This window comes from Bufo bufo, chromosome 3, assembly GCF_905171765.1.
Source record: "Bufo bufo chromosome 3, aBufBuf1.1, whole genome shotgun sequence".
Taxonomy (NCBI): domain Eukaryota; kingdom Metazoa; phylum Chordata; class Amphibia; order Anura; family Bufonidae; genus Bufo; species Bufo bufo.
In genome coordinates this window covers 449231161-449492458 of record NC_053391.1, presented here as the reverse complement: position 1 = coordinate 449492458, position 261298 = coordinate 449231161, and the positions used below count along the sequence as shown (strand labels likewise).

The 261298-nt window shown below is 43.2% G+C and overlaps 3 protein-coding genes across 3 annotated transcripts; 1 reads left to right on the top strand and 2 right to left on the bottom strand.

The window, feature by feature from the left end:
• Window positions 1–44795: 44795 nt before the first annotated feature.
• Window positions 44796–165143, bottom strand: CRACDL (CRACD like). Its single transcript, XM_040425104.1, has 11 exons — window positions 164959–165143; window positions 110185–110247; window positions 106492–106660; window positions 105267–105402; window positions 99107–99256; window positions 97992–98063; window positions 94958–95182; window positions 91815–93216; window positions 59661–59836; window positions 56477–56615; window positions 44796–46891 (listed from the first exon to the last, which is right to left on the bottom strand). Exons 2-11 carry the CDS (start codon window positions 110231–110233, stop codon window positions 46746–46748), a joined length of 2664 nt encoding a protein of 887 aa, XP_040281038.1. The 5' UTR covers window positions 110234–110247; window positions 164959–165143; the 3' UTR covers window positions 44796–46745.
• Window positions 165144–173494: 8351 nt separating this feature from the next.
• On the bottom strand, window positions 173495–238071 carry TSGA10 (testis specific 10). The gene is made up of 20 exons (XM_040422319.1): window positions 237960–238071; window positions 230978–231193; window positions 223701–223766; window positions 222693–222843; window positions 213806–213975; window positions 211062–211208; window positions 209578–209751; window positions 208557–208634; window positions 207533–207684; window positions 197525–197640; window positions 196583–196737; window positions 195087–195133; window positions 191045–191213; window positions 187039–187149; window positions 185466–185651; window positions 184619–184828; window positions 182123–182325; window positions 178668–178772; window positions 175736–175882; window positions 173495–173759 (listed from the first exon to the last, which is right to left on the bottom strand). Exons 1-20 carry the CDS (start codon window positions 238011–238013, stop codon window positions 173495–173497), a joined length of 2922 nt encoding a protein of 973 aa, XP_040278253.1. The 5' UTR covers window positions 238014–238071.
• A 9685-nt stretch (window positions 238072–247756) lies between these two features.
• On the top strand, window positions 247757–260340 carry LIPT1 (lipoyltransferase 1). Its single transcript, XM_040421974.1, has 2 exons — window positions 247757–247863; window positions 259079–260340. Exon 2 carries the CDS (start codon window positions 259085–259087, stop codon window positions 260204–260206), a length of 1122 nt encoding a protein of 373 aa, XP_040277908.1. The 5' UTR covers window positions 247757–247863; window positions 259079–259084; the 3' UTR covers window positions 260207–260340.
• Window positions 260341–261298: the final 958 nt, after the last annotated feature.

Sequence of the window (261298 nt, the reverse complement as noted above, 5' to 3'; positions counted from 1 at the left end):
ATGATCCCGACTCCAGAAACCCTAGGGGTGTGTCCCCGTTGCAGGCTGCAAGTAACTTTAGAAAGGAATGGTCTCGGATGCAATGGAGATCCTCTTAAAAACTTCTTTATTAGTCATATATAGACAGCAGACACAGCCACTTGGTACACGGAATACAAACGTTGACGCGTTTCGGGTACTAGACCCTTAGTCGTAACAATGCTACACAGTGTGACTGTCATGGTCTTACCTTCTTGCTGTTCTCCTTCGTTTGACATGTGCATGGTCAGAAGGATAACAGGGTAGGCGGGGGGGGGGGGGGGGTATGTTGCCTCTTATTGGTACCTGTGAAGAAGGATAATGAAAGCATATATATTGATACGTCTAACTTAATAAAAATGGCATAGTCTAAGCTGTTACAGAGACTTGTAAGAACAGTAATGCGTAAGGGCTCTTTCACACTTGCATTGTCCGGATCCGGCATGTACTCCACTTGCCGGAATTACACTCCGGATCCGGAAAAACGCAAGTGTACTGAAAGCATTTGAAGACGGAACCGTCTTCAAAATGCGTTCAGTGTTACTATGGCACCCAGGACGCTATTAAAGTCCTGGTTGCCATAGTAGGAGCGGGGAGCGGTATACTTACAGTCCGTGCGGCTCCCGGGGCGCTCCAGAGTGACGTCAGAGCGCCCCATGCGCATGGATGACGTGTCCATGCGATCACGTGATCAATGCGCTTGGGGCGCCCTGACGTCACTCTGGAGCGCCCCAGGAGCCGCACGGACGGTAAGTATGCTGCTCCCCCGCTCCCCGCTACACTTTACCATGGCTGCCAGGACTTTAGCGTCCCGGCAGCCATGGTAACCATTCAGAAAAAGCTAAATGTCGGCTCCGGCAATGCGCCGAAACGACGTTTAGCTTAAGGCCGGATCCGGATCAATGCCTTTCAATGGGCATTAATTCCGGATCCGGCATTGCGGCAAGTGTTCCGGATTTTTGGCCGGAGCAAAAAGCGCAGCATGCTGCGGTATTTTCTCCGGCCAAAAAACGTTCCGTTCCGGAACTGAAGACATCCTGATGCATCCTGAACGGATTTCACTCCATTCAGAATGCATGGGGATAATCCTGATCAGGATTCTTCCGGCATAGAGCCCCGACGACGGAACTCTATGCCGGAAGACAAGAACGCAGGTGTGAAAGAGCCCTAACATGTAGCATTTTTTATCTTAAAATTCCCTAAAAGTTTTCCAGGGTTTCCAAATATCTTCAAAGCGATGGGGCGTTCGGGAGTCCCAGTGCGCAATTTGTTGTAGACGATACAATTGATCGCACTTTTGGATCCAATGTTGAATCCGTGATGGGTCTGTTTTTTTCCAGCACACTGCTATAAGTAATCTGGATGAAGCTAGTAAAATTTTACATAGGGTTTGTGTGTCTCTAGGGCATTTGAGACTCCCGAACACCTCAAAAAGACACAATTTCGGTGAGAATGGTATGTTCTTCCCGCAAACTTCTGACATGACTTTGCCACCATATATGACTTTGCCACCATATATGACTTTGCGTTCCTATTTCGGAGCCGCATCTCCAACAGACAGGGCTACATTAAGAAAACATGTGATTAAGGCGCTGTGGCGTATAGTACCATTGGGTTAATACTTTATAACTGTTTTCTTGCAGTTTGACCCACCTGGACACCTTGTGGGGGGCTATTAGAGCGCTATGTAGTTATTTTATTGAGAATTTGATATTCAGTTCAGATTCCCATTGTGAGATGAAGGAGTACTTGTCCGGGCGTGATAGGGACATTATAAGGCTGTATAGTTTGGAAATCTTTCCTTTTGGTTCCTTGGTTTGGAGGGCTTGTTTTTCAAAGGCAGATTGTCTGTCTGAGCTCTTTAAAGACACCTGTCCACCCCACAGTCAGTCAGACGCCATGGGCAAGACCAAAGAGCTGTCAAAAGACACCAGAGACAAAATTGTGGACCTCCACTAGGCTGGAAAGGGCCACGGGGCAATTGCCAAGCAGCTTGGTGAAAATAGATCAACTGTTGGAGCAATTGTTAGAAAATGGAAGAGGCTAAAGACGACTGTCAGTCTCCCTCGGACTGGAGCTCCATGCAAGATCTCACCTCGTGGGGTATCATTGATGATAAGAAAGGTGAGTAATCAGCCGAGAACTACAAGGGAGGAGCTGGTCAATGACATGAAGAGAGCTGGGACCACAGTTTCAAAGGTCACTGTCGGTAGAACACTACACCGTCATGGTTTCAAATCATGCATTGCACGGAAGGTTCCCCTGCTCAAGTCATCACATGTCCAGACCCGTCTGAAGTTTGGCAATGACCATCTGGATGATACAGTGAAGACATGGGAGAAAGTCATGTGGTCAGATGAGACCAAAGTAGAACTTTTTGGTCTAAACTTCACTCGTCGTGTTTGGAGGAAAAAGAAGGATGAGTTGCATCCCAAGAACACCATCCTTACTGTGAAGCATGGGGGTGGTAACATCATGCTTTGGGGGTGCTTTTCTGCGAAGGGGACAGGACGACTGCACTGTATTAAGGAGAGGATGAATGGGGCCATTTATTGTGAGATTCTGAGCAACAACCTCCTTCTCTCAGTGAGAGCATTGAAGATGGGTCGTGGCTGGGTCTTCCAACATGACAACGACCTGAAGCACACAGCCAGGATAACCAAGGAGTGGCATATCAAGGTTCTGGACTGGCCTAGCCTGTCTCCAGACCTAAATCCAATAGAACATCTTTGGAGGGAGATAAAACTCTGTGTTGCTCAGCGACAGCCCTAAAACCTGATAGATCTAGAGGAGATCTGTGTGGAGTAGTGGGCCAAAATCCCTGTTGCAGTGTGTGCAAACCTGGTCAAGAACTACAGGAAACGTTTGATCTCTGTAATTGCAAACAAAGGCTTCTGTACCAAATATTAACACTGATTTTCTCAGGTGTTCAAATACTTATGTTCAGCAGTGCAAGACAAATACATTTTTTTAAAATCATACAATGTGATATTCTGTCTCTCAGAGTGAGAATGCACCTACAATGTGAATTTCAGACCCCTCCATGATTTCTAAGTGGGAGAACTTGCAAAATCGCTGGGTGTTCAAATACTTCTGTTCCTCACTGTATACGGTCTACATACAACATGTACATCAAAAGACTCGGAGGAAAAAAAGAAAAAAAAGTAGGTCCTTCCTTGTTCCTTGTAGGACTAAGTAGTTTTACCCTTTCCCAAGAATTTACTCTATATACCGGTAGATGTGATATCGTTCACACAGCATATTGTAGAGGCTGAACATTTTCGACATGTATTCCATTCTCCATGTCTACACTACTTTGATGTGTCTTTTGACTTCTATTTTGATGTGACTTCAAGGAGTGATGCATGTTGAATACACATCAAAAAGTGGAATGTCAATTTTGTTTTACACTACGTGAGCTTGAAATCAGTTGTGTTACAAATGTACGTCCTATGAACTACAGAATGTATTTCTTATTGCATGCAAAAACACTTTATCCAGCTCACCTTCCTGGTCAATGAATGATCCCGACTCCAGAAACCCTAGGGGTGTGTCCCCGTTGCAGGCTGCAAGTAACTTTAGAAAGGAATGGTCTCGGATGCAATGGAGATCCTCTTAAAAACTTCTTTATTAGTCATATATAGACAGCAGACACAGCCACTTGGTACACGGAATACAAACGTTGACGCGTTTCGGGTACTAGACCCTTAGTCGTAACAATGCTACACAGTGTGACTGTCATGGTCTTACCTTCTTGCTGTTCTCCTTCGTTTGACATGTGCATGGTCAGAAGGATAACAGGGTAGGCGGGGGGGGGGGGGGTATGTTGCCTCTTATTGGTACCTGTGAAGAAGGATAATGAAAGCATATATATTGATACATCTAACTTAATAAAAAAATGGCATAGTCTAAGCTGTTACAGAGACTTGTAAGAACAGTAATGCGTAAGGGCTCTTTCACACTTGCATTGTCCGGATCCGGCATGTACTCCACTTGCCGGAATTACACTCCGGATCCGGAAAAACGCAAGTGTACTGAAAGCATTTGAAGACGGAACCGTCTTCAAAATGCGTTCAGTGTTACTATGGCACCCAGGACGCTATTAAAGTCCTGGTTGCCATAGTAGGAGCGGGGAGCGGTATACTTACAGTCCGTGCGGCTCCCGGGGCGCTCCAGAGTGACGTCAGAGCGCCCCATGCGCATGGATGACGTGTCCATGTGATCACGTGATCAATGCGCTTGGGGCGCCCTGACGTCACTCTGGAGCGCCCCAGGAGCCGCACGGACGGTAAGTATGCTGCTCCCCCGCTCCCCGCTACACTTTACCATGGCTGCCAGGACTTTAGCGTCCCGGCAGCCATGGTAACCATTCAGAAAAAGCTAAATGTCGGCTCCGGCAATGCGCCGAAACGACGTTTAGCTTAAGGCCGGATCCGGATCAATGCCTTTCAATGGGCATTAATTCCGGATCCGGCATTGCGGCAAGTGTTCCGGATTTTTGGCCGGAGCAAAAAGCGCAGCATGCTGCGGTATTTTCTCCGGCCAAAAAACGTTCCGTTCCGGAACTGAAGACATCCTGATGCATCCTGAACGGATTTCACTCCACTCAGAATGCATGGGGATAATCCTGATCAGGATTCTTCCGGCATAGAGCCTCGACGACGGAACTCTATGCCGGAAGACAAGAACGCAGGTGTGAAAGAGCCCTAACATGTAGCATTTTTTATCTTAAAATTCCCTAAAAGTTTTCCAGTGTTTCCAAATATCTTCAAAGGGGCGTTCGGGAGTCCCAGTGCGCAATTTGTTGTAGACGATACAATTGATCGCACTTTTGGATCCAATGTTGAATCCGTGATGGGTCTGTTTTTTTCCAGCACACTGCTATAAGTAATCTGGATGAAGCTAGTAAAATTTTACATAGGGTTTGTGTGTCTCTAGGGCATTTGAGACTCCCGAACACCTCAAAAAGACACAATTTCGGTGAGAATGGTATGTTCTTCCCGCAAACTTCTGACATGACTTTGCCACCATATATGACTTTGCCACCATATATGACTTTGCGTTCCTATTTCGGAGCCGCATCTCCAACAGACAGGGCTACATTAAGAAAACATGTGATTAAGGCGCTGTGGCGTATAGTACCATTGGGTTAATACTTTATAACTGTTTTCTTGCAGTTTGACCCACCTGGACAGCTTGTGGGGGGCTATTAGAGCGCTATGTAGTTATTTTATTGAGAATTGGATATTCAGTTCAGATTCCCATTGTGAGATGAAGGAGTACTTGTCCGGGCGTGATAGGGACATTATAAGGCTGTATAGTTTGGAAATCTTTCCTTTTGGTTCCTTGGTTTGGAGGGCTTGTTTTTCAAAGGCAGATTGTCTGTCTGAGCTCTTTAAAGACACCTGTCCACCCCACAGTCAGTCAGACGCCATGGGCAAGACCAAAGAGCTGTCAAAAGACACCAGAGACAAAATTGTGGACCTCCACTAGGCTGGAAAGGGCCACGGGGCAATTGCCAAGCAGCTTGGTGAAAATAGATCAACTGTTAGAGCAATTGTTAGAAAATGGAAGAGGCTAAAGACGACTGTCAGTCTCCCTCGGACTGGAGCTCCATGCAAGATCTCACCTCGTGGGGTATCATTGATGATAAGAAAGGTGAGTAATCAGCCGAGAACTACAAGGGAGGAGCTGGTCAATGACATGAAGAGAGCTGGGACCACAGTTTCAAAGGTCACTGTCGGTAGAACACTACACCGTCATGGTTTCAAATCATGCATTGCACGGAAGGTTCCCCTGCTCAAGTCATCACATGTCCAGACCCGTCTGAAGTTTGGCAATGACCATCTGGATGATACAGTGAAGACATGGGAGAAAGTCATGTGGTCAGATGAGACCAAAGTAGAACTTTTTGGTCTAAACTTCACTCGTCGTGTTTGGAGGAAAAAGAAGGATGAGTTGCATCCCAAGAACACCATCCTTACTGTGAAGCATGGGGGTGGTAACATCATGCTTTGGGGGTGCTTTTCTGCGAAGGGGACAGGACGACTGCACTGTATTAAGGAGAGGATGAATGGGGCCATTTATTGTGAGATTCTGAGCAACAACCTCCTTCTCTCAGTGAGAGCATTGAAGATGGGTCGTGGCTGGGTCTTCCAACATGACAACGACCTGAAGCACACAGCCAGGATAACCAAGGAGTGGCATATCAAGGTTCTGGACTGGCCTAGCCTGTCTCCAGACCTAAATCCAATAGAACATCTTTGGAGGGAGATAAAACTCTGTGTTGCTCAGCGACAGCCCTAAAACCTGATAGATCTAGAGGAGATCTGTGTGGAGTAGTGGGCCAAAATCCCTGTTGCAGTGTGTGCAAACCTGGTCAAGAACTACAGGAAACGTTTGATCTCTGTAATTGCAAACAAAGGCTTCTGTACCAAATATTAACACTGATTTTCTCAGGTGTTCAAATACTTATGTTCAGCAGTGCAAGACAAATACATTTTTTTTAAATCATACAATGTGATATTCTGTCTCTCAGAGTGAGAATGCACCTACAATGTGAATTTCAGACCCCTCCATGATTTCTAAGTGGGAGAACTTGCAAAATCGCTGGGTGTTCAAATACTTCTGTTCCTCACTGTATACGGTCTACATACAACATGTACATCAAAAGACTCGGAGGAAAAAAAGAAAAAAAAGTAGGTCCTTCCTTGTTCCTTGTAGGACTAAGTAGTTTTACCCTTTCCCAAGAATTTACTCTATATACCGGTAGATGTGATATCGTTCACACAGCATATTGTAGAGGCTGAACATTTTCGACATGTATTCCATTTTCCATGTCTACACTACTTTGATGTGTCTTTTGACTTCTATTTTGATGTGACTTCAAGGAGTGATGCATGTTGAATACACATCAAAAAGTGGAATGTCAATTTTGTTTTACACTACGTGAGCTTGAAATCAGTTGTGTTACAAATGTACGTCCTATGAACTACAGAATGTATTTCTTATTGCATGCAAAAACACTTTATCCAGCTCACCTTCCTGGTCAATGAATGATCCCGACTCCAGAAACCCTAGGGGTGTGTCCCCGTTGCAGGCTGCAAGTAACTTTAGAAAGGAATGGTCTCGGATGCAATGGAGATCCTCTTAAAAACTTCTTTATTAGTCATATATAGACAGCAGACACGGCCACTTGGTACACGGAATACAAACGTTGACGCGTTTCGGGTACTAGACCCTTAGTCGTAACAATGCTACACAGTGTGACTGTCATGGTCTTACCTTCTTGCTGTTCTCCTTCGTTTGACATGTGCTGGCGGCCATCTTGGTTTCTGGGTTTCTTGTAGCCTCCCACCCTGCGGCTCCTCCTTCCCACTGGGAGGAGCTGGATGCCTAGCTCATATATATAGGAGGTCTGTGGCTTCAGTTCCTCGCTTGGTCCTCCTGTGTTCACATGCTTCTAGACTGCTGCTGCTTCTGGTTCCTGATCCTGGTTTCGTCCGACTACCCTGCTGGTTCCTGATCCTGGTTTCGTCCGACTACCCTGCTGGTTCCTGATCCTGGCTTCGTCTGACTACCCTGCTGGTTCCTGATCCTGGCTTCGTCTGACTACCCTTCTGGTTCCTGACCTCTGGCTTCGCAAAGACTCTGCTTCGGTTTCGCCATCCGTTTGGACTTTTGCTTTACAGCTTTATTTTCAATAAAGCCTTCTTATTTTCACTTATCCCTTGTTGTACGTCTGGTTCATGGTTCCGTGACATTAGGACCAAGCCATGAATTCTGACGGTACAGGGCCATCCTCGCTACCCACGCTGGTTGCCAGACTTGATCAGCAGGATCACCTGTTGGGTCGGTTCGCTGTGGCGTTGCAAACCCTGCTTGAACGCACGGCTCATTTCGCTCCGGTTGCCGATGGGTCGGTTGTCGCTCCTGGGCCCGCTCCTACTGCCGCTCCGGTTGTTGCGCCAGAGTCTACCCCGACACCTGTTGTTGCACCTGCGGTGTTTCGGGGTATGACCGGTTCTGCCCCTCTTCCACAGCGCTTTGGGGGAGAGCCAACTCAGTGCCGAGGTTTCCTTAACCAGGTGGGCATTTATTTCGAGTTGCTGCCACATGCCTTTCCTACTGAGAGATCAAAGGTGGGCTTCTTGATCTCGCTGCTCTCGGACAAGGCCTTGGCCTGGGCCAGCCCTTTATGGGAGAACAACAATCCGGTGGTTGCCGAGTTTTCCGGTTTTGTTGCTTCTCTTCGGAAGGTATTCGATGTGCCGGCTCGTGCTGCCTCTGCTGCGAAGCTCCTTATGTCCATCAGACAGGGTTCACGATCCGTAGCTGAATACGCCATTGAGTTTCGTACCCTGGCAGCAGAGGTGGGCTGGAATAATGAGGCTCTGGTCGCTGCTTTCTCTCATGGTCTCTCGGATGCCTTGAAGGATGAGGTTGCAGCTAAGGACCTACCAGTGGAGCTCGAGTCTCTTATTTCTTTCCTGATTTTGATTGACACCAGACTCAGGGAGAGACCTTCCTTTAAGGAGAGCCTGCGGAGGTTTTCTAACAGATTGGCGCCTACGTTTGCTGTCCCACCCGTGCCTCCCTCTCCTCCCACGCCTCCTGGGGATGACTTGTCTGGGGGTGAACCCATGCAGCTGGGGTTTGCTCGCCTGTCCGAGGGGGAGAGGGTACTCCGGAGACGCGAGGGCCGATGCATGTACTGTGGTCTCGGTGGGCATTTTCGGTTGGCATGTCCGAACCGTCCGGGAAACGCTCGCACCTGAGATCCTGTCGGGGGCAGATCTTGGGTGGAGTCTCCTCGTCCCCGGTTTCCCGTGTTGACAAACCACTGATCACTGTTGTCCTCTCCTGGGTCGGGGGCTCGGTGACGACCCAGGCGTTGGTGGAATCTGGTGCTGGTGGTTTGTTCATTGATAATGTGTTCGCTGCCGCCAATTCCATTCCTCTGCAGGCTCGAGGTTCCCCACTGGCTCTTGAGGCGATAGACGGCAGACCCCTTCTGCCGCCACACGTGACTCATGAGACCCTTCCAGTGGGGATAGCCATTGGTGCCGTTCACAGAGAGTCGGTCTGCCTCCAGGTTATTTCGTCTCCACACTACTCGGTGGTCTTGGGGTACCCCTGGCTCCGGAAGCATAATCCGACTTTCGATTGGAGATCGGCCGAGATCCTCTCGTGGTCACCGCAGTGTGGGGCTAGTTGCATCCATGGGTCTGTCAAGTTGCTGTGTACTTCCTCGGACTCTCTGTTGCCTCCTGAATACGAGGAGTACCGGGATGTATTCGATAAGGTGCGCGCGGTTGCCCTACCTCCGCACCGCCCATACGATTGTGCCATAGAGTTACAATCTGGTGCCGTTCCTCCTCGTGGCAAAGTCTATCCACTGTCGGTAGCGGAGAATGAGGCCATGGAGGAGTACGTGAGGGAGGCGCTTTCACGCGGACACATTCGCAAATCCTCGTCCCCGGCAGGGGCTGGATTTTATTTTGTGAAAAAGAAGGGCGGTGAGTTGAGGCCTTGCATCGATTACAGGGGTCTCAATCGCATCACGATCAAGAACGCTTACCCGATACCCTTGATTTCCGAGCTGTTCGATCGCCTTAAAGGGGCCACGGTCTTTACAAAACTCGACCTGATGGCGGCATATAACCTGGTAAGGATCAAGGCGGGCGATGAGTGGAAGACCGCGTTTAACACCAGGACCGGTCATTATGAATCCTTGGTTATGCCCTTTGGGTTGTGCAATGCGCCCGCAGTCTTTCAGGAATTCATCAACGATGTTTTCCGTGACCTGTTGCAGCAGTGTGTGGTGGTCTATTTGGATGACATCTTGGTATATTCTGAATCCATGGAGGCCCACATTCTGGATGTCAGACGAGTGTTGCAACGGTTACGAGAGAACAAGCTGTTCGGTAAGCTTGAGAAATGCGAATTTCACCGATCCCAGGTAACCTTCTTAGGTTACATCATTTCCGCTGAGGGGTTCTCCATGGATCCTGAGAAGGTTTCGGCTGTCTTACAGTGGCCCCAGCCCAGTGGTCTTCGTTCCCTGCAGCGCTTTTTGGGCTTCGCCAATTATTATCGGAAGTTCATCAGGGACTTTTCCATGCTAGCCAAGCCTCTCACGGATCTGACCAGGAAGGGCAGTAATTCCCAGGTCTGGCCGCTCGAGGCCATCCGAGCTTTTGAGGCTCTAAAGTCCGCCTTTGTGTCGGCTCCGATTCTGTCGCATCCCAACCCTGGGTTGCCCTTTGTCCTCGAGGTGGACGCGTCTGAGACGGGAGTAGGCGCCCTTCTGTCTCAGCGTAGAACACCAGAGGGTCCTCTGCTTCCTTGTGGGTTTTACTCCCGGAAACTGTCTTCCGCGGAGTGCAACTATCAGATTGGTGACAGGGAGTTATTGGCCATCGTGCAGGCCCTTAAAGAATGGAGGCACTTGCTCGAGGGTTCGGTGGTTCCGGTCCTCATCCTGACGGACCACAAGAATCTGACCTACCTTTCTGAGGCCAAGAGATTGACACCACGTCAGGCCAGATGGGCTCTGTTCTTGTCACGTTTTAATTACGTGGTCTCCTACCTACCCGGTTCCAAGAACATCAGGGCGGATGCCTTATCACGGCAGTACTCCGAGCTGTCCAGGGAGGAGTCGATTCCGACTTCGGTCATACCTCCGAATCAGATCTTGGCCGCCATTCGCACCAGCCTGACCTCTCCCCTGGGTGAGCAGATTTTGGCGGCTCAATCTGGTGCTCCCTCTGGGAGACCCAACGGCAGATGTTTTGTGCCTGAGGAGTTGCGCACTCGGTTGTTGCGAACCTACCATAACTCCAAGACCGCGGGGCATCCTGGAAAGAATCAGCTGTCCTGGGCTGTTTCACGTCTGTTCTGGTGGCCTTCCCTACGTTCCGACATCGCCGCATATGTAGCGGCATGCTCCGTTTGTGCCCAGAGTAAGTCCCCTCGGCACCTTCCGTTGGGCCTTCTGCAACCCATAGCCACCGGGGAGCGCCCATGGTCACACCTGGGGATGGATTTCATTGTGGACCTCCCTGCATCCCGAGGCCATACGGTCATTCTCATGATTGTGGATCGGTTTTCCAAAATATGCCACTGTGTTCCTCTCAAGAAGTTACCCTCTGCACAAGAGTTGGCCACGATTTTTGCCAGGGAGGTCTTCCGGTTGCACGGTTTGCCCAAGGAGATTGTGTCGGATCGGGGGAGTCAGTTTGTGTCCAGGTTCTGGCGCGCCTTTTGCTCCCAGTTGGGGATTCATCTCTCCTTCTCCTCGGCCTACCACCCTCAGTCCAATGGGGCCGCAGAACGATCCAATCAGGCCTTGGAGCAATTCCTTCGTTGCTATGTCTCCGATCACCAAGACAATTGGGTTGACCTCCTGCCTTGGGCTGAGTTTGCCAGGAACACGGCGGTGAACTCTTCCTCTGGGACGTCTCCCTTCATGGCCAATTATGGGTTCCAACCTGCCGTGTTACCGGAGGTATTCTCTCCCCAGGATATTCCGGCTGTGGAGGATCACCTTTCCGTCCTACGTGCTTCTTGGGTACTGATCCAGAAGTCCCTTGAGGTCTCTGCGCAGCGCCAGAGACTCCCAAGCTGGCGCCTCGCTTTGTTGGTCCCTTCCGAGTGCTTCGCAGGGTAAACCCGGTAGCCTATGCCCTTGCGCTTCCTCCTGGCATGCGGATCTCCAACGTGTTTCATGTCTCCCTGTTGAAGCCACTGGTGTGTAATCGTTTCACTTCCTCGGTTCCTCGGCCTCGTCCGGTCCAAGTGGGTAATCGTGAGGAGTATGAGGGGAGCAATATCCTGGACTCACGCCTGGTCCGCGGTCGGGTGCAGTTTTTGGTCCATTGGCGTGGTTATGGTCCAGAGGAGCGTTCCTGGGTTCCCTCCGCAGATGTCCATGCTCCTGCCTTGCTCCGAGCCTTCCACGCACGCTTCCCTCAGAAACCGTTCTTTACTCCGCGGAGGAGGGGCCCTTGAGGGGGAGGTACTGTCATGGTCTTACCTTCTTGCTGTTCTCCTTCGTTTGACATGTGCTGGCGGCCATCTTGGTTTCTGGGTTTCTTGTAGCCTCCCACCCTGCGGCTCCTCCTTCCCACTGGGAGGAGCTGGATGCCTAGCTCATATATATAGGAGGTCTGTGGCTTCAGTTCCTCGCTTGGTCCTCCTGTGTTCACATGCTTCTAGACTGCTGCTGCTTCTGGTTCCTGATCCTGGTTTCGTCCGACTACCCTGCTGGTTCCTGATCCTGGTTTCGTCCGACTACCCTGCTGGTTCCTGATCCTGGCTTCGTCTGACTACCCTGCTGGTTCCTGATCCTGGCTTCGTCTGACTACCCTTCTGGTTCCTGACCTCTGGCTTCGCAAAGACTCTGCTTCGGTTTCGCCATCCGTTTGGACTTTTGCTTTACAGCTTTATTTTCAATAAAGCCTTCTTATTTTCACTTATCCCTTGTTGTACGTCTGGTTCATGGTTCCGTGACAGTGACCTCACAATTTAAAGGAGTTTAGTGTCCATCCCTCCAAAAATTCTAGGGGGGGAGCCATTAACTCTATTGGTTGTCTCACTATGCATCACACCCTTCTTTCAACCCACTAATCACATGTTTGATGAGTTGCACACTGTGCGGGAACTCTCGATCCAATTTAACCCCTAGGGAAGTATAATCCCATCCTCCAAAACAGATACAGGGAAAGGAAAGAAACCGCACAGTGTGAACAACATACTCCATACAACAGATAAAAACATACATTTCAGAACCAATATGACCCAATACCCTCAAGTGGATTGCAGATTAAAAGGATTGCATGTATATTTAATTTCAGATTGATACTGGAGCAAAAGTGACAACAGTTATTATTTTTGTATTAATTTACGTTACTAATAAATGTTCATCAGTTGATTACATGTATGATATGTTACACTCCGTGCGGGAGCTCACAGTCCAATTTCACCCCCAGGAACTATAATACCGTCCTCCTGGGCAGATACAAGGAAAGGAAAGAAACCGCACAGTGTGAACAAAACACTTCATACAACAAGAGAAGACATGGATATAGAACCAATATAACCCAAAACCCTCCGATGGATTGCAGATTAGAAGGATTGCATGCATATAAATTTCAGATTATTACTGCAGCAAAAAGTAATAACAGTGATTATTCTTGTTTTAATATTTATTTTTGTTACTGATAGATGTACATCAGTTCTTTTTTCAGATTCAAGCCAGTTGGAACTCTGGTATTGAGTCTGAATATCCAGAAAGCCTCCCGTAGGAGGAGTTTTTTACGATGATCACCCCCCCTCCTGGGTGCAAAGACCCTCTCTATTGCAAAGGCTTTAAAAGTCTTGACCTGACGAGCATGCATTTGTATGAAATGTATTTCTTATTGAAATCAACAGCATGCAGTGGGCGTCTCGTAAGTTTTTTGATGCAAATAAGCACATATTACACACAAAATACATAGACCAATGTGCTTAATAATAGATATAGGGGCTGATTTACTAATCGTGTAAAATATAGTCATTGTAAATCCAGATGATAGCTGTGGTACATGGACAAAGACTTTTGTCTAACTTTATACCAGCTATTGGTTGGCTTGTTTCAATTTTGTGCCGAAAATGTATGCCAAATTTTGGCACAAAATAGGCACATATGAATCCATGCCCCTTACCAGCTAAGCCACAACTCATTGGTGGATAAGACGCAAATGATTTTCTTTTTGACTTACTTGCTTTCTGAATGTGTCTAAAATGAGATGTTGAAAATCTTGCCAAAAATACACCAAAATCGTAGTTGTATAGGTAAAAATTACATTTAAAATAACTGAACAAGGCCTCATGCACACGACCGTATTTTGTTTCCGTGTCCGATCTGTTTTTTTTGCGGATAGGATGCGGACCCATTCATTTCAATGGGTCCGCAAAAAACGCGGACAGCACACCGTGTGCTGTCCGCATCAGTATGTCCGTTCCGTTGCTCCGCAAAAAAAATAGTGCATGTCCTATTTTTTTCTAGTTTGCGGACAAGGATAAGCATTATTACAATGGATCCCCAAAAAAAAACTGATGCCATACGGAACGTCATCTGTTTTTTTTTGCGGATCCGCAATTTGCGGGCCGCAAAACACATACGGTCGTGTGCATTTGTATGATATCAAGTTTTTTTCTGGATGGTCACCCAAACCTGGGTTTCACCATGGTTTCTTTAACAATCTGGTTCTCGAGGTCTCCAGACAGTGCTGTACAAGAGTTTATTCTTTTCCTCCTTCAGGAGTTCGTCTTTTAATATTAGGCTTCAGCATGGCCTCTTAAGTTACTTTTAGACTGCCTACTGTATGTCTCATGCTGAAACAAATTCCTTTGCCATAACTTCTCCTATGAAAGCAATGCTCCTAATATATATATACTGTATAAAGATCAAGGATATCTAGGATAGCAGTTTTGGATCTGGGGCATAAGATTTCTCTGTACATTCCCTTGAAGAGGGGGCTTGGAAACCATCACCTCTGTATAGTCTTTCATAATGGTTTATAGCTTGAGTTTCTATAGGGTTTATTTGTTCTGTAGATTAAGACCTCATACACACGACCATATCTGTCTTGTGGTCCGCTAATTGCAGATCTGCAAAATACGGATGTGGTCTGTGTGTTGTCAGAATTTTTTTTTGCGGACCCATAGACTTCAATGGTTCCGCGGTCCACATTTTGCAAACAGATAGAACATGTTCTATACTTGGCTGAAAAATGCAGACCACAGACCCACTGAAGTCAGTGGGTCCGCAAAAAATGTGGATGCAACATGGACAGTATCCTTATTTTGAGGATCCGTAATTCTCAAACAGCAAAATACATATGGCCGTGTGCATGAGGCCTAAACATCATTTCCAATAGACCACATGCTGGACTTTAAATAGGCTCTATTCAGACACGTATTTGCCTGTCTACAAATGGCATGCCATTAACACTGCTGCTGGTATTTGATATTTCCCAGCAATTACAGTATAACATCAGTCACCACTATGTATAACACTAGCTAGAATAATGGATAGTATTTTATGTTGCCATAAAGTGTAAAGGCTTAGATATTCAGAGGATGATGTGAATAATATTGAATACTATGTGGGATGGGGTTTGCTAATTAAAGTGTGTACACACTAATGGCCAAGCTTTGAGGATTGATGACCAGCTTTTCATTTTTTCCTTTTCTGTCCCTTAACCCCTTTGCTACCAGTGCTGTACATGTACGGTCTGGAGCGATGGGCAAACATGGCACCCGCTCGCAAACAGCAGAGACCCGCGGCTAATTACCGCGACCGGCAATAATGCCGATCGCAGTAATTAAAGCCTTTAGATGCTGTGATCAAGTAAGATCACGGCATCTAAAGGGTAAAAACCTGGAAGCTCGCGCTTTTGGGCTTCTTACCGGCATCCTCTGGGGCCAGAGAGGATGCCGGTAGTTGATTTTAATATGCTGAGTCTCGCTGAAGAGACCCAGGGTATTAAAGCTGCAATTAATATTTTGGCCACCAGGTGGCAGGCCAACATAAGAAATGAGCAATTCTGAGTAATAAATGGATTTTAAAAATCCGTGATTGATTTTTTTTTTTTATTGGATTTTGTACACTAAAATACGAGCTTCAAAAAAAATATATAAAAGTTTAAATCACCCCATTTTCCATATAATAAAAAAATAAATACATAAATAACAAAAAATATAAACTTCATGGGTATCACCGTGACCGAAAATGCTGGTACTATTAAAATAGGGTCAAAATGGCCAATTTGGCATGTTTTCATTGCTTCTCCTACCCCAAAAAATTTATTATAATGTGATCAAAAAGTCACACACACTCCAAAATGGTATCAATAGAAACTAAAGGTTGTACCGCAAAAATGAGTCCCACATAGCTCAGTAGATATAACTATAAAAAAAAGTTATGGGGGTCAAAATATGGTCATGTAAAAAAAAAATACACATATTCTTAACGTTTAAGTTTATTTTTACACTATTTAGACATAAAAACCTATATATATGTGGTATCGTAATCGTAGTGCAAGTTTACCCAGACAAGATACTGTGCATGGCTGTGCTGGGAGGGTTGCCATGCCACTCACTCAAACCCTGGCTGGCTGACCTATCAGAGTGGCTGGAAGTCAGGCCAATAGGATTCCTGGTTCCGCTTCTAATCCCAGAGCTAGGAGGGGGATTTAAGACTGCAACTCAGCGATTTCTGTTGCCTGTGATTTTGTTGTTTTCTGCCTCCTGCGCTTTTGATGATTCTCCTGATACTCTAACTGTGGCTTGTTTCAGGATTAACCCCTCATCTGCTGTTTTGGCACTATCAGTCTCTCCTGGTTTTGACCCTGCTTCTCAACTACCCTTTGCACCCTGCTAAGTCTGTTTCTAGCAAGCTCGCACCAGTTTTCTGCTACCTTGCACCATGGACGTAACCTGGGGCCCTAGGAGCCAAGTTCATCTGTCCTTGTGGTAGGCTTTGGTGAAGAACCTAGGGGTAGCCTTAGCTTCCTGCCAATTGAAGTGGTTATGGAAGATTTGTAGCAGTTTTTTAGTTTGCTGGTTGTTATTCCGGACAGTGACCATAGTATTTTCTGACAGGTCACATCTGCGTTAGGGGTTTCCATTGCAGATTACGTAAATATATGAGAAAAATAGTTCTACATGCAGGACTATGTTGTCCGGTAAAACGCTGGTCTAATTAATAGTCATATGGTAGAGCAAAACAATGCCTTTCACACATACTTTTTGGAGGAGTTTTACCGTACTTTGGCGTTCTTTGTCGTGTTTTTAATTATTTTTTTGCATTAGCATTTTTTGCAGTGCTTTTTTGCTCTAAAAAGTGGGAGCTGGAGGTCTCTGAAAAATATAAAATACAGGACACACAAATGTTCTTTTAATCCTTACATTTTTGTTCATTAGGCAATGTTTTTGTCTTTCTAGCTGTTTTTTGTTGTTTTTGTGTTTTTTTCTTGGTGTTTTGCCAATACTTTTTCTATAGGAAAAAATGCCACAAAGAAAACGCTATGTGGTAACCCGCATCTTGTGCAAAAAAAAACACTAGAAAAAAAATGTCAGAAAAAGCACAACAAAAAACCTTTAGAGGTAAGAAAAACTCCAGAGCCAAAACTCATGTGTTTGGGGAGGGGTTTTCCACCTTCAAACCCAATTTTAATGAGGCCCTGGAAAGAATTTTAACATAAAATAAGAAATCAACTCACCTATTCCCCGCTGCTCTAATCCAGCGCTGAGGATCTGGTCCCCATTCTTTCCAGCGTCCTCTGTGTGAGTTCTGGACAGGGACACATGCACCACTGCAGCCATTCACTGGCCTCAGCAGTGATGTGTCCCCAAATTGATTACAAGCTGAAAGATTTACTAATCCTGTCTAGTGCAAACACAAAGTGTACCACATGGCTCAGGCTGGATTACAAATTCAGTACTTGGTTAGAAGCATTTGTCTAGCTTTATACCACTGTGGTAATATGTACGGTATAAGCGGTGAGGGTGTGTATATCCCACCCAGATACCTCAGCTGGGTGAGGTACATGAAGTCCAGAAATGGTGTTGCTTCAGCAAACATAGTTGTTGGAGCTGTTTGGTTTAGTTGGGCTGAATTTTATTTGGACTGAGAGGTAGGTTTGACAGTGTGACCTTTCAGTCCACACACCCTTCCATTGCACATATTCACATTAACCTGAGGTGATGTAATGACCGGCGTCACGCAAAGGGAAATGGGAAGGCCCTCTCCAAGGGAGAGGGAAAGGTGGTGACCCCTGACTCACCTTGAGGCTGGCACCTGACTGCCCTGACGTCTCTAGACGGGTTCCTCACCCGTACGCCGATCACTTGCCTAAACCCTGGCTTTCCCTAAGATGAGCCCTACGTAGTGAACAGGGCGGTGGGAACACTAGTCCGCACCACTGACACTAAAAGGAAAACACCAAGGAGAGGACAGACAACACAGACAAAACATATAATCCCAGGTGGGCGACAACAGCAGACAACAAAAGCCCAACAGGGATCCGGAGGGTAACGTTCTGGAACAACAACCAGGGAACACAGCTACACAGCTCCAGTGGGTCAGTATAGAAGTCCAGGCAGGAAGCTCTATATCTGGCAACCAGAGAAGTGAGAGAGGGGAATATAAGGAGGTTGGGAGTGCTGGACAAGAAACAGCTGAGGAGAAGAAGCTACGGATCCCTGAGTGAGCCAAAAAGGGTTGCAAGGCAAACCCAGAAAGCTACCATTAAGAAACAGCACTATCTTTATACATAGAGCGCGCAGCCACCCGCTGCGACTTCCTGACCCCGGGTATAACGGAGTCAGACGTGGCTCTTGACACCCTTGTGACAGGTGATCGCAGGTGATGCGGTCTGTGATAATTAATGAGGGAAAATACAACCCTCGGTGTATGAGAGGAGGGGACCCAAGAGGAATTGGAAAGGGAAGCCTGCAGAGGCTCTGTGTGGTCCCAGCCAGAAGGGGTGTGGGGCTACAAGGCTGAGGAAGCCTACATTTTTTTGGGGGAGGGGCCAGCGATGCCTAAGGAAAGAGGTGTTGCCTCACACCCCCTTCCTGCTAAGTCATATCCCCCTTGGCGAGCTAGGTGCAGTGGATTTTTTATAAATACATCTAAATCTAGATGTGCTGAAAATATGCCAAATATTGGCACATTTGACGACAACATCTAGGCGCAATCACATTAGTGAATTTGGGCTATTGTCTTTAGGTTATCTAATGTTTTTAAAGGGTTGTCTCACCTCCTTATTTACAGGCTCCTTCGCGGCTCTTGGGGCCTCGGTTCCCTGCTTGCTGGGAGCGGAGCTGAAGGGGCAGGGAGGATGCAACCCTGCTCCTTGCTTGTGCGTGCGAGCACCCTGTAAATCCTATGAACTTGTAGTAAAGCTCAGAGGAGGTGGCCGGGCCGGGAGTGACTGCACATGCACAATAATTTATGCGCGCCCGGTCCTGTGAAACCCGGCCACCAGATCAGCCGGCCGATAGGGTTTCTGTGCGTCTGCGCAGCCACCGCTGATAACATTACAGTGGTGGTCGTAACCTCTAGAAACGAGCATGGAATTTGGGGCACTATAAAGAGGAATAAGAGGTGACAGAGGCAAATTGGAAAATGGATCTATATTACAGAAACCATCCTAGAACTACAAGGGAACCTGTCAACTGGATTTTGTGTATAGAGCTGAGGACATGGGTTGCTAGATGGCCACTAGCACATCCGCAATACCCAGTCCCCATAGCTCTGTGTGCTTTTATTGTGTAAAAAAAACTATTTTATACATACGCAAATTAACATAAAAGAGTCATATCTTACTTGTGTGACCAGAGAAGAGTCATATTTTCAAGCTCTGACTCATCTCAGGTTAATTTGCATATGTATCAAATCGTTTTTTATACACAATAAGAGCACACAGAGCTATGGGGACTGGGTATTGCGGATGTGCTAGTGGCCATCTAGCAACCCATGTCCTCAGCTCTATACCCCAAATCCCGGTGACAGGTTCCCTTTAAGAAAGAACATGAAAAATAAATGGAAGACTTTATCATGTGTCTATGACTAGCTTCAAGCAGGGCTGTGGAGTCGGAGTCAGAGTTGGTAATCGCCAGAAATGTATGGACTCCGACTGCAGCTTAATAAAATATCTGTTATTAATATTGTCTAATTAATTTATTAAATTTCATAGGAATTTAGAAAAGTTTAGAAATGTTAATTGTAAATATATTTTATGTTCTATCAATAAAAAGCCCCAATTTATCAAAAACAGTGATAGGCCTCATGCACACCGCCGTTGCTGGCCTATGTCCTCCGTATTCTGTCTGTAATGCTCGGGCACTGACTATGTGGACTATGTGGACCCATTCACTTAAGTGGGGTCCGCAATCTGCATCCGACGGTCCACACCGCAAAAAATAGTGCATGCACTCTTTTTTGGCGGTATGGAGGCACTGACAGAGAACCCATAGAAGCACTCAGTAGTGCTTCTATGGGGTTCCGTGCCTCCGTTCTGCACTGCACCTTCCAGATTGCGGACCCATTTAAGTGAATGAGTCCGCATCCGTGATGTGATGCACAAACAGCCGGTGCCCGTATATTGCGGACCCACTGTTTGCGGCCCACAATACTGTGGCGGCATTGGCTGCAGCGGAGTAGATGATCATGCCCATGGCGGGGAAGAAGTAAATGATAGACGCTCAGGAGGCAGTGCACAGGACTAGAGCTGCAGATAGCAGGTAAGTATGAGTCTTTCCATAGCGGAGGGAGGTTGCGGCACCTGGTAAAAGTTATTTATTCCCAGACAACATTTTTATGGCAAGTAGGTTTGAGTGAATCGACCTTTGGGTCACAGATCCAAAGTCGATTCGTTCAAATACTTACATGTAAATGCTGTATCCGTACAGCATTGAAATGTATTGGCTCCATGGAGCCAAAGTTCTTCTCATCCGAAGTCGCGCAAGACTTCGGTTAATTCCTACTGTATGCATATCTGCGTATTGAAAAACAATTTAAAATAGCAATCCGAACTGGGCTTTGGTACCGAGGTACCAGCCATTACCAAAGGCTACGGAACGGACATACTAATGCGGACAGCACACGGTTCATTGAAATGAATCGGTCCGCATCCTATCCACAAAAAAATCCGAATGGACACGGAAACAAAATACATTCGTGTGCATGTAGCCTTACTGACATGATGGTGAGAAAAAGCCAGATGTTACCATTTTACTATAGTACATGTCTTATTACTAATTATTGGAGTCAGAGTCTGAACTTTTGCTTACCGACTTCACAGCCATGGCTTAAAGGGAACCTGTCACCATGAAAAATGCAGCGCAATCTGCGGACATCATATAATAGAGCGGGAGGAGCTGAGCAGATTGCTATATAGTTTATGGGTAAAGGCTGAATAAAACTTGCATTTTATTCATTTAAACCTCTGCTTATTCAGGACTTAGAAGTCAAGTGGGTGGTCCTATATAAGCTATATTGATAGCTATATCTGTGTGACTGTGCATACATTGTCAATCACTGATAACACCTCCCACATGACTCCTAATGCCTTTTTCCTACGTCAGCGTTCGATCAGTGATTGTGAGCCAAAAAAGGTGCGGGTCTAAACACAGAACAGATACAGATCCTTCCATTATCCCTTATCTCTGTGTAGCCTCAACTCCTGGTTTTGGCTCCCAATCACCGATGGGAATCACTGACCAAACACTGACGTATGAATAAGGCTTAAGTTTAGAATAAGCAGAGGTTTCTGTTAAAAAAATGCAAGATTCACACATATATTTTATTTTAGTGGATCCAAATATATTGGACAAAGCTAATGAACAAAGTATCAACGTCTTTTCTGCTTCTGTACCCGGCATGCCGTCACAGTCAGCAGAAATCTTCCTCTTTCTATTAGATCTATGAAAATTAGATTGTCAAATATTGTATTCATAATGTGTCAAACGCATTGCACCGATCTGGTGGCAGATCCAAAAATCAGATTCAAATTATGACAAAAATTCTCATTTTGGCATCTGTCACACACCCAGAAAGTGCATCTGATTCATCAGTAGATCTGTCATTTGCGTTTTCTGATATAATCCGTGTAAACGAAAGGTCAAGCAATAAAAAGCCACTGTGAATGAAGCACAAGGACAGGACCTGGGATCGATCCGCTCTCTGTAACACAGTCTGATGATTAGTCATGCCTGTCTGACTCCCTTCAAAATGGCATTAAAACGTAATTGTGAGGCCTTTAAAATAGAGCTGGCGCATTTACCTTCTGCAGCCTGGGTCTTTACTCAATCATTGTTGCCATGGCTTGAAGTAATGCAATGTATCTGACAGCAATAAAAATGGGTATTTTCTAGGCACAGAAGTCACAGATGATGCCTGTGTGTTTGTACACAAATGGTGGGTGGCATGAAAGGGCATGAGTTGCAATACCAGACTCTAGTTATGGACTAGTTCTGACAAAGTCCTGGACACCCACCACAGTTCCCACCAAAGCTGCATGAACAGCACTGAGACCTCCAATTAAAATCCATAGGAGGAGGCTACTATGCGGATGGGCTGCATTTTTGTCACAGAACCCGTGCCAAGTTCTGTATGGCAAAAGATTCTGTGTGAACTCGCCCCTTGGGCAGTGTAGTTTATGGGGATTTTCATGCATTTTTCAATGCATTTCCACGGTAAATCGACACCAAAATTGGCATATCTAACTCTTTGCATTGCAAAGGGTCAAATCTGCATTGAAAATCCACACAAACAATTAACATGCTGTGGATTTTAAAATCCGTACCACAGGTCAGATTCTGCGCAGAAAATGCCCACACCCTATACATGAAATCTTGAAAATCTCATCTACTTCGCTGGTACTGTATGAAAATCTACGGGGGAAATTCTGCACATACTATGCACAGTGTGCACATACACTAAGGCTACATTCACACAACAGTGATAAACGTTTTTGTAACAATCATCATACGGCCGATTTCAGAGTCAATGAAAGTCTATGGGCTGATTCACGTTTTTCTGATGGTCATGTGAACAGCAGCCAATCACTGCAGCGGCATCAAAACAGAAGTTTACATCTTGCTGGGGAATGTGGGGTGCCAGCGCCAGAAAGCAGGCTTACCTTTTCAGTTCTGCCAAAGAGGGGGGTTAGCCAACCACACCGCTCCCCCCAAAGTGCACAACACCTTTAATAGTACTCTTTTTGAAAGAAAGCAGATATGTTTTTCTATTGTTATACAGTGGCGTTCCTTCAATGGAGGCAGTCCATGCAACTGCGAATGGGCCTGGCTGTGGGGTAGGCCATCAATACTGATCATGGGGTCCGAACTCTCCCACCAATCAGCACAGTGATGCCAAGGATGCTCTGCGTTTCTGCAAGTCATGCACCCTGATTTTTGGTCACTCAGACACAATGGAGGACATTTAGGCACCATGGCATCTAGGGGGTTAACAGGGCAGCAGAGTTAATGATATAATCATAATCCTAGTATATTTCACTCCTCAAAAAGAGGGCACCATGTATTAGACTCATAGTCTTATCCTATGCATTCGGCACAGTACTAAGATTTCACTGTCACAGCGCCATCTATTGGAATGATAACCTTGATCCTGTGTTAGCTGTTGGAAATGAGGAGAAGCACAGCGCCCTCTAGTGGACATACAGAGTCACTGTCTGTTCAGTCAGGAAGTAAACAACATTTTGCATGCTGCATCACGCCCACCGCTGCTCATTTAAATGAATCTGAATGTTAGTACAACGTTAAAATAAAATGAAAATTCAAATGGGCTTTCTTTTTCATTTAACTTTTGGCAGGGAAAACGTCTGCAAGACATGAAATTGAAATCTCAATCTACCAATTTCAGCTTCTACTTGGTGTTTTCATTTGATTTATGATTTTGACATGAAAAACTCACTATAGAAAGAGGAGAATTAATTGACAAAGTGGAAATTTAAAATGAAAAAGAATTTACTTTTACATTTATTTTTGACACTTATTACCCACACTGGACTTGGAAAAGAAAATTTAAATGGAGGAATTGAATTTTCTTTTTTCTTTTAGCATGCATTTTGAAGACACTGGATGAAATAAAAATGTTAGAATGTTATTATAATTTTAGGTTTTTCAATTTCATTTAAATTTTGGCAGGTTTTACCTCCCATAGTGAAGATGCTGGTGGAGGACATTGATACCTATTTGCTACTTGTGCTTCTGATGCCTGGCGGGTGACAGGTAGGGTGTCCTCACATGATGTGGATTTTGTCAAAGAATTTTCTGTGACTAAAAATCGGTTCCATTCACTTGAATGGGGCTGTCAGAAATCCATGTGCTTTTTGCCTCCTTCAAGTGAACGGAATTGATTTTCAATCACGGAAAATTCTGCAACAATTCCGCAGTGTGTGAAGGCGCCCTTACACATGAACAAGATGTCTTCTCATCTATTTCCCAACCAGAAGTGACATGACAGGCACCCATTCAGGCCTCAGTGGTCATTAGTCTTTCGGAGCCCCTGTCCAGCGCAGGGCCTGGATGGACGCAGGGATGTTCTTTTTAACAGTTTATGCACAGAAAGCAGCACCGTGCTGTCTGAGCGTGAGCTGCAGGGATAAAGTCATCCACCCGCAGTTGACCTAAAGTTGGTTCTGCATTCAATTTTTAAATCTCCGTCGGCTGTGTGCGGGGAGGGCGAGTGGCCTAACGGGATCAGGTGTTGCTTAGCAGATTCGGGGGGTGGGGTTCTAAAGTCCAGAGTTTGAGGATATTCTGAGTAGCCAGCCTAGTGGTCACGCGTGCAGGAATGGCACCTCAATGCTGAGGCTCAGTAACTAAATACCATTCTTCCCCACACGACCAAGTCCAATGAGTCGCTGCAGCAATCTCGTGACCAAGAACAGGTCCCCATCACTTCTAGTCTGAAGGGGCTGGAATGAAGGATGTTTTAAAATCACATTCCCCCATCATTGGTGGCAGTGGAGAGTTCCGATCGGAGTCCCAGTTTAATCGCTGGGGCTCCGATCGGTAACCATGGCAACCAGGACGCTACTGCAGTCCTGGTTGCCATGGTTACTTAGCAATTTTTAGAAGCATTATACTTACCTGCGAGCTGCGATGTCTGTGACCGGCCGGTGCTCCTCCTACTGGTAAGTGACAGGTCTGTGCTATAAGCAATGCGCCGCACAAGCCTTTCACTTACCAGTAGGAGGAGCGCCCGGCCGGTCACAGACATCGCAGCTCGCAGGTAAGTATAATGCTTCTAAAAATTTCTAAGTAACCATGGCAACCAGGACTGCAGTAGCGTCCTGGTTGCCATGGTTACCGATCGGAGCCCCAGCGAATAAACTGGGACTCCGATCGGTACTCTCCGCTGCCACCAATGATGGGGGAACGTGATTTTAACTGGGGGGGGGGGGGGAGAGGTGAGGCCGCACTGGCCACCAATGATGGGGGATTTGGAACGTGATTTTAACTAGGGGGGGGGGGAGAGGTGAGGCCGCACTGGCCACCAATGATGGGACCAATGATTCGGAACCTGATTTTAACTAGGGGAGGGGAGGTGAGGCCGCACTGGCCACCAATGATGGGGGATTCGGAACGTGATTTTAATTAGGGGGGGGAGAGGGGAGGCCGCACTGGCCACTAATGAATGTAATACAGGGGAGGGAGGGGGGTCTGCCCCCTCCTGCCTGGCAGCACCTGATCTCTTACAGGGGGCTATGATACGCACAATTAACCCCTCAGGTGCCGCACACACAGCCCCATGTAAGAGATCAGGTGCTGCCAGGCAGCAGGGGGCAGTCATGTACACAGTTCGTAGGATATTCTAACTTGAAGCGTCCCCATCACTATGGGAACGCCTCTATGTTAGAATATACTGTCGGATCTGAGTTTCACGATCTAACTCAAATCCGATGGTATATTCTAACATAGAGGCGTTCCCATGGTGATGGGGACGCTTCAAGTTAAAATATACCATCGGATTGGAGAAAACTCCGATCCTATGGTATATTAACTCCTGACTTTACATTGAAAGTCAATGGGGGACGGATCCGTTTGCAATTGCACCATATTGTGTCAACGTCAAACGGATCCGTCCCCATTGACTTGCATTGTAATTCAGGACGGATCCGTTTGGCTCCGCACGGCCAGGCGGACAACAAAACGACTTTTTTTTCATGTCCGAAAAAACGGTCACGGATCACGGACCAACGGAACCCCGTTTTGCGGACCGTGAAAAAATACTGTCGTGTGCATGAGGCCTAAGGGAGAGTCAGAGACGACCCTGTAGAGCATTATCATTGGAAACTCCATTTGTATGCAGACTATTCTTTCCCTAGAGAGAAATCAATAGTAAAAATAGCTGACTAAAGTCCCAAAGAGCTGCTTAGCAATGTGGTATCAGTCAGCGAACAGGTTCCTAATCTGTTAGATTAGGTGAAGTATTGGTTGGATAGACAGCAATGTCTGATAAAATTCCTCTAGTATGTGTTTGGCAGAAGATACAGCTTAGAATGCACCTTCCACTTTTCTACTTCAGACATTTCAAGGTTTAATACTTTTATAATAGGATTCTAGAACACACTCATCATACATACTGTGAAGGTGGGACTCTAGAGGGCGCTGGAGAGCATCCCAAAACAGGGCTGGAAAGAGCCTTGACCCGCCAACTCCAGAGGTAGAGCTCAGGGCAGGGAAGTGCTTTTGGTGTCCTGCAGGAAAATAGGTGAACTGTGGACTGGCTGGAGGCAGACATGACTAAGGGTCCATTCACACGTCCGTAGCATGTTTTGCGGATCTGCAAAACACGGATATCGGCAATGTGCGTTCCGCATTTTGTGGACCGCACATCGCCGGCACTAATAGAGTATGCCTATTCTTGTCCAAAATTGCGGACAAGAATAGGACATGTTCTATTTTTTTCGGGAACGGAATTGCGGACCTGGAAGTGCGGATCCGCAATTCCGTATCCGGCCAGCACATTGTGGGGCACCATAGAAATGAATGGGTCTGCAATTCCGTTCCGCAAAATGCGGAACGAAATTGCGGACGTGTGAATGGGGCCTTAGAGGACGTGTAAAGGCTACACACACTTTTTCAGGCGTTTTTATTTTTACATTTTGTGCTAAAATCATTTTTTCAGCTGGTCTTTATTAAAAAGTTTCAGTTTTTTCTCTACAGTTTTCACTTTCAGTGCATCTGCAGACTGGTGCGTCATAGTGAATCCATCAGAGAGCTCCTGGGTCTGTTGGTGTTATCTGTACTTTCCTAACAGCTCATAAACTCTCATTATACACTGTAGCTAAATTCTGATCAGTTTGATAAGAATTTAGCTTAAAGGGGTTTTCCAGGATTTTAATACTGATGATATAATCTCAGGATAAGTACTCAATATCAGATTGGCGGGGGTCCGACACCCGGCACCCCCACCGATCAGCTGTATGAGGAGAAGATGCGCGCAGTGTGCGCGTGCCATCTCACTTCTCTTTTCCTGCTCACCGCTGCTATGTTTATGGCAAAGCAGCAGCGAACAGGAAGAGACGGGATGGCACGTGTACACTGCGCCATCTCCTCATGCAGCTGATCGGCCCGGTGTCGGACCCCCGCCAATCTGAAAGGATTCAAAGGATAGGTCATCCATATTAAAACCTGGAGAACCCCTTTAAAGGGGTTTTCTGCTTTTTTAATATTGATGACCTATTCTCAACATACCTCATCAATATCAGATTGGCGAAGATCCCCCCCCCCCAACGATCAGCTGTTTGAAGAGAAAGCAGCACTCACCTTCTCTTCATTATTTACCTGCTCGTCGTCACAACCACAGCGGTGAGCAGATGTAATTACAACTACGTCATCCCGTTCACTTCTATTGGCCGACTACTTCCTGTTAAAGTGTATAGAAACGAGCTGTCCCCATGGAAGTGAAAGGGATGGCTTAGTTATAATTACACCTGCTCACCACTGCCGCTGCAGCGGCCAGCAGGTAAATAACGAAGGGAAGGCAGCACTCGTACAAGCGCTGCCAATGGCGTACACAGAGAAGTAAGGACCCCATAGCAAGGATCAAACCAGGCCCCTCACACAGGACAGAAGGGTTTCCGACTAAACCCCTTTCAATGACTCATTTTTCCACTGCCTCATTTGCTAAAAGTTGTTCCTTTAGAGGGTCCTGATCAAGTTTTCACCTCCGGTAGAAGAGGAGATAATCCCAACTACAACTGGGCCCCCTCTTGCCCTGGGCCCCATAGCAGTCGTCTGGTCTGCCGCTATGGTAGTTGCGGCCCTTAGCGCTGCTTTCTCTACAAACAGCTGATCCGCGGGGGTGCTGGGAGTTGGCCCTTGAGAATAGGTCATCAATATAAAAAAAAAAAGGACAACCCCTTTAAATGAGTGTTTATGAGCTGTCAGGAGTTCAGAGATAATGGCTACAGATCGTGCCAACAGAGCAGCCATTTTTCTTTTGGATTGACATTAACTTCTGTGCTATTTATTTGGCACTTATTGCCACAATCAGAATCCAGGAAGCTGCTAACATTAATGCTAAATTACCCCCCAAGTGTCACAATACCCCTGTACTATATTCAGACTATATGAAAATGACTACATATCAGTATTATCATGGGCTCTGGACTCTTGTCAATATCGATTTAGCTTATAAAAAGGAGAAAATGGATCTGTTTAAGGGTGCCTTCATTCTTCAGAGATTTCCTTGCAGACAATTTCTGCAACTGAAAATCACATGGATTTCTACAAGCCTCATTCAGAGGAATGGGAACTGATTTTCTGCTGCTAAAGAATATTCTAGGACTCCTTGAGTAACAATTCCTTGTATGTTATCTGTTTCATGGCTGCCTTGGAAGGAGTATCCGCCAACTAAGGGCTCGTGCACACGACCGTAACCTGTTTTGCAGTCCGCAAATTGTGGATCCACAAAACACGGATACTCGCCGTATGCATTCTGCACTTTGCATAAGGGAACGTCATGGCCTCTATAGAACAGTCCTATCCTTGTTCGTAAAACAAGTTCTCTCTTTTGGAACGGACGTGGAACGGACATACGGATGCAGACAGCACACGGTGTGCTGACCGCATCTTTTGAGGTCCTATTGAAGTGAATTGGTCCACATTCCACCCGCATAAAATGTGGATCCGATGCGGAAAAAAATATGTTTGTGTGCATGAGCCCTAAGTGCAAGTTTCTTTTTAGCACAGTCTATTATTGGATTATTGGAAAATAGTCTACAGTCTGTACTACGCCCCATAGCGTGGGTGCTACGTAGTGTCTTCTGTTGCTTGCATTCATCAACTTCATGAATCCGTGAACACATGGAACACACCTTTGGGATTTCATTGGTGACACTGCCATATAGTCCAGTACAAGCGCTTATTTATTACTGTGGTTCCTGCAGGAGATTAGGTTTAACTGCATGGGTTTATGTTTTCTTTTCACTTGTACTATGTAAATATGTGATAACTTGTCTTAAACGACATGTGATATTTTGCACATCGGTGTCATGTTATTACATGTACATGCTATTTATTACAATTTGCATGGAAACATTGGGCACATTTACTAATCCTATAGATCAGGGGAACTCAACTAGCAGACTGCAGACTAAGGGCTCATGCACACGACTGTGTGCTGGCCGGGCCTGTGCTGCGGACAGCAAATTGCGGTCAGCAATGCACGGGCACCGACCGTGGGGCAGCCGCATGCAGATCGCAGCGATCCGCATCCGACAGTCCGCACTGCAAAAAAAAGTTGTACATGCACTACTTTTTTGCGGTGCGGAGGCACGGCCAGAAACACCACGGAAGCACCCCGTAGTGCTTCTGTGGGGTTCCGATCCTTGCTTCCGCACCGCATCTCCAGGTTTGTGGACCCATTCAAGTGAATGGGTTTACATCCGTGATGCGGGGTGCACACGGCCAGTTGCCCGGGTATTGCAGACCCGCCGTATGATGGCCGCAATACAGCCACAGCGGGGCAACGGCCGTGTGCATGAGCCCTAAATCTGGGCCGTGGTTGCCAGCTATTTGGACCCCTGTATCTCTGTCCTCTGCAGTTGAATACAATGTTGAAGCAGGGAGCTGTCATTGTGACATCATCGCGCCTGCTGCTCTAAACCATAGATAACAAAGCACAGAGCGGTGAGATCTTTTCCATGCTATGCTCACTGGGGCTCATTGTTGCAGGCACAATGACATCACTGCACGTATTTGCCCTAAGCCACCAATAGAGAATGGTGAAACAAGGATTTGCCAGTGGTCATGTGGCTTATATGAGTGTTTAAATTAAAAGCGATGGGGGGCATCACTCTGTGGGGGGTACTTAAGGAGGCACTGCAATCAGGGGGCCACTTAAGTAAGTATCACTTTGCACTCTAGCACTTTTAGGCCTCATGAACACGACCGTGCCGTTTTTTGCGGTCAATTTTGGACTGTGTATGACAATTTGAGACTTTTTATTCATTTTTTTGGGAGGTGATGCAACAAGAAAATGGTGAATTGTCAATTTACTTTTTTTTTTTCCATTATGGCGTTCACGCTACTGCATTAATACGTTTATATCTTAATAGTTTGGGCATTTTTGGACATGGAGATGCCATAGGGGGGTGATTTGATTTTTTTTATATTTTTAAAAACTTTATTTTGACTCTTTTTCCACTTAAGTCCCCCTAGGGGACTTTAACAGGTAATCATCTGATCTCTTCTCCCATACACTGAAATGATTATGATTGCAGCCTATGGGAGTTTATGGTGTTTCTATGGAGCCTTGCCACAGATAGGGTTCCATAGGAATATCACTGTAGCAGTCCTTGGAGCTTTCTGGAAGCTGTGTTCACGGGGCCCGAATGGCTCCTTCGCCCCCCGTCCCTCTCTGAGCTCTCTCCTGATGAAAGACTGCTCAGATTCAGTGGTCACAATTGACCACGACACCTGAGGTGTTAAATGTCCGCGATCGGCGTTATCGCTGATCACGGACAATGCCTCTGGTTGTCTGCTGTGTAAAACAGCAAACATCCGGTGGTTATGGCAGGAGCCATGTTTAAAGACCTGAATTCCGCCACACATATACAGTGGAGGTCGCAAAGGGGTGATTTCAGTTGAATTGTTATGCTAATCCTTTTGCTCTTTGTGATTTTTTTTGCCGCTAGTCTATCCTACATTTAAAAGCAAAACTCCTCTATAAACCTCTCCTAAATGATTTTCCTTTCTAAATATCTTATCTTAAAGGGGATGTCCAAAATAATAAAAAATCTCAGACAAGTCCTGAAAATTTTTAATCTCATACTCATCCCTTTCTCCAGCACTGTTCTCTCTGGCATTGGTCCAGTCCCACATGCCTATATATACGTCACATGATCACTACAACCAATCCCTGTCCTCAGCAGTCTAATACAGTGGTGATGTTCCATATACCTGCATATCACTGTGAACGTCTCTATAGCAGGATTAATTTTTGCTATTTTTTGTTTCTACCACTTCTAAACTTCTTAGATAAATCTTTAAGGCCACATTGCAGATATATTTGCTACGCTTGCACACAACACACTACCCATCCTGTTCTTCAACATACTGGAATATTCTTTTGTGCTCATCCCACTGAGGGATACAGAGATACACACCCTGTTTATCACAGAGGGTAACCGCTAAACAAGACGTCTTTGAGATTTGAGAATACTACCCTGGTCCTTTGTTATCCTCTATATTGGGTGTTGTCACAGTGCAATGAGAGCTTGTCAAGAATTGTGACCTTAGCTAATTGATTGTTCCTTTACTACATGCAGTACATTCTGAAGGTCTTCAGACCCTTTTACTTTTTTATACATTTTGGCAGCCCTGTGCTGAAATTAAAAAAAATGTACTTACATTTAATAAAATTTAAAAAAGTCCCCATCATTCTGCACTAACTACATAATGACAAAGTAAATGACAAAATCTTTGCTAATTTATTGAAAAGAAAAACTAAAATACAGCATTGACATACAGTTGTGTTCAAAATAATAGCAGTGTGTTCAAAAAAGGGAATAAAGCTCAAAATCCTTCTAATAGCTTTCATTTCCATACACACAAATGCATTGGGAACACTACACATTCTATTCCAAATCCAAACATGAAGAAAAATATATCTAATTTGTATTTTTCCTCTAAAAGATTTTTAAGAAAAGTGAATATTAGACTGTTTAAAAAAATAGCAGTGTTTGTATTCTTCTTTACAAACTCAAACATTTACTATAAAAACTGAAACATGTTTGAAGATTTTGCTTTCCTTTGAATCACTTAACTAATATTTAGTTGTGTAACCACTGTTTCTGAGAACTGCTGTACATCTGTGTTGCATGAAGTCAACCAACTTCTGGCACCTGTGAACAGGTATTCCAGCCCAGGATGATTGGACTACATTCCACAGTTCTTCTCTATTTCTTGGTTTTGCCTCAGAAACTGCATTTTTAATGTCACCCCACAAGTTTTCTATTGGATTAAGATCCGGGGATTGAGCTGGCCACTCCATAACGTCAATCTTGTTGGTCTGGAACCAAGATGTTGCACGTTTACTGGTGTGTTTGGGGTCGTTGTCTTGTTGGAACACCCATTTCAAGGGCATTTCCTCTTCAGCATAAGGCAGCATGACCTCTTCAAGTATTCTGATGTATTCAAACTGATCCATGATCCCTGGTATGCAATAAATAGGCCCAACACCGTAGTATGAGAAACATCCCCATATCATGATGCTTGCGCCACCATGCTTCACTGTCTTCACAGTGTACTGTGGCTTGAATTCAGTGTTTGGGGTCATCTGACAAACTGTCTCCGGCCACTAGACCCAAAAAGAACAATCTTACTTTCATCATCCACAAAATGTCTCTTTAGGCCAGTCAATGTGCTCTTTGGCAAATTATAACCTCTTCAGCACATGACTTTGCGGGGGCTTCTTGCAGATAGCTTGGCTTCACATAGGTGTCTTCTAATTGTAACAGTACTCACAGGTAACTTTAGACCTTCTTTGATTTTCCTGGAGCTGATTGGCTGAGTCCTTGCCATTTTGGCTATTCTTCTATCCATTCGAATGGTAGTTTTTCGCTTTCTTCCACGTCTTTCAGGTTTTGGTTGCCATTTTAAAGCATTTGTGATCATTTTAGCTGAGCAGCCTATCATTTTCTGTACTTCTTTATATGTTTCCCCCTCTCCAATTAAAGTTTTAATCAAGGTACGCTGTTCTTCTGAACAATGTCTGGAACGACCCATTTTCCTCAGAATTTCAGAGATAAATGCACTGTAACCAACATGTACAACATTTGCTGCTTTCCTTCCTTAAATAAGGGCAATAATTGCCACCTGTTTTTCAAAGAATGAATGACCTCACTAATTGAACTGCACACTGCTATTATTTTGAACATGCCCCTTTCAATAAGTGATTGGATTACAGAGAATCAGCAGCATGCATGTCATGACTGTTGGATTTCTATTATTCTACTACACCTGCTAGTAAATTATTTGCCATGTAGTAATATAATTTCTACCAAAAACTGTGATTGATCAGGTTAGTGATGTCTGACTGCTATTACTTTGAACACAACTGTAAGCATTCAGACCTTTTACTCATTAATTAGATTAAGCACCTTTACCAATGATTACAGCGTCCAGTCTTCTTGGTTATGATGCTGCATTGTTTCTACACCTGGATTGGGGGATTTTCTGCCATTCTTCTTTGCAGATCCTCTTAAGTTCAGTCAGGTTGGATGGGGACCGTCATGGACAGACATTTTAAGGTCTTTCCAGAGAAGTTTGATTGGGTTCAAGTCATGGCGCTGGCTGAGCCACTCAAGGACAGAGATACCCCTGTGTTGTCTTGGCTGAGTGCTTAGGGTCATTGTCTTTTAAAGGGAGTCTGTCACCAACTTTTCACATTCTACACTGCTTATATAGCCTTATTGCACACATATACACACACACACAATCATAACTGTACCTTTGTTATTTTATTCAGATTTTCTAAAGCTGACGGCATCGGCTTTGTGCGCATGCGCACTGCTGCAAACGAAGCCAATGTCCTTAGTGGTTATCACAGTGCAAATACCGCGGCGCGGCGGTAAACTGTGCACGCGTGGGATCTCAGAAGCTTAAGAGCAGGCATCCTCAAACTGCGGCCCTCCAGCTGTTGCAAAACTACAACTCCCAGCATGACCGAACAGCCTACAGGTATCAGCCTACAGCAGGGCATTGTGGGAGTTGGAGTTTTACAACACCTGGAGGGCCGCAGTTTGAGGATGCCTGTTTAAGAGGATGATGTAAGATGATTACAGAGTTGGTCAGATGAGGCTGGGGAGGAGTTAAGAGTGCAAAACGCTCAGCGAACTGGGCACTGATGGCCAGAACGCTGCCCCTGGGCACCTGTGAGCCCTCATTTGCATACCATTAAAACCTTGTTTTTGCAGCTTTAGAAAATCGGACTAAAACAACAAAGGTACCATTATAATCGTGTGTGTTCAAGGTAGCAATATAAGCAGTGTAGAATGTTAAAAGTTGGTGACAGATTCCCTTTAAAACGGTAAACCTTCAGCCCAGTCTGAGGTCCAGAGCACACCGGATCAGGTTTTTATTAAGAAGATCTCTGTAATTTGCTTCATTCAGCTTCCTTAAACTCTGACCAGATCTCTCTGTCCCAGCCACTGAAAACACCCCACAGCATGATTCCACCATGATTTACTGTAGGGATGATATTGAGCAGTGCCTGGTTTCTTACAAACATGATGCTTAAAACTGAATCCAAGTTCAATCTTGTTTTCATCCAACCAAAGAATCTTGTTTTTCACAGTCTGAGAGTCCATTACGTGCTTTTGTTACAAACTTTCATCTGTGTTTTACTGAATAGATGCCTCTTTCTGGTTGATTTTCTGTATGCTTCTCCCATCTACACACAGGAACTTTGGAGCACAGCTAGAGTGACCATTGGGTTCTTTGTCACCTGTGAGACCTTATATAGAAAGGTGTCCTGCCCAGCAGGGTTAGAAAATGATTCTAGTTCATTCTGCCACAGTCTTGGTATTTCTCAAGTGGTTAGTGTAGCTATAGCACCATCTAGCAGTGTTAAGTTGTATTACACTTTGTTTTTCCGGTTACAAAGACTACTGCATTGTGCGTGGTGCACTGCATTGTGGGGTGCCAAGCTTCCTGGGACAGTGAAGCCTCCAGTCTCCAGGACACAGAAGAGCTGTATTTTTGCATATCTCCTTCTCAAACTCCACCATCCTTGTAAAAGCATATCTGGTGAGAGATCTACCTTTGTTTCAGGGACATATGTTATACAGAGCTGTTCAGCTAGTTGTAATTGTTACTCAGGGAGTTGTTACTACTGTTAGCTAGACATGTAATCTTATGTACAGGCAGCCATTTTACCATGTGCTTCAGTGTTAATGGAAATGTTATAGTACATACTATCTACACTTTATACTTATACGTGCTATTTGTATTCTAGTAGTTTTATCAAACAATCCTGTTTTACCAATCAATCGCACACTTGTACAATCTCTCACTCACGCGCATCGCGCAGAGAGTGCAACCTGTTGACCAATAAACAAGAACAGTCCTCTTATTTGGAAGACAGGAATGGTTTATGCTGAATGTCAGACTGCACACTGTGTGAATGTGTATGAAGACAGAACAAAAGGGGTGTGTCTTTTCAAACTGAATTTACCACAGATAGACTCCAATCAAAGGTGTAGAAACATCTCAAAGATGATCAAAAGAAATGGAAGGCCCCAGAGATACATTTCAAGTGTCATAGCAAAAACGTCTGAAAACGTCTATGTAAAATTTTCATTTTTCCTTGTTAATAAATTCTCTTTTCACTTTCTCATTATCCGGTATTGAGGGAAAATCTGTTTTGTAGAACCCACCTATAAAAAGATATAGATAAAATGGAACAGGTGCAAAAGTGGGCTACAAAAATGGTGGAAGGTCTGAAGCATAAAACATCAGGAGAGATTTAAAGGGAGTTTTTTACCTAAACTGACCATTATAGAACACTAACACCATGATCTGCATTATAGCTGTCCGTCGATTATTTTCGCAAAAAAACACTTTTATTCAATATGTTAATTAGGTTCCGAAGGTGCCCAGGGGCGGAGTTCAAGCAGCCAGTGCCCAGGCCCCTCGTCGCTTTTCATATGAAACCCCTCCCCTTTCACTCCTCTGGCCCGATCTAGGTTATTTAGAAATCCATTGCGCCGTTCACAAGATTTGCTGCGCCTGCGCACTTCATTCCCCATTCCGACACATGCGCATTAAACACTCTTGTGCCTCTGCCCATAATGCGGAATGAAGTGCACAGGTGTGACAAATCTCGTGAATGGCGCTGGCGCTGGATTTCTGAAGAACCTTGGGCAGGCCAGAGGGGTGAAATGGGAGGGGTTTCATATGAAAAGCGATGAGGGGCCTGGGCACCAGCTGCTTGAACGCCGCCCCTGGGCACCTTCAGAACCTAATTAACATATTGAATAAATGTGTTTTTTAGCGAAAATAAGCGACGGACAGCTATACGGAAAGTAGCATTCCAATATGGGGACTATAATGCAGATCATGGTGTTAGTGTTCTATAATGGTCAGTTTAGGTGAAAGACTCCCTTTAAAGAACTTATCAAACTGGTGTAAAGTAGAACTGGCTTAGTTTTCCTTTCATTTTCCAAAGAAGCTGTCCAAATTGAAAGGTGGAATCTGATTGGTTGCTATGGGCAACTAAGCCAGTTCTACTTTACACCAGTTTGATAAATGACCCCCTTAATCTGTATAGCCTTGAGAAAAGAAGGGAAAGGGGGAAAATGATCTAAACCTTTAAATATGTTAAAGGCATGAATAAGGTTCAGAAGGGAAGTGTTTATAAGAAAAAACCCAACACAAGAACAAAGGGGCGGAATCTAAAATTAGTCAAGGTAAGATCAGAACTAGAGATGAGAAAATCAAAGTTGAAGAAGTGGAATTCGATCCGAATTTCAGGAAAAATTTGATTCGTACCGAAGCCGAATTTCCTCACGCTTCGTGATAACAAATAGAATTTTTTCCTAAAATGCCTGCTGCACATGTTAGGACATAGAGCAAAGAACTCTGGGAACTGCCACAATGCCATGCATGCAGCCAATCAGCAGCCAGCCCCTGTGATGTAAATAAATAGGCTCAGCCATCTTGGATTCAGTCATTTTCCAGTGTACTTAGTGCAGGGAGAGACGTCAGCAGGTGTAAGGGACAGTACTAGGAAAGACTTCATTGTGCTAAAAAATTGATTTAGAAGTTCAGGGAAAGATTATTCAAGGTGTAGGGAAAGGATAGGGAGGCATTATCTGTGCTATAAAAGGAGAACAGGGTGCAATAGGAGAGTGTACAGCCTGAGTAATAGGAATGATTCTATTATACCTTGCTGCACTAATTGGGGATCCAAATTGCAGTTACACTAATGCTTTTAGGTTGTTTGCACTATATGATACATCACTAATTCCAGCAAACCTTGCTTGTGATTCGGGTGCCACATTGGGGTGTTTAACTTTTTTTTGGGGAGCGTATTAATAGGAAAAAAAATGGAAAAAAAAGGGAAAAAATATATGTCATAATTGCCATTTAGCGGTGAAGTTACATTGTACTACAGCAATTTATGGGGTGTATTAATAGGAAAAATACGTACATTCTATTAGCCGTTCTGCGGTGAATTTAGATTTATTTTACCCTTCTTTTTACCCGTTCTGCAGTGAATTTAGATTTATTTATTTGACCCGGAGAGGGGGAGAAGTCTGCCTTTATGTAAAGTTCTGTCTAAAACCCATAGTCCGAGAAGATATAAGTGAGGGACATGAACATGTGGAGTCACTGTGGGTAAAAATACATGGAAGCAAAAACAATAATAAAATACTAATAGGAGTTTATTATAAACCACCTAATATACCAGAGTCCACAGAAAATCTACTACTAAGCGAGATAGACGAAGCAGTAGATCATAATGAGGTCGTTATTATGGGGGACTTCAACTACCCAGATATAGACTGGGAACCTGAAACCTGTACATCTCATAAAGGAAACAGGTTCTTGGCAATAACAAAAGACAATTTCCCAACTGGTTCCCGACTAGAGGGACGGCCATACTGGACTTAGTATTAACCAATAGACCTGACAAAACAACAGATGTGCAGGTTGGGGAACACCTGGGAAATAGTGACCATAAAGTAATAACCTTGCAATTGTCATTCAAAAGAGTGTATCTTCAGGGAGGAACAAATATACCAAACTTTAAAAAAGCTAAATTTAGCCAACTAAGAGAGGCCATAGGCCTAACTAACTGGGACAAAGTCCTCAAAAATAAAAATACATCCACAAAATGGGATATTTTTAAAAGCATCCTAAAATCTAATTGTGAGAGGTACATACCTTATGGGAATAAAAGATTAAGGAACAAGAAAAAAACAATGTGGATAAATAGAACTGTAAAGAAAGCAATACATGACAAAAAGAAAGCATTTAAATCACTAAAACAGGAGGGTAGCAAAGAAGCACTGAAGACAAATAAAAGCCGCCAAACTAGAGACCAAGAGATTAATTGCCAAAGAGAGCAAAACTAACCCTAAAATGTTCTTCAATTATATAAATGGTAAGAAGTATAAATCTGAAGGTGTCGGCCCTTTACAAACTAATGAGGGGGGAGATGCAGAGAGCGATGAGAAGAAAGCAAAGCTATTAAAGGGAACCTGTCACCTGGATTTTGGGTATAGAACTGAGGACATGGGCTGCTAGATGGCCGCTAGCACATCCGCAATATCCAGTCCCCATAGCAATGTGTGCTTTTATTGTGTAAAAAAAACAATTTGATACATATGCAAATTAACATAAGAGAGTCATATCTTACTTGTGTGACCAGAGAAGAGTCATATTTTCAAGCTCTGACTAATCTCAGGTTAATTTGCATATGTATCAAATCGGTTTTTATACACAATAAAAGCACACAGAGCTATGCGGACATGGTATTGCGGATGTGCTAGTGGCTATCTAGCAACCCATGTCCTCAGAATGTTAAAGTAAATTCCCCATTAAAGTGCCCTGTCTGACCCAGGAAGAAGTACAGCGGCGTCTTAAAAAGATTAAAATCGACAAATCGCCAGGACTGGATGGCATACACCCCCGTATCCTAAGAGAATTAAGTAATGTCATAGCCAGACCCTTATTTCTGATATTTAAGGACTCTATACTGACAGGGAGTGTGCCACAGGATTGGCGCATAGCAAATATAGTGCCAATATTCAAAAAGGGTCCAAAAACAGAGCCCGGAAACTATAGGCCGGTAAGTTTAACATCTGTCGTGGGTAAACTGTTTGAAGGTTTTCTAAGAAATGCTATCTTGGAGTACATAAATGAAAAAAGGCAAATAACGCCATATCAGCATGGCTTCATGAGGGATCGGTTATGTCAAACTAATTTAATCAGTTTCTATGAGGAGGTAAGTTCTAGACTTGACAGCGGCAAATCAATGGATGTCGTATATCTGGACTTCTCCAAAGCATTTGATACTGTACCACATAAAAGGTTAGTATATAAAATGAGAATGCTCGGACTGGGAGAAAATGTCTGTATGTGGGTAAGTAACTGGCTCAGTGATAGAAAACAGAGGGTGGTTATTAATGGTACACACTCAGATTGGGTCACTGTCACTAGTAGAGTACCTCAGGGGTCAGTATTGGGCCCTATTCTCTTCAATATATTTATTAATGATTTTGTAGAAGGTTTGCACAGTAAAATATCAATTTTTGAAGATGACACTAAACTGTTTAAAGTAATTGACACGGAAAAGGACAGGATACTGCTATAGAAGGATCTGGATAGATTGGAGGCTTGGGCAGAGAAGTGGCAGATGAGGTTTAACACTGACAAATGTAAGGTTATGCACATGGGAAGGGATAATGCAAGTCACCCGTACATACTAAATTGTAAAACACTCGGTAATTTTGGTGAACAGCAAACTAAGCTGTAGAAACCAGTGTCAGGCATCTGCTTCCAAGGTCAATAAGATAATCGGTTGCATCAAAAGCGGCATAGATGCCTGTAACATAGTCCTGCCACTTTACAAATCATTAATCAAACCACACATGGAGTACTGTGTACAGTTCTGGGCTCCTGTGAACAAGGCAGATATAGCAGAGCTGGAGAGAGTTCAGAGGAGGGCAATTAAAGTAATAATTGGAATGGGGCAACTACGGTACCCTGAAAGATTATCAAAATTAGGGTTATTCACTTTAGAAAACAGACGACTGAGGGGAGATCTAATAACTATGTATAAATATATCAGGGGGCAGTACAGAGATCTCTCCCATCATCTATTTATTACCTGGACTGTGACGAGGGGACATCCTCTGCGTCTGGAGGAAAGAAGGTTTGTACACAAACATAGAAAAGGATTCTTTACGGTAAGAGCAGTGAGACTATGGAACTCTCTGCCTGAGGAGGTGGTGATGGTGAGTACAATAAAGGAATTCAGGAGGGGCCTGGATGTATTTCTGGAGTGTAATAATATTACAGACTATAGCTACTAGAGATGGGTCATTGATACAGGGAGTTATTCTGATTGTCTGATTGGAGTCGGAAATACATTTTTTCCCCCTAAAATGAGGAAAATTGGCTTCTACCTCACAGTTTATTTTTTCCTTCTTCTGGATCAACTTGCAGGATAACAGGCCAAACTGGATGGATAGATGTATTTTTTCGGCCTTATAAACTATGTTACTATGACCCTTCTTCTGATCTGTCAGAAGGAAGGAAAAACGAGATGCACAACGGATCCTGTCTATGTAGCAGCTGCAAGGCCTGTATGATATGGTCCCTATTTTGCATAAGAATTGGCTTATGATTTGGTAGCCAAAAGCAGGAGTGGGTACAAAACACAGAAGACATGTAAATATTCCATTCACGTGTCATCTCTGTTTTGGATCCACTCCTGTTTTTTTGGGCTTTAGCAATACTGATGGATTACTGACCAAATGAAAGCGGATGCTCAACAGACAGGATCCATTTTTTGGGGGTTATTGTTCTGACGGATCAGAGGAAGGGCAAAATAATCAGTGACGTCAACATAAACTTACTGCTGACACTTTCTCCACTCTGTCAGGGGGGCTCTACTTGTATAAGCATTTCATAAAACAGGTTCTGTAGACATCTAGGTTGAATCAGCTGACTACGGTGTAAAAAGAGTGCGCTCTTTCACACTATAGTAGGAACTTGGGCTTCTGCATGGTTCTTTATACCTGGTGCTAACATTGACCTGTAAGGCTGAGTTACTGGGTTGAGTTGTTTAGTCAGTTTTGGCCCCATAACTGCCCAAATAAGTGAAGTGTGCAGTGATTCTAAGAGCAACGCCTGTCATCTGCGTGTCATACTGACTCACAGTATTGTTTCACTAGCACAGCAGACTCCCTATGCATGTTTCTGCAAGGCACAGTGTTCTACACCACTATACAGGCTCTCTGCAGCCAGGAAATAGCTGTTTTTTAACGCGATTTTCCACGAATAAATTCAGATCGAATCAAATCTTTTTGGAAAATTCGGAGAACCGACCGAATCGAATTTCTTAGAAATTAGCTCATCTCGAATCAGAGTCAATGTCAGGAAATATTTTTACACCGAAATAATAAATTAGACCTGGAACAAGCTACCAGCAGATGTGGTTGGGAAATCATCAAGAAGTGAATTTAAACATGCCTGGGATAAACACGTCTGTCCTAAGGTAAGTTATAATACAAGGGCAGACTAGATGGACCATGTTGTCTTTTTCCGCTGTCAATCTTCTATGTTTCCATGACTGATAGGGAAAACGTATTTTAATTTTTTTTAGCACAAGGCTGCAACATAAGAAAATGTAAAAAGGTGAAAGGGTCTGAAGACTTTCTGAACACACTGTATGTCTGTTATTATTAAGAAAATAATTTATTCACTTAGCCATTGTCTAAGCCTATTTATCTCCGTATCTTAGAATCTATCGTAAAATAATGTCATAGTGTCTGTAATGTGCACAGTGACAGGTAGGAATTTTGGCATATCCCCATTGAAGTTTGCAAACAAGCAGCTGCAGGTGGACCGGACCAGCGTAGCAGAGAACAGCAAGGGAGAAAGGGGTAAGTATATGATGATTTGCGACAATTGCAGGGCTTGTCCAAAATTATCTCGGACAACCCCTTTAATCATGCTATATTGCTATCCATGCCCTTTAATAATCTAATATGTTATAATTATCCTGATCAATACCTCTCTTTTCTGTCTCCAAAGGTATGTAATGCTGTATCCATATTGTTACAATACAAAGTCCACTTTTAAAGAACAATACTCTATGTGTACAGGAGTACAGTGGGTATAAAGTGTTAGCTCCAATGGTATTATGCAGATGATTTTGTGTTAATATCTTGATAGACAATTTTGAATGTATTTGAATATGTTGGGAGACACAAAACAAATCCAGTTTATGACTTGCAGGGAAAGATTATTTAATTCAGATATGATAGTTGAAAAATGTGAATTAATCTGTTTCCTCTTCCTGCGTTCCCACCTTTCTTCAGGCTGAATAAACTGCTGTGTGCAGGATGTGTAGGGCCCTGATCGGTGTGTTATGCAGGGCTGCTTGAATGTGAGTGGGTGCTGTGCAGCTCCATCATGGATGGTCATGAGCAGGAGCGCAGGAGCTGGTCCAGTCTGGAGGACAAAAAGATTCAAGGACCTTTGAGTCCTAAAAATACTACATATAGATGATTCCAAATATTGGGAAGGATGCTGGAAACAAAACTGCAGGTCTAAGGCACAATAAAGCGTACAGACTGCCCAGTGCAGCAGCCTCCTACAGATTTAGGCTGGATTGATTCCCCATATGGTATACCATATAGTTTACAAATAATACAGTCATGCATTTCCCAAATAACACTACATTTCTAAATAACACTGCCCAACCAATAAACTAGGAAATAAAGCTACACCCCGTGTAGAAAACTTAGGGTCCAAGTTTGGGATTGAAATGCAAGTTTCAGATGCCCAGCACCAGTTGCATCCACTTTAGTAAAGACAGGTGATGCAAGGTACAGGTAGCAGTCTATAGCAGATTCAGTGACATCATCAGAATACACAGGACTTGGCAGATCTGCAATTGCACCTGATGCGTTTTTCTATTCTTGCTATGAAACAGCCTAGGCACATTCTGATGCTCCATTACTTAGAGACCTATAATTGACAGCGGTGAGTGACATTTCTATACAAAAATAATCATATGTAACTTAATCAGCAATGTATGTATCTTCTGATATTGCACAGTACACTTGGGAATTGGTTTATTCTTTTCTTGTGGATAAAGCAAGCTGATAAGCGGACAAATTACGATTATAATAGACATATATACAGGCTCAATAAAAGCTGGCATACAATACAAGTCATAAATTATGTACATCCAAATTTTACAGCATCTACATCAAAATATGCATATTTTTGATAAAGTAAAATATAAACTATATATTTTGTATCCTCACTCACTTCTGGTCCAAAAGTATGTAATTTATTTATTTTACTCACTTATATAGCGCTAACATATCCCCCAGCGCTTTACAGACATTATCATCACTTGTTGTCTCCAATGGAGCTCACAATCTAAGTTCCCTAGCAGTATGTCTTTGGAGTGTGGGTGGAAACCAGAGTACCTGGAGGAAACCCATGTTATGACGTGGAGAACATACAAACTCCATGCACATGTTGCCCTTGGTCAGATATGAACCTAGGACCCCAGCGCTGCAAGGCACCAGTGCAAACCACTGAGCCAACGTGCTGCCCATAATAAGGCTAATGTAGCAAAACACTAAGCAGCTTGCCTGATGTGTTTGAGTTAGACACTCTCTCAGCACTAGTTAGATAGTGGCAAACTATGCAGGGGCATGTCCCACTGACAAGAGGAAGGGTACCGCCCCAAAAAAAGAGGAGCAGCACCATGTACAGTTCTAACAAGAGATCCTGCAGCACTGGTATTTGGGTGATACAAATATGCAAGGCTAGCTGACTGCTCCCCTGTAAATGAGCTTGATTCTCATATTCTCAGTGGAACTGCCTTTAAAAAGCGTATTAATATTATAATGAGATAAAGCATCATTTATGCACACATGCTGAACCTACCAAGGTGTTCACTAAATGTGCTGTCCCAGCATTTATTTCTTCCATTTAAAGGGGTTGTCCGGGTTCAGAGCTGAACCCGGACATACCTCCATTTTCACCAAGGCAGCCCCCCTGACTTGAGCATCGGAGCAGTTCATGCTCTGATACTCTCCTTTGCCCTGCGCGATTTAGCATTTCCATTGTATCCTCCTCACTGGAACTTCACGTGCAACTGGTACCACAACCTAGGGATATTAGTGAGTTAAGCTGTCTACCATTGCTTGTACAGAGATTACCACTCACAACCAGTCAGAGATTTCTCTAACGTACATCTGTGACAGAATACTAAACTTTACACTTCAACAGTTCACAGAACAGTATAAAAGTGTGACACAATTGATAAGGTTATTAATGCATATCTATATGGCTCTAACTGCAGTGAACTCATAGTACCAATGTACATGATCTAGAACAAGAGAAAAGTCAAAGGAACCCATGTAAGAATGGTAATACGTATTCCTAAAAACATCCCCCCAAAAATAACTGTTGATAAAAAAATACTTCTGACCCATTTCTAAGGTATATATTTTCTGAGAAAGCTTGCTGACAACTAATATGGCTGTAATTAAAGGGGTTTCCCTGATCTTTTATATTGATGGACTGTCCTCAGGATAGGATATCAATATCTGATCGACAGGGTTCCGACTCCCTGCACCCCCGCCAATCAACTGTTCTAGAGTAGCTCTGGTTCCTGAATTACCTAACTTCTTCCATTGTGTAGTGGACGGAGATGGTTACCGCAGTGCTGCTCCCATCGAAGTGAATAGAAGCAAGGCTGCAATAATCAGCTCCGCCCACTACAGAATGGATGAAGCTGCGTAGTTCCAATGAACAGCTGATCGTCGGGGGTGCAAAGTGTCAAACCTCTGCTGGAACAGTCCATCAATATAAAAGGACTGGGAAACTCCTTTAAAGCCCTCACAAGGGGTTTTCATCTGGATTTGCAGACTGCTGAATGGTGGCCATATTAATTGTCTCACAGAAACAAATGTTAACAGCAAATAAAGGTAATTTATTATGTTATGAAAAGTTATACAATTTTTCAATCTACTTTCTGTGGTCTTCAAGATGTGTAAAAATCTGTCCTAGTCATATAGCGGACACACAGGCACCTGGCTGGTCATTTATTAATAGGTAGAGCTCTAATAAATGTATTACAATTCTGTAGACTTTCGTGTCCATCACACGGCCAGGCCAGATTTTATATCCACTGAAAGTAAATAATAAACATTAATGATGATTGACTGTAAACAATCAGATCTTGTAAATTATGAGGTACTGATACTGGACAATGGTATAACTTTCCATTATACTATTTTATTTGCTAAAACTATATTATCTCTCTAATGAAGAGACGAAAAGGACAAATGTTCATTGTTTTTTTTTTTTACTTTTAGACCAAACTATTCTTTAACACTCCCCATAGACAATATGATGTGCTGCATAGCGTTCATCGCACAAAATGTCTTTATTTAAAGGATATGCCATCAATGTCAACTATGGGACCCGCTCTTATCTCCAAAAAAAGGTGCCCCCCAAAATGAAGAAGAGCGCACTGCACATGCATGGCTTGCATTCAATTTACTGCTATGAGAGTTCCAAAAATAGTCAAGCAAGTGCGTTTGGCTGGGTTCAGAAGTCCCCTAGTAGTGAATGGAGAGCAAGTTAGTGGCCACCTGTCCATTCACTGCCATGGGACTGTTGACAATAGTCAAGCCAGCAATCAGCTATTTTTGGAACTCTCATACCGCTGAATGGAAGGTGGCTGTTCTCCCTTTACTTTGAGCACCCATTATGGAGATATGAGGGGGTCCCAGAGGTGCAAGGCCATCCACATCCCAGATGTGAATACCCTTTTAATACCTGCAAAATTTTCACAATGAAAGTAACTTATCTGAGAGACATTACCTAAGGGCTCATGTACACAGTCATATATATATGAATTTTCAGCAATAAGGCTGAAGTAAAGGTACTTAGGACCTTTAATGTGCCTCTGTATGCCAATTTTATACAGAGTATGTAAGAATATGTAAAAATCTGACAGAAAAAAATAATATTATGTATGTACATAGCAGGGGCATAGCTATAGTGGAAGCGGCTGCCACAGGGCCCAACCCCAGAAGGGGCCCACCCAGGAGGAGGACTGAAAGATTTTATTGTCAAGGCCCCCTCAACTGTATTATACAATGACATTATATACAGTGACATCACATACAGTATATACTGTACATGTCAGGATCCGACAGAGTGGCTGCCTGGCCTGGTCTGAGAAGGTGATCTTGATTTGCCACAGGAGTTGGGGTTGCATGGGAGGAGGCGGTTATGAGGAAGGTGTTGGAGGGGGCCCGTTCAAAAATGTTGCTCTGGGGCCCAGTCATTTCTAGTTATGCCACTGGTACATAGGTATTCTCCACTAGAAGCTTGTATGAGAGAATATCTTCATACAAATAGAGCCTGAAGAAGCCTGTACGGCAGTACATGAGGGCTGCTCACCTCTAAACTAAGGAGCAATATAGCCTCTGTGGACTGTACTGCTGTAGATGTTATGTGTCTATGTGTATGAACCCTGAATGGTTGCTGTCCTTCAAGTTTCATCCAGTTTTTAGCATAAGGTCTGTGCATATATAAACTGGGGAAAAAATACCGTATGTTAGAAAAAGCTCAAACAGAAATACGAAAAGCAGACGAAAATCACAATTTATGTCAATGCGTCAGAAACTAAGATCACCAGTTGAAAGCAAGCACAGCTTTACTTGCTAACATGATCCATCATATATATCATCAAACAAAATGGACCTCTACAAGGAGGACAGTAGATATCACTCGTATAGTAACAGATTATATAAAACTGCTGGAAGTTCCTCTATTTCTACCCGTTCAGTTATATTTTGTGCTTGTAATAAGGCACTGGGACTAGTCAAGTATGAAAGAAACAGATGAGGCATTTTCTCTTATTTAATGATGTGAGGCTTGTCACTCCAGGCCTGGGATTTTTTCTTGGCCAGTTCCATCCAAGAAGGTTCCTTTGAGACTGAAAATGCTTGTTGTTTGTGTAAAGTCTTTTCCTCTTTTTCTGTCAGGAAAGACAGCTGTGTAGCTGCAAAGCAAAGGAAACCATTAAAAGAAAAATATATATATATTTTAAATAGTATTGATTTATTCGTTTTAAATTCACAGTACATCAACATCCCAACCTGGATGAGAAAAAAACAAGTAGGAACACTAGACATTATTAGAGACATCAAGCCCTGGTATTCAGTCATAGGAAAAATCCAATAATAAAGAAGGGATCCAAACAAAAGCACTTGCGTGTGTCTTTTTATGGCAGTAACCCCCCAGACATATTGAGCGATCACCAGACATCATTCACACCACACACACCTGACCACCCTGTTGCCCCACCCAAGTCAACACTTAGACGTCTGCTGCGCACGCAACCAAACGCCCAAATCTTTTCAAAGTGGTCTGGAGTTCCTCTAGCAGTGTATGTTAGCTTATATATGGTGAGATCAGCATTTAGGCAATTACGTCTACCACAAGTCCCAATAAGCATACCACAGGGGAACAGAAGCCTGGGAGCCCCAAATCTGTATTGATGAAAGTGCATATCCGACCCCAGTACAGCTGCAATGTGGGATACGCTCATATCATATGATACAAGGATCCTCTTAACTCCCCGTATCTCGTACATGAGGGATCCGGTAGTTTACACATGTGGAACAGGTGCATCGGGGTTAGATACACCCTGTCTATCCACTTGATCTGGATTAGCTCTGCCTCCAGGCAAGAAATATCCATGAACCAGCGATCAAAGGATCGCCGGAGTGGAGAATCTTGCATTTTCATTATCTCCTCGTAGGAAGAGGAAACTGGTTTATAGGGCTGTGCTCGTCTAGATATAGATTTCAGGGGCCCACATTTATACTGTAGAGGCAAAGCGCCAAACTGCGTCCCGCAGGCATGTCTCAACTGCAGGTATCGATAAAAACCCATACGGGGTAAGTCGTATTCTCTTTTGAGACTGTCAAAAGTGCAGAAAGCACCGTTTTAATATAATTGAGTAAGGTCTCTTAATCCTTTCTGGGGCCAGAATTCAAAGTCAGTGAGATGGAAAAGCTCTTTAAGATGCTGTCACGGGTGAAGTTTGCAGATAGCTGGAACTTATGAATAAACGATCGACTGGCTTGATTCCAAACTAAGGAGCTTATAAGTGAGCCCTATAAAACCCTAGGAGCTCTCCCTGACTGCTATGCACATGCAAGGGTCTCGATGGTAGACGATTGCATGCCCACGTACCTAAGACTGTGTGACACCTGAAAACCCTATAATAGTGAGGGGACACGACCACCGGCTCCCTGCACTTAATACGGATGGAGTTAGGGTCACCTAGAATCAAGCCAGCAAGGAAACACAATAAAGTAAAGGACTTATCTGAGCAAACAGCAGAAGCAGCCTCCAGCAGTGAACACTTCATCCAGGAAGTAGTATAAACCGCAAAGTGAGGCAGTATGGGAGGGAATATAAAGGAAGATGATTAGTCTAAATAAGTTAAACCTGTCAGAAGGAAAGGAGATGAGAAAGTGAAACCAAAACAAAGAACATCATACAAGAGGTAGAGAAGAACGTCTGCCAGACCTTCTCACAGAACTGGCGGTGACAGTACCCCTCCCTCTACGGGTGAACTCCAGACACTCAGAGCCCACCTTCTCAGGATGAGACCTATGGAAAGTCCTGATGAGACGAGTGGCCTTAATGTCCGCCACTGGGACCCACAACCTCTCCTCAGGACCATAACCCTCCCAATGAACGAGGTACTGAAGAGAACCGCGGATAATGCGAGAATCCACAATCCTAGAGACCAGAATCTCAGAGCAATGAGATCCACTGTGGCTCTACTCCCCGGGTGCCCAGCAAGGACAGTATCGTGGTGCTCCTTAAAAACCTTGTGTCGTAAAGCGAGAGGCACAAAAAACCTCCCAGGAGAACAAAGATCAGGCGCCTCTGCCTAGGCTGCCTGAACCTCTGCCTCCAAATCAGGATAAAGAGCAGAGACGACCACCCCTTCAGCCAAAATGGGACTCGGGTCTTCAAAGTTCCCCCCTCCCGGAAAACAACGTAACAGGGCATCCGCCTTCACATTTTTAACCCCAGGGCGGAACGTAACAACAAAATTAAACCTAGAAAAGAACAAAGACCATCTGGCCTGTCTCGTGTTCAGACGCTTGGCCGATTCCAAGTAGGCCAGATTCTTATGGTCGGTAAACACAGTAATAGGGTGTCTGGCTCCCTCTAACCAATGGCACCATTCCTCAAAAGCTAATTTGATGGCCAACAACTCCCTATCTCCCACATCGTAATTTCTCTCTGCAGAGGATAGTTTCCTTGAGAAAAAGGCACACGGTCACCATTTGGCAGGAGAGGGACCCTGAGATAAGACCGCACCCACACCCACCTCAGAAGCATCCACCTCAAAAATAAAAGGTAGAGAGACATCAGGTTGTACCAAAATGGGAGCGGAAGCAAAACTCTGAGGAATAATTAAAAATGAACTTTCTGTAATAATTGGCAAAACCCAAAAACCGCATCAGCGACTTCTGAATCTCAGGAAGCTCACAATAAAGCACAGCGCGGACCTTCTCAGGGTCCATCCAAAAACCAGAAGCGGAGAGAAGAAAACCAAGAAATTGAATCTCCGGAACCACAAACACACATTTTTCCAGTTTAGCGTACAATTTATTCTCGCGCAGAATCAGCAAGACCTGACACAGGTGGTCCCGATGAGTCTTGAAATCAGGAGAAAAAATCTAAATGTTATCTAGATACACCAGTACAAATTTCCCTATTAAATGATAAAAAATGCTGTTCACAAAATGTTGGAAGACGGCCGGAGCATTCATCAAAATGACCCTCTTGGTTGTATGCCCCTCTTGGTTGTATGACTAGGTTGTATGCCCCTCTTAAATCCAACTTAGAAAAAACTTTAGCCCCAACAATCTGGTTAAACAGGTCCGGGATCAGAGCAAGCGGATATGGGTCACAAATCGTGATACGGTTCAGCTCCCTGAAATCCAGACAAGGTCTTAAAGAAGCATCTTTTTTCTTAAAAAAAAAAAAAAAAACAGCGGCAACAGCTGACTTCAAGGGTCGGATGTGTCCCTTTCTCAGGCTCTCAGAGATATAAGTATGCATAGCGACCCTTTCAGGTTGGGAGAGATTGTATAGTTGTGATTTTGGCAGCTTTGCGCCTGGGATGAGATTAATAGGGCAGTCGTACTCCCGGTGAGGGGGCAACTCCTGGACACAGTCTCGGAAAACACATCCGAAAACTCAGAGAGAAAAGATGGCACAGAAACCTCTGAAAGAGATGCCGTGAAGCAATTCTCTCTGCAAAACTCACTCCAACCATTTATTTGCCGTGCTTGCCAATCAATGGTGGGGTTATGTTTAGTGAGCCAGGGTAGCCCCAACACTAGAGGAGTAGGTAATCCGCTTAAGACGAAACATGACATATCCTCAACATGAGCGTCACCCACAGTCAAACAGATATTGTGAACTATGCCCGGATTTGAGAAAGTGGAGCGGAATCGATAGCAAAAACAGGTATATCCTTTTCCAAAGTGCATACCTGGAGACCATGCGTTGTTGCAAATTGATTATCAATGAGATTGACAGCTGCTCCACTATCTACAAAAATCTCACAAACAATTTTCTTGCTGTCTAGCGCCACCCTGGCAGGTAGGAGAAAACGGGAACTACAAGCAAACGGCAAACCTTCAATTTCCACATCAACCTTGCCAATAGTAGCAAATGGAAAGGTTTTAGAGTTGTTTTTTTTTTTTTTTTTTTTTTATTACCCTCAGAAAACTTCATGAATCTCCTAGAGTGGCAAACATTAGCTAAATTATTTATACCCCCACAACAGAAACAAACCCTCCTCTGAGGCTGAATATGACAGGAAAGAGTAGTCTCCTCTCTCTCTCTAAGACGCCTGTCAATGCGAACAGCTAGATACATAGCTGACTCTAACGACGCTGGTCTCTCATGAAAAGCGAATGCATCTTTCAATCTTTCCGAAAGACCATGGCAAAATTGACTTCGGAGTGCAGCATCATTCCAACCAGTATCAGCTGCCCATCTCCGAAATTCAGAACAATATATCTCTGCGGAGTGTTTACCCTGGCATAAAAAACGCAGTTTAGATTCAGCCAGAGCAATACGATCCGGGTCATCATATATCTGCCACAGGGCTACAAAAAATTCATCCACCGATCGGAGGGGGCGTGCCCCCACCGGCAGCAAAAAGGCCCAAGACTGAGCGTTATCCCTGAGCAGCGAGATGATAATCCCCACCCTCTGCTCCTCATCACCAGAGGAATGGGGAAGTAGGCGAAAATGGAATTTGCAAGCCTCTCTAAAGCAAACAAAATTCTCACTACCCCCGGAGAACGTATCCGGAAGCGAGATCTTAGGCTCGGAACAAACTCCATGAACGCCAGCAGAACAGGTCACCTGAAACTGAGACACCGTTTTACGGAGATCTGCTACCTCCAGCGAAAGATCTTGAATGCGGTCAATCAAGGCTGAAACCGGATCCATGCTTAAGACGGTTATGGCGGTTTATAATGTCACGGGTGAAGTTTGCAGATAGCTGGAACTTATGAATAAACGAGCGACTGGCTTGATTCCAAACTAAGGAGCTTATAAGTGAGCCCTATAAAACCCTAAGAGCTCTCCCTGACTGCTATGCACATGCAAGGGTCTTGATGGTAGACGATTGCATGCCCACGTACCTAAGTCTGTGTGACACCTGAAAACCCTATAATAGTGAGGAGACACGACCACCGGCTCTCTGCACTTAATACGGATGGAGTTAGGGTCACCTAGAATCAAGTCAAGGAAAACACAATAAAGCAAGGAAACACAATAAAGTAAAGGACTTATCTGAACAAACAGCAGAAGCAGCCTCCAGCAGTGAACACTTCATCCAGGAAGTAGTATAAACCGCAAAGTGAGGCAGTATGGGAGGGAACATAAAGGAAGACGATTAGTCTAAATAAGTGACACCTGGCAGAAGGAAAGGAGATGAGAAAGTGAAACCAAAACAAAGAACATCATACAAGAGGTAGAGAAGAACGTCTGCTAGACCTTCTCACAGAACTGGCGGTGACAGATGCTTATTTCTCCACAGGGGGATATATGGGGACTGGGTCTCTCCATCTGCTCTCTCCACATGCACCTCTACAAATGCCATCCATGCCGCTACAACATTCACCATAGCCTTCGTGTAGTGTTTTACCATGTGCGCCCCTCCCCGATACACCAAGTTTTCCAGCGCCTAGTACGAGCACGCTAGCGCAGCTTCAAGGACCACTGCTGGGTTGTTCGCATCTGCCCTGATCCACCATGATGCATTAACCAGTTGCGAGGCAATATAGTAGATATACATATCTGGCAATCTCAGTGACCCATGTAAAAATAAAGCCTTTAGGGAATTTCTAGCCACCCTGGGAGCCTTGTGCCTCCACAAGAAAGCGACAACACTCTATCTAAGGACTCAAAGTGAGATTTGGGAATTTTTTAAGGAGTTGCTCTGTAAACATATAGCAACTTAGGCAGTAATACCATTTTAACAATGTTTATTCGGTCCACCAGAGATAAGGGTAGGTTTTCCCAGGCCTTAATCTTACGGGTAATATACTCCATCGTAGGTGTGACAGATACCACGTACCCGCTTGACGTCAACTACGTCGAGCTCACGAGAGACGGTATCGTCACTGGTTACCAAGGCGCGACGTTACACCCTCCTGAAGGAGCAGGTAAGTTAAGTCTTGGTACAGTTTTCACAGATTCCTCCTGTCCACACAGGCACAGAGAGGCAACAAGCTGAGAGAGACTTTTCACTGCCCCAGTGGAACAGCACGTTCTCAGCCCAGAAAGACTGCCACCAGTTCCTTGTTTGATATAAGCCCGGTCCGCTAACGGGATTATATAGGGTAAGAAACCAACCAGCGGTAGCATATTACTAGGCCGAAACACAGACGTGGGAATTTGTGATCGAGATACAAGACAGCACAATATTAAATTATATATTTAATCGCCGTAAGGGCTCACTAGACAATACACTATACACACAAGGATGTATACAGTGGTCTGAGGTTACAAATACAGGTGGAATGGTACAAACAGGATTAAACAGAGAAAAAGTCAGTTTACCAGATGGAGTCATTTTGGGTTGTGATGAGTCCTTTTCTGTAGTCACATGGAGGGCAGTGATGTTTGCTGGTTGCAGGTCCCTCTAAACACATGGCACGATGTGACCCTCCTTCAGAAAAAAGACACGCCCACTTGCTGGCACAAGCCTTTTAACCTGTAGCCGGTCCCTCCCCTCTCAGCCTCTGGGAGGGGGCCACTCCCCCTCTTCTGGGAAGGAAGCAAATGACCCACAAAACCCTTTAGGGTTTATAGCTCCAGACCAGAAGGTCACAGGGAGATGGTTCTGGGACTAACAGAGCCGCCGGGTTCCGTCTACAAGCAGAGTCCAAGCATGGTACCATTATTTGGTTTCTGTGGGGAGATATGTGTATCTACCCTCCCTGGCATCCCACCGCCAAGCTATGACCACAGGCCTGTTCATCGTGGCCACAGGGAAACAAATAAGTATATGGTCTATGTCTGTGATGGACGTGCGATTCATAATTCCTTATGAACCGTCGGTTTCATGCTGTCTGCTAAATTTGATTGAACTGGGGAATGACCTAGACCCCTGCAGAGAGTTTTTTCCTGTTCCATTAGCTGGGTTCCTGGCTGGCTGAATGGGGGTGAGAAATTGTAAACAATGGTGGACTGCTAGAGATTCTCTGCCATATGGCTGGGCTTTGAAGCAGGACCCTCCTGAGGAGTTCACTACCTCTGCTATCTTACAGCTGATGGATGGTGTGGGAACATGGCTGTAAATATTAATCCATATTACTCACAGTAGGTACCACATTCAGTTGATAAAAAGCAGTCAACTACCTCTAAGCGAGACAGTGTAGACACGTCTGATCTGTCCACCTCGTCAACAAGGCACAGGCTAGACCTCGCCCAGTTCACCTGAAGTCCTGAATAGGATTCAAAACTATCTACCGTAACCAGAGGGGCCTCCAGAGAGGGACCAGGATCTGCCAGATATACTAACATATCGTCTGCATATAACGATAACTTTTCTCATATTCCTGCTATTGTCCACCCCTCATTGCACGTCCACATCTCATATGTACCACTCCAAAGGAAAGCCGCCCGGACAAGGGGATTATAGAAAAATATATTTAGTGGGTAGCTGATCATCGCCTCCATTTTCTGCTAAATCAATAATTAGAGGTGTCCAAGTTTATTTGCTTTATTCATGTTTTGGGGAAACCTCGTTAAAGAGGCTGTCCGGTAAATGAAGTTTATTTCATACAAGCAGGCAATGCTTTAAAATAATAGCACTCCCATGCCACTGTTCCACTCCCTGTAGGTCTCCATTTCCAGGACTTCCAAGCAGGCAATTACATACCATCTAAACATGTGGCTGTACTGGTTATGGGATTAGATGGAAAGTAAATGGAGCATGTTGATCAGATAGTAGTGAGAGATGCCTAGATTAAAAGGAGTGTGAAGACCCCAATGTAAAGTAATAAGGAGTAAAAGGGTAGGAAAATAATGGATAATAAGAAAAGGAGCAAGATACTGGAGAAGTTAGCAGGCATATAGAAACATATAAAGTAACATATGTAAAGTAGCATCCGGGAATGGACTGTGTCCTGAAATATTACCTTGCTCTAGTGGCTGGGGTATGTGGCGCGCTGTATCACAGGACGCTAGCCTGTGAGCGCGGTAGTTTAAATTGTATGGGCAGGTCGGTGTTCTGGTCATGTGATCGGAGCAACAGGTGATGTCGGGGGGGAGGCGTGCCACCGGAAAAAAGAAAATTAATAAAAATAAAAGTTAAGGTAAACTAGCGTCCTGTGATCCAGCGCGCCACATACCCCAGCCACTAGAGCAAGGTAATATTTCGGGACAGTCCATTCCCAGATGCTACTTTACATATGTTACTTTATATGTTTCTATATGCCTGCTAACTTCTCCAGTATCTTGCTCCTTTTCTTATTATCCATTATTTTCCTACCCTTTTACTCCTTATTACTTTACATTGGGGTCTTCACACTCCTTTTAATCTAGGCATCTCTCACTACTATCTGATCAACATGCTCTACTTTCTGATGTATATGCCTTTGAGTGTTTATCTCAAAGTTTTTTCCACACCATATTTTGATCATGGTCTCTAATGGGATCTGCATCATCATTATACCATAGATAACCAAGACCGCTGAACAAGGTCCATTTAGGACCGAAACGTCCGGTCAGCACAATTATCAAAAGTGGCTATGATATTGCACAATGTAACTGGATCATGATTTATATATGATGATGTCAAACTAATAAATGGTATAAAATTGCATAAGAAGATCCTGTGTGCCGCAATCTTCTCTTCTCTAATTACGACTAAGTCCTTGCTGGCACCAGCTAACTTAGTGTGCGGAGCTCCATCACTATAATACTGTGGAGATAAAGGGGACCCCAAGTCATGTATGCATGTCTAGGTGGTTAATATGGGAGGGGATATCTGACAGGAATGAGAAGTTATACTCTGCAAACAGACAGATTTTTATAAACTTTTTATCTAAAAAACGGCCAAACATTTTAATGAAGACCAATTGAAAAAAATGATTTTTAACCTAATATAAGTAAAGTGCAGTCATTAAAAAAATTGCCCCGAAGGCGTGTCTAGCCTTTAAGGGAACGGTGAGGGGCATGCCCAAGTAAAGCAAAATTTGCCGCAGTGTGTATTGCACGTCAATACTTTTTAGGGTATATTGTATGTGGGCTGGTAAGATTTGTGTGCCAGGGCTGATTTTTAATCCCAGTCTGACCTTGGTCCAAACTAGGCTGTATTAAGTGAATGGGTGGTTGACTGCAAGACAGAGTTCGGGAAAGGCTGCTTTCACACTGGCGTTTCTGGGTCTGCTTGCAAGATCCGTTTAGGGCTCTCACAAGCAGCCCAAAACAGATCAGTTCAGCCCCAATGCATTCTGAATGAATAAGGATCCGTTCAGAATGCATCAATTTGGCTGCGTTTGGTCTCCGTTGCGCTTTTGAGGCGCACACTAAAGCTTGCAGCGTTTTGGTGTCCGCCTGACGATGCAGAGCCAAACGGATCCGTCCTGACTTACAATTTAAGTAAATGGGGATGGATCCGTTTTCACTGACACAATATGGTCCAATTGAAAACGGATCCGTCCCCCATTGACTTTCAATGTAAGTCAAGACAGATCCGTTTTGACTTAGACTTTATTTTTTTATGAGTAATGTAAACGGATCCGTTATGAACGGATACAAGCATTTGCATTATCGGTGCGGATCCGTCTGTGCAGATACAAGACGGATCCGCACCAAACGCAAGTGTGAAAGTAGCCTTAGTGAACTTGGAGTAAGATGGAAGGGATGACCATGCAGGGATTCTCTGTAAGGGTCCATTCACACATCCGTGTGTGTTTTGCGGATCCACGGATCCTCGAAACACGGACAGCGGCAATGTGCTCTTAAAAATGTGCTCTTAAAAAGCTGAAGCATCTCTTCAAGAGAAAAGCTCTTTTCTCACCATGGACAGGATGTGGCAATGTGTTTGCTCTTTGCCTCTTTTCAACTTTGATGTCTGGCCCATACATTTCAGGAAGAGCTGGAGTTGATGTGCTTGTCATTTTGTCCTGCATGAGGTCAACTTGCTGCTTTAAATGGACCTAATAGAGAAACCAAAGTTTGTATTAGCCTGTGTGCAGACCCTGTGGTGTTTTTAAAAACAAAGTGGTTTTCATGTGATTTAACCACTTCCAGAACAGGCCATTTACCCCCTTCCTGACCAGGCCTAATTTAGCAAATCTGACATGTGTCGTTTTATGTGGTAATAACTTTGGAACACTTTTACTTATCCAAGCCATTCAGAGATTGTTTTCTCGTGACACATTGTACTTCATGTTAATGGTCAATTTAAAAATCTCTGCTTTTAAGCCAGATAGTGATGCCTCATAAAATATTCATTAATTAACATTCCCCATATATCTACTTTATGTGGGCATCATTTTGGTAATGTATTTATTTTTATTTTTTTAGGACGTTAAAAGGTTTTGAATTTTTAAAGCAATTTTTTACATTTTTAAGAAAATTCAACTTTTTTAAGGACCAGTCCAGTTCTGAAGTCACTTTGTGGGGCTTACATAGTGGAAACCCCCCGTAAATGACCCCATTGTGGAAACTACACCCCTAAAGTTACTCAAAACAGATTTTACAAACTTTGTTAACCCTTTAGGTGTTCCACAAGAAATAAAGGAAAATGCAGATGGGATTTCTAAATTTCCCTTTTTTGGTAGATTTTCCATTTGAATCCATTTTTTTCACATTGAGGGTTAACAGCCAAACAAAACTTAATATTTATTACCCTGATTCTGTGGTTTACAGAAACACCCCACATGTGGTCGTAAATTGATGTAATGGTGCACTGCAGGGCGTAGAAGAAAAGGAACGCCATATGGTTTTTGGAAGGCAGATTTTGCTGGACTGGTTTTTAGATGCCATGTCCTATTTTAAGCCCCCCTGATGCACCCTTACAGTAGAAACTGCCAAAAAGTGACCCCATTTTGGAAACTAGGGGATAAGGTGCCAGTTTTTTTGGTACTATTTTTGGGTACATATGATTTTTAATTGCTCTATATTACATTTTTTGTGAGGCAAGGTAACCAAAAAATTGCTGTTTTGGCGCTGTTTTTATTTTTTACAACATTCATCTGACAGGGTAGATCATGGGCTAATGATATTAAATATGTCTACTTTCTTTGTTTGTTTGTTTGTTTCAGTTTTACATAATTAAGCCTTTTTGTGTTTGTGTCTCTGTGTTTGTGTTTTCTGTCGATCGTCTTGTGCAGGTTTTTTATTCAGAAAGAGTTGACGTTTTGTGGTACCATTTTTGGGTACATATGATTTTTTGATCATTCATTATTACACTTTATGGAGCAAGGTGACAAAAAAATTGGTTGTTTTAGCACAGTTTTTATTTATTTATTTTTTACAGCGTTCACATTAGGGGTTAGGTCACGTGACATTTTCATAGAGCAGATCGTTACGGACGTGGCAATACCTAATATGTATACTTTTTCTTATTTATTTAAGTTTTACACCACAATAGCATTTTTGAAACAAAAAAAATGTTGTTTTAGTTTCTCGATAGTCTGAGAGGCATAGCTTTTTTATTTTTTGACTGATTGTCTTAGGTAGGGTCTCATTTTTTGCGGGATGAGGTGACGGTTTGATTAATACTATTTTGGAGGGCATAAACCTTTTTGATCGCTTGGTGTTGCAATTTTTGTTATGTAAGGTGACAAAAAATTGCTTTTTTTGGCACTGTTCTTTAATTTTTTTTTAACGGTGTTCACCTAAGGGGTTAGATCATGTGATATTTTTATAGAGCTGGTTGTTACAGATGTGGAGATACCTAATATGTATACTTTGTTTATTTATTTCATTTTAACACAATAATAGCATTTTTGAAACAAAAAACAATGTTTTAATGTCTCCATATTCTGAGAGCTATATTTTTTTTTATTTTTGAGCAATTCTCTTATATTTTTTGCAGGATGAGGTGACGGCTTTATTGGTACCATTTTGTGGCACACATGCCTATTTGATCACTTGGTGTTGCACTTTTTGTGATGTAAGGTGACAAAAATGTCTTTTTTCTTTTTTTTTCTTTTTATGGTGTTTATCGGACGGGGTGGATCATGAGATAAATTTTTAGAGCTGGCCGTTACAGATACGGCAATACCAAGTATGCCTATTTTATTTATTTTGTTCTATTTTTTACATTTTTTTTAATTACTTAATTTGGGATTTTTTTTTTTGACATGTGAAACCTTTTTTTTTTTTTTTTTTTTCACTTTGCGTCCCCCATAAGGTCATACAAAACCTCTGGGGGACATTTAACTTCCAATTTTTTTTTTTCACTATTGATTTCTCCTGTAACTGGGGCTGACATAGTAGCCCTAGTTACAGGGAAAATACACTCCCCAGAGAGGCTGTACAGCAGTATACAGCAGTGCAGGGCTGATTGAGGTCTGTTGAAGGCCCGACAGCTCCTGCACTTTACCGGCCCCGGAGGTCATATGACCACTGGGCCGGGACAGGAAGCGCATAGCATTCCGTTTCCGTATGTCCGTATTTTCGTTCCGCAAAAAAATAGAACATGTCCAAATATCGTCTGCATTACGGACAAGGATAGTACTGTTTTATTAGGAGCCAGCTGTTGCATTCTGCAAACTACGGAATGCACACGGACGATATCCGTATTGTTTGAGGATCCGTTTATTGCAGACCGGAAAATACATATGGTCGTGTGCATGAGGCCATAGCAAGTGAGCATGTAACCACTGAAGCCAGTCAGCTGCTGGGTCCCATTGTACTGAATGTGGATCCGGCAGCTTATGGCCCTGTCCGGCTATGCCAGATATATTAACTCCGGTAGTCTGTTCCTCTTCCAGAACAGACTACGGGACTCCTTTAGCAGAGATGCGAACCTACCATTAGTTATACACTATATAAACTATGAGTTGGGCAATAATACTGTTATTTTGGGGGTTATTTTTTATATGTATATTATAGTTTGATCACTAATTATTTTTCTTAATTGTTCTCATTTAAGTTCTCAATTATTGTAATTTGTGTCCTTATATAAAACAGCTATCCTACAAGTATTATCGCATTGAACTGTGATCTTTTTCCTTAATTTTGGAACTCACCTCTGCTCTGTCTTTGATTTGCTTTTCTGAACCCTGGTTTACAAGGCTATGCTCTGAGACAGGATGGTCGTCTTTAAGGCTTCTCTGTTTCTGTCGAGCAATGGACAACCATGAAAGCTCTGGTTTGCTTTCAGCTGCTTTAACAAGGTCTGCTGTCCCCACAGGAGTGTTTTTATCTGGTAGCATAAAAAATATAGGGGGTCATTTATTAACAGAAATTAGGAGTATTTCTGGAGCAGATTGCAGCACAATGATCTGATCAGTGAGGATATAAACAGGGAGTGAGCAAACATCAGGGAAGCCGGATGGTGTGTGTGGCAGCCTCGGTCCTCCTGCTGCACATTTGTTCCCATTGAGCTAATATAAAATTTAAAATCACCCCCTTTCCCCAAAATTAAACTAAAAATACATAAACAATTAAAAAAATAAACATAATGGACATGACCGCATGCGAAAATGTCCATAATATTTACCCCATACGGCAAAACGGGAAAAAAAAGGTCGCTTCACCTCCCACAAAAAAATTAAGAAAAATAAAAAAAAAGATTAAAAAGTAATACACACTCCAAAATGTTATCAATGAAAGTACAGATCGCCCCGCAAAAAATGAGCCCTAACACGGCTCCATACTTATACTCATAAAAATGTTATGGGGGACAGAATATTGTGATGCAAAGAAAAAAAAAAGGGGTTTTCCAAAGTTTTTTTTTTCAGTATTAAAACGCAAGAAAAAAACTATACATACAGTTGCAATAAAAAGTATGTGAAGCCTTTGGAATGATATGGATTTCTGCACAAATTATTCAAAAAATGTGATCTGATCTTCATCTAAGTCACAACAATAGACAATCACAGTCTGCTTAAACTAATAACACACAAAGAATTAAATGTTACCATGTTTTTATTGAACACACCATGTAAACCTTCACAGTGCAGGTGGAAAAAGTATGGGAACCCTTGGATTTAATAACTGGTTGAACCTCCTTTGGCAGCAATAACTTCAACCAAACATTTCCTGTAGTTGCAGATCAGATGTGCACAACGGTCAGGAGTAATTCTTGACCATTCCTCTGTTTCAGTTGAACAATATTCTTGGGATGTCTGGTGTGAATCGCTTTCTTGAGGTCATGCCACAGCATCTCAATCGGGTTGAGGTCAGGACTCTGACTGGGCCACTCCAGAAGGCGTATTTTCTTCTGTTTAAGCCATTCTGTTGTTGATTTACTTGTATGCTTTTGGTCGTTGTCCTGTTGCAACACCCATCTTCTGTTGTGCTTCAGCTGTTGGACAGATGGCCTTAAGTTCTCCTGCAAAACGTCTTGATAAACTTGGGAATTCATTTTTCCTTCGATGATAGCAATCCGTCAGGCCCTGACGCAGCAAAGCAGCCCCAAACCATGATGGCCCCACCACCATACTTCACAGTTGGGATGAGGTTTTGATGTTGGTGTGCTGTGCCTCTTTTTCTCCACACATAGTGTTGTGTGTTTCTTCCAAACAACTCAACTTTGGTTTCATCTGTCCACAGAATATTTTGCCAGCACTGCTGTGGAACATCCAGGTGCTCTTGTGCAAACTGAAACGTGCAGCAATGTTTTTTTGGACAGCAGTGGCTTCCTCTGTGGTATCCTCCCATGAAATCCCTTCTTGTCTAGTGTTTTACGTATCGTAGATTCACTAACAAGGATGTTAGCATATGCCAGAGACTTTTGTCAGTCTTTAGCTGACACTCTAGGATTCTTCTTCACTTCAGTGAGCAGTCTGTGCTGTGCTCTTGCAGTCATCTTTACAGGACGGGCACTCCTAGGGAGAGTAGCAGCAGTGCTGAACTTTCTCCATTTATAGACAATTTGTCTTACCCTGGACTGATGAACAGCAAGGCTTTTGGAGATAATTTTATGACCCTTTCCAGCCTTATACAAGTCAACAATTTTTAATCGTAGGTCTTCCGAGAGCTCTTTTGTGCAAGGCATCATTCACATGGCAGGCAATGCTTCTTGTAAAAAGCAAACCCAGAACTGGTGTGTGTTTTTTTATAGGGCAGGGCACCTGTAACCAACACTTCCAATCTCATCTCATTGATTGGACTCCAGTTGGCTGACACCTCACTCCAATTAGCTCTTGGAGATGTCATTAGTCTAGGGGTTCACATACTTTTTCCACCTGCATTGTGAATGTTTACATGGTGTGTTCAATAAAAACATGGTAACATTTAATTCTTTGTGTGTTATTAGTTTAAGCAGACTGTGATTGTCTATTGTTGTGACTTAGATGAAGATCAGATCACATTTTATGACCAATTTGTGCAGAAATCCATATAATTCCAAAGGGTTCATATACTTTTTCTTGCAACTGTATGTGGTATCACTATAATGGAACTGACCCAGAGAATGAAAATAATAGCTCAGTTCTACCAAAACCCATAAATCTGGATTTTTTTTTTTGCTGCTTTCGACTACATTGCATGCAACTGTAAATGGTGCCATTCGAAAGTACAACTTGTCCCACCAAAGACAAGCCCTCATACGGCTATGTGAATAGAAAAATAAAAAAAGTTATGGCTTTGGGAAGGCTGGGAGTAAAAAACTAAATTGAAAAAATGGAAAATCGCCTGGTCATTAAGACTTTAGACTGTTAGGCCCCTTTCACACGGGAGATAATTGCGCGCGGGTGCAATGAGTGAGGTGAACGCATTGCACCCGCACTGAATCCGGACCTATTCACTTCAATGGGGCTGTGCAGATGAGCAGTGATTTTCATGCATCACTTGTGCGTTGCGTGAAAATAGCAGCAAGCTCTATATTGTGCGTTTTTCATGCAACGCAGGCCCCATAGAAGTGAATGGAGCTGCGTGAAAATTGCAAGCATCCGCAAGCAAGTGCGGATGTGGTGCGATTTACACACATGGTTGCTAGGAGATGATAGGGATGAGCAACTCCGGACCCCATTAAAGTCTATTCACTGTATTATTTTCCCTTATAACGTTGTTATAAGGGAAAATAATAGCATTCTTTAATACAGAATGCTAAGTATAATGTCAATTGAGAGTTAAAAAATGCAAAAAATTAACTCCCCTCATCCACTTGATCGTGCAGCCGACATCGTCTTCTTTCTTCTTCTTTCAGGACCTGCAAAAGGACCTTTGACATAATCGCACTCGATGTCAGCGCAGGTCCTTATTCCTTCATTCAGCAGGACCTGCGCTGACGTCACCTCGCTCACCACGTGGTGTGCGATTACGTCATCAAAGGTCCGTTTGCAGGTCCTGAAAGAAGAAGAAAGAAGACGATGCCGGCTGTGCGATCAAGTGGATGAGGTGACTTAATTTTTTAAATTTTTTAACACTCAATTGACATTATACTTCGCATTTAACACTCAATTGACATTATACTTTAATACAGAATACTTCGCATTCTGTATTAAAGAACACCTAACCCAAACCCGAACTTCAGTGAAGAAGTCCAGGTTCGGGTCTGGGTACTACATTCAGTTTTTTCTCACGCACGTGCAAAACGCATTGAACTCGCGCGGAAAAAACTAAACATCGGAACGCAATCGCAGACAAAACTGACTGCAATTGCATGCCTACTCTCACGGGTTTCCCGCAATGTACCCTGAATGCACCCGCGACGCCCGTATGAAGGGGGCCTTAGACTTTATTGTATTTATGGTATGGTGAAGTTCTGCTAATGCCATGTTCGTGTTGTGACAAAATCATGGCAATAGGTGGAAACTATCGTGACAATGAAAACCTTCATTCTGCATGCATGGGGGATATTTATCAAGACCACCGATTTAGATGCTGGTCTTAGTCTCTCTGCGCTGCCGGTGAATGCGCCAAAGCTATGTGGATGTGCAAGCCTCTAGGTAACTTTGGTGCTTCCTCCAGCAGACCTTGCGACATACGAAGATACTAAAAGCAAGGGAACATCTTTATTCAACCTCAGTTGTATACATTGTACTGAACTTTAGTTTCACATTTTTGGTAGAAAAAAGGAGGCACTGATAAATTTTTATTTTTGCATGCAATACTGCAATTGTCATTTCCATAGAATGAAAAATGTCCTGAGAATACTTCTTTCGTATTTTCTACTGCCCAGCAGTCTGGACTGTGTGTTTCAGTGCAGCTTTGAGAGCTGACAGCAGTGGAACACCAGGAAAATAAAAAAAATAGCGACTATTCATGTATTTCTGCGCAAAATTGTGCAGAATCGTGGTGACAGAGTCCCTTTAAAAAAGAATGTATAAGATGCCAATTAACTACACCAATTTAAGATTTACAAAACCTTTCCTTGGCAAGTAATGCTGAAAAGGGTATGAGATGGCCAGCGGACTGCTTATTGTTCTTGAATTCTAAAAATACATTCACATTCTGGAAAACCTTTAAGGAAATGTGCACCTTCTGTTAAGTGTGAGTAATAGCACCATTTGCATACCTGAGAGTGGCAGATTTGTATCTATAATCACCAAATGCCAAGTATTAAGAATACCGGAGAACTTTAAAATTGGCACTAAAATGTGTATTACTAATTCCTGGCGCTAAAAAAAAAAGAATGAGCGAGAGAATCACAGCCTGAATGTGAAGCAGACAAATGGGGTTTTACATAATAAAAAGTCCACTGAATGTATGTAGAAAGTGAAAGAGATAGTCATGATAACTAATGAAGTATCACCTAGAAAGCTCTGGCATGGTGATTTGGGTGAAATTTTTGCAATTTGCTCTAAAACATTCAACTTATTGACACTGTTCTGTCATTAAGGTGGACATTTTAAAACCAACTTCCTAGGAAGAATCAAGTAAATTGCAAAAACAATCCTATAGTACGGACTTCATAATGGGTAAATATAGCTTGGTGTAAACCAGCGGTCTCAAACACACGGCTTGCGGGCTGCATGTGGCCCCTGAGGCAACTATCTGTATCCCGTGACCAGGGTTGGACTGGGGTTCCTTAGTCTCATCAGGGGAATTTATTCTCGGGCCCCAATCTAATATCATCATTAAAGTCTAACAGATTTTGATTCAAAGAAACAGACCCTAGTGGCAAGTTAGGCAGACAGTGCCACAATTTTCAACTGTATCTGCCCCTTAAGGATCCATATACAGTTGTGGACAGATAGGGAACCGCCGCCGGTCCCTTTAACCAAACCATCATCCTGGCCCGATGCAGCACATAATGTCACAACGTTACTGACGGTGTGTCATGTGTATAGCGCAGCAGGCAGACAAAGTCCAAAGTGGCCTTGGTGATGGTAATGTACAGCTGGTATAAGTTAAAAATCTTGTATATAATATTATGGATTAGTGATGGACGAACATCGGCCGGGACATTTCGAGAACGCACGTTCGCAATCAAATGTTTGCGAACCGCTTGTTCGCGGCGGGCCCCATTCACTTTAATGGCACAGATCTTCAGGTCATATTTGCAGCCACCAAATACTTACTAGAAGTGCACAAATAGTCCCACAACATGGACAGTGACATACCAGAGGGGGATCAATGGCAAAAATTCTCACAAAAAATATGTATTTTAATCAGGGGCCATTTTTATGGGTCTTAAAGGGAAACTCTCAAAAATGTGCCCTGCTGGAGACTAGAAACATTTTATTTTAGGCCACGGGAGTACGGGCCCCAAAAATTAGGCATTCACCTGACAGAAAAGAACAAGTGACTATGTGGCTGGAGGTATATTAGACTGTCAGTGGATAACAATTTTACTGCAGGCCAGTGGAGTACAGGCCCCAAACATTAGGCATTCACCGGACAGAAAAAAACAAGTGATTATGTGGCTGGAGGTACATTAGGAGGTCAGTGGATAACAATTTTACTGCAGGCCATTGGAGTACAGGCCCCAAAAATTAGGCATTCACCAGACAGAAAAAAACAAGTGATTATGTGGCTGGAGGTATATTAGACAGTCAGTGGATAACAATTTTACTCAATCTGTATTTTGTGGAAGCAGGTATATTAAACCCTTTAATCAGTATTTTGTTGAAGCAGGTATATCGCACCACTCAATCAGTATTTTGTGGAAGCAGGTATATCGCACCCCTCAATCAGTATTTTGTGGAAGCAGGTATACAGAACCCCTTAATCAGTATTTTGTAGAAGCAGGTATATCGCACCCGTCAATCAGTATTTTGTGGAAACAGATATATCAAACCCCTTAATTAGTATTTTGTGGAAGCAGGTATATAGCACCCCTCAATTTGTATTTTGTGGAAGCAGGTATATCGCACCCCTAAATCAGTATTTTGTGGAAGCAGCTATATCGCACCCCTCAATCAGTATTTTGTGGATGCAGGCAGTGCTTTAAGTGGGCCAAAAGAGGTGCCGGTACTCTATTAGGCGCCGGTGCTCCCCCACCCTGCACATCAGACCCCCCCATCACACACATATATATTAGTTCCTCTATGTACCAGTACAGTACCCCCCCCACCACCGCACATTCGTTCCTCTCTGTACCAGTACCCCCCTGCACATCAGACCCCCCCCCCCACTCATCACACACACACACATTAATTCCTCTCTGTACCAGTACCCCCCAGCGCATGCGCAGTGTCGGCCGGTGTCCTGCTGAGAACATCCATCCGATCACCGCACCTGTGCACTGGCCCATAATTTTTCCCTACCCTAACCGCCGGCGAGGCTCCCAGCGCATGCGCACTCTGCTGTGAAATTTCCCTAACCCGTCATTGTGCGCAGTGCGCCCCCCCAATATAATAAACATTGGTGGCGCAGTGCGCCCCTCCCAACACTCCAGTATAATAAACATTGGTGGCGCAGTGCGCCCCCCCATCACCCCAGTATAATAAACATTGGTGGCGCAGTGCGCCCCCCCTCAATATAATAAACATTGGTGGCGCAGTGGGCCCCCCCTCAATATAATAAACATTGGTGGCGCAGTGGGCCCCCCCTCAATATAATAAACATTGGTGGCGCAGTGCGCCCCCCCTCAATATAATAATCATTGGTGGCGCAGTGGGCCCCCCCTCAATATAATAATCATTGGTGGCGCAGTGGGCAGTGCCAATGAGGGTTAAAAAATAAAAATAATAATTAACTCACCTCCTCCAATTGATCGTCTTCTGTTCTTTCTTCATGACCTGTCAAAGGACCTGTGGTGACATCACTGTTAGCATCACATGATCCATCACCATGGTAATGGGTCATGTGATGAGCTCAGTGACGTCACCACAGGTCTTGAAGAAAACAGGAGAACGGCAGCTACGCGATCATCTGGAGGAGGTGAGTTAAAAAATTTTTATTATTTTTTAACCCTCACTGGCACTTCCCACTGAGCCACCAATGTTTCTTATACTGGGGTGTTTGGGGGGGAAAGCGCACTGCCTACCAACGTTTCTTATACTGGGGTGTTGGGGGGGGGGGGCGCACTGTGCCACAAACGTTTCTTATACTGAGGGGGGGGTGGGGGCGCACTGCCTACCAACGTTTCTTATACTGGGGTGTTGGGGGGGGGGGGGGCGCACTGTGCCACAAACGTTTCTTATACAAAAACAGGAGGCGGGTGCTGGAATCAAATAGCCGGCACCCGACCTCTGTGACAGGGAGCTGCGATCAGCTACAATTAACCCCTCCAGTACCGCACCTGAAGGGTTAACTCAACTGCAGCTGATCGCAGCTCCCTGTCACAGAGGTTGGCTGTCGGCTATTTGATTCCAGCACCCGCCTCCTGTTTTTGTATTCAGGTCAGTTATCTTCATTGGTGGCGCAGTGGCCACAGCCCCTCCCCTCCTCCTCCCGTCTCTCTTCTTATTGGCAGCGGCGGGGGCAGCAGGCAGGTCAGACAGGGGAGGAGGAACGAATCAGGTCAGACAGGGGAGGGCTAGATGGAGGGGGCGCCCCGAGGGAGAACACAAGTTCAGCCTCGCCTGCCGCATATTACATTGCGAGCTGTCGGCCGCCCAGCGCCCCTGTTACTATGGCGCCCTGTGCGGCCGCACAGCCCGCACACCCCAAAGGCCGGCCCTGCGCTCCGGTACCGGAAACCCACGTACTGGGCGCACGGAGAGGTGCAGGTACTCTCCAGGGCAATTTTTGGAAGTGGCGGTACTGAGTACCGCCGCGTTCCGGCCCACTTCAAGCACTGGATGCAGGTATATATAACCCCTTAAACAATTTTTTTCTAGAAGCAGATATATCGCACCCCTCAATCAGTATTTTGTGGAAACATGTATATAGAACACCTTAATCAGTATTTTGTAGAAGCAGGTATATCGCACCCCTCAATCAGTATTTTGGGGAGACAGGTATATAGAACCCCTGAATCAATATTTGGTGGAAGCAGTTATATCGCACCACTTAATCAGTATTTTGTGGGTGGAAGCCGGTGTATCGCAGGCCTCAATCAATATTTGGTGGAAGCAGGTATATCAAACCCCTTAATCAGTATTTTGTGGAAGCAGGTATATCGCACCCCACAATCAGTATTTTGTGGAAGCAGGTATATCGCACCCCTCAATCAGTATTTTGTGGAAGCAGGTATATAGAACCCCTTAATCAGTATTTTGTAGAAGCAGATATATCGCACCCCTCAATCAGTATTTTGTGCAAACAGGTATATAAAACCCCTGAATCAATATTTGGTGGAAGCAGGTATATCGCACCCCTCAATCTGTATTTTGTGGAAGCAGGTATATCAAACCCCTTTATCAGTATTTTGTGGAAGCAGGTATATCAAACCCCTTAATCAGTATTTTGTGGAAGCAGGTATATCGCACCCCACAATCAGTATTTTGTGGAAGCAGGTATATCGCATCCCTCAATCAGTATTTTGTGGAAGCAGGTATATAGAACACCTGAATCAATATGTGGTGGAAGCAGGTATATCGCACCCCACAATCAGTATTTTGTAGAAGTAGGTATATCGCACCCCACAATCAGTATTTTGTAGAAGTAGGTATATCGCACCCCTCAATCAGTATTTTGTGGAAGCAGGTATATAGAACACCTTAATTAGTATTTTGTAGAAGCAGGTATATTGCACCCCTCAATCAGTATTTTGTGGAGGCAGGTATATAGAACCCCTGAATCAATATTTGGTGGAAGCAGGTACATCGCACCACTCAATCAGTATTTTTTGGAAGCCGGTGTATCGCAGGCCTCAATCAATATTTGGTGGAAGCAGGTATATCGCACCCCTCAATCAGTATTTTGTGGAAGCAGGTATATAGAACCCCTTAATCAGTATCTTGTAGAAGCAGGAATATCCCACCCCTCAATCAGTATTTTGCGGAAGCAGGAATATAGAACCCCTTAATCAGTATTTTGTAGAAGCAGGAATATCGTACCCCTCAATCAGTATTTTGTGGAAACAGGTATATAGAACCCCTGAATCAATATTTGGTGGAAGCAGGTATATCGCACCCCTCAATCAGTATTTTGAGGAAACAGGTATATCACACCCGTTGCAAATAGTTGTACCAATAACGCTTGTCCCTCTATATACCTGCGGTATCGCAGCAGAACTGCACACAACTGCAGTGCAATGCAAATGCACTATAATATACTTTTTATGTTAGAAAGTATATTATAGGTATATCACACCCCTCAATCAGTTTTTTTTTAGGCAACAGGTATATCACACCAGTTGCAATTCGTTATTCCAATAGCGTTTGTCCCTCTATATAGCTGAGGTATTGCAGCAGAACCGCACACAACTGCTGCATAATACAAATGCACTATAATATACTTTCTATGTTAGAAAGTATATTATAAGTATATCACACCCCTCGGTATATCACACCTATCGATAGCACACCTATACCAGTCCTTAAAAGGACTTTTGTGGCCCGATTAGCTAGCGTTTGGTGTCTCTAACAGCCTGTCCCTGCTCCACAAAGCAACCTCCCCCCACACTGGCAAAACAGAGAATGTAAAATGGCTGCCAGATCGGGTTCTGTTATAGGGTGGAGGTGTGTCCATGTGCTGAAACGTCTCAAGTGGCTATCCTGTCCCACCTGATGGATGTGTCATGGTTCAAAGTTCGGCGCAATGCAATGGAATATGGCGCATGTGAACGAGCAAAGTTTGCCACGAAACGACCGCCGGGAGAACCGCAAGGCCATCTCTAATATGGATCATGCTGGTATGACGTGGACAGCTCCTGTATATAATTATATATGTACAGCTGGTATAAGTTATAATTCATTTGGAAATCCTTCAGACCGTTTCCCTCTATTCACATTTTTCCCCATAAATCTTCACTTATTACCCAATAGTGACAAAGTGAAAATATTATTTTGCTAATTTATTTAAAATATCTGGCTGCCAATCATTACAACCATACCCTCAAAACCACCCTAGATAAAGTAGCTCCAGTATCAATCCGACCCTCCCGACACAGAACACAGCAACCCTGGCACACATCTGAAACATGTTTTCTACAGCGCTGCTCCAGATGTGCAGAACGCTTATGGAGAAAATAGTAAATATCAGCAGACTTTCTCCATTATAAATGTATGCTCAAAACATACAATTCGTTCCTCAACATTGCCAAACAAAAGTACTTCACCTCTCTTATCTCCTCACTCTCAAATAACCCAAAACGACTTCTTGACATTTTCATTCCCTTCTAATCCCTTAAGTTCCACCAGAACCTGTCACTGACCTCTGCGCTGATGGCATGGCCACTTACTTCAGAGACAAGATTGGCAGTATACGGCAGGAAATAATCTCTCAGTCCCCAAATAATTTCAATTCTCCTCACTTTCATTCTTCCACATGCTCTCTCCTCTTTTGACCCTATAACAGATGAAGAAGTCTCCAGGCTTCTCTCTTCTTCTTGACCCACGACCTGTAGCAGTGATCCAATTCCATCACACTTCCTCCAGTCCCACTCCCCGGCTGTCATTACTCACCTAACTACAATTATTAACCTCTCTCCTCTTTCAAACACTCTGTTATAACCCCACTACTAAAAAAAACATCTCTTGACCCGACCTGTGCTGCTAACTACCGACCTGTTTCTAACCTCCCCTTCATCTCTAAACTCCTTGAACGTCTTGTCTACTCTCGCTTAATAAGCTATCTCTCGAGGGGCGTGGCCGGAAACCAATGGCGCAAGACGCTTGATCCCTGAGCTCCATAACCAGCAAGCTCCATTAAGCTTAAAATTAGCTTACCCCTCACTATCATGGGGAAAAAAATGACGGTAAAGATGTCCAAGAGCAGCGCCGACCTCCAAGACACCTCAGTGTCACTGACCATGGACGCATTTGTGCGCAGAGAGAGAGACAAACCTGATCACAAGATGCTGTCCTCTCACCACGCCACACAGTCTCACAACGACTCGGGATCCACCCTGAAACTGATCTTCCTCCCGTCGCCTGAACCACTCTCCATGCTCCACGGACCGCCGACTACACACCAGCCTTGGCTCCATTCTACAACAGATGACATCCCTCTGCCGGACTTGGAGGTGGAGAGACAGTTGAATTCGCCAGAGCCCGCGGCAGTGCAGGGGGGGCCGGATCTTTCTGGGCTGCGTCACAGGCTCCCTCACCCTCCTTACGGGGAGCCCTCTAGGGACAGCTCCTGAACCCCCATATCCTCACCCAATCTAGGACGGCATCGCCGCAGCCGCTAATAGCTTCATTGACCCCCACACACACACACACACTCCAGGCTCACCACAAAACACCCTTAATAGGAAACTGACATCTCAGAGAAGGACACCTACAGTTGCAAGAAAAAGTATGTGAACCCTTTGGAATGATATGGATTTCTGCACAAATTGGTCATAAAATGTGATCTGATCTTCATCTAAGTCACAACAATAGACAATCACAGTCTGCTTAAACTAATAACACACAAAGAATTAAATGTTACCATGTTTTTATTGAACATACCATGTAAACATTCACAGTGCAGGTGGAAAAAGTATGTAAACCCCTAGACTAATGACATCTCTAAGAGATAATTGGAGTGAGGTGTCAGCCAACTGGAGTCCAATCAATGAGATGAGATTGGAGGTGTTGGTTACAGCTGCCCTGCCCTATAAAACACACACACCAGTTCTGGGTTTGCTTTTCACAGGAAGCATTGCCTGATGTGAATGATGCCTCGCACAAAATAGCTCTCAGAAGACCTATGATTAAGAATTGTTGACTTGCATAAAGCTGGAAAGGATTATAAAAGTATCTCCAAAAGCCTTGCTGTTCATCAGCCCACGGTAAGACAAATTGTCTATAAATGGAGAAGTTCAGCACTGCTGCTACTCTCCCTAGGAGTGCCCGTCCTGTAAAGATGACTGCAAGAGCACAGCGCAGACTGCTCAATGAGGTGAAGAAGAATCCTAGAGTGTCAGCTAAAGACTTACAAAAGTCTCTGGCATATGCTAACATCCCTGTTAGCGAATCTACAATACGTAAAACACTAAACAAGAATGGATTTCATGCGAGGATACCACAGAGGAAGCCACTGCTGTCCAAAAAGCGGCACAGCACACCAACATCAAAACCTCATCCCAACTGTGAAGTATGGTGGTGGGGGCCTCATGGTTTGGGGCTGCTTTTCTGCGTCAGGGCCTGGACGGATTGCTATCATCCAAGGAAAAATGAATTCCCAAGTTTATCAAGACATTTTGCAGGAGAACTTAAGGCCATCTGTCCACCATGACCTCAAGAAAGCGATTCACACCAGATATCCCAAGAATATTGCTGAACTGAAACAGTTCTGTAAAGAGGAATGGTCAAGAATTACTCCTGACCGTTGTGCACGTCTGATCTGCAACTACAGGAATCTTTTGGTTGAAGTTATTGCTGCCAAAGGAGGTTTAACCAGTTATTAAATCCAAGGGTTTACATACTTTTTCCACCTGCAGTGTAAATGTTTACATGGTGTGTTCAATAAAAACATGGTAACATTTAATTCTTTGTGTGTTATTAGTTTAAGCAGACTGTGATTGTCTATTGTGACTTAGATGAAGATCAGATCACATTTTATGACCAATTTGTGCAGAAATCCATATCATTCCAAAGGGTTCACATACTTTTTCTTGCAACTGTATATCAGCCCCTATAGGGGATATACCATCCCAGGATCTCTCTAACACTGAGCCATCCCAACAGAAATCGGCTCCGCTGTCACAAAGAGCCTTCAAGTCTGGGAGAAACACAGATCAGGTTCCTAAGAAGATGCCCATGCTCCACCCAGCAGATTGCTTAGATATTCCACAGATTTTGCGATCTCGCTCCCCTTCCAGACACAGGTCCTCCTGGTCCTCAAGTTCTGCAGACCTGGACCCCTTCAAGTCACCCCCTCCTAACTGGTGGTCCCACATCTAACAGCTCCCAACGAAACAGGACTTTCGAGCCCTTATATCAGAAGTTAAAGATGCATTTAAAGCAGAAGATCACAGTGCTGCCCGGTCAGTGATACGACATGTCCAAGTCCGCACATCTAAACAGTCTCTTTTCCTACGTGAGGACCTAGACTGCACAGACGGATCCGCTCCTATAATGCAAACGCTTGCATCCGTTCAGAACGGATCCGTTTGCATAACCATGAACAAAAAAAAAAAAATTTTTTTTTTTTTTTGTTCATGATAATGCAAACGGATCCGTTTTGACTTTACATTGAAAGTCAATGGGGGACGGATCCGTTTGAAAACTGGGCCATACTGTGTCATCTTCAAACGGATCGGTCCCCATTGACTTACATTGTAAGTCTGGACGGATCCGCTCGCCTCCGCACGGCCAGGCGGACACCCGAACGCTGCAAGCAGCGTTCAGGTGTCCGCTCACTGAGCGGAGCGGAGGCTGAGCGCTGGCAGGCGGATGCATTCTCAGTGGATCCGCCTCCATTGAGAATGCATCAGGGCTGGACGGCTGCGTTCAGGACCGCTCGTGAGCCCCTTCAAATGGAGCTCACGAGCGGACACCTGAACGCAGGTGTGAAAGTAGCCTCAGATGGATCGGGCCCATAGGGCTCTTCGCCCCAAAATTATGGGAGGAATACCACGAAATATAATATGCTATGTCAATGACTTTTATGCAATTTTGTACTCTATATTCCAGTGAGTTGTCGCATTGCATGTTTTTGTCTTTTTTTTTTTTTAAATTTAGGTTTTATTGAAATTTTTCGGTACAACCAAAATAGAGACATGTGCAAATTCAAACAATGTTAACAGTTCAAACATGATGTTTTTGTCTTTTAATGTTTGTTCCCTGCCAATAGCAATGTGCTCCTGCGGTTTGCTATTTGCTGACTGACCCCCCTTTTTTGTCTTTCTTTGCAGTTTGTACTGGAGGTGTGGCTGCCTCCTCAGTCATGCATTCCTGACCACCTTGTCTGCCTTATAGGCTGATTTTAATTAGGTAGGAACCTACACTCCCTGAAGTGTATGGTAGCCGTCATGGCACCTAACAGGCAGAATTTAGTGTAGGAACTCGTCTAACAGAGATCGCCTTGATGTGCGGCAGACGGGCTCTAATAACTTTGTACAAAACGATTTGCCAAGTATCTCTCACTTATAGTGTAGCCCTTGTAATTATTATGCAATTTTGTACTCTATATTCCAGTAAGTTGTCGCATTGCATGTTTTTGTCTTTTAATGACTTTTACCCTGAAAGAGGAGATAATGTCTAAAGCTCGCTCCCTACGCAACTTAGACTTCAAAGGCTCACAAGTCTATTTTCCAAGATCTATCATGGATAACTCTCCAGAAGCGCAAAGCGTTGAAGCCACTACTTGAATTACTTCGCCAGAATGCTATTCCACATTGATGGTGGTTTCCCTTTAGCCTTAGTGAGGAAAAACGGATCTACAACAGTTCTGCGTGCACCTGAAGATCTACGTGAATTCTGCACACACCTAGGCATCCAACCTCCATCTCTGCCTGACTGGGAGACGCTAACGGATCTTCCTCCGCTTCCATCGACCTGGACCACATTTGGTCCCCGTAAGTGACGTCTGCAATCTTCAACAGTGGCCCATTGAAAGTTACATCCGGAAATATCGGCTGCCCAGAGGCTTGACATGATCAATGGACTGTCGCTTGAGTATTATTTTTCCTCTTTCCTCATGATTACTTCATTAGCCTCACCCTACTTCCTTATTGTTGAGGGCTTACATTTTGCCTTAGTTATACGTAGTCTACCTAAGCACGGCTCTAGTTGATATTAGTTGTACTCTTCCTGGCTACCGCCATGTCCCCAATGAGAGTCTTATTAGTAGTCTTTGGCCTACTACTATTTCAGGGCCTTAGTTTTAGACTCCAAGAGAAACCCTATGCTTAGAAGATTAGTTCTGATATCTCTAAGAATATTTTTTTTTGCTGTGCCTTATTACTGGTTTTATTCAGGATGGTTTTCTTTTATGTTATGTATTCTTCTTTCCTACGATTTATCCTACCTTATGTCTTATTATCTCCTTCACCCTCCAGACGTCCCTTTTTATCTTAATCTATATGAGTGAGAGGTTAACTTTGGGAGAGGAGAGCAGCCTAGGGTCGGCCCCGTTGAGACCTGGTATATAAAATGCTGAACATAGGTCCCCTCATCACAAGCGGTTAAGGTCGTCTCTTGGTCAATATGGTTAAGTTCTTATCCTTAAAGGGGTTCTGCACTTTCATTTAACTGATGATCTATCCTCTGGATAGATCATCAGCTTCTGATCGGTGGGGGTCCGACACCCAGGACCCCCGCCGATCAGCTGTTTGAGAAGGCAGCGGCGCTCCAGTAGCGCCGCGGCCTTCTCACTGTTTACCGCCGAGCCGCCGGCCCACTGATGTCACGACTAGTATCAACTAGCGTAGGCGGGGCTAAGCTCTGTTCACTTGAATGGAGCTTAGCCGCACCCACGCTAGTTGATACTAGTCGTGATGTCGGCGGGCCGGCGGTAAGCAGTGAGAAGGCCGCGGCGCTGCTGGAGCGCCGCTGCCTTCTCAAACAGCTGATCGGCGGGGGTCCTGGGTGTCGGACCCCGGCCGATCAGAAGCTGATGATCTATCCAGAGGATAGATCATCAGTTAAATGAAAGTGCAGAACCCCTTTAAATGCTAAAGGGCTAAATTCACCTTCTAAATGGAGACTTGCTCTCCAAGAGATGCATAGGTCAAGGGTGGAGATAATATTTCTCCAAGAGACACATCTTTCAGGGACAGGGTCACTGCAGTTTGCAAAACATTGGTGCCCTACAACTTACATGGCAAATGCCCCAACCAAAACTGCAGGAGTTGCTATATTGATAGCTAGAGCATGCCCTTTACAAATTGAAAAGACAGAGGTAGACCCACATGGTCGCTATCTTATTCTCAATGGCACCTTATCTGGCATGAAATTAACTTTATGCAACATATACTCTCCTAACTCAGGTCAGATCTCTTTTCTCTCTGTTTTATCAACATTAAGTACATATCATAATCAATGTCCATTTCTCTGACACAGCTGATATATTAACCATACGCTCCACCCCTCCTTCCCAAGCTTCTTCCCGCTTGTCTAGGAGCTTTCGTAAACGTATACATTCCCACTCCCTTTACGATCTATGGAGAATCGATAATCCTACTGCGCGTCAGTATTCATTCTTTTCCCATCCGCACACTAGAATTGATTTTTTTTTGGGCAACATACTGACCCTCTGATTACTGTCTTCAGCAATACTGGGCCCTATCACCTGGTCAGATCATGTCCCTCTAAACATAGACTTAGATCTAACGGCTTCCCCTCCAAAACGCACCCATTGGCGTCTAAATGAAACCCTTTTGACTAATGTAGATACAAGGGAAAAAAGTAGAACTCATTTAGTCAATTACTTTCAGATCAACGAGTTGTCAATATCCTCACTCGGGATATTGTGGGAGCCCCATAAGGCAGTCTTCCGGGGACGTTGCATTTCAACAGCCTATCGGATTAAAAAAGATAGAGATTTTCACCACAGACGGTGTCTGGCGGATCTACACCAGACCGAACGAGTTCTGGCTGTCAAACCATCCAAACACGTTCTACGGAGAGATTCTCGACCTTAGAAACCAATTAAAAAAACCTCTCACTTAATAAAACAGAGAATCTCCTGAGATACTCTAGGCAGCGATTCTTCAAATTTGGTAATAAATCCCACACACTATTAGCAAAACAGTTACGCGACCGTGAAACCGCATCAACCCCCCAGGTTATAAAAGATTCAATGGCTACTCAGTATTTTGATCCGGAAAAGATTGCTGACATTTTCTATTAATATTACGCCTCCCTCTAATCCCTTCTTTTGGAACTTCTGAATGATCCTGAGACTAGATTCCAGGTGTTAGATAACTATTTATCTGATTGTGCATTGCCTACTCTACCTCCAGAGGCCCTATCACACCTCAATCAGCAGATTACATTGGAGGAACTGAAGTAGGTAATACAGGATTTACCAGGAAATAAAGCGCCAGGGCCTGATGGCCTCACCTACCATTACTATAAAACGTATAATGAGATTTTGCTTCCACATATGGTTTCTCTATTCAACTTCTTCTTGTCAGGAGAACCTATACCACAGACCATGATTCAATCTTTTATAACAGTAATACCTAAACCAGGAAAGGATCCTTCAGAGTGTGCCAGCTATCGTCTGATTAGCCTGTTAAATTCAGATCTTAAGATCTTTACTTAATTACTGGAAAATCAATAGAACTACTGGCTCCCCAGCTGATCCATAATGATCAGGTGGGGTTTTTCCGATTCAGACAGGCGGGGGATAATACAAGACGGGTGATTGACTTGATTGTTGCGGTCAATAAGGAGTCAACTGAAGCTTTGCTTCTTAGCCTTGATGCAGAAAAGGCTTTTGACCGTCTAAACTGGTCTTTTGTGTTTCATACGATACAGAGATTTGGGTTTACGGGACCATTTCTACAGGCGCTCAAAGGTCTTTATTCGACTCCTACAGCACGTGTCAATTTACCCCATGCATGCTCCTCTGTGTTCCATATTAATAATGGAACCTGGCAAGGTTGCCCCCTATCCCCGCTTCTGTATGTACTGAGTATTGAACCCCTGGCCGCTCAGACCTGGACAAACCCAGACATCAAGGGCATCCAAATAAAGGACCGATCCTTAATCATATCTTTATTTGTGGATGATATTCTTTTAACACTAACAAATCCAATCATTTCGCTTCCTAATCTACATGCCACTATTGCTAAATATAGTAGACTCTCAGGTTACAAAATAAACAATACAAAAACGGAGGCATTACCCTTAAATATCCCACCACAAATCTTAAGCGCTTTACAACAGTCTTTTAAATACTCCTGGCAGAATCGTTCTATAAAATACTTAGGGGTTCATATCACTTCTACTTACCCTTCTCTATATGGAGCAAACTTCCCCTCTGTAATCGTTAACATCAACGTGCTTTTCAGTAAGTGGAGATCCCTGCACATATCCTTATTAGGCCGCATAGCAACAATTAAGATGTCAGTCTTGCCTAAATTCTTATATCTATTTGAGGCACTCCCAGTCAGCGTGCCGATGGGGATTTAAAGCCAAATACAATCGGCCTTTCTTATATTTGTGTGGAATAATAAACGACACCGTATTGCAAAGTCCGTCCTGACCTCTAAGAAAACTCAAGGTGGTCTTTCGCTGCCAGACATAGCCCTCTACTATTATGCCACACATAGACACCTAGCTTCTTGGACTACACTATATTCTTTTAATAAATGGACAGAAGAAGAACGGCTCTGGCTAGCCCCGACTCACATGAGTGCTATGATATGGGGTAGTCCGGCTAATATCGCGTCTCAAAACTCACTAGGTCCCATGATATTCACTAGAAGCTTGTGGTTAACCTGCAAGATTAAATTTAACCTCTCCACTTTACATTCCTCCTTACGCCGTTTCTATTCACCCCACATTTAAGCAATAGTAGTGAATCAATCATGGCTGGCCCCTGGATCGAAAAGGGACTTTATCGTTTTCATGACCTACGTAACGCTCTAACAAACCGTCTCTTATCCTTTGCAGAACTGCAAAGTAAATATGGCTTGCCCTCCACCTCTGCATTTCACTACCAACAAATAACCCATTATTGTCATTTGGCCATTGTCTCTAGATTAATACCCCCCCTTGCCCCATTTGAGAAAATATGTCTATGTGGCCCATCAGCTAAAGGTCTCATCTCTGATATATATGATTTGTTCTCCTCCCAGATCTAATAAAAGGAAGACACTTATATACATATATGTATGAGAAAGTAGGAAAAGTGGCTAGATAGAGAAATCCCACTAAATCTTTGGAGTGTGGTCAAGGGCTTTTACAAAAAATTGTTGATGCACTGGTATCACACACCGGAGGTGCTACATACCTTAAACAGGAGTATCCCTAATGTCTGCTGGAGATGCTCAGCTGATGGCGCATCAATCTGTCAGATTTTGTGGGAATGTCCTTTAGTGTTGCCCTTCTGGGATATGGTAGCCTCTGCTAGGGTATTTGGTGATGTTGGATCCACTGGCATGCCTATTAAATGTACCACCTAGGGGTATGAGAGGTCCCGTCTCCAGGCTGCTCTTTCATCTACTCACTGAGGCAAAATGTTTGATAGCACTCTTCTGGAAAATAACTATTCTTCCATCTAAGGTGGATTATTACTCTTGTATCCAGGAGATACGCTCCTTGGAATACTATACAGTTTTGTCGCAGGGGACTGTGGACAGGTTTCTGCAGATCTGGTCCCTCTGGGATATTCATCATGCTGACCTGCACTTATAGAATGAAGGAGAGAGTTACTTATTACTTATGCCTTTTCCCCTCCCCCTCCCCTTCCCTTTTTTCTTGAATTTTCTTCACATGTACTGTACGGTAGTTTTGTTTGGTACTACATAAGCTGGTGCAATAATAATCTATGCCTTGTTTTTTCATGTAATTTATTGATATCTTTGCAATATCTCAAAGCGGACGCCGTATAGAGGCAACAACAAGTACTTTGGATCAAACAGTTCAGTGTTTTATTCACACTTTAGGCAAGTGACAAAACAAGCAGTCATATTCAAACAAAAAGTCACCTTGCGGTGTTGGTGGTAATTCACACCATGCAGCAATTCTGCCTCAAAGAGTCCTTGCTGATAGCAGCACCAACCTGTTTTCACGCTAAACAGGTAGCAAGCCTTCACACAAGGCTCCCATATCCCAACACATAGACATGGCTTCTGAGCCCTGCTGCCTATTTAAGGACAGCCAGGTGCTGCCAAAACCCGGACCGGCATTTAAAATCCAGTCCGGTATTTGACCTCACCTGGCTGTAAATCATGCAGGGAGGAAAATACCTGTTTTCCCAGTCCAAACCTCTTACTGTGTCACAATGTATATTAAAAAATGTTTAATAAACATAGAGTTGAACAAATCTCTGTTCTTGACCCCTTTCGCCCTCTTCACTCTACAGAAACTACCCTTACTAAAGTGTCTAATGATCTTCTGACAGCAAAATAAAAATGGTGATTATTCTCTACTGATTCTTCTGGATCTCTCTGCAGCATTTGATACCATAGACCAGGCCTCAGGGCTCAGTACTAGGTCCTCTACTCTTCTCCCTCTACACAGCCCCCATCGGACAGACTATAAGTAGATTTGGCTTTAGGTACCATCTCTATGCTGATGACACCCAACTATACACTTCAACCCCTGACATCACCCCTGCTTTTCTCCAAAACACCAGTAATTGTCTGGCAGCTGTCTCTAACATCATGTCTAGGGATGAGCAAATCGACTTCCGATTAAACATCCGAAGTCGATTCGCATAATACTTCGCTTGAATACTGTACGGAGCGAGCGATCCGTACAGTATTAGAATGTATTGGCTCCTATGAGCCGAAGTTATTACTTTGCGAAGTCTCGCGAGACTTCGCATAATAACTTCATAAATCAATTTCTACTGTAAAAAACATTTCCCGAACTCGGTTTCCCGATTCGCTCATCCCTAATCATGTCCTCTCTGTATTTAAAACTGATATATTCTTAATGAAAACTTGATTCAGAGCACTCTGGACCTCAGACTGGGCCTAAGGTTCACCTTCCAACAAGACAACGACCCTAAGCACACAGCCAAGACAACACAGGAGTGGCTTAGGGACAACTCTATGACTGTCCTTTAGTGGACAAGCCAGAGCCCTGACTTGAACCCAATTAAACATCTCTGAAGAAACCTGAAAATGGCTGTCCACTGATTTATCCTGACAGACCTTGAGAGGATCTGCAGAGAAGAATGGCAAACAATCCCCAAATCCAGGTGTGCAAACCTTGTGGCATAATACCCAAGAAGAATGGAGGCATTAATGGTTGCCAAAAGCTTCAATTAAGTACTGACCAAAGGGTCTGAATACTTATGTCAATGCAGTATTTTAGTATTTTCTTTTCAATAAATTAACAAAGATTTCGAACACTCTGTTTTCACTGTGTCATTATGAGGTATTGAGTGCAGAATGACAGGGAAAAAATGTAATTCTTCTTTATTTTAGCACAAGGCCGCAACATAACAAAATGTGAAAAAAGAGAAAAGCTCAGAAGAATTTCTGAACTCATTGTACAGTATATATCTACTTGTACAGTGCTTAGCATACACTCCCTTTGAAAAGTAAGGTTTTAATTAGGGGTGCACCGAAATTCCGGCAGCCGAAAATATCGGCCGAAAATGCACCTAATCCACTTCGGCCGATATTGTTACATATCGGCCGAAAATATGGGGTGTGGGATTTGTCACCCACCATCTGCGGGCGGGCGCCGGGCGGGCGGTTTACTTTGTCACTGCATCTTTATTTTACCTTACAATCGTGAGGCTCCAGTAACTAACAACTCTGCAGGCAGAGCGGAGGCCGGCGTAACGTCACTTACTCACGTGACGCGCCTGCTCCGCCTCCTTCATTCATAAAGTGGGCGGAGCAGGTGCGTCACGTGAGTAAGTGACGTTACGCCGCCCTCCGCTCTGCCTGCAGAGTTCTTACTGGAGCGTCACGATTGTAAGGTAAAATAAAGATGCAGTGAGTAGCAGGGCCGGGGCTGTTATGGGTAGGGGGATCGGTCTATGGCACTGCTATGGGGAGGGGGGATCTGTGCACTGTTATGGGGAAAGGGATCTGTGCACTGTTATGGGGAAAGGGATCTGTGCACTGTTATGCCCATAACAGTGCACATATCCCCTTTCCATAACAGTGCACAGATCCCCCTCTCCATAACAGCGCCACCCACAGATCCCCCTCTCCATAACAGCGCCACCCACAGATCCCCCTCTCCATAACAGCGCCACCCACAGATCCCCCTCTCCATAACAGCGCCACCCACAGATCCCCCTCTCCATAACAGCGCCACCCACAGATCCCCCTCTCCATAACAGCGCCACCCACAGATCCCCCTCTCCATAACAGCGCCACCCACAGATCCCCCTCTCCATAACAGCGCCACCCACAGATGAATTTCATTCATGAAAAAGAATTATTAATAAAATCATTTAAAAAAAAGTATTTTAAAAGTATTTGGGCAAAAAGGCAGTTTCGGTTTCGGTTTTCGGTCAAGGGCATCCTGAATTTTCGGTTTCGGTTTCGGACCAGAATTTTCATTTCGGTGCACCCCTAGTTTTAATCAATATCTCAATGAAAACAAGAACAATTTTCCAAATTTTCACAAGACTGAGTTTCATAGAACATTTGTATAAGTCATAAAATAAAAGTAAGGTTAGTAATATAACTTTTTGATTCAGTTTTACTCAAATTAGTTGATGCAAAAATGAATACACCTGGCATCAAAAACTACTACATCAAGTATTTTGTATGATTTTAAGGACAGCACCAATTTTTTTTTTTCGAAAACAAGCTCTTTTAGAGCCTGAATGCTGGATGGAGAGTAATGCTCAACTTGTCTCTTCTGAATTTCCTATAAGTGTTCGACTGAGTTCAGATTAGGATACATATTTGGCCATTAAATCACTTTCATCCTGTTCTTCAAAAATGTAACAGTGGCCTTAGATGTGTGTTTTGGATCACTGGCATGTTGGAAAAGTGCACGACAACCAAGGGCACCGAGTGATGTTTGCACCTTCTCTTTCAAAATAGTGCAGTACATCTGTGAATTCATGATACCATCAATGAAATGCAGCTCGCCGACACCTTGTGGAAGTATTTTGTAGTACGGTATCCCATAGAAAATGTTGATTCTGAAAGGAAACTAAAGGTTTTCTGACAAATCTGTTGGGGTGAACTCATTTATGCTGAGCACTGTATATAGTGATATGGACCATGCTGGTATAACCTGGGAATCTCATGTATATAGTTATATATGGACAGCTGGTACAGGCTATACAGCTTGTAGTATATGGTGATATGGAGCATGCTGGTATAACCTGTACATCTCATGTATATAATTCTATATGTACATCTGCTATAAGTTATATATCTTCTTATATATAGTAACATGGAGCATGCTGGTATAACCTGGGCATCTCATGTATATAATTATATATGTACAGCTGGTATAAGTTATATATCTTCTCATATATAGTGATATGAAGCATGCTGGTAAAATCTGGGCATCTCCTGTATATAATTATATATGTACAGCTGTATAAGTTATATATCTTCTTATATATAGTAACATGGAGCATACTGGTATAACCTGGGCATCTCCTGTATATAATTATATATGTACAGCTGTATAAGTTATATATCTTCTTATATATAGTAACATGGAGCATACTGGTATAACCTGGGCATCTCCTGTATATAATTATATATGTACAGCTGTATAAGTTATATATCTTCTTATATATAGTAACATGGAGCATACTGGTATAACCTGGGCATCTCCTGTATATAATTATATATGTAAAGCTGTATAAGTTATATATCTTCTTATATATAGTAACATGGAGCATACTGGTATAACCTGGGCATCTCCTGTATATAATTATATATGTACAGCTGTATAAGTTATATATCTTCTTGTATATAGTGATATGGACCATGCTGGTATAACCTGGGCATCTCCTGTATATAATTATATATGTACAGCTGTATAAGTTATATATCTTCTTATATATAGTAATATGAAGAATGCTGGTAAAATCTGGGCATCTCCTGTATATAATTATATATGTACAGCTGTATAAGTTATATATCTTCTTATATATAGTAACATGGAGCATACTGGTATAACCTGGGCATCTCCTGTATATAATTATACATGTTCAACTGGTATAAGTTATATATCTTCTTGTATATACAGGGAGTGCAGAATTATTAGGCAAGTTGTATTTTTGAGGATTAATTTTATTATTGAACAACAACCATGTTCTCAATGAACCCAAAAAACTCATTAATATCAAAGCTGAATATTTTTGGAAGTAGTTTTTAGTTTGTTTTTAGTTTTAGCTATTTTAGGGGGATATCTGTGTGTGCAGGTGACTATTACTGTGCATAATTATTAGGCAACTTAACAAAAAACTAATATATACCCATTTCAATTATTTATTTTTACCAGTGAAACCAATATAACATCTCAACATTCACAAATATACATTTCTGACATTCAAAAACAAAACAAAAACTAATCAGTGACCAATATAGCCACCTTTCTTTGCAAGGACACTCAAAAGCCTGCCATCCATGGATTCTGTCAGTGTTTTGATCTGTTCACCATTAACATTGTGTGCAGCAGCAACCACAGCCTCCCAGACACTGTTCAGAGAGGTGTACTGTTTTCCCTCCTTGTAAATCTCACATTTGATGATGGACCACAGGTTCTCAATGGGGTTCAGATCAGGTGAACAAGGAGGCCATATCATTAGATTTTCTTCTTTTATACCCTTTCTTGCCAGCCACGCTGTGGAGTACTTGGACGCGTGTGATGGAGCATTGTCCTGCATGAAAATCATGTTTTTCTTGAAGGATGCAGACTTCTTCCTGTACCACTGCTTGAAGAAGGTGTCTTCCAGAAACTGGCAGTAGGACTGGGAGTTGAGCTTGACTCCATCCTCAACCCGAAAAGGCCCCACAAGCTCATCTTTGATGATACCAGCCCAAACCAGTACTCCACCTCCACCTTGCTGGCGTCTGAGTCGGACTGGAGCTCTCTGCCCTTTACCAATCCAGCCACGGGCCCATCCATCTGGCCCATCAAGACTCACTCTCATTTCATCAGTCCATAAAACCTTAGAAAAATCAGTCTTGAGATATTTCTTGGCCCAGTCTTGACGTTTCAGCTTGTGTGTCTTGTTCAGTGGTGGTCGTCTTTCAGCCTTTCTTACCTTGGCCATGTCTCTGAGTATTGCACACCTTGTGCTTTTGGGCACTCCAGTGATGTTGCAGCTCTGAAATATGGCCAAACTGGTGGCAAGTGGCATCTTGGCAGCTGCACGCTTGACTTTTCTCAGTTCATGGGCAGTTATTTTGCGCCTTGGTTTTTCCACACGCTTCTTGCGACCCTGTTGACTATTTTGAATGAAACACTTGATTGTTCGATGATCACGCTTCAGAAGCTTTGCAATTTTAAGAGTGCTGCATCCCTCTGCAAGATATCTCACTATTTTTGACTTTTCTGAGCCTGTCAAGTCCTTCTTTTGACCCATTTTGCCAAAGGAAAGTTGCCTAATAATTATGCACACCTGATATAGGGTGTTGATGTCATTAGACCACACCCCTTCTCATTACAGAGATGCACATCACCTAATATGCTTAATTGGTAGTAGGCTTTCGAGCCTATACAGCTTGGAGTAAGACAACATGCATAAAGAGGATGATGTGGTCAAAATACTCATTTGCCTAATAATTCTGCACTCCCTGTAGTGATATGGACCGTGCTGGTATAACCTGGGTATCTTCTGTATATAATTATATATGTACAGCTGTATAAGTTATATATCTTCTTGTATATAGTGATATGGACCATGCTGGTATAACCTGGGCATCTCCTGTATATAATTATGTATGTACAGCTGTATAAGTTATATATCTTCTAGTATATAATCATACATAATTTCTGACTGCAGTAAAAAGATAAAGAATATCAAGGTGGGTAAATATTATTTTTGCTGTACAAAATGTCTTTGATTAGGCCCCCAGAAATGCCAGTCCACCCCTGCACATGACTTGTGCCTGTTCTGGGGCCACCAGTGGTCCAACACATGAATGCACACAATTTTCTCAGTGAGCATTACCAGGATTGAATATTAAAATACGTCAAGTAAACTCATAGAATTTCCTGTAAACCCAGCGGTACTGTATCAAATAACTGTATCATATTTGAAATGAACACGGCCCGTCAACTGGAATATTTTGTATGTGCGGCCCATATATCTGGTAGACCCCTGGTGTAAACCTATGCTTTGCCATAAAACTGTAATGCATTTGTACCCACTCAAATGTGCACCCTTTTCCAATGCTGCCACCTAAGGTCATAAACCAAGTGTAAATGCAAACTGACATTAAAAGGAAACGTTCTGCAGCTTTGTTGACAGGTTCTTGCTATTTTGGCAAAATTCACCTACAATATAAAGTCTAATAGTGTCTGACAGTTGCTCTTTAGCCCCATTCTTTTAGAATAACAGGCACATTGACATGTGAATATCAGTAGGAGAATTGTGACTTTCTGAGTGTTATTCTATGTCGTTCACATTCCAGCCATTACTGATTTTCCATGACAGCAGGTGATCATAAAAACTAAATACCGTAGAAGGAAACAGCTAATCAAGGGACAATGGAGACGTATAAAGGCAGATCTGCACAGAGCCGATACAATTTGACTGTCAATTTATATCTAGACATGGAGTCTTGTTACAACCAGCTCTGAAGAGAGGCTTGTAAAGCTTGTATCTGTGGAATGGCCAGCAATATTTCCACCACTTCTCCCCTGCTGGATACATCATTTCTTTCATTAGTCTAAGGGTACATTCACACGTCCGCAAAATGTTTCCGGACGTTCTGCAACGTTGCAGAACGGATCCGGACCCATTCATTTTTAATGGGGCCGGAAAAGATGTGGACAGCACACAGTGTGCTGTCCACATCCACACTTCCGTTCCGCATCCAAACTTCCGTTCCGCAAAAAATAGAACATGTCCTATTCTTGTCCGCAGACACGGACAAGAAAAGGCATTTCTATTAAAGTGCCGGCCATGTGCGGTCCGCAAAATGCGGAACGCACCTGGCCGGTTTCCGTGTTTGCAGACGGTTGAATAGACCCTAAGGCAGGGTTTCTCAACTCCGGTCCTCGGGAACCACCTACCGGTCAGGATTTGAGAATATCCCACAAAATGAATACCTGTGGTAAGTCCTGATGCATGGACACTAATTATATCACCTGCTCAATACTAAGGAAATCCTGAAAACATGACTGGCAGGTGGGTTCCGAGGACCGGAGTTGAGAAACCCTGGTCTAAGGGCTCATTCACATGACCGTAAGGGCTCTGTGCCCGTATTGTGGACTACAAACGCTGGGTCTGCAATATATGGGTCAAAGATACACTGCTCAAAAAAATAAAGGGAACACAAAAATAACACATCCTAGATCTGAGTTAATTAAATATTCTTCTGAAATACTTTGTTCTTTACATAGTTGAATGTGCTGACAACAAAATCACACAAAAATAAAAAAATGGAAATCAAATTTTTCAACCCATGGAGGTCTGGATTTGGAGTCACCCTCAAAATTAAAGTGGAAAAACACACTACAGGCTGATCCAACTTTGATGTAATGTCCTTAAAACAAGTCAAAATGAGGCTCAGTAGTGTGTGTGGCCTCCACTTGCCTGTATGACCTCCCTACAACGCCTGTGCATGCTCCTGATGAGGTGGCGGACGGTCTCCTGAGGGATCTCCTCCCAGACCTGGACTAAAGCATCTGCCAACTCCTGGACAGTCTCTGGTGCAACGTGACGTTGGTGGACAGAGCGAGACATGATGTCCCAGATGTGCTGAATTGGATTCAGGTCTGGGGAACGGGCGGGCCAGTCCATAGCATCAATGCCTTCGTCTTGCAGGAACTGCTGACACACTCCAGCCACATGAGGTCTAGCATTGTCTTGCATTAGGAGGAACCCAGGGCCAACCGCACCAGCATATGGTCTCACAAGGGGTCTGAGGATCTCATCTCGGTACCTAATGGCAGTCAGGCTACCTCTGGCGAGCACATGGAGGGCTGTGCGGCTCTCCAAAGAAATGCCACCTCACACCATTACTGACCCAATGCCAAACCGGTCATGCTGGAGGATATTGCAGGCAGCAGAACGTTCTCCACGGCGTCTCCAGACTCTGTCACGTCTGTCACATGTGCTCAGTGTGAACCTGCTTTCATCTGTGAAGAGCACAGGGCGCCAGTGGCGAATTTGCCAATCTTGTTTTTCTCTGGCAAATGCCAAACGTCCTGCACGGTGTTGGGCTGTAAGCACAACCCCCACCTGTGGACGTCGGGCCCTCATATCACCCTCATGGAGTCTGTTTCTGACCGTTTGAGCAGACACATGCACATTTGTGGCCTGTTGGAGGTCATTTTGCAGGGCTCTGGCAGTGCTCCTTCTGTTCCTCCTTGCACAAAGGCGGAGGTAGCGGTCCTGCTGCTGGGTTGTTGCCCTCCTACGGCCTCCTTCCCGTCTCCTGATGTACTGGCCTTCCTCCTGGTAGCGCCTCCATGCTCTGGACACTACGCTGACAGACACAGCAAACCTTCTTGCCACAGCTCGCATTGATGTGCCATCCTGGATAAGCTGCACTACCTGAGCCACTTGTGTGGGTTGTAGACTCCGTCTCATGCTACCACTAGAGTGAAAGCACCGCCAGCATTCAAAAGTGACCAAAACATCAGCCAGGAAGCATAGGAACTGAGAAGTGGTCTGTGGTTACCAACTGCAGAACCACTCCTTTATTGGGGTGTCTTGCTAATTGCCTATAATTTCCACCTGTTGTCTATCCCATTTGCACAACAGCATGTGAAATTGATTGTCACTCAGTGTTGCTTCCTAAGTGGACCGTTTGATTTCACAGAAGTGTGATTGACTTGGAGCTACATTGTGTTGTTTAAGTGTTCCCTTTATTTTTTTGAGCAGTGTAGTTCAGGCCCTATCTTTTGTGGAGAGGAGGCACTTCCATGGGCTTTCTGGTCCGTGCCTCTGCATCCCGAAAGATAGGACATGTCCTGTCTTTGGCCGTATCTTGCAGATTGCGAACCAATTCAAGTTAATGGGTCCGCATCTGCAGCACGGAGTGCACACAGCCAGTGGCCGTGCATTGCAGAACGCTATTTGTGGTCCACAGCATGGGCACAGAGCCCTTTCAGTTGTGAGAATGAGCCCTAATGGGGCAAATTCATCTTTAACCTCTTCCACCACCCAAAAAAAAAGTTTAAAAAAAATCATCTGTCAAAAGCTTGAGTTATATTTTTGCAAGTAGTTAAAGGGGTTGTCCGAGTTATTTTTTTGTTCTTTCTATGTTCCTAACTGGGCAAATGTAGCAGCTTTCCAATTAACTCACTTTATCTCCAGTGGCTGGTTTCTCAGATTTGACTGAGGGTCACATGACCTGTGATGTCAGCTTCTCTCCCTGCTCTGATAAAGGTCGTTTACAAGCCTGTAAACGAGACGTCACTGTGCTGGCCACGCCCCCCTTCACTGCCGTCTACTCTCTGCTGGGATTCTTAACCCCTTCAGCTGCACAGCTCTGCAGGCAGTAAGGAGACAATGCTTGGCACTGGAGCTGACATACTAGAGAGAGCATTGCACAAGAAGGTAGGGGGAAGATCCTATGTGTATTAGCAGTGTCATTATACAGCTGGGACTTGTAGTTCTACACTTACAAGTTGCTGTTGATTCTCCCAGCACTCAGGGCAGCTCTTGTATCCACTCCCGTAGCAGTGTCATTATACAGCTGGGACTTGTAGTCCTACACATACAACATGCTGCAGAGTCTCCCAGCAGGCAGACATGTCACTCAGGGCAGCTCTTGTATTCACTCCCTTAGCAGTGTCATTATACAGCTGGGACTTGTAGTTCTACACATACAACATGCTGCAGAGTCTCCCAGCAGGCAGACATGTCACTCAGGGCAGCTCTTGTATCCACTCCCTTAGCAGTGTCATTATACAGCTGGGACTTGTAGTCCTACACATACAACATGCTGCAGAGTCTCCCAGCAGGCAGACATGTCACTCAGAGCAGGACTTGTATTCACTCCCTTAGCAGAGCAGGCGGAGGGGCAGAGATTGTTTTTATTGCATGTAAACAAAGGGCCAGAAAAGAACCAGGGAAATGAGGAAATATATTTTTTTTTTTGCATAAAACTTGCTTAGCTCAGTTATATATTGCTGCCCATCAGATTTTCAGTGCTATATAATTTTTTTTCATAACTCGGACAACCCCTTTAAGAATTCTATACAGCCATTTTGAAATTACACATGGTTTTGAGAAAATGTGGCTCGGTTGTTTTCACAAGTTTCATAAAACAGAATGGAGAAAATCACTCACATCTGTAGCCACCTATCCTCTTTCTCCACTTGGATGCGATGGCTGCTGGTTGCTTCCCCAGGTGAGTCAGGGGACATCTGTTTCTCCGTGTGCTGTCCACATCCGTACCTCCGTTCCGCGGTCCCGCAAGAAAAATAGAACCTGTCCTATTCTTGTCCATATCATGGGCAAGGATAGGACTGGTCTATTGAGGGCCAGACATTCCGTTCCGCAAAATGCGGAGCGCACACTGCCGGTTTGCGGACCACAAAACACAGTACGGCCGTGTGCATGAGGCCTAAGTCAGAGAGGACCGAACTGAATTTTAAACAGCTTTTTTATTATAGGAAGAAAGGTTCTTGACTTATGAATCCTCATACACAGATATTCAAAACTTTTACAACTATCCAAGGAGAAGACACAAAAAGCAGTTGTCTGGGGTGCACCTGCCTCTTCTTGCTAGCGAGGCACATTTCTTTCAATTGTATCTTTCCATTAAAAGGGTTGTTCCATGAAAAATATTCTACACTTTTCAAACGAGCACCTGGATCTGAATACTTTTGTACCTACATTTAATTAAAAATGTAGTATATCCACGGAGTTATTTAATAAAATAGATCTATATTGCATCACCTGTTGTTTGGTCTTTTCTTTATTTCTTTGTCTGGCTGAGGTGGATGCACATGCTCTGTTCCATCCTTCAACTGTCACCAGTTGTACCTACTGTTATTAGCTGTGACAGTTACAGGGAGAGAACTGCAGCAGAAAGGACAAGCCCCATGAGAAAGGACCTGTCCCCTATGAGCTGACAGCCTGAAATAAATTACAGCAATTGTAGCAATGAATGGTGGGAGATCTGTGGATGAGTGTGGGGTACAGGACTGCTTCTAGATTTGTTAGAAACAGGTTGTCATATACTATATAATGTCCAATTTTAATTTTTTTAAATTCATCATGGGATAACCTCTTTAACTGCCTATTGTGTGTTACAGCAGTAGCCCATTTCCGCCACTTCTTTGTTCAGCTGATACTGGGTAGATCTGTCTCTCCACTCAGTCTGTGGCCTGCTTGCTGGCTAAGCCTCTCTTGCTGTGCCCATAGGGCACCCGTATGCTCCCTCCGATTCTTAAAGAGCCAGCGTGCACATCCCAATGGTTGGCCATCTTGGGGTACTTAATGCATCTTCCCCTATGGGATGGTGACTGAGCAACAGGTTCTAGTCCTGCAAACAGGTACTGACTTCTGCCTGTTTCCTGGATTTGACCCTTCACTGCCTGATCTCTGCCTGTTTCCTGGATTTGACCCTTTGCTGCCTAGCCTGACCTTGGCCTTTCCCTGACTACAGTTCTGCTTGATACCTTGGTGCTCCACACTAGTGTCTCTTGACCCCTGTGGGTCAGCTGTCATCCAAACAGAAACTACTCCAAGAGGTAGCAGCCATGTGATTCCCCTACAGCAAAGCTCAGATCCCTGTATAGGGGTTAAAGTGTGAAGACCAGGGCACTGCCAGGATAATGCCCTCAGAAGTAGCCCCAAGTAAAATCTGTTTGGTCGACACAGTAGTCCCACACACACTGCATAACACTGTGCCACAGTAAGCCAATGGGTTGGACCCACTTATCAGCATACTATATTGAACATACTATGAGGGTTACAACCTTGTCTGTGGGGTTTGTTATTTTAAACATTGCAGAAACAAGAATAATAATCACACATATAAAATGTAGGGAAAATCTTACCAAATGATTTGTTGACAATGGGCCTACTGTCGGGCAATTTCTTTTCAATCTTTATCTCTAAAGATTTTCTTTTCTTTTCCTGATTGGAGCCATTTTCCGAGGCTTCTTTATTCGTGTCATTATCAGCAACTATATTTTGCAAAACAGGCTTCTTGGGCAGCGGTGGTTTAGCCTGTGTTCCTTCCATGGACTCAGATTTAAAGTTTGCATTTTCACTTTTTGAGCTGAGAACATTGTGATCCTTGTTTTCTACTTCTGTGTTTAATTCCTCCTTGGAGAATGACAAATCAGCACTTTTTGCCTGTTTAAGCTCAGCGCTGTGTCTCTTTACCATGCTTGACGCTGGGTTTATGCCATCCCTGTATCTTAAGGATAGGGAAGTGGATCTTAACTTCACAAAAAATAGGTTCTTGCCTTCAGAATGTGCTTGTGATTCTGTAACCACAGGTAAATCACTGGCAGCTGGCACTGCATTCTGGCTTGAGGTAATATTACTAAAGACAGCCTTGTCTGCAGGCATAATACCCTCAGGGTCAGTTAAGGACTCAGTCTTCCTACTAATGGGCTTATTTTCAGTGTTGGCTGCAGCAACTTTGGGCTCTTCTTTCAAGAACTCTGTTTTAGACACACCTGGTTTTAGAAGAGATAACTTTGTGGTTTTATGAGCCTCATTCTCAACATTTGCTTTCAGTGAAAAGCTGCCAGTCCTAGGCCTCTCCCAAGCTGATGATACAGAAAACTTTCTTTGTGTAACAGTTTCTGTGGGTGACTTTTCTACTTTTTTATCTCCAAACTGTTTATGGTTTTCCTTATCAGACAGACCTTGATCTAGGTAATTCAAGCGTTTTTCAGACAATGAATTCTGGAAAAGGCTTCTTCTACTGTGCAAAGATTCCTGGGAATGTCCAAGAGAAGTAGTCCTTGAAGAATGGACAACTTTCTCCTCTACATGTGATTGTAAACTAACATCAATTGGTGCTTTGTTTTCTTTGATTGTATTTTTTTTATTATTAGCTGACAAAAGAGTGAAAGCCTCTACAGTAGGCAAGCTAGAAACATTTTCACTGGTCCTTCCACTAACCAATTCACTCTGATCTTTTATCTTTGTGTCCAATTCTATATTTACAGCACCTGAAGCTCTTATGGCTTTTTCAGATTGTGAAATTTTAACAAGATCCAACTCAAGAGAACTACTTTGCATTGCCTCTGGGAGATTCAGTGATTCATTAACCTCTGCTAATTCTGACGATGATTCCTTATCTTCTAAGCTTACATTTATAGCACTGTCGGTATCATGAGTATCAAGTTCTATAGAACCATAGCCAGCCTGGTCTGGTGTGGGTGGCATAACATCTTCCTCTTCCATATAGGTCAATTTAGTGAACGGCTCCTCCTGTAGTGTCTGTGAAATCAGTAAAATGTAATGTCAGTTGAAAACAACAGCCAAAAAACAAAGTAAACCAAATTAATGTACCCTGAGAGTGACTTCATATGCTTTGCCATTAATGGTGTCACCAAACTTGGTGGTTCCAACCCTTTTTTGGGATTCTAGTGGCCATGTTCCATTGATCAGACTGTTATATCAAGTTGGCATATGGTATAAACCTAAGAATTCCCTTCAATATTCTATAGATTTCTATGTTTAGAGTTGATGGATGTTTCCATCAGGATGAGCCTCACAGGGGCTAAAAAAGAGAAGCATCTACAGTACATCTACTGATCATGGTGTCAAAAATTACCGCTTCATCGATGAAGATGAACAGTAAATCTATAGTTTTGTTGCTACCTGCATTAAAGGGGTTGTCCGGGTTCAGAGCTAAACCCGGACATATTTCCATTTTCACCCAGGCAGCCCCCTTGACTTGAGCATCGGAGCAGTTCATGCTCCGATGCTCTCCTTTGCCCTGAGCTAAATCGCGCAGGGCAAAGGAATTTTCTGGAGTTTCGGTGATGAACTGGGCTCTCTATGGGGCTGTCAGGAAGCCCGGTGACGTCACCGGCACCGATGGGTGGGCTTTAGCGCTGCCCTAGTCAGTAAAACTGCTAGGGCAGCGCTAAAGCACGCCCATCAGAGCCGGTGAAGTCACCGAACACACTGCCAGGTGGAAGCTTCTGCCCGGCAGTGTCTGATTGTAAACAAAAGAGCCCTTGCCCTGAGCGATCTAGCACATGGTAATGGAGCACATTGGAGCATGAGATGCTCCGATGCTAACATCAGAGGTGCTGCCTGGGTGAAAATATGGGTATGTCCGGGTTCAGCTCTGAACCCGGACAACCCCTTTAGGTGTGGATAATTATCACTGCAATAACTTAGGATTTTTTTTATTGCACTAAAGATAGGCCATTACAAACGTAACTTTCCCATGTTGTAGACAGGGCTACCTAGTTGTCAAAGGAGATGATAGCTGCAATCACCTCGCTTGTATGGGGAGAAGGGATAGCTAGGAGTCCCTCATTCCCATACATATTCAATGTCTCTGGGCAGTAGACCCCTGTATCCACAGCATGATCTGCTGTCTAGAAATGATAATGTTGATGTCCGCATAAACGATAGATGGCACCTTTACATGCTACATTTGCATAGGCCAGGTTTTAGGCACAAGCAATTATATGAACATATGTTCCTGATAATATGCCCAATAATACTCCTGTGTAAAAGGACCATAACTGTATTAAGGAACTGCATCATTACCATGGGTCATGGTATCTTTCTTCTACCAGTTATTTTGATTCACATCTTGTTTCTAATATACAGTTGATGCATGTTTCTACCGCTTTCTGCAAAAAAAAATGTTGACTGCTACAACAGGAAGCGACTGTATGTATATACAGTTAGAACGTGCTGCCAATGATTATAATGTAAAAAACAAAGTATACCGTATATCTGGATACTGTTTTTAGCCAGGACAGAAAAACTTAGCAGGTTACACTTTTCTGTCCTACCAAAACAGTCAATGGCAACATAATCCAAATGTATAAACATACCGTTGCAGCCTGTTATAGCAGTATATTTTTTTTCCACGGTAAGCAGTAGGAAACCGTATGCCTTAGCTCTATGGTAATACTTGGTTTGAACCAAGTCCCTACATTAATAACAAACCAAAAATGAGTAACATATAACATTAAAAAAAATGGAACATTACAGCAGATGGTCTTCTGTTCTTGCTTAGCCTTTGATTTCTAGGCTTGACCGAAAGCCTATGCCTAGCAGCAGAATTGTCCAGGAATGTAGAAAACTGAGCAGGAGAGCTGAAATCGGCTGAAGGTGACAGGCTGGTGCTGTCTCTTTTCTCCAGATATCTTTTGTGAGATTCTTGAAGCTCATTTTCATTTGGAGATAGAAGTCTTGAAGATGTTTCTGATGAGATCTGAAATGCGGTACCATGAATGTATTTAGAATTTGAAATACATAGTTTGGGCAGTGGAAGGGACAGCAGTGGAATGGATAATTTCTTACAAAGCTTTAGATAATTTTTAACTACTGTGAAAATCAGACAAAGTATATTTTGAGTGGATTTTAAAACTTATTTGCTGAGCCTTTGCACACTCAAAAATGGTCAAAGACAAAAACCTCATCATGTTGTGGTAGCATCTTCTGAGAGCCTCTGCAGAAAAATCGCCTACGTATGAATGTGTCTTTGAAAAACATATTCACATATATTGCACTGTTCTTTCTCATCCGTCACAGGAACAGAACAATGAAAATGACGGATGTGCAAGTTAGAAAAGAGACTGGAAAAGCATCTGAAGGAACTCACTGACTAGTGGGGTCTGTTAGGTTTCTGTTACAGTGCCTGTCACTTTACCACACAAAATAGCGCAGAATGCTCCACTATTTGGTCTGGCTTTTTTTTTTTTGCAGAATCTCTGACAGAGGTTTCCAACAAAGTCTCCAATGAAGATGTGAAAACATACTAAATATGTTCAAAATGCTATCTTCTGATGTCCCAGAAATATGTAGGGTACTCAAGGGGTTGGACTCCTACCAATTGCTAGAAACAAGGTGCTACAGTGTTTTTCATCTTTACTCAGAATTTGTTGGGATCAACCTTGTTGAGAACATTTTCTGAAGTGAAGCGAAGTAGAACTGAAAGGGCTTGCATTCATAGGATCACCACAGTCCCTCAGTTCTAGGACATATATCAAAGAACTGCCAACTCTATTAAAGAAACTGCTCCTTTAACCTGTTAAGAACCTGCCTAATTTGAGCCTTAAAGACCTGGCTATTTTTTCTATTTTTGCATCCTCACATTGCAACAGCTGTAACTTTTTAATTTTTCTGTTGGTGTACCTGTATGAGGACTTATTTTTTGCGGGATGAGTTGTATTTTTTAGTGGTGCCATTTTGGGCATTAAGGGGTATATGGAGCGGGATCATGTCCAGAGATTGTTCCATACACAGCAGATGCTGGCTGTATAATACAGCAGGCACCCTCCAGCAGGGATTGGGAATTGAAAATAGCAACCATGGCATTTGTGGGGTTAGACAGAAGAAGGAGGTTTTCTCTGCCCTCAGATCAAAGCCTCCAGGTCAAAATCGAGTGGCTCTGTCAGCTGCTATGACAACTGGGGCCTTGTGAAGGCTCCCAGCGCTGTCATAGCGAGCTGCTTGCCTAAGCTGAGCCTTGAAGCATGGCCTGACAGGCTGCCTGTGTCAGAACCCCATAGGCTGCAATAGTATTCTATACAAACGATCAGAAGATCACATGTTCAAGTCTCTCCAAAAGGGTACCAATGAAAACTACAGCTCACACCTAAAAAATGAGCCCCTACACAGCTCTGTAGATGGAAAAATAAAAAAAGTTACGCCTGTCATAATATGGCAATACAAAGAAAACATTATTAAGATTTTTATTTTAAAGTCATAAAACATAATGGAAACTAAATATATTTGGTATCAACGTAATTGTACCAACCCACAGAATAAGGATGTCATGCCATTTTTAGCGCACAGTGAATGCCCTAAACACAAAACAAAACCCCCCAAAAATGCATTTTTTTTTCATTCACACCCAACAAAGAATTTTCTTACCATTTTCCAATACAAGCTATGGTAAACTAAATGGTGCCTTTAAAAAAATTGAACATATCCAGCAAATAAATTAGCCCTCATATGACAATTTGAATGGAAAATGTAAAAAAGTTATGGCTCTTGGAAGGTGAGGAGGAAAAAAAACACAAATGCAATAATGAAAATTGGCCCTGTCTTTAAGGGGTTAACTTTTGACCAAGTGGGTTAAATAACAAGATAATTTCATAGTTTGGGTTGTTACGGAGAAGTGATACTAAAGATTATACGTAATCTTTATTTTATGACATAAGTAACCTTATTTTTACTGGGGGAAATCTTTTTTGAACTTTTTACATTTCAAAACATTTATTTATGGGTTTTTTTCAGTCCCACTAGCAGATTAGAACACTAAGGAACTTAATCGCTTCTATAATACACTGCAATACTTCTGTACTGCAGTGTATTATTTCTGTCAATAGTATACCAGCAGGCAGCCTATTAGACCCTACCTCTGGGAGCATCTAAGTGGTAAAACTGCCAGAATCTGAGTTATCTCCAATTCCAGTATTTGAAGAAGGGATGTATAATACAGCCCCACTCCTGCTGCTGATCTCAGGGGCGCACTAACAGCACCCATGGGACCAGCAAGACAAAAATGTATGTTCTGGTGTGGAAACCAGAACCGGACATACATTTTCATCTTGGCTAGAGAAGGAATGAAGAAGGAGCACTCTAGATGGTAAAGGAGAGATAAAAAGATAAATATTTCCATTTGACTGCTCATCTATGTGATTTTATTCACAGAGAGGAGAAGGCTGTTGTCACTACAATTTGTCCCTTTTTTCTGTGACATTACCGGATATAGGAAAAATAAATGGACCTACATTTTGCCAATGGTGCTAGAGCAACACTGGGGAATTAATTTTTTTTGTTTCTATTCTTAGAAAAAAAGAGCAAAACTTCATGCAACGATAAATCAAAATAGTAAAACATGATGCTTCTTTCTAAGCAAGCAGCTCTAAATACATAATATCCAATCGACGATTTGCTTTTGGGCAAATTGTTTCTGTCAAGTGGAGGGTAAAGAATAGAAGCAAATGGCTGATTCGTTCATATGGTGTCAAATTGATTTGCTCCTTGTGAAAAAGCATGTAATAATCACCTACCTGTTCATCTTCCTCACTGCCTGTTCCAGCTAAGCTCAGTGTGCTGTGATGATGTCTATGGATGTCAGAAAACTGAAACAAAATTAAAACAGAAAAAATGAACAAGAATAATAATGTTCGCCTTCAACGACACTGCTCTGACAATAACATGACAATTTCACATTTCCAAGGGATTGGACCACGGGCGTTCTATCAATGAGCCCTATCCCTTTCTGTGACCACTGTCCAAAAGAAATGAGGATGAGAGCGAATTATATTAAATGTTGTATTTTTGGACTATAAGACACACATGACTATAAGACGCACTCCAGAAAATTAGAAAAGCATTTTCTATTTATTAAACCTTCCCAGATGTTTTAATTAGGCATAGAAGGTGTTAATAGCTTTGGTCAGCTCGTGTTAAGCTTAATGTATGACTATTAAACACTGAAATTTTCAATAGCATAGTATTGCTGAAATTAAAATAAAAACAGTCAAAAATGTGTCCCTTTATACATAAGGACAGATACACAATAATATTGTTATGGATAAACAAAGCTATTGGGTTCAAGGGACTATATTTTCATCAAATGAAAATCAGAGCACATTCATCCTCTTTTGTACAGTTTTATACAGATTATTATCTTTTGAGCGCTGGCGGATAACAAAGGTCCTTATGTAGCAAGGCTGGGGAATAAATGCATGTATGATGCAGAGTATACTACATTACTCTTACAGTAGGCATTTTACTAGAGCCGCAAAGCTCTCTTTTTCCATTAAGATCGTAAATAGTGGATACATTTTTTCTAGTGTTTATAAATAGCAAAAACAAAAATCAGAGTACACCAGATTACTCTTGATGAATACTCGCGAGCCTACAATTCTCCAGAATCAGTTTTCATTGTGAGGACTTTAGGACTTTAACCATGCAGTGCCTCATGCCGTAGAGTTAGTAATGTTCACACAATATCCAGCTTTGTTCCTGCTGCTTGCAGCATTGCCAGTATGACGCATTCCAGATCATGCAGAAAGGCACTGAATCACAATCGTTCTCAGTTATACACTTGAGCAACAGTTTCAAATGACCTAATGCACATATGAGGAACTTTTTATAGAATATCTGATTATACACTTGCCTTGGTTTTAACAGCGTCATGTGTAAGTGACATTTCTGGAGGGCTGCGTGGCAGTCCATCATCTTCAGAACTGGTTCCAGCATCATCAGATCGCTTACTAAGGAGTCCAAATGGAGGTGGCCCAACTTTGATATTGGACTGGAGTTTCAACTGCAATTGAAACATGTAGGTGTTTTAGTAACTTTAGTAACATTAAAACATGCTGTTTGTTAACCCCTTCCTGACGCAGTGATTTAAGTTTTTTTCCTTTTTGTTTGTTTTTTACTCCTGACCTTCCCTGAGCCATAACTTTTTGATTTTCCCATTCCCATATGTGGGTTTGTTCTTTATGAGCCAAGTTGTACTTTCTAATGTCCCTATTTAATATTGTAGTAGGAAGCTGGAAAAATTGGGGTGGAACTGGAAAAAAAAAAAACAACGCAATTCCGCCATCCCTATGTGGTATAACTGATTTGTGCCTTTCATTCTCTGGGTCAGTGTCAGCACGACTAACACTGACCCAGCAAGAGCAATTTTTAAGTTTTTCTTGTGTTGTCTTTCTATTCAATTGTTTGGCGACTTGAAGAGGACCTGTCATCAGGCTAGCTGTAGTCTAATTATCATCCTACCTTATAGGGCGGCCCCCACTGATGCCATGGCACTTTTTTTTTCTAAAGAACCCCCCGTTCGTCAGCTGTTGGCGCTCTGATTGGATGCGCTCACAGATAGGGAGAAGATAACCACTCCCAGGGTAAATACAAGTCTCCGCCTAGTATAACAGAGTAGCCTCATTATAATATAAGGCGCCAAAATATACACGGCCAACAGCGAATTAACGAGGGGTTCTTTAGAAAAAATAAAAAGTGCCATGGCATCAGTGGGGGCCGCCCTATAAGGTAGGATAATAATTAGACTAGAGCTAGCCTGATGAAAGGTCCTCTTTAAAGTGATTTTTTTTTCGTTACACTGTTCACTGTATGGGATAAAAACTTTTACATTTTTATAATATGGGCATTTGGGGATGTAGCGACAATAATGATCTTTATTTATTTTTTTATTTTTTAAATGGGGAAAGGGGATGATTTCAATTTTTATATCTAATGTTTTTTTTTAACATGGAATCGTCTGATCGCTTCTCCCATAGACTGCAATGATTTAGCTTTGCAGTGTGTGCGAAAATCACAGTGTTCCTCTCAAGCCCTACCACAGACAGGGCTTGATAGGAACTTTGCTATGAGAGGCCTTGGAGCTTTCAGAAGGCCTGAGGCCGCCATAGCAACTGAACGAATTCCTCGCCATGGGGGAATCGTTCGGTCCCAGGAACACAGCGCTCCCAGAAATTGACTACGACACCGCCCCAACTGGTAACAGCCATCTAAACTGTCATTGCAGACTGCTAGCAATTGATTCAGAACTTTTAGAAGAAATGCTAAAGAAATGGCCAATTATAAAGTTCTAAGAAAAAATGTTCAATGTACACGGGAATGCAAGTACAGGGTGGTCCACGAAAAAGTAGCCCGCCTCCAGCAAAAGTATAATAAGATAAACGAGCAAGTGGATTGTTTTTTTAAATTACCCACAATTTACAAAATATTCTGACAGTGGTCCCCGTTCATGTCTATGCATCTTTGGGCACGTCGGATTATGTTGGCTGATATTGCTTGTGATGCTGCGGACAGTGTCTGTGATGTTTTCCTTGAGTTCATCCAGGGGATGTGGATTGTTAGCGGACACTTTATGTTTTAAATTTCCCCACAGATAAAAAATCGCATGTGGACAAGTCTGGTGAATGTGGTGGCCACAACCCCTTGCTCACGCTCCTCCGTAAACAGTTCATAGACCCGTGCCAGTGAGTTCCGTGAGGTGCGGCATGTTGTTTCATCTTGTTGGAAAAAGCAGGACATTTTTTTATTCTGGTTTTAGTTGGTTTTAAAACTGTTCAAAGATGTCCAGGTAAATTGCGGTACTCACATTTGACTCGAAGAAAATTGGACCCACCATTTGTGTTACTGACACTGAGCACCAAATGCTAATTTTCTGGTTGTGAAGTGGTGTTTTGTGAGTTAAATGGGGATCTTCAGGTATCCTGATTGATGGAGGCCTCGGTTTCTTCATGTTTGCAGCAGAGTCAGTTTGATGCCATTTCCGAACCAGACTCTGAATACAATGTTTAGCTGGTGGTTTTGTTCCTGGGTCCTTGTCTTCCATATAGCCTTCCACAATCATTAATCGCTGTTCCAGGGGGAACACCATCTTTCTGACACAGTAGGCCATTTTTATCAAACTGAATAATAAATCAGTCTTAGTTGGCCATAGCAACCAATCAGAGCTCAGATTTCAGTTCCTACAGGGCTCTGAAAAAATGTAAGCTTGGCTCTGATTGGTTGCTATGGACAACTAAGACTGATTTACTATTAGACAGTTTGATTTGGATATTATAGAAAGGATAACTGTCATATTTTTATTTTATTTGCTAGTTTATTAGAGCTAGGCATGTATACCTGAGTTAGTCAAGGATTGCCAAAAGATCTGTAATTACCTTATAATAACAGCTTTCATTAATGTCCCCTGTCCCTTTCCACTGCTCCCTTAAAAGACCGTTGCTATGGCTCATCTTTCTCTGGCTAAGAAGACAGAGGGGCGGTCCCTCAAACTGTATGCCTGCATTAGGCTTGAGAGTGAGGAGACGTGTCTCTCAGTAATCCAATCTGATTGGCTGGCAGGAAGCTGCTGGCTACAGCAAGTGTGTATGTGACCTGAGGGAATGCAGTTTTGGCCTCAGAGAACTGGCAGAGGAGCCATCTTGAGAAGATCCTCATAATGTAGGATTCAAAACAGCCGTAACTAAGGGGAAAACTCATGGAAAACAGTGGTAAGTGAAGAAACTAAAGATTGCTTTATGCATAATGCTGCTGCAGCAGTAACATATGCTAAAATCGATTTTTTTTTTATGAAAATATGAGTTATCCTTAAAGGCAGGCTAATTTTTCGTGGGCCACACTGTAGTAACTAAAGCAGACATGTCAGTTTAAAGGCTTACTGTCGTATTTTTATTTTTTTGGAGTATTGGATTGTGGTGATTAATATCACCTTGGTGGCCCTATTTAAACTTTTCACTGTGTATTCAATTACCCCTTAATTCCACATTTTTGTTCCCTGTACTGCCTACTTTTACCTTTTGCTTAAAATAGGGTTGCTAGGCATGGTCCGTCTATCTGTTGATAGACGGAGCACGCAGCAGCGTGCAGGCTCACATTACAGACAGCCAGGGACTGTAAGTAAATGATTAAAGCCAGGTCCTCCCCAGCAGCTGATAACAGTGCCTGGGCTGTGTGCACTTCTCCCTGTCCCTGCGCTTGGCAGACGCTCCCTCACTCAGCAGACTTGGAGAAGGCAGAGTTGAAGCAGCGCAGACCAGGGAAGGGAGATCTGCCATCTGCTCAGTGTATAAATGAAAGCAACATGTGGTAAGAGGACCCCTTTGTGCTGCAGGAGATTAACCCTTTTAGGGGGGAGGGCTCTGGTTACTGGCACTTTTGGGGGGCTATTGTTACTGGCTAGTGAGGGCAGGCGGGATTAGCCTCAGGGTGAGGGCAGTGGCGGCCATCTTAACTGAATAGTGAGATTGCAGTTTTATGCAGACTGGTTGCTAAGGGCTGAATCTTATTAAATATGGGGTAAGTCAGTCTAATAGTAACTGATTCTGGAATATCATGTTATTAGTAACTACATATATGAAAATTGAAATTAGGGTCTAGATGTGACAGTTATCCTTTAAGAAACATGCTATGTCACCATATTTACTTATATATTTACTTATTACAGAAATTATTTCAATGTGTTTTGATACAGTACAGAAGAATGTAGTTTATTTTATGGGAGTCTGTATTCTGTCTATGAAGCAGCTGACATTGGTTGTCGGAAACTAGCATGTGCTTGTTTATAGGCTACCCGGTAAGCCATCTGGAATCTAAATTAAAGGGGTTGTCCCCCAATACATAGTTTTCTCCTGTGATAACAAATTAGTGCTCGTGGATAAGAGAACCAGACCTGAACTGATAAGAGGAGCAACTGCATCACTTTAAATAAGGTTTGTCTTTGTGAGACAATTGCTCTTGCACCATTGTACTGGTATAGATTAAAAAGGTAGCAAACAAATATAATAGTAGTATCTATAATTCTCCAAAGGTGTAATATTAAGAAAATTATCATACAGAAATGAAAAGGTGATGAAAATGAATAGTAAGAAAAGAATACACAACTTAAAAAAAAATAGCTGTGTGCTGTGATCTACAATCCTAATTCCAAAAAAGCCAGGACACGGTGTAAAATAAGAGCACTTGAAGGAAATTTGTAGTTGAGAATTGGTGGGACCATCCTTTTCCAGCGGCCCACAAATTCTCAACTACAAATTTCCTTCAAGTGCTTGCAAGTTTTCTACTGTTATTTTATTTTTGTTATTGATATGGTGAAAACCATTTTTTAGCCCTATTTTAGCCTCAATAAATTTCCACTGTTTCCTCATATCAGAGTGCCAGTCTATATTTTTACTTGCATTTTATTCCTTCTGACTGAGTCAGCCTAGACCTAGAGCACCTTACATATTGCAATACCAGGTGAGCCACCACATTTTTCTGCTTTTACTGTGTAAAATGTAAATAAAAACACAATGCAATGATTTGCAAATGTCACAGACCCATATTTTAATCACAGTAGACCATAGAACACATATCAGATGTTAAAAGTAAGACATTTTACCATTTCATGGGAAAAAAAAAAACTAATAGAACTTGAAGGCAGCAACACTTTTTTAAAAAGTTGACACATGGGTAACAAAAGGCTGTAATAGTAAGTGGCACTAATAAAAAACTGTCGGAGGTGCAATTTTCTACTAAGTCACATGACTGGGTAAAAAAGAGCATGTTAGAGAGGCAGAGTATCTCAGAAGCACACATGGTCAGAGGTTTACCAATCTGCAAAAAACTGCATCCAAAAAATGTGCAACAATTATTATTTTTTAAATCATCTTCAATGCAAATTTTTGAAGACTTGGAATATCCCACCATCTACAGTACATGATATCATCAGAAGATTCTGAGAATCTGAAGAAATCCATGTGCGCAAAGGGACAAGGCAGATGGTCAATATTGGATGCTCATGATCTATGGGCCCTAAGGTGGCACTGCATTAAAAACAGGCATCATTCTGTACTGGAAATCACTGCGTGGGCTCAGGAATACTTCGAGAAATCAGTTCACCACGCAATCCACAATTGTACGTTAACACAGTATCATGTCAACACAATCCAGAAATGCCGCCATCTTCTCTGAGGCAAAATGATACACTGTTCTGTGGTTAGATTGATCAAAATGCAAACTCTTTTTTGGGAACCACAGACGCTTATCACCAATAGAAAACATTTGTTGCATCATGAAATGAAACATCCAGCAAAGAAGACCCAGCACTGTTGAGCAGCTACAATCCTATATCAGACAAGAATGGGACAATCTCCCACAACTCCAGCAACTGGTCTCCTCATTTCCCAGAAATTAACAGACTGTTAAAAGAAGAGGGGATTCTACACAATGGTAGACCTGGCCCTGTCCCAACTTTTTTGAGATGCGTTTCTGCCATCAAGTCCTAAATAAGTAAAAAAAAATTATGAAATGATAAAATATCTCTTTTTCAACATTTAATATGTGTTCCCAACTTTTTGGGCATTGGGGTTGTAAATCAAAGCCTCCATAAGTACGGTTTCAAAGTAAAACATAGGAAAGAAAACAGAAGCAAGGAATGAATCACATTCCATGAGGAATGAGTTGTATGTCTAATTTTGGACCCATGTACTTAGATAAGTACTCTATGACAGACCAGAGGTGCCACTGCAAAGCACTACAGATTAAAACGGTTAATGAGATTGTGTTGTTACTTTATATACATTAGAAGCAGAAGTTCCAAGTTCATCCCCCATCTCCTTAATTCAGTTTGTGCTGTAAATGTTTCTAGTCTAAGGATATAGAATGTGGAACTAGTATAGTTCATGATATTACAATTTATTTTTATTTTATCCAGCCTTCCGCTTATGGGATATTGGAAAGCTTCTGATAAATTTCAGTAAAAGGGTTGTACAGTATGATGTTATGTGCCCTGAGGCACATATAGCTATATCTTCAGACAATACCTGCAAGGCTTTAATGCGGTCGGACACGTTCTCTTGTGAGAAGACACGTATTGGTCGAGCTGTCTCTTGTGCAACTTCAGGAATAAAGATGCTGTCATGTGACACAGCTCTGCTTCCCAACACGCCAGCTGTGGCCCTATAATGACAAGCCCCATACACAGAGTTTATAAGAGAAATCTTCATCATAAGATCAAATCTAGAAAGATCTGTAGTGTACTTAATGAAGCACTCCCACAAAACATGTTATTCTTTGCCCTGTTAGAAAGATACATGATGTAAACTGTAGTAAAGGAAATCTTACCAGAGACTGTATTTCTGAGTTATCTCCTCCCTTCTGATCCTTAGCTGTGTCATGCGACCAACACTCTGTCTCTACAACTGACAAAGCATCTTATGTGTGGACAGGAAGCCAGTTTTTCTATGTATTCCTATGGGAACCTCAATGTCAATGAATTGATAAGTAACTGATTTCCTGTCCTGTGTTAGTTGGAGATCAGAGTGCTGGTCACATGACACAGCTGAAGATCAGAAGGGAGGTTATAACTCACAAATACAGTCATTGGTAAGAAGATTATCTTTACTACAGTTTGCATCATGTACCTTTCTAACAGGTCAAAAAATAAACTTTTTTGTGGGAGTGCTACTTTAATGTGAAATGATCAACTTTATAAATCTCCCACCTACAAAACCTTGAAAACTTAGGATCTTGGATGTCACGCTTCCTCAGTTTCATGACAACATCAGTGGTATCATGATCAACCTAAACAAATTCTCTGCTACACATGACAAGATCCAGAAGATTTCTTTACAGATAAATGGGTCATTTTGACAATGCTCCGCAAGAAGTTGCTGATGCTCCTGAACACGAGAAAGGAACCAGGAATAATCGGAGAGATGTCCAGATCAAAAAGCCTTATCTAAGGCTCTGTTCAGACCGGCAGCATGGCTTCCATTCACCTGATCCATCAAGGTTTGGCTTGATCCATTAGGATCAATTTCTTTTTACCCCCACTAACTTATAAGTGGTCTGTCAGGTTTCCGTCAGGTATTAGTGATTATTTTTTTCCCACTATACTGAATCTGCATTTCTCTGAAATTGCACCTTGTAAATGACATTAGGCAAAGTGTAAAATATGAAAGTTGTCTTTTGGAGTTTTTTTTATGTCGATGCAAAACCTAATAAAAAAGATTTACAAGAAAAAGAATATATTATAACCTGACTTACTCAAGTTCATCCTCGGAGTCATAATCAGCACGCAAAGAATCAGGGACGGTGACATCGCTGGCAGACTGACTCTGCTTTAGACCACTTGCACCCAGTGATGGTAAAGTCTCTTTCCTTTTCTTTATCCCAAATAACTTTTTGAAAGATTTAAATTTAAACTTCTTTTTAGCTAAAAGAAAAATACAAATTCTTAAATTGTGCTTCTCTTAGTTACAGTCATTGAGTTTAAAAAAAAAAAAAAAAAATTATATATATATATATATATATATATACATATATACATATATCACAGTCCTGGGTATAAATAGATAATGGGAGAGATCTCTTTACTGACCCCTGATATTATCAGGATTGGATTTGGTCCACCAGAGAAAATTATTCTCCAGGCCCCTATATAATAAATAGAGTCCAATAGATTCAAAGAAAAAGACCCTTGTGGCAATTTATTATCTCCAAAGGTAGCTCCCTAAGGTAATAGAGCCTGGGCCCCCCAGAGGATCTTCTGGTACTCTGGTGGACTAGTCCATCGCTAGTTATTAGATCTCTCCTCAACTATCTTTTTTAGTAAACTAAATAAATCTACAGAAATTTTGATAATCAGAATTATGTGTTTTTATGTTAGAATTAAGGATAAATCTTCAAATGTATTAAATATTTTTACGTGGTTAATAAACACTGAGCAGGCTAATGTATGACAATGACTGACAGGTCCAGTAAATCTGATAATCTGCTATAAAGCTTCTAGGCTATGTGCGCAAACTAGATTCATGGAACTGTACCAAATAGGACTGATGTTGAAAGAAAAACACACGGAAAGGCAAATAGTGACCTTAATACACACATACATATTACATAAATGTTGGCCAAAACAATTTAGACTTCAAATATAAAAAATGTATATTTGATACACCAATGAATTGTCTTAGCTCTCTTTGAAAACTAATCCTTTCCACAGTATTAAAATAATAAAATATGTTAATGGCTGATTAGTGCACCGTAAAAATAAAATCCTTAGAAATACTCAATAGACTAATGTTCCACATGAAAGGAGGAAAACACAGATTACAAGGTCTTATGTGTTCTGCTTTCACGTTAGTAGCAGGAACAAAAGAGTGTTTACTGCAGAGAGATTAGTAAACTTGACCTGACCCAAGAGTCGTTCTCCCGACAGTCCTGCTCCGTGTCACATGAAGGGGTAAAACATTTAAACAACTTTACAAAACGATGGTTTTACAAAATAAAATGGCAAAAACATAAAATGTTAAAGGGAATCTGTCATTAAAATTTGGCTTAAATAGGTAATGCTATGGTGCTGTTATGCACTTAAACCTTTGGTATTCTTTTGTACATTTTGCTATTGCCATAAAATGAGCAGGATGTTTCTAAAGAGAGAGCCCACTACCTCCTCTGTGACGTCACTGATGCTCTCCCCCTCTTCCTGTGAGGTTGTGTTTCCGCTCTCTTCCAGGGCGCACTACAGTGTATAGTAAGGACATAAGTCTCACTGTGTATACTGCATATGTCACTGTGAGACCACGGCGCTCCCACAGTGACGGAAACAGCAGCGCTTTACATGTGGACTACATACAGTGAGGGCGCTGCCTTTACTATGTACTGTGGTGCACAGACAAAGAGTGGCATGGCAACCTCACATTACTATGTGATATGAACTTGGGGCTAATAAGCATTTTTGTAGAAATTTTTTTTTGGGCTAGTTCAGCTCCTATATTTCACACTATATAGCAGTTGCAGAAAGCTGCTGTGTGATAAATCTGTCGGATTGCCCATCTGAGGGCTGGTTCTCTGACACCCTTCTGACCTCTGCTGAACCGTCTTCTAAGCTGATGTATGCCCAAATGAAAGTCCAACCTTGTTTTGGGCACAAATCAGCTTAGAAGCAAGTGATCCATCAGATAGGCAGTCTGACAGATTTACCACAGAACAGCTTTCTGCAGCTGTTATATAGTGGGCAACATAGGAGCTGTAGACGGCAAACGGTGCAAAAGTGTTCATAACAACCATTTACAGAAGAGTTTATTAACCCCAAATACATATAAAACAATAATATAAAAAAATAGCTCCAAAGGCATCCAAACCCTTTAAGAACTCTTGATACTAGCAGTTCCCTTTGATCTGCTTGTTAAAAAAAAAAAAGAGATGACCTCATAATATATCCATTTGCAGAAATTTACGTTAGGGATGGTGATTGTGATTAACCCCTTCCAGGCCTCCACCGTACATGTCTGACGGAAATCCAGCATTTAAACATGGCACCCGGTCAGAAGCTGAGTAAGCACCATAGCTTTTAAACAGCAGACACTTGAAGAGCTAATGTATGTGATCAGCAATAATGCCGATCACGGACATTTAACCTCTCAAATGCCGTGGTCAATTTTGACCACAACATCTGACAGGCTGTTCCCAAGAAGTGCTATGCTCCTGGGCCCAAACGGCTACCCTGTGCAGAGATTCAGACGTCCGGCACCCCCATAGAACTGCCTATTCTTGTCCACAATTGCGGACAAGAATAGGACATGTTCTATTTTTTTCTGGAGCCGCAGACTGGAAGATCGGGGGCGCACTCCGTAAATGCGGATGTGGAGAGCACATAGTGTGCTCTCTGCATCCATTCCGTCCCCATAGAGAATGAATGGGTCCGCACCCGTTCCGCCATTTGCACGACCGGATGCGGACCCATTATACGGACGTGTGAATGGAGCCTAAAAAAAAGTTATCGGTGTCAGAATAGGGCGATGCAAAGAAAATTAATTTTTTTAATGTATTAAAAATACAAGAAAAGCCATGTAAATGTGGTATAGCTGTAATCATACTGAGCCACAGAATAAAGATAACAGGTAAGTTTAACTGCATAGGAAATTGTGGCTGAATTGCGTTTATTTAAAATCCACCCCATCTGGAATTTTTTTCTCAGCTTCCCATTATATCCTATGCAATATTAAATGGTGCCATTAGAAAGTACAACTTATCCTGAAAAAAAAGTCCTCATATGGAACGGAAGAATAAAAAAAAGTTATGGCTTTGGGAAGGGAGAGAGTAAAAAACGAAAATGTAAAAAACTGAAAATCACAAAGTCCTGAAAGGGTTAAATATGACCTGTCACAGCTCCTGACATGTCTTAGTAAATATTTCTGGGGCATCTATACTCTATTATTTATACTGCCACCTAGGTGATACCAGTTAGGGGGGTGTCCCTGCATAGTGTCCCCCTTTGACAGGGGGAATGGTAACACCCAGTTGTCATCATTTTAGTAGGAATAATAGAGGAACAGTACAACATAGAGCCATAAGAAAAGATGCTCCAGAACTGTTATTACATGGGGAATGCAGGCAGTTACTAAAACAGACATGTCAGGAGTGGTTATTAACTATGACATGCCGCGCCTGTCCAAAGAAAGACATCAGGTGGACTGCAGCTGTCACTCAAAAGTCAAAAACAATCAGTAGCGCTACCAAAAATGACAGCGTAGTCTACACCTAATATGAGTTTCTGAGATCCAAGCAAAGGCTTTAGTTCTCTGTGACCCAGCACATAGCTGCACGCTGCCACCTTGTGTTCATTCAGGGGTAAAGTTTTAATAAGCAAATTATAAACTCCTTTAAAGAAATGAGAAAGAAATCGTAAAGAATGCAGAACATACTTTCAGCGCAGACCTTACCACAAGTTCAACATACCTGAATTATCATCTACAAGGGTCTCAACTTCTCTGACTTTTAGATCCATCCCAAATAACTCACCTAAAAAATAAACATAAAATGTGAAAACACCGCATCCTCTGACACAATACTTCTTTTTCGGAGCATTTTGAACAGATACATGTAATAGACAAGATGAAACATAACTATACCAATCCATACAACACTGACAGACAGCACGAGGCTGAACACTCTTAAAGGGGGTTTCCAGTTCATGTAAATAAAGCTGATTTACAGTATAATAAAACGCTCTGCTACTTTCTAATGTACTCTTCTTCACTTCCCCACCAATTCTAAGATCTATGCTTACTGCTAGGCTAGCTTCACACTCTGCATTCCGGCATTGCCGTTCGGCCCTATTCACTGTAATGGAGACCGGTGGAGATCTGGCTGCAACCCAGCAAATATGCCAAGAATCAGTCGGCCGAAAACAGCTGCGTGCATCATTTTTCGTCTGGGCGATTGTCGCATTTTTTGTGGTTTTTGGCCGGATCTCCGCAGGTCCGCATTATGTCAGGTAGCATCTGGCAGCTCCAGAAGGCTGTTTTGGCAGGTGTCTAACGCTTGTGTGAAACTAGCCTTAGTGAATGTAAATGTTGTGAACATCCAGAGCCTGGAAGCCATACAGATCTAATACTTCTCCACCTTAGGACCTGGTGACCTGTTCACATAGGCACCGTGCCAAAATTCCACCAGCAGCCGTGTGGTGTCTGCCTCCCATGTCCATTCTTGGCGCGGTATGTGGACAGCCACTGCTTGGAGGCATGGCAGATGTCCACTCGCTATATGGTTCCATTCAATGAAGCTAAGCCACAAGCAGGCCCACGGCATCCAAACTGAACAACTGCGGTGGTTTCTGCCATGGTATATATTTGGGCAGATTTTGACAGCATCAAAATCCACTGTGTGAACAGGCCCTAAATTGGGGTATATTCATACGTGTCAGATTTGTTGGCATACTTTCTGTACTGAAATTCAGTTCCATTTATTTGAATGTGGTTGTTTTGATGGCAACCACATGGATTTCTGCAAGCCTCATTCACATGAATGGGACAGTCGCAGAAATAATTGCAACGTATCTCCCACATGTGAATTCAAGTTAGAAAGCCTTCTGTGAACTGAAATCCCTGGATTTATCTGGATTCTTTCCTGACTATTCAACAACAAGAGAACACATTATACTGGTGGGCAATTAGCATTTTAGCTATTTTTCATTCATCTTCCACAATAATCAAATAACTATTGAAAGGAATTTGATGGCACATCGCTAGGATATGCCATCAATATCAGACAGGTGCAGAGCCCACCTCTGAGACCCCGCTTCTATCTCCAGAATGGGGCTCCCAATGTGAACATGAGCACACTGCGCATCCGCCATTCATCTCAAAGACAGTTCTGTGAATGGAGAGTGGCTGTACACACATGGCGGGCTCTTCTTCACTTTGGGGGCCACATTCTGGAGACAGGAACAGGTCAAGGCATGAGACCTGCACCTACCTGATATTGATGGCATACAGAGGCGGATTGGCCATAGACCTTACAGGGAAATTTCCCGGTGGGCCGATGCCCAGGGGGCCACCTGAGCCCTCCTCACGGCCAGCCAGTGGAAATTTTTGGGGATGTATTTTGTGCTGCTGGCAGTATTTTGTCATGGACTGTGGTATTTGGCTCTGTTGAAGTGGTATAATGTTACACAATATGGTATTGATGGCCCTGCCTTCCATCAACTTGGACCCGACTACAAAACAGTCGGCCCCTGATGGCATATCCTAGCAATTTACCATTTCAAGACCAGCTGTGCATGCAGACTCAGTGGCAATGCTCCAGGGGAAAATAATATGTAAAGAATAAATAGGCATCTCCCAGGGAAAGAGAATAGTCTCGCTAAAGTGCCACTTTTTGGAAATCCAACTGGCTATTTTTCCTTGTAATGTTCCAAGACTCATAGGAGCACTAGAGAGATGTTCTCTTTTTCTGGAAGATTTGCACAAAAAACAATTTAACAAATATATTTTTCAAATTAGTTTTTTTTGGGGCTCCTAGACATCAAAATGTTTAGAATTATTTTCCTTCACACATTTGATGTTTTTCCAGTCCTTTTTTCCCTATACAGAAGGGTAAAGAAAAACGCCATTGCTAGAACATGCTGCAATTGAAAAGGGCCATGGACACCAAAAATGCATCACAAATAAACACTATAAATAAAAATGCATGTGTATACTCCACTTCATAACTGCCATAGACTTTCAGCTAACATCTGGAATTAGTACCAAACAACTGCAAGTCAGCAAAGCCACCAGAAAAATGTGTGATCCCAGAAAGAAGAGGTGATAAAAAAATGTATTATCATTTGAGGCCCCATTGCTGGAACCCCTTCCTCCAACATCAACAGAAAGAGGGTCCTCCTTAGGGAGTAGATACACAACTGAATGTATTTTGCAGTCCGCAAAACATGAATCTGCAAGAAATACAGATGACCTCAGTGTGTGTTGCATAAAAATGTTTTTGCAGACCCATTGAAACAATGCCTATCCTTGTCCGCAGAACAGACAAGAATAGGCCATGTTCTATCTTTTTTGCAGGACTGTGGACAGCATATGGTGTCCTGCTTGCATTTTTGTGGCCCATTGAAATGAATAAGTCTGCATCCAAGCCACAAAAAATGCAGATTGGAAGCGGACTAAAAATATGTTTCTGTGAATCGGGCCTTACCCACATGACACGAGGAGGAGGAGTTGAATGAAGCTACGATTGAGCATACGCAGTGGCATGAAAAACCTACAGATAGGATAGGTGAAAAATCTAGAGAGAACATTTAGGCCTCATGCACACGCCCGTTGTTTTGGCTCGGATGCGGACCCATTCACTTCAATGGGGCCACAAAAGATGCGGACAGCACTTCCGTGTGCTGTCCGCATCTGTTGCTCCATTCCGTGGCCCCGCTAAAAAAATATAACATGTCCTATTCTTGCCCGCGCTTTGCGTACAAGAATAGGCATTTATATTGAAGGCTGTCCGTGCCGTTCCGTAAATTGCGGAACGAGCACGGACATCATCCGTGTTTTGCGGATCCACGGACCGCAAAACACACCACGGTCGTGTGCATGAGGCCTTAGAGTGAAAACCCCTAATAGACTGGTGTCACGCACAATTTTTTTTTTAGCTTTTTAAAAAAGTTTTTACTTTTTTTGTTGTTTAAAACACCAGCTCCATTGGGAAGCCTATGGGAAATATTAAATGCAGGACAAACAGGTGCTTTTGTGTGTCTGTGCTTTGCTTTTTTGCATAGTGTTTTTTGTACCAATATGTTTTTCCCATACTGCTTTAATGAGGAAGTGACATCAGAGTGGGATACATACCTTCCTAAAGAAAAATGCAAATCATAAAAAAACACCTTAAAAACACACTATTTGGTCATTCACCACAAAAATACCTAAATAAATGCATAAAAATACATAAAAAACGCTGTACAAGCCAGGTGTTTTTGGATGCCTTTTTGGGTTATATCAGAATATACCAGGTTATGTTCACACAACAGTGGTGAAAAAAGGGCTGCTAAAAACCGTAAAATGGTCAATTTTTTCATGGATGTCTTTTCTGACAAATGCCCATTAAAAACTGCCCCCTTGACTAGTATAGGGGCTGTCCATTAAAAAACTGACATTTGAACAGAACCATGACGGCTGCATGACGTCCATTTTTCACTGCGTGAATAAGGCCTTATGATTATCAAACAGAGATTTGGCATTCCTTTTTCCTTTGCTTTCTCCTGTGCTTTTTCTCTCTGCAGGATGGATACATGTTGTATCCGAAAATGGGTTGTCAGTGTTTACCTGTGTATGCTCTGCTTCTATTGTTTTAGGACTTTACTTTCAGTGCACACATAAAATCTCCTAACGTATAGGTGAAACACCACTGTATTCTATACCAAGGAATACATCATCTGTATAAACCCAAAGCTTAACTGTGCAGTATATAATTTTTTGTGGTGGCAGACTGTATGGGAACTGGAATAGGCTGTGCTTTCCTATACAGTAAAAAAGCAGAATATCAATGCACGTTTGCCTGGCAGATGCTGAAAGAACACTCTTTTGGTATGTCAGGTCTGTAAATATTTATTCGATTTCGATACCATAAAAAAGTATTGCGATACTCGATACCACGAGAAAAAACTAAAACACCAAAAAAGCTATGTGCATTCAGCATTTTATGGAACGTCCGGTCCATAATCAAAAAGTCTGATCCTATTTTTAAGGGGAATAAGGTGACAAAAAAATAGCGAATTGCGCGATTTTTATTTTATTTTTTTCTGTTACGGCGTTCACCGCATAGGAGATTTTTTTTTATATTTTAATATTTTGGACTTTTTGGGATGTGGTGATATGTAATATGTTTATTTTTTTATTGTGAATATATTTTATATTCAATATTCACTGGCCCAGTGATGTCATGACTAGTATCAACTTGCCTGGGCGGGGCTAAGCTCCATTCAAGTGAACGGAGCTTAGCTGCGCCCAGTCAAGTTGATAACAACTCATCGGCGGGGGTCCCAGGTATCGGACCCCCGCCGATCAGATGCTGATGATCTATCCAGAGGATAGATCATCAGTTTAAACAAACTGTAGAACCTCTTTAATATTTTGGTGTTATTTTTTTTTTTTTTTACTTTTTATTTAATAACCATTAGCCCCCTTAGGGGCTAGAACCTGGGATCTCTTTTCATCCCTTGTCCCATTCACCCTAATAGAGATCTATGTGATCTATGTGATTCTGCCGCCGGCGCCTGCCGCCTATATTTGTATTAATGGGTTAGTTATCTTCATTGGTGCACAGTGGCCACAGCCCCTCTGCTCCTCTTCCCTTCTCGCTTGTCATTGGTGGCAGAGACGCCTTCCTTCTCCACTGTGCTGCTGAGGAGAACATGGAGCACGCTGAGAGCAGTGAGCGCCATATTCTCTGATACTAGGCTGTGCAGTAACGCATCCTAGTATCGGTAAAAGGCAAATCCCGGTATCGAATCGATACCAGTACAAATATATCAATTGGGTATTGATAATTCGATACTCAGTGCAACACTACTGTAAGGGTCTATCATCCTATCATCTATTCATCGTAATCACTGAGAGTGGTGTAAACATAGCCTGAGTAGAATATCTTTACTATACCTTCATGCCTATACCTTTACCCTTGATCTAGGGCAGCATGAAACTGCTGACAGGTACCTTTAAATGTAATATAATGTTGCTTTGTGGTCATATGATATCATCATATTGTTTGGGAGATGTTCTGCATTACTTCAGGCAAGGTAGGAGGTTTTACTTTTACTTGCAACCAGTGATTTGTGAGTTTTATCAAGTGCTTCTGAAGACACAAATTGTTAACATTAGCTGTTTCTTCACCTTCCCATAACCAGGCACATTTGGATTAACTGGTGGTCATTTATTAAAATCGTCATTTGTTAGCAGTCTTTTTTGTACCTTATGCTGTACACTGGCTGCTGGAATATGCGCAAAATTTTAAAGGCTCATCTTGGTAGTCCTTGCGCCTGCTGAAAAATCTATCCTAAACCCTGGCTGGCGTAGCAAATTTGCCCAAGCCCGGCCTCTGCCACTCCCTCGACACTTCTTTGTGTAAAGGAGGTTGTGCAACAATTTTAGGCCAAAAGAGGCGTACAACTGATGCTATTTGTGTTTCGTTTCCCGCACTTATGGGGGGTATATATATGTATGCTGGCATATTTTACCTGCTACCCTGTACTTGCTCCTAAAAAAGAAGGGGAATCTTGGTCCCCGAAACGCATTGAGCCTGTTTACCTGAATAAAGTGATTTAGGCCCCATTTACACATCCGCAATTTCGTTCCGCATTTTGAGGAACAGAATTGCGGACACATTCATTTCTATGGGGCAGCACGATGTGCTGCCTGGATCTGGAAATGCAGATCCGCACTTCCGGGTCCGCAATTCCGATCCCGAAAAAAATGCAATTGCGGACAAGAATAGGCATTTTCTATTAAGTTCCGGTGATGTGCGGTCCGCAAAATGCGGAACGCACATCGCTGATGTCGGTGTTTTGCAAATCCACGGATCCGTGGATCCGCAAAACACAAACGGACGTGTGAATGGACCCTTATCTGAAGCCTGTCTGAAGTGTGCTGCCATTAATCACTGACATTCTACATGCGATCCTGGCCAGGAGGTGTTATGTGCTTATCCTGACGACTACCCCCCAGCGAAGTGAGTACATATATGTCTTGTACTTATTCGATAATCCAATTTTATGGTCACTAGAATGACCTTTATTGCTTTTAATAGCATTGATCTTTGATGCGCCTTTATCTTCTATTCATTCCGGGTGGTTTTATATTAATTTACTGTCACTACCATCCTTATATGACAATATATTTTCGCTACTGTCACTTTATATATACATATGTAGTGGCCACCGTAGTAGCTCCGTGAGTAGTATTTATGTTCTATCATCGTTAATATTATCAATATTACTTAACACCTCTATTTCACGGGAGACTTGGCGCTTGACTATCCACCCGTCCCTCTATTTTTGTGGCTAGAAGGGACTTGTGTGCACTGGAGGTGCCCCGTACACAGGCACCTTCCCTTCTTCACATCCCTCCAATCTATTTCTCTTAAGTGTTTTTGATAGCATCAAACACTCAGTTGAGCCGCCTTCCCCGCCGTTCACTTGGTCTCTTCACTCATTTTTCCCACCACTGTCGGCGTCCATTATATTTCACCCCCTTTGGGGATTTCACCATCCCTAAAGGATTGGCATAACCTTCCCCTTTTTTTTCTTTTATTACATTGTCCCCTGTACAGTGTCACCCAGCCCCAGCTTGTATATAGCATCCGAATAGTTTCCCTTCTTTACTCCTAGGAAATCACTTAATAGCCAATTATCGCTTTGTTCCAGCCACGCACCTGTGGCACATAGCATGCCACTCTGCCGTTATTTATAGACAAGTAGGTAGCTGCTGCCAAGTAACACCTGGATCAGATCCACAGAGATTACAGTAACCTTGTGACTGCAAGCAGGATGAAGCCAAGTGCTGGGTAACAGAGGTGCTACATGCCCAGTGCATTTCATACATGTAGCGGTGACAGCATTGATTTCACAATGTAATCATCCTTCATCATAGCTCTGCTTATATTTTTGGCATGTCATTAGACTGATAGAGGCAGACATCATATGTTTTTGATTCACTTTTTCTGTGCATATGAATAAGAGACATCATAGACAGATAAATTAGGCTTAGCTGCAATACCAGGCGCCACCTATGGACAACTGTGGTGCTATGTCTCAGAGAAATGTGTTTCTCTAATCTCACACCACCCCTTTAACGTTAGAAGTCATTATAATTGTAACTGAAACATTAGCTACTGTTGGTATATTCTTACTCAACCATGGGCCCCTAATACAACAGGATGAAGCTAAAGGTTCAGCAAAAGACAACCTCATTTGAAGAGGCGTTTGTAGCCTCTCACTTGGTCTATTTATTTGTATGTAGGACCCAAGGGCATAGCTGTAGGGGGTGCAGAGGAAGCAGTCGCTACCGGGCTGAAGTTTTGAACTAAGTGACCTCGGATGTAGCATCTGAAACTCGCTTCGCTCAACACTACTCATGGTTAATATAGTACATGACACTCTATTTCCAATAAAGCAATAACCAGCCCTGTATCTCACATGGATCCAGAGATCTCCCCATCCAGTGTTCCATTTGCTCTGTTAGATTTATATCAAGCTGGCAGCTCAGGAGACATGTCTCGCTTAGGGGGCATGCATGTCCTTTCTACTGCAGCTCTTTTCGTATCAGAGCTCAGGAGGTAGTTGAAGGATGGAACTGAGCATGTGCGTCCACCTCAGCAAGATGGACAGAGAAGTAAGAAAAAAAAAAAGCAGGTGGCACTATACAGATACATTTTATTGAATAAATTCAGTGGCTAAACAAAACTTTTAAATACATGCAATTATAAAAGTATTCAGATCCAGATGATTTTTTTTTTTAAATACATGCAATTATAAAAGTATTCAGATCCAGATGAAAAATACTGAATATTTTAGTGGGACAATCTCTTTAAGCCATATTTGCCAATAACCACAATTCCTTTAGGAGTGTATATGCCTTCACTTCAGCATTTAGAATATGAAACACCGCCCAATGACTTGTCATCTATGGACAGTGACATTATTTCAAAGGAAAGCACTACAAGTAGAACAAAAGCATTCTGACGCACACAGGCAAACATGAAGAATGCTGCCAAGGAACATAAGCCATGGAAAGGTAATAGATATGCCCTGCCAGCCTGACATTAGAGGAGAAAAAAAGAAAGATAAAGAGTAAACACTGTGAAACAAAGAGCTATTCTCATTTCCCAGAACACAATTTCCAGCTTAGAGTTTATGTTGCTCTGTTTTATTAGTATCAGTTGCCATATGGTTCCACATAATGACACATATATATCATATAAACTAGGGTGTAGTCACACACTGTAGGTCAGTTATTTAACCCTTAGGATACCCTAGGTTTTTCGTTTTTGGGTTTTCATTCTTCTTCCCTATCTTCCTTGGGCCATAACTTTCATAAGGGCTTATTTTTTGCGGGACAAGTTGTATTATGGCATAAAATGTACTGGGAAGTGGTAAAAAAAAATCCAAATTGGGTGTTTTAATGGGTTTTGTTCCCATGGCGTTTCGTTTGTGGCAAAACTGACTCATGCACTTCATTGTCTGGGTCAGTACGATTACAATGATACCCCATATGTATAGGTTTTCGGTCACAGTGATATCCATGATGTTTATATTTATTGTTATTTAGGTATTTATTTTTTAATTATACAGAAATTTAAACTTTTATATTTTTTCAGATTTTCTATATTTTTTTAACATTTTTTCTAATTTTTTTGTGAGGATTTTGAGGCTTATTATGTGCCTATACATTATGTTTTTTAATTTTTAATTTTGTACTATCAGGGATTTTTAAAATGGGTTTTGGACAGAAAATTGCTCATTTCTTATCCTGGCCTGCCATCTGGTGGCAAAAATAAGAATTGCAGCATGAACACTATAAGCCTTGTCAAAAAGGCTTATAGTGTTCAGCACAACTACCGATGCCATTGGCTGCAGGGAGTGTCGGTAGGAAGCACATTTAGATGCCATGATTTCACTTGATCACGGCATCTAGAGCCTTTAATTACTGTGATCGGCATTATTGCGGGTCACGGTAATTAGCAGCAGGTCTCTGCTGTTTGAAACAACAAAAACTTGTCGGCCATGACACCCGCTGCACATGCAAGCGGGCGCCATGTTCGCACATCGCTCCGGCGGGGGAAGCAAAAGGGTTAAGGGACTTGCAACTATTTTAGCCAAAAAAATAGTTGCAAGTCCCTTTTTTAACCAGCCAGTTTAACACTGTATTCCAAGCCAGGGTCATGTCGGGGGCTGTGCTGGAGCCGGGATACCAGCCCAGGCAAATTTACTGACATTTCCAGAAGCTAATACTGGCATAGTTTTATAGCCAGGCGAAGGATTGCCATAGATGCACCTAATTTATGATGAGGCACACGCCTCGTCAAATATTAGACAAATCTAATGGCAGCGCAAGGGGGGAAACTAAGACCGGAGTAAAAAGAAAGTTTTGGTAAATCTACCCACTGTGTTCATATTGCCTTCTTTTTGCTGTGATGTTTGCAAAATCGCATCAAGATGCTGCATTTTTGCTGTGATTTCATGAAAATTGCTGCAAAAAAATACACATGACTGACATGTGAAAACAACCTTACTATTTCAAATTAGAACAAAACAGAAATAAGATGTTTAAAAAAGTTTCCCTGTAAACCAGTGGACTTCATGCTTTTTCTATGGATTATTTTATATTATTTATTTATATAGCGCTTACATATTCCGCAGCGCTGTACAGAGATAGTCATTTACCTCATCCCTCTCCCCATCAGGGCTTAATCTAAATTCTGAATTAACCTATCTGTACCTTTTTGAAGTGCTGGAAGGAAACCAGAGTACATGGAGGAAACCTACATAAACACACACATATTGGTCAGACCCAAATTTAGGACCCAAGAGCTGCAATGCAATAGTGCTAACAGCGATATCCTATTATGCCATTATTTTGATCTGGTCATATGAACCACACGTTTGCATACACTGGCCCAAATTTACTAATGTAACTGCACCCATAATGTGTCTAAAAAGTGTTGCAAACCGGCGCATCTAGGGTTTCTACACTTTCTCCGAAATGCTTGACATGGGGACTGGGCCTAGTGAAAAGAGGCAGAACTTTGCAGGGACAGGGCCTAAGATGCGCCATTATGCACCACACATCTAGCATATAATTCAGTCTCAAACTAAGCCAACCAATAGCGGGTATAGAGTAGAGAAAAGTGTCTGTCCCTGCACCACATTTATCAACCAGCCTGAGCCCCTGTGATAAATCTGGCCTTGACAGCCTGTCTAAGCTTATGCTGTCTTTAGGATTACTTAATCTGGGTCACTGACTTTCTATACTTGCATTTTTATATGTAAATAGTTGATGTGTTATGCACTGGGATCCAAGGTGAATTGACATTCCTTAGGGCTCATAAATATGGCAGAGCTATGTGCACACAGCGTGTATCACGTGTGCATAAAGGCTCTATGGATACCTAGGTAAAGAGTCGTATGGGTTCTGTGCACTGCCATACAGGTGCTGGTGAGTGCCACATGTACAAAGATATTCCTGATCACAAGCAATGCTGTCAGGGGAGTGTGTCTCCTTATATACATCATCCAATGCCAAACTTTCCACAATTTTACCTCTGTTGTACTCATTGCACCCGTATAGAAGCCCTATTATGGCTCTCTGCCAAATGGTGCAATGATATGGCCATGTGCATGAGGTCTAAGGCTAAAGGAATATAGAGCTGGACTTCTCTTCGTGCCAGTCTGCTCCTGGGCCATGTACATTGATGTCTTCCTCCCTTTTAATAGTGCCTGGGAGCAATGCCTTTCCATCAGTGCATTGTTAAATAATGCATCCCCTGGTGGCCCCTTCTGTATGGTTGTGCTGTCATTGTCCTACTCACACTACAATTTCCTTGTGTTCTTTTAGCCATATGTTTTCTGTATTGGATTTCCTTGAACATATTGCACAGAACACTTGAACTGTGCTTTGTAGTTTTGTACTTAGTTTTGTTTAAATTCTCTTTATTGGTTTCAGAAACATGTAACATACATATAGGGTACTGTAAGAGATGCCAATAAAAAACATGTTCGAGAGAATATAGATGTTGTACATAAATGAGAATGAATCACGAGTTACATGAGGAGTGATTACACACAGTCTGTACAATATTGGATTGACAACTGCTAAAAGTTGCTACTTGACCAAAGTCTCCCTGGGATCGACTGATTCATACATACCACAAACTTATAACATGCGTGTATTTTACCAAATCTTGGCCTACTAAACACGCTAGTATAAAGTCAGGAAACAGACAGACATAGACTCACAAGGTAAACAGAAACATGAGGATAGCAGGGGGGGGAATTCAATAACCCATTACTATTATGAGAGGTACTCATGTACCCACCAATCCGCGCCAATAAACTCCCTCGTCTAAAGAGGTGTGGAGTTAGCAATTAACAGGGAAATTTAGTAAGCGACAGGTTCCAGATACCTGAGTTTAATCCTCAAAGCATACCTCTCCACACTCTCCACGGGCTCCATATTTTCAGGAACCTGCTATGGGATCTCTCTGTCTTGTTAATAAGTTCCTCGAAGTTGCACATCTGGTCTACTTTAATTTATCAAATGTTGGATAAATGCTTTCGCTGCAGATAGAAAATGTGTAATTATGTTTGTCTTGGATGGGCGGTAGGTAGTGCTTGATTTAGCTAAAAAGATCATTTCTGGCAATATGCGGAAGGATGTTTTGGAGATGACCTGGATAGCTGACTCAATTTGTTTCCAAAATGTATGTATGGCTTCACAGTTCCACCAGATGTGCAAGTAAGATCCACTTGACCCCTGACACCTCCAACATCTGTCCGAATCAGAGACATTGCGTTGAAAAATAAATTTATACCACATACACAATAATTTATAATGGCTTTCCTGAAGGCGCACACATCGTGAGAAGCCTTGCGAGTGCTGCAAAACAAATCTTGTCTCTGAGTCAGAGAGATTGATTCCCAGCTCCTTTTCCCAGGAACTCAGAAAAAAGGGTTTGGATAGGGTATTCTGCAAAATAAAATGTTCGTATAAATAAGAAATTTTCCTGGATTTGGGAAGATCTGACAACATCAATTGTTCAAAAGCTGTAAGGGCCCTCTCCAGATCCGCCTCTGCCAGGAATTTTGAACATATACATTTTAAGTGGGCATAATAGAAGGACCTTGTTACCCCAGGGATTTCTGTTGGAAGAAATGTTCCGAAAAGTGTCAATTTTTGGGAACTGCCTTGTCTTTGAGTACATCCCTAAGTTTCCATTGTGTCAAAAAACGCCATACGTCCTCCTTTGTTGCCGCCGGGGAGGCAATCAAGACAAGCGAGAGGGACATTGGTATAAGAGGGGTTGGCTGAGGGGCAAGGGAGTGTGCCAAGTTCCTCCACACTTCCATTGGATCCATTATCATGGGATTACTCTTGCCATCTAGGCCTAGAGCAAGGGATCCACAAATTTCCCAGATCAGTATATTTGTTCCACGAGGAGGATATTGCAAAAGGGTCTTCCTCCCCTATTGGGAACAATATCTGCAACCATCTATTTAACTGAACTGCTTTGTAATATGAGTGTACATCAGGTAGACCTAAGCCTCCCACCTCTCTCCTCCTGACCATCAAGGAGTGAGCTAGTCGTGATCTCTTATGTTTCCAAAGGAACTTAGAGAAGAGGCTTCTGATGGATGTAAAGAAGGCGGGAGGAAGATGGATAGGCACCATCTGTAATATATACAACACTTTTGGCATTATATATGTTTTCAGCAGGTTTTTTCTACCAAGCCAAGAGATCCACAATTTCTCATAGGATTTCAGTAAGTTTGTAACCTCCACTAGTAATGTCGAATAGTTCAGATGATAAAAGTCTGAGAGGTCTCTATATAGACGTACTCCAAGTAAAGTTTGTGCTTGATTTCAAACCCTGCACCACTGCTTGCAAGGCCGTTATATTGAGTACCTCCGACTTGGTAGACTTGACTTTATAGTTAGAAATAATTCCATATTCCCTCAATAATTGTGCAATCTCTGGAAGACTATCAGATGGATTTGTTGTTAAAAACAATAGATCATCAGCAAAATCTAAGAATTTCAATTGCCTTCCCCCCAGAGGAACCCCTTTAATGCCATCCTGCTCTCTGACACTCTGAAGCAAGGTTTCCATTACAAGGACGAATAGAGAGGGGGATAGTGGGCACCCCTATCTAGTTCCGCTTGTGATTTCAAATACAGGTGAGAATGTGCCATTTATGTTGAGGCGTGCATGAGGGGCTTAGTATAGCGTAAAGATTGCATGTATCAATGGCTGAGGAAAAGCAAATTTACGGAGTGCAGCTTCCATAAATGCCTATTTGACTCTATCAAAAGCCTTCTCAGCATCAATGCCGAGAAGGACCAGTGGTGATTTACAGTCGTGGCCAAAGGTTTTGAGAATTACATAAATATTGGAAATTGGAAAAGTTGCTGCTTAAGTTTTTATAATAGCAATTTGCATATACTCCAGAATGTTATGAAGAGTGATCAGATGAATTGCATAGTCCTTCTTTGCCATGAAAATTAACTTAATCCCAAAAAAAACCTTTCCACTGCATTTCATTGCTGTCATTAAAGGACCTGCTGAGATTATTTCAGTAATCGTCTTGTTAACTCAGGTGAGAATGTTGACGAGCACAAGGCTGGAGATCATTATGTCAGGCTGATTAGGTTAAAATGGCAGACTTGACATGTTAAAAGGAGGGTGATGCTTGAAATCATTGTTCTTCCATTGTTAACCATGGTGACCTGCAAAGAAACACGTGCAGCCATCATTGCGTTGCATAAAAATGGCTTCACAGGCAAGGATATTGTGGCTACTAAGATTGCACCTCAATCAACAATTTATAAGATCATCAAGAACTTCAAGGAAAGAGGTTCAATTCTTGTTAAGAAGGCTTCAAGGGGTCCAAGAAAGTCCAGCAAGCACCAGGATCATCTCCTAAAGAGGATTCAGCTACGGGATCGGAGTGCCACCAGTGCAGAGCTTGCTCAGGAATGGCAGCAGGCAGGTGTGAGCGCATCTGCACGCACAGTGAGGCAAAGACTTTTGGAAGATGGCCTGGTGTCAAAAAGAGGCAGAAAAGAAGCCTCTTCTCTCCAAAAAAAAAATCAGGGACAGATTGATCTTCTGCAGAAAGTTTGGTGAATGGACTGCTGAGGACTGGGGTAAAGTCATATTCTCAGATGAAGCCTCTTTCCGATTGTTTGGGGCATCTGGAAAAAGGCTTGTCCGGAGAAGAAAAGGTGAGCGCTACCATCAGTCCTGTGTCATGCCAACAGTAAAGCATCCTGAGACCATTCATGTGTGGGGTTGCTTCTCATCCAACGGAGTGGGCTCACTCACAATTTTGCCCAAAAACACAACCATGAATAAAGAATGGTACCAAAACACCCTCCAACAGCAACTTCTTCCAACAATCCAACAACAGTTTGGTGAAGAACAATGCATTTTCCAGCACGATGGAGCACCGTGCCATAAGGCAAAAGTGATAACTAAGTGGCTCGGGGACCAAAACGTTGAAATTTTGGGTCCATGGCCTGGAAACTCCCCAGATCTTAATCCCATTGAGAACTTGTGGCTCAAGAGGGGGGTGGACAAACAAAAACCCACTAATTCTGACAAACTCCAAGAAGTGATTATGAAAGAATGGGTTGCTATCAGTCAGGAATTGGCCCAGAAGTTGATTGAGAGCATGCCCAGTCGAATTGCAGAGGTCCTGAAAAAGAAGGGCCAACATTGCAAATACTGACTCGTTGCATAAATGTCATGTAATTGTCGATAAAAGCCTTTGAAACGTATGAAGTGCGTGTAATTATATTTCACTACATCACAGAAACAACTAAAACAAAGATCTAAAAGCAGTTTAGCAGCAAACTTTGTGAAAACTAATATTTGTGTCATTCTCAAAACTTTTGGCCATGATTGTAGAGGTATGGGCAGAATGGATGGCGTGGTCTAGCTGTGTTAGTCTTCCCCTCTCTCCCTTGGACAAAACCCACTTGTTCGGGACCTACTAAATATGGGATGATGGATTTTGGAAATGGGATGATGGATGGATGGAAATTGGCCTATAACTTCCACAATCTGTGGGATCTTTCCCTTCTTTGGGTATTAGTGTGATAAAGGCTTCATGAGCCTGTCTTGGGAGAATGCAACCGGAGAGAAGATCATTACAGACCCTTGTCAAGTTAGGTACTAGCACCTCATGAAAGGTTTTGAAGTAGTGTAAGGGAAAGCCATCAGGGCCTGGACTCTTTATAAGCTCCATATGACGTCTTTGACTTCTACTTCGGAAGATGGGGAGATCAATTCCGCCTCCACTGCGTGGGAGAGAGAGGGGAGTTTCAAGGAGTGTTTTTGTGTTGCCTCCGTAGCTTTCGAACCTGCATCTGTACTATCCGGGTCATTTAAATTTTATAGTTGAGAATAAAAGTGGTCAAAAGCTTTCGCAATCTCTTCTGTGGTCGTCACCATTTTACCAGAGTCGTCTTTAATTTTGTAAATGAAAAGCTTTGGATCTGGCCTTCTTAAAGAGGGAGGACATCAACCTGCCTCTCTTGTCCCTATGTGCATAGGTAAGTGCTTAAAGTACAAATACTGCTTAGGTGAACGTATCAAGAGGTAGGTTTTAAGCTTTGCCCTTAGAGCCACTAGTTCTTCCTGCAGGGGAAGTGATTTCGATTGTTTTTGGATTTTCTCCACTGCATCAATCTGTTGTAGAATTCTATCAACTTTTTTTAATCTTTTCATCTCTTCTACTGAGTTTATATCAAAATACTCTCTGAGATGTTTATTGATTTCCTATTAGCCTGGCTTTGTTCACATTGCACTAGTTGTCCTGCTGGGCGTTTGTGTGGAAGCCTGGCTGTGGGCTGGATTACATCACCTTCAGACCCTGTTCACACCATAGTTAGCGTAGTGGTAGGACCCTTTGCCATGCTGAGTGACCGTGACGTGGTGCATGAAGGGCTCCGATATTTTCCTGGCAGGAATATATTGCCGAAAGTCTCAGCTTTTAATATCTGTATTTATGACTAGCCAGTATAGTCAGTGGCATATCCGTTTGGTGCATTTTTTGATTTATATGATTGTATTTACATCCGCACAATGCTCCGTTTTGTGTAGGATGCTCTTGTGGTGCATGTGGACCGCGCCGACATCCTCCACCGTATGCATTTTTTGCTGGGGATAGTCGTTCGCTGCTCCCCCAATGAAAAACACGCTAGTGGGCCTATGCTCTTTGATCAAACTGTATACCAATGCCTCTTAATAGTGCACAGCAAATGATTGATACTAGTGCTGTATAGCCTTGTTTTATCAAAAGAAATGCTGCTTATCACGTACAGTAGTCATAAGTATAGGAATGAGGAGGTGCGATTTAGATTCACTCTACAAACCAACCCTTTTTTGATAACTGCTTCACGGAAAGTGTGATGGAACACGGGGCGTGGTCAGAGATAGTGATATTGCCTATGGAAGCTGATCTTGTCTGCAACAGCACTGATTTGGTGGCTAGTATGTGGTCTAGTCTCTGAAAAGAGTTATGCATGGTTGACTTAAAGGTATAATCCTTTGTTTGAGGATTGAGTTGCCTCCACAGATCAATTAAGCCTACTTCCTGCAATTTTGCATGAAGCTTGCCAATTGCTCTCTGTGTAATACTAGATTGCTGTGACGATGAGTCCAACAGGGGATTTAATACTAAATTCAAATCCCCTCCCAAAATGATCTGACCCTCAGCGAACATTTTTAGGTCTTCTAGGACCTGTAGCAACCATGGAATCTATTTTGTATTAGGGACATAAATATTAGCGAAGGTGTATTTCTCGGTTGCTATAGATCCCTTAAGAAAGAGTACCCTACCCTCAGCATCTATAAACTGTTGTGAGACCTGGAAAGGAATAGATTTGTGGAAAGCGATTGATACTCCTTTCATGCGCGAAGTCTCCTGGCATCTATGGAACCATTGGCTAAAGTAGTAAGTGGGGAGTTTTGGTATTTTATCTTTTTTGAAGTGGGTTTTTTGTAGGAACACAATGATAGTTTTGAGCTTTCGTAGGAAAAAGATGGCGTAATGTCTTTTATTATTAAGCGAATTTAAGCCTTTTATGTTTAAGGTTGATACCTTGATATCTCATATGTTATCAGTCAAGATGAGTACTGCGCGAGAGTGACGTAAAGGGAAATACGGGGAAAGGATAGGAAAACCTGACAAAGATGGGGGAGACACTAGTCAAGACGAACTACAAGAGACAGATACAATTAACACAGAATGAACAGCAGATAAAAGTTAACTACTATACAACCTTGTACTTTGTAGATGCGACACTGTATGTGTCCTGCCTGCTAAGACACAGTAACTCAGTTGAGTCTACACCCACTGCCCCCTCCAGCTGAGCAGAGACAGAACAAGTGGGGGCGGGGGGGGGAGGTACACCCAGGAATGTCGTGCACCCCAGCGCCGCCTGAAAAGTTACAACCGGTCAGAAGCAGATTAGAGGGGATAAAAAAAAAAGTTGGGGGGAGAGGGGGGTGGGGTGGAGGAATGGGAGTATGGGAGTCAGGCATTATAATACAGGTGTAGAATAAGCCGGACTTCCAAGATAGAGAGCCCGAAAGGTAGCGGTATGGCCTGCGAGCAACTAGATGGAGGGGGGGGGATAAGGGGCGAGGTGGAGGGAGGGGGGTCATAGGATTTGAACCACCCTTATCTGCGACCGGGCCAGGGCCGTCATGTCTAAAACTGTCCAAAAAACAAAACAAAAAACCCCCACAAAATTTGTTGACCCCAAACCCGCACATTAGCAGAAGATTCTCAGAGTCCCTCTTTCAGAACGCGGTGATAAATCCCGGGCAATTATGAGAGTCAGGTAATTGAGGCTGCTGCCTTGAAATATCTCCTTTTCTCTCTTGGTTCTTGTTTTCTGGAAGCCGTTTTCCATGCGTCCACTTTCAGGAGTGGAGGAAGATCTTGGTCAAGAAGCAAAGGCATCCAGGACTGTAGTTGCATTGGCGGTATGTCCAGCGCAGCCCATCATTTCTAGGGTAGCTGGAGCAAAATCTTGGTAGAAGTGAAGTGTAGTCTCAGCATACACAATGGGGTGTTTTTCTCTAGCTGCTGTGAGTAACTGAGACGTGTTCACATAAGACAGCAAACCACAGATTATGTCTCGTGGTGGCTCCCCCTGTTTTGGCTTGGGGCGCAATACTCTATAAATACGTTCCACCACTTTTCCTGCAGCCCTTTCTGGGCCCAGTAGGCTATTAAAAATCTCCCTCACCACCTTCTCAAGGGATTCTGGTGCAAAGAGCTTCGGTAACCCTTTGATTCTAATATTTTTTCTTCTGCTTTGGTTCTCTTGGTCCTCTATGAGTAACAGAGCCTTATTAATGTATTCAGCGTGTTGAGAGGAGCGGGTGGCTACCGCTTCCGAGAATGTCACTATGCTGGATTGCGCAGTTTCCAGTCCCTCTACCCTGTGGCCGATATGCTTTAAATCAGCTTTAATATCTGCCAGCTCTTCCATCACCGGTCTCATAGCCTGCAATATAGTTTTCCTCAGGAAAGCCTTAGTGATAGGGGCAGAGGCCGACTCACCACAGGCACTCTCCGCCACAATTTCTCTATCCGAGTCGACCGCCTGTTCTCCCGCACTTACAGCTGCCCCCGCCATCTTAGATGAGTCTCCTGGCACCAGAGCACTTTGTTTCTTCCAACATTTCTGTAAGTCCATCGGTTTGGGGGTGCCCGGAGGATCCCCGGCCCGTTCCTTGGTGTTTTTGACTATGCTATGGCGCTTTTAAGTCGCTTATTTGGCGGCCCTGAGGTGTACTGTGACGGAGCTGCAGATTCACATGTCCATCACATCCAATAAATAAAAAAATATTTGAACCAGGGCAAACACAGGCAGCAGAACCCCCTTATGCAAGAACTGTATATGGGGCCCATGATCTTTGTTCATCATAGAGATCCCCTTGTTTCTGTCTAAAAAATACGTTACTATGAGCCATGAAATTCATGTATTCAGTGCCTTATATGCAATCTAATAAATGTCAGAGGAAGCATTTGGATGGGCCTCATTATCTAGTGGTTCCCTGTGCATATGGTATGACTTCAAGAGGACCCTTCACCACTCCTGAAATGTCTGTTTTAATAGCTTCATGCATTCCCTATGTAATAACAATTCTGGAACATCTATTCTTATGTCTCTATGTTGTGCCATTCCTTTATTATTTCTACTAGAAGTTATGAATGAATTGCTAGCAGTCTGTAGTAAGGGTACAGAGGAGAGGGGGTGTACCTGCTCAGACTCACTCTATCCAATCAGTGCTGCCATTTTCAGACTGTGCAGTTCCGTTTTTATCTTTTATTTCACATATATTGGTAACTCACCACCTGTATTCTAGCAGTGTAATTTGTTACTCCCTACCTATCTACACAGACCCGAAAAGGACAACCCCGTCCGGAACCTGCCACTGTACACAGCAAAATCCCTAAGGTAGTCCCTGAGAGGCGGGTGCTCTGTGTAGATAGGTAGGGTGCTTTTCCCTTAACTTTTACAGTTTATTCAGGGATCGTTCCCTTCTGACCAAGCAGCACCTCCACTGCACGGACACCTGGACCCCATATCTCTTACTTGGACTATCCACTTTTTGTATCCAGAACCATATGGTCCCCTGCCCAGTACCTGACCTACATCAGTGCCTATGACAGGATCTGGTGAGACCGATTGGTTCATTTACTCACATTTAATTATCTTCATCGATATCAGTACATGGGTTACCGTTCGGTTACTAGGTAAATTTATTGCAACCCCCATTTCTTGTATGTCTTGAATTGTGGTGTTTTCTGTTTATTATTCTTTTAAAAATTCTCCCAATGGAACTTGAACATACGATCCTACAATTGCTTATACCACAGATGCCAAGTTTGCTATTGTAGTCTATGGGGATACTGTAGTCTTCTTATTAAGCCCTGCTGCAGGCCTAGGAGCCTTCACAAGGCAACTGACCTGCACCCTACAATTTTTGTTGCAGGGAGTCAATCAGAGAGCAGAAGCATCTGAGGGGTTGGACCAGACTCAGCTTGTGAGCACGCTCAATGCACTCCTTGCGCACATCGGACATACAGTTATGTACAGTACAGACCAAAAGTTTGGACACACCTTCTCATTCAAAGAGTTTTCTTTATTTTCTATGAAGGCATCAAAACTATGAATTAACACATGTGCAATTATATACATAACAAACAAGTGTGAAACAACTGAAAATATGTCATATTCTAGGTTCTTCAAAGTAGCCACCTTTTGCTTTGATTACTGCTTTGCACACTATTGGCATTCTCTTGATGAGCTTCAACAGGTAGTCCCCTGAAATGGTCTTCCAACAGTCTTGAAGGAGTTCCCAGAGATGCTTAGCACTTGTTGGCCCTTTTGCCTTCACTCTGCGGTCCAGCTCACCCCAAACCATCTCGATTGGGTTCAGGTCCGGTGACTGTGGAGGCCAGGTCATCTGGCGCAGCACCCCATCACTCTCCTTCATGGTCAAATATCCCTTACTTTCAAAGTTTTCCCAATTTTTTGGCTGGCTGACTGACCTTCATTTCTTAAAGTAACGAAGGCCACTCATTTTTCTTTACTTAGCTGCTTTTTTCTTGCCATAATACAAATTCTAGCAGTCTATTCAGTAGGACTATCAGCTGTGTATCCACCTGACTTCTCCTCAACGCAACTGATGGTCCCAACCCCATTTATAAGGCAAGAAATCCCACTTATTAAACCTGACAGGGCACACCTGTGAAGTGAAAACCATTTCAGGGGACTACCTCTTGAAGCTCATCAAGAGAATGCCAAGAGTGTGCAAAGCAGTAATCAAAGCAAAAGGTGGCTACTTTGAAGAACCTAGAATATGTTCTATTCTAAGTTGTTTCACACTTGTTTGTTATGTATATAATTCCACATGTGTTAATTCATAGTTTTGATGCCTTCAGTGTGAATCTACAATTTTCATAGTCATGAAAATAAAGAAAACTCTTTGAATGAGAAGGTGTGTCCAATATTTTGGTCTGTACTGTATGTGCGAACAAAGAGGTTAAATTACAGTGTATTAGACATTCCTTCAGAAGCTCAACTATAGTCTTTATATACAGTATAATTGATGACGTACAGTGATTAACTTTAAAAGGGTTTTCCAGGTTTTTTATACTGATGACCTGTCCTCTGGATAGGTCATCAGTATCTGATCAGTGGGGGTCCGACACCCACAGATCAGCTGTTTTGAGAACGGACCAGCAGTGCACGAGGGGAGCAATGGAGCTGTAACCCAGCGCCGGGTTATCCCTTTAGACAATCCCTTTAACTTATTCACATGTGCAGATTTTGAACATGTTTTTTTTTGCAGTTTTTGAGCCAAAACCTGGAGTGGATTTAAAAAAAGAAGTAGTGAACAATACCTGATAAAAAGCTGGACATGTACAGGCACCCTTACTGCTCTCTAGGATAATTCAGCAACCCTTTCACTCAGCTAATAAAGGGAAATTGGAATGTACAGTAGCCTCTGGGAGGTCAGCCAAAATCTAGACATTCAAAGATTTAAAATGCGCCGGCCCTCAATTCATCCCTAATCCTGGCCCAATTTTTCCACAAAAGAGGCTTAGCAAAGCAAAATCTCAGCTGACACGTGCATCCAAATAACCATGGTCTATAGTGTCCTATATTTATGCACCTTTGTATATTGAAGGGCTATTCCAAACTCAGCCTTTCATGGCCAAGATGGGAATAACAACATTAAGCACTAGTGAATTTAAGGAAGTGGTCAAGCAGCTCCAATGTTTCCATAATTTTCACTGCTATGTATGGAAGCTGCACAAACAGAATAGAAGGAGGCTACACTTTTTCTGTAGGACCCGAGTTACAGGAAACAGCAGAACTTGTTGTGTTACGCTGTACTCCAGCCAGCTCTGGAGAGTGCTTACTAGGGTTATTCCCATCTCACCAATAAAAGAGATGGCAATAGCCCCTTAAGCTTGTTGCCAAATTACATTATTGTTTAACACTGAAACATGTAGGAGGAGATTTATCTGGTATAAAGGGAAACTTAGCATTTTACCTTTTATTTTCCAAAGAAACTCTGAAAAATTAATGGTGGAATCTATGGTGGCTATGGGCAAATAAGCCAGTTTCCTTTAAATCACTTTTGATAAATCTCCCCCATAGCGTTTTGCAGCATGCTTATAGTGTTTTCTAAAAAAAAAAAAAAAGGGAAGTTAAATGTCCCCCAGAGTAAAAAATAAATAAAAAAATTCACATTTAAAAAAAAAAATTACCCAATTAAGTAATTAAAAAAATGTTAAAATAGAAAAAATTTAATAAAATAGACATATTTGATATTGCTGCATCTGTAACGACCGGCTCTATAGAAATATCACATCTACGCCATCAGGTGAACTCCGAAAAAAATACACATTACGCCAAAACTGCTTTTTTAGTTACCTCACCTCCCAAAAAACATGTTAATCGATTAAAAAGTCATATGCACCCCAAAATGGTAGCAATAAAAACTTCCCCTCATCCCGCAAACAATGAGCCTCCACACAAGACCATAGCCATAAAAATCAAAAAAATATGGCTCAATGAAAATTGCAACACAAAAACATAAAAAAAAATCAAAAAATGCTCTTATTATGTAAAAAGTAATTTATTTTTTTTTAAAATAGACATATTTGGTATTGCAGTGTCTGTAACAATTGGCTTTAAAAAAAAAATCACATAATCAACCCCATCAAGTGAACGACGTAAAAAATAAATAAAAAATTACGCCAAAACAGCATTTTTTTTGTCACCTCACCTCCCCAAAAACATAATATCAATAAAACAAAAAGTCATATGTAGCCCACACAAGACCACAGCCAGAAAAAAAAATTAAAAAATATGGCTCTAAGAAAATGGCAACACAAAAATATGATTTTTTTCCTAAAAATGTTGTTATTGTGTAAAACGTAAAATAAAAAACTACACATATTTGGTATTGTTGCATCCATAACGACCATATCTATAAAAATATCACATGATCTACCCCATCAAGTGAACGGTGTAAAAAAAAACATATAGGACAATGACACCAAACTGCTTTTTTTGTGAGTTCACCTCCCAAAAAATTAGATAAAACATGACCAGAAAGCCAAATCTACCCCAAAATGGGGCCAATAAAAACTACAGCTTGTCCCGCAAAAAATAAGCCCTGGCACAGCTCAGTCAACAAAACATTTAAAAGTTACCTCTTTTAAAAACCATGTTAGAAAATCCAGATGCCGCTTCTTCCCTTCTGAGCCCTGGCATATTCCCAAATAACAGTTAATGACCACAATTGGGGTGTTACTTTAATCATGAGAAAATGGCTAGCAAATTGTGGGGGATAGTCTCCTGTTATCTTTCGTGAAAAAGAAAGTTTGGGCCTAAAGCCCAATTTTCTTGTAAAAAAAAAAATAAAAAATTACATTTTTCACTTTCACAGCCAAAGGTTATAAATTCTATGAAACGCCTGTTGGGTCAAATGCTCACCAAATCACGCTCAATGCACTCCTTGCGCACGTCGGACATACAGTTATGTCTGTGCGAACAAAGAGGTTAAATTACAGTGTATTAGACATGCCTTCAGAAGCTCAACTATAAGAAGCACACGACATGTTATGGTAAAAAACAGTTTGGGTTAACTAAGGCAAAGTGAGGATAGACTGAAGCCAACTCATCAGCAGGGTAAAGATCTGTGAAGCAGAATGGAATGTCTGATTGTGTTCCTTGTCACACTGGAGGTTAGGAGAGACAGCAAACATTCAGCAACATACAACTGGATTCTTCACTCCTGACGTCTACAGAGTTCTTAAAGGGATTGTAAGCTCTTCTATAAAAAATTTGCATATATATATACATATATAGTGCTGCAAGATTGTAATATATTTTCTAATCCAGTTCAAAGATAAAAGCAGAGGACAAAAGCTGCCCATACACAAGATATCTGTTGAAAGGCTATTTTTTTTCCAATCAACCAAATGCAATTTCTGCAGCTGCTAGACACCTCTGCCATAGGGGGAGATTTTGGGAGGCCTCAAACACATTGACACCTGCTAACCGCTGTGATATCAACAGCGAGCAGGTAAATAATGAGAAGGAGGCGCTTAGAGTGTGGCCTTCTCTTCAACCAGCTGATTGTGGGGGTGCTCCTTTGTTTTTTAATTCAGACATCTTCAGATGTAATGGCCTGATCTTCAATGTAATGGCCTGATTTACATGGTTGTGCTCGGTCCGGGAAACCACGGCCTGTGTGTTGGCCACATCTCCCCGACCGACCGCGGCTCCCCTGAAATGAACTGACTGCACGATAGTGATTTATGATATAGTCAGTTGCTATCTGATTGTTGGTCTATTGTACAGCACGGTGGCTCAGTGGTTAGCACTGGTGCCTTGCAGCCCTGGGGTCCTAGGTTTGAATCTGATCAAGGACAACATCTGCATTGAGTTTGTATGTTCCCCCCATGTTTGTGTGGGTTTCCCCCGGGTACTCCAAGTGGCTCAGTGGTTAGCATTGGTGCCTTGCATCGCTGGGGTCCTAGGTTTGAATCTGATCAAGGACAACATCTGCATGGAGTTTGTATGTTCCCCCCATGTTTGTGTGGGTTTCCCCCGGGTACTCCAAGTGGCTCAGTGGTTAGCATTGGTGCCTTGCATCGCTGGGGTCCTAGGTTTGAATCTGACCAAGGACAACATCTGCATGGAGTTTGTATGTTCTCCCCGTGTTTGAGTGGGTTTCCTCCAACACTCCAAACACATACTGATAGGGGACTTACATTGTGAGCCCCATTAGGGACAGTTGGATGCTAATGTCTGTAAAGTGCTGTGGAATATAGTAGCGCTATATAAGTGCATAAAATAAATACTCACATGATGTTTTTACACAACACTAAATCATTACCATACGATCTAACTGATAATTCTGCCCCACTGTCCTCATTCCGATGATACTGTTCATCCCTTATACTAACTGCACTGCAAGAAAGCAGGTCGCTGTTTTTCTTTACTCAGTGGCAATGACGTGGTAGCAGGAAGAACACTATGACACATCAGGCTGCAAGATCCACACCCATTATGTAATTAAAGCTCAAACACAAAGCAGCATGTAATATGGCCTCAGCACATGCATGCTTTAAATCTGTAACCTGCCCTTACCAATCCCTTATTGAATCAAGTCAAGGGAGGGTAAAGAAAAGGAATTGAGATGTTACACTAATTAAAGGGAGCCTGTCACCAACCTGACTAGTTTTAAACCGATCACATAGTTTGGTGGGGGACAAAGACATGACACAGATGTTACCTGTGTTTAGTTTTTCAGATCCTTCAAATAATTTTTTTGATGCGCTAAGGAGCTGTCGCAAGTGCCCAGGGGCGGAGAGTTTGCTGAAAGTGCCCAAATTTCCCTGCCTTACTCGTGCCTAACTCCGCCCCTCAGTAAACTCCGGCCAGCCCTGTGTGTCAGGGGCAAGGAGATCAGAGAGACTGGCAACACGTGGGTTAATCTGAATGGTTCCTTGTAGATCAGTTGTGTCTGTGTTGTTTTGGTAATGAACACACACTTTGACAGGTGTTGTTGGTTTGATCATTTAACTTCCCCTATTTATTACTGCTTACCCCTTTTGGGGGGTGCGGTTTATAGCTTCAGTTTCTGGACTCTGGGCTAGTTGGTGGTTGGATCTTGGTTGAGCTCCTGGCGCTGCCTTTGCTCCACGTGAAGTTAAGTGTCGTCTTTCCTCTTTGTATTTTGTTTGTTGTATTTCTCTGTCTGTTTTATCCAGGCCTGAGGGAGACTCCTGTTCATCCTTCTGGTGGAGGAATAGGTTGTCTCAAGTCCTGTCACTATACCAGGGCCCTACAGGGTGTGTTAGGGCTCTAGGTTCCTGTGTATGAACCTTCCTACCATCAAGGTTAGTTCATACTGATAGTTATTGTTGTAGGAGGTGACCTTCTCTTTTACCCTAATTTCCAGGCCTTGTTCCTATCCCCTTCCCTCCTGTGCTCGGTGTGGAGTTTTCCACCCATACCACATCTGTGGCTCTGTGTGACATCATATTTCCCTATATCCCCTTTGCGCATCGCTGCCGGGCCTGGGCATGTGCAGTGTTCTTCCCACTAAGGGCAGAGGCAAAGAGTTATGCAGTGTGCATGCGCTGATTTCACGCCAGTAACTGGCACATGAGAACTGCATATTTAGCGATTATCTATGGGATTCTTGGACCGTGTAAAGGGCCCTTAAGGCCTCATTACCCAGACATCCATGTTCTGTCAATGGTTTTCACAGACCCATAGGAGGAGATTTATCAAAACTGATATAAAGGGAAAACTGGCTAAGTTTCCATGGAAACCAAAAGAATTCCACCTTTAATTTTCCATAGGAGTTCTGACAAATGTAAGGTGAAATCTGATTGGTTGCTATGGGCAACTAAGCAAGGTTTCCTTTACACCAGTTTTGATAAATCTCCTTCATACACTTCAATGGGCATGTTTGGTTCACATCACAAGCCAAAGTATTGCATGTCTCCGTTCTTTTTCAGGGGAAATTAAGGATGTGTGAATAAACACATAAAGATCTATGAATATGTGTGCTAACTGTGGAGTACATGGGCAGCACATGTCCGTGATTCACGCGTCTGAATGAGTCTTACAGTGGAACTCCACCATTCTGCTATATATTATAGCGGAAGTGCTGGATAGGGCACATAACTGATGTGAACTTGGCCTTAGGGTCCATTCACACGTCCGTGTGTGTTTTGCAGATCCACGGATCTGTGGATCCACAAAAAACGAATATCGGCGATGTGCGTTCCGCATTTTGTGGACCGCACACCGCTGGCACTTAATAGAAAATGGCTATTCTTGTCCGCAATTGCGGACAAGAATAGGACATGTTCTATTTTTTTCAGGGTTCGGAATTGCGGACCCGGAAGTGCGGATCCGCAATACCGGATCCGGGCAGCACATCGTGCTGCCCCATAGAAATTAATGGGTCCGCAATTCCGTTCCGCAAAATGCGCAACGAAATTACGGACGTATGAATGGACCCTTATTTAGACTTGGCAGTAATGGTTAATAGCAAAAACGTAAAGATAACTGCCACATTTAAATGTAGCAAAATTATTTGAAATGCCCAACAGTAAGGCCTCATACACACGGTCGTTGTGCAGCCGTTCCATGCATTGGGGACCGCAATTGCGATCCCCAATGCACGGGCAACATCCGTGCAGTGGGCCGGTCCGTGGTATGTCCGCACCGCAAAAAAATATGACAGGTCATATTTTTTTGTGGTGCGGAACCACGGAAAGAAACACCACGGAAGCACTCCGTAGTGCTTCCGGTGTTCCATTCCGTGACTCCGTTCCGCATCTCTGGAATTGCAGACCCATTTAAGTGAATGGGTCCGCATCCGTGATGCGGGGTGCATGAGGCCAAATGCAGAACAAATGAATCTCTACTTATAACAGCCTGATCTTTGTATTGTTTTATTTTCACAGTCCAGAGTTATAATCGGACCAGGACAACATCTGCATGGAGTTTGTATTTCCTCTGCATGTTCTAATGGGGTTTCTTAGCGTTACAGATTTCATAAATGTCTCTCCATGGTTACATACCCTAGAAAATCTGCTCCAAAATGTATCGTTTGCAGAGATGGGATGCAAATCCGCATCAAAATCCGAAAGTAACATATGAGGATTTTGGTGTCAAAGCACAGAAAAAAAATTGATGAAAATCTGTGCAGAAAATTAACATAAATTACACTGCTATGTGCATGTACCCTTAAATGGGTTCTCCAGGAATTATCAAAATGAAAATACTTAACTAATACTTTATTACAAATATATTCCCAAATACCTTTCATTTGTTATAATGGCTAGTTTTGTCTGGGGAGCAATCTTTAGGAGAAACAAAATGGCTGCTGTCCTATTGGTACACTCAAAACCCATCCTAATCACACAGCAGCACAAGTTACTTCACAACACTGAGCTAAAGAGCTGCCTCATTCTCCTCTCTGCTCTGCTAATGTAACGCCCTAAGTGGCATTACCACACCTACCTCCTGTTTCTATCTGGGTATGCAATCTCAATGTAATTTTATACATTTATTCCGGGTCCCATATAATGTGAATTTCCTGTTATGCATCTGTTTATGTTTAAATGCAATGTGCCTTGTTAACCAGCAGGTGGCAGCGAATATGGCAAAGCAGTAGATAGAATAGAATGGAACCTTCCAGTCTATTCTAACCCCGACCCCCACCCCTGTGTGGGAGTGGACGAGTCCCATGTCCTGCAGGAAGGGTGGGAAAGAGCTAGTTCCATTTAGTTAGTGCTAGCTGACCCCTGCTAAGAGAGCAGGTTTGCAGTGCTGCGTCCCTCCTGGACATCTGCTGCCCACACCAGCCAGAACACCTCTAGTTCTGCTGGAGCAGAGAGACCACTTCTAGAAGTCTCATTAGCCAGGAAAAAGTTGCCCTGTTCCTTGCCATATAGTCAGACAAAAAGAGAGTTGGTTGCAGCAGAAAGCAAAAGGAAAAGTTCCTATTTAATCTGGACAGATGTAGTAGAACCGAATGTGCTTGCCTGCCATTTTCATGCTAAAACTTGCTGGAAGCCAAGACTAAGGCCTCATGCACACCGTTGTTTGGCCTCCGTTGTTTGTGTTCAATGGGGCTGCAAAAGATGCGGACAGCACTCCGCGTGCTGTCCGCATCCGTTGCTCCGTTCCGCGGCCCCGCAAAAAAAATATAACATGTCCTATTCTTGTCCGCAAAACGGACAAGAATAGGCAGTTATATCAATGGCCGCCCGTTCCGTTCTGCAAATTGCGGAAGGCACATGGGCAGCTTTCGTTTTTTGCGGATCCGCGGACCGCAAAAAACGGCACTGTCGTGTGCATGTAGCCTAAGTCTGTGAACCGTTTGAAGAAACGTTTCTGCAAAGTAAAGCTGCAGTTGAACTATATAAAAAGTCTGGACTCAAGCTCTTTCATCATCCTCTCCATTACCTATTCCCCATATTTGCTCTGCTTCATCCGGCGACGCCTGGGGTTCCGGATATCCAGGTAGAAGCACCGTGACAAGTACAAAGCCGCACCTAAAAGGACACTATAAGCAACCCTTACACCACTCTGGCATTCCTACCCTGGGTACCACTATTCCTACTAAAAGGGGGACCCTGTCCCTCATTGCTGAAATACAATTAGTGTCACGAAAAAATTACATTTATCACAAAAGGACCCTAGTCGCAGATTCAGGCACTGCAAGTGGGGTCACAAACAGGATCACGTGTTTGCCCCTATACTGCAAGTACTATAGAGGATCTACTTTAGTGCCTGTAGAACCCCCTACAAGAGACTTTATTGCATTTAATCACTGTTGGAGAGTGTGAATCTGCAGCGATTGCAGCACTGTGGCAAAACAGGGGTTAATCGGCCATCTTAGATTTGGACCTCCTGTGTTGAGAGAAAGATATCCACCCAGCAGAGGGGAGGGAACCAAAGAGCCTGCCTCCACATAGGAACCATTTTACAGCAGAAGGAACTAAAGTGCTTAGTACAAGTTCCCAGGAGGACAAGGAGGAAGAGAAGCGGTGGCCATTTTGGAAAAGGGAAAATGCAATTCCTTTTGCCCTGGATCCTGAGAAGCAATGTCCAGAGGTCCATTGTTCCACTAAAGGAAAAAGCACCCCAGACCATTATGGCGCCCCCTCCACTGTGGCGCGTAGAAAACATCTCAGGTGGGATCTGCTTGTCATGCCAGTAATGTTGGAAACCATCAGGACCATCAAGGTAAAAAAAATTCTCATCAGAGAATAAAACTTTCTTCCACATTTGAATGTCCCATGTTTGGTGCTCTCTTGCAAAGTCCAAACGAGCAGTTCTGTGGCGTTCAAGAGACGAGGTCTTTGAAGACGTTTTTTGTTTTTGAAGCCCTTCAGTCTCAGATGCCGTTTGATGGTTATGGGGCTGCAGTCAGCACCAGTAAGGGCCTTAATTTGGGTCGAGGATCGTCCAGTGTCTTGACGGACAGCCAACTGGATCCTCCGGCTCAGTGCTGATGAAAGTTTTTTGGGTCTTCCACTTGGCTTTTTTGTTCCATATGCCTCAGGATCATTTAAGAAATTCCAAATTACTGTCTTACTGCGTCCCACCTCAGCAGCGATGGCGCGCTGTGAGAGACCCTGCTTATGCAGTTCAACAACCCGACCACGTTCAAAAAGGGAGAGTTTTTTGCCTTTGCCATCACAACGTGTGACTACCTGACAGAAAATGACAATGAATCCACATCTTTGCAAAGATTTGGCCTTTTAAAGGCATGTGGTCCTAAACTTTTGATCAGCTGAAAAACAGCCTGTTTCAGTTTATTCGTTGTTTTCATTAAATTGAATGCTCAAAAAATGTTTTGTCTCACTCCCATTTCTTCTTGTTGCATGTTGAAGCTCTACTTGGAACCCTGTTAAGATCCAGCCATGCTAAATATGATTTTTTGCCATTTTTCAAGTTGTCTTAAACTTTTGATCAGGACTGTATATCTAGGTGGAACAATTGTCTAGCAATATATTTACATTTAGCCATTAGCCTGTATTCCCAGCTAGGGCGTTGTTAGCCTTGTATGTGATTTTAATTATCATGAAATAATAAAGATATATTTTTCGTTATTTTCTACTCTGACTTGCTTTGATTGGTGTGATAATTGAGGGGCTTTGTTCCGGGTCATGACGTTTGGCCCCAATAAAAAAATTTGGCTAACATCAAAGTTACGGAAGGGAGTACCTCTGTCCGCTTGGATCATCAAGAAATCGTTTATGGCCTTTCTCTGTTCGTATAGTCGGCCCAACATATGGAGGGTGGAATTCCAACGGGTGGAAACGTCGCATATCAGCCTATGTTGGGGGACGCTGTTCTGCCACTACAGCTCAAGGAGGGTGTGCTTGGCGGTGTACAAGTGGCTAAAGTGCATGCAAAGTTTCCTGGCCATTTTTAGGATGTCTTGCAGATGGGTGGAACACGTGCGCCCTGCAGGGCGCATGGCTCAGCCCTCCTTGACGCAGCGCCGACACCATGTTCTTCCTGTTGTCGGTCACCATGGTTCCGAATTTTTTGTTGTCGCAGAGAAAGCCAGGATTTGATTTCTTGATGAAGGACACGGAGCAGTTCCTTCCCTTTGACACTCCGTTTGCCCAGGCAAACGAGGTGTAGAACAGCGTGATACCTCCGTGTCCTGCACATGTGGTATGTTGGAGGAGGAGCACTGGCAATTGTCCCTGCATTGGAGACTGAGGACACGGTGGAGGATGAGGAGGCAGAGGCGGACATTGTCGCAGGACCAACGGCGAGATAATGTGGAGGCGGATGCGGTGTCACCTGGCCAAGTTGCTGGTGTGGCTGGGCAGGAACCACATTTACTCAATGGGCCGTAAATTACATATATTGTTCTTGATCGTAGTTACAGCTACCGACCAATTTTCCCCAAAAAGGCGGTATCACAAACAAATTTCAACACTGAATAGCTAATCGATGCAATTAGTCCCTACAGAAGAAAGTCTACATTCACCGACCAATTTTCCCCAAAAATGCTGTATTACAAAAAAATTTCACCACGGAATAACAATGTAAATTCCCAGCAGAACGGCTAATAATACGTACTTATTTTTCCCATTAATACACCCCAACAATGGCTGTATAATAATGTCGGTTCACTGCAGACCGGCTAATAAGACGTATTCTTTTTCCTATTAATATACCCCGCAAAAAAAAAAAAACAATCACAATTTACCGCAGAACGGCTAATAGGATGTACGTATCTATCCTATTAATACACCCCTCAAATGGCTGTAGTACAATGTAACTTCACCACTGAACGGCAAATAATATTTTTTTTTTGCCACTAATACACACCAAAAAGGACTGTCATTTTCTCACTTCAACTCACCACGGCTAATAGTCCCACCACCACTTTACAAATCGCTAATCAGACCACACATGGAGTACTGTGTACAGTTCTGGACTCCTGTGAACAAGGCAGACATAGCAGAGCTGGAGAGGGTCCAGAGGAGGGCAACTAAAGTAATAACTGGAATGGGGCAACTACAGTACCCTGAAAGATTATCAAAATTAGGGTTATTCACTTTAGAAAAAAGACGACTGAGAGGAGATCTAATAACTATGTGACAAGGGAACATCCTCTGCGTCTGGAGGAAAGAAGGTATGTACAGTCGTGGCCAAAAGTTTTGAGAATGACACAATTATTAGTTTTCTCAAAGTTTGCTGCTAAACTGCTTTTAGATCTTTGTTTCAGTTGTTTCTGTGATGTAGTGAAATTTAATTACACGCACTTCATACGTTTCAAAAGGCTTTTATCGACAATTACATGACATTTATGCAAAGAGTCAGTATTTGCAGTGTTGGCCCTTCTTTTTCAGGACCTCTGCAATTCGACTGGGCATGCTCTCAATCAACTTCTGGGCCAATTCCTGACTGATAGCAACCCCTTCTTTTATAATCACTTCTTGGAGTTTGTCAGAATTAGTGGGTTTTTGTTTGTCCACCCGCCTCTTGAGGATTGACCACAAGTTCTCAATGGGATTAAGATCTGGGGAATTTCCAGGCCATGGACCCAAAATGTCAATGTTTTGGTCCCCGAGCCACTTAGTTATCACTTTTGCCTTATGGCACGGTGCTCCATCGTGCTGGAAAATGCATTGTTCTTCACCAAACTGTTGTTGGATTGTTGGAAGAAGTTGCTGTTGGAGGGTGTTTTGGTACCATTCTTATTCATGGCTGTGTTTTTGGGCAAAATTGTGAGTGAGCCCACTCCCTTGGATGAGAAGCAACCCCACACATGAATGGTCTCAGGATCCTTTACTGTTGGCATGACACAGGACTGATGGTAGCGCTCACCTTTTCTTCTCCGGACAAGCCTTTTTCCAGATGCCCCAAACAATCGGAAAGAGGCTTCATCGGAGAATATGACTTTGCCCCAGTCCTCAGCAGTCCATTCACCATACTTTCTGCAGAAGATCAATCTGTCCCTGATGTATTTTCTGGAGAGAAGTGACTTCTTTGCTGCCCTTCTTGACACCAAGCCATCTTCCAAAAGTCTTCACCTCACTGTGCGTGCAGATGCGCTCACACCTGCCTGCTGCCATTCCTGAGCAAGCTCTGCACTGGTGGCACTCCGATCCCGCAGCTGAATCCTCTTTAGGAGACGATCCTGGTGCTTGCTGGACTTTCTTGGACGCCCTGAAGCCTTCTTAACAAGAATTGAACCTCTTTCCTTGAAGTTCTTGATGATCCTATAAATTGTTGATTGAGGTGCAATCTTAGTAGCCACAATATTCTTGCCTGTGAAGCCATTTTTATGCAACGCAATGATGGTTGCACGCGTTTCTTTGCAGGTCACCATGGTTAACAATGGAAGAACAATGATTTCAAGCATCACCCTCCTTTTAACATGTCAAGTCTGCCATTTTAACCCAATCAGCCTGACATAATGATCTCCAGCCTTGTGCTCGTCAAAATTCTCACCTGAGTTAAGAAGATGATTACTGAAATGATCTCAGCAGGTCCTTTAGACAGCAATGAAATGCAGTGGAAAATTTTTTGGGGGATTAAGTTAATTTTCATGGCAAAGAAGGACTATGCAATTCATCTGATCACTCTTCATAACATTCTGGAGTATATGCAAATTGCTATTATAAAAACTTAAGCAGCAACTTTTCCAATTTCCAATATTTATGTAATTCTCAAAACTTTTGGCCACGACTGTACACAAACATAGAAGAGGATTCTTTACGGTAAGAGCAGTAAGACTATGGAACTTTCTGCCTGAGGAGGTGGTGATGGTGAGTACATCAAAGGAATTCAAGAGGGGCCTGGATGTATTTCTGGAGTGTAATAATATTACAGGCTATAGCTACTAGAGATGGGTCGCTGATCCAGGGAGTTATTCTGATTGCCTGATTGGAGTCGGGAAGGAATTTTTTATTCCCCTAAAGTGGGGAAAATTGGCTACTACCTCACAGGTTTTTTTTGCCTTCCTCTGGATCAACTTGCAGGATGACAGGCCGAACTGGATGGACAAATGTCTTTTTTCGGCCTTATGTACTATGTTACTAATAAGCCCCCCCCCCCCCCCCCAGTAATACACGACAAACAAAGACTAGAACATATATATTACTGCACCTGCACAAGGGCTAATAAGACCCCAATAACAAGAACAGTTTTCTGGAATTACAGAGGTATTGCAAACCTGAAATGAGCAGCAGTATAATGGCAATTTGGATCCGCAGTCAGTGCAGCAAGGTGTAATAGGATTGTTCCTATTACCCAGGCTGTAAATGCAACGGATTGGGGGATCCTTTAGTTTCCCTCCCAGTGTCTGGGGCATCCCTTACCCTTTTTAAGAGGTTTTTACGATATATGTCCCTCTGATAGAGCAAGTAGTCGTGACGCCAGTTGCATTTCTGCAACGAGGACATGGAGTCCCCTTTAAGTATAGTGGTGTTGGTACCCAGATGTAGGACTGCCAGAGTGGTGCAAGGGCTGCCTAAAGTGTCCCTTATGTATGGCTTTTGCACTTGTCACGGTGCTCCTACCTGGATATCCTTGGATCCCAGACGTGGTTGCCCGAAGAAGTGATACAAGAGGTGATTAACTTGGATGATGAAGGAATAATTGAGTCCAGACTGGTATTGAAGTAGTTAAATGCAGCTTTACTTGAATAAACTTGTATCGAGGAACAATCTTCCAACTTTATCTTGGTCATCAGCAGGTTTTGGCTTAACTTTTGGCAGGCAAACACTCTCAGCTCTGTTATATCTGTATTCTCTCAGCTCTGCTATGTTGGCTGGATTAAATAGGAACCGTTCCTCTTCTGCTGTAGACTGTAACTTAGCTTTCTGTAGTCTGACTCTGTCTTTATCTTTCTCTGTATCTTTCTCTTTGTTTCAGGGAATCTTTCTTCCTGACTTCAAGTTTACTTAACTTGGCTTTAGGCAATGCAAGCCCAGGGGGGGACATGCAACCATTAGGAACTCACAGGCAGGGCCTGTCCAGACAGGACCCGGCCTGCTTCCTTCCCGAGCAGGAGACAAGCTAGACCTCAACCTCTCCTCAAGGGGGGTAGGCTGGAACTAACTCTCACTAGCTAGAATGAACTAACTCCTCCCTATCTAGGGGGGGATGGAATGGAACTAGAAGGTTCCTCTCCTGGGAAACTAACTCTGCCAATGTTGCCGCCATCTGCTGATGAACTAGGCACGTTACACTTTAACAGTTTCAAAATCCGGAAATACATAAACATTATGCAGGACATGGCATTAAATATATATGAGATGCCACAGGATGCACAACTGAAGATAGTGGGGGCCAGACAAAGGTGGTAATGCCGCTCTGGGGCGTTACATAAACACCCCTATTGAACCTTGTTCTGCTTCATTATTGTGTAATAATTCCTCCCTATCCTTTTCCTACACTTCTAATGCTCTTTCCCTGAACTTCTATTGAGCAAAATTTAAGTTTTCAAGTCTTTCCTAACACTGTCCCTAGTGCCTGCTAACATCTCTCCCTGCACTAAGTACAGTGGAAAATGGCTGAATCCAAGATGACTGAGTCTATTTATAGGGCTGTGACATCACAGGGCTGGCTGGCTGCTGATTGGCTGCATGCATGACATTATGGGTGAATCCTCATTCCCAGAGTTCCTTGCTCCATGTCCTGACATGTGCAGCAGCCATTTTAGGAAAAAATGTGATTTGTTACCTCGAAGTGTGAGAAAATTCGGATTCAGTGCAAATCGAATAATTCCTGAAATTCGGATCAAATTCCACTTCGTCAGCTTCGATTTGCTCATCTCTAGCCGGGGTCCATCCTAAGGATGTCCTAGTGTTTATTGAAAATATCTCGTACCTGTTTAGCGGCCCTGTCATAGGTGGTAATAAGCCGTATCAACCTGCTCTCTTGGTCTTCTGTACGTCTCGAGGTAAGGAGAGTTCATCTCTTCTTTTGTAGAGCGGTTCTATTGGCCGTTCTAAAGACCTCGTCAGGATAACCCTGTAGACAAGGATGTGAAGCTTGGGAAATAAATTCCTGATTATTGGAGGTACTGCCCTCTCGGAATTACTCTCCTGAGGGGGAGAGGATGACTACTCTCCAACCTCAGCAGGGAATTAGTGGAGTTGGGCTTTCTATACACAGAGGTGTTCAATTCTCCCCTCTTGTTCATTGTAATAAAAACATCTTAGGCTACTTTCACACTAGCGTTTTAGCTTTCCGTTTCCGAGATCCGTCATGGGCTCTTAAAAGCGGTCCAAAAAGATCAGTTTTGCCCTAATGCATTCTGAATCCGCTCAGAATGCATCAGTTTGCCTCCGTTCAGTCTCCATTCCGCTCTGGAGGCGGACACCAAAATGCTGCATGCAGCGTTTTTCTGTCCGCGATGTTGTGCGGAGCAAGACGGATTCGTCCTGGCACACAAGTAAGTCTGTTTTCTCTGACACAATAGAAAACGGATCCGTCCCCCATTGACTTTCAATGGTGTTCAAGACGGATGGCTATAGAAGACACAATACATCCGGATCCGTTCATGACGGATGCATGTGGTTGTATTATTGTAATTATTTTTGCAGATCAAAGACGAATCCACAAAAAACGCTAATGTGAATGTAGCCTAAGTAGGGTAAGGACTTCTTGTCTGACTCGCACGTGAATCTCAGGCCTATCTGGTTACTGTTCAAACTCCTCACAAAGGATTCAAAATCCGCCTTCTCTCCATTCCAGATAATGAAAATGTCATCAATGTACCGAGCCCACAGCCCTATTGCTTATATATCCTCCACAGTCTCGTCAGTGAACACCATAGTCTCCTCCCACCAGCCCAGGAACAAATTTGCATACTATGGGGCACAGGGACTCCCCATAGTAGTGCCCCTGAGCTGGTGGTAGAGCTTGATGTTTAAACTAAAGATGTTCTTGGTGAGTGTAAATTCAAGAATGCGGAGAACAAATAGGCTGTGAGCAAGGTACTGACACCCATGGGTCTGTAAAAAAGTGGTCTACGGCCTGAATACCCAGTTTGTGGGGAATTGAAGAGTATAATTCCTCAATACTTGAAAGGAGGCTTCCCTCATCTGCATGGGCTCCCTCTATCCGTTTTCAAAAGGTCAGTCATGTCCCGTGTGTGGGACGGTAGAGCTGTCACAAAAGGGGCCAACACTTGGTCAATATAAATGCCTAGGTTCTGGCATAGGTTCCCAACCCCCGATACAATTGCCTTGCCTTTGTGCAGTTTAGGGAGACAGTAGAAGGTAGACATCTTTGGGAATTAAGGTAATAAGAAATTACATTCATCCTGTGTGATCAGCTGGAGTTGTTGGCCTCATCTAAAATCATTTTGAGTTCCTGTCTAAAGGTGACATCATCATGACATAATCTGGATCTCCAGGCTCTTTAATGGGTCAGTCCAAACCTATCAGAGATGGAAATTGAGTATTGCACTGGCATACTAACAATGTCAATTTTTAGAAATGGGAAAACTCCCTTAAAGGGTTTCTCCACTTTCAACAATCCCCCCTTGTTAGATGGATTCTTTGACAATAAGCTGACTACAAAGTGTCCCCCCACATGGGACCCCCCCAGGGATGAATCTGTCTGGAAACTTCACAAGGAGGGTACGTCTACAGGGTGTAAACTCTGTGGTTTCGCTAACGTGGATTTTTGTGTGGGGAAAAAAGCAGCATTTTACATTACTAGCACTGTGGATGAAAGTTTAAGAAATCTCATCCACACACTGCAAAAATAAATTGACCTACGGTACGGATCTTAAATCCTCAGCATGTTAATACATGCTGATTTCATACTTCGCTATGCATACGTTATATTGAAATTGATTTTCTAAATTGAACAACCCCTTTAATAGCAGAGGTAATTCACTCTAGGGGGGAGTAACCCTATCTAAAACATTTATCAGTGAGGCTTCTGATTGGGTGATGTGACACTGCACGCTTTAACTCAACAGAAAACCGGCTGTCGCAATTTGACACCGGATTAAATTTCCAGAGGATAATCTGACCTAGTGTAATTTGCTTACATTATGCTTACACGCTACCAGGGACAATTAGTAATGACATTCGTAAGAAACACACAGTATGAACACAGCTAAGCCCCAACGTAGATAGAAAGTAATATACAATTCATAATGTCACTGCAGAAAGGGTTTACCCTGGGACATTTGATTTCTATGTGATGTCATACGTGTATGATTGATGATGTACTGAGAATAATTTGCATCTAGGTCTACAAAGCTGTTGCCAACCGACTATTATTTCCATAATACAAATCATTCATAGATTGTACCAATTACCATACAGAAGGTTTGTGTATGTTAAACGTCCCTACACTAGCACAGGAGGATATCCAAAAGCTGCAAGGCTCTCCTGATCTCCTGGAACAGGATATGTTCCAATCCTAAAGGTCCCCATACACGTTAGTGTCTTGTGGTCTGAACCTGCCGAGAACACGGATTCGGTCAATGGTTTAATGTGTGTGGGAAGCTCCCGACTCTCTCCCGACAGATGATTGGAGAAGAGAAGAGTGTATTTTTTCCCGTTCCTTTTGCTCTACCAGGCAATAAGCCACCACAGGTGTATGGCAGTGGCTTTCTCCTGTCTCCCCAATGAATCGGCTGAGCTGAACGTGTATGTGTATGGGGTAGAAAGGGATCATTCAGCCAAACATGGATGTGCATGGGAAAGGTGGGAATTAAGTTGGGAAAGTTACAATGCAAAGTCTTTAAACCATTCAAAAAACAAATTGATGGGAAAAACTAGGTTTTTATTTTATTTTAGCACAAGGCTGCAATATAGCATGTAAAACAAAATATGAAAAAAGTTAAAGGATCTGAAGACTTGTAGCTGTCAGCCGACAGCTACTGAATGTGCATGCCTTCTTTAGTATTCAATATAGAGATGCTGCTCAGAGTCATGCCATAACTCGGGACAGGATCTTCTGATCTCGAAAGATAGGATCTGATCCCATCCTTGTCACAAAACATACACTCCTGACACATTGCCACCACAATAGAACTTACCATGAGCCTTGTTTTTTGCAGGAGAGAACTTTAAATTGAACAAAATACACTCTACTCTAGAATTACAATTTAGCTTTCGTCAAAGGGCTCATTCACATCACCACTACACTTCCACTAATCATTTCTGTTCTGCTTCGTCATAGGTGCCCAATCTGCCAGGTCATAGAAGCCCAATGCAGCATGTTCATTCTCGATGGGGGGGGGGGGGGGCTGAAAATGACCCAGTTAATCCTTAAATAACAAGTATGCTCATTGAGCAAAAATGTAATCAGACTGTAACCATCATGGAATATATCTGTGGATAACAGTTATGACTAAGGCTTACACTATTGGTGTATATGCAGGACGTTATCTGTCCGCTCCTGGACAATGGCTTTTCAAAAGGCAAGGTCTGACGACATGAAATGACTAGACGGCACCTTTTATTTGCTGACCAAACATTCACACTACAACAACTGCTACAAAACAGCAAAACTGTATCGGTGTGAATTCAATGTCTAAAATCTACTAAGAAAGAAGTGAGAAAAATGTAATTCAAAAGTGACAACCAATATGGCTGAAATATGGCTACGATAAATGGCTTGACAACTGCCAAAATCTCCGTAAGTAAAGGGCATGTAGGCAATAAATTAATAAAAAATTTTAATTTGTTAATAAATGGCCACTTTTATGGTTTTTAGAGGGAATATAGACACACAAATAGGACTTAGGTTTGTACCGCACGTCCTTGCATTTTCCACACAAACTCTATTCCACTTTATTTTTAACCCATAAAAGAAAGACACACCAAACAATGGTTTCGTATGATTATTGACACAATGGAGATGGATAAATAATTAATATTACATTCTGAAGCTTTTCCATGATGGGTCACAATATCATTAGAAACATGTCTGAAGACATTTCATATCTGTAAAGAATGTATAGCTGTAAAATGACTGGCCAACCATGGAAATATTTTAATCCCTGTATGAAAGGAGTGCTTAGGGATATAGTCTGGGAGTGACCAATGGGAAACCAAAATACATGTTGGTATGTAAAGTGATGTTAAACAGTCAAAATACAAGGTAAAATAGTTTTTAATTTGGACTTCTACATTGTTCTTCTGAAAGGATAACTGATCCATATAGGTTTATAAAAATCACTAAATATTTTAATGTACTGGGATAGGATTTTCTATGGAAATATATGTCCATTCAGTTCTATAAGGATGCCTACAAATCAGGGATGCCACTTTTTGGAAGATCTATCAAACATTGATAAATCCATTTTTTACTAAAGTGAATTTTTTCTTTCACTTTTTTTTTCATCCAAATGTATACTATTCAAATTGAGACTCTCCTGCCATTGCTATCCTATTTAGGGCGGGTTCGCATTTGCGTTATGGAATTCCGTTATAGGTTCTGTTATAACAGAGCTTTAGGACGGAATGCAAAACGGAAACCTTTAAGAGGCATTCCGTTTTGCTCCATCCTAATACATGTCTATGGGGACAAATAACGGTTCTGTTTTGTTCCGTTATACATGACAGAAAAACAGTCCTGTCGACAGGATATATTAGGTATTAAGATGGAGCAAAACGGAATGCCTTTTAAAGGCTACTGTTTTGCATTCCATCCTAGAATTCCGTTATAACGGAACCCTATAACAGAATTCCATAACGCCAATGCGAACCCGCCCTTAGAAAGCATATATTGTAACCTACTATTAGTCTTTCTATACTTTTCAGTGTTGAAAATACAGAAGTACCAAACATATGACAAAAGGACACGTTTGGCATACACCTGCATACTGGAAGCCTCAGGGTACAGTCACACGGTGAGTTTTCCTGATGCAGTTCTGAAAGCCAAAATCAGTAGTGGATCCCAAAAGATGAGATACGATGTCTCCTCATTTTTTTTTTTTTATTCACTTTTGGTTTTGGCTTTCAAAACTGCATCAAGAAACCTGACCGTGTGGCAGCACCCTTACGGTACTTTATAATGCACTTCCCTTTAGTTATACAGGTGTGTTGTTTGACCCGGGTCCAAATGCTGTGCGAATACAGATCCAAAAATTTTCACATGGTATCTTCTTTTTCACAGTAAATCAATAAATGCTGTTGTGGGCCCGTGTGCTTGTGGCGGGGTCGGGAATGACAGACTTACTTATTTTTTCATCTTACACAAGATAGTGGCATTCAAGTTCATTAGTCACTTTTCAGCATCCACATGTATGTGATATAAACTAAATAACAGCCCGTCTGTCTTTATCTCCACAGCAATGGGAAAATGTTGTACTGGAGTGGGAGGGAAAGGTAGGTCCCTCTATCATCCTAACCACCATTCTATAAAAATCCAGGCCCATAAAACACTTGAAAGAAAAGTGCCTCAGCAAACTATGCTTTGATGAAACCACCCAGCTTTCCTGGATTCTTTTACCTCACCCATCTGAGCATTCTGGGTGAGATATACAGCCCCTCCAGTATTTTACCATACACAGTGTTACAAAGCCTGAAGAAATGAATGGATTTGCTAGATCTTTACAAGCTTAGATACATTAGACTATTAACAGTTAATGCAGAAAATTATCTTACCTGCTAACAAAATGTGAATGTATTTGGGCAGGTTTGTTTTCAGCTTATGCTACAACAGTCTAGTGCTTCCCTGTGAGCAATACTAGACCTCTGAGCCGATATGACATATCCACATAATAAATATCTTGGCGGTTGTGGCAGGAAGAGTAAAGGGCAAGACCAGCAGACGCACCTTGAGTGGTGAGCCTGAAGGTTTCTCCATTAAGGGTAACTACACAGGGGTGCAGGTAAACATGCAGAAGATCCGCACTGATTTCCATGCAGATTTCTGTGCACTTTGCATTTTCCACACCCAAGCCGCATGTATTACTTGTGGTTTTTGGTGCGGATTTGATGCGGTTTTGACACAGAACTTGCCCTTCTATTCAAAAGGGAAAAATCTGAAACATAATTGACATGATGTGGATTTCTAAATCCACACAGCAGGTCAATTTCCAATTGGAACAAAAAAGCAAAGTGTACATGAGATTTGTGTAACCTCATACTTTTTGCTGGTATTGTATTGCAGGTTTTTTTGCACAAGAATCCACTCGGAAAATAACGTGCGTAATCTGCAATGTGTGCAGGAAGCCTTAAGGTGCAGTGCAACTAAACAAGGTGACAGGACTGAAAAGTGTTGCTGCAATTTGTGGCAGCTGGTGTGCCTGTAGAACATGGCCTGCGTCCCATCTCTGGCATGCGTGCCGCAGGTTGCTGACCCCCGCCATACCACTGCCTTCTTCACACTTCCTGTGTTAAACTGGCCATAAATATGCAAGTACTAGAACAATGGTGCAGCCACAACTTTTACATAAACAGGCAAGACCTATGCTAGTATACTAAGTATACTATACTAAACTGTACGATGAGGAGGTCTTTTTAAAAGTGGGGTGATGATAGGTGGCTAACAGACATTTCTGGTGCCACAGTGGCGTGTACTGTGGCCTTCTAGCGCTGGGATCCTTGGCTTTAATCTGACCAAGGGCAGCATCTGCATGAAGTTTTTAGGTTCTCCCTGTGTTTGTGTGAGATACACCAGGAAAAAAAAAATATATATACCGATAGGTTGGAATTTAGATGGTAAGCCCCACTGAGGCCAAGGAATGATGACAATATATGTACAGCACTGCGGAATACAGTGGAGTCATATAAATGAGTAAAATAAATCTTAAAGGAGAAAATGTAATGGGATAGGATAAAATAAAAAACTTCAGATCCTTCTTTCTACTGTGAAAAATGTTGGGGTCCAAACATGTGGTTTTTATACATATCAGATCATTAGAGGATCTAGGAGGAATCAAAGAGGGAATATATATACTAGATTTTATATATATATATATATATATATATATATATATATATATATATATATATATATATATATATATAGTGTGTGAGACAGTGACAAGTAAAGTCATTAAGGTAAGGTTCATTTTCTCTAGACTTCTGTCACATGTTTCTTAGGCTCCAGGATGTGTGTACATGGTAATATACACATATCCTGGAGCCTAAGGTTCAGACTTTCCGAGAACTGGCTGCTAGAGAAAGATGGAAAAAAGGGCCTGGAGCTGGACTGGAGGAGAGTAGGAAGGGTCCCAGTCCCTTGTCCATCTCTACCATTAGGACAAGGTTGCTGGCAGTGGCGTGCCCGGGGTGCCAGCTCTGACAGGGGTGCCAGCAGGCCCAGAAGCAATGAGCGCTTCCATCAATACAGATGGAAGCGCTCACTGCTGAAGCGCTGACACCCGTGTGACCCAGTCCCACATACTGCGGCGGGGCAGGGAGCGGAGCGCATAGTTCCCTGCCCCGCCGCCGATCACCGCCATAGGCTTCAGGCCTACTAGGCCTGAAGCCTATGTGGTAGTGAAATCCTGGCGCAGGCGCGCGTGATGATATCGTCGCGCGCGCCTGTGCCAGGACTCAGCAGCACAGTGCCGGGACTCTGCAAGCAAGTGTAGGTAAGTGGGGGACACTACTGTGTGGGGGGCAGCGTGGGGGACACTACTGTGTGGGGGGCAGCGTCGGGGACACTACTGTGTGGGGGGGCAGCGTGGGGGAAATTACTGCGTGGGGGGGCAGCGTGGAGGACTCTACTGTGTGGGGGGCAGCATAGGGGACACTACTGTGTGGGGTGCAGCGTGGTGGGACTACTGTGTGGAGGGCACTACTGTGTGGGGGGCAGTGTGGAAGACACTACTGTGTGGGGGACACTACTGTGTGGGGGGCAGTGTGGAGGACACTACTGTGTGGGGGCAGCGTGGGGGCCTTTCTATTGGGGAGGCACTGTAGGGGCCATTCTATTATTTCTGGGGACACTATACAGGGGTTATTACCTGGAGCACAATATAATGTGTTATTGTTACTGGGGGCACTCAAGGGGACATTATAGCTGCTGTAGATACTATAGGAACATTTGGGGTCATTTATCAAACTGGTGTAAAGTAGAACTGGCTTAGTTGCCCATAGCAACCAATCAGATTCCACCTTTCATATTTGACAGCTCTTTTGGAAATCTAGTTCTACTTTACACCAGTTTTGATAAATTACTCCAATTATGTCTATTAGGGTCACTATTTTTTCAGCAGTATAGTACCTGGGGCATTGGGGGGGGCACAACGGGCAAAGTATTGGGGGTGGCAGCAGGATGACACTGTGGGGACACCAGGATGGGGAGGTTGATGGAAAAACTGAGAAATCTAACGTGTCTGTGTTACAAACTCTGTAGAGACTAGATGTGGCTGAAAGAATTTCTCATGGCGGTCTAACGGAGGAGAAGAGGAAAGAGAAGGTCTACAGGACAGGAGATGTCCCTGGATGTAAGAGGCATGTGGTCAAGTATTGGGGAAGGGGGGGGTTGGGGTGCCAGAGAAATGACTGGCCCCGGGTGCCAAACACCCTGGGCACGCCACTGGTTGCTGGTCAATTAGCTGCACCTGCATCATATACACAAGAAAACGTTTATATGCACCTATAATGCTGAGAAAAATAATGTTTTAATACATGCAAATGAGCCTCTAGGAGCAATGGGCTCTCTCTGCAATGGCAATGGGGGGCATTGCCATTGCAGAGAGAGCCCATTGCTCCTAGAGCAGGGGTGGCCAACCCGCGTTTCGCGAGCCGCATGCGGCTCCTCGTCCCTTCACTTGCGGCTCTCAGAGGAGCGCGCTCTCCTCTACATATGCGGCTCGCAGGGGAGCGGGCCAGGGATGTCGCAGGTTTCAAAATATTAGCAGCACAGGGGAGAAGGAAGAAGAAAGCAGTCCCCCCCCTCCCCGTGTGCTGCTGCCGCTGCCACCGATGGGAATGCAGAGGGGAAAAGGAGGGGCTGTGGCCACTGCCACCAATGAAGTTAACTCACTCATTTATTCAAATACAGGAGGCGGGTGCTGGCTGCAGAATAATATAGCCTGCACCCGACCTCTATGAGAGGTAGCTGAGATCGGCGGCAGTTAACCCCTTAGGTGCCGCACCTGAGGGGTTAACTGCCGGGGATCACAGCGCCGTCATAGAGGCCAGGTGTCGACTATGTGATTCTGCCGGCACCCGTCTCCGTATCTGTATTAAAGGTTAATTATCATTGGTGATGCAGTGCACCCCCCCTTAATACGTGGAGGCCCGCGCTCTGACCTGACGCTGTGCACGTCAGGTCACTGTGGAGAGGGCGCCACAGTCTTCAGAGCAGCGGCAGCAGAGGTAGGATAAGCCCGCTCCTACACAGTTTTATTTTATTAAAGGGGTTCTGCACTTTCATTTAACTGATGATCTATCCTCTGGATAGATCATCAGCTTCTGATCGGCGGGGGTCGACACCCGGGACCCCCGCCGATCAGCTGTTTGAGAAGGCAGCGGCGCTCCAGCAGCGCCGCGGCCTTCTCACTGTTTACTGCCGAGCCGCCGGCCCACTGACGTCACGACTAGTATCAACTAGCGTGGGCGGGGCTAAGCTCTGTTCACTTGAATGGAGCTTAGCCGCGCCCACGCTAGTTGATACTAGTCGTGACTAGCCGCCGGCAGTAAACAGTGAGAAGGCCGCGGCGCTGCTGGAGCGCCGCTGCCTTCTCAAACAGCTGATCGGCGGGGGTCCCGGGTGTCGGACCCCCGCCGATCAGAAGCTGATGATCTATCCAGAGGATAGATCATCAGTTAAATGAAAGTGCAGAACCCCTTTAAAGTACTGATCATGGGGGTCTTATCTGACATGGGGGTAGTATGAGCTCAGATAAGACCCCCAAATCCTCATCAGACCCACAAAATTAGCACCCCCAGTGCTCACATAAGACACCAAAAATCAGACACCCCATGCCCACATCTCCCCTATGTCAAATCATCCCCCACACATGATCTCAGAATGGGGGTGGGGGAGTCATCTGAGAATGGGGCATCATCTGAGAATGGGGCGTCATCTGAGCATGGGGTGGTCATCTGAGCATGGGGCGGTCATCTGAGCATGGGGCGGTCATCTGAGCATGGGGCGGTCATCTGAGCATGGGGCGGTCATCTGAGCATGGGGCGGTCATCTGAGCATGGGCGGTCATCTGAGCATGGGCGGTCATCTGAGCATAAGGGTGTCATCTGAGAAATCTTGAAACATTGTGAAAAACAAAGATTGCCAGAGGTCTCACTAAAGCAGTCTACAGTACAGGTAGGAAAGGTGGTTTAAATGCACTTTTAAAGGTTTGATAACTCAATTGCAGTAATACTGTCGTGTGCACGCATATTTGTGTAAACGGATAGCTTGTGGCTCCTGGCAGTCATCCGATTTTTTTTTCTGGCTCTTTGTGTCTGTAAGGTTGGCCACCCCTGTCCTAGAGGCTCCTTTGCCTACATTAAAACATTATTTTTCTCCACAATGCGGGCACATATGAACATGGGACCAACACAGATACCTTCCGCTGCCAATCGCACATGTATCAGGTCAGCCAGTTTCAGCCAGCTGAGTAGGTGCCATAGGCACTGTGGATCTGTTCTTTCACACTGCAGACACCCAGGACAATTGTCTGTGATTGGCGATAAAGCCGATGACAAACATTTAACCCCTCAGATTTGAGGTCACTTTCCCCGGCAATAGAGGAAGCCATTCGTTCCCTGTGGTAGCAGTTTTATCGCAGAGGGGACGTCGTAAAAACAAAACCCATAAAACTTTTCACACAACTTTTCTGAGGATGGACTAGAGACGGGCCCATGGAAGAATGGAAAATTGCAAGGTCCTGAGGGAGTTGAGAATATAGAGCCAGAGGACTGTATTATTCTTAGCTAACCAGTCATGTTTCATGTCATACAAAGTAATAAAAGTAATACAAACTCTTAAATGCATACTCCAGTAAAGAGCAATTTCCCACTGTAACTATTCACCAGAGTCCTTTAAACTCCTTAGTAAACTTTGTACCTGTGTGGCCTTGCAGTCATCTTGTGGCCACAGAAGAGCTTCTTGTCAATCCATGTATGTCAGCATGTCAGTCTGCAGAAGCATATAATAAATGGCACATATTCATGAAATGGCCTCAATTTCTCATCAGAGGAGAAAAGAATTTTCTCATTCACATTTTAAAAGTCGCCCCAGGCATGGATGGCCAGAAGAATTTACTATCTCTGCTGGAAACGTCATTTTAGATTGTGTTCACATCCAACAGATTTGTTACAGACACCTCTGCAATGTGTTTGCGACGTTCTAATCCACCTTTAGTAACCTTGTAAATAGAGAATACCATTCACTGGTTCATGAACAAACCGAGGAGTAACATAATATAGAGCCTGAACCAATGGAATTCAAGGAAATGCAGGGTCATTAAGATTCCGCACTATGAGACACAGACTGAAGTTCAGTCTAAGTTTATTATAAGTTATAAACATTTCTGTGGATCTCTTTTATTCAGCCAAAAGAGTTTTTGCAATCAATCCTTATAAACAATTACCCCAAAAAATAACACACTTTCCAAGAATGCAGTCTACTGCTATAGTAAGGACTACTGCAAAAGTGTTTTAGGACTGGTCACCTCTCCTGTCACGTCGGTTTTAGTAACAACTTGCATTCCGCATATAATAATTCTGGACCATCTATTCTTATGATTCTTGTTAAATCATTCCTTTGTTATTCCTGCAAGAAGTTATGATTTAATTGCTAGCAGTTTGCAATGAAGGTCCAGATGGGTGTTACCAGTTGGTAAAGTCTGACAGTATCCAATAAGTACCGCCAGTGCAGGGACACACCACCAACTGGTAACACCCATCTGGACCTTTACTGAAAACTACTAGTAATTAATTTATAACTTGTAGATGGAATAATAAAGGAATGACAGAAGGATGCAAGCAGTTGCTCACACAGACGTCAGGGGAGGTTCCTCTTTAAAGCGTACCTGAGTTTTTAAAAAAAAGTTTGTACAATGGCTGTACTTCACTGTAGAATCATAACTGTGAAGAAGCAGGTCTTTTTTGGGCTTTACTAATGTCTTTCTCAGCTATATTATTTCATATAGCACTTGCACAGCTAGATGTATTTCTCTCACAAGCAGAGGTGTCTTCCTTCTGTTAAATTTGCCAGCACTGTACTGCCTCCTGCCAGTTCTCTTCTAGGGAGTGCAGAACGCTGATAAGGAGTGGGAAGGGGGGTTCTATTACCAGGCTCAGGAGCTCCGCTAGCTCTGACATGCCCCCACTTCCTGTGAGCTGTCTTCTGTGTCTCTGTTACTAGGGATGGATCTCGCCAAACAGGAAGTGGACTGCAAGTTAAATGGAAATGAGACCCCTAGTGGTCATGACTTTACAGATTTTTCAGGTGGATGCAGACATATGTTTTAAATGAAGTGATTTAGAAATTTGCTAATTACATCATTCTCTAGATGAAATGAATTTGTGTGAAAGTACAGTAACTCTTTAAGGAGTATTCCCATCTCATAAAGTGACTGCATATCCCATTAGTTTATGATTGATGGGAGTCCAACATCTAGGACCCCCAACTATCCTATGAATAAAGGGGCTGCAGGGCTAGTTCACAGTACAGTTCCTTCCATTCAAGTGCATGGGTCTAACTGCGGTTTGCACAGCTGGACGGCAGGGAAAACTTAGGCTACTTTCACACTGGCGTTTTGGCTTTCCGTTTGTGAGATCCGTTCAGGGCTCTCACAAGCGGTCCAAAACGGATCAGTTTTGCCCTAATGCATTCTGAATGGAAAAGGATCCGCTCAGAATGCATCAGTTTGCCTCCGATCAGTCTCCATTCCGCTTTGGAGACGGACATCAAAACGCTGCCTGCAGAGTTTTGGTGTCGTCTGACGAAACTGAGCCACGAGCCAATCTGCCACAATAGAAAACGGATCCGTCATCCATTGACTTTCAGTGGTGTTCAAGAGGTATCCGTCTTGGCTATGTTACAGATAATACAAACGGATCCGTTCTGAACGGATGCAAACGGTTGTATTATCTGAACGGATCCGTCCGCGACGGATCCACACCAAATGCGAGTGTGAAAGTAGCCTTACTACACCAAATGCAGAGATAATACTGCCATGTGAACAGGGGTGCACCTAGCCTTTCTGCTGCCTTAGGCGAAAACTGAAATGGCGACACCCCCCAATGCCAATTTCTTAACCTAACCACTTTGCCACAATGAAAGCGCTTATTGCCCATGGCCCTTCCGCTGCCCCCCTCTTGCCCCTACCTGGTGCTGCCTGATGCCATCGCCTCACCTGGCCTCATTGGTGGTGCACCCCTGCATGTGAACAAGGCCTTGTATAAAAAATATAGTTCCAAAAACAATTCTAAAATTAGGGTATATTCACACTCGGCATTAATGGTGCAGTAGATGTTCGATTACCACTCACAAAGACTGCAGCAAAACCATTATAAGAAAGTAACCATTTTATGAAAATGCTTTTCAAACTGCTCCTATGGAAAGCGTATTTCCATACCACACCTAGAAGTGTGGTCAATGTTTGTAAAGTTACGGTTTTATCCATTAACCCCAGTGGTAAAATACCAGAAAACTACAACCTGTAGTCTGCGGAGTCTCTGTGGTTAAAATGTAGCAAACTCCATCCATTACATTGTATAGAGAACCCACTGGGTACTTTCACACTTGCGTTTTTCTTTTCCGGCGCTGAGTTCCGTCCTAGGGGCTCAATACCGGAAAAGAACTGATCAGTTTTATCCTAATACATTCTGAATGGAGAGTAATCCGTTCAGTATGCATCAGGATGTCTTCAGTTCAGTCTTTTTGCCTTTTCAGGACGGAGATAATACCGCAGCATGCTGTGGTTTTATCTCCGTCCAAAATGCCGGATTCTGCATTTTTTCCCATTGAAATGCATTAATGCCAGATCCGGCCCCGAGTGTTCCGACAAAACGGTTCCAGCATTGTGGTCTGCACATGCTCAGACCGCCCCCAAAATTCTTTTTTTAAATGCTGGCACCGGAGAGACGTATCCAGCATTTTAATGCATTTGTCATATACAAATACCATCAGTTTGCATGCGTTTTGACAGATCCGGCAGGCAGTTCTGGCGACGGAACTGCCGGACGGAATCCTCTGCCGCAAGTGTGAAAGTATACATGCAAACCTAAAAAGCCAAACATAAAATCATTTTCCATCCTAACTGAATAAGGCCTATTGCACACGACTGTATGGCTTTTTCAGTGTTTTGCGATCCGTTTTTCACGGATCCGTTGTTCCGTTTTTGTTTCCGTTGTGTTTCCGTTTCTGTTCCGTTTTTCCGTATGGCATATACAGTATACAGTAATTACATAGATAAAATTGGGCTGGGCATAACATTTTCAATAGATGGTTCAGCAAAAAACGGAACGGAAACGGAAGACATACGGATGCATTTCCGTATGTGTTCAGTTTTTTTTGCGGACCCATTGACTTGAATGGAGCTACAGACCGTGATTTGCGGGCAATAATAGGACATGTTCTATGTTAAAACGGAACGGAAAAACGGAAATACGGAAACGGAATGCATACGGAGTACATTCCGTTTTATTTGCGGAACCATTGAAATGAATGGTTCCATATATGGAACGCAAAAAACGGCCAGTAAACGGGAAAAAAAAACGGCCGTGTGCAGGAGGCCTAAAACTGACTACTAAAACCCTCATGGTGCCCCATCAGACCCACCATACTCCTCCAGGTAATCCCACAGTAAGTACAGTATATCACAAGTGCCGGCCAGTCATTAACATTACCAGAGACCAACATGATTGTGTAACCTCAGCTTACTTGGAAATGCATGGCCTGCTTCAAGTTCTGAAGATTTACAAACAATGGCCAAAGTCTCCAGACACGGCTGAGATTAACGTCAAAGGTGGACTGTTTCCTGCTTGGCCCAGGTCCCATATTCCATGATAGATTATCTGTGGAGCTGAAATAGCTTGAACTCAAATCAATAACCACAAATCTGTCTGCAGGAAGAAAATGTCTGGAGAGAGGAGAGTCCAGCAGAGTGACATACGGCTATAAGTATTATTAATACTCGGGATGGCAATAGTCTAGGCGCTAAATAAACGCACGTTCCTCTGTAAAGTGGGCCACTTGTTTTGGGTTCTTTCTGTAGGACCAGAGGTGGGACTACTGGAATCCAAGTGGATGTAACATAGAAGGCATGCTGGGATCTGTTCTTCTTTCCAGTGATAGGGCACTATACTGTCATAGGACCTATGCAATATAAATGTAAGGAATTTCTAAAAGACGTATATTTCCCTAAGTTGGGGTTCCCAGGTGTTTCATTTTTAGGACAGATCACCAATATCACATAGACGAGGGTCCAACTCCTGAGACCTCCGCTGACCTGCTGTTTGAGGAGGACCAGAGCGCTCTGATGAGCAATGAGGCCTCCTAGCATCTTACTAAGAACAGCGCCATCCATTGGATAGTGGCTGTGTTTGATTTTGCAGCTCAGCCCCAGTCATTTGAATGAGACTGAATTGAGCCTCGGTCAAATGACCGATGAACATGACATGGAGGCGGCAGGGCTCAGCAGTGCGCAGTAGCCTCTTCAAACAGCTGATCGTTGGCGGTGCCATTCTCAGATTTGCGGTGCAGCCTGAGCACTTTTACTATGGTTTTACAGCCTGGAAGGGGCCTCCTGGGCCCCTGTGGACCTGAACCGGCTACAAAGGTAGTTTATCCACTCTTTTAGGCCTCATGCACACGGCCGTTGGGCGGCCCGCAAACGGCTGGTCGGCAATCCACGGCCTCCAGCCGTGTGCACCCCGGATCATGATTGCGGACCCATTCACTTGAATGGGCCCGCAATTCCGGAGATGCAGAACAGAGTCACGGAACAGAACACTGGAAGCACTATGGAGTGCTTCCGTGGTGTTTCTTTCAATGGTTCCGCACCGCAAAAAAATATCATACCACGGATCTATTCAAGTTGAATGGGTCTGGCCCGCAGCAGGGATGTTGTCCGTGTATTGGGGACAATTGCGGTCCCCAATGCACTGAACGGCCGCACAAACGTTGTGTGCCCGTATTGCGGCCCGCATACGGCGGGTCCGCAATACACGGGCACCGGCAGGTGTGCACTCTGCATCACGGATGCGGACCCATTCACTTGAATGGGTCCGCAATCACGGAGATGTGGAACGGAAGCACAGATTGGAACCCCTCAGAAACACTACGGAGTGCTTCCGTGGTGTTTCTGGCCGTGCCTCCGCACCGCAAAAAAATAGAACATGTTCTTTTTTTTGCGGTGCGGACGGATCACGGACCCATTCAAGTTGAATGGGTCTCGATCCGTCCCGGCCGCCTCACGGACGTTGCGCGTGCATTGGGGAACGCAAATTGCGGTCCCCAAATCACGGAACGGCCGTGTACATGAGGCCTAAGAAAAATGCAGACTAAGGCTCCATTCACACGTCCGCAAAATGGGTCCGCATCCTTTCCGCAATTTTGCGGAATGGGTGCGGACCCATTAATTCTCTATGGGGACGGAATGGATGCGGACAGCACACAGTGTGCTGTCTGCAGCCGCAATTGCGGAGCGCGGCCCCGATTTTGGGTCCGCAGCTCCGCAAAAAGATAGAGCATGTCCTATTCTTGTCCGCAGCTTGCGGACAAGAATAGGCATTTCTATGGGGGTGACCGGCTGGTGTGTTGCGGACCCGCAAATTTGCGGGTCCACAACACACCACGGACGTGTGAATGTAGCCTAAGGGCTTATGCACATGGCCGTTGCCCAGCCATGCCCGTATTGCGGCCTGCAAACAGCGGGTCCACAATACACCGCACCAGCCGTGTGCACCCTGCATCACGGATGAGGACCTATTTACTTGAATGAGTCCGCAATCCGGAAGATTGGTGAGGAACGGAGGCATGGAACCCCACGGAAGAACTCTGTAGTTTCTCTCTGTTCCTCCACACCACAAAAAAGTAGTGCACTACTTTTTTGCGGTGCGACCGTCGGATGCGCATCACAGACCTCAAGTGAATGGGTCCTCGATCCGCATGCGGCGGCCCTACGGTCGGTCCACGTGCAATTTGCAGTAAGGGCCCAGCCGTGTGCATGAGCCCTAAGAAAAATGTAACTACAAACAGATAGGCCCCTTTCACACGAGGGTGCAATTTGTGACGTGAACGCATAGCACCCGCACTGAATCCTGACCCATTCATTTCATTTTTTTTCACGCATCAGTTCTGTGTTGCGTGAGAATCGCAGCATGTTATATATTCTACGTTTTTCACGCAGCCCTAGCCCCATAGAAGTGAATGAGGCTTCAGTGAAAAACGCATTGCAAGTGCGGGTGCGATGCGTTTTTCACTGATGGTTGCTAAGAGATGTTGTTTGTAAACCTTCAGTTTATCAAGCGCGTGAAAAACGCATCGAAACGCATTGCACTCGCGAGGAAAAAACTGAACGCAATTGCAGACAAAACTGACTGAACTTGCTTGCAAAATAGTGCGAGTTTTACTGAACGCATCCGGACCTAATCCGCCATGCTCGTGTGAAAGCGGCCATACAGACCGTAAAAAGGGATACGGTATTGCATGCGGTTTTTGCCACGTAAAAGAGAGCAGATTTAACCCTCTCCATTAGAAAAGGTGAAATCTGCTGTGTAAATTGACATGCTACAGATTTGTAATCCGCAATGTCGCACCTTTTCTGCTGTTTTTTTTAACTCTGTGTGTGGATGAGAATTCTGAAATTCTCATCCACTTTTCTGGTACTGTAAAACGCTGCGGATTTGCAGAACAAATATCCGCAATGGCAAATCCGATGCCAATCTGTCACGCGTGACCCCGGCCTTATGTTATGACCGCATATGACATACATGCTGCGGACTTTCTGCAATGGCGGTGAGGTTGGAAAATCAAAAAAAAATTACTATAGCACAAAATTGCAAGAGATTTAAAGAAAAAAAAATCTCCCTGCACGCTGCAGAAAATATACACCGTGAAATCTGCAGCATTTACCCACTGATCGCCAATTGCAGATTTGAGCCGCATATATTACCGTGCCGCAACCCTAACGCCAGATATAATGCGTCAAGTTGCTGGAAAATACTGACTGTCGGATGGTCAGGAAGAAGTATGCAGACAGCTTTTTATGTTCCAGTCCTCAGCAAGGGACAGTGGCAGGATGAACATAGGGGTGAGTACAGGTAGGTGAGCACCAGACCAGGTGTAATGTACATAGCAACACAGGGATGGCACCAGGTGAGATCTAGTACTGTACAGGTAGGTGGGCACACAGTAAAAGCTGATTACCAGCTGCTAGGCTGGCATTGGCTGCTTGTGATTGTCTTCAATCTGGCATTCATGCTCTAAACCTAACCCTAAAGTCATAAAAAGCAGAACCTACCGGGGCTCCTGCGGGCACAGGCTGGGAAACACCTGGGAGCTGGGATCCGGGTTCACAGCGCAGACTAGTACATAGCAGGACGATCGCACAGACAGGAGTAGAAGACTGGGCACCGTGCCCACTGAGACGTCCCCTGTCCGGCAGGGACTGAGCGGCGAGTGCGGCTGCGGAGGATCCAGCAGAGCTCAGAGTCCGGCAGGAGGCGGAGTCAGCTCTCCCTGTGACTGTCCCTCTGCTGGTGAAACTCTGGAACTGCAGACACCTGTTAGGTCTCAGAGAAGGGGCAACAGGGTCAGGTGACGGTGTCTGGTCATTGCATGGGCCGCTTTCCTCACAGCTGGTGGTGTGAGCACTGGCACTCCTCTGTGTGCCAACCAAGACAAAGCAAGCTTGGGTAAACGGCTATTTCTGCTACCTGAAAAATCTGTCTCTGAAATCCAGGGGTTCCTGCATGTGCAAAATAAAATTTAAAAAAAGCATATTTGGAGAGTATTTTACATCCTCCTATTGACTACTGGGGAATAAAAGTGACAAGTGACATTTCTATGTATAATAGTGCTTTATGTGCCAAAATACAGTTCAAATGTAGCCATGTGAACACTGCCCGTGGCTGTTTTGTGGTTGGGATGCTGCCGTCTTGCAGCCTAGTACCACACAGCTGTACAAGCCAGGACATCATGGTTTTGTGGGTTACTGTGCGGCCATTAACAATGAAGACCATCTAATTAGTTGCTATGATGCTGCCGTGGCTTGTACAGCCACGCAGTTCTCAGCTGCAATGTGGCATCCCAACCGCAGAAAGGCCACGCCACGCGGCCACACCCTTCCAGTACTACTGCAATTAGAAGCAAACAGTTCAGGCGTGGGGAACACATGAGGACGGAGCACATTTGTTTTGGGATGAAGGAGAAATCATTCCCACACTTATTTTCCACATTCTCGACATTTATATAATTGAAATTGTTGCAAAAAAATACTTGTAGAGTAGACCTTGGCTCCATGATGCCCTGTGCAAAATTGCCCATTGGTAGCCCTACTACATTCTTCATAGCTATGTAATGTTCGACTTTAGTGTTTTTTACACCACAGGACACGTGCTTGCTTTCTTGGCTTGTTTCCATAAGTTCTGCCAAAATTAAGTGAATTACACATACATGGCTGCTCCTCCATTCATGTCCTGCCTGGATGCAGCGGCCATCGAACCAGGCAGGAGAAGGTTAGCAAGACCACCATTCTAACATATGTGCAGGTCCCAGAGGTGGCTGGCACCTATGAAACAAGTGTGGAATATGCAATATGCCAAAAATACTAAAGATGGTGATATTCCTTTAAATGGGCTCTAATTGGGCACTGAATGGGTACTGTATTGTCGCATATATGAGCTCTGATAGTAATGAATCATATATGGGTACTAAACCCCTTTAACATCCTTCAATACCCATTACCACACTTCTGTGTATATTTAGCTCTATTCAGAGTCCATTTAGCACCATTCTGTGCCATTTTGGTGCCCAGTTTCCATTAAATGGTCACTTAGTGCCCTTCCAGTGCACACAAGAGATCTAAAGGTGCAATAAATAGAAAATTGACAGCAAGGGTCTACTGAGCAAAAAGGAATTAAACAGGCAGTAAATGGCAAAAGGGCACCAAGAGGGCACTGAACAGAAGGCACTAAAGAGGCAATGAATGCCAAATGGGCACCAAAGGGCACTGAATTGTGTGTCCATGTATTGTCATTCAATCATCCTTTAGTGCTCATCTGCTTTTCATTGTATAGTTCACCCATTTAACCACACTTAAAGGGGTATTCCCATCTTGGACATTGGAGGCATATTGCTAGGATATGCCCCCAATGTCTGATTCTTTGGGACCCACACTTATCTTTGGAAAAGAGACCCAAAGTGATGGAGGGTGCACCGCGCATGTGCAGTCAGCCTCCACTTCAATTGGAGTGCTCAAAATTGCTGAGCACTGACTCAGCTATTTCCGTACGCCTCATAGAAGAGAACGGAGCGGTGGCTGCACTTGTGTGTTGCGCTTCCCATTCATTTCAATGGGGCTTCTGAAAATAACGGAACGTGCAGCTCAGCTATAGAAATTCTAAGGATAGACACAGGTCCCAGAGGTGGGACTCACACCTATCAGACATTGGGGGCATATCCTAGGGATATGCCCCCAATGTCCAAGATGGGAAATCCCTTTAAAAGGGATTTCTGGGACCAACATATTGATAACCTATCCATAGGACAGGTCATCAGTATGAGATCAGTGAGGGTATGTCTCCCTGGTTATTTCGGCTGTGACAACTGTCGTGTAATCAAAGATCACAGTGTAGCGGGGCTGCCATAGGAATGAATGGGATCTCAGCACAACTCACACGTTTGTGACACGCGAATCGCAAAAAGTATAAGGCCCCCTTCACACGAGCGAGTTTTCCGCGCGGATGCGTTGCGGGAGGTGAACGCATTGCATCCGCACAGAATCCTGACCCATTCATTTCTATGGGGCTGTTCACATGAGCGGTGATTTTCACGCATCACTTGTGCGTTGCGTGAAAATCGCAGCATTCTCCTCTTTGTGCGTTTTTCACGTAACGCAAGCCCCATAGAAATGAATGGGGTTGCGTGAAAATCGCAAGCATCCGCAAGCAAGTGCGGATGCGGTGCGATTTTCACGCATGGTTGCTAGGTGACAGTCTATTCACTGTATTATTTTCCCTTATAACATGGTTATAAGGGAAAATAGCATTCTGAATACAGAATGCTTAGTAGGTGATCAATTGAGGGTTAAAAAAAAATAAAAAAATAAGCTCACCTTCTCCTCTTGTTCGCGTAGTTCCCGGTCTCTTCTTTACTTCTTAAAAGATGAACTATCGGCTAGGACCTGTGGTGACGTCAGATCACATGCTCCAATCACATGGTCCATCACCACGGTGACGGACCATGTGATTGGAGCATGTGATCTGACGTCACCAAAGGTCCTTTAGCCCACAGCTCATCTTTAAAGAAGTAAAGAAGAGACCGGGAACTACGCGAACAAGAGGAGAAGGTGAGTTAATTATTATTTATTTTTTTAACCCTCAATTGATCACCTACTAAGCATTCTGTATTCATAATGCTATTATTTCCCCTTATAACTATGTTATAAGGGAAAATAATAACATCTACACAACACCTAACCCAAACCTGAACTTCTGTGAAGAAGTTCGGGTTTGGGTACCAAACATGCGTGATTTTTCTCACGCGAGTGCAAAACGCATTACAATGTTTTGCACTCGCGCGGAAAAATCACGGGTATTCCCGCAACGCACCCGCACATTTTCCCGCAACGCCCGTGTGAAAGAGGCCTAACACTGCTAAGTTGCAGCAAACTTGCAAGTCGCGCTGTGACCCATTCATTCCTATGGCAGCCCTTCTACTCTGCAATACTGAGAAGCAACATGTGTCGTGCCCACAATTGCCATGTAGCCGTACCCTGGGGGTTTGACACCCAGCACTCCCACCCATCAACTGTTAGTGGCAGCCGTAAGTTATGGAAGTAAACCGTCTATTGCATCGGAAAACACCACAGCTCCGTACACTGTGTAGTGGTCGTTCTTGGGTACTGCAGCTGATGGCCTTATTCAAATGAATGGGAGTTGAGCTACAGTAACCCAAAAATGACCATTACACTATCCTATGGATAGGTCATAAATAGGTTAGAACTAGAAAACCCCTTTAAAGTCAACAAGAGTGACTGACCAAATTCCTGAGAGCTTTTCAGTTGTGCAGCCTCTTCCACTCATCAGTGATTCACAGAGGAAGAGAAGGCCGTCCATGCAGCTCCCAGAATTGCGTGCTGACTTCTGAATGCTAATGCAGCATGATGACATCATCATGCTGGTATTTATACTCCAGAGACAAGATGCAAGATAGGGAGCTGTGCAAACAGCCTTCTCTTCCTGATGAGTGAGGCTGTGGGGAGGAGATCTTTGCACCTGCATCGCCCCCCTCCCCACAGCCTGCAGGCAAGAACCACAGGAGGCACATAGCTCAGGGTGGCAGTGAACACAGGTACAACAGGTTTTTGTTCCTCCTCAAGCACTAGGTCTTGGTGCAAGTATTACTTCTATTACTACTCCCTTGAATCAAGACATGATGGGTCACATTTACATAGCACAGCAGTCTGAAGAGTTAAATGGATTATCCAACCCCTATAATGACCTTCCCCCCCCCAATGCCCGGGCCCATTATACTTACCTGCTCCCCGGCTCCGGCGTCGCTCCAGATCCCTGCACGGCCACCGCTGCATCTCTCCGTTGCTCGGATCAAAACATCCGGTGACGGGGGGAGCAGCCAACAGCAGGCCGCGACGGGGGCGCTAGGGAGTCTCCCCCTATCGTGGCCTGCTATTGGCTGATCCCCCCCCCCGTCGCCGGATGTTTTGATCTGAGTGATGGGGAGCTGTAGCGGCAGCTGTGCAGGGATCCGGTGCCACGCGGGATGGGGGTTTAATAGGGCTGTGACATAACAGAGGATAGCTATCTGCGGATTGGCTGTCTGCACAGCATTATGGTGGATCTCGCGTTCTTGGGCTTCTTACTTTCACTTTGTAACATGTGCAGCTGCCATTTAAAAAAAAACTGATTAGTTACCACAAAGTGTGAGGAAATTCGGATTCATTGCGAATAGAAGTCTTCCTAAACTTTCGTCCGAATTCCGCTTCGAATGCTTTGCTCAACACTACTTGATTGTTACTGCCAAACATAGTTGTCTCTACCAGAAGTGTAACCAGCAAGCATGGTGCCTCTGGCAAGAGGTGTAATTGTCAGTCGTCGTGCTTGTAAATATTGTTGTGCAAAACCATTAGAACTGTACCCTCTGTAAAAGAGAAATGGGAACCATCAAACTAGTTGCCCCTATGTTGAGTAAACTTGCGCCATCCTCGTGTGGGTTTCTGAGACCACAAGGGCCAATATACCTATAAGGGCTGACCCCTCCCCCTACCAACTTAAGTAGAAACGTTGAATAAATCCAAACCATCACATACATGACAAGTTTAAATATATTTTATTAAATAAAAAATCAGTATAAAAAAAACTTTAAAACAATGCATAAAAACTGAGGTTGTAACAGGAATTGGTGCACAACAGTAAATAGAAAGAAATCCAGTTGGCCTCCAATCAAATAAATGATTTTACAAAATAAAACACAAAATTATTTAATTTAAATACACATCAAAATATAGAAATCACATAAAAATATATATTTATTCAGAAAAAAAATACATTTGTAAACCGTTAAAATTGGAATGAGAACACGTATGTGGAGGGGCTTATAGTATATTGACCTCCCTGTTTAGCACTGTTGTGCCAGTCAGCACAGTTCCCTATGCTCGCAATAGCTGCCCATGAAACATGAGGTGAGTTAATAGAAAACGTTATCATTTTACTGTTTTCGCCTATTATCATGTTTTTAGAGTGTAGATCTGGTTTGGAACCACTCTGCAGGAGATGACAGGTGTATATTATGAGACCTGGGAATCTATGGGCAGACTACAGACTGTTGTAGCTTGTAGTGTGTAAATGGGATCCATCCCTACAGTACATTTGTATCTCACACAGGTAAAAGTAGGGATTCCATAGTATAACGCTTACACAATTCTCTAATATATTCTGTAAAGTAGCTCCAAAAAGACAGACATGAATTAAAGGGAATCTGTCACCAGTTGTATGGTGCTCTAGCCAAGGGCAGCATAAACTTATAAAAGAAACCCCTAGCAAAATGCTGGGTCACTTTCTTAGGCCTATTGCACACGACCGTATGGCTTTTTTAGGGTTTTGTGGTCCGTTTTTCACGGATCCGTTGTTCCGTTTTTTGTTTCCGTTGTGTTTCCGTTTTTGTTCCGTTTTTCCGTATGGCGTATACAGTAATTACATAGATAAAATTGGGCTGGGCATAACATTTTCAATAGATGGTTCAGCAAAAAACGGAACGGAAACGGAAGACATACGGATGCATTTCCGTATGTGCTCAGTTTTTTTTGCGGACCCATTGACTTGAATGGAGCCATGGAATTTGATTTGCGGGCAATAATAGGGCATGTTCTATGTTAAAACGGAGCGGAAAAACGGAAATACGGAAACGGAATGCATACGGAGTACATTCAGTTTTTTTTGCGGAACCATTGAAATGAATGGTTCCGTATACGGACCGTATACGGAACGCAAAAAACGGCCAGTAAACGGGAAAAAAAAACGGCCGTGTGCAGGAGGCCTTAAACTGTTACAGTCGGTTTACTAAAATCTGCATTGAACAGCTCCAGTGCAAGCTGAGCATCAGAGTCCTCTGAATACAGACCAAGCGCCAAAGAGTCCTTATATTCATAGGCTGCTGACTCTTATCTGCCCCGGCCGTGATTGTCACTTTTCTTCCTATTGCAATCACTGATAAGGGGACAAAGAGGGCTGAGAGCTCTCGGACTCCCCGGCGCGCGCTCTGTAGACTCCAGCGCGCGGCTTGTACTGGGGCAGTTCAATACAGAACGACTGTGTAAATTCAAGAAAGTAACCAATGGTTTTGCTCAAGGTCTCTAGCTTATGCGGCCTTCAGATAGCGCACCATAAAACTGGTGACACTGTCAGTTACTGGAAAACTATGAGGAGAGTGGGATTATGTACTTAGAGCCTTGGCACAAGCCAATAATTCTTCATGATAATATTCACCATATACTAGGATTGCCTCTTATACACACAGTTTTATGTTTGCTCCAGTGTTTTCTACATAACATACAAAACCATTGAGAAGTAACTGCTCATTTATTATGTAAGCATTCTGTCATGGGCAAAGGGAAATTTACAGACACGAAATGAGATCCCAGTATACGTTACTCATATTTAATGGTGGTTTTAAATAAGATGCTACACTTTCAGATGCCACTGAAGATGGGTCGTTCAAAAGAGCTTACATTTTGAATCCATTGTTTAGTAGTCTCTAAACAGAAGACTCCTGCAACAGAAACCATGATTTATACAATTAGACAAGACAAAATGATCAGAAATATAATACAATTATGCATACGGTAGTATATTAATATGACAGCATGGTTAGGTTTCTGCCTAGCTTCTTCCAATTCTACCTGTGGTTGTAGCACACACACAGAATGTATATATTACAAAGGATGAGCACTCCATGGGAGGGGGATTTATTAAGACTTGCGTTTCATATGCCAGGCTTTAAGGGATGTCCAAGATTATAAAAACCAATGGCCTATCCTCAGAATAGGCCATCAATATCAGATTGGATGAGGGGGGGGTCCAACACCTTGCACCCCCACTGATTAGCTGTTTAGTTGTAGCTCTAACACTGGAACTACGCAGCTCTGTCTATTCTGTAGTAGGCAAAGCTGGCATCTGCCGTTAACCAGCTCTGTCCACTACACTATGGATGAAGTTGTGTAGTTCTGGTGTTGACGCAACCGTTTGGGGCGTGGGGCGTCAGACCTCCACTGATCAGATATTGATGGCCTATCCTGGGGACAACAGTTAATTTGAAAAATTCAGACAGACTAGTTGTTATATGAGGGCATAGTCAGTGCAGTATTGCCCACTCAATACCGCATCTGATTGGGCCTAGATTATGGGATTGCACTCTGTGTAATACTCGGCTTGTCATCACAGCACTATCTATAACAACTGGTAATGAAGACAGAGTCAGACAAATGTTAGAATGTGCAGAGGCAGCTCGTCATGCTTTACTCTATGCGGCTGCACTACAGGAAACTGTATCAGGACAATTGTCTCTTATTCTATTCATAGCTGAAGTCCCTAACAAAGAGCAGAGCTCAAGTGATGCTCGATCAGCACAGTGCTGTGAAACGCATCAGCCTGAGCTGATATCATAATACACACAAGTCTCCACAGGTCATACATCAACTATGCTCCATAAAACATCCACAATATTGATACATATGTAACATATGTAAAATATAATGTATCATAGAAGTAAGATACTTTTACAAGCAACATGAAGAACAAAAATTTGCAATGCATTAATATGACTTAGAGTACATAAGAAATGCCATGCACTACTGGGCTACACATCAGACTTTTCGATATACTGCCCCAGTTATAGTACCAGCACTGGTACTTGAGATGCTGCTATAGTGACAATCCAAATAAGACAATCTAACTGTGAGACAATAATTGAGCTGAACATTTATCTTGGGCCATTATAGATACTGGAGGCACTGTGGGGGGGTGTACTGAGGGCACTGCAGGGGTTGGGATGCTGGAAAAAAAAACAATTAAATTCATCCGTTTTTTATGGCCATTGAAAAAACGGACAGTAAGTTCATTGTTAATGGCCATTTTTTTTACCCTCATGTGAATATTTCCTTGGTCGTGTAACCACTTTAGTTTCTAAATAGCATCCTTGCTGTTGAAGGGCATGTTTTAAAGCTGTTGATGCCATCGTAGTCACTGTCTTGTATAACAGTGGTCTCCAAAACTTCATAGCACGGCATTTACAGAAGAATATACAGTATGTTAGGCAATATATTAGGAGCTCAGAGGCAATATAATTTCTTCTGATGATACGCATTCATTTGAAGGTTTGCATAGCATGTTTTCAGTGGACCATGTAAGGACTTCTATTTGTTTTGCCAAGATGGGACTGGTTCCTTTCAGAGGAAAGCAGGACAAGTTCCCTGATTTCTTTTTGTTTAGATTCAATGGACTTTTTGGCAAGAAATAGTCCTCACAGGGAAGTGTGAATTTAGAATAACCACCTGCAGTCCAAGTAAAGGTAGATTTATGTGTCCTCCTGGGAGCACAGGAAGTCTTAATTCTGATTTCACACATAATTGACAGGGTGAGTCACTTAGTATCACCCAATACACCTCCCTCTAGGATACCATTGTTCTAAGGGTCGTGAGCTGCTCAGCGGGGCACCATTTTTTCTTAGATACTGAAGACTGATACTGAAAGTGTGGTTTTGGGGACAGTAAACAAAGAAAGTAATAAATCAGGTTAATAAAATATTATATTGTGAGCCCCAATGGGGACCGATGTGAGTGATGATAATCTCTGTACAGCACTGTGGATAAAATAATAACATATAGAGAGTTGAGGTAGCTCCCTACTTTTTCAAAAGCTAGTTACAGACCAATAATGATTGTATTATAATACATGTACCTGTCTGATATTAGGAATTACCCCTACATCTGTCAGCCTCTCCCTTATGGAGGCAAACAGCTCCCAGTGAAAACATGAGAATGACAGAAATAGTAAATGAATATAATATTGATGATCTATCCTTAGTGAGCTCTAGTTTGCGATGCAGCCTCTTCCTAGGCCAGTGAAGTCACATTCTTTGCTCAGTCCTATTCAAGTGAATGAGCCCGAGCTGCAATACCAAGCACAGCCACTATACAATGTACAGCATTGTGCTTGGTAAGCTGTGAGGAGGCTCCAGTGCTCACGGGAACACCGCGGCCTCTTCAAACAGTTGATAGGTTGAGAGTGCTGGGAGTCGGACCCCTACTGATCAGATATTGATGACCTATCCTGACGTTAGGCCGCCAGTGTTGAACTCCCAGTAAACCCCTTTAAGCTTTGCATTGCAGGCTGCGGAAAGATAGGACAAGCTCTGAATTTGAAATAATGAGACGTCTGATATAAAATCTTTGCAGTTTATTTTCTGCAGCGTGTGAAGCCGTAAAACCCCTTTCACATGCATTGTACTCTACTTGCAGAATGTTAGTGTGGATTCTGTACTAAAAACTCATATTACTTGTCTACTGTGTTTTATATGCGTTTTTCCCCATGAATATTTTCTTAAAACATACAACCACTTTTAACTATATTTCCCAGGGTAAACCCTCATAACACGTTGGATAGTTCTGCAGTGTGTTGACAATGTCCCTAGTGAACTTTAATTACCATTTACTACTTTCAGTGGTCGGCTACTACAGTTGTGGAAATAAAATGATTTTGTGGCATTTTGAACCAGTTAAACCATAACTTTAAGGATCAGAAAACTATGCTTTCAAGAATTCTGCTGCTTGACCTTTGAGAGACAACTGCAGTGCGATTTTACCCAGCAGTTCAGAGTGGTATTCCCATCTAATACAGGACCCCTATCAATGCAGAGAATGAATGGGTTGGCACGCTGATCATTTACTGTGCAGGTGACCTGCTGCAGAATGTCGGCTGTAGTTCTCTGCACTGCTGGATGGCCATGAGCACCGCTGATCAGGAAAAAACAGCAAAGGGGCCACAGCGCAGAATCTTCACTGTAGCTTCTTTATTCTCATGGTCAGTCATGATGAGGTCAGAACCTCATCAGCCATGAAGTGATGGCATGTCCTAGTGAGATGCCATGACTTTATGAAATGGAAACACCCGTTTAAGCTCACATTCGCATCATGGTTCTGTTTTTTTTTTTTTACAGCAGCCATTGTTGAGATAATGCAATCACTGAAATCCGTTCTGTGACTGATCCAGTGGATTTCTAATGGGTCTGTCAGATGTATTTTTTACTGGACAGAATGGTGCAGCTTACTACTCTATTTATCCCATCAAAGAACAGAGGAAATATAAAGGGAAAAAAACTAAAAACAGAGCCTTAACTATATTTATTACTACATCTGCTACCTAATGTATTGTACTGTAGTAACTAAAAAAAAAAAAAAAGCAAAAAAAGTTAATTCAACTTTTATGCAGATGTATACTACAGTATGTTGTTAAAAGTATTATGTACATTGCTTTCACTCTTTTTATATACATTTTGTAACTTACTTCTCTAAGAACTTTTCGGGAGATCTGGAACAGCGCTCAGGAGAACGGAAAGAACGTTCTGGGGAGAGTCTGGAAGGACTTGGTGTTCTCCTAAAGGTTGAGGTTGCCTGGAAATTCTGGCGTCTGAGCTCCTTGACAGCAAACTCTCTATAGATATATACAATTTTTGTTAATGAAAACAATTCATGGCCATAAAAGGCATATTATATCTATGGAAGAAGCTTGCATTGGCATGTGACACAAGCAGATTTTGCTAGCTAAAGGGTAAGAAGGAGGTGTTGTCTTGCTCATTACAGGCAATCACCCCTTTATATCTCAGGGTCCCAAGTATAGTATTACTACTGCAGATAGGACAGTAGCCGACACTCTAGGCCAGTGATGGTGAACCTTTTAGAGACCGAGTGCCCAAACTGTAACCCAAAACCCACTTATTTATGGCAAAGTGCCAACACGGCAATTTAACCTGAATACTACAGTCCAATATAGGATATCTTCAATGTACTTTATCATTTAGCTATAATAGCCTGCCTACATTCAGTGCGCCGCCTGTGATGTTCATAGTGCGCCCTGCGCTGATGAATGGCAGGAAATGTCTAAGGCATATTGGTACAGCGTAGACTTTTTCCAGGGGGTGAGTGCTCACGGAGAGGGCTCTGAGTGCCGCCTCTGGCACCTGTGCTAAAGGGTTCGCCACCACTGCTCTAGGCAATAAAATATAATTTGGAGTGGAGTGTTTGCATGAAGTGGCTGTATGAAGTTACCTAAGCTTAGGTGACTAGGGCATTATAGGACAGATGGAGTGGACACCTAGTAATATATGTACAAACCGGATTCCAAAAAAGTTGGGACACTAAACAAATTGTGAATAAAAACTGAATGCAATGATGTGGAGATGGCAAATGTCAATATTTTATTTGTAATAGAACGTAGATGACAGATCAAACTTTAATCCGAGTAAATGTAAAGGAAAAATACGTTGATTCCAATTTTCACGGTGTCAACAAATCCCCAAAAAGTTGGGACAAGTAGCAATAAGAGGCTGGAAAAAGTAAATTTGAGCATAACGAAGAGCTGAAAGACCAATTAACACTAATTAGGTCAATTGGCAACATGATTGGGTATAAAAAGAGCTTCTCAGAGTGGCAGTGTCTCTCAGAAGCCAAGATGGGTAGAGGATCACCAATTCCCACAATGTTGCGCAGAAAGATAGTGGAGCAATATCAGAAAGGTGTTACCCAGCGAAAAATTGCAAAGACTTTGCATCTATCATCATCAACTGTGCATAACATCATCCGAAGATTCAGAGAATCTGGAACAATCTCTGTGCGTAAGGGTCAAGGCCGTAAAACTATACTGGATGCCCGTGATCTCCGGGCCCTTAAACGACACTGCACCACAAACAGGAATGCTACTGTAAAGGAAATCACAGAATGGGCTCAGGAATACTTCCAGAAACCATTGTCAGTGAACACAATCCACCGTGCCATCCGCCGTTGCCAGCTGAAACTCTACAGTGCAAAGAAGAAGCCATTTCTAAGCAAGATCCACAAGCTCAGGCGTTTTCACTGGGCCAGGGATCATTTAAAATGGAAGACTGTTCTGTGGTCAGACGAGTCACGATTCAAAGTTCTTTTTGGAAATCTGGGACGCCATGTCATCCAGACCAAAGAGGACAAGGACAACCCAAGTTGTTATCAACGCTCAGTTCAGAAGCCTGCATCTCTGATGGTATGGGGTTGCATGAGTGCGTGTGGCATGGGCAGCTTGCATGTCTGGAAAGGCACCATCAATGCAGAAAAATATATTCAGGTTCTAGAACAACATATGCTCCCATCCAGACGTCATCTCTTTCAGGGAAGACCCTGCATTTTTCAACAAGATAATGCCAGACCACATTCTGCATCAATCACAACATCATGGCTGCGTAGGAGAAGGATCCGGGTACTGAAATGGCCAGTCTGCAGTCCAGATTTTTCACCTATAGAGAACATTTGGCGCATCATAAAGAGGAAGGTGCAACAAAGAAGGCCCAAGACGATTGAACAGTTAGAGGCCTGTATTAGACAAGAATGGGAGAGCATTCCTATTTCTAAACTTGAGAAACTGGTCTCCTCGGTCCCCAGACATCTGTTGAGTGTTGTAAGAAGAAGAGGAGATGCCACACAGTGGTGAAAATGGCCTTGTCCCAACTTTTTGGGGATTTGTTGACACCATGAAATTCTGATTCAACATATTTTTCCCTTAAAATGGTACATTTTCTCAGTTTAAACTTTTGTTCCGTGATTTATGTTCTATTCTGAATAAAATATTAGAAGTTGGCACCTCCACATCATTGCATTCAGTTTTTATTCACGATTTGTATAGTGTCCCAACTTTTTTGGAATCCGGTTTGTAGTCATTTTACTATCTTTTGTAGTTATGACACTTTCCCTGTATACATAGTTATATAAAAAAAACAGCCCGTCACTCAGGATGAGTAGCTGGAGTAAGACTTGCCGGCTCATTTTGTGAGTCTAGGCAAGATTTAGAGTAATTTTAGCTTTACAGTACTGCACCAACAAGTATACTGTTAGGTTCAGCAGCTTCTTCTATAATTTGCCACTCTCAGAGAGGGAGCATAGATCACAGATCCACTGCTTGTCTGATACCACTGGCAATGCTAGCTGGTCTGTCAATGACATGAGGAAGAATAGCATTTTCATTTGATTCCTCTTCATAGGTCATGCACTTAGTCCTAGGAGTGCTTGGATGAATGTCAGTCTGTATTTTCTGCCAGTAGTGGCAGTTGAAGTAAATTAGTTTTCTGATACTACACCGATATTTGCTATGATCAGAAACTTCTACCAATCAAAAATTCAGATTTGTGTTTTTGTGAGGAAGGAAAAGGTTTTATAGCCATGCATTGTTAATGTACATGAATATATACGCTTGCCTTTCGAATCGCTCTGTGGCTAGTTGCCTTCTTGTAATTTCAAGCTCGGCCTCTTGTTGCGCTATCTTGTTTCTCAGCTGTCCTGATTCCCGGCTCTGAGTTCCGCTGCATAAAAGAAACATAATTTTGCAAAGAAAAAAAAGTGCATCACAGAAGTATTAAAATGACCACAACATTTTTTTCTATAAGGAACAAACATGACATCCACATAAATCTAAATCATGGTACTAAACTTAAAACCTTCTGGTATTATTTTCAATTTCAACTTTTTTCCTTTAAGGGTCACTAACTTTTCAAAAAACTTTTGATACGTCATAGAGACATTTCAAAAGTTTAGATCATGGCGATCTGAGTGCTGAGTCCCCCATTGATCCCTAGAATAAGGGGAGAGAAGTGTGTGCATATCGCACTCTCCTCGCTGCACAAGACGGGCTCCATAGAAGTCTAGGCCCGTCTCGAGCTTGATATGCATGCACTCCTCTCCTCTAGTTTTAGAGCTTAGTGGGGTCTCAGCACTCAGACCCCCACCGATCTAAACATTTGACATGTCTCTATGACATATTAAAAGTTTTTCGAATAGTTAGTGACCCTTTAACTACTAAAATTCATAAAAATAGAATAATTACTCCTGCTTCATAAATGTATACATAGAAACTTAAAAGGGTTTTCTGCTTTAGCGCCATAAAGTGTTAAAAATCCACTGATTCCCCACCACTACTGTCATGCCACTGCTCCAGTCCCCACTACTCTCTGCTTCCAGTCACTACTCGACAAGTCAGGAATGCCAGGAAAAGCCAATCACTTTGGCAGAGTGCCAGTGGAGGACACATTCAGTAGAGGGCCCACGAGCATGAACAGTATATGGTGTTGTGCATTTTCATAAGTATACAATATTATCTAATGATATTATAGCCAAAATGAATTTAACAGGAAATCAGCCTGAACCAAAGTTCTGTTATGTGGCTGGAGAGGCCAAGATGAGTTCATGGCAAGTTCAGTTTCTAAAAAAATAATAATTGTGAATATGAACGGACATTATATTTTAAAAGTTATTGCTAAAGATATGGGTTTATCTATGGGGAGTACACTAGCTTCCTCAGACATGTCTGTCTGAAGGGAACAAGGTTGTTTCATGGATAAGCCATGACGAGATAAGAATTCATATCCTTGAGGCACACCTGCTGTATGAGGTTCAATTCATATATTCATAATTATATTATATATATTTCTGTATGGTATATTTAGTTTTACACCATATTTTAACCAATAATTCATATAATGTGTCATTTATGTGTAACAATGTATCGATTTATAAATATATATTATACCATGTATGTGTCATTTAGAATGTATCCTGTAGAAGATACAGAAACACTGAAGTAAGTTTCTGGTAATTGGATTTCTGAGAAGAATGTTATTTCAGACGATAGTGATTCATGGATGTAGATAAGTAAAATATACAAGTCCCGATGCCGAGTATCAAGGCCGTTATATAAATTATCAAGATAACATATATTCAAAAAGATAGAAGACAGTGACTCCAACAAGTCTAGGTTATAGGTAATTAAAAGTGTCAGGAAAAAACACCTTCCTCAATGATGTATATCAAAAAGGTTAAGAAGGTCATGTGAACGTATTATTAGGTATTTAGAATTAATGTTTAAGGTTGTGATAGTCATCTGCAATACCACAGTGCCATCTGGAGGCAGATGGACAATATATTATTTTATCATTTGTTGTATACCATGTCAAGGGTTAATATGACATCATTGTGTTATTAGCATGCGAATACACCCACCTTACCTGATTGGAAATCCCTAATCTAAAGGGGATGATTCTTAGATAAGTTGGGGAATAATTACTCGTGTGCAGGGCATTGAGGGGATCCATCCATCCATTCAATCAAGACCAAAACAAAAACTCAAAGAAAACTTTACCAGAAGAAACTTGGATTATTTTTTGGATTACTAGGAAAGTTCTTGAAAACTGGTCCCATCTGAACTGTGTCTACCTTTGACCCGGTAACGTATATTGTGTTTATTGCTCGTGATATTAATAAGATACTTCTCTCGGTATATAGCCAAGAGTCCCCATACTGTGGGAATACATAGTGTTAGGTGCCTCCATAATGCTGATTATTCTCTTAGCAAAGATGCATATTGTTAATGGAAGACTTGACATTATTTGAAAAGAGGACTAAACCCTTGGAAAGTTATTTTCCATAGTCTGATTGCCGAGCTGAATATTTTATCATATTAATATCATATATTTTTGATTGGTCATAGGAAAACAGAGTCATGGGATAACAGTTATTTTCCTGTATAATCCATGTTTTATTGCTATAGCCTGTTTGATAAACAGAAGATCCTAAGTTTCTCTTGGTATATGAATTATTAGTCTGTTTGTTAAAGGTATAACACTGGTTGTCATAAATCACTAAGTTATACTGTGCTGGTGAGATAGGGATGAGTTAGCACCACCGCGTGTTTGGGTATTATTTTGTAACTTCATCATTTGTTTTGCAATTGTATTGATTTTATATTCTTTGTTTTATAATAAACTATATATATATTTTGCATATACAATTGGCCCTTTGTTTCACTGCTTGCACAAATCAAATTAAGATACTCGATAAAAAGAACTTAGAGGCGTTTATGTCCGCCTGAAGAATCATATAATTTTCTTTTTGATATATATATATTTTTTGATCCTCTCTTTTATATGAAGATTCTTTTTATATAGAAGATATATAACAATGGGTTATGTGCTGTAAAATAACTCCTCATATAGCTCCCCTTGAAATGAAATTTAATTCATTAGCTCCGTCTCCTATATGCAAACTTTTTTAGGTGGCAGTGGCCCACTCACCTATTGGGCCCCTGTGTATGTCTGCCCCTGCATATCTGACATGTTGAGCTGGAACAGAAAGTGGAGAACAGCAGAATCTGGACCAGCAACAAAATGGCAGCAGCAGCGGATCGGTAAGTGAAGCTTTTTTTTATTTATTTTTATTTTCTGGCCTATTTTGAATTTCTTCCCTAAAAAAACCCAAAATGAAAGGCGAATAGTTGGCTATAACAATGAACTAGCCAAATATATTGTATATCAAGTTGAAATTCTGCAATATGCAGTGATTACAAATAATATTTGCACGAGCTTGGGGATATAGACACAAACTATAAACGTTGTTACTACCTATCTTCCATTCAATGAAGTTAATAGGAACCAGACTGGCCAGTTTATTGCCTGTAGATCCTTTTTTACTTAGTCCATGTAACTGAGATTGTCTTATCTTCATCATAAGCTTCTAATTTATGTTTTGCATCTATATCTGTTTAGAAACATATTTCCATAAGCAAATGCTATTGCTAGCATTGTGTATAGCAGCATGGCCCTAGTTATAGGTTATAGCTAGCTAGACTGCAGGTTCACTAACTACAAGGGCATTTACTTACAGTTTGCTCTCAGTCAACATCAGCCTATCTCCAAGCAGCTGAAGTTCTGAGTCAAGTTCCTTGGCTTGCACTTGGGACTGAAATTCTTTGTCTTGGTTTGATGCTAAAAGAGCTTCCAGGTTCTTCATAGAGATTCTTTCACTGGCTAGCTGCTTCCTCAGGAGTTCTATCTCTGCGTGACATGATTCCAGTTCTTGCCGCAGCTGTAGAGGCAGAGCAGATGTCTGAATGTACTGTACATTGCTTCTTGACAAGATTGGATCTGCTTTGATTTACTATTGCTAATAATATTTCTTGTCATTTTTTCATTCAGATTTTGAGGTATAATTATAAAACCTGTTGCAGGCACTTTTTCAAAGAGATACACAAAAAAATATCACCTGCATCAATAACATAGGTAGAAGATCTCTGGGCCCCATAGCAGCGGTTTTTATGTTTAACATATTTTTAAAGAATTTTTGATGATGTTATTTTTAATTTTCCATGTCAATATCTATATTTAAACAAAAACCAAAAAATCCTGCAGTTTTCGCACTGGCCACTAGGCCTAATAACGCCACTTCTTGTTCTGTACCGATCATTTTACTGCAGTTACCTGCTTATCTGTCATTCTTATCCTGCCTGCAATGATATCACCTCTGTGTAAGACAGGATCCACCATTCACAATAGGTGATAGTCAGAGCTTATCTATTCTTTCCTTGTACAATGACTTCTGCACAGGATACAGAGCATGCCCAGAAAAATCTCCTATAAAAGTCAATAAGGTCCCCGACCCCTCCTGACCATTGTGTCTATGGCCCATGGGGCTGCTGTAAAGCAATTTTCTAGATGCTTTTAAAATGCTGTTAAGAATGGCTTAGGCAAGATGGCAGCTCCCATAATCAGGTTCAGGAGATAGAAACACATATACTTTTTTCTAATTTGTTTTTTTTTCTGATTTATTTATTCTATCTGTTTTTTACTGGCAGAAAACATTTTTGGTGACACATTTCCTTTAAGGTTTTCTGTACACAATGTGGTATGGCAGTGGGACACTTGTTGATGACCGCTAAATGCAGGCTGCATCTGTACATGCTACTTGTTTGAAAAAGCATGTACAGGCATGTGCTGGCAAGTACATTTGCGGCCTGGAAATTAATTGTGATCCATGTGCTGATCCCGCTGGCGGACCACATTGTGTATGGCAAACTTAGTCTTGTTTGCTAATGCTGCAGCACCTGTACCAAATTGGAATAAGTCCCCTTCCTCCAGGGGCTCCAAAGCAGTCACGCATCAGCTTCTATGGTACAGATATTCTTGACAAACACTATATTTAATTGCTGTTCAGGCTATGACAGGTGGGCTTCTAGAAAGTGAGTGAAGAAGATTGCTGGAAAGAAAATCTGTCAGCAGTATTATGGTGTCCTAACTAAGGACAACATAAACTAGTGACAGATCCCATTAGAAAATGCTGGGTCACTTTCTTTGAACCAGCTGTTTTCCGAAAATCTTGTATTGAACAGCTCCAGCGCATGCCAATGAGTCCCCATATGCATGAGCTCATGAACATCATAGACATGGGCTGGAGATGTTAGGATTTAAAAGTCAGAGCAGCAGAAAACTGGCGACAGATTCCCTTTAAAGAGACACCTTTTGGCCTATTACTTACCTGTGCAGCTGTGAGACTGGTTCATCACATGATAAGAACTGTCCTGATCTGTTTGCATTTGAATTCTTCAGTAAAGAACTGTTCTGCTGCACTGCTGCCTCATCATTGCCTCCTGCGCTATTATTACACTGAAAAGTGTTGGCGTCACGACAACTGCCACCTTGCCTGGCACCTGAAAACCCTCATCACCAATGGCACCTCAACAGTCATCCGGCAGGAGAACCCCAGACCTGGAGAGTTCCCCAATGATAAGAAAAGGTGCACCCTTCTACATCACTGCACGACGGCCAGGGAGCATCAGAACCATGAGTTCTGAAACTACTACCCCTATCCAGACACTCACACACACGCCCCTGGGGCCTGGTGGCTGTAATAGTTCACATAATGTTTTTATTTGTCCTGATAAAACCAGAGCGGGAGCACAAAGCAGATTGTAACCGCTGGAATGCACTCTAAACTAAATGTATTTACCGCTAATGTTTCTGGCATTCTCATCTCATGCCAGCAGACACAGCCAGCAGATTGGTCAATACTGTTGCAAAGGTAACCATATGACACCCACAGCCTCAGCAATACGACCACCCAATCTGCCAACTCTCTGATTTAAAACTCCGTCAGGAGATGAGACCTCCAGCAAAAATGCAAATCAAGAAGATTACATTTCTAAGCCACTTTAGGTTGGAAGGGATACTCTTTAGCCTGTTGAAATTGGAATATTAATGATAATTATTAAACATATGTTATATACAGTATTAAACCTTTGTAAGCTCTTCTCACCAAGGTTTACTGATCATTCACAAATAATTAAAAATAGGCAGGTAATTCTAATATGTTTCCTGTAACATACCATCTCTACATCTTGTGCTTTGGCGCAGAGTTGTCGGTTTATCATTTCTTTACCCGAATCCAGTTTAACGCACAGTTCTCTTGTAGAAGCCAGGTCACTGAGGGCCGATGACTTCTCTGCTCTAACCTGTCGCAGATCTTCTTCCAGCCTTGAGACTGATTTAGTCAAAGTGCTTATCTGAGATTTAGAAGACTGTTCTGAGGTGACATGCTGAAATCCAATGTAAAAAATACAGATGCATGAAGCAAGTCTACAACAGTCTGCAAAGCTGTACGAAAAGTATTTGAAATTGGGGATTTGTTTCTGTCGATTATGGCTATGGTTATCCGGTCACGTGAAATCATACGCAACTCACATGTCTAAGTCAAATTATTATTCCATATAACCGAAAAAATCAGATGAAACCAACAATAACTGTAGTAATCACCAATTGTATATGAATACTATGCAAGCACCTAAGAATAGTTACAAAATGGCCTACATTTATAAAAGTAGTGCAGATACGAGGTACTTTGCTCATGCCAATGAGACAAGATAAAATGTGGAATCTAATCGGGCAACACCTTTTTTCTGCTTGCACTACTTTTCATGAATGAGGCCCATTATTGACTCTCCCATTGTTGTAAAACTACAAAATACAAAAACGGGTAGTCAGAGACTTTGTGGATCTAGTGGAGTTCTATAGTCTGGATCCTACATATATCTATTTCCAGCTCCATAGTAGCTGGAATTGATGCTTTGTCTATATCTTCTTTTAAATGTCTTGTATACTCATTGCCCTTTTGCCCCAAGCGGTTTCTTTTGAAATTCCACATTTTCACACACTTCCTAGTATGTGATATCTTACTTGTTCAGACTCTAATTCTAAGGCATCAGCTCTCTCTTTAAGTCTTCTTCTTTCTGATTCTGCACCAAGAAGGTCTAGCTTTACAGAGTTAAATTCTTTCTCCAGTTGGTGAGCTTTATCTTCCCATATATCTGCCTGAGATGAGGATTTGCGGTAATTTTCAAGGAGGTCTCGATTTTCTTTCTCCTGTCAATAAAGAAACCATTTTTTAAATAAACATGAGCAACAGACTTTTTCCTTGTGTTCACGATTAGCAACAGGAAATAGAAAAATAAAGTTTTGTAGGACATATTAAACACTTCACTACCGAGCCACTTTTCACCTTAAATCCCAGGCTCATTTTTGCAAATCTGACATGTGTCACTTTATGTTGTAATAACTTTAAAACACTTTTACTTATCCAGGCCATTCTGAGATTGTTTTCTCGTCACATATTGTACTTCATGACAGTGGTAAAATTGAGTCAAATTTATTTTTATTTATTTATTTATAAAAAATACCAAATTTACCTAAATCTACTTCATGTTTGGATATTTTTATAGAGCAGGTTGTTACGGACGCGGTGATACCTAATATGTATACTTTTTTTATTTAAGTTTTACACAATGATATCATTTTTGAAACAAAAAGCCATAGTTTTTTTTATTTTGTGGGCGATTGTCTTAGGTAGGGTATAATTTTTGCGGGATGAGATGACAGGTTTGATTTGCACTATTTTGAGGTGCATATGACTTTTGGATCGCTTGCTATTTCCCTTTATTTTTTGTCCCACTCTGGGACTTCAACTTTTGGTGGTCTGATCCCCTTTACAATGTATTACAATACTTCTGTATTCTAATGCATTGGCTGTAAGTGTATTATCACTGTAATATGCTTTCAGCCTGCTTGCCTGCGCTGGGATTCCTGTCCCGCATTTCTGCGCCGTACATGTACGGCGCTGGTATCCTAAGGGTTAAAGGGGTTATCCCACAAGAATTATTTATAATCTATCCATAGGATAGAAGATAAATATCAGATTGCAGAGAGTCTGACCACTGGGACCCCCCATCATGCTGAGAACGTAGGGTTCCCATTTTCACACTCTGAATGGAGTGGTAGTGTGCAGGTCGGTCCACCTTTCCTTTCACTTTTATGGAGCTGATGTAGACAGCTTTCTGTCATTCCTATAGAAGTAAATGGAGTGGTAGACTAATATATGCACTACTACTACATACAGAGAGGGGACACTGGAACTTGTGACTGTGGAACTTGTGACATTTGGACTTCCCGCACACTGTTATTGTTGATCCCGCACACTGTTATTGTTGATAGCTGATAAGTGATTTTTGTGGGATAGCCCCTGTAATCACATTGTAAAAATATTTAGTGCATATGCCACATGAACATACTACACAATTCCAAACATTATTTAGTTACAGAAATTGCACACAATACACACGATACAGATCGAGATGAAAACTACAGTTTGCAGCTCTTAATGATACGGCACACAATAAATCCTGATGTGCTATATATGGCCAAATACTATTTAACCGTATATGCCACATTACTTTAAAAAAAAAGTTAAACTTACTTTTGAAGCCACAGAATTTTCGAGTCGTGCAACATTTGTTTTAGCACCTTGAAGTTTTAGCTTCACATCCTGAAGTTCATTTTGGACGTCTTTCAGTTTATGACTTAATGCCTAAAAAAAAAAAAAAAAAAAAAATGAGGGGGATTTGTGTGTCATTTCTGTACCTCTAAAAAAATAGTGTTAATGGGGTTAAAGTTAGGGTACCATGAAATTAGTTAACCCCTAGCTAGTTGGCCTATCAGAGAGATGGAACACTGAGCCAATAAGGCCTCTGGCTCAGCGTCCAATCAGGTGGTTAGGCAGGGGATTTAAAGGGGTTGTCCCACAAAAAATATTCTACAGTTTTCAAACCAGCATCTGGATCTGAATACTTTTGTATTTGCATGTAATTAAAAATTTTGTATAGCCACTGAGTTATTCAATAAAATATATCGGTATAGGGCCACCTGCTGTTTGTTCTTTTTCTTATTTCTCTGTCCACCGCACTGAGAAGGCCGCACATGCTCAGTTTCATCCTTCAACTGCCTCCTGAGCTGTGATAGGGAGAGCATCGACACACCTCCTGAGCTGTGATAGGGAGAGCTGAGACACGCCCCCTTAGCTGCAGCAGAAAAGACACTCCTCTCGAGCTGCCAGCTTGATATAAATCATTAATCATGGGATAACCCCTTTAAATCAGGCACTGGTCAGTGCATGTGATTATGTAAAGTAAACTATGGAGGTCACCATCAAGAACCACAGCCAGCAAACTCAGAACTGCTGCCATTCTTTGTGCATCACTGCAGTTAGTAGAATTCATAGCTAATCGTAGGTTTCCACTATAGCCTACTGCAAGGCCAGATGGACTTGAATGCCAGGGACCCAAGTTACGTCTGTTGAGTAAATCTACAGAAAACTGGTGCAAGCTCACAGGTAGCAGAACAAACTGGATGACTAAGGCCTCTTTCACACGGGCGTTGCGGGAAAAGGTGCGGGTGCGTTGCGGGAACATGCACAATTTTTCCGTGCGAGTGCAAAACATTGTAATGCGTTTTGCGCACGTGTGAGAAAAATCGGCATGTTTGGTACCCAAACCCGAACTTCTTCACAGAAGTTCGGGCTTGGGATCGGTGTTCTGTAGATTGTATTATTTTCCCTTATAACATGGTTATAAGGGAAAATAATAGCATTCTTACATAGTACAATAGCGCTGGAGGGGTTAAAAAATAAATAAAAATAATTTAACTCACCTTAATCCACTTGCTTGCGCAGCCCGGATTCTCTTTGCTGTGTACAGGAAAAGGACCTGTGGTGACGTCACTCCGGTCATCACATGGTCCATCACATGATCTTTTACCATGGTGATGGATCCTGTGATGGACCATGTGATGACTGGAGTGACATCACCACAGGTCCTTTTCCTGTACACAGCAAAGAAGAAGACAGAAGAGAAGCCGGGCTGCGCGAGCAAGTGGATTAAGGTGAGTTAAATTACTATTATTATTATTTTTAGCTAGCTGACTACTCTTCTGTTTCCTTTTTAGGCCCCTTTCACACGGGCGAGATTTCCGCGCGGGTGAAATGCGTGAGTTGAACGCATTGCACCCGCACTGAATCAGGACCCGTTCATTTCTATGGGGCTGTTCACATGAGCGATGATTTTCACGCATCACTTGTGCGTTGCGTGAAAATCGCAGCAAGCTCTATTTTGTGCGTTTTTCACGCAACGCAGGCCCCATAGAAGTGAATGGGGCTGCGTGAAAATCGCAAGCATCCGCAAGCAAGTGTGGATGCGGTGCGATTTTCACGCACGGTTGCTAGGTGACGATCGGGATGGGTTATAAGGGAAAATAATAGCATTCTTAATACAGAATGCATAGTACAATAGCGCTGGAGGGGTTAAAAATAATAATAATAGTAATTTAACTCACCTTAATCCACTTGCTCGCGCAGCCCGGCTTCTCTTCTGTCTTCTTCTTTGCTGTGTACAGGAAAAGGACCTGTGGTGATGTCACTCCAGTCATCACATGGTCCATCACAGGATCCATCACCATGGTAAAAGATCATGTGATGGACCATGTGATGACCGGAGTGACGTCACCACAGGTCCTTTTCCTGTACACAGCAAAGAGAATCCGGGCTGCGCAAGCAAGTGGATTAAGGTGAGTTAAATTATTTTTATTTATTTTTTAACCCCTCCAGCGCTATTGTACTATGCATTCTGTATTAAGAATGCTATTATTTTCCCTTATAACCCATCCCGATCGTCACCTAGCAACCGTGCGTGAAAATCGCACCGCATCCACACTTGCTTGCGGATGCTTGCGATTTTCACGCAGCCCCATTCACTTCTATGGGGCCTGCGTTGCGTGAAAAACGCACAAAATAGAGCTTGCTACGATTTTCACGCAACGCACAAGTGATGCGTGAAAATCATCGCTCATGTGAACAGCCCCATAGAAATGAACGGGTCCTGATTCAGTGCGGGTGCAATGCGTTCAACTCACGCATTGCACCCGCGCGGAAATCTCGCCCGTGTGAAAGGGGCCTAAAAAGGAAACAGAAGAGTAGTCAGCTAGCTGGGGTCAAAACTAGGAGAGTAAATAGGAAACAAATCAGTACAGGTTAATCAGGAGTCTAAAGGAAATCTAAGAAAGAATAAAGATTGAGCACTAAGCACAGTAGGACAAAAAGGAGTAGGGTGGCGACTTGCTTCACCTCAAATAGCCGGACATTATAAGCCATGCCCCCAATCCTGCTAAGCCACACCCCTCATTTCCGGCAAAGGAAAAAAAAGGACTGGAAGACCTGAAGGTGAGCTGTGAGGGGCAGCAATGCTGCTGTCTGAGCATGGAGCCACTGAATAGGAGGACACCCCAGCGTCCGTCCAGGCTCTGCGCCAAACAGAAGACAGGGTGCAAGGAAACTAAAACTGGACGTCTGACTACCATAAAAAAGAGTCAGGACACATACATAATCACAGGCCCTGATGATGAGTCAGTGCCTGATTTAAATCCCCTGCCTAGCACTATGATTGAATGTCGAGCCCAGGGCCTTATTGGCTCAGCGTTCTTTTTAATAGGCTGATCAGCCAGGACTTGGACAGTTGGCAATGGCGACCATCCAGGAATGGGTGTGCAACTGGTGCACATTCCACTCCTGTTCTCTCCTGGCACCACCGCTCGGATCAGAGCGGTGGCTGCTGGGTGGTGAGACAAACACCGCTTAAGTGTGGCCAGGTAAATATATGACATAATGTCCGAACAGTGTCTTATCTGTGGGGGCCAAACTGCTGTTCCAAATAGAGAATTGTAAAGTCTATGAAAAATATAGAAATGCCCAAATCAGCAAGCTTGGGTGTTTCTGCATTTTCATCTGAGTGCATCTTCTTCATCCAAAACTGCACCAACTCTCTGCCAGGGACGACAGGAACACAGTGAATGTACCATCAGTTGGCCACAAAGACATTTTATAGCTATCATATTGATATCTTACAAATGTTTATTGTGCTAAATACCCTTTAAATGGTTGAATAGAATTTTAAAGATCATAGCCTAAAGGGAATGTACCACAAAGCAATGTTACATTACACTGTTAGATCACGCAAAACATAACATTGCTTAAATTAGAGTAAATTAGAAAATGTTTGTGTGTCTAGATCTTGCTGTTACAGACTAGTTATAGCATCCTCTGCTGTTCTATTGGTTCCCTTTCAAAATGTTCCTTCTCGACAATCGCCTGCTCATCAGTGAAGGAGACCACTGCATTTACATGCCCTACACAGTCCCCATATAGAATCATTTTTTGCGGTCTGCAGAGTGCTGTTTAGATGGAAAGATCTGCTGCCGGCAAATAATCATTTAGGTGACCGCAAGTAAGATCCAATTACCTGATGAACGAGGATTTCGCTTGTTCATTGGGTAATCGGCGGCACTTTTACACTGGCAGATCATCGTTAACAAACATTCCTATTATGATCTGCCCAATGTTCGGGCAGTGGCTTGCAGATGACTGATGTACACATTACCTGTATCTCAACTTTGTTCTTGGATAACTGGTCATGCATGGATAAGTTCTCTTGAACTACAGTCTCATTTTCCCTTCCTGTTCGAGACAATTCTTCACTGAGCTCATCCATTTGCCGACGTAGCCGACTGACTTCCTGCTCATGACTGCTAATAGTCTTAGAAGATTGCCTAAAAAAATATAACAAAGAAAGCTGAACTTGTGTAACTGTTGTTTAAGGTACTTTTTCAGAATAAGCTGCTGTCTGTGTACATAGGGAATAACACTAAACAGTATATGACTACTATATGACTTGTATGTGCCTTTTTTTTTTAGAAGTTTTTCCCTCTGTAATCATGTCTACCCATACACTACATATGGAGAAACAGGAGATTCTGCTTCCTAACTCTGTGTAACACAATCTGAGTAGCAGCAGCAGTAATGGAGGACATTACACAGCAGTATTGAGCAATTTAGATGTGAATTCAGAAGTGAAGTTAGATACTAAATAACTTACAAAGAAGCTGAAGTCTGAAAACGGTAGGTTTAGCCGACACTCTAATATGTTGGGGGAGGTCTCAACTCAGGTCTCAACTCAGAGAAGGATCGGGCAAAATGAATATTTTCACCCGATCTTTTTGTTCTCTTGGGAGATAAGCTGCCACCAGAAGTGTCTGGCAATGGCTTTCCCTGCTCTTCCCAAAGAATACACATACATGTTCGAACGAGTCAAACATACATGTATCAGGGAGTCAGGAGAGATAGCTGTTGGCCGAACAATAGTTTTGCCAATAGCTTTTGAATGTGTATAGCCAGCTTTATGGAGGTTTTTTGGGAATAATATATTCTTATCTAGTGCCTGCAGCCTGCCTCTCGAAAACAGAAGATTCATACCAGGTCCTCAGCGCTGCCTCCGCTGTGTCTGTGTTCAGTCATTGGCTGCAGCGGAGCATGTGACCATGCCCATGAAGCACCGGATGTAAACAATCCAGCGACTGGAAAATGGCCATAACAGAGGCAGAACGGAGGACTGGAGCGGCAGGTAAATATGATTTATTCCCGGACAACCCCTTTAAGTCTGCTTCTGCCTGTCTTTTGCAGCCCCACTTTTCTCCTCCTTCCCCTCTCCTTGGACTTCTATGTAATCCGATCTTTTAATTGACTAGGCAGCCCGTCTTAAATGAAGAAAGATCCAAGCACTGAATTGAGAGTTAGTGAAGATGGGGGCAGGAGAGGAGTCTGATAAGAGAAGGAAACATCTTTCTCTGATGAGATATGTTATAAAGCTTCCTATATTCATTTAAATGACAGTTACTCTTTTACATTTATTTGCTTTACATGAAGAAAAGTGGTACAGTGTATTTTGAGGAATAACTTTCAAGTTATCTTTATGTCCAATTTCACTTTAAATAAATTTGGCCTAAAACTACCGTACTTATAAGTAAAAATCTACAAATTACCTAGTATGTTAAAAATTATTTTAAGGCTTAATTAACAAAGCAGAGCAGCAATGCACAGATCCTATATGGCTAAGGCTACTTTCACACTAGTGTTTTTACTGGATTCGGCAGGGATCAACAAAAAACGCTACTGTTCCTGATAATACAACCATCTGCATCCGTCGCATAAAAAAAATGAGACAAAAGATAAATCATTTCAGGACTTTTTTTTACCTTAAATGTGACCTATAAACTGTACAACTCAATTGAAAAACAAACTGAAATCTTTTAGGTAGAGGGAAGAAAAAATATAAAAATAAAATAATATGGTTGCATAAGTGTGCACACCCTTAAACTAATACTTTGTTGAAGCACCTTTTGATTTTATGACAGCACTCAGTCTTTTTGGGTATGAGTCTATCAGCATGGCACATTTTGACTTGGCAAGATTTGCCCACTCTTCTTTGCAAAAACACTCCAAATCTGTCAGATTGCGAGGGCATCTCCTGTGCACAGCCCTCTTCAGATCACCCCACAGTTTTTCAATCGGATTCAGGTCTGGGCTCTGGCTGGGCTATTCCAAAACTTTAATCTTCTTCTGGTGAAGCCATTCCTTTGTTGATTTGGATGTATGCTTTGGGTCATTGCCATGCTGAAAGATGAAGTTCCTCTTCATGTTCAGCTTTCTAGCAGAAGCCTGAAGGTTTTGTGCCAATATTGACTGGTATTTGGAACTGTTCATAATTCCCTCTAGCTTAACTAAGGCCCCAGTTCCAGCTGAAGAAAAACAGCGCCTTGGCATGATGCTGCCACCACCATGCTTCACTGTGGGTATGGTGTTCTTTTGGTGATGTGCAGTGTTGTTTTTGCACCAAACATATCTTTTGGAATTATGGCCAAAAAGTTCAACCTTGGTTTCATCAGACCATAACACCTTTTCCCACATGCTTTTGGGAGACTTCAGATGTGTTTTTGCAAAATGTAGCCTGGCTTGGATGTTTTTCTTCGTAAGAAAAGGCTTTCGTCTTGCCACTCTAGCCCATAGCCCAGACATAGAAGAATACGGGAGATTGTTGTCACATGTACCACACAGCCAGTACTTGCCAGATATTCCTGCAGCTCCTTTAATGTTGCTGTAGGCCTCTTGGTAGCCTCTCCCAGACCAGTTTTATTCTCGTCTTTTCATCAATTTTGGAGGGACGTCCAGCTCTTGGTAATGTCACTGTTGTGCCATATTTTCTCCACTTGATGATGACTGGCTTCACTGTGTTCCATGGTATATCTAATGCCTTGGAAATTCTTTTGTACCCTTCTCCTGACTGATACATTTTAACAATAAGATCCCTCTGATGCTTTGGAAGCTCTCTGTGGACCATGGCTTTTGCTGTGGGATGCGACTAAGAAAATTTCAGGAAAGACCAACTAGAGCAGCTGAACTTTATTTGGGGTTAATCAGAGGCACTTTAAATGATGGCAGGTGTATGCTGACTCTTATTTAACATGATTTTGAATGTGATTGCTTAATTCTGAACACAGCTATATCCCCAGTTATAAGAGGGTGTGCACACTTATGCAACCATATTATTAGTTTTTTTGTTTTCTTCCCTCCACCTAAAATATTTCAGTTTGTTTTTCAATTGAGTTGTACAGTTTATAGGTCACATTAAAGATGGAAAAAGTTCTGAAATGATTTATCTTTGTCTCATTTTTTTACATCACAGAAACCTGACATTTTTTATCCACTGTATGTACAGCACCATGTTTTTATTCAATTCCTGCTGCTTATCTAGTACCTACATATTCCTCTGTGTAGAGATTGCCCTCACTCATATCAGTCCCTGTTACACTCACCCACATACTAGTGCCAATTTTGCAGAAAGACAATTATCCTGCGAGTATGATGTTTTTGGAGTGTGGGGTTTGAACCCAGGGCCCCAGTTCTACAAAGCAACAGTTTGAACCACTGAACGACTGTGCTGTTTTTCTAGGGGAGGAGAGCTCCGTAAAGTTACATCTGTTGCCATATTGTTATATTCCCTATAAATAAATCTGAAAAAGCTATTGGAGTCATTCATCAAACTGGTGTAAAGTAGAACTGGCTTATTTGCCCATAGCAACCAATCAGATTCCGCCTTTCATTTTCCAAAGAAGCTGTCAAAAATGAAAGGTGGAATCTGATTGGTTGCTATGGAATACTAAGCCAGTTCTACTTTACACCAGTTTGATAAAATGACCCCATATGTATACACCTAAACTTCTAATGGCTGCTATTACAGATTCTATAGTAGCTGTATCTAGCTTGAGATTCCTGAATTGCACATTAACTAGACGCATTTTTAGTATCCAGGAATCTGCATGCACTGTACAGCGGCTGTAATCTTCTGGGATAGGCTGTCTGACCCTTTGAGCCAGGACTGTATTCAAGTAGATACAGGGTCTGTTCTGCATATATTGACTTTGTATGCTCAGTAGTATGTTGCTTGTTTATTTGTTAAAAGGTTTTGGTGTAACTATTCATGGAAGGGGCCTAAGGCGCTGGCTATCTTGAAGCTATGTTGGCCTCTTCTGAGATGTAAATTCAGTACAGATATTGTGTTAAATTTGTATATGAAAATATCATCTTACCGAGCAGATTCTTCCATCTCCCTGAGCATGCGATGTACTGCATTTTCCTGATGAACAAACAAATGAAATGGGTTTAATGTATTTGCCTATACATGTATTCAGTCACTTTCATCTGTGGTCTAGATGCTTGGAAACAGATCAAGATTTATTTTCACTGCTCAGTCTTCCATGAAACCAGCAAACTGCTATTCATAATGGTCCATTTTAATGTTACTAACAATGTCTGTGTGATTTAGAGATATCTGGTGGCATTTATAAAAGCAATTTGATAAAAAAAAGAGTAGATTAGACAGCTGCATCCCCTAAACTGTTAACCACAAAAAGCAACACTCATCTTGATTTTATAGACAACCACGGAAATGTTCTTTACAATAATAATAATAATTGGTTGTTGCAGCAGCTACATTGTACCTAAATTAGTTTTTCTTCCTCTACAGTGCATTACCACAATAGGACTTACAGTAATAGAACCACATAAGGACATTGTCTGCCATAATGTTACTTCATGATACTCAAGTTTAGTAATAAATCGATGGCCAGTTTCTGCTTGCCATTTAAAACTGTTTTGTGACTTTTTGAATGACATTCTGAATTTTTTAGTCGCAACTGGCATTTTATGCCACCCTCGCTAGGTTTCCAAAAAGGGAGCGTGGCAAGGGCGGGGTTTGGGCAGGGCTGCCAACTCAGATACATTTATCATTATTTACATCAGAAACTGGAATAAATAGTGACTGAAATCTACGGCAGCTCCGAGCTTCTGTCGATTTCTCTCTGGCACAAGGACTGCCAGAGGAGGCATATCAATTATGATGAGGCCTGCACCCCATCAAATAACATGCCTTCTCCGGCATCGCAGTCCCATCAAGACTGGCTTAGAAAATGTTGGTCTTGATGACTCAGGGCCATAGTTTCTACCTGCTCCTTCCCCTTAAAGTTGTTCTCCATGGCAAACTTTTAACACAGTTTATTATTGTAAAGTGTGACAATTACACAGTAAAGCTTGCTGAAGAACCCTCTAAGCAGGACCTGTCAGCTCTCCTGACTTACTTTAATAAATACTTGTTCCTCCATACTTAAAATGATTTCTGGGACTTTGATATTGGTGGTCTATCTGTAGGCCACCAATATCAGACTGACTTGCATCATCCCCACTGATCAGCTAAGGCCACCACTGTATGTATATTTTGTAGTGCCCTTAAATGGAACTCAACTGCAAAACCAGGTACCACCGCTGCCCAATGTAGGGCACTGTGTCTGGTGAACAATGAAACCCTTCAATCAGCTATTTGATGTTAGTGCTGAGAATCGGACTCACACCAATCTCATATTAACTGCGGGATAGGCCAACATCAAAGTCCAGGATAACCCCTTTTTAAAAAATGATACATGAAGCAAGGAATACACTGATGTACAAGGGAGTATGACAATTATTAAAAACATAATTAGGCTAAACTGATATTCAAAGCACTCAAAATGGTAAAACTAATTGTATTTACTTTAAGAGCCAGGCTGCCCTCAAGAGAGGAAATCTTCTCGCTTTTCTGATCCATACTGTATATTAAATTATCCTTTTCTTTGTCCAACTCGTCAATGGTTTTCTGCAGTATCGTAATTTCTTCCTTCTGGAAAAGGTTTTGGTTTGACTGTTCATCTTGAAATAAAATATGCAGTAATCAATTAGACAATTAGGAAACATTTGGTTAACCAAGCAATCTGTAATAGAAAGCATCTTTTGTAATAAATAAATGTACATGTGAGGACACTAGGACAAGCGCCAGCTAAAACATTTTTCTGCCAGTGCTCAGGTTGCATGCCCCTGGCCAGTTATCATATCTGTTTTATTCATAGCTCTTATAAGACACATGGGGCTTCTACTGTACTTTAACTATATGAATCCAATGAACAATACACATCTATACAAAATGGAGCTGTAATATGATTGATGTTAGCACTAGAGATGAGTGAAGCGGTTGGCAAATTCAAATTGGGTACAAATACATTCGACTGAAATCAAAAGTTGTGTAAGATACTCTCAGGTCTCCAAGGACTATATCCAATCCCTTTAACACCAAAAAAGCATTAGTAAATTAGTAATGTCAAAGTGACAGTGACATACATGGCTATGGGGAAAAGGATGGTAGTTGGTGGTAAAAGCCTATATAATAACATAATGCAGATTTATAAAAATTAAAACATTGTCCAGAAATGATTGCTTTTTGGTGGCAGATGTCTTCATCTGTGTCTTCTGACCTGTAAAATGGTGGACGTCATTTCAAGACAGTCATCCGAATCAGACTACAAAAGATTCAGATTCGTCTGGAATGTGAATTTGTATGAAATTCGAGACAAATTTAATTTGTTTAAAATCCATTTGCTTATCTCTAGTTAGCCCCATGAGATATAAAATATGCACTGCTCACCTTTACCATGTAACCTACCTATTTTATTCTCTAGCCTGGCAATTTTCTCCTGCACTACCTGCAGCTCATTTAGCTTCAGTGAAAGTTGACGCTGAGCCTCGTCTAAGGCGTGTTCGGTTTTGTTATTCAGCAATCTGAAATGTAATGATCCATAATTGTGAACATCATCCAGACTAAGGCCTCATACACACAACCGTATCTGTATATTTGTCTGCAAACCACGGATCTGCAAAATACAGATACTTCCTTGTGCATTACGCATTTTTTACTCCCATCAATAGAAATGACTATTCTTGTCCGCAAAACCTACAAGAATAGGACATGTTCTATAATCTGTAGAATGGCCCCATGGATCTACAATGGATGAGTGTATGGTCCTATAGAGTCAGTGTGCTAGCTGAAAATAATGCGGATAGCACATGGCTGAATAATACAGTCGTGTGCGTGAAGCTTAATATCATCAATCACATAGAATAGCACATTCTATAGGTTCATGCACTAGCATAATAACCTTCATTACTGATGTTGTTTATCCTTGTTTGGACATGGAAACTGCCACTGGAACACAAGGGATACATCTCGCACATAAATCTGCATGCTGATTTACATGGAGATTTTGCTGTGCAGCCATTTTCTGTTGCATGTAAATTCGATAAAAAGAGTTCATGTTCTTTCCATGTAAATTTGCAGTGCAGGACCCACAACACCCACCACTTGCAACCATGTGAACATACCCTAAGAGTATTTCTTTATAGGCTCTTGTTCATATATAGCATACTTGTTGACGTTTTTCAGTGCAGGTTCCACACCAAAATACAAAAGAATGCATGCAAACCCCCTTGGAAAACAGCACAGATTAGCTTCACGTATCATATACATGTACAGTGCCTTATTAACCATTCTATATATAATTTCTAGAGATAAGCGAATCGAAGCTGATGAAGTGGAATTCGATCAGAATTTCAGGAAAAATTCGATTCGCACCAAAGCCGAATTTCCTCGCACTTCGTGGTAACGAATCGCATTTTTTCCTAAAATGGCTGCTGCATGTGTGAGGACATGGAGAAAGGAACTCTGGGAAAGAGGGATCACCCATAATGCCGTGCATGCAGCCAATCAGCAGCCAGCCCGTCGTGTGATGTCACAGCCCTATGAATAGCGTCAGCCATCTTAGATTCTGCCATTTACCAGTGTACTTAGTGCAGGGAGAGACGCCAGCAGGCGCAAGGGACAGTGTTAAAAAAAAACATTGTGCTAAAAAAACTATTTGCAAGTGCAGGGAAAGATTATTCAAGGTGTAGGGAAAGAATAGGGAGGAATCATTCAACAGCATTTGTGTTGAACAGGGTTTAGTAGGGAAGTTTAGAGCCTGGGTGATAGGAACATTCCTATTACACCTTGCTGCACTGACTGGGGATCCAAATTGCCATTATACAGCTCTGTAATTCCAGCAAACCATTCTTATTAGGGTGCAAGAGCTGTTTGATGCAGGCATTAACAGGGTTTATTACAAGGAAATATTTCTACGTCTTATTTGTCCTTGTGCCGTGCAGCTATATGTTCTAAAGCATTTTTTGGCTTGTATTAGTGGGAAAAAAAGGGCTTATTAGCAGTTGTGTGGTGAAGTGCTAAAATTACAGCCCATTTTGTCGTGTATTAGTGGCAAAAGAAAAATATATTTGCCGTTCATCGGTGCAGTTATATGTTGTAAAGCCCTTTTTGTTGTGTATTAGTTAAAAAAGAAAATATATATTTGCCGCTCGGCGGTGCAGTTATATGTTTTAACCACTTAAGGACCACAGGTTTATACCCCCCTAAAGACCAGGCCCTTTTTTACAAATCGGCACTACACTACTTTCACCGTTTATTGCTCGGTCATGCAACTTACCACCCAAATGAATTTTACCTCCTTTTCTTCTCACTAATAGAGCTTTCATTTGGTGGTATTTCATTGCTGCTGACATTTTTACTTTTTTTGTTATTAATCGAAATTTAATGATTTTTTTGCAAAAAAATGACATTTTTCACTTTCAGTTGTAAAATTTTGCAAAAAAAACGAGATCCATATAGAAATTTTGCTCTAAATTTATAGTTCTACATGTCTTTGATAAAAAAAAAATGTTTGGGTAAAAAAAAAATGGTTTGGGTAAAAGTTATAGCGTTTACAAACTATGGTACAAAAATGTGAATTTCCGCTTTTTGAAGCAGCTCTGACTTTCTGAGCACCTGTCATGTTTCCTGAGGTTCTACAATGGCCAGACAGTACAAACACCCCACAAATGACCCCATTTCGGAAAGTACACACCCTAAGGTATTCGCTGATGGGCATAGTGAGTTCATAGAACTTTTTATTTTTTGTCACAAGTTAGCGGAAAATGATGATTTTTTTTTTTTTTTTTCATACAAAGTCTCATATTCCACTAACTTGTGACAAAAAATAAAAACTTCTATGAACTCACTATGCCCATCACGAAATACCTTGGGGTCTCTTCTTTCCAAAATGGGGTCACTTGTGGGGTAGTTATACTGCCCTGGCATTCTAGGGGCCCAAATGTGTGGTAAGGAGTTTGAAATCAAATTCTGTAAAAAATGACCAGTGAAATCCGAAAGGTGCTCTTTGGAATATGGGCCCCTTTGCCCACCTAGGCTGCAAAAAAGTGTCACACATCTGGTATCTCCGTACTCAGGAGAAGTTGAGGAATGTGTTTTGGGGTGTCATTTTACATATACCCATGCTGGGTGAGATAAATATCTTGGTCAAATGCCAACTTTGTATAAAAAAATGGGAAAAGTTGTCTTTTGCCAAGATATTTCTCTCACCCAGCATGGGTATATGTAAAATGACACCCCAAAACACATTCCCCACCTTCTCCTGAGTACGGCAATACCAGATGTGTGACACTTTTTTGCAGCCTAGGTGGGCAAAGGGGCCCATATTCCAAAGAGCACCTTTCGGATTTCACAGGTCATTTTTTACAGAATTTGATTTCAAACTCCTTACCACACATTCGGGCCCCTAGAATGCCAGGGCAGTATAACTACCCCACAAGTGACCCCATTTTGGAAAGAAGACACCCCAAGGTATTCCGTGAGGGGCATGGCAAGTTCCTAGAATTTTTTATTTTTTGTCACAAGTTAGTGGAAAATGATGATTTTTTTTTTTTTTTTTTTCATACAAAGTCTCATATTCCACTAACTTGTGACAAAAAATAAAAACTTCCATGAACTCACTATGCCCATCAGCGAATACCTTGGGGTCTCTTCTTTCCAAAATGGGGTCACTTGTGGGGTAGTTATACTGCCCTGGCATTCTAGGGGCCCGAATGTGTGGTAAGGAGTTTGAAATCAAATTCTGTAAAAAATGACCTGTGAAATCCGAAAGGTGCTCTTTGGAATATGGGCCCCTTTGCCCACCTAGGCTGCAAAAAAGTGTCACACATCTGGTATCTCTGTATTCAGGAGAAGTTGAGGAATGTGTTTTGGGGTGTCTTTTTACATATACCCATGCTGGGTGAGATAAATATCTTGGTCAAATGCCAACTTTGTATAAAAAAATGGGAAAAGTTGTCTTTTGCCAAGATATTTCTCTCACCCAGCAGGGGTATATGTAAAATGACACCCCAAAACACATTCCCCACCTTCTCCTGAGTACGGGGATACCAGATGTGTGACACTTTTTTGCAGCCTAGGTGGGCAAAGGGGCCCATATTCCAAAGAGCACCTTTCGGATTTCACAGGTCATTTTTTACAGAATTTGATTTCAAACTCCTTACCACACATTTGGGCCCCTAGAATGCCAGGGCAGTATAACTACCCCACAAGTGACCCCATTTTGGAAAGAAGAGACCCCAAGGTATTCGCTGATGGGCATAGTGAGTTCATGGAAGTTTTTATTTTTTGTCACAAGTTAGTGGAATATAAGACTTTGTATGAAAAAAAAAAAAAAAAAAAAAATCAGCATTTTCCACTAACTTGTGACAAAAAATAAAAAATTCTAGGAACTTGCCATGCCCCTCACGGAATACCTTGGGGTGTCTTCTTTCCAAAATGGGGTCACTTGTGGGGTAGTTATACTGCCCTGGCATTTTCCAGGGGCCCTAATGTGTGGTAAGTAGGTAAATGACCTGTGAAATCCTAAAGGTGCTCTTTGGAACATGGGCCCCTTTGCCCACCTAGGCTGCAAAAAAGTGTCACACATGTGGTATCGCCGTATTCAGGAGAAGTTGGGGAATGTGTTTTGGGGTGTCATTTTACATATACCCATGCTGGGTGAGAGTAATATTTCGGCAAAAGACAACTTTTCCCATTTTTTTATACAAAGTTGGCATTTGACCAAGATATTTCTCTCACCCAGCATGGGTATATGTAAAATGACACCCCAAAACACATTCCCCAACTTCTCCTGAGTACGGCGATACCAGATGTGTGACACTTTTTTGCAGCCTAGATGCGCAAAGGTGCCCAAATTCCTTTTAGGAGGGCATTTTTAGACATTTGGATACCAGACTTCTTCTCACGCTTTGGGGCCCCTAGAATGCCAGGGCAGTATAAATACCCCACATGTGACCCCATTTTGGAAAGAAGACACCCCAAGGTATTCAATGAGGGGCATGGCGAGTTCATAGAAATTTTTTTTTTTTTGGCACAAGTTAGCGGAAATTGATATTTTTAATTTTTTTCTCACAAAGTCTCCCGTTCCGCTAACTTGGGACAAAAATTTCAATCTTTCATGGACTCAATATGCCCCTCACGGAATACCTGGGGGTGTCTTCTTTCCGAAATGGGGTCACATGTGGGGTATTTATACTGCCCTGGCATTCTAGGGGCCCTAAAGCGTGAGAAGAAGTCTGGAATATAAAGGTCTAAAAAATTTTACGCATTTGGTTTCCGTGAGGGGTATGGTGAGTTCATGTGAGATTTTATTTTTTGACACAAGTTAGTGGAATATGAGACTTTGTAAGAAAAAAATAATAATAATTCCGCTAACTTGGGCCAAAAAAATGTCTGAATGGAGCCTTACAGAGGGGTGATCAATGACAGGGGGGGTGATCAATGACAGGGGGGGTGATCAATGACAGGGGGGTTGATCAATGACAGGGGGGTTGATCAATGACAGGGGGGTGATCAGGGAGTCTATATGGGGTGATAACCACAGTCATTGATCATGCCCCTGTAAGGCTTCATTCAGACGTCCGGATGCGTTTTGCGGATCCGATCCATCTATCAGTGCATCCGTAAAAATCATGCGGACATCTGAATGGAGCTTTACAGGGGGGTAATCAATGACAGGGGGGTAATCAATGACAGGGGGGTAATCAATGACAGGGGGGTGATCAGGGAGTCTATATGGGGTGATCACCACAGTCATTGATCACGCCCCTGTAAGGCTTCATTCAGACGTCCGGATGCGTTTTGCGGATCCGATCCATCTATCAGTGGATCCGTAAAAATCATGCGGACGTCTGAATGGAGCTTTACAGGGGGGTAATCAATGACAGGGGGGTGATCAGGGAGTCTATATGGGGTGATCACCACAGTCATTGATCACGCCCCTGTAAGGCTTCATTCAGACGTCCGGATGCGTTTTGCGGATCCGATCCATCTATCAGTGGATCCGTAAAAAAATCATGCGGACGTCTGAATGGAGCTTTACAGGGGGGTAATCAATGACAGGGGGGTAATCAATGACAGGGGGGTGATCAGGGAGTCTATATGGGGTGATCACCACAGTCATTGATCACGCCCCTGTAAGGCTTCATTCAGACGTCCGGATGCGTTTTGCGGATCCGATCCATCTATCAGTGCATCCGTAAAAATCATGCGGACATCTGAATGGAGCTTTACAGGGGGGTAATCAATGACAGGGGGGTGATCAGGGAGTCTATATGGGGTGATCACCACAGTCATTGATCATGCCCCTGTAAGGCTTCATTCAGACGTCCGGATGCGTTTTGCGGATCCGATCCATCTATCAGTGGATCCGTAAAAATCATGCGGACGTCTGAATGGAGCTTTACAGGGGTGGTAATCAATGACAGGGGGGTAATCAATGACAGGGGGGTGATCAGGGAGTCTATATGGGGTGATCACCACAGTCATTGATCACGCCCCTGTAAGGCTTCATTCAGACGTCCGGATGCGTTTTGCGGATCCGATCCATCTATCAGTGCATCCGTAAAAATCATGCGGACATCTGAATGGAGCTTTACAGGGGGGTAATCAATGACAGGGGTGTAATCAATGACAGGGGGGTGATCAGGGAGTCTATATGGGGTGATCACCACAGTCATTGATCACGCCCCTGTAAGGCTTCATTCAGACGTCCGGATGCGTTTTGCGGATCCGATCCATCTATCAGTGCATCCGTAAAAATCATGCGGACATCTGAATGGAGCTTTACAGGGGGGTAATCAATGACAGGGGGGTGATCAGGGAGTCTATATGGGGTGATCACCACAGTCATTGATCATGCCCCTGTAAGGCTTCATTCAGACGTCCGGATGCGTTTTGCGGATCCGATCCATCTATCAGTGCATCCGTAAAAATCATGCGGACATCTGAATGGAGCTTTACAGGGGGGTAATCAATGACAGGGGGGTGATCAGGGAGTCTATATGGGGTGATCACCACAGTCATTGATCATGCCCCTGTAAGGCTTCATTCAGACGTCCGGATGCGTTTTGCGGATCCGATCCATCTATCAGTGGATCCGTAAAAATCATGCGGACGTCTGAATGGAGCTTTACAGGGGTGGTAATCAATGACAGGGGGGTAATCAATGACAGGGGGGTGATCAGGGAGTCTATATGGGGTGATCACCACAGTCATTGATCACGCCCCTGTAAGGCTTCATTCAGACGTCCGGATGCGTTTTGCGGATCCGATCCATCTATCAGTGCATCCGTAAAAATCATGCGGACATCTGAATGGAGCTTTACAGGGGGGTAATCAATGACAGGGGTGTAATCAATGACAGGGGGGTGATCAGGGAGTCTATATGGGGTGATCACCACAGTCATTGATCACGCCCCTGTAAGGCTTCATTCAGACGTCCGGATGCGTTTTGCGGATCCGATCCATCTATCAGTGCATCCGTAAAAATCATGCGGACATCTGAATGGAGCTTTACAGGGGGGTAATCAATGACAGGGGGGTGATCAGGGAGTCTATATGGGGTGATCACCACAGTCATTGATCATGCCCCTGTAAGGCTTCATTCAGACGTCCGGATGCGTTTTGCGGATCCGATCCATCTATCAGTGGATCCGTAAAAATTATGCGGACGTCTGAATGGAGCTTTACAGGGGTGGTAATCAATGACAGGGGGGTAATCAATGACAGGGGGGTGATCAGGGAGTCTATATGGGGTGATAACCACAGTCATTGATCACGCCCCTGTAAGGCTTCATTCAGACGTCCGGATGCGTTTTGCGGATCCGATCCATCTATCAGTGCATCCGTAAAAATCATGCGGACATCTGAATGGAGCTTTACAGGGGGGTAATCAATGACAGGGGTGTAATCAATGACAGGGGGGTGATCAGGGAGTCTATATGGGGTGATCACCACAGTCATTGATCATGCCCCTGTAAGGCTTCATTCAGACATCCGGATGCGTTTTGCGGATCCGATCCATCTATCAGTGCATCCGTAAAAATCATGCGGACATCTGAATGGAGCTTTACAGGGGGGTGATCAGGGAGTCTATATGGGGTGATCACCACAGTCATTGATCATGCCCCTGTAAGGCTTCATTCAGACGTCCGGATGCGTTTTGCGGATCCGATCCATCTATCAGTGGATCCGTAAAAATCATGCGGTCGTCTGAATGGAGCTTTACAGGGGGGTAATCAATGACGGGGGTAATCAATGACAGGGGGGTGATCAGGGAGTCTATATGGGGTGATCACCACAGTCATTGATCATGCCCCTGTAAGGCTTCATTCAGACGTCCGGATGCGTTTTGCGGATCCGATCCATCTATCAGTGGATCCGTAAAAATCATGCGGACGTCTGAATGGAGCTTTACAGGGGGGTAATCAATGACAGGGGGGTAATCAATGACAGGGGGGTAATCAATGACAGGGGGGTGATCAGGGAGTCTATATGGGGTGATCAGGGGCTAATAAGGGGTTAATAAGTGACGGGGGGGGGTGTAGTGTAGTGTAGTGGTGCTTGGTGGGACTTTACTGAGCTACCTGTGTCCTCTGGTGGTCGATCCAAACAAAGGGGACCACCAGAGGACCAGGTAGCAGGTATATTAGACGCTGTTATCAAAACAGCGTCTAATATACCTGTTAGGGGTTAAAAAAAAACACATCTCCAGCCTGCCAGCGAACGATCGCCGCTGGCAGGCTGGAGATCAACTCGCTTACCTTCCGTTCCTGTGAGCGCGCGCGCCTGTGTGCGCGCGTTCACAGGAAATCTCGGCTCACGCGAGATGACGCCTATTGGCGTTAGCGTAGCCTGGGGGAGCCGCCGCAATGACGCCTTTCGGCGTTAGCGTGGCGGCAAGAGGTTAAAGCCTTTTCTGGCGTGTATTAGTGGAAAAAGAAAATCTATATTTGCCGGTCAGCGGTGCAGTTATCTGTTCTAAAGCCTTTTCTGGCGTGTATTAGTGGAAAAAATATATATATATTTGCCATTCAGCGGTGCAGTTATCTGTTCTAAAGCCTTTTGTGGCGTGTATTAATGTAAAAAATATATATATATATATATTTGTTGGTCAGTGGTGCAGTTATCTGTTCTAAAGCCTTTTGTGGCGTGTATTAGTGGCAAAATAAAAATATATTTGCCGTTCAGCGGTGCAGTTATATGTTCTAAAGCCTTTTGTGGCGTGTATTAGTGGAAAAAGAAAAAATATATTTGCCGATCAGCGGTGCAGTTATCTGTTCTAAAGCCTTTTGTGTCGTGTATACTGTAAGTGGAAAAAAATAAGGGCCTATTTGCCGTTCAGCGGTGCAGTTATATGTTCTAAAGCCCTTTTTGGAGTGTATTAGTGGCACAAAAAAGTATTTGCCGTTGTGTGGTGAAATTAGAAAATTACAGCCCTTTTTGGTGTGTATTAGTGGAAAAAAGAGGGCTTATTAGCCGTTATGTGGTGAAGTGAGAAAATTACTGACTTTTTTGGGGTGTTTTAATTTCCTTTTTATTTATTTATCTGATCTAACAGTATGTCAGACAGAGAAGTGCCAGACCCTGCACAGGGGAGTGGCAGAGGCCTAATTGTTTCTGGCGCAGGCACAGGTCGCAGCAGGGTAAGGGGGCGTGGCAGCAAGAGTCGCAGCGAGAGGCCTGAGCTTCCGGTGTCATCTAGCGGTCATGTCTTGACCAGCAACCCAGCGGTTCGTGAATGGTTGACTCGGTCATCTCTGTTTTTGATCCACTCCTGTTTTTTTGGCATTAGCAATACTGATGTATTACTGACCAAATGCTGACCGAGTGGAGGCGGATGCTCCACAGACAGGATCCGTTTTTTGGGGGTTATTGTTCTGATGGATCAGAGGAAGAGCAAAATAATCAGTGACATCAACACAAACTTACTGCTGACACCCTCTCCACTCTGTCAGGGGGGCTCTAATTGTATAAGCGTTTAATAGAACAGTTTCTGTAGACATCTATGTGGAATCAGCTGACGACGGTGTAAAAGGAGTGCGCTTCATCGACCTGTAAGGCTGAGTTCATACTTGAGTTATTTGGTCAGTTTTGGCCCCGTGACTGCCCAAATAAGTGAAGTGTGCAGTGATTCTAAGAGCGACGCCTGTCATCTGCATGTCATACTGATTCACAGTATAATTTCACTACCACAGCAGACTCCCTATGCGTGTTACTGCAAGGCACAGTGTTCTACACCACTATAAAGGCTCTCTGTAGCCAGGAAATAGTTGTTTTTTAACCCGATCTGCGTGGAATAAAATCGGATCGAAGCAAAAAAAATAAAAAATATTTGCGAACCGGCCGAATCTAATTTTTGAAAAATTCGCTCATCTCTAATAATTTCCTTAAAAAACTGCAGATAAAATATACCTCAGAGAATCACATTCAGATTTCTGCTGTCTCAACTCATTTTTAGTTTCAGCTGCTCTTCTGCTGAGTACTTTTAATTCAGTTTCCATAGATGACACTGTGTCCTTCATTAGGGACAGCTCAGATTTCTGGTCCAATCGTTCACGTTCTAGCTATATGAGACATTAAAGAAATCCTGCTTAATTAATAATAAAACCGAAACATCTGGCAGCAATATTCAATGTATGCATATACTAACCTCAGTTAAATACAGGCTTTTAACTATCATTTCAGATTATTTTTTATATTGTGTACTTTATTAGGAAAAGGTGATAGTTTTTTATATTAGAAAACAGGGTGTAAAGAGTCTTGTTAGCATCACTGAGTATAGCTAAAGAGAGTCTGTCTTCAGCGTTATACTGAACATTGCTGACGATTATGTAGAACATACACATGCTGGCATCCAGCCTGCCTCTTATCTCCCTAACTCATGCTCCTTCATCCCTGTATGTACCCTCTCTGCTTGTGTCCATGACTGACTTGCTGCCAGCGCTGACTGTACATTTCTGTCTTTCCTGCGCATCTCTCTTGGTTACTGAGCACAAGAAAGAGAGAGCAGAACAAAACTAACTACAGAATGTTCAAGTATAACTACTGTCAGCCCTGAGTGGGTTTTCCTATCTCTTCCCTGGTAGTCACAGAGTGCAGGGAGGAGAGAGGAACAGGACAGCGCTTATGGCTGAGTAGATATTCAGGACCACGGTATTCTCACTGTCAGTGCCAAGTGCAGGCAATTCCATACTTCTCTTTAAAAAGTTAAGTAACTTTGCAAATAGTTTGTTGTCATCATGAGAAACAAATAATTTTTTGTATGACTTTAGCTGTTTATGACCTGGATTACACTGATTGTAAAGACGGTCTTTAAAGTCTTTTTTCCCCCACCAGAAATAAAGCAGATAAAAACCTATTTAGAAAATAAAATGTCATATGCTGTAAAATTGTTACACAGATGATTCAAAATCTCTTATTAAATTTTTGTTCTTACCATTTGAATTGTTAATTGTAATTCTTCCATTTTCTGTTCCATATGAGCTCTGTCGCCTATAGCTGTTTCTTGTGAAATCTGCATTGACACAGCAAGAAAGACCTTGAGAAAGTTGCATCAACAGTAAAAGTGGCAAAAATCATAGAACAAAACTGAAAAGGCTTTTCTTCTGCCATACTGATTTGATAAGCCATGAACCTCCGATTAGATGGAGAAAGTGTTGGAACCCCCACCTCTCCCAAGAATCCGTGCACCATCTCCCTTCCTGGAGGACATATAAAGCTTATAGGAGAAATACAAATGCCACATATCTTCCAAAAGCAAACGAGGGACAGGACATCCGAGTTCTCTGGAATTTTGGGTATCCCAGCAGCTAGACCACCATTAATCTGATATTTATGGCACATCACCTCAATATGACATCAAATCTGAGATATAACCAGTAAGATCTGTCAGCATAATATGGGGACGGGTTTCCTCTCCTCTTAGCCCAAATAGCACATCAATATTATGTTGTCTGACTAATAGAAGCTGTCAAAGATCATGTTAACTGTATTCATGAAGGACCACTCTACTTTCGTCTGAGTACCTCCCCCGCCATTCTGCGTAGTGATTGACAAGCTGTCGTTAATTGCACTCATACATGCATCCTGTCAATCGCTGCTGACAAGGGCGGGAGTTCCCCTCATAAATATAGCGGACTCCTAACTATGAGTCTGCTGTATTCTTTAATAGCTTCTATTAGCCAAACAGCACAGTCATTTTTGTACTGTTGGGTAATAGGAGAGGTTACCTGTCCCCATGAAATGCATGGCAGTGTGGCACAATTACACTCCTTTTCAGTCCTTTCTTAGTAAGCATTTTGTCACATAACCATTGGCAAACAAAACCCTCATATTCATGCAACTCCTATGGTTGGATACTGCTGTGCAGCAAAATGTCTCCTGGTAGTTGGAGCCCTATTTTTTCACGTGTGCTGGTGCAGAATGTAAGAAATAGGATTTGAAAATGTTTCCTTTACCTTTAGCCGCTCTCTCAAGCTGTCACGCTCTGTGGTCATGCGCCTCAGATCTGAAATGGCATTGTCTCTTTCACTCTCCACACGCCGCAGAATGGTTTGAGCTGTTAAACTGGCTTTGGGGGTCTTTGTAGATCGCATGAGCTCCCTTCGAAGTTGGGCGATTTCTTGCTGTGCCTAACAAATATACAACTTGTGTGATTCACCATGAGAGGTTGGAAACGAGATGGAAAAAGTATACTTCTGCTACAAAAGCATAGCCTATTGTTTAAATAAAAGATATGACATTAACCATGAAGAATAGTGGGTGCAGCAGAACTAAGGGGGCCAAAGGTTAGGGTTCACAGCAGTTAAGCTGTACTATGTCTTAATGTCCAGATAAAACTAAGTATGAATACTGGCTGAGATTTATGGCTACTATCTTAAATTTAGACAGCTTAAATCTAGGCAAGGCAGGCAGAAGATGGTCCAAATATGTCACATTGTGTGGTAGACTTGGTGCATCTTGCTTGACATCTTACATACTTTTCTCTTCCACCTCCTCTTAGATGGCTTACTTTTTGTAAAATTTTGGTTGCATCAAAAGAATGTATGTGCATGTTGGCAGATTTCGGGTCAAACACTTTTCTAAGCTACCTTTTCCTAGGTACAAAATGTCTACACCTTTTTGCACATTTTGCTTTAGCCAGTTTCACACAGTGTTTGGTCAGTGATTTCCATCAGTGATTGTGAGCCAAAAGCAGGAGAGAAACACTGAGCAGGTGCAGATCTTTCCCTTATACCTTATCTCTGTGTACTATCCATTCCTGGTTTTGGCTCACAATCAGAGATGGAAGTCGTGGATGAAACACTGCGTGAAAGCGGCTTTAGTAAATCTCCTCCAATGTAGCTTTGTGGAGAACTCTTTATTTTAGAAGACTAGATCTGCTCTACTGTGACCATGGAGAGTGGATCTTTCAGTTCATTGGTTACAATATTCATGGTTTGTTTGCTTTTGTCTGTATCTCTCAGGGAGCAAATGTAGCAGGGCATTTGATTGTTTTTTTCCGGTCTGTTTTACATGTTTCTAAACCCAACCTCCAAAACAGTTGAATCTAAAATAGTGTCAGTAGAGACTGAGAACACATATTACTTTTTTGTTTGTTAAAGAGGACCTGTCACCTCTCCTGACATGTCTGATTCAGTAAATAATGGTATTCCACATTTATGACATTTATGACGGTGTTGTGCCATTTCTCTGTTATTCTTACTAAATAATTATGGATAAATGTACAACTGGGTGTTTTTAGTGCTGCTAGTGTAAGACTGTGCAGTTGTACATTGATTCATGAACTATCAATCAGGAATAATAGTGGAACGGCACAGTATTTCAGATAAGAATACATGCTCAAGAATTGGTGTTGCATGAAGAATGCAAATAGTTAGTGAAACAAACATGTCAGGAGAGGTGACAGGTCTGTAGAACATAAATGAGATGGACTGCTTACCCGCTCATAAAGCAAGTTTGTTTTGTCTCTCTCTGATGTCAGAACTTTGACGTTGGCTTGGATTTCTGCCATGTGACGCTCATACTTTGTGAGCATGTTCTGGAGGTCATCACGTTCTCGAACCGTCTTCTTGTTTTCTGAGTCAAACTGTGAAATTGTAGAGATTTTTCACATGAGAAACCTTTATAGAAACATTCATACTCCCAAATACTGAAAAGGGTGAATAAAAACAATGGGAAGCATTTACTAAAGACTGGCATTTCCTATACCAGTCTGTCACGGTCCCTCCAGTGACTGATGTCAGGAAATCAAGGAGATTGGCTGAGCGTGGAGGACTCTAACAGCCTCCTTGATTTCTCTTGATTCAAGGTTGATAGGGTTAATGACTACTTCCCTTTTCTCAGCTGTTGCTCAGTGGTCATCACTTCTACACTTTATGGTCTTACCCCACCCTTCTGACTATGCGGTTGATGGCTTCATTTGGGTTTGGCTGAGCTGGTGTGAGATCCTTTCAGGTGTTCCAGTTCTTCCATCTCTCCAGAAGTTAAGTGTCGTGTTTGTTTGTATTTGTTATATTCCCTGTTGTTGTATCTGGGCCTGAGACAGAGACTTCCATTCGTCCATCTGGGGAGGAATGGGTTGTCTCTGGTCCTCTACTTATTCCAGGGCCTTATAGGGAAATCAGGGCCTACGTATCCTGCTTATGAATATTCCTACCTTCAAGGTCTATTCATATTGATAGGTAGTCAGGGCCCGGATTAGGGTTGTCTAGGAGGTGACCTGTTTCTTCCCTAGTTTCCAGGCCCAGTTACTGTTCCCCTTCCCTCCTGTGTTCAATGTGGAGTTTCCCCCCCCACACTGATCTTGAAACAGTCTTTGTAAAAAATCCACTGGAGTACGGTGTGTCAAATTTATTAAGAGATGCCTACCTCTTAATAAATTTGTTGCATTTTGCACTGTCACAGACTGAAATCTGTACAAGCCATCAGCTGCCATAGATTTCAGTAGGAATTTATGCAGGTCTTCTGGAGTAATGATTGTAAATCTGTCAAAGCTTTACTAGTCCAACTCCGCCGAGTGGTGAGGCCAGGGGAAAATAGTAAAGATCTGTAATGTTTTTGATAATGCTGTTGGCACAAAGATTTGTGATTTTTATACACCAGAAAACTGGCATACAAAGGGTATTGAGCTGGGAAAAAAAGCACTTATTCCCTATCACTGTCGACCTGTTCAGGGACATTTACATGCAGCAGATTATTTCCTCTGGATGGGCATGTTAGATCATTACTATGATCAATTGTCCACATACAGTTTCACAGGAGTATACATGGATCTCATAGGAATCCATAGTAATTTTCTCTCCCACATCCCCAAAAGATTTCTCTCAAAATAACAATTACGTAAATATAAATTAAAATGAATGGGGCTGAGCCGTGCCTAGGCCATGTGATGAGTGGTCACTCACTGGAGAGCCTGGGCATTCTTAAACAGCTAATCGGCGGGGGTCCTGGGTGTCGGACCCCAATGATCAGATGTTGATGACCTACAGTATGCAAGAATAAGTCATCAGTTACAAAGTCAGATAACCCCTTTAACAGAAGTTATTCAGTGCTATGCCCCCACTTTGGGCCGAAATATCAGTGGCATGGTCTGCCTTCATGGTAGGTACACCACTGCATTTACACAGGGCATTGAGCTGCCGATAAATAATGATTTTAAGAGTTGCATAAACTATTGCATCACCGACATACAAATGCTTTGCTCATTTGTCAGAGGATCTGCAGCACATTTACAAGGGTCAGTTATCGGGAACGAGCATGCGTATGAGCGTTTGTGCCTAATAACTGCCAAGATAATCTGCACAAGTAAATGGGCACTAAAAGAGCTCCAGACCCAATTACTCTTAAAGGATTGATAATGGACAAGACAGACTGTAAATGGATGATTTTAAACTGCACTACAGGCTCATACATCTCTTCCCTGATTGGATCCAACACATTATAGGAAACCGGAATACTTACCTTAGTTATTTTGGACCAGCATAAGTAATCAATATCAGCAAAGCAGGGGTCAGACACCCAGCACCCCTGCCAATCAGCTGTATGAGGAGACGGCGCGCTCAGTGCGCCTGTGCTGTCCCCCTTCTCACCGCTGTTGTCTATGGAAAAAGCAGCAGCAGAGCAGGAACAGAGAAGGGAGACGGCACATGCACAGTGTGTGCACTGACTCCTCATACAGCTGATCGGCGGAGGTCCCAGGTGTCAGATGCCTGCTGATCTGATATTGATGACCTATCATGAGGATAGGTCATCAATATTAAAAGCCCGGAGAACCCCTTAAATACTTCATGTGAAGTCACAAATCTGTGATATGGCCACACGGTACCTGACCACAGCGAGCCCACATCGCAACTGCGCCATGTAGTCGTACCCTTATAATGTAATTTTTACTGCACAGGACATGCTGGAAAAACAAGTCAAATTACCAAACCAGATTTACTATTTGTTTCTAACAAGTTATGGCTGTTGGGATACTGCAATGAAAAAAACTGAAAAAATTGCTAAACCTAAAACTGCACAGGTAATATTTGCATATATCTTCAGGGCAGACTCTCAGGGTAGTTTCTACTAATGGGTCCTAGGCACAACAGTCCAAAACCCTAGCTGTAAACACTCTTAAAAAAGTTTCTTTGGAGAAGGCTTGTTCAAATATTTACATCTAAACGTCACACTAGCAATACTGACCCGGGAAGGGCTACGCTTTGGACTACTGCTACGACCTCGAAGCATCCTCCTCAGATGTTCTGCTTCTCTCTTGTAGTGATCCCTTTCTTCTTCCAGACTCCTTACAAATGAGTCAAGTTTAGAAGGAGACTTTGCTTTACCCTTCTCATTTGTTAAAACATTCTTCTTCTCTAGTGAATTAAAAGTAAACACTAGTATTAATCAAACAGAAAATCCTTTTAATGTACTGAATGTTCCCTAAAGGTTGCTGACTCATATACTTTTATGTTGTTAGTTATTGAACATGGCGATCATATGTTGAGAAACTTATGCTTGTCATATACAGAGTCTAGTGAGCTGAAAACCACATGTTAAGGCCACTTTCACAATGTCAGTTCATGGTTTTGTAAGGCAAAACTAGGAGTGCCACTGACAGAGAAACAGTAGAGCTCATGCAGGATGTGTGCTGTCTGCATTTTTTGCAGCCCCATTGAAACCAATAGGTCCTTGTGCAATTCGCTAAAAATGTAGATCAGTTGTGGACCCAATATACAGTCGTGTGTATGAGCCCTAATGGACTTGCACATCTTCTCTGACTTGGACTCACTCATGGTTTTGGTTTACAAGTACTGATAAAACACAAGCTAAATACTAACCACGTGAAAGTGGCATTAAAGAGGACCTTTCACCAAAAAACATGTATAGAAACAAGTACATTACCTAACAGTGCGGCCCCCAGTGATGTATGTCCGATTATTATTTTTTCAGAGGACCCCCCCTTTCGTCCGCTGTGGTCTCCGGTAGTTCTGGCGCCTCATATGCTAATGAGGAAATTCGGTTCGAGTAGGCGGTGACTAGAATTTGTACAGGGCACGGTTTTCTTCTCCCTGGCTAAGAGCGCATCCAATCAGAGTGCCGCGCTCTTAGCCAGGGAGAAGGAGCTCAAGTTCTCGCGGGATTCGCGAGAACTTGAGCTTTTACACATCCCGAGGCATGCGCCATCTTGGAGTCCCCGGCGGAGAGGATCGCCTACTCGAACCGAATCGCCTCATTAGCACATGAAGCGCCAGAACTACCGGAGACCACAGCGGACGAAAGGGGGGGTCCTCTGAAAAAATAATAATCGGAAATACATCACTGGGGGCCGCACTGTTAGGTAATGTAACTGTTTCTATATATGTTTTTTGGTGAAAGGTCCTCTTTAAAGGGGTTATCCAGCTTCTATGCCTTGGACAGCACTGTATATAACATTAAAAAAGCACTCAGCTATTCCCTGATGCTCCTTTTCAGCATCAAGGGTCTGGTCCTGCTACTTCCGGTGATTGGCATCACTGGCCGGGGAGAGGAAGCGGGAGCAGGACCGGACCCTCAGTGTTGGAACGGAATGGTGGGGAGCAGGTTTTTATATTACAAACCGCATTCCAAAAAAGTTGGGACACTATACAAATCGTGAATAAAAACTGAATGCAATGATGTGGAGGTGCCAACTTCTAATATTTTATTCAGAATAGAACATAAATCACGGAACAAAAGTTTAAACTGAGAAAATGTACCATTTTAAGGGAAAAATATGTTGAATCAGAATTTCATGGTGTCAACAAATCCCCAAAAAGTTGGGACAAGGCCATTTTCACCACTGTGTGGCATCTCCCCTTCTTCTTACAACACTCAACAGAAGTCTGGGGACCGAGGAGACCAGTTTCTCAAGTTTAGAAATAGGAATGCTCTCCCATTCTTGTCTAATACAGGCCTCTAACTGTTCAATCGTCTTGGGCCTTCTTTGTTGCACCTTCCTCTTTATGATGCGCCAAATGTTCTCTATAGGTGAAAGATCTGGACTGCAGACTGACCATTTCAGTACCCGGATCCTTCTCCTACGCAGCCATGATGTTGTGATTGATGCAGAATGTGGTCTGGCATTATCTTGCTGAAAAATGCAGGGTCTTCCCTGAAAGAGATGACGTCTGGATGGGAGCATATGTTGTTCTAGAACCTGAATATATTTTTCTGCATTGATGGTGCCTTTCCAGACATGCAAGCTGCCCATGCCACACGCACTCATGCAACCCCATACCATCAGAGATGCAGGCTTCTGAACTGAGCGTTGATAACAACTTGGGTTGTCCTTGTCCTCTTTGGTCCGGATGACATGGCATCCCAGATTTCCAAAAAGAACTTCGAATCGTGACTCGTCTGACCACAGAACAGTCTTCCATTTTGTCACACTCCATTTTAAATGATCCCTGGCCCAGTGAAAACGCCTGAGCTTGTGGATCTTGCTTAGAAATGGCTTCTTCTTTGCACTGTAGAGTTTCAGCTGGCAACGGCGGATGGCACGGTGGATTGTGTTCCCTGACAATGGTTTCTGGAAGTATTCCTGAGCCCATTCTGTGATTTCCTTTACAGTAGCATTCCTGTTTGTGGTGCAGTGTCGTTTAAGGGCCCGGAGATCACGGGCATCCAGTATGGTTTTACGGCCTTGACCCTTACGCACAGAGATTGTTCCAGATTCTCTGAATCTTCGGATGATGTTATGCACAGTTGATGATGATAGATGCAAAGTCTTATCAGAAAGGTGTTACCCAGCGAAAAATTGCTATTGCTCCACTATCTTTCTGCGCAACATTGTGGGAATTGGTGATCCTCTACCCATCTTGGCTTCTGAGAGACACTGCCACTCTGAGAAGCTCTTTTTATACCCAATCATGTTGCCAATTGACCTAATTAGTGTTAATTGGTCTTCCAGCTCTTCGTTATGCTCAAATTGACTTTTTCCAGCCTCTTATTGCTACTTGTCCCAACTTTTTGGGGATTTGTTGACACCGTGAAATTTTGAATCAACGTATTTTTCCTTTAAAATGATAGATTTACTCGGATTAAACGTTTGATCTGTCATCTACGTTCTATTACAAATAAAATATTGACATTTGCCATCTCCACATCATTGCATTCAGTTTTTATTCACAATTTGTTTAGTGTCCCAACTTTTTTGGAATCCGGTTTGTATTTAATGTGCTGTCCAGGGCATAGATAATATTGTGTTAGAAGCTGGACAACCCCTTTAAGCTCACTTGAGTTATGCTCTTTTCAGGAGTAAGGGTACTTTCACATCTGCATTGCGCTGTCCGTTTTTGAGATCAGAGTGTCAAAACCGCAGCACAACGCTTCAGTTTTGTCCCCATTCATTGTCAATGGGGACAAAGCTGAACACACCGGAATGGAGTGAAAGTAGTGTTTTTGTGTGCGGCATGGGAAACTGAAAAAGCTGGATCCTGTACCAAAAACCATATAAGTCCTGATTTTGCTTTGTAAGTTGAAACCATGGCACTGTTACAACATGAGGCCACGATGCTACTGTGGACAGGTTAAAAGTGGGAACAATTTTTGACACAATATCTAAACATTTACACCTTCATCACTAACAGGAATAGTCTCAAAGGATGAAGGTGTTTTAACAGCCTGTATGTGCTTCAGCATATGCAGCTGCATAAATCCCCTAGTGAATACAAGATCAGATTGTGAAATCCTCCACGGGTATATTTCATATATTTCATTTAATGTTTGTGTGTGTCGTTAAAAGATATCGGCAGTATCCACTATAACAGTGACATCTACAATACCCCACCCCTTTAACAGTGACCTCCACAGCGGTCGTTCCTTTATTAGTGACCTCCACAGTACCCATCTTGTTAACAGTGATTTCCACAATAACCCTCCCCCTTAACAGTGACCTCCACAGAGCTCCGTTCCCTTAAAATGTGACCTCCACTACACCTCGCCCCCTTAACAGTGACCTCTACAGCACCCCACCTCTTAACACTGACCTCCATAGTGGATCGTCCCCTTAACTGTGACCTCCACCATTCCCTGCCCCCTTAACAGAGACCTCCACAGTGCACGCCCTTTAACAGTGACCTCCACAGCATCCCGCCGCCTTAACAGTGACCTCCACAGCATACCGCCCCTTTAACAGTGACCTACACAGCGGCCGTCCCTTTTTTTAGTGACCTCCACAGTACCCCATCTCCTTAACAGTGATTTCAACAACACCCCGTCCCCTTAACAGTGGCCTCTACAGAAATCTGCCCCTTAACACTGGCCTCCATAGCGGAACGTCCCCTTAACTGTGACCTCCACAGCAGCCTGCCCCTAGGGTCGCCAGAGGTCCGGTTTTAGGCCGGACAGTCCAGCTTTCAGACTCCCTGCCCTCCGTCCGGCGCAGGGCCTGGATGGACACAGGGATGTCCATTTTTCAATCCCTGTCAGCTGAAGAGTGGGAGGGTGTGTGGCCTAACTGGATAGGGGCGAGTCCTTTTGAACAGTTCACTCTAAGCCAGCAGCACTGTGATGTCTTAAGTGTGAGCTGCAGGGAGAAAGTCACCCTCCCTCCCACCTCTGCTGCTGACAGAAGTTGATTTTTACCTTCATTATTTCAATCCCCGTTGGCTGCAGAGTGGGAGGGGGCATGGCCTAACTGGGTCAGGGCGTGGCTTAGCTGGACCGGGGGGGGGGGGGGTTAAGTCGGTTTTTTTAGGGTGGCGTGAAGGGCCACCCTACCTGCCTCTTAACTGTGACCTCCACAGCACTCCGCTCCCTTAACAGTGTCACCCACAGCGGCCTGCTCCTTTAAAGCTGACCTGCAGCAGTGAAGAGAAATGGCTGGGTTGTTATGGAAACCTGGTGTAAAACTGTGTGTATGTGGAGACTAAGGGCCTGCGAGCTTCTATTGGCTGATAAGGGTCATGTGACCAGGCTTCTATTGGCTAATTAATTTTTTGGGAGTATCTCTACGTGCTAGAGAGCTGAGACCTGGTCTAAAACCTTCCCGGACACCTGATGTACATGTTTGCCAAATTTCATGATTGTAAACTCGACAGTGCGGATTCCTTTAGCGGACATACGTACATACACTCAGCTTTATATATTAGATACATGTTCTATAGTAAGAATAGACTTGCTGGTATATGATCACTTGATTTCATGTGGTCTGCCCCCATTAAATTTGAGTCCACACTGAATTTCTTAACTGCATTGGCCAGTAGTAACATGGCTTTTAAGGGTACTTTCACACTAGCGTTTTTCTTTTCCGACACTGAGTTCTGTCATAGGGGCTCAATACCGGAAAAGAACTGATCAGTTTTATCCCCATGCATTCTGAATGGAGAGAAATCCATTCAGGATGCATCAGGATGTCACCAGTTCAGTCACTGAACGGCGTTTTGGATGGAGGAAATACCGCAGCATGCAGTTGCCAGAATGCCGGATCCGGCATTAATTTACATTGAAATGTATTAGTGTAAAAATACCGCAATGCCAGATCTGTCCTTCCGGTCTGCGCATGCGCACACCGGTAAAAATGTGAAAAAAATATATAACAGATCCGTTTCTCCGGATGACATCCGGAGAGACGGATCTGTTCTTGCAATACATTTGTAAGACGGATCCGCATCCGGATCTGTCTACAAATGCTGTCCGTTTGCATGCAGATTGCCGACGGCGACTGAACTGCCCGCCGGATCACTCTGCCGCAAGTGTGAAAGTAGCCTAATTTGAAAACTGTTAATGTTACGTTTTTTTAGCTGGAGACAATAATATAACAGTGAATGGGGAAGGGGGCTTTGATTCAGTGACAATCTCCCTCCACAGATTTTAATTGGGAAGAACGCAGGCATTTATAGTTCCCCTATAGCTGTAATGCAGGGCACATTATAATGCACTTTTTGGGGAAATACCAGTATGTTTATTTGTATTAGAAAACTTTATGTAAACTCTCTTTTAAAGAGGACCTGTCACCGCTCCTGAAATGTCTGTTTTAATAGCTTCATGCATTCCCCATATAATAACAATTCTGGAACATCTATTGTTATGTCTATATGTTGTGCCATTCCTTTATCATTTCTACTAGAAGTTATGAATGATTTGCTAGAAGTCTGCAGTAAGGGTACAGAGGGGTGTAACCAGTTGGGGATGTGTACCTGCACAGTGTGAAAATGGCAGCACTGATTAGAGAGTCAGACTGTGCAGGTGTAGGGGTCAGCTCCTAGAATACTGTTCTTTGCACAGATATCTGCAACATTGTGTTACATAGACTGCGATGACTTATTTCAGCCATTAGAGGCCGCTGTGTCTCTGAGTAAAAGGAAGCTGAACTTTTTCTGATATACACAGGAGGTAGCAGGAGCCAGAATTCCCAGGGTTTGAGTCCTGGCTGGAGGGGTGTGTGTGTCCTGGGGAGCTGTGAGGATGGCTGCCATGTTAGGAGCTAAGTATTGACTAGTGATGGGACACGGAGCCTGACTGTTGGAGTCCTGAGAAGCTGGCTGTGTTTGAGACAGATCAAGATAGACTCTTAGGCCTCATTCACACGACCGCATGTATTTTGCAGTCCGCAAAAAACGGATGACGTCCGAGTGCATTCCGTATTTTGCGGAACCGAACAGCTGGTCCCTAATTGAACAGTACTATCCTTGTCTGTTATGCGGACAATAATAGGACATGTTCTACCTTTGAACGGAATGGAAAAACGGAAATACAGAAATGGAAGGCATACTGAGTACCTTCTGTTTTTTTGGCGGATCCATTGAAATGAATGGTTCCGTATACGGAACGCAAAAAACGGAACGTAAACAAAACAAAAAAAAATGTTTGTGTGCAAGAGGCCTTAACTGAAGTGCTGCAGCTGTAACCCAGAGAGAGAGAGAGAGAAGCAAGCCACGCGCTGAGAAAAGCAAGTGATTGATTCAGGAGCCAGAGGACCCAGGCCACCACGCATTCGGGCAAGACAAGCATCCATCTCGTGGGAGAAGACGACATAACAGACCTCTACTCAGATAACTCCAGAACTGTGCGTGTGCACCGGTGCTAATCAGCGGTAGGGCATAGAGCAGGAGACTTTAGATAGTGCGCTGTAGAAGCGGACCCTGAGTAGCAGGGGTAGATAGGAGTATATTAGCTGAGTGTAGCCTGGACTCTGATGTGTTTGCTGTAGAACGCATTTATCCTAACTCTTCTTCAAGTATTCTGTGTAAACCTGTTTATACTGTTAATCCGATTTTCCAGCAGTTACATCTTGTTCTTTAATAATAAAGCCGGTTTATCTTCAGTCTCCTTGTCTGTACTTGAATCCAGCCTTGCGGTTTCTTCCTCCTCTGACCGCTACACAGGTACACCCCCCCCCCCAACTGGCTACCTCCCCTCTGTACCCTTACTGAAGGCTAATAGCAATTCAGTCATAACTTCTAATAGAAAGAATAGAGGAATGGCACACCATAGAGACATGGGAATAGATGCTCCAGAATTATTATTACATGGGGGATGCATGAAGCTATTAAAACAGGCATGTCAGGAGAGGCGACAGGTCCTCTTCAAGAAATCCTCTAACTGAAGGTTCCTAAGGAGAATCCATCTTCACAATTCTACTGAACACTGAAGACGCTGCATAACTGTATGATGCTGAAGCTTCTCAGCCTGTCTCTGGTCTCCTTGTTTCATTCTCTTTAGTCCAGCCCTGCACCCCTATACTGTATGTGTATATAATAGGCATTACTAAAAATGATGGGACGTGCCTCACTGGAGACACTTTAAGGCCTCATCCACACGGCCGTTGTTTTGGTCTGCATCCGAGCCGCAGTTTTGGCGGCTCGGATGCGGACCTAATTACTTCAATGGGGCCGCAAAAGATGCGGACAGCACTCCGTGTGCTGTCCGCATCAGTTGCTCCGTTCCGTGGCCCCAGAAAAAAAAAATAACATGTCCTATTCTTGTCCGCGCTTTGCAGACAAGAATAGGCAGTTATATTAAAGGCTGTCCGTGCCGTTCCGCAAATTGCGGAACATGCACGGACGCCATCCGTGTTTTGTGGATCCGCGATTTGCGGACCGCAAAACACACAACGGTCGTGTGCATGTAGCCTAAGTCTAACCCTCAGACCTCTTTCACACAACTGTTTTTTTTGATCAGTTTTTTGCGTTCCGTATACAGTCCGTATATGGAACCATTCATTTAAATGTTTCCGCAAAAAAAACGGAATGTGCTCCATATGCATTCCGTATTTCCGTTCTGTTGAAAGATAGAACATGTCCTATTATTGCCCGCAAATCACGTTTTCTGTGGCTCCATTCAAATCAATGGGTCCGCAAAAAAAATGCAACACATACGGAAATGCATCCGTAGGTCTTCCGCATCCGTTCCGTTTTTGCAGAACCATGTATTGAAAATGTTATGTCCAGCCCAATTTTTTCTATGTAATTACTGTATATGCCATACGGAAAAACGGAACGGAAAAACAAAACAGAAACAGAAACAAAGAACGGAACAACGGATCCGTGAAAAACGGACCGCAAAACACTGAAAAAGCCATACGGTCGTGTGAAAGAGGCCTCAGTGAGAGTTTTGCTAAGCGAAGATTTTACATACTGTTTTCTAATAAAAATGAACATATTTCCCCAATTAAGTATATTACAAAACACCTACATTCATTGTCCCTACACATATAAAAATGACACTTTAATGTATGAATATCAAAGACTTATTTCCTTCTTGAGCTACTATAGAAGACAAAGCCTGCCCCAATAATTGCAGTAAAAATAAGGAATACATTTTTATTATGTATCCTTTCCTATTTCTATTGATGATAGACTATAATGCTATTTACCCTAAGCATCCTGACTTGTGAATATAATGCTAGAACTACAGCACTGCTTTGACCATTATGATCAATAGCCACAGAAATAAAAGATATGTTAGGGCTTGGTCAAACTACTGAACGAAAAATATGAAAACATTTTGCATTAATCTAAATGTGCATCACGATTAAAAGCTATGTATAGCAATTTTTTTAGAACATGGCATTTGATCATTTATCTTCTTTGAAGCATCGATATTAGGATTTTACATATCAGATAAATACCGGCTTTCTCAAGTTTTTCAACTTTCTTGCTAAGTCTGCTGCTGTCTTCTTGCATTTGGTCTAAAAGTAGATTCAGGGCCCTGGTCTCCTGCTTTTTCTCCTCCAGCTCAGTTGCAGTTTTTTCTAATTGTTCTTTGGCAATGTTAGATTCCTGAGTAACAAGAAACAGCCCCGTTATGTTATGTATTTACCACCGTAGGCATGGTACACATTATTCGGTATTCAGTAATATGTTGACATGGCACCATATATACGGCAACATCATTAGTAGGGTAACTACTGTTCTGGATGGGACTACCATCTCTGTAACCTCTATGACTGTACCACCCGGTGTGTGGTAATGATGTGTATAGCACCACATAAAGGAACAGTAACAATGCGCTGGAAGATAATAACCTATATGGGACATTGAGCTATTCTCTGCAATTGTGAGTAGTGTAATCATCAACCACTGAAGTGGCAAGACCCATAAGTATACATATGTTTCAGATTAAGCTACTAATCGGTAGTGATTTTAGTACAACAAACTTTACACGGACTGAGAATTGCACAGATTATCGCCAACGAATGTTCATAGTACTGCTCATTAGCGATGATCAGGCAGTGTAAATGTACCGCCGATAACCCGAAACCCTCGTTCATCAGGTAATCCGGTCTTTTTTGCAAAATTGATCGTTTCCCAGTGGCAGATAGTGCTGTGTAAACATGGTCTCCTGCCCTCAAACAACAAGTTCTTATGGGTTAGAGCGATGGCATTAGCGATCACTCCTCCCCATACTCTGGAGATCGCTGCATGTAAAAGCAGCGGTCTCCTCCGCTAGCGATCAGCAGATGGTCGGGAAGGAACGTTTCGCTCCCGACAATCTGCTGTAATATCGTCTTTTGTAAAGGGACCATTAGACTGGTTGCCAGTGGCTATACGACGCTGCACTAGCCTTTATACTACAGAATTACTATACAATCATTAGAGGCTCATATTCATATTAAATATGACTAATTTTTACTCACCGATTTTGCATTTTTTACTGTGATCTCCAAGTTATCAATGGTTTTCTGCTGTTGTCTTACTTCATTCTGAGAGTACAAAATATAAAATTATTGTCACTTTAATGAAATGAACACTTTCCACATCAGAACTGACAAAAAATGAGTGATAACAGCTCATTATAGGCAACTGGTTCCTATGGAGACCTGCCCCACACTTTGGACCAGATTTACGAATGTGTCTGCGCCAAAAATCGATGTAAAAAAAGTGCCGCAAAATATCTCATCTAGGGTTTCTAAACTTTTTTCCAACACGCCTGATAAATGGGTGGACTTAGCAGAAAGTGGGGGGAGCTTTGCAAGATGCATCACAATTTCTGCACAATTCTGGCATAAGAATCTGTCTGAAAGTAAGCCAACCAATATTGGTATATACGGTAGTGAGTGAATAGTGTCTGCGCACCCGCCTGAGCCTCTGCGATAAATCAGGTGCAGGTCTAGACAGCCGGTCTAAGTTTACGGCTTCTTTAGGATTAGTAAATCTGGGCCTTTGTCTCCACTAGTTTGCATACATGCAGGGGATGACAAGTTATATTGGTGCCGAAGACAGTGGTTTCAGTCCTGGAATAAAATACAATAGTTGTTAGATGGACAATCATTGATTTAGGGTACTTTCACACTAGCGTTATTCTTTTCCGGCACTGGGTTCCGTCACAGGGGCTCAATACCGGAAAAGAAATGATCAGTTCTATCCTAATGCATTCTGAATGGAGAGTATTCTGTTCAGGATGCATCAGTTCAGTCACTCTTACGGTATTTGGCCGGAGAAAATACTGCAGCATGCTGCAGTATTTTTTCCGTCCAAAATTCCGGTACACTTGCCGGAATTCCGGATCCGGCATTATTTTCCATTGAAATGCATTAATGCCAGATCCGGCACCAAGTGTTCCGGCAAAACGGATCTGGTTTTTCGGTATGCGCATGCGCAGACCTTTCAAAATGCAAAAAATAAATAAATACCGGATCCATTTTTTCCGGATGACACCGGAGAGACGGATCCGGTGTTTCAATGCATTTGTTGGACAGATCCGCATCCGGATCCATCTACAAATGCTATCCGTTTGCACACGGATTTCCGGATCCGGCAGGCAGCTCCGGCGACGGAACTGCCTGCAGGATCTTCACAACACAAGTGTGAAAGTACCCTTAATCGATCTATTTCACCTCCCCTTCACCACCAATCCTTAGCGTTTATATTGATCATACTTACGTCCTCTACTATCTCCTCCCATACAGTTTTGCAATTGGCTGTACAAAGGGATTGATAACAGGAATTGCGCTCTCTAAAAACTTAATATGCCACAGTGACATGTCAAAGGTTTTGATCAATGGAGGCCTGAGTGCTGAGATCCCCAGGAGCACTAAAATGAGGAGCAAGAAGCACTGAGTGCTGTCTCTCCTCGAGACGGGATGAAGATGGCCTCATAGACTCTACTCAGGTTGTCTTTAGCCAGTCTTCAGCAGCGATCACCTGAGTGCTTCTAACGACTTACTGTATTTTATCGACTTGACACTTGGATGCCCACCAATCAAAACCTTTGATATGTCATTATCCCACACCTTATATACCCACTAAGCCAGCTCACGACACGCGACTTCCTTCATGAGCTATGCACTGCCGACATTGAAAGTAGGAAGTGGTCAAATTAATGTGACTCGACTGTGTGTATATATATATAAATCTGCTCAGCTCCTCCTGCTCTATAAAAGGCTGCCTGATTGTGCTGCATTTTGTGGCGACAAGTTTGCCTTAGGCTACATGCACACGACCGTTGTGTGTTTTGCGGTCCGCAAATCACGGATCCGCAAAACACGGATGGCGTCCGTGTGCATTCCGCAATTTGCGGAACGGCACGGAAAGACTTTAATATAACTGCCTATTCTTGTCCGCAAAGCGCGGACAAGAATAGGACATGTTATAATTTTTTTTGCCATGGAATGGAGCAACGGATGCGGACAGCACACGGAGTGCTGTCCGCATCTTTTGCGGCCCCATTGAAGTGAATGGGTCCGCATCCGAGCCGCCAAAACTGCAGCTCGGATGTGGACCAAAACAACGGCCGTGTGCATGAGGCCTTAAAGTCAGGGCAATCATAATTTGCACTGACCTCATTATTGATGCCCAAGGTGGCTGCCTACCTCTTATCCCAAACCAGCACAATAGACCCGATGCCTATATTGACAGACTAAGAATACTTATGACATTTAACAATCATGTTGTATACGAAATATGGCTGACTTCCAATTATATGCAGTTCTGCATATCTTGGCCATCTATATTACTTGTTACTACTGACTTTGAAAGCAGGATAGATAAAGTGAAGGGATTCACAAACAGAAAAGCAGGCTAGAGCTGGACAGTGGCAGGAGCTTGTATTCTGGTGTGATATATACTGGCTGAACAGGAGAGAATTGCGTCACAATGGAGCATTGAGTCACAATCATTAGAATGCTGTCCTTCACATTCTATTTCCATAGCAAAAAGTCGCAATCCGCTTGACTATGACCACAACGATACAGATTATGTGATTGAGTCAATAGATGCTCTTTGGTCAAAAAACCAGATAAACTACATTGTCAATGCAATTTCTCATCATCAGTTGTACTGGCAGAATGTGCAGCTTACATTTGATTAAAAAGATCCCTCTGTGAAATATGAATTTTCAAGCAAATGCTCTATGGTGAAGAATCATTTTTTTCTGAATTTATTACACCCTTTGGCTCTTCCATAGTCTGAATGGAGAAGCAGTAGCCATGCTTGACCACTGCTCCGTTCATATAGGGGCACAGGGCCCCTGCTCATGTGATCAGTGAGGATCCCAGCAGTCATACACCCACCAGTCAGACATTTGTCACCTACGGTATCATGTGCGTAGGAAGTTGTCATTCTCAGATAACCCCTCTAAGGCTGTTCGGCAAATCTGGCCAACCACTTTAGGGTACTTTCACACTTGCGGCAGAGGGTTCCGGCGGGCAGTTCCGTCGCCGGAACTGCCTGCCGGATCTGGCAATCCGGACGCAAACTGATGGCATTTGTCAGACGGATTCGTACGCGGATCCGTCTGACAAATGCATTGAAATACCGGATCCGTCTCTCCGGTGTCAACTAGAAAATGGATCCGGTATTTATTTATTTTTGCATTTATTGCATTTTTAAAGGTCTGCGCATGCGCAGACTGGAAAGCCGGATCCGTAATGGCGGATCCGGCACTAATACACTGCAATGAAAATTAATGCCGGATCCGGCATTACGGCAAGTGTTCAGGGTTTTTGGCCGGAGAGAAAACTGCAGCATGCTGCGCTATTTTCTCCATCCAAAAAACGTAAGAGGGACTGAACTGATGCATCCTGAACGGAATGCTCTCCATTCAGAATGCTTTAGGATAGAACTGACCTTTTTTTTTTCAGGTATTGAGCCCCTGTGACGGAACTCAATACCGGAAAAGAAAAACGCTAGTGTGAAAGTACCCTTAACTTTTGGTGGCAGACAACTGAGGGGCAGGTCTTAGCTGTGGGGACAAGACTTAGGGGGAGAGTTATCAAAACGAGTGTAAAGGAAAAGGGGCTTAGTTGTAACTAATTAGATTGAGCCTTTCATTTTCCAAAGGAGCTCTGAAAAAAGAAAAGTGGAATCTGATTGATTGCTATGGACTATTAAACCAGTTTTCCTTTGCACCAGTCTTGATAAATCTCCCCCTAATGTTTCTTCTATTGAACATGGAGCAGTGGAGGAATGCTTATTCTACTGTCAGTTACCTTACAGTCAAAGACAAGATTGTGGGAATGAGGAGGGAAAAGTGGCTGCATATAGAAAGCGAAGCAGCACTCCCAACAGGTCAAGCTGATGTGCTGCTGCATTCTGGGAACATGGCTGAATAAACCCGATGTGACCAGTTGGAGTCCGGCTTCTCTTCCCATTGCTTGTGCAGCACCAGGGACCCTGGAGCCAGGTCTTCTGACGCTTTGCACTAACTACCCCGGGAGGCTTCAGCGATTGTGCTCCTTTATCCTTTGCTTGGATTAAATGAGTTTTTATATATTTATGTCGGAATGGAATGCCCACCACGTAACACCATTTTGTTTTCAACGCTTCGAATTTGCTCATTCAACCCTTTAAAGTTTTAGAGCTCCATTTTTTTAAATACAGATTTGCAAATCCCCTGCATAGAAACAAATGAAATGATAACATTCGGACATCCTGCATTTCTGCTGATCAGCTGGTTTGTGTAGCTCCGTCGACAGAAGTCAAGACTGAAGTTACACATCACCGTTGACATTGTAGCAGCAGGCGGTCGCTACTAAAGCGCTGCTCCCATTGACTTCAGTAGCGAGCTCCTGCCGCTAAAATGTTGCTGGTGCTATGTAGCTCTGGCGCTGACTTCTGTCGAAGGAGCTACACAGACCAGATGATCGACAAAGGTGCGGGGTATTGGACCACAGCAGATCAGCTAGTGACAGCCTATCCTGAGGATAGACCATCACTTAAAAAACCCTAGACCTCCCCTTTAAAGCATAGTGATTCAATTTTAGGGTACGTTCCTACATAATGTACAGTATATGGTGTGGATTTTCAAACACAGATTTGTGTGGGGAAAACTTGCAGTATTACAGTACCACCAAAGTGGATGACATATTACAAAATCTCACTGCAGGACAAATCTGCAACAGGATCCACACATAACTTGACCTGCAGCGTGGATTTAAATTTGTATCATGTCAATTTATGCTGTGGATATCTGACGTGGATATCGGCTCTATTAAGATCTCTCACTGTTCATTACCAGACGCGTTTCGGGGCTAACACTTCCCCTTCCTCAGTGGTTGAGACTGAGGAAGGCAAATTTTTAGCCCCGAAACGCTCCTGTTAATGAACAGTAAGAGATCTTAATAGAGCCGACCACGGCTCCAATTCACACATCCACTTTGAGGACATTTTGCTATTCCAGGCTGATACCGGTGGACACAATTGTCAAACCCTAACGTCCGTGTTTAGCACCCAGATCCCTTCTAGCTCCCGAGTCACGTGGGACGCCACAGGGAGAACTGCGGACCACGTGGGACGCCGCGTAGGTCCTTGCAGTACAGAGCAACAACAAGACTTTCCAGTCTCCCGGACGGCTCTAGCGGAGAGGATCCTTTGCAGGACGTAATAACTTCCACCAACGAGGATTGGTAAATTACCGTGTGCACTATATTGCCTTGCAACATATGAATATATTACGCAAAGGCCGGTGATTCAGACTTATCTGGCTAATAGGGACTGTTGCAACGGTTTATTATCCTTCTGGTGGATGAAACTTATATAAAAAAGCAAATGATGTTTTAGCTACCTATAGTTGGACGAATTATATTTAGGATTGTTTTTTTCAAATACAGGGACACATTCAACTGGACTGTCCTATCTAGTAATCCTGATATATCCGCATATCCGCCATCTATCACATATATTCTTTATACCCTAATCTATTTTATTTCAACAGTTTATTCTTTGGTATTATGTGTGGATAGAGGGTTTTTATCATTTGTTTTATATATTTATTTAATTATCATTTTAACTATCGTGTACACATTGTGAATAAATTGTCATAGTGCTATATTGTGCATTTGTATTAGTCCATATATTGTCGGATATTGAGTGCCCCCCACTTTTCTAATTATTACAAGGGTGAACATGGCCTAAGGCCTCTTTCCCACGGGCGTTGCTGAAAAATGCGCGGGTGCGTTGCGGGAACACCCGCGATTTTTCCGCGCGAGTGCAATACATTGTAATGCGTTTTGCACTCGCGTGAGAAAAATCGTGCGTGTTTGGTACCCAAACCCGAACTTCTTCACAGAAGTTTGGGCTTGGGATCGGTGTTCTGTGGATTGTATTATTTTCCCTTATAACATGGTTATAAGGGAAAATAATAGCATTCTGAATACAGAATGAAAAGTAAAATAGCACTGGAGGGGTTTAAAAAAATAAAAAATAATTTAACTCACCTTAATCCACTTGATAGCGCAGCCGGCATCTGCTTCTGTATTCTTTTCTTTAGGACCTGGCTAAAGGACCTTCGATGACGTCACTCCGGTCATCACATGGTACGTCACATGATCTTTTACCATGGTGAATCACCATGGTAAAAGATCATGTGACGTACCATGTGATGACCGGAGTGACGTCATCCCAGGTCCTTAAACTATAGTTAATGCTCTCCACAGGTCCTATACAGTAAAAGAGTCAGACGGAGATGCCGGGCATCGCGAGCAAGTGGATTAAGGTGAGTTAAATGATTTTTATTTTTTTTTAACCCCTCCAGCCCTGTTTTACTTAGCATTCTGTATTCAGAATGCTATTATTTTCCCTTATAACCATGTTATAAGGGAAAATAATAAGGTTCGGGTCTCCATCCCGATCGTCTCCTAGCAACCGTGCGTGAAAATCGCACCGCATCCGCACTTGCTTGCGGATGCTTGCGATTTTCACGCAACCCCATTCATTTCTATGGGGCCTGCGTTACATGAAAAACGCACAAAGAGGAGCATGCTGCGATTTTCACGCAACGCAAAAGTGATGCGTGAAAATCACTGCTCGTGTGCACAGCCCCATAGAAATGAATGGGTCGGTATTCAGTGCGGGTGCAATGCGTTCACCTCCCGCATCGCATCCGCGCGGAATACTCGCTCGTGTGAAAGGGGCCTAACAGTCTTTGGTGCACATTTGTGCTTCATGTTCATTGTTTTCTAAGGCCTCTTTCACACAAGCGTGACGGATTAGGTCCGGATGCGTTCAGGGTGCATTCATTGAAACTTGCACTATTTTGAAAGCAAGTTCAGTCAGTTTTGTCTGCGATTGCGTTCAGTTGTTCAGTTTTTTCCGCGCGGGTGCAATGCGTTTTGATGCGTTTTTCACGCGCGTGATAAAAAACTGAAGGTTTACAAACAACATCTCTTAGCAACCATCAGTGAAAAACTTGCACTTGCTTGCAGATGCAATGCGTTTTTCACGCAGCCCCATTCACTTCTATGGGGCCAGGGCTGCGTGAAAAACGCAGAATATAGAAAATGCTGCGATTTTCACTCAACGCAGAACTGATGCGTGAAAAACAACTCTCATGTACACAGACCCATTGAAATTAATAGGTCAGGATTCAGTGCGGGTGCTATGCGTTAACGTCACGCATTGCACCCGTGCGGAAAACTCGTTCGTGTGAAAGGGGCCTAAAGGAGCTAGAGAGCCTTTACCCAAACTGAAATGATACCTTTACTTGTTCTAGTTCCTGTTCGGCAATATTCAGAGCCTGCTCCTTCTCCTTCTCAAGTTGCTCCGCTAGCTTGTCTATCTCTGTCAGTTCTTTGCAGAGTTGCTCATTTTTGTGAGTCAAGATATCAACTTCATTGCTCATAGACTCTTTATTTTCTGTTAAATGTCCAATGTGCTGTTCTAGGGTCCAGTTTGTGGTCTGCAGTTCATCAATCTAGAGGGTAAGGCAAGAAATTAGGAGATGCTTTCAATTATACAATAAAAATATATAGAGAAAGTATATAAACATACATATATACATATAGACCCTGTAGAAGATGTGTAAAGACCAGAGCAAGAGCAAACGGTAGCAGTTGGTCATAGCAACCAATCACATTTCTCCTTTCATTTTCTAGTCAGCTGTAGAAAAATGACAGCTGATTGGCTGCTACAGCCACAGGCTCTATTCTTGCTTTGCGCCTTAGCGTTGGCGCATCTCTGCCTCATAGGCAGCATAAAGCATGATTTTGGACATTTTTTTTTTTACATTTACTTTGTTTAGACTGTACACATTGCACACTGAATGACCTGTTAAATGAGTTGCTCAGGTTATTTTGGTCATGTGGATACCTAATAGGCCTCATGCACACGACTGTATGTATTTTGCGGTCTGCAAAAAGCGAATCCGCAAAAAATACGGATGACGGCGGTGTGCATTCCGTATTTTGCGGAACGGAACAGCTGGCCCCTATTAGAACAGCACTATCCTTGTCCGTAATGCGGACAATAATAGGACATGTTCTATTTTTTTGCGGAACGGAGATACGGACATACGGAAACGGAATGCACACGGAGTAACTTCTATTTTTTTTGCAGACCCATTGAAATTAATGGCTCCGTATACGGACACGGAAAGAATATACGCTGTGCATGAGGCCTAAGTGTGCTTTGTATTTTGCTTTTAAGTAAAGTAGGCTCTATAAAAAAAAAAATTTCATTAGAGCTAATTTATTTTTTCCAAGTTTTTTTCATTATTCCATTGAGGAACTACTGTCTTACAAAGATATTTCATGCTTATAATGTATATTCCTGTATATTAATATATTATGCTCTGTGTCTCTATGGCACAGGCTGTGATTAGGACAACACTAGTGTGCCCTAACAGCAGGATGTCACGGTCCCTCAGATGACTTATGTTATACTTGGTATGCTGTGAGCGGCCTCTTTAGACAGCTGATCAGTGGCAGTGCTAGGTGTCACATCCCCACCAATTAGATATTGATAAGTTATCAATATTCTCATCCTGGAAAACTCCTTGAAAGGGAACCTGTCATTCATTTAATTCTGCCTAACAGGCTCCCTTATTACAAAGATATAGAGTTACAGTTGTGTTCAAAATAATAGCAGTGTATTTAAAAAAGTGAATAAAGCTCAAAATCCTTCTAATAGCTTTTATTTCCATACACACAAATGCATTGGGAACACTACACATTCTATTCCAAATCAAAACATGAAGAAAAATATATCAAATTTGTGTTGTTTCTCTCTAAAAAAATTAAGAAAAGCGAATATTAGACTGTTCAAAAAAAATAGCAGTGTTTGTATTCTTCTTTACAAACTCAAACATTCACTATAAAAACTGAAAAATGTTTGAAGATTTTGCTTTCCTTTTGAATCACTTTACTAATATTTAGTTGTATAACCAGTGTTTCTGAGAACTGCTGTACATCTGTGTTGCATGGAGTCAACCAACTTCTGGCACCTGTGAACAGGTAGTCCAGCCAAGGTTTCTCAAGTAGCTCAGGACCTACCACTCCCCTATCTGTGCCATGTGGGCAATACCAGGAGCCAGTGGGAAAATTACAGGAGCGCAAGGTCCGACTCACAGACAACTCACCAGTTACCTCCAGCATGTAACCATGCTAGCAATGGGAGGAGGGAGGAGTCTGCGAGTCCCACTCAAGACTGGCTGATGAGGCCCAGGCCTCACAGGTGCACCTAAATGTAGCCTGTGGATGGAAAGCAGGCACATTTAAATTGGAGTTTATACACCTCCAGGCATCTCTATATATACAAACTGAAAAGAATGGTGTGGTATTAAACAAGCAGGAGGTGCTCAAACCCACATGCAGTTGTGCATATATATATAGGGGAGCAGATCCTGCACTTGTGGCCCGTTGCTAATGACGATCCCCAGCAAAAATGCATACAGTGGAGGATGCCCGCAGCGGACCACAAGTACCACAATAGACATGCTACACAAGATAGCAATTATGTGGATGTCATAATCAATATAACAATATAATAGCAAAGACAGGTGTACTCTGCGGTCTTACTAAACCCTCAAACTGATTTTAAAATTGAGAGATTAGCCAACATGTCCTACTACGGTGTAGGACATGTCTGAGCCTGAGCATCGCGCCAAGGTTTCTCAAGTAGCTCGGGACCTACCACTACCTACCTGTGCCATGTGGGCAATACCAGGAGCCTCCTCCCATTGCTAACATGGTTACATGCTGGAGGTAACTGGTGAGTTGTTTGTGAGTCGGCCTCATGCTCCTGTAATTTGCCCACTGGCTCCTGGTATTGCCCACATGGCACAGGTAGGTAGTGGTAGGTCCCGAGCTACTTGAGAAACCTTGGCGCGGTGCTCGGGCTCAGACATGTCCTACACCGTAGTAGGACATGTTGGCTAATCTCTCAATTTTAAAATCAGTTTGAGGATTTAGTAATACCGCAGAGTGCACCTGTGTTTGCTATTATTTTGTTATATTGCTATATTAATTATCACATCCACATAATTGCTACCCTGTGTAGGATGTCTATTGTGGTACTTGTGGTTTGCTGCGGGCATCCTCCACTGTATGAATTTTTGCTGGGGATCGTCATTAGCAACGGGCCACAAGTGCAGGATCTGCTCCCCTATATATATGCACAACTGCATGTGGGTTTGAGCACTTTCTGCCTGTTTAATACCATGCCATTCTTTTCAGTTTGTACGTTTACTGGTGTGTTTGGGGTCGTTGTCTTGTTGGAACACCCATTTCAAGGGCATTTCCTCTTCAGCATAAGGCAGCATGACCTCTTCAAGTATTCTGATGTATTCAAACTGATCCATGATCCCTGGTATGCGATAAATAGGCCCAACACCATAGTATGAGAAACACCCCTATATCATGATGCTTGCGCCACCATGCTTCACTGTCTTCACAGTGTACTGTGGCTTGAATTCAGTGTTTGGGGGTAGTCTGACAAACGGTCTCCGGCCACTAGACCCAAAAAGAACAATCTTACTTTCATCAGTCCACAAAATGTCTCTTTAGGCCCGTCAATGTGCTCTTTGGCAAATTGTAACCTCTTCAGCACATGACTTTGCGGGGGCTTCTTGCAGATAGCTTGGCTTCACATATGCGTCTTCTAATTGTAACAGTACTCACAGGTAACTTTAGACCTTCTTTGATCTTCCTGGAGCTGATTGTTGGCTGAGTCCTTGCCATTTTGGCTATTCTTCTATCCATTCGAATGGTAGTTTTTCGCTTTCTTCCACGTCTTTCAGGTTTTGGTTGCCATTTTAAAGCATTTGCGATCATTTTAGCTGAGCAGCCTATCATTTTCTGCACTTCTTTATACGTTTTCCCCTCTCCAATCAACTTTTTAATCAAGGTACGCTGTTTTTCTGAACAATGTCTGGAACGACCCATTTTCCTCCGTATTTCAGAGATAAGTGTTAAGGCCGATTCATTGGCCTGTATTTGTGGGAGGGGCACGGTTGCCTATATCATGGCACCTCTGCCCCTCCTTCAATGAACGTTGTGTCAAACTCGCCCACCCTACCCACCCTCAATCTCAGCTTCTCACCAAGGGGATGGCCTCCTTCAGCTATCCCTTCAACGTCACGGTTTCGGCATAACTCTAACCGCTTTAGCTAGCCAGCAGGTAGGAGTCCTTTTTTGCGAGTGCCCGACCACAAATGCACTGTAACCAGCATGTACAACATTTGCTGTCTTCCTTCCTTAAATAAGGGCAATAATTGCCACCTGTTTTTCAAAGAATGAATGACCTCACTCATTGAACTCCACACTGCTATTATTTTGAAGATGCCTCTTTCAATAAGTGATTGAATTACACAGAATCAGAAGCATGCATGTCATGACTGTTGGGTCTGTTGGGTTTCTATTACTCTACTACACCTGCTAGTAAATTATTTGCCATGTAGAAATATAATTTCTACCAAAAACTGTGATTGATCAGGTTAGTGATGTCTGACTGCTATTATTTTGAACACAACTGTATGTCGTGCTGAGCTATAGCGTTTCAGAAGAAAAATTATTTGGGCACAGGGAGAAGATTCCAGAGCAGACACATTAATACAGGTCCGCTGTGCAGCTTCTTGCTCTGCATGAGTGACAGACCTCTCCCAATATAGAGAGCTATATTGAGCACGAAGCCCCACAGCAGACTCTTCTCCCCATGCCCAGCTTTTGTCACAGTGTTTTGCAGATCGGATGCAGACCCATTCATTTGAATGGGGCCACAAAAGATGTGGACAGCACATAGTATGCTGTCCACATCTGCATCTCCGTTCCACGGCCCTGCAAAAGATATGACATGTCCTATTCTTGTCCACAATTCTATCATAGGGAAGGACGTTCCCATCAGCAAAATGCAGAATGCACACAGCCGGTATACGTGTTTTGCGGATCCGCAAAAACGTATACAGTCATGTAAATGGACCCCAAAACATATCTCTCTCTTGTGATTGTATTTAGCACAATTTTACAGTTCTCAGCAAATATAGCTAATATATCAGAATTCTGCAATACAGAAATTTTCTGAAGTTCCAATGAAATAAATGGAGAGCGCATCACGCAAGCACGGCCACCGCTCCATTTACCTCTATGGGGCTGCCGGAAATAGCCGAGCCAGCGCTCAACTACTTTTGAAACTTCCATAGAAATGAATGGAGGATGGCCGTGGCTGCGCTCCATTCACTACGAGGGTCCCATTCTGGAAATAGGTTGGGACCCGCACCTATCTGATAATAATATCATATCCTAGCGATATGCCACCAATGTCTGAGACAACCCCTTTAAAAGCTGGTTCATTTTGGTTTTCCAATTTGAAAGTAAAAATTTTGGCTGTCCATGATGTTTGGCAAAGATGTCCAGAAAAAACGGAAACAGAGGTTAGTCAGCAACCTGTCACTGAACGGTTTCCGAGAAGGTAACTCCAAAGTGTCAACCAATGTAGCTGTGCCTCCTGTAGTAACTTTCCCAAAAATGGCCATCATAACGCAATAGAAAAGTGCCAATATCTCTGTAAATATCTGTTCCTTTTTTTTATGTGAGGGGTCAAAGATTTAGAAATTGTACGTAAGTGTTTGTAGAAACGTTCATTCCCGATAATTGCCTTGTATAAAGTTGCCAGCGATCACCTGATGAACAAGCAAATGCTTATCAGGTGATTGTGCTTTTTAGCAGGGACCCAAAATCATTGTTTCTGTGCAGCAGGTGAACCTGTATAAACAAGGATCATTCCCTATAGGGACAAACAATCACTGTAGCAATCGCTTGTCCCCATACAGTGGAGGTGATTGCTGCATGTAAACGCAGCTACATCTCTGCTATCAGGCAATTATTGCATGGTTGCCAACAGGTGCAAATTTGCATGGACTGTCCCTAATTTTCAGAGACAGTCCCTGCAAATTCAAGCTGTAAGCCCATAAATGGGCATTGCCAGACAAGTAGGCGCCATTCCCAAGGCGGGGTCCAATTGTCCCTAATTTACCAACTGCACTACTGGTAATTATGCTATCAGGAACATTTGGATTGTTCCCAATAATAGCCTGTAAGTTCGGTCCATTTAAAAGGACCTTAAAGGGGTTGCAATATTTTTTGGTTTCCTCGCTGTATTTCTGTCCCTGCTGCTGTTGTCTGCTTTAACTGTCATCCATATTCTTTTTCATGTGCCTTTTTTGATCTGGCTGCTACTGTAAATAGGGCTTGTGGATTGTTTTTGCAGCTCTTGCCCCTTGATATGACATAAGTCACAATGGCTCCCCCGTTTACTGCGCAGGCTCCACAAGAAGCGCCCAATGTCTGCGCAGTAAAATAAATTCCTGCCTCCAGTGCCCCAGCCTCAGAGTGCACCTGGCTGGAGAAGCGAGCGTGCGCACTGACAAAGCCTGCAGCAGTGGCCGCTCGTATTCTTCGGCTAATGCGCAGACGCCGAACATTTGTTGTTGAGTCAGCGCAGTGGAAGACAGCTCAATGCCGGGGGCAGCCTACGCAGCCATTTTGAGTGATGTCATATCAAGCGGACACAGCGGCTAAAGGCGCTGTTTACAGCACAGCAACCAGTTCAAAAAAAGCACATGAAAAAGAATATGGATGCAAGTTAACGAAGACAGAGATGCCAAGTGGCCAATCCCTTTAAGTATAAAGGACACATACTATTTCTCCTATTTTATTTAACCCATTTCTGTTTTTGGCTTCATAAACTGCATCAGAAAAAAACTAATATAAACACGTAAAACACTATAAAATCAGATAAACTATGCCGTTTGTTATGGGCCAACATTATAAAAGTATAGATAAAAGTGACAAGTTGTATTATCTGAACGGATGCGTTTGTGCAGATCCATGACGGAGCCGCACCAAACGCGAGTGTGAAAGTAGCCTAAGAAATCAATTCAAGGATCATCCCCCGGCCATAGCCTGCAGCCGTAAGCTAACCTAACTGAAGTCACTAGTACGCTTGTCTCCATGGTGACAGAGGAAGCAAGCTTGTCACAGTAAAGACTTTATGAATGACTTACCTGAGCTGCACATGTATCTCTACCGGGTGCACATTTCTTGTACTATATACTGTTTGTTCTGATAAATGCCATACCTTTTAGTTAGAGTTAAGCTGTCTTGTCCATCTCAATGTGCAATGGGAGACTCAAAGAAGAAAAAAGTCCCAGCAAAGAGAACACAGAACTCCTAAAATGAAAGGAATACCTTAATCTGTAACTCGGTGATCCTCTTGGATCCAGCGTGGTGTGTACCTGCCATGGCTAGAGTATGTGCTGCAGCCAGCTCCTGTATGTGGATGATAGCAGCGCCTGCCCGCCTCCCTTTCACAGTGTCCCCTCTCCCGCACTTTTTCTCCCCTTCCCTCCTCGGTTGTCACAGTAGTGGCTATAGTAAACACATCTATAACATCCCCCACCCACAGCTCTTCTGGCTTAGATCCACCTTGATGCAGGCTCTACATAGTAACCGGTAATCTTACTGTCAATTACAGTGCTGCCATCTGGTGTACAGGTACGCTTGTTGCAGCTGTATATACAGTGTGTGTGTGTGTGTATATATATATATATATATATATATATACACACAGTGTTGGACTGGGGTGTCTAGGGCCCACCAGTAAAATTAATTCTAGGGGTCCACTGTGCAGCTACATGCAGTGGTGTGCATAAGGTGTTTGGCACCCTGGTCGGGTCCTTACTCTGCCCCCCCCCCCCCCAATACTTTAAAATATTGTGCCCCCCACAGTAGTATTTCTCTCATTTTACAACCTTCACAGTAGTTATGTCCAGATATGTGCCTCCTAATAATATCCACATTGTTGTGCTCCCTCATGGTAGTTATGCCCACACTGTGCCCCCTCACAGTATTTATACTCTCATTGTACAACATTCACAGTAGTTATGCCCTCATTGTACCCCCTTAAAGTACATATTCCTTCATTGTGCCCCCTTTACAGTAGTTATGCCATCTCTGTGCCCCTTCAGAGTAGTTATGCCCTCACTGTGCCCCCATAACAGTTATGCCCCTTCACAGTAGTAAAGCACTCTGTACCCCATTCACATTAGTAATAGCCTCTGTGTCCCCTTCGTAGTAGTAAAATCCTCTGTGCCCCCTTCACAGTAGTAATGTCCTCTGTGCCCCCTTCACATCAGTAATGCCCTATGTGCCCCCTTCACAGCAGTAATACCCTCTGCACTCCCTTCACAGTAGTAAAGCCTTATGTGCCCCTTCACAGTAGTAATGCCCTCTGTGCCCCCTTCACATTAGTAAAGCCCTCTGTGCCCCCTTCACAGTAGTAATGTCCTATGCACCCCTTCACAGTAGTAATGCCCTATGCGCCCTATTCACAGTAGCAATGACCTCTGTGCCCCCTTCACAGTAGTAATACCCTCTGTGTCCCCTACACAGTAGTAATGTCCTATGCACCCCTTCATAGTAGTAATGCCCTATGCGCCCTATTCACAGTAGTAATGCCCTCTCTGCCCCTTTCACAGTAGTTATGCCCTCTGTGTTAATAAAACAAAAAAACAGTAAAACTGTCAAGCCTGCCTCTATGCCTAGGAGTCGTCTATAATAATAAACTGGGTAGTTTATTAAATAGCAACCATAGCACTTGAACGGGGACCCAGTCAGGTGTAAGAACATTGGGGGAGATTTATCAAACTGGTGTAAAGTACAGTTGCAAGAAAAAGTATGTGAACCCTTTGGAATTATATGGATTTCTGCACCAATTGGTAATAAAATGTGATCTGATCTTCATCTAAGTCACAACAATAGACAATCACAGTCTGCTTAAACTAATAACACACAAAGAATTAAATGTTACCATGTTTTTATTGAACACACCATGTAAACATTCACAGTGCAGGTGGAAAAAGTATGTGAACCCTTGGATTTATTAACTGGTTGAACCTCCTTTGGCAGCAATAACTTCAACCAAACGTTTCCTGTAGTTGCAGATCAGACGTGCACAACGGTCAGGAGTAATTCTTGACCATTCCTCTTTACAGAACTGTTTCAGTTCAGCAATATTCTTGGGATGTCTGGTGTGAATCGCTTTCTTGAGGTCATGCCACAGCATCTCAATTGGGTTGAGGTCAGGACTCTGACTGGGCCACTCCAGAAGGCGTATTTTCTTCTGTTTAAGCCATTCTGTTGTTGATTTACTTCTATGCTTTGGGTCATTGTCCTGTTGCAACACCCATCTTCTGTTGAGCTTCAGCTGGTGGACAGATGGCCTTAAGTTCTCCTGCAAAATTGTCTTGATAAACTTGGGAATTAATTTTTCCTTCGATGATAGCAATCCGTCCAGGCCTCTGTGCCCCCTTCACAGTAGTAATACCCTCTGTGTCCCCTACACAGTAGTAATGTCCTATGCACCCCTTCATAGTAGTAATGCCCTATGCGCCCTATTCACAGTAGTAATGCCCTCTCTGCCCCTTTCACAGTAGTTATGCCCTCTGTGTTAATAAAACAAAAAAACAGTAAAACTGTCAAGCCTGCCTCTATGCCTAGGAGTCGTCTATAATAATAAACTGGGTAGTTTATTAAATAGCAACCATAGCACTTGAACGGGGACCCAGTCAGGTGTAAGAACATTGGGGGAGATTTATCAAACTGGTGTAAAGTACAGTTGCAAGAAAAAGTATGTGAACCCTTTGGAATTATATGGATTTCTGCACCAATTGGTAATAAAATGTGATCTGATCTTCATCTAAGTCACAACAATAGACAATCACAGTCTGCTTAAACTAATAACACACAAAGAATTAAATGTTACCATGTTTTTATTGAACACACCATGTAAACATTCACAGTGCAGGTGGAAAAAGTATGTGAACCCTTTGGATTTATTAACTGGTTGAACCTCCTTTGGCAGCAATAACTTCAACCAAACGTTTCCTGTAGTTGCAGATCAGACGTGCACAACGGTCAGGAGTAATTCTTGACCATTCCTCTTTACAGAACTGTTTCAGTTCAGCAATATTCTTGGGATGTCTGGTGTGAATCGCTTTCTTGAGGTCATGCCACAGCATCTCAATTGGGTTGAGGTCAGGACTCTGACTGGGCCACTCCAGAAGGCGTATTTTCTTCTGTTTAAGCCATTCTGTTGTTGATTTACTTCTATGCTTTGGGTCATTGTCCTGTTGCAACACCCATCTTCTGTTGAGCTTCAGCTGGTGGACAGATGGCCTTAAGTTCTCCTGCAAAATTGTCTTGATAAACTTGGGAATTAATTTTTCCTTCGATGATAGCAATCCGTCCAGGCCCTGACGCAGCAAAGTAGCCCCAAACCATGATGCCCCCACCACCATACTTCATAGTTGGGATGAGGTTTTGATGTTGATGTGCTGTGCCTCTTTTTCTCCACACATAGTGTTGTGTGTTTCTTCCAAACAACTCAACTTTGGTTTCATCTGTCCACAGAATATTTTGCCAGTACTGCTGTGGAACATCCAGGTGCTCTAGTGCAAACTGTAAACATGCAGCAATGTTTTTTTGGACAGCAGTGGCTTCCTCTGTGGTATCCTCCCATGAAATCCATTCTTGTTTAGTGTTTTACGTATCGTAGATTCACTAACAGGGATGTTAGCATATGCCAGAGACTTTTGTAAGTCTTTAGCTGACACTCTAGGATTCTTCTTTACCTCATTGAGCAGTCTGCGCTGTGCTCTTGCAGTCATCTTTACAGGACGGCCACTCCTAGGGAGAGTAGCAGCAATGCTGAACTTTCTTCATTTACACACAATTTGTCTTACCGTGGGCTGATAAACAGCAAGGATTTTGGAGATTCTTTTATAGCCCTTTCCAGCTTTATGCAAGTCAACAATTCTTAATCGTAGGTCTTCTGAGAGCTCTTTTGTGCGAGGCATCATTCACATCAGGCAATGCTCCTTGTGAAAAGCAAACCCAGAACTGGTGTGTGTTTTTTATAGGGCAGGGCAGCTGTAACCAACACCTCCAATCTCATCTCATTGATTGGACTCCAGTTGGCTGACACTTCACTCCAATTAGCTCTTGGAGATGTCATTAGTCTAGGGGTTCACATACTTTTTCCACCTGGTGTGTTCAATAAAAACATGGTAACATTTAATTCTTTGTGTGTTATTAGTTTAAGCAGACTGTGATTGTCTATTGTTGTGACTTAGATGAAGATCAGATCACAGTTTATGATCAATTTGTGCAGAAATCCATATAATTCCAAAGGGTTCACATACTTTTTCTTGCAACTGTAGAACTGGCTTTGTTGCCCATAGTAACCAATCAGATTCTACCTTTCATTTTCCAAAGGAGCTGTAAAAAATGAAAGGTGGAATCTGATTGGTTGCTATGGGCAACTAAGCCAGTTCTACTTTACACCAGTTTGATAAATGACCCCAATTATACCTTTTTGTGTGGAATAACAATATGGCAGTGTTTTGCTATAATGTGGGAGCTCTGATATATGGTGCTATTATACATACCTTTACTTATACTACTAATGCTGCTGCTGCTGTTTTAACTTTCAACTTATAATAGGTGGTTGGGGCCACATTTGATTTTGCTATGTGGCCCTATGAATTACAGGGTGGCCCATTTATATGGATACACCTCAATAAAATGGGAATGGTTGGTGATATTAACTTCCTGTTTGTGGCACATTAGTATATGTGAGGGGGGAAACTTTTCAAGATGGGTGGTGACCATGACGGCCATTTTGAAGTCGGCCATTTTGAATCCAACTTTTGTTTTTTCAATAGGAAGAGGGTCATGTGACACATCAAACTTATTGGGAATTTCACACGAAAAACAATGGTGTGCTTGGTTTTAACGTAACTTTATTCTTTCATGAGTTATTTACAAGTTTCTGACCACTTATAAAATGTGTTCAATGTGCTGCCCATTGTGTTGGATTGTCAATGCAACCCTCTTCTCCCACTCTTCACACACTGATAGCAACACCGCAGGAGAAATGCTAGCACAGGCTTCCAGTATCCGTAGTTTCAGGTGCTGCACATCTCGTATTTTCACAGCATAGACGATTGCCTTCAGATGATACGAGATGTGCAGCACCTGAAACTACGGATACTGGAAGCCTGTGCTAGCATTTCTCCTGCGGTGTTGCTATCAGTGTGTGAAGAGTGGGAGAAGAGGGTTGCATTGACAATCCAACACAATGGGCAGCACATTGAACACATTTTATAAGTGGTCAGAAACTTGTAAATAACTCATGAACGAATAAAGTTACGTTAAAACCGAGCACACCATTGTTTTTCTTGTGAAATTCCCAATAGGTTTGATGTGTCACATGACCCTCTTCCTATTGAAAAAACAAAAGTTGGATTCAAAATGGCCGACTTCAAAATGGCCGCCATGGTCACCACCCATCTTGAAAAGTTTCCCCCTCACATATACTAATGTGCCACAAACAGGAAGTTAATATCACCAACCATTCCCATTTTATTAAGGTGTATCCATATAAATGGCCCACCCTGTATAACTACACCCATGCTAAATAGTCTAGCCATTCTTTTTATATGAACATAAGCTAGTTAGGAAGCTGTACGCTGCCTATTTACAGTATATGTAGCGGAGTTAGTCTACTGTGTCATGTGCCACTTGTGCAGGGGGTAGGAGACTAGAGGCCCACCTTGCTCAGGGGCCCTCCGGGGGATTTACCTGTTCCTCTTTGGCCAGTGCAAGCCTCTATATATATGTGTGGTGCTCCTATAGAACTGCACAGAATATTGATTCCAATATTGGTTAATGAGAACTGTAACATGTCATGCACACGACCATATTTTGTAACCATGTCCAATCGTCATATTTTTGCAGATAGCACACAGACACATTCATTTCTATGGGTCTGCAAAAAAAACACACAGCACGCAGATGTCCGCATCCATGTGTCCGTTCATGTACAGTGTCCAGTGATGTAATCAAAAGTCCTATTGCTCACAGCACAGATGAAGACAGAAGAAGGGATGCCGGGCAGCGCGAACGAGTGGATTAAGGTGAGTTAAATTTTTTTATATTTTTTTTTAACCCCTCCAGCGCTATTTTACTATGCATTCTGTATTCAGAATGCTATTATTTTCCCTTATAACCATGTTATAAGGGAAAATAATAATGATCGGGTCCCCATCCCGATCGTCACCTAGCAACCGTGCGTGAAAATCGCACCGCATCCGCACTTGCTTGCGGATGCTTGCGATTTTCCCGCAACCCCATTCATTTCTATGGGGCCTGCGTTATGTGAAAAACGCACAAAGAGGAGCATGCTGCGATTTTCACGCAACGCACAAGTGATGCGTGAAAGTCACCGCTCGTGTGCACAACCCCATAGAAATGAATGGGTCCGGATTCAGTGCGGGTGCAATGCGTTCACCTCCCGCATTGCACCCGCGCGGAATACTCGCCCGTGTGAAAGGGGCCTTAGGCTACCTGCACATGAAGCAGATTTGTGTGCAGAAAATCTGCATGAAATCCGCACCTACACGCACACCATTTATTGCGGATTTGGTGCATTTTTTGTGTGTTTTTTTGTTGTGGATTTTCAGTTTATGTTAACAACCCCATTGACGCCTGTAGGGAAAATAACTACATAAGGGCTCGTTTAATACACGGGCACCGTTTCGTTGTCATTCTGCATTACAGATGTGGACCCATTCATTTCAATGGGTCCGGACATGCGGAACGGAACACTACGGAAGCACTACGGAGTGCTTTCTGGGGTTCCGTGCCTCCGCACAGCAAAAAGATAGAGCATGTTCTATCTTTTTGCGAACGGAGGGATCGCGGACCCATTCAAGTGAATGGGTCTGCGATTCCCATGCGCCTGCCCCACGGAAGGTGCCCGTGCATTGCGGACCGCAATTTGCGATTCACAGCACGGGTACGGGACACCAACGGTCGTGTGAACGAGCCCTAAGGTGTGGAATCACATAAACAACTGACATGCTGCAGATTTTAAAATCCACACAATAGGTCGATTTCCACATGGAAGAAAAATGCAAAGTGCACTTTTGGGCACTTTTTAGACTCATTTTTATTTCCAGCAAAGTTCTTTTATCTGAAGATAGGAAACACTGATGTCTGAAAGAAAGGTATATCTGTGAATAGGTACCATCAGGGGCGGACTGAGAAGCCTCAGGGCCCCCCGTGAAAAATAAATCAAGGGCCCCCTTACAGGCCCCACCCATTGTTCTGCCACAAGCCCCACCCACGTGTACAGGACCAGGCCCCCTCCTGAGTCCTATCCTATACAGGTAAGTATTTTACGATTCGCGACTAGGGTGGCCACTTGCTTCACCCCAAAAAGGAGGACATTCTAGGCCACACCCTCAACCTGATAAACCACGCCCCTCTCCCAGTAAGTGCCCGGCAAAAAAAAAAAAAAAAGTCACTATAGCGCTTTTGCTTTACTGGACTCTGCGGGATGGAAAAGCGCTGTATTATTAACCTAGTTCAGCAGTCCTGAGTCTCCCATTCACAGTAGTTATTAACCCCTTTCACTAGTCCCCTCTTCAGTGAAGGGGGGACTGCTGAAGGGGTTAATAAATACTGTGAACAGGGGACATTCGAAAGGGGTTAATAATTACTATGAAGGGCCTTCAATAGTTATTAACCCCTTTCAGCAGTCCCCTATTCACAGTATTTATTAACCACTTCAGCAGTCCCCTATTCACAGTATTTATTAACCACTTCAGCAGTCCCCCATTCACAGTATTTATTAACCCCTTCAGCAGTCCCCCCCCTTCACTGAAGAGGGGCGGACTAGTGAAAGGGGTTAATAAATACTGTGAATGGGGGAATGCTGAAACGGGTTAATAACTACTGTGAAGGGCCTTCAGTAGTTATTAACCCCTTTCAACAGTCCTTCATTCACACTGGTATTTATCAGACTTTTTTATAACTTATTTTTCTCCCCTTTTCACCCCGGCCCTGCCACAGCCCACAGCAACAGCAGCGCCGCCAGCCCAGCACAGTCTTTCAATTTCTTTCAGACCAGACACGGCTGAGACGTAAAGCTGCCTAGGCTACCACTTAACCCAAAACCACTACCTCAGTGAGCGAACAGCGAGTGTGCGAACAGCGATGCGGTGTGTGTGTGACGTCAGTGCGGTGCAGAAGGAACACAGTGACGGGCCCTCGGACCACGTCCAAAGTACCCGACCACTCAGTCCGCCCCTGGGTACCATGTGCTACTATACCCGTACTTAAATAGCGAAGGTGTAGGTGACAGTGATGGTCAGTTCGCAGTGTTCGCCAGCGAACACAAGCGGACTGCCATCTTTAGTAAGGTAGACTCACCCGTCCGGCGATGCACAGGTAAGTCCTTACCTGTGCCTCTGCCGGGAGCCGGTCTGAAATCAAATGCAGTCACCGGGAGCAGGCAGTTCCGAGAACAGCCCGATGAAGGCCCCCGGCGGCTGTTCTCAGAACTGCCTGCTCCCGGTGACTGCATGTGATTTCAGACCGGCTCCCGACACAGGCACAGGTAAGGGCTTACATGTGCATCGCCAGACGGGTGAGTCTACCTTACTAAAGATGGCAGCCCGCATGTGTTAGCTGGCGAACACTGCGAACTGACCATGACTGGTGACAGATTCCCTTTAAACTGTGTAGCTTCTGTCATTTGATGAGTCCAGGTGCATTCAGCAGCCATTCTACGCCAAATGTGCCCGCACTCCTCAGATCGCAGATGTTACACAGTTTAAGGCCTGGCAAGTAACAGCTTGGGAGACTGCCTGGGAATCCCTGGTTCTGTTTAGTAGTCCAAGACACCACCAGGGCCAATCCACGGACAGTGGGAAGTGTCTTGAACTACCAATGCACATAGTGGATAGGGTAGTCGGTGGCTGCAGCCATCTTGGACGGCAAAAGAGGAGCCCAAAAACTGGAGGTCACGGATAAATGCTGTGTTCATTCCCGTTATAGTGATTTAGGCACACTGAACTTTGTCTTCACAACACATAGCTCTGCACCGTGCACTCGTCTAGCTCTGTACCACACATCACACACAGCTCTGCACCGTACACTCGTCTAGCTCTGTACCACACGTCACACAAGCTCTGCACCGTTGCACTTGTCTAGCTTTGTAACCACACAGCTCTGTACCACACGTCACACAAGCTCTGCACCGTGCACTCGTCTAGCTTTGTACCACACAGCTCTGCACCGTACACTCGTCTAGCTCTGTACCACACGTCACACATAGCTCTGCACCGTACACTCGTCTAGCTCTGTACCACACGTCACACACAGCTCTGCACCGTGCACTTCGTCTAGCTTCTGTACCACACGTCACACACAGCTCTGCACCGTGCACTCATCTAGCTCTGTACCACACGTCATACACAGCTCTGCACCGTGCACTCATCTAGCTCTGTACCACACGTCACACACAGCTCTGCACCGTGCACTCATCTAGCCCTGTACCACACGTCACACACAGCTCTGCACCGTGCACTCGTCTAGCTCTGTACCACACGTCACACACAGCTCTGCACCGTGCACTCGTCTAGCTCTGTACCACACGTCACACACAGCTCTGCACCGTGCACTCGTCTAGCTCTGTACCACACATCACACACAGCTCTACACCGTGCACTCGTCTAGCTCTGTACCACACATCACACACAGCTCTGTACCACACATCACACACAGCTCTACACCGTGCACTCGTCTAGCTCTGTACCACACATCACACACAGCTCTGTACCACACGTCACACACAGCTCTGCACCGTGCACTCGTCTAGCTCTGTACCACACGTCACACACAGCTCTGCACCGTGCACTCGTCTAGCTTTGTACCACACGTCACACACAGCTCTGCACCGTGCACTCGTCTAGCTTTGTACCACAGCTCTACACTGCGCTGTTATCACACATAGCTCAGCAATGTGTAGTGTGTACGTCCTCTACTACAGCTGTGTGCACACTGCACATGTGCTATTCCACATAACCAATAAGTTTTCCCCAGCCTGACTCCTCCCACACATGTTGTCACATGGTCGTGACGTCACCAAAGGTCCTCTAGCAATCTAAGCTCTAACCTCTACTGCCTACTGGAAGTGCGCATGTGCAGTAAAACCTCCGCGAGGACAGATGACAGGATTCGTGAGGTAATTGAGGCGATTTGTGTCGTCACCACCTACCATGCGGTCGATGTGAGAGCAAAGATGTCGTCCTAGTTCATATTACAGCAGTGAGGAGAGGCGGTAGTGCCAGTCCAGGGGTAACAGCATCACTACAGGGCTGCAGTGCCCACGTGGCTGTACAGCTGCTCTCCTGTATCACAAGCCTAAACTGTCAGAATGTACAATTGGTAGAACATGCCTGGGCATTACCGCTATGTGTGAACGGTAATAAAGCAGACAGCACTTATCTCAGTCATCTCCTGAAATAGAGATATCTCGGCTTCCTGGAGCGGTGTACCACTAGGGGGCGTCAGCTGCATCTGTAGGAGATCTAGGAAAATGCTAAAAGGCCGAATTGGGAAGAATTCGGATTCGGCATGAGTAAAGTGCAGACAGAAGTGGTGAAGACATCGGCCCCGCAGGAGGAGAAGAATGGAGAGGAGCTGGAGTGCAATTTGAGGAATTTGTGGAGTATTTGAACAGGACATTTACCAGCAACATTGCCCCAAAGGAGATGGACTTTTTGGGTGTAAAGGTTAATGTAGAAGGGGAACAATAAAAACCAAAGTATATGGACAGTTCACAAGAGTGAGAAGGATAGCCAGGACGTAGACTTTATACATTATCAGAGAGAGGGTATCCTGAGAAAAGAATTGATGAATCAGCGCTCGGCTATTTTTGCCAGCCCCATAGAAAATGAATGGAGGTCGGCTGCTCATGCGCAGTGCGCCCTCCTTCACTTTCGGGGCTCCGTTCTCGATATAGGTGCGGGTTCCAGTGGTGGGACCCGCACCTCTAAGACAATGGGGGCATATCCTAGCGATATGCCCCCATTGTCCATGATGAGACAACCCCTTTAAACTTTTTTTTAAAAAATATCTTTTTTAACATCACCATATTCTGACACCCATACATTTTTTATAGTTATATCTACTGAGCTGTGTGGAGGCTTTTTTTTCCAGGACAATTTGTAGTTTTTATTGATACCATTTTGGAGTGTGTGTGACTTTTTGATCACATTTTATTAAATTTTTTGGGGTAAGAGAAGCAATGAAAAAATGATAAATTGGCCATTTTGACCTTTTTTTCCGTTACTCTATTTGCCGTATTGGGAAAATATTTTTAGATTTTAATAGTACGGGCGTTTTCGGTCGCAGTGAGACCCATGATGTTTATATTTTTTTTGTTATTTAGGTATTTATTTATTTTTATTATACGGAAAGGGGTGAATTAAACTTTTATACAGGGCTTGACAAATTTCCTTGGAATCTAGGAGCCAGCTAAAAAAGTTAGGAGCCAGGCGGAGCCGCGTCATAAAGCCCCCAGTAGGTGCCCGCATAGTGCCCCCCCCCCCACTTCTCCATAGAGCCCCCCCAATAATGCTGTATACTATGTTACATATACCGCCGCTCCGTCCCCGGACCCTATTGACTATAATGGGGACGGGGGTGGAGCTCCGGCGCAGCACGGCAGTTCGCGGTGAGAGGCCGCCGGACTAAAAAGTTGGACATGCAGTACTTTTACCATGCACTGCCGTGCTGCGCCAGAGCTCTGCCCCCATTATAGTCAATGGGGACAAAGCTGCGGTCCGGCGAAACAGCGGAAGGACGGATCCGACAGGGTGAACAGCCTGCCAGATCCATCCTGCCGCAAGTGTGAAAGTACCCTTAGTTCTATAGCTACTGAATGAGACAGAAGAAGGGATGCCTTTAACATATAGATCTCCTTGAGAAGCCAATTTGATCCTAAAGGGTTAATTCACACTGTAATCTGAACTGTGTCCTGTCACTGTCACATCACTGCTGCAAAAGCATCAGCACAGCCTCAGTGTAACTGTTCTAGAGTCTGACTGACTGTTCTTTTAACTCAATGAATCGAATGAGTCACTATCGGATCTTTAGATTCTTTTAACTTGTGACTCATTCGATTCATTTCTATTCTAACTCCCTGTACAGACAGCTCAGAGCTGCTGGAGCTTGCCTTGCCTCAGCTCTGATTGGTTGGTGGGCGGGGAGGGGAGGGGCTGGCAGAAGCAGCTTCCACTCTAGGATCAGATTACACTCCTCCCGAGCCCCTCCCCTCCCTGCTGCCAGCGTCTCTGCTATTGTGTGCTGTGACGGAGATGTTTCACACGGTGCTGCCTCCGGACAGAACGGCAGCTCCGCACCCATCGCCCGCACCTTTGAAAACGGGCTGACAAATACCCAAGCGCCAGGACTAAATTCCTGGTCGCCATGGCGACCTGGCGCCTGGGATTTGTCGAGCCCTGCTTTTATATATTTTTTTTATTTTATATATTTAACAGTTTTTTAAATTTACTTTTTTGTAATGAATTGAAGCTCGTATTTGAGCCTACCAAATCCATTTTTTAATTTTGAACAATCATGTAGTTTTAAAATGAATGTATTACTGTCTATTGCTCATTTCATATTTTGGTTTGCCACCTGGTGGCCAAAATAAGAATTGCAGTTTGAATGCTCTCAGCCTCTTCTGTGAGATTGAGTGCATTCAAATCAATTACCGTTATCCTTATTGGCCTCAGGATTGGTCATCAATATCTGATCTGCGGGGGTCTGAAATCCTGCACCCCCTCCGATCAGCTGTTCGAAGGAAAGGCAACGACAGGCAGTGTAATAAAGAGGAAGCAGCGCTTGCATCGGGGGTGCTGGGTGTCTAAAGAGGAGGTGGCATGCCATGCGAGCTCTGCTTCCTCTTCATCACACTATACGTCGTCACCTGTGGAGTGGTGGCACAGTATAATTACAAGTACTTGCTCCATTCTAACTAGATGACAAGCAGTTGGTGGGGTTGGTATTGGACCCCTTCTGATCTGATATTGAGGACCTGTCTTGAGAATAGGTCATCAACGCAAACAAGCTGCACAACCTATTTAACCACCTCAGCCCCCAGTGCTTAAACACCCTGAAAGACCAGGCCACTTTTTACACTTCTGACCTACACTACTTTCACCGTTTATTGCTCGGTCATGCAACTTACCACCCAAATGAATTTTACCTCCTTTTCTTCTCACTAATAGAGCTTTCATTTGGTGGTATTTCATTGCTGCTGACTTTTTTACTTTTTTGTTATTAATCGAAATTTAATGATTTTTTTTGCAAAAAAATGACATTTTTCACTTTCAGTTGTAAAATTTTGCAAAAAAAACGAGATCCATATAGAAATTTTGCTCTAATTTATAGTTCTACATGTCTTTGATAAAAAAAAAATGTTTGGGTAAAAAAAAAATGGTTTGGGTAAAAGTTATAGCGTTTACAAACTATGGTACAAAAATGTGAATTCCGCTTTTTGAAGCAGCTCTGACTTTCTGAGCACCTGTCATGTTCCTGAGGTTCTACAATGCCCAGACAGTACAAACACCCCACAAATGACCCCATTTCTGAAAGTAGACACCCTAGGTATTCACTGATGGGCATAGTGAGTTCATAGAACTTTTTATCTTTTGTCACAAGTTAGCGGAAAATGATGATTTTTTTTTTTAATTTTTTTTTCTTACAAAGTCTCATATTCCACTAACTTGTGACAAAAAATAAAAAGTTCTATGAACTCACTATGCCCATCAGCGAATACCTTGGGGTCTCTTCTTTCCAAAATGGGGTCACTTGTGGGGTAGTTATACTGCCCTGGCATTCTAGGGGCCCAAATGTGTGGTAAGGAGTTTGAAATCAAATTCTGTAAAAAATGACCTGTGAAATCCGAAAGGTGCTCTTTGGAATATGGGCCCCTGTGCCCACCTAGGCTGCAAAAAAGTGTCACACATCTGGTATCTCCGTACTCAGGAGAAGGTGGGGAATGTGTTTTGGGGTGTCATTTTATATATACCCATGCTGGGTGAGAGAAATATCTTGGCAAAAGACAACTTTTCCCATTTTTTTATACAAAGTTGTCATTTGACCAATATATTTATCTCACCCAGCATGGGTATATGTAAAAAGACACCCCAAAACACATTCCCCACCTTCTCCTGAGTACGGAGATACCAGATGTGTGACACTTTTTGCAGCCTAGGTGGGCAAAGGGGCCCATATTCCAAAGAGCACCTTTCGGATTTCACAGGTCATTTTTTACAGAATTTGATTTTCAAACTCCTTACCACACATTTGGGCCCCTAGAATGCCAGGCAGTATAACTACCCCACAAGTGACCCCATTTTGGAAAGAAGAGACCCCAAGGTATTCGCTGATGGGCATAGTGAGTTCATGGAAATTTATTTTTTTTGTCACAAGTTAGTGGAATAGGAGACTTTGTATGAAAAAAAAAAAAAAAAAAAAAAATCATCATTTTCCACTAACTTGTGACAAAAAATTCTAGGAACTTGCCATGCCCCTCACGGAATACCTTGGGGTGTCTTCTTTCCAAAATGGGGTCACTTGTGGGGTAGTTATACTGCCCTGGCATTTTCCAGGGGCCCTAATGTGTGGTAAGTAGGTAATGACCTGTGAAATCCGAAGGTGCTCTTTGGAATGTGGGCCCTTTGCCCACCTAGGCCTGCAAAAAGTGTCACACATTGGTATCTCCGTACTCAGGAGAGGTGGGGAAATGTGTTTTGGGGTGTAATTTTACATATACCCATGCTGGGTGAGAGAAATATCTTGGCAAAAGACAACTTTTCCCATTTTTTTTATATCAAAGTTGGCATTTGACCAAGATATTTATCTCACCCAGCATGGGTATATGTAAAATGACACCCCAAAACATATTCCCCAACTTTCTGCTGAATACGGAGATACCACATGTGTGACACTTTTTTGCAGCCTAGGTGGGCAAAGGTGCCCAAATTACTTTTAGGAGGGCATTTTTAGACATTTGGATACCAGACTTCTTCTCACGCTTTGGGGCCCCTAAAATGCCAGGGCAGTATAAATACCCCACATGTGACCCCATTTTTGGAAAGAAGACACCCAAGGTATTCAATGAGGGGCATGGCGAGTTCATTGAAAAAAAAAATTTTGGCACAAGTTAGCGGAAATTGATTTTTTGGATTTTGTTCTCACAAAGTCTCCCTTTCCGCTAACTTGGGACAGTCTTCTTTCCAAAATGGTGTTATTTGTGGGGTGTTTGTACTGCCCTGGCATTGAGGGTCTCCGCAATCATTACATGTATGCCCAGCATTAGGAGTTTCTGCTATTCTCCTTATATTGAGCATACAGGTAATGAGATTTTTTTTTCCGTTCAGCCTCTGGGCTGAAAGAAAAAAATGAACGGCACAGATTTCTTCATTCGCATCGATCAATGTGGATGAAAAAATCTCTGCCAAAAAAAGAAAAAGGAGGGGAAAGGCGTCTGCCAGGACATAGGAGCTCCGCCCAACATCCATACCCACTTCAGCTCATATGCCCTGGCAAACCCGATTTCTCCATTCACATCAATCGATGTGGATGAATAAATCATTGCCGGGATTTTTTTTTTTTTATATATACAAAGTGTTTGCCAAAGTATATGAACACCGCCACCTCCTCAGCTCATATGCCTCGGCAAACATATCTTTTACTGCAGAGGAGAAATCTCGTCTTGCAGCGCCGCATACACCGACTTGCGTGTAATCTGACAGCAGCGCAATGCTTCTGTCCGAATGCACATCAGTGCTGCAGCTGGTCGATCGGTTGGTCCACCTGGAAGGTAAAAAAAACAAAACAAAAAAGAAAAAACCAGGCCGCAAAGCAATAACTTTATTAACTTTAGAACAGAACATATTAACTTTTTTAAACTTTTTTAACTTTTTTACTTACCGGTAATTTTTTTTTTGTTTAGTTTTTTTTACCTTTATAGAACAAACCTCTCCTTCCCCATGGGACAATGTGCAAAGCGCAAATCGCCCAAAGATGTGGCGAAGTACGTTATGCACTTTATCCCAGGTGAAAGGAGAGGTTTGCAGCAGCTGAGAGTAAAAGGGCCCTAATAGCCCTGTGTGCCTGTCCTGTGAGATACAATCCCTATGCTAGGTGTACCTGTGTGTGGTACTTCCGGAAACACTCTCCATGGCATAGGGCAGGGTGGTCCGGACAGTCAGGACAGAAATAGCGGGTGTCACGCCTTATTCCACTCCTGCTACAGACACGACATCTTTTTCGGGGGTGACGGTTGGGTTGATGGTACCAGGAACGACACTGGGGAAATGTCGCTCGTGTAGACGGCTAACTACACTGGGGGATGGGGCCACGGAACCTCCTGGGTAAAGGAGGTTCTCGATGATCTCTTCCTGAATTTGAGGAAAGATCGTGTTCTCCCAGCCTTACTGTAGAGAACAAAACTATTGTAGAGCGCCAATTGAATTAAATATACAGACACCTTCTTATACCAGCATCTGGTTCTGCGGGAAACTAAATACGGAGACAACATCTGGTCATTGAAGTCCACCCCCCATGAGCGCATTATAGTCGTGGACACAGAGGGGCTTTTCAATGACACGGGTTGCTCGCTCAATTTGGATTGTCGTGTCTGCGTGAATGGAGGAGAGCACGTAAAACGTCACGCTTGTCTCTCCATTTCACCGCGAGCAGTTCTTCGTTACACAAGGCAGCCCTCTCCCCCCTTGCAAGACGGGTGGTTACAAGCGTTGGGGGAAGCCACGCGGACTAGTTCGCGCGGTGCCACAGGCGCAAATCCGTTCTAGAAACAAATGCCTAAGAGGGCCACACTTGTGTAAAAATTGTCCACATAAAGATGTACCCCTTGCCGAATAAGGGTGACACCAAGTCCCAGACTGTCTTCCCACTGCTCCCCAGGTAGTCAGGGCAACCGACCGGCTCCAGGGTCTGATCTTTTCCCTCATAGATCCGAAATTTGTGGGTATAGCCTGTGGCCCTTTCACAGAGCTTATACAATTTGGACCCCATACCGGGCACTCTTGCTTGGGGATGTACTGTTTGAAGCCAAGGCGCCCGGTAAAATGTATTAGGGACTCGTCTACGCAGATGTTTTGCTCGGGGGTATACAAATCTGCAAATTTCTGGTTGAAATGGTCTATGAGGGGCCGAATTTTGTGGAGCCGGTCAAAAGCTGGGTGGCCTCTGGGACGGGAGGTGGTGTTGTCGCTAAAATGCAGGAAACGGAGGATGGCCTCAAATCGTGCCTGGACATAGCAGCAGAGAACATGGGCATGTGATGAATTGGGTGCGTTGACCAATATGACCGCAATTCATGCTTTTTTGTCAGGCCCATGTTGAGGAGAAGGCCCAAAAAATTTTAATTTCGGAAACTTGGACTGGTTTCCACCGGAAAGGCTGGGCATAAAAGCTTCCCGGGTTGGCGGATATAATTGTGTGGCATACTGGTTGGTCTCTGCCACGACTAAGTCCAAGAGCTCCGCAGTCAAGAACAGCTCAAAAAATCCCAGGGCCGAACCGATTTGAGCCGTCTCAACCCGAACTCAGACTGGGCGGTGAAAGGGGGAACTACAGGTGCGGCTGAAGTTGGTGACTGCCAATCAGGGTTTGCCAGCACCTCAGGGATTCTAGGGGCTCTACGGGCCTGTCTGTGCGGTGGCTGCGACGGGGTAACTACTGCACGTGCCACCGTACCAGCTTCAACTGCCCTTCTGGTGCTCGCCACGTCACCATGTTGTACGGCAGTGCTGGTACTAGGTCCAGGGAGGGCTGCGCTGCTGGTGTATGCCTCACCACGTGATCCGGCAGCGACAGCCCCACTCTGCTGCTCTTGAAGCGGATCCTGCATAACCTGTGGTCTAGCGACACGGGGCCGGGTACGCCTGGTGCTGCCAGGGACCTCCACCTCCTCGTCCGAACTTTGGGTCAGAGAGCCACTGCTTTCCACAGGTTCATATTCTGACCCGCTAGATTCATCAGATGAGGGTTCCCACTCCTCATCCGACTGGGTCAGAATCCTGTAGGCCTCTTCAGAAGAATACCCCCTGTTTGACATTTTGGACTACTAAATTTAGGGGTATTCCCTGAGACTACCCAAGAAAAAAAGCAAGCCTGTCTTACAAAGGGGAGGCTAGCGAAGTACCGGAGGCCGCTGCGGTTGATAAAAAATATCAAAACTGATTTTTTTATCGCCGCAGTGCGTGTAAAATGAATGTGCAGTGATCAAAAAATATATATTTTTTGTCACTGCGGTGGGGCGGGCGTGGGTAAACGCACGTGTGGGCGACCGATCAGGCCTGATCGGGCAAACACTGCGTTTTGGGTGGAGGGCGAACTAAAGTGACACTAATACTATTATAGATCTGACCGTGATCAGTTTTGATCACTTACAGATACTATAAAAGTACAAATGCTGATTAGCGATACGCTATTCAGCGAATAAAAGTGACTGCGGTGCGGTGGGGTGGGCGCTAACTGACGCTAACTACCTAACCAAGGGGCCTAAACTATCCCTAAAACCTAACAGCCAATACTAGTGAAAAAAAAAAAGTGACAGTTTACACTGATCACTTTTTTTCCTTTCACTGGTGATTGACAGGGGCGATCAAAGGGGTGATCAAAGGGTTAATTGGGGTGCAGGGGGGTGATCAGGGGCTACAGTGAAGTGTTTGGTTGTACTCACAGTGATGTCTGCTTCTCTGCTGGATCCAACCGACGAAAAGGACCAGCAGAGGAGCAGAGAAGCCATATAACAGATCATATTTACTAATATGATCTGTTATATGGCTTGTGATTGGATTTTTTAAAAATCGCCAGCCTGCCAGCCAATGATCATTGCTGGCAGGCTGGTGACGAACTTGTTCTTTAACTTTTGCCGGCCCGCGATGCGCATGCGCGGGCCGGCTTGGAGCGAAATCTCGCGTCTCGCGAGATGACGCGTATATGCGTAACTGTGCGCAGCGCTGCCACCTCCGGAACGCGAATCTGCGTACAGCGGTCCGGAGGTGGTTAAAGGGGTTGTGCCACAAAAATATTCTACAGTTTTCAAATCAGCACCCGGATCTGAATACTTTTGTATTTGCATGTACTTAAAGATTTTGTATAACCACTGAGTTATTCAGGAAAATGATATCTGTATAGCGCCACCTGCTGTTTGTTCTTTTTCTTATTTCTTTTTCCCGCTCACTGAGAAGGCCGCACATGCTCAGTTTTATCCTTCAACTGCCTCCTGAGATGTGATAGGGAGAGCATGGACACACCTCCTGAGCTGTGATAGGGAGAGCTGAGACACGCCTCCTGAGCTGTGATAGGGAGAGCTTAGACTTGCCCCCTGAGCTGTGATAGGGAGAGCATGGACACACCTCCTGAGCTGTGATAGGGAGAGCTGAGACACGCTCCCTGAGCTGTGATAGGGAGAGCTGAGACTTGCCCCCTGAGCTGTGATAGGGAGAGCTGAGACCCGCTCCCTGAGCTGTGATAGGGAGAGCTGAGACCCGTTCCCTGAGCTGTGATAGGGAGAGCTGAGACACGCTCCCTGAGCTGTGATAGGGAGAGCTGAGACACGCTCCCTGAGCTGTGATAGGGAGAGCTGAGACACGCTCCCTGAGCTGTGATAGGGAGAGCTGAGACACGCTCCCAGAGCTGTGATAGGGAGAGCGGAGACACGCTCCCTGAGCTGTGATAGACAGAGCTGAGACCCGCTCCCTGAGCTGTGATAGAGAGAGCTGAGACCCGCTCCCTGAGCTGTGATAGGGAGAGCTGAGACCCGCTCCCTTAGCTGTGATAGGGAGAGCTAAAACACGCCCCCTGAGCTGTGATAGGGAGAGCTGATAGGATGAGCTGAGACACGCCCCCTGAGCTGTGATAGGGAGAGCATGGACACACCTCCTGAGCTGTGATAGGGAGAGCTGAGACACGGTCCCTGAGCTGTGATAGGGAGAGCATGGACACACCTCCTGAGCTGTGATAGGGAGAGCATCGACACACCTCCTGAGCTGTGATAGGGAGAGCTGAGACACGCTCCCTGAGCTGTGATAGGGAGAGCTGAGACACGCCTCCTGAGCTGTGATAGGGAGAGCTGAGACTTGCCCCCTGAGCAGTGATAGGGAGAGCTGAGACTTGCCCCCTGAGCTGTGATAGGGAGAGCTGAGACTTGTCCCCTGAGCTGTGATAGGGAGAGCTGAGACTTGCCCCCTGAGCTGTGATAGGGAGAGCTGAGCCACGCCTCCTGAGCTGTGATAGGGAGAGCTGAGACACGCCTCCTGAGCTGTGATAGGGAGAGCTGAGACACGCTCCCTGAGCTGTGATAGGGAGAACTGAGACACGCCTCCTGAGCTGTGATAGGGAGAGCTGAGACACGCCCCCTGAGCTGTGATAGGGAGAGCATGGACACACCTCCTGAGCTGTGATAGGGAGAGCTGAGACGCTCCCTGAGCTGTGATAGGGAGAGCATGGACACACCTCCTGAGCTGTGATGGGGAGAGCTGAGACACGCTCCCTGAGCTGTGATAGGGAGAGCTGAGACACGCCCCCTGAGCTGTGATAGGGAGAGCATGGACACACTGCCTGAGCTGTGATAGGGAGAGCTGAGGCACGCCCCCTGAGCTGTGATAGGGAGAGCTGAGACTTGCCCCCTGAGCTGTGATAGGGAGAGCTGAGGCACGCCCCCTGAGCTGTGATAGGGAGAGCTGACACTTGCCCCCTGAGCTGTGATAGGGAGAGCTGAGGCACGCCTCCTGAGCTGTGATAGGGAGAGCTGAGACGCTCCCTGAGCTGTGATAGGGAGAGCATGGACACACTGCCTGAGCTGTGATAGGGAGAGCTGAGGCACGCCCCCTGAGCTGTGATAGGGAGAGCTGAGACTTGCCCCCTGAGCTGTGATAGGGAGAGCTGACACTTGCCCCCTGAGCTGTGATAGGGAGAGCTGACACTTGCCCCCTGAGCTGTGATAGGGAGAGCTGAGGCACGCCCCCTGAGCTGTGATAGGGAGAGCTGAGACTTGCCCCCTGAGCTGTCAGCTTGATATAAATGTAGCAGAGCAATGACTGGGAAGATCTCTGAATCCATGTGAGGTACAGGGCTGGTTCTAGCTTTGTTAGAAAGAGATTTTCATTTTTCACATTAATCACGGGACAAGTATGATGTGTAAACGACTCTTCTAGAGCAGGAGACGCTGGGTCATTAGCCGCTTTTTATTTTCTTAGCACAGTCCCTTTCTATATGGTTGTCATGGAGGGACACAACCCTCAAGATTCCCCATCATGAACTATCTGCATTCATTACAAGTACTGATATGTCCAGGTTTATTCACATTTACAAATTCAAACCTTCAATTATTTTATTCTCATTTTATTTAGTGAAAAATGCTGTTCAGTCCGTTATCGGTGAAGAGGATTTGTGTAGCAGTTTTCTGTCGCAGAACTGCGGTAAGATTTGGAAGTTTGGCAAGAGAAGGGCTCGTTCTGCAGTCGTCATCCAGCAATGTGTATGAGAACCTGGCAGTAGAAGACTGGATTCATGACCACATGGACTTAGAGCAGAAAAATGTTCTGTTTCTGTGGAGGAATTCTCCAGCTGTGGTGATCGGCCGACATCAGAATCCCTGGAAAGAATGCAACCTCCATGTGATGAGAGAGAAGGGGATTGGCCTGGCCAGGAGAAGAAGTGGCGGCGGCACTGTGTTTCATGATCTGGGAAATATCAACTTGACTTTTTTCACATCTAAGAGAAAATATGATAGAATGGAAAATTTACAGTTGGTTATTAGAGCTCTTAAATCATTGCAACCCTCTTTAGATGTGCACGCCACACAGAGATATGATCTCCTGTTAGATGGAAAGTACAAGATTTCAGGGACCGCAGCCAAGCTTGGGAGGACTGTTGCATACCACCATTGTACGTTGTTGTGTAGTGCCGATACCTCGCTCTTGCCTTTGGTTCTACAAAGTCCTTATGATGGCATACTAAGCAATGCCACGCCTAGTGTACCATCACTGGTTAAAAACCTCTGCCAAGCTCATTCATCATTAACATGTGAAGCTGTTATGGATGCCGTTGCCAAAGAATACAGTTTTCTGTATAAGGATAAACCCGGCGTTCATGTAGTTGATCCAAGTGACGAGACCCTGTTTCCGGGGATAACAAAGAAAAAAAAGGAGTTGTGCACTTGGGACTGGATTTATGGAAAAACCCCAAAATTTGATGTGCAGAAGTCCTTTCAGATTTTGCATAAGGATATTGTGGTGGATGTTAGTTTAAATATGTGTATAAAAAATGGCTATATAGAGAGCTGCTCTATGGCAGTGCCCAGTCACTGGCTGTCCGAGTGGCAGTGCCGTGAGCTGCAGGATACTTTGCTAGGCAGCAGATTTTGTCCAAGTGAAATCGTTTTCTTAGTAACTACTTTACTGAGGACCTACCCCGACGATGATGAAGTTCACACCAAGTGGAACATGTTATGTGAGAAGTTGGTGTCGATAATGTGATGTGATCAGTTTTATCATACCACAGTGTTTGTGTAGTAACTTTTTCAGATTTTTTTATACAATTTATCTCATTACTGTTACCAATGTATGCAATACACAAAAACATAGAAGTGATATTAAAATAGTTTTTGTGGCATATATAATTCCTATATTCAGTATTTAATTTAAAAAATATCAGTTGAAAATGACTAGTGGTTTTTTGAAGCGAAATAAATTATAATGGTAGAATACAGAACAACTATTAAACTCAATGGCTTACATTTTATACAAGTCAGGGTGGAGAAAAGAGTTGGTAAGGTCAAACTAATATATTTGGCCCATTTCCGTATTCGTTTGACGTCTGTGGAAAATCCGCCTGCGTTTCATCCGTGAAGATGTCCATTATACATCCGTGTTTGATCCGTGTATACCATGGACACTGCTCAGCTGAAAATTAATTTCCAGAGCATCTGCTACCAATGGTCAGTGAAAAATGGACCAAACACAGATGCCACCCTTATTGTATCAGTGTTTTGTCACGAGCCCATAGACTTCAATGGCCGTGTTTGGTCTGCATCACAAGTGCATAGTGCATGCTTTCATGATTTTTATCACTGACCCACGGTCAGTGGGAAAACTACTGATGTGTGGACCAACACATTAAAATCAATGGGTATGTGTGCTGTCCGTGGAAAATTCAAATAGCACATGTCCGTAAAAATGTAAACGTGGAAGAGGCCACTTTCACAAGGTCAGTGATTTTTATCAGTTCTTGTGAGCCAAAACCAGTTGCAGGTCAGACACATAGAACATGAGGAAATCTTTCCATTATACCTTATCTCTGTGGAGGCTCCACTCCTGATTTTGGCTCACAATCACTGATGGAAATCACTGACCAAACAGACATGTGAATGAGGCTTTAAGAGGTTCTCCAGGACTTAAAGGGTTTCTGTCACCACACTTTTCACTATTAAACAGGCTGACATTATACATGTGCAAATGCCACCTGAATTTAACTCTGCTATTCTTTTTTTTCAGTGTGCCCCTGTTTTTGTGCAATTATAACTTTTATAATATGCTAATTAGCCTCCAGGACCTGCTCCTATAGGCTCC

Excerpts from the sequence above, each read along its gene's own strand:
- CRACDL (XM_040425104.1), bottom strand. The coding sequence starts at position 110,233 with ATGGATCTAAAAGTCAGAGAAGTTGAGACCCTTGTAGATGATAATTCA. Across the intron at positions 99,257-105,266 it reads ACCGCATTAAAGCCTTGCAG|TTGAAACTCCAGTCCAATAT; the intron begins GTATTGTCTGAA and ends TTTCAATTGCAG. Across the intron at positions 98,064-99,106 it reads ATGACGCTGTTAAAACCAAG|TTTTCTGACATCCATAGACA; the intron begins GCAAGTGTATAA and ends ATTTTGTTTCAG.
- TSGA10 (XM_040422319.1), bottom strand. The coding sequence starts at position 238,013 with ATGGCAGGTACACACCACGCTGGATCCAAGAGGATCACCGAGTTACAG. Across the intron at positions 211,209-213,805 it reads CAAAGCGTAGCCCTTCCCGG|TTTGACTCAGAAAACAAGAA; the intron begins GTCAGTATTGCT and ends ACAATTTCACAG. Across the intron at positions 184,829-185,465 it reads TAGAATTAGAGTCTGAACAA|CATGTCACCTCAGAACAGTC; the intron begins GTAAGATATCAC and ends ATTGGATTTCAG.
- LIPT1 (XM_040421974.1), top strand. The coding sequence starts at position 259,085 with ATGCTGTTCAGTCCGTTATCGGTGAAGAGGATTTGTGTAGCAGTTTTC.